The following is a 288,358-nucleotide window of genomic DNA, read 5'->3' as shown; positions in this document are numbered from 1 at the left end:
CTTTTGCTGTAGTCCTGGGATTGATTTGCACTTTTCGCACCAAAGTACGTTCATCTCTAGGAGACAGAACGCGTCTACTTCCTGAGCGGTATGACGGCTGCGTGGTCCCATGGTGTTTATACTTGCGTACTATTGTTTGTAGAGATGAACATGGTACCTTCAGGCATTTGGAAATTGCTCCCAAGGATGAACCAGACTTGTGGAGGTCTACAATTTTTTTCTGAGGTCTGGGCTGATTTCTTTGGATTTTCCCATGATGTCAAGCAAAGAGGCACTGAGTTTGAAGGTAGGCCTTGAAATACATCCACAGGTACACCTCCAATTGACTAAAATGATGTCAATTAGTCTATCAGAAACTTCTAAACCCAGGACTTCATTTTCTGGAATTTTCCAAGTTGTTTAAAGGCACAGTCAACTTAGTGTATGTAAACTTCTGACACGCTGGAATTGTGATACAGTGAATTATAAGTGAAATAATCTGTCTGTAAACAATTGTTGGAAAAAGTACTTGTCATGCACAAAGTAGATGTCTTAACCGACTTACCAAAACTATAGTTTGTTAACAAGAAATTTGTGGAGTGGTTGAAAAACGAGTTTTAATGACTCCAACCTCAGTGTATGTAAACTTCCGACTTCAACGGTAGGTATTCCCCTTGTCCAGATGGGATAGGGCAGTCTGCAGTGTGATGGTGATTGCATCGTCTGTGGACCTATTGGGGCAGTATGCAAACTTCAGTGGGTCTAGGGTGACCGGTAAGGTGGAGGTGATATGATCCTTGACTAGTCTCTCAAAGCACTTCATGATGACAGAATTGAGTGCTACGGGGCGATAGTCATTCAGTTCAGTTACCTTTGCCTTCTTGGATACAGGAAAAATGGTGGCCATCTTGAAGCATGTGGGGTCAGCAGACTGGGATAGGGAGAGATTAAAATATGTCCGTAAACACACCAGCCAGCTGCTCTGCGCATGCTCTGAGGACAAGGCTAGGGATGCCGTATGGGCCGGCAGCCTTGCGAGGGTTAATACGTTTAAAATGTCTTACTCATGTCAGCCATGGAGAAGGAGAGCCCACAGTACTTGGTTGCGGGCCGTGTCGGTTGCACTGTATTATCTTCAAAGCAGGCAAAGAAGGTGTTTAGTTTGTCTGGAAGCAAGACGTCGGTGTCCGTGACGTGGCTGATTTTATTTTTGTAGTCCGTGATTGTCTGTAGAGCCTGCCACATACGTCTCGTATCTGAGCCGGTGAATTGTGACTCCACTTTGTCTCTTATACTGACATTTCACTTGTTTGATTGCTTTGCGGAGGGAATAACTATGTTGTTTCTATTCGGCCATATTCCCGGTCATCTTTCCATGCTTAAATGCGATGGTTCGCGCTTTCAATTTTGTGCGAATGCCGCCATCTATCCAAGGTTTCTGGTTAGGGTAGGTTTTAATAGTCACAGTGGTTACAACATATCCTATGCACTTCCTTATAAACTCACTCACCGAATCAACGTATAAATCTATATTATTCTCTGAGGCGACCCAGAACATGTCCCAGTCCACTTGATCAAAACAATCTTGAAGTGTGGATTCCGATTGGTCAGATCAGCGTTGAATGGTCCTGGTCACGGGTGAATCTTGTTTGAGTTTCTGCCTATTGGAGGGGAGAAGCAAAATGGAGTCGTGGTCAGATTTGCCGAAAGGAGGGCGGGGGAAGGCCATGTATGCATTCCAGAAGTTAGAGTAGCAGTGATCCAGTGTTTTGCCAGCCCGGGTACTACAACCAATATGCTGATAGAATTTAGGTAGCCCTGTTCTCAAATTTTCTTTCTTAAAATCCCCAGCTACAATAAATGCAGCCTCAGGATATATGGTTTCCAGTTTGCATAGAGTCCAGTGAAGTTCCTTGAGGGCAGTCGTGGTATCGGTTTGAGGGGGGATATACACGGCTGTGACAATAACCGACGAGAATTCTCTTGGGAGATAATACGGTCTGCATTTGATTGTGAGTAATTCTAGGTCAGGTGAACAAAATTACTTGAGTTCCTGTATGTTGTTACAATTACACCATGAGTCGTTAATCATGAAACATACAGCCCCGCACTTCTTCCCGGAGAGATGTTTATTCCTGTCGGAGCGACGCACAAAGAATCCCGGTGGCTGTACTGACTCTGACAGCATGTCTCCAGAGAGCCATGTTTCTGTGAAACAGAGTATGTTACAATCCCTGATGTCTCTCTGGAAAGCAACCCTTGCCATAATTTTGTTTACCTTGTTATCGAGAGACTGGACATTAGCGAGTAATATACTCGGAAGCGGTGGGTGGTGTGCGCACCTCCGAAGTCTGACCAGCAGGCCGCTGGTCTGCGGCGACGTTGTTTTGGGTCAGCCTCTGGAATCAGTTCGAATGTCTTGGATAGTTCGAACAAAGGATCCGCTTCGGGAAAGTCGTATTCCTGGTCGTAGAGCTAGTAAGTTGATGTCACTCTGATATCCAATAGTTCGCCCAGCTGTATGTAATAACAATTAAGATTTTCTGGGCTAACAATGTAAGAAATATATTTTTTTAAACGAAATACTGCATAATTTCCTAAGGACTAGAAGCAAAGTGACCCTCTGTGTCGGCGCCATCTTGCTATACCCCCTAGCCTTGTAGCTCTATGAAGACCAGAGGTATCAGTTGGACTGGGGACAGGGAGGGTCACCTTGCTTTCATAAGGAAGTTATTTTACTTTTAAACTTGGACAAAACGGAGATGCTAGTTCTAGGTCTGGTGCTAGCCACTGACTTCCTGTTAAGGCTAGTGCTGATTTCAAGGTTTTACTGCTAACCTACAAAGAATTACATGGACTTGCTCCTACACATCCCTCCGATTTGGTCCTGCCAAACATACCTACAAGTACACTACAGTCACAAGATGCAGGCCTCCTTGTTTTTCCTATAATTTCTAAGCAAACAGATGGAGGCAGGGCTTTACCTACGTTTTTATAGAATAGTCTGCCAATCCATGTGAGAGACGCAGACTGGAATGACGAACCACCCTTGTCTCTGCCTAGATGGGTCCCCTCTCTCCACTGGGATTTTGTTCCTATTACAGGGGCTGAGTAACTGGCTTGCTAGTGCTTTCCCATGCTGTCCCTAGGAGGGGTGCATCACATCTTGCCAGGATTTTTTCGCTATACTCAACTTGAGTGGATTGAGTCACTGTCATGATCTTCCTGTCCGGTTTTGCGGCCCCCTCGGGCTCGTGCGGTGGGGTGAGATCGTCGTGGGCTATACTCTGTCTTCTCTCAGATGTGTCCTCTTGGGTGTAATTCTCTTGTCTTCTCTGGTGTCCTGTGGGATCGTAAGTATTCTCCCTCTAAATCTCCTGTCTCTCGTTCTCTCACCTCCTGGAGGACCTGAGCCCTAGGACATACCTGGCCTGATGATGACTCCTGGGTGTCCATGTCCCCAATCCAACTGGTCGTGCTGCTGCTCCTGTTTCTGTTGTTCTGTCTGCGGCTATGGAACTCTGACCTGTTCATCGGACATGGTACCTTATCCTGGACCTGCTGTTTTGACCCTCTCCCACGCTCTTTCTTTCTACCACATCTGCTGTCTCGCCCTCTGAATGTTCAGCTATGAAAAGCCAACTGACACTTAATCCTGAGGTGCTGACAAGTTGTACCCACTATAACCACTGATTATGTGACCCTGCTGGTCATTTATGAACATCTTGAAGAACGATCTGGCCTTAAATGGCCATGTACTCTTATAGTCTCCACCAGGAACAGCCAGAAGAAGACTGGCCACCCCTCAGAGCCTGGTTCCTCTCTAGGTTGCTTCCTAGGTTCCTGCCTATCTATGGAGTTTTTCCTAGCCACCATTCTTCTACATCTGCATTGCTTCCTTTTTGGGGTTTTAGGCTGGGTTTCTGTATAAGCACTTTGTTTCATCTGCTGATGTAAAAAGAGCTTTAAAAATATGTGATTAATTGATTGACCTTGTTTTTCTTGGGCACTGTGATGATGTTGGTTTCCTTAAAGCAGGTGGGGACTACAGCCTGGGACAGGGACAGGTTGAAGATGTCCGAGAAGACGCCTGCCAACTGGTCAGAACACACTGAGGATGCGGCCGGCAGCATTGTGCCATCTGGTCGCCGACATTGTGAGTATTCACTTATTTGAGTTTTCCTCACGTCAGCATCAGTGTGTGAAAGAACCTGGTTGTCCGGAGCAGCGAGAGTCTTCCTGGCTGGCTCTGTAATGTCTGCCTCGAAGTGAGCATAGAATGTGTTTGGCACGTCTGGGAGGGAGGCTTCGGTGGGCACTGCACAGATGTATTAGCTTTTGTAGTCTGTGATAGTCTGTTGTCCTTGCCACGTGAGTCGGAGTTGTTGAACATCAATTCAAGTTTGAGTCCATTGTCTTTTTGCGTCCCTAATGGATTTTAGGAGCTCGTACCTGCTCGTAAGCAAATTTGAGAACAATGCTACCTAAATTTTATCAGTATATTGATTGCACGACATGTAAGACCACTGCTACTCTAACTTCCGCAATGCATACAAAGCCCTCCCCCACCCTCCCTTCATCAAATCTGAGCACGACGCCATCTTGCTTGTCCCAGCTTATAGGCAGAAACTCAAACAGGATGTACCGGTGATGAGAACCATTCAACACTGGTCTGACCAATCGGAAGCCATGCTCCAAGATTGTTTTGATCAAGCGGACTGGAATATGTTCCGATCAGCCTCAGAGGACAATATTGACCTATACGCTGACTCGGTGAGTGCATTTATAAATAAGTGCATTGGAGACGTCGTACCCACTGTGACCATTAAAACCTACCCTAACCAGAAACCGTGGATGGATGGCGACATATGCGTAAAACTGAAAGCGCGATCCACTGCATTTAACCATGGAAAGAGCTCTGGACATATGGCTGAATATAAACAGTGTAATTATTCTCTTCGCAAGGAAATCAAACAAGCGAAATGCCGGTACAGAGACAAGGTGGAGTCGCAATTCAACGGCTCAGACATGAGACATATGTGGCAGGGTCTACAGGAAATCACGGACTTCAACAACAAAAACAGCCACATCACGGATACCGATGTCACGCTTCCAGATAAACTAAACACCTTCTTAACCCGCTTTGAGGATAATACAGTGCCACCGTCGCGGATCGCTAACAAAAACTGCGCCCCTCTCCTTCTCAGTGGCTGACGTGAGTAAAACATTTAAACTTGTTAGCCCTCGCAAGGCTGCTGGCCGAGACGGCATCCCTAGCCGCATCCTCAGAGCATGCGCAGACCAGCTGGCTGGTGTGTTTACAGACATATTTAATCGCTCCCTATCTCAGTCTGTTGTCCCCGCATGCTTCAAGATGGTTACCATTGTTCCTGTACCCAAGAAGGCAGAGATAACTGAACTAAATGACTACCACCCCGTAGCACTCACTTGTCATCATGAAGTGCTTTGAGAGGCTAGTCAAGGATCATATCACCGCCACCTTACCGGCCACCCTAGACCCACTTCACGGCATACCGCCCCAACAGGTCTACAGATGACGCAATAGCCATCACACTGCCCTATCCCATCTGGACAAAAATAATACCTATGTAAGAATGCTGTTCATTGACTACAGCTCAGCATTCAATACCATAGTACCCTCCAAGCTCATAATCAAGCTGGAGGCCCTGCCTGTGCAACTGGGTCCTGGACTTTCTGACGGGCCGTCCCCGGGTGGTGAAGGTAGGAAACATCTCCACTTCGCTGACCCTCAACACTGGGGCCCCACAAGGGTGTGTGCTCAGCCCTCTCCTGTACTCCCTGTTCACCCACGACTGCGTGGCCATGCACGTCTCCAACTCAATCATCATGTTTGTAGACGACACAACAGTTGTGGGCTTGATCGCCAACAACAACGAGACAGCCTACAGGGAGGAGGTGAGGGCACTTGGAGTGTGGTGTCAGGAAAACAACCTCTCACTCAACATCAATAAAACAAAGGAGATGATCGTGGACTTCAGGAAACAGCAGAGGGAGCACCCCCCTATCCACATCGAAGGGACAGCAGTGGAGAAGGTGGCGTTCCTCGGCGTACACAGTTCCTCGGCATACACATCACAGACAAACTGAAATGGTCCACCCACACAGCCAGTGTAGTGAAGGAGGCGCAACAGCGCCTCTTCAACCTCAGGAGGCTGAAGAAATTTGGCCTGTCAACCAAAACCCTGAGAAACTTTTATAGATGCACAATCGAGAGCATCCTGTTGGGTTTTTATCACCGCCTAGTACGGGAACTGCACCGCCCTCAACCGCAAGGCTCTCCAGAGGGTGGTGCGGTCTGCACAACGCATCACCGGGGGCAAACTACCTGCCCTCCATGACACCTACAACACCTGATGTCACAGGAAGGCCAAAAAGATCATCAAGGACAAAAACCACCCGAGTCACTGCCTGTTTACACCGCTATCATCCAGAAGGCGAGGTCAGTACAGGTGCATCAAAGCTGGGACCGAGAGGTAGAAGCTGTTTTTCAATCTCAAGGCCATCAGACTGTTAAATAGCCATCACTAACTCAGTGAGGCTGCTACCTTCAGTAAGACCTAATCACTGGACACTTTAATAAATGGATCACTAGTCACTTTAAATAATGTGACTTTAATAATGTTACATATTTTACATTACTCATATCACACATATATACTGTTTCAAGACCCAATCATTGGACACTTTAATAAATGGATCACTAGTCACTTTAAATAATGTGACTTTAATAATGTTTACATATCGTACAATACTCATATCACATGTATATACTGTATTTTATACCATCTACTGCACCTTGCCTATGCCGCTCGGCCATCGCTCATCCATATATCATATGTACATATTCTCATTCACCCCTTTAGATTTGTATGCATTAAGTAGTTGTTGGGGAATTGTTAGATTACTTGTTAGATATTACTGCACTGTTGGAATTATAAGCACAAGCATTTCGCAACACTCGCATTAACATCTGCTAACCATGTGTATGTGACCAATAAAATTTGATTTGCCTTGCAAGCGCCGCTCTCAGCATTGTACGGATATTGTGGTTGGGGTATGTCCGGATTGTTGTGGCGATAACATCAACACGTTTCCTAATGAAGCCTGTGACTGACGCTGTTTATTCCTCAATGTTGATGGATTTGTCCTGGGTGGATGGATCTTTCAGCATATTCCAATCAGTATTTTCAAAACAATCATGCAGCATTGAGTCTGCCTCCTCCTCACTATTCTCTGTGTTGGTGGCTCCCTCGAGTTGCTGCTTGTAGGCGGAGAGTAGGAACAGAGAGACGTGATCTGATTGGCCGAAGTGGGGGCGGGGGATGGCTTTGTACGCATCACAGATGTTCATGTACACGTGGTCAACCACGCTGAATCCTCGTGGGGCAGGATACAGTACCTTCAGAAAGTATTCACACCCCTTGTCTTTTTCCACATTTTGTTGTGTTAACAAGGTGGGATTAAAAAGAATTTTATTGTCATTTTTTGGGCAACGATCTACATAAAACACTTAAAGTGGAAGAAAAATTCTAACGTTTGTAAAAACACTAAATTGCAAAGGTATATGGACACCTGGTCGTCGAACATCTCATTCCAAAATCATGGGCATTAATATAGAGTTGGTCCCCCCTTTGCTGCTAAAACAGCCTCCACTCTTCAAGGAATGCTTTCCAGTAGATGTTGGAACATGCCACGGGGACTTGCTTCCATTCAGCCACAAGAGCATTAGTGAAGTCAGGTGATTAGGCCTGGCTCGCAGTCAGCATTCCAATTCATCCCAAAGGTGTTCGATGGGGTTGAGCCAGTGAAGTTATTCCACACCGATCTCAACAAACCACTTCTGTATGGTCCTCACTTTGTGCAAAGGGGCATTGTCATGCTGAAATAGGAAAAGGGCCTTCCCCAAACTGTTGCCACAAAGTTGGAAGCACAGAATTGTCAAGAATGTCATATGCTGTAGCGTTAAGATTTCCCTTCACTGGAACTAAGGGGCCTAGCCCGAACCATGAATAACAGCCCCAGACCATTATTCCTCCACCACCAAACTTTACAGTTGGCACTATGCACTCAGGCAGGTACCGTTCCCCTGGCATCCGCCAAACCCAGATTCGTCTGTCAGACTGCCAGATGCTAAACGCATTTCCACTGCTCCAGAGTCCAATGGCGTGAGCTTTACACCGCTCCAGCCGACACTTGGCATTGCGCATGGTGATCTTAGGCTTGTGTGCGGCTGCTCGGCCATTGAGCTCCTTAGTAAGGCCATTCTACTGACATTGTCTGTTTAGATTGCATGGCTGTGTGCTCGATTTTATACACCTGTCAGCAATGGGTGTGGCTGCTATAGCCAAATCCACTAATTTAAAGGGTGTCCACATGCACTAGATATACACAAAAGTATATGAAAAATAAAAACACATATCTTGAATACATAAGTATTTACACCCCTGAGTCAATACATGTTAGAATCACCTTTGGCAGCAATTACAGCTGAGGGTTTCTGAGTAAATCTAAGCGCTTTGAACACCTGGACTGTACCATATTTGCACATCATTCTTTTTAAAATTCTTCAAGCTATGTCAAGTTAGTTATTGATCATTCTAAGCTGAAATATGTAATTGTTTTAAGGCCATGCCATGGATCATTCAGATATTTGATTTAGAATTTTAGGAACCCTTTAGTTATTTTTATGAAATATTGAATTTGGCCTTCACTACAATAGCCCATAGAAATGCACAGAATAACATTCATAAATGGCAACAAAAAAAGAGTCAAAAAATAAATCACAAGGAATAAGGTTTTGAAGTGTCTGTCCTATATAGGAGATAAGAGCTCAGGAAAAAAAAAAAAAATAACATATTTAACCCCTTATTTATGTTGCCGCAAAACTACCTCCATTCATTTGTATAGGTTGCCTTTAAACATGTCCAGTGACACTTGTGAGGGTCATAGAGAAAAACTAAGAACATCATGTTTGTGAGTGTCTCCCCTTTCTACATTAGGGTCATATTAGTTCGTAGCCAAAACGGTTCAGACGCTACAGCCAAAAGTTACATCAGGGTTACCGACTTCAGACGAGTCCCATGTGGCTTGTGGGGGTCGTAGAGCAAAACTGAGAACACCATGTTTGTGAGAGACTCCCCTTTTGAAGGCCAAACCATTTTCATGAGAAGATTTTCAGGATGTCTCCTGTTTCTGACACACGGCGATGTAGCTATGCCACTTTCGGAAAGGCGATATAGGCGGATGCGGATTGAGACGCAGCCCATACAATAAAACATCTCAAAATGTTATGAACTTGACATACAAAACGTTTTCCGTGGAGAGGAAGGTGTGAGTCTGGCCATGATTTCACTTCTGTGGCCATGCAGAGCAGAGGGGTGCTGGGATGGATAGTCTAAAAGAAAATGGCATATAGGCAACTACAACATTAGTGCTCACATCGTGCCTGTTGAATATAACTTTACTCTGCTCAACAGTGCAAAATTGAGGGATTAACTAAATTCACAAGCTATATACACACCCAATCGCTCATCTTTGAAAGCAAGCTAGCTAATTAAAACAATTATTTTGCCCCTACAACTTTCCTTGAACCATTAGCACGTTTTTATATCACATTGGCCAGCAAGCACAAATTCCTTTTGACAGCTAGGTTTATTACTGTAGAGACAAGTTGTAGTTTGAGACAGCTTTGTGTTTGTTAACAAAGACGATGCAGTAGCGTTAGTTCTGGTAAAGCAGTGATTTACTCACCGAGCTATACATGAACTTAGCTACTTCTTATGGATTTACTCCACCTGAGTTACCTACAATAGATAGCTAGCCAAACGTGTTAGTGACCCCTCGGCCTACTCTTGCTGCTAATGTTACTGTAGCACTGCTGTGCATAACATGTCTCCAGAAACAACTACTATCCACGTCTTCATAGACTTTTGTCACTAGCTAGCTTCCAGCTAATGTTAGCTAGGTAGCTATGATGCTAGCTCCTGATAATTCAGCTAACGTGTGCCTTGCCAGGCTGCTTAATATAGCCAAGTGAACTTCAGTAGCTCATCAGAATAATTGCCATTTTCTTACTCACCATCAGCCCATCCAATGGCTCCAGATCGAACTAAGTGCATTACAGACAGAAGCCGTATCACCAGGTTGTAAACCGGAGGTAATGAGCCCACACATGTACATGTTTTGTAGATGGTTCCAAATTAACTAAAGCCAGCCCTCGCAAGACACGTATAGTCAGATCGAAATGTGCGTAATTTTATCTGTTGACTTGACTTAAATCATTGTGCAACATTATGGGTAAGCTCCGGGCATACCGTAGTCTTTCAGCTGAAAAAAAAAAAAGTTGTGTTTAGGCATAAGTTTAGCAGTATGATTGGGGTTAGGTTTAGTTGAGGCAGGCAACAAGGCAGGCAGAAGAGGCGCACTATCAAAGAAAGAAACCAAGTGGAGAGTCAAATAACAGGTTCAACGAGGTGCTGGTGCAACCAAAAAAATAAGTTGTTGAGAGGCGTGGTTAATGACTCTGTAGGCTGTAGCTCGGAGACCTCTGACGGTCGCAGCGAGCACCGGGGGGGGGGGGGGGCAGGGTTGTATTCACTACACAGAGGCAAACAGGATGAAATTGTGGGAGATACTAGGTCAACTTGTCCAATAAGAAACGCCAGCTTCCTTTTCCGTTTCAAAACATTTGTTTGTATGACGTGAACTAATTAAGATATCTGGTAAACAGATTGAAAAGTACTGGGATCGAATGCTGTCTCGCATTTTCCAGCAGTGCTGATTCTTGTAGTAGCCTGCTTGTTTTGCTCAAGTTAAACATAGACCCTCGATCTCCTGTGTGCAGTCAAAACATTGTCCTGTCTGAAGTTAGCCACGCTTACCTACCACACGGTGGGTAGGCAATGTCACAGCCCTATCAGTAGGAGTGTTGGGTAGGCTACTTTTTAGTTAACCTTTATAGGAATATTTAAATTCATCCTTCACTTGGGACTCCTTGACAATGAATCTGCTGTGCCTTTTGCAATCGATAGTGAATAAATCTTGCTTTTGTGAATTCTTTAGAGTTGAGCAGTCATGACAATTCCAAATTCCCTTACTGACCATAAGCCCCATTTCATTAACGTGTTCTACTTTTAATTTCACATTCCTCCACCACTTCAAAATACAAGGAGTTCATTTGAAAAATAAAAACGTTTATTATGTAGGCCTATAAATAGGGTTATTAAAAATGTCTTCATTGTCATTTGTTGACAGTCTCTGGTCAGTCAGTACCTTGGGTTTCTTCCATTTGCTCCTGTAGCGAAAACACAGCGTTAATAAAAAACAATTTAAAAAAAATAACTTCAGCATATGGCTTCATCTTGGAATGTTAATTGACGCTAACCCGGCCTCTGTAGGTAAAAAGCTGAGGGATGGGGCTGAAGAAATGTAACAACTTAAGTTCGTACAGAGCTATTGATGCAAGCACTGACAATCCATGATATCAATATTAGTTTTAACCATGTTTTGAGACTATACAGTGTTTGTTTCTTTTTACTTTTACAAACATTGGAGTAAAACAACCTTATATTTTTGGTTCTGAACAGGGTACAATCAATAGATACAAATGAATTACATGTATGTCCAAAAATGAATTTGGCAATTAACAATTTCCCCTTTAAAAGGGGCAATCTACAGTTGCTACATACATTTTTGGACTTAAATTAATTATATATGTACCTATTGATTCTGGAAAAATATAACTTGTACATGCCTCATGAGGACTGATGTACCCCATCAGAACCAAAAACTATTAGCTTGTTATACTCCAATGTTTGTAAAAGTAAATGGAAACAGTGTAGTCTCAAAACATGTTTAAAACTAATGACATCAGATTGTCAGTCCTTGCATTCATAATTCGGTCAATGAATTTGAGGAGGTACATTCTCCAGCTTCATACCTCAGCTTTCACAGAAACGGGGGCAGGGAAAACACTGTTATTGTTTCAACTGCTGATTGACAATTTAACCTTACTTTCTGGAACAGACAGAATGGTGTGACTGGCCGTTCATAGAACGCCTCCGTATCAGTCTAAACCATAAACCATCGAGGTTGTTATCCTTGCCTCTTGTTTTACCAGATCTGCCATAATACCCAGTCCAGGGTTCGTCGTCACAATTCCTCTGGGCGTTCTGCTGTCCAAAAGGCTTGTTTGATGGGTTAGTCTGTGCTCTGTCTGGAGAAGAAACCAGTAACACCATCAGGTATTGAGCATTGAAAACACGAACAATACCGTGGAAAATAGTCAGTAGAATAACTAACATAAAGAACAAAAAATATAAAAACGCAACATGCAACAATTGCAATGATTTTACTGAGTTACGGTTCATATAAGGACATCCGTAAATTGAAATAAATTCATTAGACCCTAATCTTTGGATTTCACATGACTGTGCAGGGGCACAGCCATGGGTGGGCATAGGCCCACCCACTGGGGAGACAGGCCTAGCCAATCAGAATGGGTTTCTCCCCAAAAAAGGGCTTCATTATATACAGAAATAATCCTCAGTTTCATCAGCTGTCCACGTGGCTGGTCTCAGACAATCCCGCAGGTGAAGAGGCCGAATGTGGAGGTCGTGGGGTGGCATGGGTACGCTTGGTCTGCGGTTGTGAGGCCAGTCGGAAGTACTGCCAAATTCTCTAAAACGACATTGGAGACTGCTTATGGTAGAGAAATGAACATTCAATTCTCTGGCAACAGCTCTGGTGGACATTTCTGCAGTCAGCATGCCAATTGCATCTGTGCCATTGTGTTGTGTGACAAAACTGCACATTTTAGAGTGGCCTTTTGTCCCCAGTGCAAGGTGCACCTGTGTAATGGTCATGCTGTTTAATGAGCTTCATGATATGCCACACCTGTCAGGTGGATGGATCATCTTGGCAAAAGAGAAATGCTCACTAACAGGGATGTAAACAAATTTGCGCACAGAAATTGAGAGAAAAGCTTTTTGTGCGTATGGAACATTTCTGTAATCTTTTATTTCAGCACATGAAACCAACACTTTACATGTTACGCTTGTATTTTTGTTCAGTATACATACCCTGTGGTCTATTTTGCCATCGTCCCCGTTTCTTTGAGTTGTTCAGCCCATATCCATTATCACAAGTTACATGATCAGGCATGGTCTTGTTTGCTCTCCTGGAATCTGCCGGAGAAAGGTACTATAAAGTGTCATTTTACAGCATCGTTTCAGTGTGAATTTGTGTAAGAATATATCAAAGCAGACAGTAACTTAGACCAAGTTTAGGAATGATCAAAAAGTATGGTATGCCCTCTTTACCCATCTGTCTTTTCTGATTCTGTGGAATGAGATGCTGCTGCGCCTGAGGCTTGGTGAGATCGGCGGCCATCTTGGCCACATTTCTCTTATTCAGTCTGCCTGTGGGGCGCTTCCTGAAACTCACTCCGTTTGGCTTCGGTGCCTCACAGGAGCAGTTCCTCTCCTGTAGCTTTGAACACATCAGACCACACGTCTTAAAGTGTCCGTTTGATGAGGGAGCCGTTGGCATCCTAACATCTGCAATCTGCTCGCAGTCCTGTCGACTGGGTACAATAGGCCCAGTCTGTTTGGCAGGTTCCATCACCGCCGCCTCCATTTCCTGGTTGCAGCGACCTGTACAACTGCAGCCAGGCACTTTGTCTCCTGCTAGGCATTTGGAGGAATATGTTTCAGGGTCATCTGGAGAGCAGGGAGGGCTCAGAACCCTGGGCTCTGTAACTTCCAGAGCCTTCTTTTTTGGGCTATGTTGAGCCTTGGGTTTCACTGACCCTTGAGTGCTATTCAATGGTCCTTCAACACTTGGGATCATTGCACTTTGGTTTGTAGGAGAACCATACACATTGGCTTTTTCCACAAGCTCCATGTGTAGGTTGTGGCTAAGTTTGAGCTGCCTTTTCCTCCTGGGAAGAGCTTCAGAGTTCAGCCTCTTTGATGGAATGAATTTATCCATTGGTGTGCTGAAAACTTGCTTATGCTCTGCAGTGCCTAGTTGGAGCTTTCTGTAGTACATTTTTTCCATGTCGGCCAGCAAACAGGAAGAGGGAACATAAGGGGGAAGTGTGTCTATCGATGACAGGGACAACCTTTGACTTATCTCGGTTATAGCCAACAGCTGACTAGCTGTGTGGCCTCGACTGACATTCGCATCTGATACTTTCGCAGTCGACACTTCATGATCCAAAAGCCCATTCTGTATCAGCCACTCTGTGGAGGGGACATACGGCGCCAAAGACTGCACTGACCAATCAGACACATTAGCCTTTTGCTGTATTTGGCTATAATGGAAGGACTCTTGGCATGAAGAAGTATTCACATCAGCCATTTTCTCAGCCTCTTTCACATTTTCTAAAGTCAGCGAAAACCTCAGACTTCTCCTCCTCTCTGTTATAGCTATGACCTGACTGGCTGCGAGGTCTTGACTGACGTTGGGAGGATCTGCTTCTTTCTCAGTCAACACAATGCCGTTTTCCATAAGAAACTCTTTGGAGGGGACATACGGGGCCAAAGACTGCACTGACCATACGGACTCATTCAACTTTTTCGGTCCCTGACTATAAAAGGACATCTGGCTTTGATTAGGATGATCATCTGACACTTTTCCAGACAACTCTTGTGCCACATCTTCTGGCGCCATCAGTCCATTCTGTGTCATCCACTCTATAGAGATGCTACGTGAGTGAATGGTCTTTGTTCCTGCAGGTGGGTCTTTGCCAGTACCCTGGCTCCTCACCATCCCCTGGAATCCAGTTTTGGAGGCAATGGGCGAATTAGGTTCTTCTTCTGGGCAGCTCTGTTTCTCTGCATTGGAGCTTAGAGATGAGGGGGTGGTAGAGTTGGTGCCTCTTCCAAAGTCTGACCTAGCCAGTGGTCTAGCCAAGGGGGGACCGTCCTTCACCGCTTCAGGTGGTGGTTCAGTCTGTACTTCAGAGTTAACCATCTCTATGGGTGTGGCATTGTGGTAAAACATTCTGGACATCCTGCTGTTGTTCTGGTAGGCCATGGCAGCAGGAGGGAATTGGTATCGTCTGTATTCTGCAGGGTGCAGCTGGGAATGAGGAAGAACATAACCTGGAACCTCCATGTATGGGTGGGGAAGGAAAGGTGGCATAACCATTCCCGGCATACCGTAACCTAAATACAAAATTGGAAGGAATGAGTGTCATTGAATCTTTGAATTGTATTGAATAACATATTAAATACTTTTTTTTTTAAATGACAGCTGAAAGCATGGGGTTCTTCAAATTATGGAGGTATACATTTTGAGCTGTACAATAACATGTAGTAGATCAGAACTAAAATGTGGTCTACTGATCATGAATATTACTTCATACCGCCAGACTGGACATTACACAGCATTTATACTACTGGGTAAGAAAAACATATTTAAACTTAGCCATCCCTGGAAATCCAGAGCAGGGGTTGTAGGGCATGGGCCACTGGTAGTGGTAAAAGGGGAGAGGAGGAGGGGGCTGCACATAGAAGTAGGGTCGAGACTGGTGCACATGAGGATGGGGCTGATGATCGGTCAGATGGGGCCCTGATCCTTCAGGTCCACACACTGGGTGCCATGTGCCAGGGTTGGGCTGAGGAACTGGCTGGTGTGGCCCAATGTGCCTTGCTGCCACATGTGGTCCATTTTCAAATTGTGTTGCTGCCATACCTAAACTAAGGAAAGAAACAGAAAGTAAAAGGAAATGCATAACAATCTATGAACAGTCCAACAATTAGTGATGTCACGGAGCGCTGAGATGTGTCGAAATCGCTAAGCAGTTTACCTCAAAGCAGTGTGCTGATGCCTGTATCACAATCAGAAGCACATGATCAATGACGTCTGAAGCTTTGTGTCATCAAACAACCCGATTGGTTCTGTATTGGTTTTGGTAGAAGACAAAAAGGCTACACTTCCCTATGGGGTGGGACAACTATAAATGTGCCACTAGTGTACACTTTGTTGATCAAAGCCTTGAGTAATGAACCTACAGTATAACACAATTGGATGGAAAGCCTCAACACTTCAGGAAGCTTTGTTTGCCCATCAGTACCAACAAGGTGATTAAGTGAATTCAGGTCATTAAATAATTCCATTGAAAAATAAGTGCATCTTACAAATGGTGACACCACCAATTAACTGTAATTACCCTGAATAAGAAAATAACTGCAATACAGAGCACACAAATGTAAGAAATGACCTGCTCACCACCAGAACAATAGATCAACTTGACTTGCCTCACAACAAACTGATTAAAAGTGCAAGCCAGACACACCTGGTCTTAAATTGATGATTACCAAAGGTGTGGTTTCAGTTTGAAAAACAGTTCCTGGGATGTCTCGGGAAACGACAGTTTTACTTCCATGCTGATTCAGTCATTTCAGTCATTTTAGTGCATTCTGAAAAAACAAGCACACATCAAAAGTCACCCCTTACCCCATTTTATGAATCTCTTCCAGTGCTTGACTTGGACTAGAACAGGTGCCGATACTGTTTATATTTAGGTGCAGGAGCTCCACAATACTTTTGAGCTTATAATCCATAAGAGGAACATGAGCTCCAGTAGTAAAACATGTGAGGTGCCAGTACTCAGCTCCTGTGAGCTCCTTAACCAAGTCAAGCACTGATCTCTTCTTAATCTAAATGTTACATATCTTTACAACACTTAGAGTATTGCCTTTACAGTACGCCCCTCCAAACTAAATTAGGTCATGCATTTGTACAGTTCTTCCTAATCCGCCAAAAAATGTGATTAAAGCTGCGAGTCATTCAATAACAAGCCTAATATGTTACACTGTAGTTATTTTTCATTTGCTTTACAAAATAGTTATGAGTTTACTGTGTCTATTCTCCAAAAATGAAGGCGAAACTTCAGGGGTGTGTACAAGTTACTGGAAGACGTGCAACATTTCACTCATAAAAGTCTTAATTTAATGTCAGAATAAAGAATGCATGTGATTATCTATTATCTTGAAGTATTCGTACAATCTAGATTGCAAGGCTAATTATGCTGGGCCTAACCGTTTCAATTACTGATCCAATCGGTAGAACACTAACCACAGCTCTTATGAAACTACTGAAGCATCAATCTATTATCCATGTTGATGAATGCAGCCCTGTACTCTTAATGTAAATGAAAAAAACAGGTTTTAAAAGTGCAAGGTTTTATTGACAACACTGTTCAAAATATCTGCATAATAACAAAACGAGACATGTAAACTTCGACTGGCACTTGAAGCCAAACATCTCCTCTCACCAGGAAATTGCATTTCCACTGCTTTAAAGCCTGGGATTCACCCTCAGTGAACAATGCACTGACACTGTAAGAGGAGTTGAAATGCTGTAGAGTAGACTGGGCCTACCCCTCCCAGGTCCAGTCTGGTGTGCTGGTCAACATGGGGTTAGTGTCACAGTACAGTCCGGTTAGGCTGCAGCCCAGGCTGTGATTAGGATCAATGCACAGCGTCCATCAAGGCTACCATCAAGCACTGGAAATGCAGGCATCTACTGTACAGCAAGTTGTTGAACTGCTGCCTTAGATATTATTTTTGTAACACTTATTCAAACATTACGAGTGTCTTCAGTTATTACAATGTGCTTTGTGTGCATTTCATAGTGCAAGTGAATTTATATATTAGGTCAGAGTTTCTCCAAACTGCTCCTGCTCTTCATGACACATGACTTCATTGTGGTCCTCACAGCAGATTATAAACAGGGTCCTTCAGCTCAGCAGAGTGGGATGGAATCAGAACCTTGTCATGGAGCCAGACTGTCAAGTGAATGGTGGTCATGTGAAGCCCAATTCAGTTCAATGCTCCTAGTCAAGGCCCCACAGTCATGTTTTACATCCTCTGGAGGATCCTCTGTTCTCTGGCCTGTCCCTCTATCCAAGGTTCTTCAGTATTCAGGTGGTGCTTCTCAGAGTGGTATTGCTTAGCCAGCTCCTCCAGGCGGCTCTCGCTGGAGTCATTGAATACGCTGCTGGGCAGAGGAGAGTCCCTCGGCCTCATCCTACCCTGTTGGGGCTGTCTCTGTGGCAGAGGCCTCGGCTCCAGCTCCTACTGGGTTCTTTGGCCACAGTCGTCCCAGGGGAAGACACGGTTGTCCCAGGGGAAGACACGTTCGTCAGAGGTTAGGGACTCCCTGTCTCCAGGTAGGTTCTCACTGGTTCTGAGCCTGTCCAGGATCAGCTTGTGGACTGTGTGGCTGGGATAAGTTTGAACCTCAGAACAAGCGTTCTCTGACCCAACACAGGCCTGCTGCTGGTAGTGGTGGCAGAACTGGACGTCATAGGTCGCAGAGGAGATGTGGGGGTTAAACATCCTGCTGTAGTCGACAGGCTGTGTCGGCGCCTGTGGAGCCACATACCCCAGATACGGCATATGGAGCCATATATGGATGCCCATAAGGCATAGCTGGAAATAGAAAGAGAGAAAATATTAGAATTGTATTAGAAAATTACATGACACAAATGAATTGACAAAGATTTTTTAAGAAAAACTAGCCATTGTACCTGATGGGAGAAGACCATATGGATTTATGTTCCATTGACACATATTATAAAATGGTTGAGTTGGTGGTTGAACATAGAAAAATGGTCTTGTGTGATGAATTATATGGTGTGGTGAAGGATGGGAGTTGAAGGATTATTGAAGGATTGAAGGATTATTCATATTTGAAACAAGTCAGAAAATACAGTAGTTGATTGACTTGACACTTCATCCATCACAAAGAATCCATGAGTAATGTTTCAATTTATCAAACTGAGTTGGCTAATAAATAAATCACCTTCCATTGCTTGGTCAGGGGCAGAAAGACAGCACAGGATATTATACACCGCAATTCTACTGCGAAGAGGAAACTAAAAGTTAAAACGTCAGTTAGCCTACACACATCATTACATTGTGGTCCCAAGTCAGTGTAGAAACTGGTAGTGAGCTGCAGAGGATAAGCCTTCCAATAAGGCAACAATCTGACTGCATCCATGAACAACAAGAAATATAGGTACAGTATATGCCATTACATTGGCGTTTAACACATGAAAACGAGGTGACTAAAAATGAATAAAAAAATGAACAAACCTAACCGTGAACGTGATGGTTAGGAAAAAGTGAGACCGTATATGAAACGAGAGCAAAACAAAACTCACCCATTACTCACCCTCCCCATCAGATGTATCACTACGGTGCGTGGGGCATTGCAACACGCGCATCACACACCAATTAGGGTGTAACGAACTGTGAGCTGACAGTCAAATTAGGCAATTAGTCATTTTCACCACAAGGTGGCACCAAAACTACAAAAATGCGTGTACCGCATCAGCTTTACGACGTTTCTTCAAACCAAGCCATTTTGGCTCCCCTGATCTCTCTTTGAGAATAAGGTTATGGCCATAGAGATAGATAGATGAACTCATCTTTGTATCTGTGCCAATATAGCATCTGTAAAAGCATGGGCAGCGCCATTGAGGTTATCTCTGTCGATATGCCCTTGAGCCAGGCACTTAACCCTAATTGCTCCTGTAAGTTGCTCTGGATAAGAGCGTCTGCTAAATGACTAAAATGTACAAAAAAATGTAAATCTCCATTTTGACTGATCCCTCCTGATAACCTGGTCAGAGAAGGGATCAGCCAATGAAGTTGGAAGTCCCACGAACCCAGTTGACAAAGGCCCCCAGTGTTCAGTCTGGAGCGTGAGGTCACAAGCTCTGCTGGGTGGCTACTGCGTAGCAACGTAGCGGTGCCAAAAGCCCTTGTCTACCCTAGAAAGCCTATGTAAATTACGATAGCCAGAAAGGCCCCCCCAAAAAAATTGACAGCCGTTTTGGGCTCTAAATTGTGTTTATTATGATCAAGTTCGACCACACAGTGAATTATATATATTTTTGCTACAAATCGAGATATATAGTGACCCTTCTGACTACTACATTTGTCATCACACAGGACCATGTGCTGACACAGACCAATCACAGGTAAGCAGGTTACAAGGAGGCTCCTGTTGACTCTCAGGCAGGGTCGACAATGATCCTTTCACCATGATCCTTAGCGATTTTTGGGTGCCATTCAGCAATATGGCATGCTTCCAATTCAAATACTTCTGGCTTCATGTGCTATCGGGAGTTTTCCTTGGGGATACGTGGATGACATCAGTGTTGTCACTATTTACAGTTATTTTTTTTTGGTCTATGAGTTGACTCCATCCAAATGATGGAAGCCCCCCCATGCGCTGCCCAGGCGAAATAAGGCCTTTTGGCCACTAGAGGCCTCTATCATTCTCTATGGTCATGACACACAATGGCGATGCATGGAGGTTCGTTTCTTTGCGCAAGCAGAATACGGCATTTTTCTCATGTAGTTGTTTACATTTATAGCTAGTACTGCAGTTCTACTTTTCGACCCTGTTACTGCTGGTTTTGGAATTGAATTAAGACGTATTTTTGTTTTTTAGCGAACAAGTCTGTGTTGAGATGCGTCCGTAACATGGTTTTTTGAAGCACCTGTTTTTTTAATGAATTGATATCTCATCGTGATTCAATGGCTGTCAGTGTAGACAACTGAACGAAAGCACTGGGTAAGAGAGGATATGACAGTGTTTCTACATAGGTGCAGTTGTAGAATTTAACCTTGCTATAATTGCTACACCAACGTTTAGTTTACTCATTGTGTTGTTGGAAATATAGAGTACTGCATAATAAGTAAATCAGTGTCTCTCTGGTGGCTATGAGTGTCCGTTGATATGACTGAGCCTTGCGGTTTAACAGCAGGACACACTGTCAGGGCATACAGGTAACCTCTTATGAATGGATGTCAGTAAGGCAAGAATCTTGCCACTGCTCATCAATGCTGCCTGTGGTGTGTCAGTGCCCACAATGATCTGCTATCTGATCTGTGTGATTGTTATTATTATTATTATGATGATTATATCTCTTTTCCAGGATGGCCAGTATACTTTCAAACCAGCTAGAGGAGGTACGATGCCATGCGGAAGCCTGTCTCCATTCCACTGGCTCAGTGCTGGAGATCCGGGCAGGAATATTAGCTATGGCCAACATACCCTTACCACCGTCAGCCAAATACCACTACATCGCTGCTGAGACCATGATCATTGAGAACAGCATCGGTAACAACAGGAAAGAGGTTAGTTAGTTTACTGTTTCGAGCACACACTCAAACTATGTCCACATCACATTTCACCATCACTTAGCCTACATCTTGGAATACAGAGCTCCTTTTCCCTCTCTCTCTCTCTCTCTCTTTATTGTGCTGAATGTTTTTGTTCATTGTCCATTCTTTTGTCAACCTCTTTCTGTATCAACCCTCTTTTTTTTTTTTACATCTTTGTCCTCTCTCCTGCCAGACCATAGGTTCCCTGCAGAGACTGTCCACAGCACTGAACATTCTGGAGAAGTATGGCTGTAACCTCACTAGCTCCAGTAGGCCCAAATACTGGCGCACTGTCAAGCACAACAACCCTGTCTTCAGAGCAACAGTAGATGCCATTCAGGTGAGGATGTCTTCAATACCGGTAGGTTAGATTCTGGGTGATGATATGCAGTCTACTGTCTTGTCACTATAAACTTATTGGCATTATGTTGATATAGGCCTAGTTCAATACAGTGTTTCCCCGAGGATTTCTTTCAGTGGCAGTGGCAAAGTTAGTCTGTAGCGGCTGGGGGGGGCCCCATTCCTTGACATCTTTGGAATTTTAAGATTCTCCCAGAACGTTTAGTTTTTATTTTGGTGATTGTTAGTTCTCAAAGATGATCTTATTTAAAAATATATAGCTCCGTTGTCTTTTCTACGTACTTTATATTTGGTTTTAGTCATTTAAATTTACACTGAAAACATTTTACCATCCTATATATATTGGAGTGGCAGCAACGATTTGCTGCTAAATTAATATTGGGAAACACTGATTGAGTCTATAGCTTACTATCATTTTGATTAAGTTAATTGTTCACACACCATTAACTCTACTAAATTTTATGTCAACATTTTTTGCATGAAACCCTCTATCTCCTTTCCCCTCCTCGGTTCGACCCCAGGGAGGAAGGGCAGTGCTCTGTCTCTATGGTTACTCCAACCAGCAGCCAGATGGCCTGAGTTTCCCTGATGTGGTCGTGGAGCCTGACATTGAGAAGGTCGCAGCGGTCACCTTGGAGGTCATGAGTCTACGCATGGAACTGGACATGCTCATCAAGGTCTGAACCAATGGCATTGTCTCAAAGACGGTTATTCTGAAATATTTCAGGGGTTCATGAAATCAGTTGTTTTACTGAGTCGTTGATGTTTTCACAGGAAGCTCACCCCCACCCAGAGTTCTTTGAGAGAATGATCCCATCACTGAACCAAAAGGTATTTTTCCTTTTCCTTTCTCCCATAACCTGTCCTCTTCCTCTCTGCCTTCTACTTGTTTTTTAGTTCACCCTAATAGCCTCTCTCTGCTTCAGACAGTTTTTGTATTTGTGTGGTTTTGTGTCTGTTGGTGTCCACTGCCATCAGATGACTGAAATCTCCTTTATGATTCCAGGATGACTTTGGACCGATGTCTGATGCGGTAGCTATTCCCTCCAGCCTGAGAGAGAGCCAGCCCCTGTACATGTCTCTGTCCTCCCTGTCTCAGTCTCCCACTAGTGCCTTTCTCCCAGTACGGACCGCTAACGCCTCAACCTCAACCTCCATCTCTACCAGACACACAGGTTAGAACTGTGCACGCGCAAGTTTTTGTTGAACTATCCTTGTGGCTACTAGAAGTCCTCACAAGGATAGTAAAACAAGGAACATTTGGGGGGGACATTATGCCAGCCCCCACAAGGAAAAATGCTATTTTAGGTTTAAGGGTTAGGGTTACAATTAGGGTTAGAATTAGTCAGGGTTAGGGGTTAGGGTTATGGCTAAGGTTAAGGTTAGATTTAGACTTTTTGATGGGAATCAATTCTTTGGTCCCTACAAGGATAGCAGTACAAAACTGTGTGTGTGCGCATGAGTGTGTATATTTCTAACATCTGAAACGTACATTTCACCTTTTCTCGTTTCTCTTCCCCTGCAGCCAACTGCACTATCTGTGCTATATTCCCAGTGGCTGCCCATTGTAACTCTTGTGTCCAATGGCTGTGTACGGAATGTGACAGACTGTACCACTCCTCCGCAGAACGAGCCAATCACCACAGGACTGTCGTGACATCCTCTAAAATGCGAAAGAACCACAGGTAAAACATGACAAATAAGACAAAAGTGAAACTGCACAGTAAAGGAAGAAAATCGACACATTTTCATAGGTGGTGATTACTGCTGAAAATGCAACTGTCTCTGTGCTCTGTGTGTTTTGACAATATTCACTTCCTCTGTCTCTCCCAGTAGCTCTCTCCCGTCATGGCACTGTACCCACTGCACCAGGGTCAACTCCATCCAGGACATACTGTGTGAGATGTGTGAGAGGCCACGCCTGGCCTCCTCTGGCCCTGCTAAGGATGAGTTCCCACAGCCCTTCACCATCACTGGTCAGTATACACACACACACACACACACACACCCAACCAACAGTGTGTGTGTTTTAATAGTGGTGGTTTGCATTTTCTCCAATCAGTCTCACTCCTCTCTATTTCTGTGTTTACTTCATATGCTTGTTTTATTGTCTGAAAATGTAATGACACTCTTAAGATGTATATAAGCTGTTGATGAGTTCATAATCACCTCTTCCAGAGCCCTGTGTTGAGTGTGTTTTCACTATGTATGTCACCAGAGTGGCAGTGTAAAAGCTGTACGGTAGTGAACACAGGCAGTAGTATCCTGTGTGAGGTGTGTGAGCGCCCCCGCCTGGCCACCAAGCCTCCTGCAACCCCCACACACCCCCTTCCTACGCCCAACCGGCCTGCTGCTCCAGTACTGGGCATGCCAGGAGACCCAGACAGCCAGGTAAACGACTGTTAATGTCAGTGCAGGAGCAGCACATTTGAGTTGAAATGAAAGCTTCAGATTCTGCCTTCATCAAAACAGTCTGTTGTTCCTCTATTCCCGTGAGTCTCTAAGCTCATGTCAATTATCTCTTCTTTTCCCATCTTCTCTCTACTTCTCTGTTGCAGTGGGTGTGCCAATTCTGTACTTATGTCAATTACACTCCAGCATCAGTGTGTGAGATGTGTGACCTTCCTCGTCCCGAGCCCGCCAAAATGCCAGTCAAACTCCACCCTCCGTCCCAGGTCAAAAGGGTCCCTGTGCTGTCCGTCAAACCCAAAGACCCGCCCATGGAGGACCCTGATTTGAGGAGACAGAAACTGATGAGGGAGGAGGGGCTAAAGCTGATTGAGCTTATTAGAGTGAGTGAAGGCTTTCTGTAGAACTATAATATGTTGTGTAATCACATTATCCTACTAGTACTATTACAAGATATTAGCGAATTTAAGATTTAGATTCAGAAAAGTCTTTATTGTACCATTGCTGGGCGATTTGGTTGCAGGAATATTATATCTACAGATTTCAGAAAACAAATGTGTTTTACTTATTCATACAGTGTGGTGAGTAGCAGCAACTGAGGCCTAGTCAATATGTATGACAGATTTGTCTTTATTTCTCTCTCTCTCAGGATGGAGAGAAAAAAGGAGTGAGTCCAGAGGAGGTGTACACAGGCATGCGCGTCTCCGGGGATGGCAACATCCTCCCCTGTGATTGGCTCAAAGCGGAGCTACCTCACCTGCTCGACCAGATCTGTGCCATGGCCGCGTCGTCTCGAGCAGCAGACCTGAAGACAGGACTGAACCAGAACGGGCTCTCCAATGAGACTGGTACTGCAGAGGATACTGGTGTGGAGGAGGAGCAGCCCAGAGGGGGAGGAGTGACCCTGTCCAGGGCTGAGGCCAAGATGGCCTGGCTGTCTGCAGGGGGAGAAACTGAGAGAGCAGCCAGACAGTCTCTTAGAGACAGACACGCTAAGGTGAGAGACAGGGCAGTAGGTCTATTGCCCAGGTCTAAGAACAGGTCTAAGGTCAGTTGTACAGGCACTTTTCCCAGCTGAACTCTATTTACGTTTCCCAGACCTGTATTAAGCCTAGTCCTGGACTAAAACACACTTTCAATGGAGATTCTCCATTAGGAACTATTTTGAATCCGGAATTAGCCTTTTAACACTCAAAGAAGGGTTTGGTTTGTCATGTACCTGTCCTGTCATGTACAGGTGAAGGAGCTGTGTTCTCTGGGGTTCACCGACGAGGCGCGGTGTCAGGAGGTACTGAGGCAGAACGGGGGAGAGGTGCGGGGGGCTCTGTCTCTGCTGCAGCGACCGCTCATGGAGCCCTTCCACCAGCGCATGTGGAGCAACCAGCCGGAGCCCACCATCGACATCAACCACCCCGACAAACAGGTAGGACACTGGGGCTCTCAACTGCACTATGTGCTTTATTCAGCCCATACATTTAGCTGAACACAGAATAGCTATATTGATGATGATGTGCTCACAACTACCACCATTAGAAAGGTCCACAGATCATACATTTTCTTCAATCACGTGACAGTTGCTTGATCTCTCATGTAAATGTATATTTTACAGTGAAAAGCATTATTTTGTAGTAAGGCATAGCTCTCCTTTCATCATGACTCTGCATCAGTTGGTCCAGTCCACTGGTCTGATCTCTCTCTCCTCTTCCTCTCCCCCCTGGGACCAGCGTGTGTGTCGGAGGCTGCTGGCGGTGTATGACCTGCCCAGCTGGGGCCGCTGTGAGCTGGCCCTGTCCTTGCTGCAGGAGCGCACCGCCCCCTACTCCCTGGACGATGTAGTACAGGCCGTACGCGAGTCACAAGACCGAGACTTCATCCGCCGGGTGCTGGCCAAAGAGTGCCCCATCTGCCTATCGGACTTTCCCCGCAGCAAGGTACTCTCTCTCTAGTGTGTGTTTTGGGGGACTTGTGGGTGTTTGCGTGCATGTCAGCACTAGCTTGCCTTTGTTCAAAATGAAGTAGAAGCTTTTCTGTGTGTTTTTTTGCAGTATCTAACCCCCCCCCCCCCCCCACAACTCTCATACACCTTTCTCTCTCTCTCTTCAACTTCCTGTTTCAGATGCAGTCTCTGACCTCCTGTCAGTGCTCGGTGTGCTGTGGCTGCTTCCAGCAGCACTTCACCATCGCAGTGAGAGACAAGCACATCAGAGACATGGTGTGTCCCGTCTGCTGGGAACCTGACATCAACGACCCTGAACACCTCAACAGCTACTTCTCCACCCTGGACATCCAGGTAGTACATCACACAGAGAACAACCTCACCCAAAATCTCCCTCAGATTCTGTCTTTGAAGAGAGAAGAAACCGAGGGTGAAGCCCAATTTTCTGGATTTCAGAGGCTTCTTTCCCTTCAGAATGCAGGTGTCAGTGTGTTTTCAGGGTGTATGAGGTACTGTCTATAATGATGGTTACATCTGTAATAATATTTTCCTGTGTGTGTGTGTGCAGCTGCGGGAGTGTCTGGAGCCAGAGGTATATGATCTGTTTCATAAGAAGCTGACTGAACAAGCTCTCATCAAGGACCCCAAGTTCCTCTGGTGTAGTCATGTGAGTTTAAATCCCAGTATCCTATGTATACAGAGGCAAAGGAAAAATATGTTTTTGCTAATCCCCCTTGAGGCTGTTAAAAATAATGAAATGACATGCTACACCCATCTTCACTAGCTAAAAATGACCAGTACCTGCTTTTAAACGGGGCGGCAGGTAGCCTAGTGGTTAGAGTGTTGGACTCGTAATCGAAAGGTTGCAAGATCGAATCCCCGAGCTGGCAAGGTAAAAATCTGTCGTTCTGCCCCTGAATAAGACAGTTAACCCACTGTTCCTAGGCCGTCATTGAAAATAAGAATTTGTTCTTAACTGACTTGCCTAGTTAAATAAAGGTAAAATAAAAAACTGTTGAAATATTCCTCTTCCCCTGTCTTCTCTTCATAACTTCTCCCCCCAGTGCTCCTATGGGTTCATCTATGATGGAGACCAACTGAAGGTCACCTGTTTCCAGTGCAGGAACAGCTTCTGTGCACAATGCAAGAAACCTGTAAGTGTGAAACATTAACTCTGTGTGTGAGGGAATCAGAAATTGCAATTAATTGGGGCTATGAGGAGATGATATTTGGCTTTAGAGTAAAGCTGCTGGAGCCCCATCTCACTCCATTATCCCCTCGTCTCTCTGTCTTTCTGTCTCTCTCTCTGTCTCTCTCTGTCTCTGCCCTCTAGTGGGAGTCTCAGCACGGTGGTCTGTCATGTGAACAGTACCAGTCCTGGAAGAGAGAGAATGACCCAGAATACCAGAGGCAAGGCCTGGCCGGATACCTGCGCGACAACGGCATCAGTGAGACACACAGCACACACACCTTCTAAATGAAACAACACCTCCTCATTGAGAGCTACTGTAGTGTTTAACCAGAAAAGGCAGGTACTTGCAGAGGTGTGAACGGCCAGACACTTCACTAGGTGTTGGGCTGAGAGACCAAATTGGTCTTACTCACTTACTCCTCTTCTAAACCAGCACATTCCATTAGCGTCATGAACAACACTTCCGTATAGGTACTGTAGGCCTTCTGCTTGAACCAGTTGATATGACTAAGACCTTGTTTTAGCAAAAAGTTAGAGCCAGTTACAGGGCTTTTTAGGTCCCTCCACATCCTTCAATTAATGAATGAATTAATCAAACTGTTTATCCTCTTCCTCCGATGCATTCTCATGTCTGTACTCTCCCTCCCTTGCTCTCCCCCCCAGCCTGTCCAAACTGCAGGTTCCAATATGCCCTGTCTAAAGGAGGCTGTATGCATTTCTGCTGCTCCCAGTGTAGGTACCAGTTCTGCAGCGGATGCAACAACCCCTTCCACACTGTAAGTTCCTTCTTAAATGACTTGGCATCTTTGTGTTGTGTTCGTTGATCGTGCTAGTTCCTGGTAAGGGGTTTGAATGAGAGTTGACTTGAATGTCGCTTTAATTTGTTTTTCTTCCTCCAGTCTCTTTCACTCTGCACTCTCGGTCTCTCTCCCCACTCCCTCCTCTCTCTCCCTCCCTCCTCCCACACTATTTCCTTCCCTCTCTCTCTCCCTACCCTATTCTGTCCCTCCCTCCCTCCCTCTTCTGTAGACATGTGCAGTGATCCAGTGCAGTGTGACAGGCCTGCACGCCCATCACCCTCGAGACTGTCTCTTCTACCTGAGGGACTGGGAGCCTGTCAGACTGCAAGCACTGCTGCAGGTAGGCACACACACTACACACACACACCACACACACACACGGATGCTCACACGCCATTACAATCACCGTAATCACGTTATAGCTCTCTGGCTCACAATCACAGTTATAACTAGGGCTGTCAAACGATTAAAATAATTGATTAAGTTAATGGCATTAGTTCATCGCGATTAATTAACATTTTTATATTTGCTCAAATTTAGCCCTAAAAGATGTGTCCATTTCAAAAAAGCAGTGCATTGAGAAACAGGCATACTATTATTTGATTGTAATGGACAGAAACACAAAATGATCACAAGTCACTGTAACATACAGCTGTAAATGCTCCCTACTCCCTCTTATCAGTGTTCTTGAAGTTTAACACTTGCACACACACAGACACACACACTCTCTCTTTCTCACACACACACACAGCTTTAAGTACTGTTAAAGCTTCAGGCATTCTAAATGACTTAACTATAGGAAAAAAGAACTGGCTCTATGGATACAAAGAGCTTTTAAACGCGTCGAACAATGTTATGAAAACACTGTAACCATCTTTACTGTTCAACAACTTTACACACATACTCTCTCTCTCTCTCTCTGTCTCTCTCTGTCTCTCTCTGTCTCTCTCTGTCTCTCTCTCTCTCTCTGTCTCTCTCTGTCCCTCCCACACCCTCTCTCTCTCAAATTCAAGCTGCGTAATTGGCATGAAAAACATTGTGTTAATATTGCCAAAGCAACAATGTATACAATATACATTGTAATACAATTATAAACAATAACAAATAATAATATAAAATGGCAGTAAATAATAATACAAAATTAAAAATAATAACAATAAAATAGTAGTAAAATAATAGTAAAATAGTAGAATGTAATACATTTACATTTAAGTCATTTAGCAGACGCTCTTATAATAAATATAAAAATCTAAATATGGAAAATGAATCTATAACTAACTTATAACTAAATAATCTTCACCATTACATCAGTACTACAACTACTATCATCATTACCACTACTACTACCACCACCACCATCACTAAACTGCTATCATTACCATTACCACCCATACCACTACCATTTGGAATGATAAACAACAATAATAATAGTAATAACAATAATAGTAATAATAAGTAAGTTACTGCTTACTATGCAGATGTTATTCATCAGTGTCCCTCAGGCTATGGCAGGAAAATACATATTTGGCTGCAAGAGGAGCCATTGCTCCTTCGCCCATGAGTAATTTTAGTTTTTCCTCTGGGTTTAATAAGTTCAAATTTGGAATAAATGTAGTCATTTCTGTGAATAAGGAATCTCTTTGTGAGGAATATTTATCACAGTAAAGGAGAAAGTGCATCTCTGTTTCTACCTCCCCTGTCGTGCAGTGACCACATACACGCTCCTCTTTGGGTCGCCATGTCTTTTTATGTCTGCCGGTTTCTATTGCCAATCGGTGGTCACTCAGCCTGTACTTGGTAAGAATCTGTCTCTGCTTCTTATCTCTGACAGAGTAGAGATAATCAGCCAATTCATATTCTCTGTTTAGGGTCAGATAGCAATTTAGTCGGCTTTGGGATTTTGTTTTGTTTTTCCAATGTTGTAAATATGAGTCCTTTGATTGGTTCATGATTTTGTTTATTTGAATACTTTCTTTTGAAGCAGTGCTGGTGTCAGCTTGGTTGGTGAGGTCCAACACCAGCTGACTGAGAGGGCTCGTTTCTGGGCTCAGCTCTTGGGTTTGGAGTGCTTTAAATTGCAGACTTGAATTTGGACTTGAATTTAGATGTAGCCAAAATTTTAATGATCTTTTCTGTATTTTCATTATTACTGGAAAGCGGCCCAAATCTGCCCTACATGCATTAGTTGGTGTATTTCTCTGGACTTGTAGGATTTTCCGACAGAATTCTGCATGTAGGGCTTCAATTGGATGTTTGTCCCACATTTTAAAGTCCAGTTTATTGAGTGGCCCCCAAACCTCACTTCCGTAAAGAGCTATTGGTAGGATTACACTGTCAAATATTTTGGTCCAAATTCTAATTGGGATGTTGATTTTGAATAATTTCATTTTTATTGCATACAATGCTCTGCGGGCTTTTTCTTTGAGTGCATTCACTGCCATATTAAAGTTTCCCGATGCAGATATGGTCAGACCAAGGTAGGTGTAAATTTTAGTGTGTTCAATGATGGTGTTGTTCAGGGTGAATTTATATTTGTGTTTCTGACATCTGGTTTTCTTTTGGAAAATCATGATTTTCATTTTTTGGAAATTTACTGCCAGGGCCCAATTATGGCAATATTGCTCTAGAATATTACTGTTCTGTTGAAGACCTTCTTTGGTTGGTGATAGAAGTACCAAGTCATCAGCATATAGCAGGTATTTCACCTCTGTGTCAAATAGTGTGAGTCCTGGGGCTGGAGAATGGTCCAACATGTCTGCTAATTCATTGATATAAATGTTGAAAAGGTTTGGACTCAAACTGCAGCCTTGTCTCACACCTCGACATTGTGAAAATAATTCTGTTCTTTGGTTTTTGATTTTTATTGCACATTTATTTTCTGTGTACATACATTTTATTAAGTCATACACCTTACCACCAAGCCCACTTTGGAGAATTTTGTAGAATAGCAATTCATGCCAAATAGAATCAAATGCTTTTTTAAAGTCAATAAAGCAAGCAAAGATTTTGCCCTCTTTTTTTTGGTGGACGTGTTTATTAATTAGTGTGTGTGTAAGGTGTATATATGGTCAGTAGTGCGATGGTTAGGGAGAAAGCCAATTTGACATTTACTTATTACATTTTTTTTCTTGAAGAAAGGTTTGAATTCTTGAATTCAAAATGCTACAGAAAACCTTTCCTAAGTTACTGTTTACGCAAATTCCCCTGTAATTATTGGGAATTTGGATGATTCAATTGGATGTTTGTCCCACATTTTAAAGTCCAGTTTATTGAGTGGCCCCCAAACCTCACTTCCGTAAAGAGCTATTGGTAGGATTACACTGTCAAATATTTTGGTCCAAATTCTAATTGGGATGTTGATTTTGAATCATTTCATTTTTATTGCATACAATGTCTGTCTCTGTCTCTCTCTCTGTCTCTCTCTCTGTCTCTCTGTCTCTCTCTCTCTCATACACATCCTTTCTCTCACAATCATACACACCCCATTCTTGCATATGCAGCCTACCTTTGAAGCATCTCTTTGAGTAGCGTATTCCTTTTCAGTTCTTCCTCTGCCATCCAGATTTGTGCATAGCCTAGTCAGTGGTCAAGTTATCAGGTTGCTAGCTAGCTGATTAGCTAGCTAAACAATGTTGTTTCTTATCAAACCATAAAACAGGGGATTGCAAGTTGTTTAAAACAGCCCATGACGTGCGCATGAATCCAAAGAAAAAATGTGAAGCATAGCTCTGGTAATATTGGGCTCTTTTACATGATTTTGGCTAGAGGCACACGGTCTTAAGTGATGTAAAGGTACAAGCATTAACTGTAGATGTGTTCCATATTGTGTTCTGCACTTAAAAGGGTCCGTGCGGTGAAGAAATGGAGATGCTATTAACGGTTTCAAATAATTTAACTGTGATAAACATGCATTAACACGTTCTTAACACGTTAACTCTGACAGCCCTAGTTATAATGGATTTTATTCTAAGAATATCTGGAGATGGATTGTATTACCTGTTCATTATTTGATTGTTATTTGCAGAACAAGTGTGTTGAGTTCAACACTGACACCCCTCCAGGAACTCAAGCCGGTAAGATTCTATCTGTTCTTTTAGTTTTTACTCAGAAAAACTGGAAAAAAATGGCGAGATGTACTACTTATTCTCTCTCGCTCTCTCACCCCCCCTCTCTCAGGGATGTGTGGCGTGATTGAGCAGAAGGATGAGGGTGGGCAGCAGACGGACTCGGCCTGTGGGGCTCAAACTCAGCCTGGCCATGCAGGACTCTGCGAGTATGTCACTGCCAACCACCATATAGTGTTTTTCAAGGACCCAAAGGCGCTTTAGACCACAACAGAGTGTTCCCATGAAAAACATGAAAACATGCCTAGATGTAACTAACTGGTTTTTACCTAATCAATTCCAGGAAACACTACAGAGAGTACTTGGTGAGTCTCATCAACGGCCATTCCATCGACCCGGCCCCTCTCTTCAATGCCAACGAGCTGGTTTTGGCCTGTCGGAGATACCAAGTGGATGATGCCCGGGGGGAGATGGAGGACGACCTAACGTACTATCCTCGAATGCTGGAGGTTTGCTTTGATGATCCTCGTGGAGGGGTGTTGGGTATTTTTCTAAATATTTAGTCACTTGGTTTAATCATTTCTCATCTAATCTTATTTCAGAAACTTATTGATGAAGTACCACTTGGAGACAAGGTTCCTCGGAAGAAATGAAAACGACTCATTTGTTTGTTTGCTTTTAACAATCAAGTGTTTTTAGTATTGAGTGTTGGGATTTTGACTCAAATCACCATCAAATGTCTTTGCGTCATTGTGACTGTTACACCAAACAGCAGAAAGCTATGCTTATATCCCCATGATTGAGCTACAGTTATTTATGAATCTACATTTGGGGTAAATGCTCAGAGGCACATTATTTTAAATCAGAGGTGTGTGTGTGCACGCGCGTGTAACATTTCAAGACATCTTTAAATAACCTGTGATATTTAATGGCATCACTTCATTGCACGCAGTCTGTAGGTGCATGCTCTTAACTGTATCATTTGTGAAGAAAAATACTTGAAACAGTTCAGACACAGTCTGCAATCAAAAGTTCAATCAAACTCTTATGGTTCTCAGTCATGCTCTTTATCCAAAATGTTCCTTGTATGCTTTCTGTAAGGGAGGTAGTTGTGTCCTCAGAGTAACTGCAAGGTTGACATAGTTACTGGACATTTTTCGGGGGGTTAGATCAGCACAGCCCCTGCTGGCCCTTAAGCTTATTGAGCCAGTGAACTCAAGCTTGATGAGGAGGAAGGATTCTGCTTCAAGACAGGACATTTCAAAACTGGAGATTTTTTTCCCCCTCCAAGTATCATTGAGAACTACAGAATCATTACAGTAAATTAATCATACACCATCATTAACAATAAACTTCAGATTTTACTCGATATTCATTGTTTTCCCTTAATTGCTTTTGCCTTCAGTGTCAGTGAATTATGACTGAATACCTCTTTGTGTAAATTGACTATGACTAATTTATAAAGGATTTGACCCACTGTGTGTTGCTGCCCCAAGCTGTATGGTTACTAGCTACCGTTATTACCTGGTCAGACTATGACATACACACAGAGTAAGAACATTACTATTTCAAAACATCTGAGCATGAGTAAGCCTATTTGTTGACAACTTAAATATGAATAATCATACTTTTATTGCTGTTTTCTCTCCTCCCATACTAAGTCAGATGTGTCAGCCACTGACATGGCTGCTAATGTCTTGTACTTGTCTCTGTCTTGGATGTTTGGAAGCATCCCTTGTCTGGAATAGATATTGGTGCAGCAGCAGGGTCAGAGATTAGTGGGGAGGGGGCAGGGAGAGCACGCAGGGTTATGGGTACTGCTGTGATGTGTCCCTGTGCCACAGGGCAGGATTTGGAACAGAACAGGGCACACTACCAAGAGACAGACATCGTATGTGTTCCCCCTGCTAAGGTTAACCATGAAATGTTTTCATGACAGACCACTGTGCTGAGACTCCCACTAGAGGGCATACAGGGAGAAGGGAGAGAAGCCTCTGAAATCCAGAAAATTGGGCTTCACTCTCGGTTTCTTCTCTCTTCAAAGACAGAATCTGAGGGAGATTTTGGGTGAGGTTGTTCTCTGTGTGATGTACTACCTGGATGTCCAGGGTGGAGAAGTAGCTGTTGAGGTGTTCAGGGTCGTTGATGTCAGGTTGCCAGCAGACAGGACACACCATGTCTCTGATGTGCTTGTCTCTCACTGCGATGGTGAAGTGCTGCTGGAAACAGCCACAGCACACCGAGCACTGACAGGAGGTCAGAGACTGCATCTGAAACAGGAAGTTGAAGAGAGAGAGAGAAAGGTGTATGAGAGTTGTGGGGGGGGGGGTTAGATACTGCAAAAAAAACACAGAAAAGCTTCTACTTCATTTTGAACAAAGGCAAGCTAGTGCTGACATGCACGCAAACACCCACAAGTCCCCCAAACACACAGAGCAGGAACATTAGAATTGTGGAAAAAGCATTTATTCTACACCAGGTTTCAATGTGCTTATTGATTGACTTATATTCTCACTATATTTTAATAAAAGCATGTTTAAAAAGGATCAGCCTTGACATTTTACGGTCAAAGACCTTTTCAAAATCTCTGAGCATGAGTAAGCCTATTTGCTGACAACTCAAATATGAATAATCATATTTTTATTGCTGTTTTCTCTCCTCCCATACTAAGTCAGATGTGTCAGCCACTGACATGGCTGCTAATGTGTTGTGTTTGTCTCTGTGTCTCTTAGATGTGTGGAAGCATCCCTTTTCTGAGATGGATATTGGTGCAATAGCAGGGTCAGAGATTAGTGGGGAGGGGGCAGGGAGAGCACGCAGGGTTATGGGTACTGCTATGATGTGTCCCTGTGCCACAGGGCAGGATTTGGAACAGAACAGGGCACACTACCAAGAGTCAGACATCGTATTTGTACCCCCTGCTGAGGCTAACCATAAAATGAACAAAATATGACAGTCAGTACACAGCAATATATTTTCTGACATAACTCACACTCTCAGGCCATGATATTTACTTTAACCTAACCCAGAATTGTTGTCATAACACAATATTTTGTGCTCTAGTCAAGCTAGACACATTTTGTTGTATACGCTTTGGAAATGACCTCTGGTGTAATGTGACTGAAGTTGGCATCTCGGTTGGTAATACTGGGGGAACAAGACTTTTTAACATGCACAACACCTGTTTGACCTTCATTATCTTGCACAACCAGATAGCATCCCTGCAAAGCAAGGATGCTATCTGTGGAATGATTATCAGCCAGCTGTGTCAAAGTAAATTGGCTCCATCAGATAAATTCAAATGAGAACATTCAGTGTGTCAAGGAACAAAAACTTAAAGATGACAAGTGAACTTCAGAGCTGCCAACTTTCCCGCATTGGCCGTGAGATACATTTGACCCTTCTCACGCCACACCTCTTATCTCACGCATTGAAAAGTTGTATTTTTCTGACTAGTCCATTGTATAGTCAGTGCATTAACTTTTCAACTGGGCCTGCAATTTAACATCACAAGCGGAACCTCATTGTCCTGTCGCATTAGTCCCTTCATTTGGTGAATGGCATTTAGGCTGTGACAACAGAAAGGCAGCAGACAAACCTACAGTATCTTTTAGATGGGATGTTTGGTAGGGTGACCTGATTTGGAACTTGATATTTTTGACTGACAGATTGTGAACCCAAATGTGTCCTTTTGATTCTATATGGGGGACAATAAATATAACAATTACTTGGTTAGGGTGTAAGTGTGGATTAATGTAATCTTGTCTTCAGATTTTATTATCTATTAAGTCTCATCAGTGGAACAATTCTCATTTAACAATGGACTAAAATATAGGGTAATTTGTGTGCTTGTCAGCAAAAACCCTACTGTTATTCCCCACACTTACACTGAGTGTACAACACATTATGAACACCTTCCTAATATTGAGTTGCACACCCTTTTTTCAGAACAGCCTCAATTGGTCGGGGCAAGGACTCTACAAGGTGTTGAAAGCATTCCCCAGGGATGCTGGCCTATGTTGACTCCAATGCTTCCCACAATTGTGTCAAGTTGGCTGGATACACACTGGAAACTGTTGAGCATGAAAAACCCAGCAGCGTTGCAGTTCTAGACACACTCAAACTGGTGCGCCTGGCACTAAATAATTTGTTTTGCCCATTCACCCTCTGAATGGCACACATACATAATCCTTATCTCAAATCTTAAAAATCCTTCTTTACCCTCCCCTTCCTCTACATCAGCTTTCACCTGGTCAGTCTGTGATGGGAAGACCAGGTGTTTCTAATGTTTTACACAGTGTATTTTTTCATTCCATTTCTTCACAATTTTTTCCAGTGTAATCACATTTTAAATCTGATATGCCTACTTGTGTCTTTGACAATGAATTATTCATTCCATTCATTCCATGAATAACTGATAAAAAAAATAAGGATTGGATATTAAATGCTCCAGGCGTCAAATATAATTTGGCATTTTACTATTGTGCATATGCTAGGCAGAGATGGTAGAGGGACTCATAAACACATATTTTGTCAATGCAAAGTAAGATGATGGCAAGGATTTTCAACTGGCATAAACCACTTGAATATGAATATTCATTCCATTTTTGAAGGTTGGGTTATTTTGAGAAATTAATTGTTATATCAAGAAAATGTTCAAACACCCAGCACTTAGGAAACATACAGTACCAGTCAAAAGTTTGGACACACCTACTCATTCAAGAGTTTTTCTTAATTGTTTACTATTTTCTACATTGTAGAATAATAGTGAAGACATCAACTATGAAATAACACATATGGAATCGAAGAGTAACCAAAAAAAGTGTTAAAAAAATCAAAATATATTTTATATTTCAGATTCTTTAAAGTAGCCATCCTTTGCCTGGATGACAGCTTTGCACACTCCTGGCATTCTCTCAACCAGCTTCATGAGGTATTCACATGGAATGCATTTCAATGAACAGGTGTGCCTTGTTAAAAGTTAATTTGTGGAATTTCTTTCCTTCTTAATGTGTTTGAGCCAATCAGTTGTGTTGTGACAAGTTAGGGTTGGTATACAGAATCCCTATTTGGTAAAAGACCAAGTCCATATTAAGCAAAGAACAAACTCAAATAAGCAAACATAAATGACAGTCCATCATTACTTTAAGACATGAAGGTCAGTCAATATGGAAAATTAAGAACTTTGAAAGTTTCTTCAAGTGCAGTCGCAAAAACCATCAAGCGCTATGATGAAACTGGCTCTCATGAGGACCGCCTCAGGAAATGAAGAACCAGAGTTACCTCTGCTGCAGAGGTTAAGTTCATTAGAGTTACCAGCCTCAGATTGCAGCTCAAATAAATGGTCCCAGAGTTCAAGTAACAGACACATCAACTGTTCAGAGGAGACAACGTGAATCAAGCCTTCATGGCCGAATTGCTGCAAAGAAACCACTACTGAAGGACACCAATAATAATAAGAGACTTGCTTGGAACAAGAAACACGAGCAATGGACATTAGACCAGTGGAAATCTGTCCTTTGGTCTGATGATTCCAAATTTGAGATTTTTGGTTCCAACCGCCGTGTCTTTGTGAGACGCAGAGTAGGTGAACGGATGATCTCTGCAGGATTTCCCACTGTGAAGTATGGAGGAGGAGGTGTGATGGTGCTTTGCTGGTGAAACTGTCTGATTTATTTCGTTTTCAAGGCACACTTAACCAGCATGGCTACCATAGCGATACGCCATCCCATCTGGTTTGCACTTAGTGGGACTATCATTTGTTTTTCAACAGGACAATGACCCAAAACACACCTCCAGGCTGTGTAAGGGCTATTTGACCAAGGAGAGTGATGGAGTGCTGCATCAGATGACCTGACCTCCACAATCACTCGACCGCAACCCAATTGAGATGACTTTGGATGAGTTGGAATGCAGAATGAAGGAAAAGCAGCCAACAAGTGCTCAGCATATCTGGGAACTCCTTCAAGACTGTTGGAAAAGCATTCCAGGTGAAGCTGGTTGAGAGAATGCCAAGAGTGTGCAAAGCTGTCATCAAGGAAAAGGAAGCTACTTTGAAGAATCTGAAATATAAAATATATTTAGATTTGTTTAACACGTTTTTGGTTACTACATGATTCCATATGTGTTATCTCATAGTTTTGATGTCTTCACTTATTTTACAATGTAGAAAATAGTCAAATAAAGAAAAAGCCTTGAATGAGTAGGTGTCCAAACTTTTGACTGGTACTGTATATCAGAGGTGGCAAACCCTCCTGGAGAGCAAGCAGGATTTTCTTCCAGCCCTATTTTAAAGAGAAAGTTCACCCAAATTACCAAATGTTTGTGTCCTTACCTTGAAAGCAGTTTAAGGACAAGGAGACTGGACAACAATCCCTGCGTCCAACCTTCCCACTATTTCTCCCATTAGCTTGTTACCCATCTCATTTCTGTCAGAAGAAAGTTTCAAACACCCAAAAAATATGTGCATCCCCAAAAAATCTCGAACAGTTGGCGAATTGTCAGTGTTCATTTAACATTCAAAGCATCCTGAGTACTCCCTACCTGTGGTTTTACTTTTGTTTTAAAAATGTCCAACTCGGTCATAGGCCATGTCAAAATACAGAATTGCAGGAAATTTGCTTTAAAAGGTAAAAAAGAAAAATGTCTAGGGGTTGTGCCAGGGGGAAATGAAATTCACATAGAAAATCTTACGGCAAGCTTTCTTTAAAAGTTGGCAGCCCTGGAACTTGAAAAACACAAATAGAGTATGATCCAGGGAGAACATTGTAAACATTAGAAGCATGAGACCATGAAATACTGTTCATGTAGTGGTAGGTTACTTTCTTTACGGCAACATCATTAATCACAGTCACCACATTTCCATCCATCCACCCACAGTTTTAATGCAAATAAAGTCCTACCATATAAACACAAATCATGACAGCTGCGATGGAAACAGGATGTTTCCTTACAATTTTAGAAATGTCTACAGGTAATTTGTTCGTTTGACATGGTGGGATCTTTTTGTGTCTGTAAAATGAATTATGTGAGAAATGGCAGACATCTTTATGCTCAAATATTGATATAACTTGGAGTCATGCGATGATATGGTGTGTGGTCCTCCCACTACGACTCAGGAACCCATGCAGTTAGGCTACAGATTAAATAAATGCTGAACTTCACAGGGTGGTGAAAATGCAAGGTGATGAGCTTGATGCTCCTTTCCAATAAATATTGAGGGTCTTATTCTGGTGACATGATAATCGATGCTTGGCTGCCATTTGTCAAATACAAATAATCTCGCTCTTCTGTCCATAATAATCTCAGCACTAACCTGGTTTCCATCCAACCATCCCTTACAAAAATTTCTACTGGAATCCTGCATGAAAAGTCCTGCACGAATCCTGCAGAATATCCAATATATCCTACAGGTTTAGGAAGTCCTGCAGAATATCCAGTATATCCTACAGATTTAGGAAGTCCTGCAGAATATCCAGTATATCCTACAGGGTTAGGAGGTCCTGCAGAATATCCAGTATATCCTACAGGTTTAGGAAATCCTGCAGAATATCCAGTATATCCTACAGGGTTAGGAAGTCCTGCAGAATATCCAGTATATCCTACAGGTTTAGGAAGTCCTGCAGAATATCCAGTATATCCTACAGATTTAGGAAGTCCTGCAGAATATCCAGTATATCCTACAGGGTTAGGAAGTCCTGCAGAATATCCAGTATATGCTACAGGTTTAGGAAGTCCTGCAGAATATCCAGTATATCCTACAGGGTTAGGAAGTCCTGCAGAATATCCAGTATATCCTACAGGTTTAGGAAGTCCTGCAGGATATCCAGTATATCCTACAGATTTAGGAAGTCCTGCAGGATATCCAGTATATCCTACAGATTTAGGAAGTCCTGCAGGATATCCAGTATATCCTACAGATTTAGGAAGTCCTGCAGGATATCCAGTATATCCTACAGATTTAGGAAGTCCTGCAGGATATCCAGTATATCGTACAGATTTAGGAAGTCCTGCAGGATATCCCACAGGATTTTCAGGGCCACTTTCTGTAGGACAAAATTCATGCAGGAATCCTGCAGGACACACTAGGAATCATGCAGGTAGTTCTGCAGGAATTGTCCTATAGTAAAATGGCACCCAAATCCTATGGGATATCCTGTAGGTAATATTCCTGCAGGTAATTCCACAAGATTTTCTGGGCAATTCCTGTAGGACAACCTGCAGGATCCTTTCCTCATCCTTCAGAGAATTCCCTGTAGGACAATCCACATTCCTTCAAAAGAATGGACAGGAAGCGCAAGACATTAGATTGCATGGCAATTTTATTATTCAATGCAGCAACAGCAGATGTGTTTGATTGTCCATTTCAACCGCACTGTATTTAAGATAGTTCCTAGGAGATAGAAAATATGAGATTTTGAATAAATATGGTAAAAATGTATTTTGTAACGAGTGAGCGTAAAGGTGACATCACATGAACAGCTTATGTGTATTAGTGTCAATGGAAAAGGATGTCAGCAATGGTAAACTTGGTGATGGTTGGTTTTAATATGGCTGGTACATCAACAACATCTGTGAGTACTGCTATGCACGTGTTAGAATCCATTTTAAAGGGAGAAATGAGAGGCTGAAACTGTGTGTGTTACCTTCGCCTGCATGGCTGTCCAGTGCTGCTTTCTGTGATAGTCAGTCTCACTGTTGTTTATAGGCTCTGTCTTAACTGGGGAGGAGAGGAGAGAGATGAGAGTTCAGAATATAACTGCTGATATGTGTGTGTGTTAGATGAAAAACAGCAACAAAATAGTGCAAATTATATACTGTAGTAGTAAAGGAAACCTACTCACCTTTAACTAGTAGACTACTGGACTACTGGACAAATGAGACCCCCAGAAACAGATTCAATAGTAAATGTATTGTGTTATCATGCACTTACCAACTCTAATGTGGTGTGGTGGCCTCCTGCTGAACTGTTAGAAATAGGTTACAGTGAAATGCTAGGTGTGTGTGTGTGGTTTCTGTGATCCCTGTAGTCTAAGCTGTAAGGTGGTTGAGGTGGGGAAACTGTCCAAGCAAGCTAAAAGTAAAACAGAAAGTGATGTTAGATTTAAATAAATAATTGATACATGTATTTAAACTATTTGTTAATTATGACCACTTTAATTCATTATAATGTATTTCAGTGAAAATAATGTGATATTTCATAGAAAAACAATGTTGTAAACCCCTCTTTACTAATTAAATGCAATCACTTCCTTAGTTACGTACATGAAAGGTCATGATCAGTCATGTGACTTGGTTACCATTGTCAAGTGTTAGCCAAGAAACCATTAGCCTAGTAATAAAATCCTTACATGTAATTGCCAGCATTTTGGAATTTACGTATTCAAATTCAAAAGCCACTCACATCTGAGCTATCTTTGATGCAGGTGCATGGTAACAGTTGAATAGCATGAGAAAAAAGAAACCTGCACACTTCTCTTGTTTGTATCACTGCTCTTTATTATGCTTTACGTATCGGCCTCAAGGCCTTTGTCAGAGTTTTTACATATTGAATTCGATTATGTGTAACAAACCTGTTGTACAACCCTGATCACACTCTCTCTCTCTTGCTCATTCTCCTAGCTGAGCCCGGCTGGGTGGGAATTTTGCCTTTGCCTTTCCATTGGCAGTTCGATCAGTCCCTCTTTTTGCTTGGCGTATCCAGAACGTGGGCGTTTATAGTATCTGGCAGATAAAATATCACTTGTAGTGATGACGTAGGGAGCTAGGGCGCAACAGAAATGCTGGGTTCAAAACTGGAAACTGAAATCTCCGACTTCCGAGCGCTCAAGACAGCTAAGAACTCGGGAAACAAACAAACTGGGAAAAATCGTTATGAACGGTCATCGAACTCTGAATTCAAAGTCAGAAAGTCTGGCATCTTTCTAATGCTCCGACTTCCGACCTGAAGATCACTGATGTCATGATTTGACATCCCCCCCCCCCCCCCCCCCCCCCTCACAACAAGCATGACGTTACACAATTACGCAAGGACCACAGCTTGTGAAAAGTTATCTTCACAATAATTTAAGGGTTTCTTGCAGTCTCTGCCGCTGAAGAGAGTCTAGAAAAGTTCAATGGAATTTTGGAGTCCAAAGGAGATGGTTCCTCAATACAGAAAAAAAGTGAATGGATTATATCGAGTTGCTACCTAATGGGGAGGACAACAGTCCATGTGGGTGGCTGGACTATCTGTATGCATATGAGTTGTTCTCCTCCTTTTTCGAGCGATATGTTTGTCCTAGGCATCCTGTCATGTCATACAAATCTGCTTTGTAAAAAAAGATTTCCTTGTGTAAATTCATTAGGTAGGCCTATTCACTGCAGTATTATTCTTAATAATTCCTCTTTAGCTCTTGGAGTCACAGGAATAGATAGATAGCTTGTTGTACACTTATTTCTAGCCTTTTGTTTACTACTACAGCTTGCTATTGCTTGCTGAACGTAAAATACAGAAACCAAAAGAACTGAGGTGGATTCATTACGCCTATTCTGGTGCAAAACGTTTCTTAAACAGAAGCAAACAGGGAGGGACCTACCTGAATTTGTCCAATAGAAACTCTTGTTTGCTTTCATTCGGTTATGAACGGGAAAAGCTTTCCTTAATGAATACGCCCATGGCTGCTATGATCGAACTTTTTTCTTGCACTTTGACACGTAAAATATTTATAGCCCTAATATTTCGCTTCTTCGGCTACACAACTCCTGCCTCTCTCTTCCAGCTATTCCTGTGGCCATTAGGCTATAGGCTACGGACGCAAAACTCGTGAAATCCCAGGAAAAACCATAGGCTACAAAATCTATAGGAGATTTATTTGTTATACTCGGCCTAATAGGCTTTTCATGGAGAGAAGCAGGCTTGCTATCGCTAATAGCTGAATGTACAATAGGCCTAGACCAAATGAACTGTCTGAAAGTTGCGGAGAGAGAGTGCCGATAACATTGTTGCACTGATGTATTAAATGGTTACACAGGACAGGCAGTTGTGAGTAGCGAAAAAAAAATCAAAACCAATTGACATCCATTAGAAAAATGGAAATCACTTGCAAACCACTTGAGCAATGAGGCAAACAATGGCATGATGTAAAAGATGTGCAGGCTAAACAACGTTTGTTGTCTACATTTATCTACATTTAATTTAAATACGAGTTTCTATATTATATTTTTCATCAGGCGCATGTAGCATACATTGAAGTATTATTTACAGTTGTCACTATGACAATGAACACACCCGGAAGCGCTGAATGGTCTGCGTTACCAGCTTATTAATATGCTAATACAATGTGCAGTAGGCTGCTTTGATCAGTTGATTGACTTACTAGTTAGCTAACCAAAGCATCAGTCCTAGCTTGCTATTATGAAAATCAAATTCTAACAATGCCAATGTTTTCAATTCGACTTTAGCTTTCAAAAGCAGCTCAAAAATAGAACATGTAAGAAGAATGAACTCTAGACGTTGCATTCTACTGTGCAAATATACTGTGTGCACTATAGGGAATTATAAACTGGGTGGTTGAAGCCCTGAATGCTGATTGACTGACAGCCGTTGTATATCAAATAATATACCACGGGTACGACAAGTTTTATTTTTACTGCTCTAATTACGTTGGTAACCAGTTTATGTAAGCGATAAACGTCAATGTTCTGTACATTATCTTGGAAATAACGGACGACGCAGCGGGATGAGGCGGAGCCGTGTCACATTGCGGAGTTAATTTTTCCAAGGTAATGTACAGAACGGAGGCGTTTATGTCGCTTAAACCACAGTTGCCAAAGGAAACAATATGAAAGCACACATTTACTGGTAGAAATATTTAAATGTTTATAAACAAATTCATACTTTTTCATATTTTGGTTGCTAGACGTTACCCAGTCGTTCGTTCGATTAACTAGACAAGACCCAGTTGTTCGTTCTTCATGTTCCGTTGCCATTCCCGCTGGCAACATTCCTATCTCTTTTTATTTTATTGGTTTAACCAGGTAGGCTGGAGGTAGGTCCTTGCTTGCTAGCTAGCTAACTATGGCTAATAGTCAACCTCTGCAGACACAATGCAAATATTCCGGGTAGCCATTTGATTAACTGTTCAGGAGTCTTATGGCTTGGGGGTAAAAACTGTCGAGAAGCCTTTTTGTCCTAGACTTTGCACTCCGGTACCGCTTGCCATGCGGTAGTAGAGAGAACAGTCTATAACTGGGGTGGCTGGGGTCTTTGACAATTTTTTGGGCCAGGATGTGTACCGAAGTCTGTATATTTAGTATCCATCCTTGTACACCTGATATTGTTTTATCTTGGTCTTGAACACGCTGTAGGCCTAACATATGATTGAAGCTCCAGGCCAGAACTTGCTTCATGTCAGGTATGGCAGTTACATCGCGTGTCTCAAAACAGTATGATTTGTCATCTAATGAGAAGGTAGTCTCACCATTCAGTACATGATAGCACAACAAATATTACCGTTTGGAATCAAGGTTCTGTAACGTATACCCTGGGAGTCGAGAAGCATGCGATACGTGTAATATAACAATTAACATGGCTCAATACAACGTAGGAGTAGCGTCTAGACATGAACAAACAGGAACGATACTGCCCGGGGAAGGAGCCTATGGGAGCGCGGTAACGGAGAACAGGTGTGCTTGATGATGAAAGTCAGGTGCGGTAATGATGATTTACAGGACCGGTGGTTAGTAAAACGGCGACATCGAACGCCGGAGGGGAGGAACGTGAGTAGACATAACAGGTTCACAGTTAATTCAGCCCACTAAACTGAAGTGATTTTACCAAAACAAATCATTTGTCTTGCCAAATGTGTGTGTTGGGAGGGGGCAAGAAAAAAAGTAAAGACTGCCTCCCTGAATGTCACGATTTGCACTCTGGGGAGGACCACACATGTGTGACTCTACGTTTCCTTCGATATGATGGTTATTATATCAAAAGTGTTTCTACCGACATTTCTCTCATAGGCTAATTAAATGTACAGACACAAAAATATTTTTTTTATCCGACATGTAGGCCTACTTTACTTGTATAAAAAGGTGGATGGAAACCTGGTTACTGATTCAGGATTTGATAGCATTGCAAAAGTCAGATTTTCTGCTGCATAATAGGCTTACAGCACATCAAGTGATTCTTACATGATGGATTTCTGACTGTCATCATGTCAATGGATTGATGTATAAAACATGTTTCTGTAAGGAGTGATTTTTTTTCATGCCATCACTATTAGGCTAACAGTCTTGTCCTTGTCCTGAAATAGAAGTGAAATGGAATCTACCAATTTAGGGTTTTAAGATTGGAGAAGCGACAGTAAAAACTAAGTGCTCTATGTCTAGATAGGTTAAAACCATGATGAACAGCTGAAGGGACATCATTATATAATCAGTAGGTTTATGTACCCTTGATAGACAATGTGAGAGATTTAAATACATCTATAGTGTGATGTGGCTGATGCGTGATTGTCCGCATAAATCAGGGCATGGTCATCTACCCTATCTGCAGCAGCTAGGGGGCAGCAAGGCCAGCTTGTCTCCTCCCATCTCCTCGCCTGAACTCTGGTATGGCCCCGAGGGTCTGGCCACTGCCACCCAGATGTGTCACTCCCTCTATCTCACTCCTCTACAGATTATCCTGCTGGGAAGAGACAGGGCAAAGGCAAGAGATGGGGCCAGCAGCAGCAGCACCCTCCAAATAGACCTTTAGATTAGAACACTCGTTGGCTCTGTGTAATGGCAACATATGAGAGCTTTAGCTGTTGATTTCCATTGACATGTTTCATTTCATTTTCATATTATTGAAACAGCAGTTGCATTTCTTTCTGTATAACCAAGATATTGCCAACAACCCCTTTGTACTCCGAGGACAACATATTATGTTGTCGTTGGTTGTTATGAAATTGTCTCTGTTCCTATACAGCATTATGTAACACAAGTCAACGCATAAGCAGCTGCTTCTCCTTAAATGTTAGCGATGCATGCATCATTCTGTGTTGTTTACCAATGAAAATGTCTAATTTGCAATGCCATAGCAATTAAGTCTGGGCTAATGAATCCTGTTTCCCCTAGCCGATCCAGCCCCCCCAGTAGACAAACACCCTGGTGTCAGACCCGGGGGCCAGACAGACAGTATGCAGACAAGATATCTCAGGGCTGTACATAGAGGGGCTGGGACAGACAGCAGGCACAGTGTTCCCCTGCCAGTGGGAGTTATACAGTGGAACGAGTGACAGATTGACAGATAGAGAAATCATTTGAATATGGAACTCACTAACCCATTGGCTGAGTTAGCAGGTGACAGCAGGTCTTTGATTTTGTTGTTGTTGTTGACTTCTCTCTTTCTCTCTCTCCCTCAGAAAGCACAATAAAAGGAGAAATCAAAGAATGAAGCTAATGAAATTGAACCTTTATCTGTTGGTTAGTGGCTTGTTTCACTTCAAAGGTTTGGGTATTTCAAACCCATTTCCACAGACAATTGTGTCGCTATTATTTTGGAACGGCGCCATAGCTTTTTAATGTTTTGACACTTGCCGTTTTTCTGTTCTAGTATACCCAAGACATTTAACCCAGTTTTTAAAAGTTTCAGCTGAAGCCTTTTCTCCTGACAGGCCTTGTTTGGTTCAGTAGACAAGCCTCCCTGTGTCACCATCTCCACTGTTACATGCCAGTCTGAAAAGAGAGAGTGGCTCTAGCTAGCAGAAACCACTGTCCCACTTTCAGCTTGGTAGCTCTCTCACTACTCACACTGAACTGTCACAATGGCATATTGTCTCACCACAGATCTTCACTCAATTCATTTCAAACATTGGTGTTTGTTGCTGAGCAGCTACGGCTGCATTCAATTAATAACATACGAAAAAGATTATTCACTTGGCAAACAGATCACATTTCATTCATTTACAGAATGATGAGCATACTTTATTCAAGACCTGCTCAAGACCTGCTGATCGATATAACTTTTTTCAATATTCATCACCTCTGAATTCTGCATCAGTGTGTCTTACATATCTAATCATTGCAGATAGCAAGAGTGAAATGAACCCCTTCTGACAGGAAGGTCAGACTGATCAGAAACTCCTTTGATGTATAATTGTTGTTACAGGTACTGTGTACAGAAGATTATATGTACTTTATGTAGTATAGTATGTGAATTGATTGCAGTAAATAGACAGTATTATCAATTCAATGGATACAATGTGTATTAGGAAAGGATTCACCGCAGCCTGCCTGGTTCTGATGACGTATGATGCTGAGGGCTGCTCTATTAACAGACTGTAGATACAGTCCAGATCTTTCATGCAACATTGGGCTTTGAATAGACAACATCATCTGGATCTTTTAATATACAAATGAAGCATGCATATTTAGCGACTGTCTGCTTTCTTTTATGATAAAGAAATGATCTATGTCGGAAACATATTTTCTATCAAAAAAGCGAGTGAGTTTTGCATTGTGTGCAGCACTTAACAGTAAGAGACAATACATTCAGATTGATATTTACTGGTTACCACTGATGCAACTGACTCAAGAGGCCAATGGAGATGTATGATTGCTCCTGTCATAAAAAATGAACCTTGGAAATCATTAGGAGGAATTCATGTTGGGATTCAGAGCTGGGCATAACTATCCATTTGACAGAGCGCCTGTTCAAATCAATGAGAGTAGACTACAGTAATTACGCTGGGGTTGCATGGTGAGGGATGTCTCCGCATACCAGCTGTCTCTTTTGAATAACTAACATGCTTACCGCTGGAAGATTTTAACAGGCATTTATGGTGGAGTAACTGACATTTTAGAATTCCACATGATAAACATGACTATGTGTCAGACTTCATGACTGCAGACAGTTATGAAAAATGTACCTATACTGTTACTTTAAATCAAGAGATGAGCGAGAAAGGTTTGAGCTGGGCCTGGTGCTGTGAGGTGGCCCTTTATTTCAACCAGGCATTATTTAAACAGCTCACAGCAGCCCTGCTCTTTAATGAGTGCCATCTAATGAGAATTAATCGATCCTCCAGGTTCTCCACTACAGTAGTGTTGGTACTAGGGACGGACTGGGACCAGAAATCGGCCCTGAGGGCCCCACAAAAGCCTTTTTTTTTTCTTGAGACCCCTGTTATCCTAATATTGATCATTTTGCACAATTCAGACCATCCCACACTGAGCTAAAGATGGACCAACCCACCTGACATTTCCTCAAGCTGCCTTTAGGACTGTCCATTTCTAGTTGGTTCTACGGAATGAGCCATTCCTCCACAGTGTGTTGTTTATGATGTGACAGAGGTGCCTCGGAGAGGCCACAGCACCAACTGACCGCACCATCACTCTGGCCTAGTTGTCCATAGGTGGTGGGGCTGTGGCAGTCAGAGAGCGAGAGAGAGAGAGAGATGGCCACAGGCACAGCAGCATACACAGTACTGGCCAATGGCCAATGGCGGAAGAAGAAGTGTGACACCCATCTTCCGTTGGTGGGGCTTGAAATGGGATCTGCCAAACGCTGGCAGTGCGAGTCAAGCCAAGGTATTTACATCCCCTGCACAGCTAATGATGACAGATGTTGTCATCTTTGAAGCTTTAACATGAGTCGCAGATCTGCTGCCCGGGAGGGAGGCTAAGGTTGTCAGGCAGGGCCCCTAGGTGCCACAGTGCCACTATGTAAGCAATGATGGATGTGTTAGTGTTTAGGAATAGAGAAGTATAGAGTTGTACTCTTTTTCCTCATCTCTGTATTCTCACACCTCTAGTCTCACCTGCCTGTCAATCAGTCATGGGTCATGGATTCATTTTCCTCTGTGATTGGGTCCATATTTATATCTGGATGCTCTAAGAAACTTTCTGTACACACACATTTCATTATTCACACATTTCTTTCTGGTTGTTATACAGCTTTTCCCACCAGTGGTGTGTTTCCACCAAACTGACTTGTTGCGGATAAAAATCTGTGCATGATGACTTATGGCACACAAAATGTACTTTTTCGCTTAAGTTTTCATGTACCAAATCAAATGTTCAATGTTTTTCCATCACATTTTCAACTCTAGCAATAGTTTTGTCACAAAAACTGTTGAATAGCAAATGTGCCTGGTTATTAACCAGATTTCCATCCAACCTTTTTGTGAGTAAAGTACAAACAAATCAGGACAGGCCTGATGGAAACAGAACATTTGTCTGTAAATTTTACAAATGTTGAATACAAATTAGGTGGTTGAGTTGTTTTCATTACCCATTTAGGCAAATTGCTCATTAGTAAATTGTATCCTATGCCTCCCACCAAGTGGCGATGTTAGCATGTAAATCTTGTTGGGGGAAAAAAATATATATGTGGGATGCATGCCAGCAAAGCCACAACACAACATTACACAATACACTAATTGCACTATAATGGTGACAAACGGTGCCCACAAACTGTTAGGGCCTACATAAAGCTGTCCCAACAGCAGACCTAACACCTTACCACTGCTACACCTGGCTATCAACAGAGCCTTGTCTGGCAGAGAAACAGTTAATTCAGTCTCATTTACTGCCTTATAAAAATACATTGCTGATATGGCTGACTTGCTTAAACAAATGTGGTTTCTACTGACAATTGACATGTACAAACTATGGCATAAGGAGACGACAAGTGGATAAGAGGCAATCCGTAATTTTGATTAAGACAATAATGAGTGAGCTAGGACGGATATAGTCAATATCGTTATTTGTTCAGCACTTTTGAAATGTACAGTGACAGAATTCAGAACATGCGGCATTCTTACAGTGTTCTCCCTGTACACCATGTCAGAATCGTAGGATAAATAAAGGGGGCAGACAATGAAAGCTCTTACAATATTCAATGATTACATTTCTCTAAAACAGGTTATAGGCTACATGTGCACCATCAAGTCAGAACAGTAGGCAAAATGAAGAGGGGAAAATAGACCAAATTATTGGGTGAGACACATGGGCTATTAACAGCTTACTACACAACATATACTTACTATTACTTTCTTAGCTACGGTATCCATATCTCCCTGGCATATTACATCATTTATGCAGCAGCATACACAACATTTTTGGAATCACCTTGTGCTGTGCTCACTTGAACGGGGAGGTGGTGCGGCGGTCCTTTGAGGGCAAATTTTGTCATAAAACTTTGTCATCAAAGTCTGGCATTCTCTGGATTTATGGTGCTTTCAAGACAACTGGGAACTCTGAAAAAAACAAGGTTGAATCATGATGTTAGTGATCTTCAGGCTGTAGCTCTAGAAAGAGGCCAGAATTACCGATTTACAATTCTGAGTTCGATGACCGTTAAAAACATATTTTCCCATTCTGAGCTCGTTTTTTCCAGAGTTCCCAGTTGTCTTGAACTCACTGAAAGATTTCCCAGTTCCGAGTTTCCAGTTGTTTTGAGCACGGCACAAATCATTCTTCATTGAGAACATGGTCAATGTTGAATGTTTATAATTTTAAGCTTGGAAAAGAGACCCTTAATCCCAGTGGCTGTGTGGACTTGGGACCACACAGCCACTCCACTGAATAGCAATCTAGTGATTGCTTGCAGTTAGCCACGGATTCCTTCCAAACCACTCATTGCTGAATTTGCGATTTCCAACTTGTTGTGTAATGTTTATGTCCAATGGCCGATGAGCACTGATACGTTTTATCTATAATTTCTCTTCATATGACAAGGATTGAAAAGGATTTGCCAGTAGATTGTCGACTTGATTCATGATGATGACTGCTAGCTTGCTAGCTAAGATCTTGAAAGTATGATGTTAACATGTCCAATCAAAGCTATGGTAGATATGTGATTTGACATAATTTTATCTGTGGCCAATGACCTTGAGCCTTCTTGAATGGGCACTTCTAATGTAACTCTATGGCAGCATCCAAGGGGCAATAATTTTCGAGCTCTCCCTGTAGATTTTGTGGTGACGTAGTGTCCCCATGAGTGACAGAACATTGAGCCGATCATGCGCAACTAGAGAACATTACCAACCTCTACGCTCTGAACCTCTGTATTTTCTGCTGGCTGCCCCACCACCACAGAAAGCACTGAGCTAGGCTGAAACCTGCGTTTTGGAGCTACCTTAAGAAAGCAAAAAAGAGACCATGTTTGTATAGTGGCTTTATTAACTCAATTATTATTATTTTACATTGTTTGCAAACTGATATATGACACATATTAATGCCAAAATAAAATGCAAAACAGGCTCTGCACCACCTGCCCTGAATGACAGGTCGCCACTGCTCCCACCTATCTGTTTCATGTCTCAGGTAGCCTGCAAAAGCCAGAATGGATATAATACAAGAATTTGGTCAAATTTGCCGTATTCTAATAATTGTCATGTGCCAACGTTTCGCCACGGTCCGTGCCATGCTGAAACTTGCACTACTGTAGATCTGAAACAATTGGATGGTGAAACTTGCCAGCCAACCAGAAAAGCAAAATGAAGCAATTCAGGTATTCTTGAAAGTCAGGACAATCCTTGTCCTACAAATAAATATTATTTTTTATACTTGAAAAACATGATTTTGCAAGTAGTAGGCATTTAGAATTAAATGTGTAGTGGAGCTTTATAGTTACACAGTGACATCGCGGAGGCTACCTTCAAAATGATTCAGCAAAAACACCGTTTCCATTATCATTTAGTTAAAAAAAGTTCGACAAAAAAAGAATCCACCGCTGTCAAATGGCTAATTTTGTCGCAATGATTTTTTTTGTTTTTGCGACATTGCTTTTGTCGAATAAACCCGGGTCAACCTGCCTTATGATGGTCTCGGGTCCCTCTAGTGATAAACGAGGGGACTTGGTCACCCACTCTATATGAGCAGTACAGTATGAAGGAGGTTTGACGCGGGAGCTGTCCATGGTGCTGAATTAACCGTTTTATGCACTTTAACCAGCCTGCATAAATAGCCTACATCTATGAATAGTGGAATAATTTACTACTTAACCACAAATCAGCACGTGCTATTGGGTGCGTCACTGCTCCAGTTATTCATAGCTATTGTATTATCTCATTGTGGCAGCACTGAAGCCCTATTCCCTCTGGATTAGGCTGTTGTATTTTGAGCATCGTTGGTCAAGTGTTTAGTCGACCTGACATATTGGCTATATGACTACAATTCGTTTTGTTGTAGTCCTTTGTAATACAGTTTTATCCCCGCACATTTACATAACCGGTCAGTAAAAAGCTAGCATATTTTATATATTTCTTTGCCTATTTGGATTAATCGGGCCTGTCAGAGTGAATTGCAATATGCTGTAGCCCTATTGTGGCTATTGGTGAGAACAGTGAGGTGAGGAGCGATTGTGAAAGAGTTGCAAAGCAATGATGTCATAGTTTTAAGTATGTGCCATGGGAGAGCATATGGTTCGTACCCGCTGCCGAGCGGCAGTGTTGCTTTGTTATGAACAGGCGGCGCTGTAGCTGGCGGAAGAGTAAGTCGCCCAGCCCAGTATATCTTCGCCTGGAAAATAGAAGCCGAGGGGGAGACGAGAAAACGGGAGGAGAAAATACGGTGTTGGCAGGAGGAGAAAGAGAAAGCTACGATAATGGCCGCTAAATCGGATGGGGTATTGAAAATGAAAAAGAGCGATGTAGCTTTCACACCTTTGCAGAATTCGGACCACTCGGGCTCAGTACAAGGACTCGTTCCAGGATCGCAGCCGGATTCGGGAATTGGGGATGGAGACTTCGTGAATGGGGAATCTCGGTGCTGTGGTTCTAAATCGACATGTCTTCGCCTTGGCAGAGAGCAGCAAACTAAATACACGATATGGGACTGTCTATGGATCCTCGCCGCAGTGGCGGTGTATTTCGCCGATGTAGGCACCGATATTTGGCTTTCTGTCGACTATTACCTCCGTCGCGAGTACTGGTGGTTCGGACTCACACTATTTTTTGTGGTGCTAGGGTCGTTCTCCGTCCAAGTCTTCAGTTTCCGATGGTTCGTCCACGATTTCAGCACCGAGGAGAGCTCAAATGCCGCCGGTGCGGCAAACTGCTCATCCCACATGGATGGGAAGCTGCTGACCGGTTCTGCTTCACATGGAGACGTGGGCGCCCAACCGTCCACACCTCAAAAACAGGCATCCACCGCCAGCAAGAGCAACACCACAAGCAACAGTAACAGCAGCACGGCAACCCGGACTAATAAGCAAAGGTCGGCGTCCTGTTCAGTCTTTATCTGGTCCGCGCAATCCGTCATCCACATCTTGCAGTTTGGGCAGATTTGGAGGTAAGCGTTTTATATGCTATTTTGAATGAATGGAGTAGCTGCAGCCAATTAGCCTAGTAAGCCTACCTATGTTCTGCACGTAGGCCTACACATTTGGTACACTTGGCTCCCATCATGCCCATCATTCGTTATTAGGCACCACCTGCCATTGAACGTATAGCATTTCAGCTTTTACGCGCACTGTAAAGCCCCTTGAGTGCCCTGAGTAGACTCTTGGTGCGGTGATTGGTGTTATGTCTTGAATAAACAATAACTGGGAGAAAAAATAGTCTGTCGTAAAACAAAATGGGATCATAGTTCATGATGTGATATCTTTGTGAATGTGCTTGATCAAATGGCGAACTCAAAGTTGTGTATGATGAATTGAATTCCTCACACCACAGGCCTAGATGTATGCAGCCCAGCTTAGTATACAAATGTGTTACTCATTACAGCTAGGCCTATTATTTACAAACAAGTACAGTGTGTGTAAGGAAACCAACAGCAATAAATCACATTCATCTCCCTAAATTAATAATTTATCAAATATATATTTTAAACATTTGGGTTCTGAACATTGAGGTTGAGGGTATGCTGTGTGCTATATAATGTGTGTGTCAAGTAGACCTCAACACATGAGGATGGACATCAATACTGTTCCCCAACTGGTGGCCGGTGGTTTCATTTGGTTTTCTGAGCAAAACATATATGTATTATATATATATACACTACTGTTCAACAGTTTGGGGTCACTTAGAAATCTCCTTATTTTTTAAAGAAAAGCAATTTTTTTGGTCAATTAAAATAACATCAAATTGATCAGAAATACAGTGTAGACATTGTTAATGATGTAAATAACTTTCTACCTAGAAGGCCAGCATCCCGGAGTCGCCTCTTCACTGTTGATGTTGAGACTGGTGTTTTGTGGGTACTATTTAATGAAGCTGCCAGTTGAGAACTTGTGAGGGCCTCTGTTTCCCAAACTAGACACGTTAATGTACTTGTCTTTTTTCTCAATTGTGCACCAGGGCCTCCCACTCTTTCTATTCTGGTTAGAGCCAGCTTGCTCTGTTCTGTGAAGGGAGTAGTACACAACGTTGTATGAGATCTTCAGTTTCTTAGGCAATGTCTCGCCTGGAATAGCCTTCATTTCTCAGAACAAGAATAGACTGACGAGTTTCAGAAGAAAGTTCTTTGTTTCTGGCCATTTTGAGCCTGTAATCGAACCGACATATGCTGACGCTCCAGATACTCAAATAGTCTAAAGAAGGCCAGTTTTATTGCTTCTTTAATCAGGACAACAGTTTTCAGCTGTGCTAACATAATTGCAAAAGGGTTTTCAAATGATCAATTAGCCTTTTAAAATGACAAACTTGGATTAGCTAACACAACGTGCCATTGGGACACAGGAGTGATGGTTGCTGATAATGGGCCTCTATACACCTATGTAGATATTTCATTAAAAAAAACCTGCCGTTTCCAGCTACAATTGTTAATGTTGTAAATGACTATGTCTACACTGTATTTCTGATCAGTTTGATGTTATTTTAATGGACAAAAAAATGTGCTTTTCTTTCAAAAACAAGGAGATTTCTAAGTGACCCCAAACTTTTGAAGGTAGTATACGAAACACCAGCAAATCAGCTCCAAGTGATTTTAATTTTGGAAATCTGTTCCAAAGTATTCCCACACATAATAAATATATATATATATATATATATATATATATATATATATATATACATACACTTATGTATATTTGATTGAATACAAATGTAAGCAAGGTTTGAAATTATTATGTTTTAGTCAAATATTATATCTGTTTGGGCTTCTTGCGGTCAATTTGCAGTCTACAAATTATTTGTAATTTTGTTCCGGCCCCCTGATCATCCGCTCAATAAAACAATTGGCCCGCGGCTAGATCTAGTTGATGATCCCTGCTGTAGAGACATTAAAACAGCACCTAGCGACCTCGTCAAGGGGTTTGAACCTCTTGGCGTAATGGTTAAGGTTTTGACTTGACAGTCGCTGTCCCTGGGTTTGAGTCCCGGTTGGGGCTACCCACTGAATTCACTAAATTTGGTGTCAGAAGTGGGATGGCTCAAGGGCAGCCATTGGAGAGGCGTGTACATATGAGAGGGACTTGATGTAGAGAAGCATTGGGACAGACACACTCTCCCGAAGGAAGGGATAATATAGCGATCTTAACCCAACACCTAGCAACCTTGTCAAGAGATTTGGACCTCTTGGCATAACAGTTGGGTGTTGGCTTGACAGTCGCAGGACCCAGGTTCGAGTCCTGATTGGGGCTCCCCCTGAATTTGCTACAATACATACTCTTTGCAAAGAGCACACAATGTCAGAATAAATGTATTGTCATGAAAATGTACCCACATTAATTTCAAGTTTAATACCTAAATAGAAACTTATACTGATGTCGGGGTGATATTGAATAAAACCACATTGTAAATCCATTATTAATGAGATTGAGCTTTAACTTTGAAATGTCCTTCATTAAATAGAGCGTAACACGCTATTAGGGGATATTGCTTCCATTCTCAATGCAATTTCTCCCTGGTGGCATCTTATTTTGTGCATCCATTGTGTTCCAGTCACACACAGCTTACAGTAGGCCACATGTTATCTGCTATCTGGGCCAATTTAATGTGTGTGTGTGTGTGTGTGTGTGTGTGTGTGTGTGTGTGTGTGTGTGTGTGTGTGTGTGTGTGTGTGTGTGTGTGTGTGTGTGTGTGTGTGTGTGTGTGTGTGTGTGTGTGTGTGTGTGTGTGTGTGTGTGTGTGTGTGTGTGTGCTTCCAATGCCAGGGTTTTGTGTACTTGCAATGCCAGAGTCAGTTACTTGATGTGGAATAGAGTTCCATGTAGTATTGTGCGCCCCATAGTCTATTCTGGATTTGGGGACTGTGAAGAGACCTCTGGTGGCATGTCTTGTTTATTATTTATTTTATTTCACCTTTATTTAACCAGGTAGGCCAGTTGAGAACAAGTTGTCATTTACAACTGCGACCTGGCCTTGTGGGGTATGCATGGGTATCCGAGCTGTGTGCCAGTAGTTCAAACAGTAAGCTCGGTGCATTCAACATGTCAGTACCTCTCACAAATACAAGTAATGAGATTGACATGCATATTATTAATGTTCGCTCTCTGTGTACATCCAAGGGCCAGCTGTGCTGCCCTGTTCTGAGCCAATTGCAATTTTCCTAAGTCTCTCTTTGTGGCACCTGACCACATGACTGAACAGTAGTCCAGGTGTGACATAACTAGGGCCTGGAGGACCTGCCTTGTTGAAAGTGCTGTTAAGAAGATAGAGCAACACTTTATTATGGAAACATTTCTCCCCATCTTAGCTATTTGTGTATCAACATGTTTTGACCATGACAGTTTACAATCCAGGGTTACTCCAAGCAGTTTAGTCACCTGAACTTGCTCAATTTCCACATTCATTATTTTCAAGATTTAGTTGAGGTTTAATGAATGATTTGTCCCAAATACAATGATTTTAGTTTTTGAAATATTTAGGACTAACTAATTCCTTGCCACCCATTCTGAAACTAACTACACCTCTTTGTTAAGTGTTGCAGTCATTTCAGTCGCCATAGTAGCTGACGTGTATAGTGTTGAGTCATCTGCATACATAGACACACTGGCTTTACTCAAAGCCAGTGGCATGACGTTAGTAAAGATTGAAAAAAGTAAGGGGCCTAGACAGCTGCCCTGGGGAATTCCTGATTCTACCTGGATTATGTTGGAGAGGCTTCCATTAAAGAACACCATCTGTGTTCTGTTAGACAGGTAACTCTTTATCCACAATATAGCAGGTGGTGTAAAGCCATTACACATATGTTTTTCCAGCAGCAGACTATGATCAATAATGTCAAAATCTGCACAGAAGTCTAACAAAACAGCCCCTACAATCCTTTTATCATCAATTTATCTCTGCCAATCATCAGTCATTTGTGTAAGTGCTGTGCTTGTTGAATGTCCTTCCCTATAAGCGTGCTGAAAGTCTGTTACAATCTATTTTACAGTAAACAAATTGATATCTGGTCAAACACATTTTTTCCAAAACTTTACTAAGGGTTGGTAACAGGCTGATTGGTCGGCTATTTGAGCCAGTAAAGGAGGCTTTACTATTCTTAGGTAGCGGAATGACTTTTGCTTCCCTCCAGGCCTGAGGTCACACACTTTCTAGTAAGCTTAAATTGAAGCTATGGCAAATAGGAGTTGTAATATCGTCTGCTATTATCCTCAGTAATTTTCCAACTAAGTTGTCAGACCCTGGTAGCTTGTCATTGTTGATAGACAACAATCATTTTTTTCACCTCTGCCACACTCACTTTATGGATTTCAAAATTTCAACACTTGTCTTTTCATTATTTGGTCAGATATACTTGGATGTGTAGTGTCAGTGTTTGTTGCTGGTATGTCATGCCTAAGTTTGCTAATCTTGCCAATGAAAAAATTCTTCAAGCAGTTGGCAATATCAGTTGGTTTTGTGATAAATGAGCCATCTTCAATGAATGATGGAGCTGTGTTTGCCTTTTTCCCAAAAATGTTATTTAAGGTGCTGCAAAGCTTTTTACTATCATTCTTTATGTCATTTATCTTAGTTTCGAATAGTCACATGATTTCTCAATTTGCAGTACGTTTGCCAATCGGTTGTGCAGCCAGACTTATTTGCCATTCCTTTTGCCTCATCCCTCTCAACCATACCATTTTTCAATTCCTCATCAATCCACAGGGATTGAACAGTTTTTACAGTAATTTTCTTAATGGACACATGTTTATTAGTAACTGGGATAAGCAATTTCATAAATGTGCCAAGTGCAGTGTCTGTTTGCTCCTCATTACACACTACGGACCAACAAATATTCTTTACATCAACAACCTAGGAATCACTACAAAATGTATTGTATGACTTCTTATACACTATATTAGGCCTAGCCTTTGGAACTTTGGTTTTCCTAGATATGGCTACAATATTGTGATCACTACATTCAATGGATCTGAATACTGCTTTCCAGCTAATTTTTGCAGCATTAGTAAATATGTGATCAATACTTTCCTGTGCTGTTTGTAAGGTCCCTGGTAGGTTGACTGATAACCTGAACCAGGTTGCAGGCACTGGTTACAGTTTGAAGCTTTTTCTTGAGTGGGCATCTTGATGAAAGCTAGTCAATATTTAAATTACCCAGAAAATATACCTCTCTGTTGATATCACATACATTATCAAGCATTTCACACTGACTGTTAGCACTTTGTGGTCTACAGCAGCTTCCCCCTAGAATGGGCTTTAGGTGAGGCAGATGAACCTGTAGCCATATTACTTCAACAGTATTTAACATGAGATCCTTACATGAATGTGGTTCTGAATATAAACAGCAACAACGCCACCATTGGCATTTCTGTCTTTTCTGTAAACGTTGTATTCCTACCACTGTATCATCAAAGGTATTATCTTAGTGAGTTTCAGAGATAGTCAGAATATGAATGTCATCTGTTACTAGCAAGTTATTTATTTCATGAACCTTGTTTCTTAACCTACATATGTTGGTTGTTTTCATTGCTTTACTGGGAAGCTTAGCAGAAGTAGATATTCTCATGTTATTTATGTTAGTGCAGGGTGAGCTGCACACAGTGGACTTCCTACTAGGGCACACCGCCTCTGCTAACAGCATATATCTGGTTCATAGGCACATGATTGCTGCATACAATAGCTGTAGGATCAGCAGTGGCATTCAGGGCAGTTAGAGGGACACAAATTAGGTTACTTACATTGTCTACCAATGCCCCTGGTATAATGTACATTTACTAAGGCATTATGACATCTTAGCGACACAATGGTAGGGATTAACTGAGCTGGGCTTACAAACTCAGAATGCTCACGAGCCGCCGGCTATTACAGCCGATTGGCTGGTGGCGGCCGAGTTGAGGGGGCAAGCAGTGCTACACACATCCATGCCACTATCCCGTATTCAGTCTCTAGGCTTCATAAGATTCCAGAAAAAGAGCTGTCTGACTCCATTCCATTTCTGGACCTCGAACTAGACTCACTCGCGTATCACGTGTTTCTATCCCCACGGGGTGTGTCTGGGTTCCGGCTCTGCTTCCAAATTTCGGCTGGGTCACAGAGTGTGTTTTCAACAATGCCTACGCCAACTGGGGAGGATGGCTTCTATGATGGAAGCTGTTCCCGTGGGGCTATTGTTGATATGACCCTTCCAATGCTGGGTGCTAGCCGCACCCCTGGGTGCATCTCGCAGCCTAAGCCGGATGCTTCGGGTGTCCCTGTCAGGCCCACAGGCCATGGCCCATTGGTGGAACCCTCTGGTATTTTAAGGGGACTCCCAGGGGCGGAGTTGTATCCACAAGGTGATCATGACAGACATGTCCTGTCGTGGGTGGGTGGGGCGCACTGTACGATGGCAACTCAATTGCGAGGTATGGACACTGGTGCGGAGTGCAATGCATATTAATTACCCAGAGCTCTTAAAATTGTCAGTGACTCCAGTCACCCAAGTCATAGACTGTCTTCTCTGCTACCGCACGGCAAGCGGTACCAGAGCGCCAGGTCTAGGACCAAAAGGCTCCTTAACAGCTTCTACCCCCAAGCCATTAGACTGCTGAACAATAATCAAATGGCCACCAGACTATTTACATTGACCCCCCCCCCCCCCCCCCCCCATTTGATTTTGTACACTGCTGCTACTCGCTGTTTATTATCTATGCATAGTCACTTCACCCCTACCTTCATATACAAATTGCCTCAACTAACCTGTACCCCTGCACATTGAGTTGGTACTTGTACCCCCTGTATATAACCTCATTATTGTTATTTTATTGTGTTACTTTTTATTATTGTGTTACTTTTTAGTTTATTTGGTAAATATTTTCTTAACTCTTCTTGAACGGCATTGTTGGTTAAGGGCTTGTAAAGTAAGCATTTCACTGTAAGGTCTACACTTGTTGTATTCGGCGCATGTGACAAATAAAGTTTGATTTGATTTGTTTCTGGCACTTGGTACTTCACCCTGCTTTTGTTGGGCCGGCTTGTGCTGGTCAGAACCAAGAGTATGTCAGTAGTGGCGTGCATCAACATAACTTTGGCTCGCTCACTATTGCTGGGGAGCAGTGAGCATTATGCTCTCGCTTCGGGCGACGCATGTGCCTGGTTGCCACAACTCAGGTGCAGATCTTTTATCTAGGTGGGGCCCTCTCTCTCAGGAGTGGAGGCTACACCCCTGGGTGGTCTCCCTTATATGGGAAATGTTCAGCAGGGCCAACGCAGATATTTACGCATTGCGAGAAAAAGCGCAGGGTTGTCTATTTTTTTCAATGAGAGGGCCAATCTGATGGCTTGAGGTTTACCTCAGAATATTATTGTTACCATTCAGTCCTCAAGGTTGCCGTCCACGAGAGGGCTGTATGTGTGTAAGTGGCAAGCGTTTGAGCTCTGTTGCCAAGATAAACGGATGGTTCCTTTTCATTGCTCTGTGAGGGACATCCTTATGTTCTTACAGGAGCTTTTCAAGCATTCTCCATTTTAAAAGTACACGTGGCCGCTATCTCAGTGTCTCTGACAGGGTCATGTCTGGGGGGTCTGCTATGAGCCGTTTCATTTAGTTTTTGTTGGGGTCGGCGTGATTATATTTCCCATATTATATTGTACCAAAATTGACCGACTGAAAGGGAATGTAACGTTATGACTATAACTACTGTTCAATGAAGTAGGCAAGAGGTACAAGAGGCTCTTTTACCTCCTTCAGAGAACAATAGTTATAGTCATAACATTACGGTCTCTCTGCTACCGCATGGCAAACCGTACTGATGCACCAAGTCTGGAACCAACAGGACCATGAACAGCTTCTAACCCCAATTCATAAGACTGCTAAATAGTTAGTTAAATAAATAGTTAACCAAATAGCTACCCGGATCTGCCTTTTTGACTCATCACATACGCTGCTGCTACTGTTTATTATCTATCCTGTTGCCTAGTAATTTTTCCTATTTATATCTACGTATCTACCTCAATTACCTCGTACCCCTTGGACATTGACTCGGTACTGGTACCCCATGTATATAGCCAAGTTATCATTACTCATTGTGTATGTATTATTAATTGTATTATTAGGCATTATTACTTTTCTATAATTTCTCTATCTTCTCTCTCTCTGCGGGAAGGGTCCGTAGTAAGCATTTCACCGTTAGTATACACCTGTTGTTAACAAAGCTTGTGATAAATATTATTATTTAAAAAAAATCTGGATTGGTTGATGCCAGTATCAGATAGGCAGAAAGATATTTGTACTGAGCTAAATCTAACTAAACCAACTCGCCCCAACTTTAAACACCGGAAAAATCAACACTTTTAGATATTCTAACAAATGCCCCTCATAAGTACACTGCCAATGGAATCTTTGCTAATGAGCTCAGTGACTGTTGTCCCATTGCCTGCATAAGAGATGCTAAGCTACCTAAATCCCACCCACGCATTATGATAAAGATACATTTTAATTTAAATGAGCAACATTTCATGTCTCGTCTGGGTTTGTGTGACGGGGAGATTGTGTCATGTATCTCTGACTCGGATCAGGCCCTGAACTGTTTTACTTTTCTGTTTAACACTGTTGCAGAAAAGCAGGCTCTGTATAAAAAAAAACGAAGAGTAAAGGATAGATCAAACCCTTGGTTCACGCATGAATTGTCTGAAAAATTACAGGAAAGAAATTTAGCATGGGTTAACCTCTACAGGATTGGTGTCACACCCCACAGGACGGTTAAGCTAACTTAGGCTAATGTGATTAGCATGAGGTTGTAAGTAACATGAACATTTCCCAGGACATAAACATATCTGATATGGGCAGAAAGCTTAAATTGTTGTTAATCTAACTGCACTGTCCAATTTACAGTAGCTATTACAGTGAAAGAATAGCATGCTATTGTTTGAGGAGAGTGCACAATTATGAACTTGAAAATGTATTAATAAACCAATTAGGCACATTTGGGCAGTCTTGATACAATATTTTGAATAGATATGAAATGGTTCATTGGATCAGTCTAAAACTTTCCACATACACTGCTGCCATCTACTGGCCAAAATCTAAATTGCAACTGGGCTGGAATAATACATTATGGGCTTTCTCTTGCATTTCAAAGATGATGGTACAAAAAATATATACATATTTGTATTATCTTTTATAAGATCTAATGTGTTATATTCTCCTACATTCATTTCACATTTCAACAAACTTCAAAGTGTTTCCTTTCAAATGGTATCAAGAATATGCATATCCTTGCTTCAGGTCCTGAGCTACAGGCAGTTAGATTTGGGTATGTCATTTTAGACTAAAATTGGGGAAAAAAGGGCGAATCCTTAAGAGGTTTTAAGGGTAGATTGGCTGATAGTATGTCTGACTGGCAGTCCTTCAGACATTTGAGAAATATTTATCTCTGGTTAGAAAAGCATTAAACATACTTCTTGAAATGTGTATCTGAGAATGGTGCTAATCCAGCGAACTTCTGGAAAGTAGTCAAATCTCTGAAACAAAACTCCCCAAAACCTTTTCTGGTGTTATCCCTAAGATCTGAAAAGTGCAACATGTCCTCTCCCTACATGAAGGAGGAGATCCTTCTGACTTAGATAACTACCGTCCAATTTCCAAGTCATCTTGCCTTTACAAAGAAAAAAATAGGCTTGGATCAGGTTTCTTGCAAGTGGTTTGAGAATGATCTCTCTGATAGTTTCAAGTCTAGTTTCTTGGATAATACAAAAGGTGTACCACAGGGGTTGGTATTGGGACTTGTTTGCTTTACTGTTTATATAAATAATATTGGTCTATCGGTTAAAACTTGTAATATTCATCTGTATGCAGATGACACTGTTATGTATGCCATTGCTCCAACTGTTAACCACACTATGTTGGACCTGCAATCTGACTTTGTTGCTTTACTGAAAGCCCTGGTTGGTTTAAAACTTGTACTTACTTTGGGTTAAGACTAAATATATGTTGTTCTCTAATTCTCACATATTTATTCACTGGATGGTTCTCCCATTGATCGGGTCCCACTTATAAATATCTGGGCAATTGGATTGACAAAGCTTTCATGTTTAAAAAAAATATGCATGAGCTTGTTAAAAAGTTCAGATTTGAAGTGTTCTTCTTTTAAAAAAAATAGATCTCTCCCTAAATAGCAGGAAGCAGATTGTACAGTCAAATTTCCTGCCAGTTCTTGACTATCATGACACCATTTACCAGATTGTAGCAGTCACTACTCTTAAACCTTTGGACGCCGTCCACCACAGCGACCTTTGCTTTATCAAAGATGACAATTTTATTACTCACCACTGCATCCTGTATCAAAAGGGTGGCTGGTCCTCATTAAAGTCCCGTATATAACTTAATTATTCCCTTTTTGTTTACAAAGCTCTACTACACAAGCTTCCGATTTACCTAACTTTGCTAAAAAAATATACACCACCTTTCAAAAGTTTGGGGTCACTTAGAAATGTCCTTGTTTTTGAAAGAAAAGCAAATTTTTTGTCCATTAAAATAACATAAAATTGATCAGAAATACAGTGTAGACATTGTTAATGTTGTAAATGACTATTGTAGCTGGAAACGGCAGGTTTTTAATGTAATATCTACATAGGTGTATAGAGGCCCATTATCAGCAACCATCACTCCTGTGTTCCAATGGCACGTTGTGTTAGCTAATCCAAGTTTGTCATTTTAAAAGGCTAATTGATCATTTGAAAACCCTTTGGCAATTATGTTAGCACAGCTGAAAACTGTTGTTCTGATTAAAGAAGCAATAAAACGGGCCTTCTTTAGACTAGTTGAGTATCTGGAGCATCAACATTTGTGGGTTCGATTACAGGTTCAAAATGGCCAGAAACAAAGAACTTTCTTCTGAAACTCGTCAGTCTATTCTTGTTCTGAGAAATGAAGGCTATTCCATGCGAGAAATTGCCAAGAAACTGAAGATCTCGTACAACGTTGTGTACTACTCCCTTCACAGAACAGAGAAAACAGGCTCTAACCAGAATAGAAAGTGGAGTGGGAGGCCCCGGTGCACAACTGAGCAAGAAGACAAGTACATTAGAGTGTCTAGTTTGAGAAACAGACGCCCTCACAAGTTCTCAACTGGCAGGTTCATTAAATAGTACCTGCAAAACACCAGTCTCAACGTCAACAGTGAGGAGTCGACTCCGGGATGCTGGCCTGGAACCAACTACCGTAAATTCCAGACTATAAGCCGCAACTTTTTTCCCAGGCTTTGAACCTCGCGGCTTAAACAATGACGCGGCTAATATATGGATTTTTCCCGCTTTCAATTTTTTTTTTTTCAAAAAAACACATTCTGTGACGTGCTCAGTTTTTTGGCGGCATGAAGCTTTCATTAGACCAATGAAATTGCCGAACGGGTTAAGGTCAAACAACTTTGTTGTTTACTGTTTAGATTAAATCGAGTGCTCTCAAACTTCCCATCATTCTGATTACGGTAGTCATTTTGTCATCCTCATCATGGCAAAGACACGGAGAAATGCATATGATGCAGCTTTCAAGTTGAAGGCGATTGATCTGGCTGTTGGAAAAGAAAATAGAGCTGCTGCACGGGAGCTTGGTCTTAATGAGTCGATGATAAGACGTTGGAAACTGCAGCGTGAGGAATTGACTCAGTGCAAAAAGACAACTAAAGCCTACTGCAAATTTTTTATTTTTGTTACAAGCCGTGTTTCGTTAAAGCCTATTTATTTTTGTTACAAGCCGTGTTTCGTTAAAGCCTGTGTAAAGTTATTTTATTTCAATGTACCGGTAGGCACCTGCAGCTTATAGACATGTGCGGCTTATTTATGTTCAACATAATATATATTTTTTAATTCAGTGGGTGCGGCTTATATTCAGGTGCGCTTAATAGTCCGGAAATTACGGTAAAAAACACATTACAATGGGATGTTCTGGTGTCCCTCAGGCAATTAAAATACTGATTGCGGACATTCCTATTGAGGAACGTAATTGTTTTCCTTGAATATTTGTATTGTGCTGTATTTTTATTTGTTTTATATTGTATTTTAATTTAGATTTTGTCTAATAAAATTGTATATGCAGGGCTCCCTTGTAAAAGAGACCCTGGTGTCAATGGTGACACCCTGCTTAAATAAAGGTAAAGTGGGCCCTGGTTAAAAGTAGTGCACAATACAGGGTACCATTTTGGACACAGACAAGGCTTAGCTGTGTTTTAATGAAGCATTCTAGGTGAAGCTGGTTGAGAGAATGCAGAGTGTGCAAAGCTGTCATCAAGGTAAAGGGTGGCTACTTTGAATAATCTCATCTAAATTATATTTTGATTTGTTTAACACTTTTTTGGTTACTACATGATTCCATATGTGTCATTTCATAGTTTTGATGTCTTCATTATTATTCTACAATGTAGAAAATAGTAAAAATAAAGAAAAACCTTGGAATGAGTAGGTGTGTCCAAAAGGGGTTTTCTACATTGTAGAATAGTAGTGAAGAGTGTGCAAAGCTGTCATCAAGGAAAAGGGTGGCTTCAATGAAAAATCGAAAATATATTTTGATTTGTTTAACACTTTTTGTCACAAGTGTAGAGAGGAGTAGGCAGGAGGCAGTCGCAGGTTTAGAACTACTGAGTTTATTAAAGCGCTATATTATAAAGTGGGACAAATCCCAAAGTGCAAAATAATAAAGTATGCAGGAAATAGTAAGAGCGATTCCGGGGTTGCAGCTAGGCCAGCGACAGGGAACGCCTGAGCTGGACTTGAGGGGGAGCCAAAGCGAAGGCTGGTGTGACACATTTTTTTTTACTAGATGAATCTATATATGTAATTTCATAGTTTTTATGTTTTCACTATTATTCTACAATGTAGAAAATAGTAAAAAAATTAAGAAACCCTTTAATGAGTAGGTGTGTCCAACCTTTTGACTGGTACTGTATATATGCAATCTCTGTATAAGTTTACACTTACATTTACATTTACATTTTAGTCATTTAGCAGACGCTCTTATCCAGAGCGACTTACAAATTGGTGCATTCACCTATAATATCCAGTGGAACAACCACTTTACAATAGTGCATCTAAATCTTTTAAGGGGGGGGTTAGAAGGATTACTTTATCCTATCCCAGGTATTCCTTGAAGAGGTGGGGTTTCAGGTGTCTCCGGAAGGTGGTGATTGACTCCGCTGACCTGGCGTCGTGAGGGAGCTTGTTCCACCATTGGGGTGCCAGAGCAGCGAACAGTTTTGACTGGGCTGAGCGGGAACTGTGCTTCCTCAGAGGTAGGGAGGCGAGCAGGCCAGAGGTGGATGAACGGAGTGCCCTTGTTTGGGTGTAGGGCCTGATCAGAGCCTGAAGGTACGGAGGTGCCGTTCCCCTCACAGCTCCGTAGGCAAGCACCATGGTCTTGTAGCGGATGCGAGCTTCGACTGGAAGCCAGTGGAGAGAGCGGAGGAGCGGGGTGACGTGAGAGAACTTTGGAAGGTTGAACACCAGACGGGCTGCGGCGTTCTGGATGAGTTGTAGGGGTTTAATGGCACAGGCAGGGAGCCCAGCCAACAGCGAGTTGCAGTAATCCAGACGGGAGATGACAAGTGCCTGGATTAGGACCTGCGCCGCTTCCTGTGTGAGGCAGGGTCGTACTCTGCGAATGTTGTAGAGCATGAACCTACAGGATCGGGTCACCGCCTTGATGTTGGTGGAGAACGACAGGGTGTTGTCCAGGGTCACGCCAAGGCTCTTAGCACTCTGGGAGGAGGACACAAGGGAGTTGTCAACCGTGATGGCGAGATCATGGAACGGGCAGTCCTTCATAGGGAGGAAGAGCAGCTCCGTCTTGCCGAGGTTCAGCTTGAGGTGGTGATCCGTCATCCACACTGATATGTCTGCCAGACATGCAGAGATGCGATTCGCCACCTGGTTGTCAGAAGGGGGAAAGGAGAAGATTAATTGTGTGTCATCTGCATAGCAATGATATGAGAGACCATGTGAGGATATGACAGAGCCAAGTGACTTGGTGTATAGCGAGAATAGGAGTGGGCCAAGAACAGAGCCCTGGGGGACACCAGTGGTGAGAGCACGTGGTGCGGAGACAGATTCTCGCCACGCCACCTGGTAGGAGCGACCTGTCAGGTAGGACGCAATCCAAGCGTGCGCGGTGCCGGAGATGCCCAGCTCGGAGAGGGTGGAGAGGAGGATCTGATGGTTCACGGTATCAAAGGCAGCAGATAGGTCTAGAAGGATGAGAGCAGAGGAGAGAGAGTTAGCTTTAGCAGTGCGGAGAGCCTCCGTGACACAGAGAAGAGCAGTCTCAGTTGAATGCCCAGTCTTGAAACCTGACTGATTAGGATCAAGAAGGTCATTCTGAGAGAGATAGCAAGAGAGCTGGCCAAGCACGGCGCGTTCAAGAGTTTTGGAGAGAAAGGAAAGAAGGGATACTGGCCTGTAGTTGTTGACATCGGAGGGATCGAGTGTAGGTTTTTTCAGAAGGGGTGCAACTCTCGCTCTCTTGAAGACGGAAGGGACGTAGCCAGCGGTCAAGGATGCGTTGATGAGCGAGGTGAGGTAGGGGAGAAGGTCTCCGGAAATGGTCTGGAGAAGAGAGGAGGGGATAGGGTCAAGTGGGCAGGTTGTTGGGCGGCCGGCCGTCACAAGACGCGAGAGTTCATCTGGAGAGAGAGGGGAGAAAGAGGTCAAAGCACAGGGTAGGGCAGTGTGAGCAGGACCAGCAGTGTCGTTTGACTTAGCAAACGAGGATCGGATGTCGTCAACCTTCTTTTCAAAATGGTTGACGAAGTCATCCGCAGAGAGGGAGGAGGGGGGGGGAGGATTCAGGAGGGAGGAGAAGGTAGCAAAGAGCTTCCTAGGGTTAGAGGCAGATGCTTGGAGTTTAGAGTGGTAGAAAGTGGCTTTAGCAGCAGAGACAGAAGAGGAAAATGTAGAGAGGAGGGAGTGAAAGGATGCCAGGTCCGCAGGGAGGCGAATTTTCCTCCATTTCCGCTCGGCTGCCCGGAGCCCTGTTCTGTGAGCTCGCAGTGAGTCGTCGAGCCACGGAGCAGGAGGGGAGGACCGAGCCGGCCTGGAGGATAGGGGACAGAGGAAATCAAAGGATGCAGAGAGGGAGGAGAGGAGGGTTGAGGAGGCAGAATCAGGAGATAGGTTGGAGAAGGTTTGAGCAGAGGGAAGAGATGATAGGATGGAAGAGGAGAGAGTAGCGGGAGAGAGAGAGCGAAGGTTGGGACGGCGCAATACCATCCGAGTAGGGGGAGAGTGAGAAGTGTTGGATGAGAGCGAGAGGGAAAAGGATACAAGGTAGTGGTCGGAGACTTGGAGGGGAGTTGCAATGAGATTAGTGGAAGAACAGCATCTAGTAAAGATGAGGTCAAGCGTATTGCCTGCCTTGTGAGTAGGGGGGGAAGGTGAGAGGGTGAGGTCGAAAGAGGAGAGGAGTGGAAAGAAGGAGGCAGAGAGGAATGAGTCGAAGCTAGACGTGGGGAGGTTAAAGTCACCCAGAACTGTGAGAGGTGAGCCATCCTCAGGAAAGGAACTTATCAAGGCGTCAAGCTCATTGATGAACTCTCCAAGGGAACCTGGAGGGCGATAAATAATAAGGATGTTAAGCTTGAAAGGGCTGGTAACTGTGACAGCATGGAATTCAAATGAGGAGATAGACAGATGGGTCAGGGGAGAAAGAGAGAATGTCCACTTGGGAGAGATGAGGATTCCAGTGCCACCACCCCGCTGGCTCGATGCTCTAGGGGTATGCGAGAACACGTAGTCAGACGAGGAGAGAGCAGTAGGAGTAGCAGTGTTATCTGTGGTGATCCATGTTTCCGTCAGCGCCAGGAAGTCTAGGGACTGGAGGGTAGCATAGGCTGAGATGAACTCAGCCTTGTTGGCCGCAGACCGGCAGTTCCAGAGGCTGCCGGAGACCTGGAACTCCACGTGGGTCGTGCGCGCTGGGACCACCAGGTTAGAGCGGCAGCGGCCACGCGGTGTGGAGCGTTTGTATGGCCTGTGCAGAGGAGAGAGAACAAGGATAGGCAGACACATAGTAGACAAGCTACAGAAGAGGCTACGCTAATGCAAATGAGATTGGAGTGACAAGTGGACTACACGTCTCGAATGTTCAGGAAGTTAAGCTTACGTTGCAAAAATGTTATTGACTAAAATGATACAGTACTGCTGGCTGGTGGAGTAGGCTAGCTAGCAGTGGCTGCGTTGTTGACTTTGAACGTGTAGCTGGCTAGGTAACCTCGGTAGTTTCAGTACTACACCTTGTCATGATACAAAGCAACTTTGTAGCTAGCTAGCTAACATAACACTAATCAAGACGTTCCTTGTAGTGTATTTAGTTTCAACAATGCTGCTCGTCGGTAATAGTTGGCTAGGTTAGGAAAAATGGCGTCGCGGGGGACGGAAATAGCTGGCTAGCTAACCTCGATGGCTGGCTAGCTAACAATTATCAATTAACAATTATCAAGCTATGACAAAGACAACTAGGTAGCTCGCTAGGTAACACTGCACTAGTCAAATCGTTCCGTTGTGAAGTATTAGTAACTACAGCGCTGCTAGTCGGTAACGGATGGCTATCTGGCAGTGGGTTAATGATGACTAGGTGTGTTGAGTAAGTCTGGCGCCGCGTCGCGGCTGGCTAGCACACCTCGATAATACTCAAACTCAAACTACACAATTATCTTAGATACAGAGACAGCACAGACAACTATGTAGCTGGCTAACTAACACTAACACCACACTAATCAAGTCGTTGCGTTGTAATGTAATAACTTATTTCACACATGTAATATAATATTGCTTTTCAGTAAGGGTTGTCGTTTTCAATTGCACCTGTGTTGTTTATAATAAGGCTGTCAAAACCTCCCCATACAGTAAGCCAGATGTGTATACAGCACATCTTTGGATTGACACTTATCTCATTATAGGGTGTTCACACATGATTGCATTGCAAATGAGCAGCCTAGAATCGACCCCACAGTGTTTACCTTGTATTCTAGACCAGGTGTTGCATACATCTAAATGAAGAATGAAGTATTTGCACAACCACAACCATGAATGCACAGCAGCTGGGCTCATAATTGTAATTCAACGAACACTGACTAAGAGTGTGCACTTAGTGAATTACCTCAGACACACCATCAATTATGGTTCTTCATGAATGCCATAGTGTATTAGTTATATGAATGGTACTCAAATACACTCACCGGACAGTTTATTAGGTACACCACCCCATTCACGAAAATGGATCGCGCCAACAGACAGTGAGTCACGTGACCGTGGCTTGCTATATAAATCAGGCAGACAGGCATCGAAGCATTCAGTTACTGTTCAATTGAACGTTAGAATGGGGAAAAACTAGTGACCTATGCTTTTTTGAGCGTGTTATGATGATGAGTGCCAGGCTCGCCAGATTCAGTATCTCAGAAACGGCCACCCTCCTGGGCTTTTCACGCATAACAGTGTCTTGTTGATGAGAAAGACTTTGAAGGAGAATAGCAAGAATCATGCAAGCTAACAGGCAGGCCACAAACAGACAAATAACTGCGCAGTACAACAGTGTTGTGCAGAATGGCATCTCAGAACGAACAGCTGGTCGATCCTTGTCACGGATCGGCTATTGCAACAGACGACCAATCTGGGTGCCACTGCTCTCAGCTAAACACAAGAAGAAGAGGCTAGTTTGAGGTCCAGTTTGAGTGTTTGTTGCAGCTCGTTCCAGTCGCTAGCTGCATCGAACTGAAAAGAGGAGCGACCCAGGGATGTGTGTGCTTTGGGGACCTTTTAACAGAATGTGACTGGCAGAACGGGTGTTGTATGTGGAGGATGAGGGCTGCAATAGATATCTCAGATAGGGGGGAGTGAGGCCTAAGAGGGTTTTATAAATAAGCATCAACCTGTGGGTCTTGCGACGGGTATAAAGAGATGACCAGTTTACAGAGGAGTATAGAGTGCAGTGATGTGTCCTATAAGGAGCAGTGGTGGCAAAACTGATGGCCGAATGGTAAAGAACATCTAGCCGCTCGAGAGCACCCTTACCTGCTGATCTATAAATGATGTCTCCGTAATCTAGCGTGGGTAGGATGGTCATCTGAATCAGGGTTAGTTTGGCAGCTGTGGTGAAAGAGAAGCAATTACGATAGAGGAAACCAAGTCTAGATTTTACCTTAGCCTGCAGCTTTGATATGTAAATTATTACTAGATAGCTACAGTAGTTTCCGTGGTAACCAAACATAACAACTTGTTAGTATAGCTAACCAAACCATCAGTCCTAGCTTGCTATTATGAAAATCGAATTCAACAATACCAATAATATTTTCAATTCAATTTTTGCTTTCAAAAGCAGCTCAAACATAGAACATGTAAGAATGAACTATAGCCATTGAATTCTACCATGCAAATATTCTGTGCGGTATTTAAGCAATGAGGCCTGAGGAGGTATTGTATATGGGCAATATACCACAGTTACACCGAGTTCCTGGACACAGCCCTTAGCCGTGGTATATTGGCCATTATACCACAAACCCTTGAGGGGCCTTATTGCTATTATAAACTGGTTACAAATGTAATTAGAGCAGTAAAAATAAATGTTTTGTCATACCCGTGGTATATGGTCTGATGTACCATGGCTGTCAGCCAATCAGCATTCAGGGCTAGACCCACCCAGTTTATAAAGGGAAATCATGCACATTCTAGAATGCCTGTCAAGCCAATCAGAAATGAGTATTCAACAATGCCATGGTATAATAGTTGTATAGCTTAACTAGCCAATGACCAGGCTTCTGCTATACACATACTGTGACTTCAGAAAGTATTCATACACTTTCCCTTATTCCACATTTTGTTGTGTTACAGCCTGAATTGAAAATGTATTAAATATATTTTTTTCTCACACATCTACACACAATACCCCATAATGACAATGTGAAAACATGTTTTTAGAAATGTTGGCAAATATCTCACTCCCATGAGTCATTACTTTGTAGACGCATTTTGGCCACGATGAGAACAGTTTTTTGGGTCTTTGCACACCTGGATTGTACAATATTTGCCCGTTTTATTCTTTTTAAATCCTTCAAGTTCTGATAGATTTTCAAGCTGATTTAAGTCAAACCTGTAACTAGGCACCTGAGTGTCATCTTGGTAAGCAATTCCAGTATAGATTTGGCTTTGTGTTTTAGGTTATTGTCCTGCTGAAAGGTAAGTTTGTCTACCAGGTTTTGCTCTCGGATTTTGCTTATAGCTGTATTTCTTTGTATTTTAAAAAAACTCCTTAGTCCTCGCCGATGACAAGCATAACCATAAAATGATGCAGCCACTACCATGCTTGAAAATATAAACAGTGGTATGCAGTGATGTGTTGTGTTGAATTTGCCCCCAAACCAGTGGAGGCTGCTGAGGGGAGGACGGCTCATAATAATAGCTGGAACAAAGCGAAACCATGTGTTTGACGTTTTTGATACCATTCCAATGATTCCGCTCCAGCCATTATCACAAGTTCATCTCCCCAATTAAGGTGCCATCAACCTCCTGTGCCCCAAACATATCACTTTGTATTCAGGACAAAAAAGTTCTACAGTTGCACCATCGAGAGCATCCTGACCGGTTGCATCACTGCCTGGTATGGCAACTGTTGTATTCAGCACATGTGACAAATAACATTTGATTTGAAAAAAACAACTTTATTTTACAGTATTACTTAAGTACCTTGTTGCAAACAGGATGTATGTTTTGGAATATGTTTTATTCTGTAGTCGTTCTTCTTTTCACTGTCATTTGGTATTTTGGAGTAACTACAATATTATTGATTCATACTCAGTTTTCTCATATCATAACCATAACTGTTTTAAAATCACCATTTCACCATGGTGAAATCCCTGAGCAGTTTCCTTCCTCTCCGTCAATTAAGTTAGGAAGGACGCCTGTATCTTTGTAGTGACTAGCTGTATAGATACACCGTCCATAGCCTAATAAATAACTTGCACCATGCTCAAAGCGATATTCAGTGTCTACCAATTGGTGCTCTTCTTTGCGAGGCATTGGAAAAACCTTCCTGCTCTTTGTGTTTGAATCTGTGCTTGAAATGCACTACTCGAGTACAGAGATGGGGTAGTCATAAAAAATCATGTTAACCACTTATTGAACGCAGAGTCCATGGAACTTACTATGTGATTTATTCATCCTTAAGTGTCTATTGACGCACCCGTGCGTTAATATAAGTAACATAATTTTAAGCTAGAGATATGTCCGTTTAAGCTAGAGATATGTTTATTTGCATGGGCTGCATCTCAATCCACCGCATCAGCCTATGTCGGCCTTCCGCATCTGTAGTGGAAGGTGGCCGAGCTGTTTGTCAGTCGTTGAGATATCATTGGTCTTCTCACCAAAATGTCTGTCGCGTCCGAACGGTTTGGTCTACAAACTAATATGACCCCACTATGGAAATAGAGATTCTCCGTTTTGCTCTACGACCCCCACAAGTGTCACGGGACTCGTCTGAAGGTAAATGGTACCGGTTTTAAAATATGAATGCAAGTATGGAGATAGTTTTGCGCCAACAAAATAAAAGGGTTACATATGTGTCCAAAAAACACAAATATTTCCTTGGCTTTCATGCTGTATATATCCTAGGTATAGGAAAGACACTTCAAAACCTTATTCCTTATGACTTATTTCTGTTTTGCCACTTATGAATGTGTTATTCAATTTCAATACATTTCTATGGGCTATAGTAGTGAAGGCCAAATTTCAATATTTTATTAAATCATTTATGATACCTACAGGGGTCCTAAAATTCTAAATCAGATAGCTAAATAATCCATGGTAAGACCACCTTAAAACATTTCCATATGTTAGCTTAGTAGACCCCACCCCCTAAAAGGCTTTGACATTTTTACTCCTGAACTTATTTAGGCTCGCCATAAATCATTTCTAAAATGTTCTACAAACAAAATTCCACTTCGACATTATGAGGTATTGTTTGTAGAACACTGACACAACATCGAAATGTTATGAATTTTATATTCGGGCTGTAACAAAATGTTGAAAAATGAAAGGTAATCTATTTTAAATTCAGGCTGTAACAACAAAATGTGGAAAAAGTAAAGGGGTGTGAATACTTTCTGAAGGCACTGTATTGCTATACAACTCTGTAACTCCATGAGTCAGTCCATTATGTAGAAAACTATTATGTGCATTATAATGAATACAGCACAACACTCTTAATTGAATCCATTACATTCTCTACCTGCATCCTCATTCTGTCAACCACTGTGTGCATGACGAATGTTTACTGAATGCTATCATGGAGACATTGCCTCTCCTTGGATACATCCCAAATAGCATCCTATTCCCTATGCAGTGCACTACTACCCCTATGGGTCTTGGTCAAAATAAGTGCACTATATAGGGAATAGGGTGCCATTTGGGGTGCAGGCCTTGTCTTGTGTTTATGAGGTATGATTGCTTGGATGCCGTGTGGGCATTATGTGATTTATGGCAGCGTAGCAGTGCATCCTCAAGCTATACTACTGACTCAATGTTGTGTAGGATGACGGTAGTAGGATACATTGAGCCTGTCTGTTTTTCTTTGGAAGACTGTCATATTTCTGATCTGTGCATAGTACGCATTGCGGGTTGTAGTTTCATGTTCAGAAAATGAGGCATATTTGCTGTTGATTTATTTTTCGAGTACAATTGTAAACACTTTCACAACTTTACATACTCCTCTGTGGTGATAGTTTCCTGTTGTACAACAATATACTGTAGGACTCATCAATAAAGATAAGGTTTCAGCTCTTTCATTTCCCCTTCATGTTTTGTTTAGTCCTGTTTTGGATTTTTTATGGACTGTCGTAAGATACATTTCTGTGCTTTTGATTATGAATTATGTACTTATAGTGCAGCTGTTGAATTTCATAATTGTTCAGTGTCTTTTTGCTGACTATTGGTTGATGCCCTCCCACATACTGAAGTATACCTGAAGATGCACAAACTGTCTGTCTGTTGTGTAAGATATAGTACAGTCTGTGTCAAACCTATATTACAGAATATAAGTGCATGCCCACTCAATCCCAGCAGACCACGCATTATTGTATTTAATTACCTAGGTGTAGCAATAACATCAGAGCACCATTCTAGAGGGTCACTTACAATACAATGCTGTCGAGGCAGTGAAAAGTGTCTGAGATCCACGTGGCTAGTTCCGTTTGGAGAGAGAGAGAGAGAGAGAGAGAGAGAGAGAGAGAGAGAGAGAGAGAGAGAGAGAGAGACTACTCATATTGCCCATGAAACAAAAACCCAAACAACTGGTGTCGCTCTATCCTAATTGCCCCATAGTGAAACAGATTGTTTGCTTCCAATACTGCTGTTTTGAGGGACCTTCTTTTAATTAATGTTGCAAAATACAATTATAGATGGAGAACATGCCTCATTTAACAAACAACATAAAAGTGAATCAGAGCTGCTATGGTGCGCTGTGCCCATAATAATGTGTATTTATTCACTGCAGACCTCCAACCTTCCTAGAGGAAGTCATACCAGGAAAATGTCCCGTTCTGTCTGATTTGTATAGGTCAGCATTTTGACAAAATGATGATGACAAACCTATTTAGCTACCACCTGTGTATTATATTCTGTAATATCCCTGCCTATGTCGGTCATCCTAGATCTACATAGTGGGGTTGAATGACAGACTGACCTAGTGGGGGCAACATAATAACACAGCAGGTTAACTAACCCTTAATGTGTGTTCCATATTGATGTTCATTTGAAATCTCTACTTGAAGAGGAACTTGGTCCTGAATGTTTGTGATGCATTACAGCCCTCTTTAGTGGTCCTGATGGTTTACTGGCGGTTGAATATTTCATTTCTGGATAAGGTTATTGCGCCTGACGTGTACTGTACAAGGTGGACTATAAAGTATGATTGCTCTATTGACTTCCCTCGTGGGAGTCGTCAAACCCTAGATGGTGTAGCAATTGAGCAGGGAATGGATATTCTGTCTATGATGCAGTTGTAAGTGAACTGTGGGCAATAATGAAAACAATATTATACCTCTCCGACATATTAAACCACTCTTTATTTAACCATATTTGTTTGTATATGGTGTATTGAATAATAACTTGTGTAATTACAAAGTAAATGGAAATAGATTCAATTTAGAATCAGTACACAAAGGAAAATCCCTAAGTGCTGCATACATCACATAGTAAAGCTGTTTTCTTAAACATGTTGAAATAGCCACATTTTAAAAAGACTTTCTTATGCCAGTGAATGGCCCAACAAGTAAGCCTCCTAAATGCATTGCTGTGGTCATGAGTGGAGCAGCTTGCTTCCATTGAGATCCTCCATTATGGAGAAGGTATTCTGTAGGCTTTAGCAGCATGGGGGACAGATAGCTGCTACATACTCCCCATTCAAGGAGTAGAAGGATCGTGTAGGATTGTAACCTACTGATCCAGTCAATAAAAAGCGTGAGCAGGCAGCACACTCCAAGTCCCATAATGTACGAGGCTCCCAAGGGGGAACCTGGCTGGAGTATACCATCAACACTACTTCTTCTCCAAAACCCCCCCTGCCACTTAACTTACTCCCATGTCAGTTTCTTTATATAATCTACACACCAGCCAATGAAACACAGGGTTACGTAAAGATGACCAAAGTCTATGACCTGTCTATCCTTTTCCTCCATTTCCTATAATCAGATCTTACATGACTGAGTCAAAGTGAGTGTGGCGGAGGAAGGAAGGTGGAAGCATTTGTTGGGTCATGCTCTCCCACTAATGACATAACACAACACGCTCCTTCTTGTTCCTGATGGAACCACAGAGAGAGGAGAGGAGAGTCTCCATCAGGGAGGGATGCCCACCTTGGATTAATATTTAACCAGGTTGTATGCTGCTGTGTCTGTGCTGCCACAGAACTCCCTGCCTCCTATTTCAGGGATCTACGTGTGTGTGTGTGTGTGTGTGTGTGTGTGTGTGTGTTTGACGGTCTTCATAGGCTCTCATGTTCACTGCAAAAACCATCTGACAACATCAGGAACATTGGTCTGGATGGCGGATCTTCTGCTCAGGCTTCACACTCCTTAACATAGAAGGTTTCTGGGATAAACTTATTGGCATGGCCACTAAAGCAGCTAGCCCCACACCACTGACCTCTCTCTCTCTCTCTCTCTCTCTCTCTCTCTCTCTCTCTCTCTCTCTCTCTCTCTCTCAAAAGGCACTTTATTCAAGGCACTTTATTGGCATGGGAAACATATGTTAACATTTCCAAAGCGAACTGAAGTAGATAATATACAAAAGTGAAATAAACAATAAAAATTAACAGTAAACATTACACTCCCAGAAGTTCCAAAATAATAAAGACATTTCAAATGTCATATTATGTATATATACTGTGTTGTAACAATGTGCAAATGGTTAAAGTACAAAAGGGAAAATAAATCAACATAAATATGGGTTGAATTTACAATGGTGTTTGTTCTTCACTGGTTGCCCTTTTCTTGTGGCAACAGGTCACAAATCAGGTCACACTGTGGTATTTCACCAAGTAGATATGCGAGTTTATCGAAATTGGGTTTGTTTTCAAATTCTTTGTGGATCTGTGTAATCTGAGGGAAATATGTGTCTCTAATATGGTCACACATTTGGCAGGAGGTTAGAAAGTGCAGCTCGGTTTCCATCTCATTTTGTGGGCAGTGTGCACATAGCCTGTCTTCTCTGGAGAGCCAGGTCTGCCTACGGCTGCCTTTCTCAATAGCAAGACTATGCTCATTGAGTCTGTACATAGTCAAAGCTTTCCTTAAGTTTGGGTCAGTCACAGTGGTCAGGTATTCTGCCACTGTGTGCTCTCTGTTTAGGGCCAAATAGCATTCTAGTTTGCTCAGTTTTTTTTGTAAATTCTTTCCAGTGTGTCAAATTATATTTTTGTTTTCTTGTGATTTTGTTGGGTCTAATTGTGTTGCTGTCCTTGGGCTCTGTGGGGTCTGTTTGTGTTTGTGAACAGAGCCCCAGGACCAGCTTGCTTAGGGGACTCTTCTCCAGGTTCATCTCTCTGTAGGGGATGGCTTTGTTATGGAAGGTTTGGGAATTGCTTCCTTTTAGGTGGTTGTAGAATTTAGTGGCTCTTTTCTGGATTTTGATAATTAGCGCATATCGGCCTAATTCTGCTTTGCATGCATTATTTGGTGTTTTACGTTGTACACAGAGGATATTTTTGCAGAATTCTGCATGCAGTGTCTCAATTTGGTGTTTGTCCCATTTTGTGAATTCTTGGTTGGTGAGCGGACACCAGACCTCACAACCATAAAGGTTAGTTATAGAACCCTCACAACCATAATGGGTTCTATAACTGATTCAAGTATTTTTTTTAGCAAGATCCTAATTGGTATGTCGAATTTTATGTTCCTTTTGATGGCATAGACGGCCCTTCTTGTCTTTTCTCTCAGATTGTTCACAGCTTTGTGGAAGTTACCTGTGGCGCTGATGTTTAGGCCAAGGTATGTATAGTTTTTTGTGTGCTCTAGGGCAACGGTGTCTAGATGGAATTTGTATTTGTGGTCCTGGCGACTGGACCTTTTTTGGAACACCATTATTTTGGTCTTCCTGAGATTTACTGTCAAGGCAGAATCTGTGCAGACATGTAGGCCCTCCTTGGTTGGTGACAGAAGCACCAGATCATCAGCAAACAGTACTAATTCTAGTAGGGTGAGGCCGGGTGCTGCAGACTGTTCTAGTGCCCTCGCCAATTCATTGATATATATTTTGAAGAGGGTGGGGCTTAAGCTGCATCCTTGTCTCGCCCCAGGGCCCTGTGGGAAGAAATGTGTGTGTTTTTTGCCAATTTTAACTGCACACTTGTTGTTTGTGTACATGGATTTTATGTTGTATGTTTTCCCCCCAACACCACTTTCCATCAATTTGGATAGCAGACCCTCATGCCAAATTGAGTCAAAGGCTTTTTTGAAATCAACAAAGCATGAGAAGATGTTGCCTTTGTTTTGGTTTGTTTGTTTGTCAATTAGGGTGTGCAGGGTGAATACGTGGTCTGTCATACGATCATTTGGTAAAAAGCCAATTTGACATTTGCTCAGAACATTGTTTTCACTGAGAAAATGTACGAGTCTGCTGTTAATGATAATGCAGAGGATTTTCCCAAGGTTGCTGTTGACGCATATCCCATGGCAGTTTTTGGGGTCAAATTTGTCCCAACTTTTGTGGATTGGGGTGATCAATCCTTGGTTCCAAATATTGGGGAAGATGCCAGAGTTAAGGATGATGTTAAAGTGTTTAAGTATAGCCAATTGGAATTTGTTGTCTGCATATATATATTGAGGATACCATCAGCACCACAGGCCTTTTCTCCTTTTTATTTTGTCCTGTAGTTCATTCAAGGTAATTGGATAATCCAGTGGGTTCTGGTAGTCTGTAACGGTCGTCTGGAACACAGGACCAAAACGCAGCGGGAATATGAATGCTCATCTTTTTAATTTGAAGCAAAGTGAACACTTACAAAAACAAAACAACAACTACACAGTTCCATAAGGCACATAAGCTATATGGAAAACATTCACCCACAAACCCCAAAGGAAAAACAGGCTGCCTATGTATGACTCCCAATCAGCAACAACGAACTACAGCTGTTCCTGATTGAGAGCCACACACGGCCAACCAAAGAAACAAACCAACATAGAAAAATAAACATAGAACGCCCACCCATGTAACACCCTGGCCTAACCAAAATAGAGAACTAAAAACCCCTCTCTATGGCCAGGGCGTTACATAGTCTTTAATAGTTGATTCTAAGATTTGTATTTGATCATGTATATGTTTTTGCTGTTTGTTCTTTGTTATAGAGCAAAAAAGATTGGAGATGTGGTTTACCCATACATATCCATTTTGGATAGATAATTCTTCGTGTTGTTGTTTGTTTAGTGTTTTCCAATTTTCCCAGAAGTGGTTAGAGCCTATGGATTCTTCAATTACATTGAGCTGATTTCTGACGTGCTGTTCCTTCTTTTTCCGTAGTGTATTTCTGTATTGTTTTAGTGATTCACCATAGTGAAGGTGTAGACTCAGGTCTTCTGGGTCTCTATGTTTTTGGTTAGACAGGTTTCTCAATTTCTTTCTTAGGTTTTTGCATTCTTCATCAAACCATTTGTCATTGTTGTTCATTTTCTTCTGTTTTCTGTAAAAAAAAAAAAAAAAAATTTATAGAGAAGTTGAGAGGTCAAATATACTGTTTAGATGTTCTACTGCCAAGTTGACACCTTCACTATTACAGTGGAACGTTTTGTCCAGGACGTTGTCTAAAAGGGATTGAATTTGTTTTTGCCTAATTGTTTTTTGGTAGGATTCCACACTACATTACTTCCATCTATAGCGTTTCTTAATATTACTCAGTTCCTGGCTTTGATGCCTCATGATTGAGTATTACTCTGTTCAAGTAGACTGTGATTTTGCTGTGATCTGATAGGGGTGTCTGGGCTGACTGTGAACGCTCTGAGAGACTCTGGGTTGAGGTCAGTGATAAAGTAGTCTACAGTACTACTGCCAAGAGATGAGCTATACAGTTGAAGTCGGCAAGTTTACAAACAACTTTTGTTGGAGTCATTAAAACTCATTTTTCAACCAGTCCACAAATTTCTTGTTAACAAACTATAGTTCTGGCAAGTCGGGTAGGACATCTACTTTGTGCATGACACAAGTCAATTTTCCAACAATTGTTCACAGACAGGTTATTTAACTTATAATTCACTGTATCACAATTCCAGTGGGTCAGAAGTTTACATACACTAAGTTGACTGTGCCTTTAAATAGCTTGGAAAATTCCAGAAAATGATGTCATGGCTTTAGAAGCTTCTGATAGGCTAATTGACATAATTTGAGTCAATTGGAGGTGTACCTGTTGATGTATTTTAAGGCCTACCGTCAAACCCAGTGCCTCTTTGCTTGACATCATGGGAAAATCAAAATAAATCAGCCAAGACCTCAGAAAAGAAATTGTAGACCTCCACAAGTCTGGTTCATCCTTGGGAGCAATTTCCAAACGCTTGAAGGTACCACGTTCATCTGTATATAAATAGTAAGCAACTACACTGCTCAAAAAAATAAAGGGAACACTTAAACAACACATCCTAGATCTGAATGAAAGAAATCATCTTATTAAATACTTTTTTCTTTACATAGTTGAATGTGCTGACAACAAAATCACACAAAAATAATCAATGGAAATCCAATTTATCAACCCATGGAGGTCTGGATTTGGAGTCACACTCAAAATTAAAGTGGAAAACCACACTACAGGCTGTTCCAACTTTGATGTAATGTCCTTAAAACAAGTCAAAATGAGGCTCAGTAGTGTGTGTGGCCTCCACGTGCCTGTATGACCTCCCTACAACGCCTGGGCATGCTCCTGATGAGGTGGCGGATGGGCTCCTGAGGGATCTCCTCCCAGACCTGGACTAAAGCATCTGCCAACTCCTGGACAGTCTGTGGTGCAACGTGGCGTTGGTGGATGGAGCGAGACATGATGTCCCAGATGTGCTCAATTGGATTCAGGTCTGGGGAACGGGCGGGCCAGTCCATAGCATCAATGCCTTCCTCTTGCGGGAACTGCTGACACACTCCAGCCACATGAGGTCTAGCATTGTCTTGCATTAGGAGGAACCCAGGGCCAACCGCACCAGCATATGGTCTCACAAGGGGTCTGAGGATCTCATCTCGGGACCTAATGGCAGTCAGGCTACCTCTGGCGAGCACATGGAGGGCTGTGCGGCCCCCCAAAGAAATGCCACCCCACACCATGACTGACCCACCGCCAAACCGGTCATGCTGGAGGATGTTGCAGGCAGCAGAACGTTCTCCACGGCGTCTCCAGACTCTGTCACGTCGGTCACGTGCTCAGTGTGAACCTGCTTTCATCTGTGAAGAGCACAGGGCGCCAGTGGCGAATTTGCCAATCTTGGTGTTCTCTGGCAAATGCCAAATGTCCTGCACGGTGGGCTGTAAGCACAACCCCCACCTGTGGATGTCGGGCCCTCATACCACCCTCATGGAGTCTGTTTCTGACCGTTTGAGCAGACACATGCACATTTGTGGCCTGCTGGAGGTCATTTTGCAGGGCTCTGGCAGTGCTCCTCCTGCTCCTCCTTGCACAAAGGCGGAGGTAGCGGTCCTGCTGCTGGGTTGTTGCCCTCCTACGGCCTCCTCCACATCTCCTGATGTACTGGCCTGTCTCCTGGTAGCGCCTCCATGCTCTGGACACTACGCTGACAGACACTGCAAACCTTCTTGCCACAGCTCGCATTGATGTGCCATCCTGGATGAGCTGCACTACCTGAGCCACTTGTGTGGGTTGTAGACTCCGTCTCATGCTACCACTAGAGTGAAAGCACCGCCAGCATTCAAAAGTGACCAAAACATCAGCCAGGAAGCATAGGAACTGAGAAGTGGTCTGTGGTCTCCACCTGCAGAACCACTCCTTTATTGGGGGTGTCTTGCTAATTGCCTATAATTTCCACCTGTTGTCTATTCCATTTGCACAACAGCATGTGAAATTTATATATATATACTGCTCCAAAAAATAAAGGGAACACTTAAACAACACAATGTAACTCCAAGTCAATCACACTTCTGTGAAATCAAACTGTCCACTTAGGAAGCAACACTGATTGACAATAAATTTCACATGCTGTTGAGCAAATGGATATATATACACACACACACACACACACACACACACACACACACACACACACACACACACACACACACACTGCAAACCTGGTCAAGAACTACAGGAAACGTATGATCTCTGTAATTGCAAACAAAAGTTTCTGTACCAAATATTAAGTTCTGCTTTTCTGATGTATCAAATACTTATGTCATGCAATAAAATGCAAATTAATTACTTAAAAATTATACAATGTGATTTTCTGGATGTTTGTTTTAGATTCCGTCTCTCACAGTTGAAGTGTACCTATGATAAAAAATTACAGACCTCTACAATGCTTTGTAAGTAGGAAAACCTGCATAATCGGCAGTGTATCAAATACTTATTCTCCCCACTGTATATATATATATATATATATATATATATATATATATATATATATATATATATATATTTTTTTTTAAGAATCCTGTTTCTTATTTTCCATAATTAGCTATTAATATTTGTAGTATTGTAGGCAATATATGAAAAGGATTGTACCTCTCACCAGTCTCGCCATTACCAAAATTACATTATTACAAGCAATTATTATATTAGCAAACAATTGTTGTGAATCATCCTCTATTGTCCCCAACATCTTTTACTCCTTCGCAACAGTTGTGGGATACGCACATACACCCACACACTCATACACACTCAACCCTTTCCCCCCACACAACCATAGGCTCCCATTCTCAACAGCTGCACCATCCCAGAGCCCAACTCAAGAAAGGTCTTGATTTACGAATGCGTATACAGTTGCAGCTGTATGAGAAGGCCTGCAAGAAATGGGCAAAAATAGAGAGATTTTATTAACCATTGTCACGTCCTAGATGATGGAGGTCAAATGTACACCTTTTCCCTGAAACACCTACAACACGGTCCCCGGTATTGACCATATTCCCAAGCATCTCCATGCAGTCAGACTTTTGATTTTGTGCCACCAGGGCCACAATAATATACCCCCTCTCTGAGTGTGACCCCCTCCCCATGGGTTACTGCAGCTAGTGTTGCCAGCACTGCCACTGCCTGGGTGGGGGCACCCCACCGGAATCCCCACCGGCTAGGTACAAGGGCGTCAAGGTTCTCATTAGCAGCTTTTGAGAATTTCCTTGTATAGTATGCTCTCGCTTTAGGGGGCTTTGGCTTTGCAGGACCAACCCTGCCAAGAAGGCTCAGAATCTTGAAGGGGCAGTGCTACTCTAGGTCTCTGACCGCATTTTGGCGGCGTACAGACCGCTTACAGCAGGCCCAGAAAACAGTTTGGGACTTCTCCTTAGTATGTGGGTCATTCAGGTGGGTGTCTAGGGTATAGGGTTGTGGACCGTTCCATCAATATAGGATCATAAATAAATAAATTAAACTGATATTTTATTTTAAAACAGTTTTTGGTGTTTTATTAGGATCCCATTAGCTGTTGTAAAAGCAGCAGCTACTCTTCCTGGGGTCCACACAAAATATGAAACATAATACAGAATGACATAATACAGAACATCATTCGGCAAGAACAGCTCAAGGACAGAACTACATACATTTTTAAAAAGGCACACGTAGCCTACATATCAATGCATACACACAAACTATCTAGGTCAAATAGGGGAGAGGCGTTGTGCCACGAGGGGTTGCTTTATCTGTTTTTTTAAAACCAGGTTTGCTGTTTATTTGAGCAATATGAGATGGAAGGAAGTTCCATGCAATAAAGGCTCTATATAATACTGTACGTTTTCTTGAATTTGTTCTGGATTTGGGGACTATGAAAAGACCCCTGGTGGCATGTCTGGTGGGATAAGTGTGTGTGTCAGAGCTGTGTGTAAGTTGACTATGCAAACAATTTGGGATTTTCAACACATTAATGTTTCTTATAAAAAGAAGAAATCAGTCAGTCTCTCCTCAACTCTTAGCCAAGAGAGACTGGCATGCATCGTGTTTATATCAGCCCTCTGATTACAATTAAGAGCTAAATGTGCCGCTATGTTCTGGGCCAGCTGCAGCTTAACTATGTCTTTCCTTGCAGCACTGGAACACACGACTGGACAATAATCAAGATTAGACAAGACTAGAGCCTGCAGAACTTGCTTTTTGGAGTGTGGTGTCAAAAAAGCAGAGCATCTCTTTATTATGGCTAGGCCTCTCCCCATCTTTGCAACCATTGAATCTATATGTTTTGATCATGATAGTTTATTATGGCTAGGCCTCTCCCCATCTTTGCAACCATTGAATCTATATGTTTTGATCATGATAGTTTACAGTCTAAGGTAACGCCAAGTAATTTAGTCTCCTCAACTTGTTCAACAGTCACACCATTCATTACCAGATTCAGGTCTAGCACTTAAAGAATGATTTGTACTAAATACAATGCTCTTAGTTTTAGAGATGTTCAGGACCAGTGTATTACTGGCCACCCATTCCAAAACAGACTGCAACTCTTTGTTAAGGGTTTCCGTGACTTCATTAGCTGTGGTTGCTGATGTGTATATGGTTGACTTATCAGCATACATGGACACACATGCTTTGTTTATTGCCAGTGGCAGGTCATTGGTAAAAATAGAAAAGAGTAGAGGGCCTAGAGAGCTGCCTTGCGGTACACCACACTTTACATGTTTGACATTAAAGACGCTTCCATTAAATAAAACCATTTGAGTTCTATTAGATAGATAGCTCTGAATCTACAATATGGCAGAGATGGAAAAGCACTTACGTTTTTTCAACAACAGGTTATGGTCAATAATATCAAAGGCTGCACTGAAATCTAACATTACAGCTCCAACAATCTTCTTATTATCAATTTCTTTCAACCAATCATCAGTCATTTGTGTCAGTGCAGTACATGTTGAGTGCACTTCTCTGGAAGCATGCTGAAAGTCTGTTGTTAATTTGTTTACAGAGAAATAGCATTGTATTTGGTCAAACACCATTTTTTTCAACAGTTTGCTAAGAGCTGGCAGCAAGCTTATATGTCTGCTGTTAGTACCAGTAGAGGCCACTTTACCACTCTTGGGTAGCGGAATTACTTTGGCTTCCCTCCAGGCCTGAGGATAAAGACTCCTCTAGGCTCAGATTAAAAATATGACAGATAGGAGTGGCTATAGAGTCAGCCACCATCCTCAGTAGCTTTCCATCTAAGTTGTCAATGCCAGGAGGTTTGTCATTATTGCTCGTTAACAATTTTTCCACCTCTCCCACACTAACATTACAAAATTCAAACTTGCACTGCTTTTCTTTCATTATTCGTTTTTTATATGCATGAATATAATTGCTCACTGTTTGTCGTGGGCATTTCCTGCCTAAGTGTGCCCACTTTGCCAATGAAATCATCATTACAAAAATTGGCAACGTCAAATGGTTTTGTGATGAATAAGCCATCTGATTCGATGAAGATGGAGTTCAATTTGTCTTTCTGCACATAATTTCATTGAAAGTACTGTTTTTTTCCATCATTCTGTATATCATTGATCTTTGCTTCATAATCAAGTTTCTTCTTCTTTTTGGTGAGTTTAGTCACATCATTTCTCAATTTGCAGTAAGTAAGCCAGTCAGATGTACAGTCAGACTTATTAGCCACTCCTTTTGCCCCATCTTAACTGTTATAACAGTCAGTTTCTTAACAGGTGCATGTTTATTAGTAATTGGAAGAAGCAATTTCATAAATTCACCAAGTGCAGCGTCTGGATGCTCCTCAATCACATCAGACCAACAAATATTTTTAACATCATTCACATAAGTCACAGCAAAATCTTTTGTATGATCTCTTATACACTATTTTAGGCCCAGCTGTTGGAACTTTGGCTTTCCTGGATACAGCCACTATATTGTGATCACTGCATCCAATGGGTACGGATATAGCTTTATCACAAAGTTCTACAGCATTAGTAAAAATGTGATCGATACATGTAAATGATCTTGTTCCTGTAGTGTTTTTAAACACCCTGGTAGGTTGATTAATAACCTGAACCAGATTACAGGCACTGGTTACAATGAGAAGCTTCCTCTTGGGTGGACAGCTTGATGAAAACCAGTCAATATTCAGGTCCCCAAGAAAGTAGACCTGTCTGTTTCCATCACATACACTATCAAGCATTTTAGACATATTATTTAGATACTGACTGTTAGCACTTGGTGGCCTATAGCAACAACCCAAAAGAAAAAGGCTTTAGATGTGCCAGGTGAACCTGCAACCACAACACTTCAATAACACTTGACATAAGATCTTCTCTAAGCATTACAGGGATATGGCTCTGAATATATACAGCAACTCCTCCCCCATAAGCATTTCTGTCTCTTCTATAAATGTTATATCCTTGCATCAATGAATTATCTAAGTGAGGGGGAGGGAATGCTGTCACTTCCAGGCAGGTGTTTGTCCCCCTGTGTGCTGAGGGTGCCAGGTTCTTGTCCAGTTCTGGCATTTAGGTCGCCAATGACTAGTACATGTCCCTGGGCCTGGAATTGATTGATTTCTCCCTCCAGGATGGAGAAGCTGTCTTCATTAAAGTATGGGGATTCTAGTGGGGGGATATAAACTCAGCAAAAAAAGAAATGTCCTCTCACTGTCAAATGCGTTTATTTTCAGCAAACTTAATGTGTAAATATTTGTATGAACATAACAAGATTCAAAAACTGAGACATAAACTGAACAAGTTCCACAGACATGTGACTAACAGAAATGGAATGTGTCCCTGAACAAAGGGGGGGGTCAAAATCAAAAGTAATAGTCAGTATCTGGTGTGGCCACCAGCTGCATTAAGTACTGCAGTGCATCTCCTCCTCATGGACTGTACCAGATTTGCCAGTTCTTGCTGTGAGATGTTACCCCACTTTTCCGCCAAGGCACCTGCAAGTTCCTATCACTGTGCCATCCGTTTCTGGGGGGAATGGCCCTAGTCCTCACCCTCCGATCCAACAGGTCCCAGACGTGCTCAATGGGATTGAGATCTGGGCTCTTCGCTGGCCTTGGCAGAACACTGACATTCCTTTCTTGCAGGAAATCACGCACAGAATGAGCAGTATGGCTGGTGACATTGTCATGCTGGAGGGTCATGTCAGGATGAGCCTGCAGGAAGGGTACCACATGAGGGAGGAGGATGTCTTCCCTGTAACTCACAGCATTGAGATTGTCTGCAATGACAACAAGCTCAGACCGATGATGCTGTGACACGCTGCCCCAGACCATGACGGACCCTCCACCTCCAAATCGATCCCGCTCCAGAGTACAGGCCTCGGTGTAACGCTCATTCCTTCTACGATAAACACGAATCCGACCATCACCCCTGGTGAGACAAAACCGCGACTCGTCAGTGAAGAGGTCTTTTTGCCAGTCCTGTCTGGTCCAGCGATAGTGGGTTTGTGCCCATAGGCAACGTTGTTGCCGGTGATGTCTGGTGAGGACCTGCCTTACAACAGGCCTACAAGCCCTCAGTCCAGCCTCTCTCAGCCTATTGCGGACAGTCTGAGCACTGATGGAGGGATTGTGTGTTCCTGGTGTAACTCGGGCAGTTGTTTTTGCCATCCTGTACCTGTCCCGCAGGTGTGATGTTCGGATGTACCGATGCTGTGCAGGTGTTATATGTGGTCTGCCACTGCAAGGACAATCAGCTGTCCGTTCTGTCTCCCTGTAGCGCTGTCTTAGGCGTCTCACAGTACTGACATTGCAATTTATTGCCCTGGCCACATCTGCAGTCCTCATTTCCTCCCCAGTGGAGGTTCCGCATGGCGAGGCCCATCCGTGCTGCTAGTTGAGTGCTAACGCTGGACATCTGGAGGTCTATGGAGCCCAGAGGGGCTTCTGCTGCTCCAGACGGCTTCAACGCTGCATAGCTTCCAGACCCGCCGTTTACCATCCCCATTATAGTGCCTTCAGAAAGGATTCATACCCATTGACTTATTCCACATTTTGTTGTGTTACAGCCTGAATTCAAAATGGTTTAAATATTTTTTTTTCACCCATCTACACACAATACCCCATAATGACAGTGAAAACATGTTTTCAGAAATGTTTGCAGATTTATTGAACATGAAATACAGACATATCTAATTTATGTAAGTATTCACACCCCTGAGTCAATAATTTGTAGAGGGACCTTGGACAGTTTTGACTTAAATCTACTTGAGAATCTATGGCAAGACCTTAAAATGGTTGTCTAGCAATGATCAGCAACCAATTTGACAGAGCTTGAAGATTTTTGAAAATAATAATGGGCAAATGTTGCACAATCCAGGTGTGGAAAGCTCTTTGAGACTTCCCCAGAAAGACTCACAGCTGTAATTACAGCTGTGCAACATTTGCCCATTATTATTTTCAAAATTCTTCAAGCTCTGTCAAAATGGTTGTTGATCATTGCTAGACAAGCATTTTCAGGTCTTGCCATAGATTCTCAAGTAGATTTAAGTCAAAACTGTAACTTGGCCACTCAGGAACATTCACTGTCTTCTTGGTAAGCAACTCCAGTGTAGATTTGGCCTTGTGTTTTAGGTTATTGTCCCGCTGAAAGGTGAATTTATCTCCCAGTGTATGGTGGAAAGCAGACTGAACCAGGTTTTTCTCTAGGATTTTGCCTGTACTTAGCTTCATTCCGTTTCTTTTTTTATCCTGAAAAACTCCCCAGTCCTTAACGATTACAAACATACCCATAACATGATGCAGCCACCACTTTTCTTAAAAATATAGTGAGTGGTACTCAGTAATGTGTTTTACTGTATTTGCCCCAAACATAACACTTTGTATTCATGACAAAAAGGGAATTGCTTTGCCACTTTTTTTGCAATATTACTTTAGTGCCTTGTTGCAAACAGGATGCATGTTTTGTAATATTTTGTATTCTATACAGGGTTCTTTCTTTTCCCTCTGTCAATTACATTAGTATTGTGGAGTAGCTACAATATTGTTAATCTATCCTCAGTTTTCTCCTTTTAGAGCCATTAAACGCTGTAACTGCTTTACACCGTCCAAAGTATAATTAATAACTTCACCATGCTCAAAAGGATATTCAGTGCCTGCTTGCCCCCCCCCCCCATTATTGCACACAGTCCTTGTGACTTGTTAAGTAAATGTTTTACTCCTGAACTTATTTAGATTTGCCATAACAAGGGGGTTGAATACTTACTGACTCAAGACCTTTCAACTTTTCATTTTTAATTCATTTCTGAACATTTCTAAAAACATAATTTCACTTTGACATTATGGGGTGTTTTATGGGGTATTGTGTGTAGGCCAGTCACAAAAAAATCTAAATTTAATCCATTTTAAATTCAGGCTGTAACACAACAAGATGTGGAATAAGTCAAGGGGTGTGAATACTTTCTGAAGGCACTGTATATACAGAAACTACTACAGCTACTTCTCCAAAATGGCCTCCCAGAGAAGAGCCAATAATAGAGCAGTTATGGTGCCAGCTGGCTCTTCAGGCTGGCCAGCAGGTTTCACCTCTCTCAAAGATTAGCACCCCCCTCCCAGGCTCACACACAAACACACACATCCTCTGTGTGTGTGTGTGTGTGTGTGTGTGTGTGTGTGTGTGTGTGTGTGTGTGTGTGTGTGTGTGTGTGTGTGTGTGTGTCGTGTTCGTGCATTGGTCAGTGTGCCAGGCAGACCCGAGTCAATGTCTCTGCAATCTGCCCACCATGTGGGGGGATGTTGGGATCTCTCTCCACCACCTGGATGTTGAATACACCCCAGGCTTAGAGCTGACACAAGATAGTCAGGATGACGTGTTTCAGGAGCTTCATTATCTATTTATAAGTGCACACAGATTTTCTGATTATGGGCCTATACAGAATTGATCAGCTGCATGATTATTCTAACCTATGAACTGTATTATAATTGCAGTGTACAGATGTAGTGAGGATACAGTGTGCTTTACAAATATAGTGAATACTTTTACTTAAATATGTCAAACACATGAGTGACACAAATTGGTCTTTATACCTATTACTTATATACTATAGTTTTGGCCATGTGAAACTACTCTTAATTTGGCCCCATGAAACTGGTTGGCTGACATTTTGAAAAACGAATGCCCTACAGTGTGTCAGGTTAAATCTGCAATGGCACTATAGCTGGACATCTTTATTTAGACATCCTGGCTTTCTGTAAATGTTTAGTGGTCTCATCATAAAGGGACTTTGTTAAAATGGGCTGCGTCTCTCCCTGGTAGACATGTATTCCTATGGGACTTTACATAAATTGATGTGTACAGGGCAGGTTTCATGTTACATTTCTTAAAAGTTACACAGTATAATATCATATATAATTGTAATCAGTAGACTTCAAGGAACACTTACAGTGCCTTCAAAATGTATTCTTACTCCTTGACTTATACAAAATAAATTGTGTTACAGCTTAAATTAAAAAAGGATGAAAAAATATATATATTCTCCCATCTACACACATTATTCCATAATGACAAAGTGAAAACACGTTTTTAGAAATTTTGGCAAATGTTTTGAAAATGAAATAAATAAATATCTAATTTACATAGGTATTCACACCCCATTGCTATGACACTCCAAATTGAGCTCTGGTGCATCCATTTTACATTGATCATCTTTGAGATGTCATACAACTTGGAGTCCACCTGTGGCCAATTTAATTGTTTGGACATGATTTAGAAAGAACACCCCTGTCTGTATAAGGTCCCACAGTTGACAGTGGATATCAGAGCAGAAACTGTACCAGGAAGTCGAAGGAACTGTCCGTAGAGCTCCAACATAGAATTGTGATGAGGCATATATCTGGAAAGGGTATGAAACAATTTCTAGAGTGTTGAAAGTTTCCAAGAGCACAGTGGTCCATCATTGGGAAATTGAATAAATATGGAATTACCAAGTCTCTGCCTAGAGCTGGCCATCCAACCAAACTGAGCAACCAGGAAAGAAGGACCTTGGTCAGGGGGGTGACCAAGAACACAACAACCACTCTGACAGAACTACAGAGTTCCTTGGCTGAGATGGGAGAACCTGCCAGAAGGAAAAGCACTTAACCAATCTGGGCTTTATGGGAGAGTGGCTCGACTGAAGCCACTCCTGAGAAAAAGGCACATGACAACACACCAGGAGTTTGCAAAAATCAATGTGAAACACCGACTGGGGTGAAGATTTACATTCCAGCAGGACAATGACCCCAAGCAACACGGAAATGGCTTCCGAACAAGAATGTGAATGTCCTTGTGGCCCAGCCAAAGACCAGACTTGAATCCCATTGAGAATCTGTGGAATGACTTGCTGTTCACAGACACTCCCCTTCTAACTTATATTTTATTTTACCTTTATTTAACTAGGCAAGTCAGTTAAGAACAAATTCTTATTTACAATGACGGCCTACTCCGGCCAAACCCAGACAACGCTGGGCCAATTGTGCACCGCCCTATGGGACTGCCAATCACGGCCAGATGTGATGCAGCCTGGATTTGAACCAGGTACTGCAGTGACACCTCTTGCACTGAAATGCAGTGTCTTAGACTACTGCGCCATTCTGGAGCTTGAGAAAATAATAAGTCAATGGGTATGAATACTTTCAGTGTAAATTTTACTTTTGTATTTAATACACCACATTAAGAGATTTCTGCTGGCTTTTCATAATTGTTGCGATCATAAATAACAAAACAAAGGCCATATGATTTTGGTTGTTGATTAAATGTGTTCCCCAAACCAATTTTCAACTATTTTGTGGCCATGTAGACCCAACACAGGTAGAGCCATGACACAAAACATAATTACAGGTACATTTATTTTCACTATTGACCTTTAGGGGATGCTACAAGCCGACCTGAGGCTTTGCTGAAAAGGTAGTATATCAGGTTTTGTTCAGCACGGAAAAAGTTATACATCTTGTGCCAATTTTCACGCTTCTACTGGACTATATCACATTTATTATGATGAACTGCCTGCATATAGAAGACAGATTTCAGATATTTATATAAAATGATTTTTTATTACAGAACTGAGGTGCACAGGGTTGTGCGGTTGGCAGGCTTCTCTCCTGCACATCTCAGATTATGGTCTTTAACATAGGCCTCTGCCAACTTGATTGGTTTCCATGGCAATGGAGGGAGATACTTTGATGACATAATGCCTGTGCCTTTTCTTTGTCTTTCTATCATTCTTCCATTTCTGAGAAATGAACCTGGCAGTGAACAGCTACCTGTCAGTCTGTCTGTCATGTCTGTCTCTCTCTGAGGGCCAATGTGTAAGTATTTTATTTATTAATAGTATTTTGTGGCGATAGAATGACATTAGCAGTGATTGTCATCACACACTGTCTGCCGTTTGAGCGATGGTGACAGGATGAAATTTGAGAGAAAAAAAAATTCACCGAAAAGTTCAATCACAGATGTATACAGTGGCTTGCGAAAGTATTCACCCCCTTGGCATTTTTCCTATTTTTTGCTTTACAATCTGGAATTAAAATAGATTTTTTTGGTGGTTTGTATCATTTCATTTACACAACATGCCTACCACTTTGAAGATGCAAAATGTTTTATTGTGAAATAAACAAGTAATAAGACAAAAAAACTCTACTTCAGCATGCATAACTATTCACCCCCCCCCCCCCAAAGTCAATATTTTGTAGAGCCACCTTCTGCTCTTGGGTATGTCTCTATAGGCTTGGCACATCTAGCTACTGGGATTTCTTCCCATTCTTCAAGGCAAAACTGCTCCAGCTCCTTCAAGTTGGATGGGTTCCGCTGGTGTACAGCAATCTTTAAGTCATACCACAGATTCTCAATTGGATTGAGGTCTGGGCTTTGACTAGGCCATTCCAAGACATTTAAATGTTTAACGGTATACTTAGGGTCATTGTCTTGCTGTAAGGTGAACCTCCGTCCCAGTCTCAAATCTCTCGATGACAGAAACCGGTTTCCCTGTATTTAGCACCATCCATCATTCCTTCAATTCTGACCAGTTTCCCAGTCCCTGCCGATGAAAAACATCCCCACAGCATGATGCTGCCACCACCATGCTTCACTGTGGGGATGGTGTTCTTGGGGTGATGGGAGGTGTTGGGTTTCCACCAAACATAGTGTTTTCCTTGATGGCCAAAAATCTCAATTTTATTCTCATTTGACCAGAGTAGCTTCTTCCATATGTTTTGGGAGTCTCCCACATGCCTTTTGGCAAACACCAAACATGTTTGCTTATTTTTTTCTTTAAGCAATGGATCTTTTCTGGCCACTTTTCCATAAAGCCCAGCTTTGTGGAGTGTACAGCTTAAAGTGGTCCTATGGATAAATACTCCAATCTCGGATGTGGCGCTTTGCAGCTCCTTCAGGGTTATCTTTGGTCTCTTTGTTGCCGCTCTGATTAATGCCCCCCTTGCCTGGTCTGTGAATTTTGGTGGGCGGCCGTCTTTTTTTTTCATTTTGTTTTCAGCTTTATTTAACCAGGTAAGCTAGTTGAGAACAAGTTCTCATTTACAACTGCGACCTGGCCAAGATAAAGCAAAGCAGTGCGACAGAAACAACAACAGAGTTACATGGAATAAACAAGCGTACAGTCAACACAATAGAATTTTTTTTTTAAAATAGTCTATATACAGTGTGTGCAAATGGCGTGGGGTGGTATGGCAATAAATAGGCCATAGTAGAAAAGTAATTACAATTTAGCAGATTAACACTGGGGTAATAGATGAGCAGATGATGATGATGAGCAGATGATGGTGTGTAAGTAGTGATACTGGTGTGCAAAAGAGCAGCAAAGTAAATAAAAACAATATGGGGATGAGGTAGGTAGATTGGGTGGGCTATTTACAGATGGACTATGTACAGCTGCAGTGATCGGTTAGCTGCTCAGATAGCTGATGTTTAAAGTTAGTGAGGGAAATTTAAGTCTCCAGCTTCAGCGATTTTTGCAATTCGTTCCAGTCACTGGCAGCAGAGAACTGGAAGGAAAGGAGGTGTTGGCTTTGGGGATGACCAGTGAGATATACCTGCTGGAGCGCGTGCTACGGGTGGGTGTTATCGTGACCAGTGAGCTGAGATAAGGCGGAGCTTTACCTAGCATCGAGTTGTAGATGACCTGGAGCCAGTGGGTCTGGCGACGAATATGTAGCGAGGGCCAGCCGGCTAGAGCATTCAGGTCGCAGTGGTGGGAGGTATAAGGTGCTTTGGTAACAAAACGGATGGCACAGTGATAGACTGCATTCCAATTTGCTGAGTAGAGTATTGGAAGCTATTTTGTAGTTGACATCGCCGAAGTCGAGGATCGGTAGGATAGTCAGTTTTACTAGGATAAGTTTGGCGGCGTGAGTGAAGGAGGCTTTGTTGCGAAATAGAAAGCCGATTCTAGATTTGATTTTGGATTGGAGATGTTTGATATGAGTCTGGAAGGAGAGTTTACAGTCTAGCCAGACACCTAGGTATTTGTAGTTGTCCACGTATTCTAGGTCAGAACCGTCCAGAGTAGTGATGCTAGTCGGGCGGGCGGGTGCGGGCAGCGAACGGTTGAAAAGCATAGCCTTCCCTGTCGCTCAGTTGGTAGAGCATGGTGTTTGCAACGCCAGGGTTGTGGGTTCGATTCCCACGGGGGGCCAGCAAAAAAATGTATGAAATGTATGCATTCACTACTGTAAGTCGCTCTGGATAAGAGCGTCTGCTAAATGACTAAAATGTAAAAAAAAAAATGGTTTTACTAGCATTTAAGAGCAATTGGAGGCCACGGAAGGAGTGTTGTATGGCATTGAAGCTTGTTTGGAGGTTAGTTAACACAGTGTCCAAAGAAGGGCCAGATGTATACAGAATAGTGTTGTCTGCGTAGAGGTGGATCAGGGAATCACCCGCAGCAAGAGCGACATTGTTGATATATACAGAGAAAAGAGTCGACCCAAGAATTGAACCCTGTGGTACCCCATAGAGACTGCCAGAGGTCCGGACAACAGGCCCTCCGATTTTACACACTGAACTCTATTTGCGAAGTAGTTGGTGAACCAGGCGAGGCAGTCATTTGAGAAATCAATGCTATTGAGTCTGCCAATAAGAATACGGTGATTGACAGAGTTGAAAGCATTGGCCAGGTCGATGAAGATGGCTGCACAGTACTGTCTTTTATCGATGGCGGTTATGATATCGTTTAGTACCTTGAGCGTGGCTGAGGTGCACCCGTGACCAGCTCGGAAACCGGATTGCACAGCGGAGAAGGTACGGTGGGATTCGAAATGGTCAGTGAACTGTTTATTAACTTGGCTTTCAAAGACTTTAGAAAGGCAGGATGGATATAGGTCTGTAACAGTTTGGGTCTAGAGTGTCACCCCCTTTGAAGAGGGGGATGACCGCGGCAACTTTCCAATCTTTAGGGATCTCAGATGAAATGAAAGAGAGGTTGAACAGACTGCTAATAGGGGTTGCAACAATGGCGGTGGATAATTTTAGAAAGAGAGGGTCCAGATTGTCTAGTCCAGCTGATTTGTACGGGTTCGGGTTTTGCAGCTCTTTCAGAACATTTGCGATCTGGATTTGGATGAAGGAGAAGCTCGGGAGGCTCGGGCAAGTAGCTGCGAGGGGAGCGGAGCTGTTGGCCGGGGTTGGGGTAGCCAGGAGGAAAGCATGGCCAAATGCATATTGACATTTTCGATTATCATGGATTTATTGGTGGTGACCGTGTCGCCTAGCCTCAGTGCAGTGGGCAGCTGGGAGGAGGTGCTCTTGTTCTCCATGGACTTTAGTGTCCCAAAACGTTTTGGAGTTAGAGCTACAGGATGCACATTTCTGTTTGAAAAAGCTAGCCTTTGCTTTCCTGACTGACTGTGTGTATTGGTTCCTGACTTCCCTGAACAGTTGCATATCGCGGGGACTATTCAATGCTATTGCAGTCCGCCACAGGATGTTTTTGTGCTGGTCAAGGGCAGTCAGGTCTGGAGTGAACCAAGGGCTATATCTGTTCTTAGTTCTACATTTTTTGAAAGGGGCATGCTTATTTAAGATGGTGAGGAAATTACTTTTAAAGAACGACCAGGCATCATCGACTGACGGGATGAGGTCAATATCCTTCCAGTATACCTGGGCCAGGTCGATTAGAAAGGCCTGCTCGCAGAAGTGTTTAGGGAGCGTTTGACAGTGATGAGGGGTGGTCGTTTGACCACGGACCCATAGCGGATGCAGGCAATGAGGCAGCAATCGCTGAGATCCTGATTGAAAACAGCAGAGGTGTATTTGGAGGGCAAGTTGGTTAGGATAATATCTATGAGGTTGCCCATGTTTACGGATTTAGGGTTGTACCTGGTGGTTTCCTTGATAATTTGTGTGAGATTGAGGGCATCTAGTTTAGATTGTAGGACTGCTAGGGTGTTAAGCATATCCCAGTTTAGGTCACCTAACAGAACGAACTCTGAAGATAGATGGGGGGCAATCAATTCACATATGGTGTCCAGGGCACAGCTGGGAGCTGAGGGGGGTCTATAACAGGCGGCAACAGTGAGAGACTTATTTCTGGAGAGATTAATTTTGAAAATTAGAAGCTCGAATTGTTTAGGCATAGACCTGGAAAGTATGAGAGAACTTTGCAAGCTAACTCCTCCCCCTTTGGCAGTTCTAACTTGACGGAAAATGTTGTAGTTGGGTATGGAAGTCTCAGAATAACTACACACAGGACCTGAGTTCGGGGCTAGGGCCGACAGGTAAAGAAAGTGGAGTACCGTGCTAAATGAACAGTCCAGCAGGCATCAGCTATGTAGCCAAGTGATCATAGGGTCCAGTGTACAGCAATAGATGAAACAGGGAAGCAGCTAGGTAGTCGTTACTACGCTAGCATGCGGGAGACACAGCGTTTAAAGTTAGCAGTCCGGGGTAAGTAGATGCGTCTGCTCCGTCGTCCGGCAAAGGCCGGTTGAAGGCACAGCTGATGGAATTACATCTGCGGACCAGTCGTGGTGGTACGGCGGGGCGCCGTGTTGACGAAGGGACCGGGCCAGATGACGAAAGAGGTATTGTAGTTGTGGGAATTCCGTTTGCTAGCCGGGAGGTGCGCCTGGCTCAGGGCTAGCTTCGGGGCTGGGTCACTCGTTTGAAGACAGCTAGCTGTGATGATCAATGGTCGGCAGGAATCTGGCGTTGTAGTGGAGAAAAACAGTCCTAGGCTGGCAGGTATTATCCTGGCAACAAAAAAAAAACGGCTGGTGCCTGAGCAGAGGGTAAAGGCCGCTAGCAGTGGCTAACAATGTCTAAATGGCTAGTAACTTAGCTAATTAGCTGGCTACCTTCTGATGAATGTTTTGGCTTTGGGTCTAAAAAAAATAGCGGATCCGTGTCACATTGAGTGAGGCGGGTTACCGGAACATATATTTAATTTAAAAATGGAAAAAGAGATTGTAATATATACAAAAAAAGATGAAAAATACAGAAAGTAAATGAGAGGACAACAAACCACGTCTGTACTGCTACGCCATCTTGGATTCATTTGCTGCAGACAAGAAGATATTCAACAGGTAGGCATTTTGAAACCGTTCAGAGATTACTCCAAGTAATGGCACTTTTTGGGTTCTTTGCCAGGGAACATTTAAATACATTTGTTGCGGTGCCATATTCTTTCCATGTTTTAATAATGGATTTCATGGTGCTCCGTGGGATGTTCAAAGTTTCGGATATTTTTTTATAACCCAACCCTGATCTGTACTTCTCCACAACTTTGTCCCTGACCTGTTTGGAGAGCTCCTTGGTCTTCATAGTACCACTTGCTTGGTGGTGCCCCTTGCTTATATTATATATATATATTTATATTATATATATATTTATATTATATATATATATATATATTTATATTATATTATATATATATATATATATTTATATATATTATATATATATATATTTATATTATATTATATATATATATATATTTATATTATATTTATATATTATATATATATATACATATATATATATATATATATATATATATATATATATATATATATTATATTATATTATATTATATATATATATATATATATATATATATATATATTTATAATATATTATATATATATATATATATTATATATATATATATATATATATATATATATATATATATATATATATATATATATATATTTATATTATATATATATATATATTATGGTCGGCAGGAATATACTGCGATCATGTGACAGATCATGTGACACTTAGATTGCACACAGGTGGACTTTATTTAACTAATTATGTAACTTCTGAAGGTAATTGGTTGCACCAGATCTTATTTAGGGCTTCAAAGCAAAGGGGGTGAATACATATACACGCACCGCTTTTTTATTATTATTTTTTTTTTAAACAAGTCATTTTTTTTATTTCACTTAACCAATTTGGACTATTTTGTGTATGTCCATTACATGAAATCCAAATAAAAATCTGTTTAAATTACAGGTTGTAATGCAACAAAATAGGAAAAAACGGCAAGGGGGATGAATCATTTTGCAGGGCACTGTACGTACTGCTATTAAACAGCCACACACCTTTCAAGCTCACAATATCAATAAGGCTCTCTGATATACAGTACCAGTGAAAAGTTTGGACACACCTACTCATTCCAGGGTTTTTCTTTATTTGGACTATTTTCTACATTGTAGAATAATAGTGAAGACATCAAAACTATGAAATAACACATGGAATCATGTAGTAACCCAAAAAGTGTTAAACAAATCAAAAGAAGCTAAAGCCATGACATAACTTTCTAAGCTGTTTAAAGGCACAGTCAGCTTAGATTTACATTTTAGTCATTTAGCAGACGCTCTTATCCAGAGCGACTTACAGTAGTGAATGCATACATTTCATTTCATACATTTTTTTTTTTTTTTTTTTTTTGTGCTGGCCCCCTGTGGGAATCGAACCCACAACCCTGGCGTTGCAAACACCATGCTCTACCAACTGAGCTACAGGGAAGGCTAGTGTATGTAAACGTCTGACCCACTGGAATTGTGATACAGTGAATTATAAGTGAAATAATCTGTAAACAATTGTTGGAAATATTACTTGTGTCATGCACAAAGTAGATGTCCTAACCGACTTGCCAAAACTATAGTTTGTTAACAAGACATTTGTGGAGTGGTTGAAAACGAGTTTTAATGACTCCAACCTAAGTGTATGTAAACTTCCGACTTCAACTGTAGATACTAGATTTTACAAGGCCACATACAGCATACAAACTCCACACTTTCTCTCATTCCATTCGTTACCTGTACTAATGTATGAGGTGTTCATGCATGTGTGTGTTTATGTGTGCATGTATGTGTGACAGATGCTCTCTAAAAGATGTCCTGTGCTATCATGCGTTTCGAAGACTGTCACTCACTGACTTCTCAGTGATAGCGAGGCTGCTGTGTGTGACTGTGGCTGTGTGCAGGCCAGGGAACAGTCTAGTGTGTAATGGTGCTCCTAGCACTAACCTACCTCTGTGTGTTTGTGTGTGTGTTGTGTGTGTAATCTTAGACGTGCACTTTTCCAATATATTAAACTGTTAAATACAAAATAATTCACATTCCTAAAAATGGAAATGTAAGATTGGACCAGTGTAAAGAAAGAAACTAGCACACCTGCACCACACTCCTTCCATTATCAACCAATAGCAGGCGAGTGACAGGGGCTCTGTCACTGCTGCAGTAGTCTAGTTTGCTGCTGTCACTTCTCGTTGATTGTCCCCAGGCGGTGTAGAGGCATGCCGAATCTCACCATGACAGTTCTACAGAGGTAGCTCTGGGTTTGATTATTCAGGCCAAGGCTTTGATGTTGATACATTCACTTCCTGCTAATCCTGCTGCGGCATTCCAACCTCATCATGCGTGCCTTAAAACCACTTTTCCCTACTTCTCACAGTAAACATGACTTACTAAGTAGAGTTTCGTCAATATGTGTATGTAGTGAATCGATAGGCCCTAGTGCTTATTTGATGGATAACGATGAGTTTTCATTGTGAATATAGTGCTAGGGGACGAAGCTCTTTATCTACAATAGCAAATGACTTCAACAGAGTGCTGATTCGATGTGATTTTGTTGACGAGAGAAGGTTTATTCCTTACCTAGCTGAGCCTGATTCACAAAATGCATTCAACATACCTCAGCTGTCCCTCATATTTCTCAAAGCAATGTACAAGACACTGTCTGTCATTTACACACATCCAACAGTCCCCTTGACTAAAACCTATTATCATTGCAACAACTTTTACATTTCATCAAACGCAATATACTGTAAATACAGTATCTCTCTCTGACATTAAAAGGAAATCTGGTGTTTGGGATTCCTCCCAGACCTAGTTTAATCCCTGACTTGAGAAGCATTCATATCCCTCAAAGTTTGTCATCGCCACGTCGCACACCGGTTAATAAACGCTGCATTCCCCCTAAGCCGTAAGGAGCCTGGAGAAAATAGTTGTGAGAGAAGCTTTGCATTGTTTTCTGACAGCCATATCCGTCTCAGGATGACACAAAACCACTATCTTTTAATTCATGTATTATTTATTTGTTTTATCCATAGGAAGGAGGGTAGTAAACTACTTTATTCTACCTCAAAAACATTGAATAAAACTATTTTCTGGCAACCTCACCCTACTGTAAGTCTAGTTTAGTCAAGTCTTTGGCCTGTGACGGTCATGGAATTTTGGATGGCTTTAATATGCCAGCTAAATGACCGTGGTCTCCGTAATAACCACTTTGTTTAAAAAAATATATATATGCAAATGTTTTCCTCTCTATTAAAAATAACGGTTATGGTGGTTATTTTATTTTCATCACAGTCTTGATCCATAACCGTCGGTTACACAGTTATACGTAATTGGGCCAGCACTACTAAGGATGCAGTACATTTATCGAATGGCAATTTCAGAGCCATGGACAGCGCTTCATATGTTCCATGGTTCATTGAAAACAAACATCTATTGAAATGTTTAATCTCTCGATTATACAGTTCATGGAAGTTTGTACTGCTTCCCTTGAACATCCTTACCTACCCTATAGCTACAGTTAAAGTCGGAAGTTTACATACGCTTAGGTTAGAGTCATTCAAACTTGTTTTTCTACTTTGTGCACGACACAAGTAATTTTTTTAAACAATTGTTTACAGACAGATTATTTCTGTAATTCACTGTATCACAATTCTAATGGGTCAGAAGTTTACATACACTAAGTTGACTGTGCCTTTAAACAGCTTGGAAAATTCCAGAAAATTATGTCATGGCTTTAGAAGCTTCTGATAGGCTAATTGACATCATTCGAGTCAATTGGAGGTGTACCTGTGGATGTATTTCAAGGCCTACCTTCAAACTCAGTGCCTCTTTGCTTGACATCATCGGAAAATCAAAAGAAATCAGCCAAGACCTCAGAAAAGAAATTGTACACCTCCACAAGTCTGGTTCATCCTTGGGAGCAATTTCCAAACATCTGAAGGTACCACGTTCATCTATACAAACAATAGTACGCAAGTATAAACACCATGGGACCACGCAGCCGTCATACCACTCAGGAAGGAGACGCGTTCTGTCTCCTAGAGGTTAACGTACTTTGGTGCGAAAAGTGCAAATCAATCCCAGAACAACAGCAAAGGACCTTGTGTAGATGCTGGAGGAAACGGGTACAAAAGTATCTGTATCCACAGTAAAATGAGTCCTATATCGACATAAGCTGAAAGGCCACTCAGCAAGGAAGAAGCCACTGCTCCAAAACCGCCATATAAAAGCCAGACTACGTTTTGCAACTGCACATGGGGACAAAGATCGTAATTTTTGGAGAAATGTCCTCTGGTCTGATGAAACAAAAATAGAAATGTTTGAACATGATGACCATTGTTATGTTTGGAGGAAAAAGGGGGAGGCTTTCAAGCCGAAGAACACCATCCCAACCGTGAAGCACGGGGGGTGGCAGCATCATGTTGTGGGGGTGCTTTGCTGCAGGAGGGACTGGTGCACTTCACAAAATAGATGGCATCACAAGGCAGGAAAATTCTGTGGATGTATTGAAGCAACATCTCAAGACATCAGTCAGGAAGTTAAAGCTTGGTCTCAAATGGGTCTTCCAAATGGACAATGACCCCAAGCATACTTCCAAAGTTGTGGCAAAATGGCTTGAGTGCAACAAAGTCAAGGTATTGGAGTGGCCATCACAAAGCCCTGACTTCAATCCCATAGAACATTTGTGGGCAGAACTGAGAAAGGGTGTGCGAGCAATGAGGCCTACAAACCTGACTCCGTTACACCAGCTCTGTCAGGAGGAATGGGCCAAACTTCACCCAACTTATTGTGGGAAGCTTGTGGAAGGCTACCCGAAACGTTTGACCCAAGTTAAACAATTTAAAGGCAATGCTACCAAATACTAATTGAGTGTATGTAAACTTCTGACCCACTGGGAATGTGATGAAAGAAATAAAAGCTGAAATAAATCACTTTCTACTATTATTCTGACATTTCACATTCTTAAAATAAAGTGGTGATCCTAACTGACCTAAAACAGGGGATTTTTACTAGGATTAAATGTTAGGATTAAATTGTGAAAAACTGAGTTTAAATGTATTTGGCTAAGGTGTATGTAAACTTCCAACTTCAACTGTACAGCTACAGAATCCTTAGATAACCATCAGTAATATTCTGAATAGAATTGAATTCTGAATAGAAGTGTAGGTAGCAAGCTTCCTTGTTGTTGTGGAGTATTCTCCAAATACAACTTTCAGGACTAACGCTAAAATAAATCCAAATGAGCTCAATCAATCATCAGTTTCGCATTTTTTTCTTCATTCTTTTCTATGTGTTGGTAGCACCATTGATCATCTTCGGTCTGGGTGTGTAGTAAGTGTGGGTTAGAGAGGTGATGAATGTTCCCAAACAATCTTGGGCTATAAACAGATATTGAGTGATACCCTCACAGTGTTACAGCCAAGTCAATGGGGAATCTGTTCTTCAACATTGATCTATAGCTGGAGCAAGCTGTATTTAAAGTTGCACTATGCAGAAATCGCTCTGCCATTTCCTGGTTGCAAAAACTCTAATAGTTGTCCTAATTTCAGTTTATGTGACAAAATAACTAAAATTGTGTGTAGATAATTATTGTACCATCTAAACCGGTGTGAAATATATTTTCCATAACCCCAAATATTGTTGTTTCAGCTGTTTGAAGCTGGTGTACAAAACCGAAAGTAAAAGGAAGCATATAAATAAAGCACATAGAACAGATCTACCGCTTCTTAGACTTGCTTTCAAATTGAATGATAGCTCTATAACTCACATTTCTATGTGAATTTGGTCAGGTCGCCCAAAAAGTTACATATTGCCACTTTAATTGAAACTGGAGGACGTCATTATATTTCATCCTGTCAGAATGGGGCTCAACTGACTATGGGCCTGTATCTCAGTCTGTAGTACTCCTAATCACTGTTTCCCTAACCGCAACGGTCCTCCACTGATCTCGGATCATCTGACCCACGTCTATTCATTTTGATCCAGGAACTTTCGCCACTCGCCACATATGTCCAATTGATGTTCTGTTGTGTATCTTTGTTCCAAAGCAAACACCAAACACATTGCCTCTCTCTGTCGTACGACCATAACCCACACTCATATATCATGCACATAATACAGTATATGTAAGCTGTCTGGCGAAACTGGCAGCCAACTGCAAGTGTTTGTAGTGTTGTCACAATGCCAAGCCTGCCCGCGGAAAGGATCCCATGGTGATAGCACATTTTATCAATGCACTGCTGAAGGGCACTTAGTGTTACGCCAGGCAAAATCCACCCAGGGAAAGTGCTTACAACAAGGAAATACTGTATGCCATGTGCCTTATGACCATCTAAGGCCATCTCCTCAATGCCTTCTCAGAGATTTAATTTTCAAATACTTTATCGACAAGGGAACTTAATTTCATGTCCCATTAGGTTTATATTTAATGAGAATGAAGTGGAGTATTGATGATATTTCAGAGAGTAACCTTATATGGCCTTTGAAGCATAAATGGCTCTGCTGCAAGGAATATATAGGAGAAAGAGTAGGCAATTGAAGCAGAATCTTTAAAGCAGTACGTTCCATTTGCCAAACGTTTCATTGCCTTTGTCTCTACAAAATGTCAGTAGCCTTTATCTATCATTTGTAATTAGACTATCAGTCATGTAGACAGAAATTCAGCATTTGAACAGGTATAATGAACAGAAAGGGACCAATTTGTCTTAAGACACTCAGTATCAGGAGTTATCCCCCTAGTAAAACAAACTGAGATATTCCTATAAGAGAGACCTATTTGGCGTGCTATATGCTTATGATTGTTGTTTAAACGATGTATCAATCAAAATATAGTTCCATTGATCAAACAGGACTAAGTTGCCTACAATGTCACTTTGTGATGGATGGACCTTGTGGAAGAGCACTGGGCACAGGGACCAGGCAGTGATGGGCCTCCTGTGCCAGACTGGGACATCATCGTCTGGGATCGATGGTCGCAGACAGCTGCTGTAATGTCCCCCAGGGAGGGGAGACCAAGGAGGGAGGGGAGAAGAGGAGGGAAGGGGGATGGGGAGGGACAGTGAAATGGACAAATAGAGCGGACGGACCAATATCCTGCAGGGGACCAATCCCTCTCATCCTCTTGAGCTGCTGTAATTTCCCCCAGAGGAGGGCCTCAGCCCAGCCTGTGTGCCGGAAAGGGAGGGGAGACAGAGGAGGGAAGGGAAGGGGGATGTTGGAAGGGCAATGAAATGGCCAATGGGGCGGACGGACCAACATCCTCCAGGGGACCAATCCCTCTCATCCACTTGAGTCAGCCACTCCAGCACACACACGTGCGCTCACGTACGCACACACACACACACACACACACACACACACACACACACACACACACACACACACAACATATGACCACTGTAATGACAATGACGTTAGGATGAGATCAGCCTTCGTGGGTGGCCCCACCCGATCACATCTTCTTTCACCCTGATGTATGAAAATACACTCTGTTTGAAGACGTGCACGTCAATGTCATTGTCACCGTATCACTGGTTAAAGTCCTGCAGACAGTATTGAATTTGTGTCGACCTTTGTTGTGCCAGGACAGGAGGGGAAATAATCCATTTTACTTTGGAACGTATTATCTTTCAACAATGAATGGAATTTCTTTGTCTCTGGATACATTATCTATTAGATAAGCTGCACAGCAAGTATGTACTTTAGCTTGTTCTTTGGCTATGATTGCATTTCGTCAGCCTTTTTAAGATAAATTATACTTAAGATTACATGTACTATATAGACACTGCATGACGTCTTTATTAAAGACGTATATCGATACTTAATGTTTGGAGGGCAGCACTACATGTTATGACGGAACTGGTTCAATGAAAGATTGATTGCATTATTTTATTACAATACATGTCTACCTGTCCTCAGCCACCCATAGCAGTGCAAGCACCAAAAGGTGTTCTCATCCCTTTAATCTCTATCATTACCAACCAGAGGAAATGAATGGCTCTGATATCTCATATCTGTGATTATAATGATACTTGAAGAGGAATCCAGTCCTTCTGTCTGGGTTTAATAAGCATGTTTTATTCAGCTGACCAGCCATAGGCACGCACCATTAAACGCCTGTGTCCATATTCATACATGACTGAATGTTAAATGCATCATACTGTACCAAGCATGAAGATATTATACAGTAGGCCCTTTGCGGTTGGTATTTCCATTTGGATATAATAACACTCAAATCCATTATATGCACTTCATGTAGAGTGGAAATCCTGGCGTTTTAAATGCATCATTATTGTGATTGAGTTAACAAAGGTTAATGCGATGGATTTGGATAATTAGGGGTTGGAATATTAGAATATATGTACTGCGGCATACAGAACAGATGCTCTCAGTGATAACAAACATTGAACTCTTGAGTCCAGTAGTACTCATAAGTCACATGGAATACAGAGTAGTTAGTCTATGTCATATAGTGTTTAATGTAGTCGCATTGGAAGATACTCAATTTAGCTTTAACCAATAGTTATTAGTTAGTTGCAAAAGGGAGAAAGAAGGAAGAAACCATTATTTTTTTTCTTTGGTTTCCAAACTAAGATTCTGCAGTTTGCGCTAAAATATCTCAATATACCCAAGCTATTTGTCATGACGCCAGTTCCACAGTTACTGATTTGAGCCATCTGTTACATTGCTTTTGTGATACATTTCCCTCTGGTTTTAGGTGTCATTGCTTGCACAGCATAAAAGTGCTTTTCAGGGAGGGCTGTTTGCCATAAATGCTTCTAATGGAAACTGTGGGTGTCTCTACTTGACCCTGAAAACACTACAGAAAGTAGGTTATCTGTAATGGCTGTACAGTACTACTACCACAGGCATTAAGCTCCTCTATTTACTACTGTATATTCTATCTCTGCATGAATTTTAACTGGGAATCTGTATCTTCACCAATCTTCTAAGTCTCAAATCTACTCTGTTATGGCCTAGAAAATAAGAAAGACCAAATGTTAACCTTGCGTAGTGCAGACAGGCAGGCTTGAACAGAAAGGATATCGTGAGAACATCTTTGGCTCCTTAAGGGTGAATCTCAGAGGAACCACAGGAGAGAAGGGGGCTTATGGCTGCTGGACATGCCAAAATGTCACTACTGTCTGAATGTAATCTAGGTTACTCATGTGTGCATTGCTCTTGGTGCATATGCCATGTGCACACTGCCCCTCGCACAGCCAGCCATTTTGTTTCAGGGATTTTAATTGGAATGATAACATGGAGAGAGAGGAGAGGGTTTTGGAGGGAAATTCACAACCACACATCTCCTCCTTTAATGGCACAAGATACTACCGCAGAAAGAAGAAATCTCAAATCTGTGTCAGCTGAGAATCGTTATGGTTGAATGATGTCATGCTATGTGTGTATATATTTGCTTGTGTGTCTCTTCAGCTGCAATGACATAGACACACACTGAAGGAGCGCAGTAGCTGTACAGTGATAATGTGGCCCATACTGTATAATGATGATGATTGTGCTCCAGATGTGTGCTGAATCACACATAGTTCACACTCAGCAGTCTGGGCCTGAGGGGACAAGCTCTCCATGTGGCTAATGAGGGACACATTAACTGGGGAAGAAGAGGCCTTATACAGCAGCCACTCTGCTGTGTGTGTGTGTGTGTGTGTGTGTGTGTGTGTGTGTGTGTGTGTGTGTGTGTGTGTGTGTGTGTGTGTGTGTGTGTGTGTGTGTGTGTGTGTGTGTGTGTGTGTGTGTGTGTGTGTGTGTGTGTGTGTGTGTTGACTCATTGTGTCCAGGATGCAGACTGATAGGGCCTGTGCTGGGTTAGGCTGTTGAGCGAGGCTGGGCCTCTATCTGCCTCACTGGAGAGTGTCAGTCACATGCCGCGCTCTCTGAGTAGAGTGTAGTTTTACGCGCTGTGACATAGCAGTGACATCCGTGGGTTCCGGCATGCAGCACAGCCTGACAGAGGCACAGGCAGCCAAGCCAGCTCTCTGACTGACAACATGGCTGCCTGTGGCTTCATGGCTACTGCCTCCTCCTTCTGTTTGTGGATGAGACACATTTGGACAAAAATGAAAATGCTGCAGACTACTGATCTGGAATACTGGTGGGAATAGTGTTAAGAATTATTCATCATGGGCAGGACTGGGCTGGGCTGCATGCTGAGGAGGCTCTGGCTCTGGCTCTGGTTGTGGCTCCAGACTGCAGTGTGTGGAGAGTAGTAACAGCAGCCCACTCCTCCCCATAGCCCTGCCTGTCTGTCTGATATGGGCCTCTAAGGGCCAGTACTACAGGTTACTGGGTTATGGTTACACAGCCCTGGTCTGGTCCCAGTCGGTCCTACCTCCATAATCAGCAGAGCTAATAAAGCCAGCCAGGCCAGGCCCAATGGAACCAAGAGGGCCACACACACACACACACACACACACACACACACACACACACACACACACACACACACACACACACACACACACACACACACACACACACACACACACACACACACACACACACAACCACTTCAAAGATGAGTAGTATTAGAGGTGCAGTATTTCTGTGGTCTTCTAATTGACTGCAGCGGTCACAGTCTCTTTGTGGTGTTTTTTTGGTGAATCTCTCTGTGATGTTCTCTGATTGACAATGAGAATGCAGTAATTAGCAGGCTCAGTTGGTCAACAGTGTCCTGGCGGTGAAGCTTTGATTTACTGTGAGAGATTGAAATTCCATCCACGCTTCTTCTCCTGGCAGTATGGCAATGTAGTTACTGTGGTTACCAATCAAAATGGTACCATTTGACTCAAGCCCATGTTGGTATTTGTGATGGTTGTTTGCTGTCTTCTCTGCATTCCCACAAGGGTTTTGAGTGGATGCATGAAATCGTGCCTAGGGATCACTATATAATCCACTATAGACACACATACCTCTAGAGAGAGGATACATACATGCAGCTGATGGTGATGGTGATGGTGGTGCTTATCAATGAATGGAGTGCTTAAAGAACAGGTGTTTTCCGGCACTGCAGCCTCAGCCTATGTTCCAAATGGCACCCTATTCCCTTTATAGTGTACTACCTTTGAACAGGGCCCATAGGGATATGGTCAAAAGGTGTGCACTATAAATGGAATAGGGTGCCATTTGGGATGTATCCTGTTATGTTCCTCCATGGTGAGTCTGTCTCCCAGGTCTTGTAGCCTGTCTCTGTCAGACAGCCTCAGTCTCCCCCCAAAAAAGCAAAGGCTTGTTCCACTGACCAGTCACCTTTCTCCAGCGACCACTAGCAGGTCAAGTGCTCTCCAACTGTAAAAGATGAGTTTCACTCAATGCTAGAGTTCTGTACTGATAGATTTTCTAGTTGAAATGTCTCAGTGGCTTGATTTCACATCATACATACATACATACATACATACATACATACATACATACATACATACATACATACATACATACATACATACATACATACATACATACATACATACATACATACATACATACATACATACACACCAAGCACAGGTGGTATAAAGTTATAATAGCTGTTGGTCTCTGGTCTGGCTCTTTTGGAGGTGAATCACAGGACCCAGTGCTTGGAGAATAGATAAGGCTTTGGCAGCAGAGCGATACAGTATATTGGTGAGGAGAAAGTGTGTGTGTGTGTGTGTGTGTGTGTGTGTGTGTGTGTGTGTGTGTGTGTGTGTGTGTGTGTGTGTGTGTGTGTGTGGGATATCAGTAGGAGCAGGAGTGTGTGCGGGGGAACGAGGTGATAACCACACTGGGCCACTTGAGGGAGGGAGGGAGGGAAATGAGACAGTGATGAAGGGGACAAGGCAGGACCCAACAGTATGATGCTAGTGTGATGTGAGAGCCATCGGGAGCCATCGGGAGAACAACTCTGTCACAGAGAGACAGAACAGCCATTGCCACCGGCCCCAGAACCCACAGAGAAACTGAACAGAGCCACGGAGGGAGTCGACAGGCAGGACAGAACAGAGCCTCGGAGGGAGTCGACAGGCAGGACAGAACAGAGCCGCGGAGGGAGTCGACAGGCAGGACAGAACAGAGCCGCGGAGGGAGTCGACAGGCAGGACAGAACAGAGCCGCGGAGGGAGTCGACAGGCAGGACAGAACAGAGCCTCGGAGGGAGTCGACAGGCAGGACAGAACAGAGCCGCGGAGGGAGTCGACAGGCAGGACAGAACAGAGCCCCGGAGGGAGTCGACAGGCAGGACAGAACAGGGCTAGATTCCCAGGCCAGTAGCATGACTAGGAACAAACTGGATGCCCTTGTGAGACAAATGCAATTAGGACCTCCTCGGTTTAGAAATGTTTTCTCCTGTGTTGTGCCGAATGAGCACGATCGTGGTTTACAGACGATGAGAGACATCGAAAGACTAGACAAGTATTCGATGATGCATTTATGCTATTGTGTTTGAGGGAATTGTCTGTGTCTAATAACATTGTTGATTTTGTGTTTCAGGGACTGATAGAAACATTAAAAAGACAACTAGATGGTAATTGTGTGACTTGCTTCAAGTGACAGTGGATAGGACGGCCTGAACATTTGAAAGTTGGTTTGGTGCCTCTAGTTTGAATGGTTCAAGAGTTACTGTTGGTGGGTTATTTTATGCTAATATATGTAGTTATAGTTAAAGTTTTAAAGACTTTGAAGTTAGGATAGCCTGAACATGTTGGTTTGGTGTATCTAGCTTGAAGCATTTATATATATATATATAGTTAAAGTTGATAAAAGTTTGTGTCCAGTATGAAGTTAGAGGTACTCTATAGGTATCTGTAACAGATACCAATTGACTGCTAGCCATTGCGCTAATGCTAGTTAGCATTGGCTCGCGAAACTACCACTAACTTCCTTAGTACTGGACACAGAGTAATAAAAATGGTATCCAAGAGTTAATTTAACTGGAGAAGTAGATAAAGGGCCTCATTGCCAAAATCCAGAAGAATCCCTTTAAAGTTTGAGCACGTTTCTATCTTAAACACTGTAAGAGGAGTAGCGTTGTAAAGAATAATAATGACTAGAACTCAGAAATCATTTTCACAATATCTAGTGTGGCTGCTGTCACAAGCCACATGAATAATGAAATAGTTGTTTATTGTGTCACAGCAAATGCAAATCTCTAAGAAATATACAGTGAGCTCCAAAAGTATTGAGACAGTGACACATTTTGTTCTTGTTTTGTCTCTGTACTCCAGCACTTTCGATTTCAAATGAAACAATGAGATTAAGGTGCGGACTATCAGCTTTAATTGGAGGGTATTTTCATCCATATCGGGTGGACCGTTTAGAAATTACAGCACTTTTTGTACACAGTCACCCCGTTTTAGGGGACCAAAAGTATTTTGACAAATTCACTTATGTGTATTAAAGTAGTCAAAAGTGTAGTATATGGTCCAATATTCCTAGCACACAATGATTACATCAAGCTTGTGACTCTACAATCCGTACTCATGGATGTAGGAGATAACAGACGTTTTTAGGAGTGTTTTAGGAAACCCTACTGATTTGAAATACGGTGATCCAAAGTTCTGAGCTGGTAGAGCTATCAGAGCTTGGTCTCCTCTGATCCTGTGAGTTGGCATGCACGGTCTGTGAGGATGCTTCCCTGTCCTGCACGCTTCAGGCCTGCATGCAGATGGACTAGCCTTTAGCCTCACAAAGTCAGTCAGGCAGGCAGTCACATAGTCCTGTGTGGTGTCTGTCATAATCACTTTCTGAGGCTGGTGCAATTTGGACAACGTCAGTGTTTGTTATGAGAACAACTTGGGGCATAAACCCTGTCTGTGCTCTAGCTCAGCCCTTCCCTCTAACATAGACGCAGGTCTATTTTGTGTGTATTCACCTATTTGAATGAGTGTGTATATTATGGGTTTCTACACAGGCAGGCATGTTGTGTGTACAGTATACAGTAAACTATGGGCCCATCCACAGGCATTGTTGCTCTATGCACGTCTCTTGAGCCACTCTTCAGACTGGCATCGGCTGAGCTGTAGAAATAATCCCATTTCAGGGAAGGATGCACAACAACATCTGCCTAATCCCATTTAAAATGGCGATTATCACCACACCATGCAAAGCCCTGGCCCTCCACTGCAATATGAACATCATCCAGAGGCCAGTTACCCATCCAGTTATCCATCCACAACCAGCGCTGCGCATACTGGGGGGCTTGGTGCTGTGGATGATATGAAATATGTAGTTAGTTACCATGAGGGGGAGATGTTTTCAAAGGAAATTAGTCATAAGCAAACAAATGATCCTACTGACATCCACTGATTCAGTACTGCAGTATTATTGGCTTTTATGGTATTGCACAGTATTTCATCATGATAGTATCCCGGTTCAACCTGGAAGATTAGCTTTGTTTTTTATCAGGCGAGAACATGTGTGGTAATCTGGGAAGATGATCTCTGAGTTAGCTTTGACAATGTGGAGGAGCAGTGAGTGAGTGAGGAGGGATAGTGTCCTGTCGGTCTTCATGACCGTGTTAGGGGGGTGGGATGGGGTGCATCATTATGTGGTTCAGGGCCTGGAGCCCATTCAGTGAGAAAGTCAGGCAGGAAGATCCCACTGAGACTCTGCTGCTTCCCCTTGCAGACCTGGACCTGGACCAGCACACACACACCTGTCTATCCACTGGCCTGAAGACAGAGACAGACCTTAAGCCCATGAAGGGATGGGATCTGCTGCTGTGTTTATTGTTGCTGTTATTTGTGTGTGATTTTTATGCCCAGCTCTTTGGCAATAAGTGAAGTCAAGATATTTGAAGCATTCCTCTTTTGATTGATCAATCTTGAATAGGTCATTTGATCTTTGACAGGGCAGGAGGGAAGTATCCTTGTGGTTTGCATAATACTTTACCACTATCATAATCATGCTTGTCTGTAGATTTGTAGAGCTTCCAAGCCAGACATTGTTATACTAAAGTCTAATACAGTGCATTCGGGAAAGCATTCAGACCACATCAAACAAATGCCCTCTGCCACGTCCTGACCAAACTACAATAACAAATAACCCTTATACTGGTCAGGACGTGACAGTACCCCCTCCTAAAGGTACAGACCCCGGATGCACCTCATAAATAAACAAAACCCAAAACAACAACAAAATAATCCCCCTAAACTAAAGGGAGGCCTGGTTCCGGGTTGCTGCTAGACTCCTTTGGTTCCGGGTCATAGGCAGACTCACCCGGTTCTGGGTCACAGGCAGACCCCTTCGGTTCCAGGTCACAGGCAGACCCCCTCGGTTCCGGGTCACAGGCAGACCCCCTCGGTTCCGGGTCACAGGCAGACCCCCTCGGTTCCGGGTCACAGGCAGACCCCCTCGGTTCCAGGTCACAGGCAGACCCCCTCGGTTCCGGGCAGGCGGGCCACTCTGGCAGATCCGGCGCGGCGGGCAACTCTGGCAGATCCGGCGCGGCGGGCCACTCTGGCAGCTCCGGGCAGACGGGCCACTCTGGCAGCTCCGGGCAGACGGGCCACTCTGGCTGATCCGGGCAGACGGGCCGCCTGATGCGTGGTGCTGGTACTGTAGGTATCAGCCTGGGAACACGCACCTCAGGGCTAGTGCGGGGAGTGGGAACAGGACGAGTCGGACTGGGCTGATGCACTGGAAGCCTGGTGCGTGGTGCTGGTACTGGACGTGCCAGACTGGGGTTTCGCACTTCCGGGTCCGCACGAGAGACAGGAACTGGAAACACCGGGCCATGGAGGCGCACAGGCGGTCTTGATCTCACCTCCTGCACAACCCGTCCTGGCTGGATGGAACTAGTAGCCCTGTATGAGCGGAGTGCTGGTACAGAGCGAACTGGGCTGTGCAGGGGCCTGATGGTTGCCGTGCGTAGAGCGGGCGTAGGGTAGCCTGGTCCTAGGAGGCGCACCGGTGACCAGACGCGCTGCGCAGGCATCCTCCTACCAGGCTGGATGCCCACTCTAGCACGGCATCTGCGAGGGGCTGGAATAACTCGCACTGGACTGTGCGTGCGTATGGGCGAGATTGTGCGCATTTCAGCAAAACACGGCGCCCTCCACTCCATACGGTCCTCCATATAAACACGGGGAGCTGGCTTAGGGCTCACCCTTGGCCCAGCCAAACTACCCGTGTGCCCCCCCCCAAAACAATTATTGGGGGTGCCTCTCGTGCTTCAAGGCCAGTCGTGTTCATCGGTAGCGTTCCCGGTCTTCGCTCCATTTTCTCCATGGGCCCTCCCCGGCCATAATCTGTTCCCAGGGACTCGGAGACTAGTCAGGATTGAGGCAAAGATGAACGGAGCAAAGTACAGAGAGATCCTTGATGAAAACCTGCACCAGAGCACTCAGGACCTCAGACTGGGGCGAAGGTTCACCTTCCAACAGGACAACAACCCTAAGCACACAGCTAGGACAATGCAGGAGTGGCTTCAGGACAAGTCTCTGAATGTCCTTCAGTGACCAAGCCAGATCCCGGACTTCAACCCCATCGAACATTTCTGGAGAGAACTGAAAATAGCTGAGGAGCAACTCTCCCCATCCAACCTGACAGAGCTTGAGAGGATCTGCAGAGAAGAATGAGAGAAACTCCCCAAATGCAGGTGTGCGAAGCTCGTAGCGTCATACCCAAGAAGACTCAGGGCTGTAATCTCGGCCAAAGGTGCTTCAACAAAGTACTAAGTAAAGAGTCTGAATACTTATGTAAATGTGATATTTCAGTATTTTACACTACCGGTCAAAGGTTTTAGAACACCTACTCATTCAAGGGTTTTTATTTGGTGTACAACACCATCAAAGCTCATCAATAAACTAGGGACCCTGGGATAAACGCCTCCCTCTGAAACTGGATCCTGGACTTCCTGATGGGCCGCTCCCAGGTGGTAAGGGTAGATAACAACACATCCGCCAAGCTGATCCTCAACATGGGGGCCCCTCAAGGGTGCGTGCTCAGTCCCCTCCTGTACTCCTTGTTCACTCATGACTGCACGGCCAGACACGACTCCAACACCATCATTAAGTTTGGTGATGACACAACAGTGGTAGGCATGATCAACGACAATACAGCCTATAGGGAGGGGGTCAGAGACCTGGCCATGTGGTGCCAGGACAACAACCTCTCCCTCAGCGTGATCAAGACAAAGGAGATGATTGAGGAATACAGGAAAAGGAGGACCGAGCACGCCCCCATTCTCACCGACGGGGCTGTTGTGGAGCAGGTTGAGAGCTTCAGGTTCCTTGGTGTCCACATTACCAACAAACTAACATGGTCCAAGCACACCAAGACAGTCGTGAAGAGGGCACGACAAAACTGAAAAGATTTGACATGGGTCCTCAGATCCTCAAAATGTTGTACAGCTGCACCATCGAGAGCATACTGACTGGTTGTATCACTGCCTGGTATGTTAACTGCTCAGCCTCTGACCGCAAGGCATTACAGAGGGTTGTGTGTATGGCTCAGTACATCACTGGGGCCAAGCTTCCTGCCACCCAGGACCTCTATACCAGGCGGTGTCAGAGAAAGGCCCTATAAATTGTCAGTGACTCCAGACACCCTAGTCATAGACTGTTCTCTCTGCTGCCGCACGGCAAACGGTACCGGAGCGCCAAGTCTAGGTCCAAGAGGCTTCTAAACAGCTTCTACCCCCAAGCCATAAGACTCCTGAACATCTAATCAAATGGCTACCCAGACTATTTGACTTTTCCCACCCCCCCACCCCCTCTTTTATGCCACTGCTACTCTGTTATTATCTATGCATAGTCACTTTAATAACTCTACCTACATGTACATATTACCTCAACTAACTGGCAGCGGCAGTGTAGCCTAGTGGTTTCGAGCGTTGGACTAGTAACCGAAAGGTTGCAGGATCGAATACCCAAGCTAAGAAGGTACAACTCTGTCGTTCTGCCCCTGAACAAGGCAGTTAACCCACTGTTCCTAGGCCATCATTGAAAATAAGAATTTGTTCTTAACTGACTTGCCTAGTTAAATAAAGGTAAATTAAATAACCTGTGCCCCCGCACATTGACTCTGTACCGGTACCCCCTGTATATAGTCTCGCTATTGTTATTTTCTGCTGCTCTTTAATTACTTGTTCCTTTTACTTCTTATTCATATTTTTAAACTGCATTTTTGGTTAGGGGCTTGTAAGTAAGCATTTCACTGTAAGGTCTACACCTGTCTACACGCATGTGACTAATACAATTTGATTTGATTCTTTATTTTTGATATTTTGTACAGTGTAGAATAATAGTGAATAGTGTGGGGGTGCTTTGCAGGTGACACTGTCTGTGATTTATTTAGAATTCAAGGCACATTTAACATGGAATCATGTTGTAACCAGAAAAGTGTTAATAAACAAATCAAATATGTTTTATGTTTGAGATTCTTCAAATAGCCACCCTTTGCCTTGATGACAGCTTTGCACACTCTTGGCATTCTCTCAACCAGCTTCATGAGGTAGTCACCTGAACGCATTTCAATTAACAGGTGTGCCTTGTTGAAAGATAATTTGTGGAATTTCTTTCCTTCTTAATGCGTTTGAGACAATCAGTTGTGTTGTGACAAGGTAGGGGTGGTATACAGAAGATAGCCCTATTTGGTAAAAGACCAAGTCCATCATTACTTTAAGACATGAAGGTCAGTCAAAACAAAGAATTTCAAGAACTTTGAAAGTTTCTTCAAGTGCAGTCGCAAAAACCATTAAGCGCTATGATGAAACTGTCTCTCATGAGGACTGCCACAGGACAGGAAGACCCAGAGTTACCTCTGCTGCAGAGGATAAGTTCATTCGAGTTACCAGCCTCAGAAATTGCAGCCCAAATAAATGCTTTGCAGAGTTCAAGTAACAGACACATCTCAACATCAACTGTTCAGAGGAGACTGTGTGAATCAGGCCTTCATGGTCGAATTTCTGCAAAGAAACCACTACTAAAGGACACCAATAAGAAGGAGAGACTTGCTTGGACCAAGAAACACAAGCAATGGACATAAGACCGGTGGAAATTTGTCCTTTGGTCTGGAGTCCAAATTGGACATTTTTGGTTCCAACCGCCGTGTCTTTGTGAGCCACAGGTGTGAGTGAACAGATGATCTCTGCATGTGTATTTCCCTCCGTAAAGCATGGAGGAGGAGGTGTGATGGTGTGGGGGTGCTTTGCAGGTGACACTGTCTGTGATTTATTTAGAATTCAAGGCACATTTAACCAGCATGGCTATCACAACATTCTGCAGTGATACGCCATCCCATTTGGTTTGCGCTTAGTGGGACTATAATTTATTTTTCAACAAGACAATGACCCAACACACCTCCAGGCTCTGTAAGGTCTATTTTACCAAGAAGGAGAGTGATGGAGGCGGCAGGTAGTCTAGTGGTTAGAGCGTTGGGCCAGTATCCGAAAGGTTGGTAGATTGAATCCCCGAGCTGACAAGGTAAAAATCTGTCGTTCTGCCCATGAACTAGGCAGTTAACCCACTGTTCCTAGGTCGTCATTGTAAATAAGAATTTGTTCTTAACTGACTTGCCTAGTTAAATAAAGGTTAAAAAAATTTAAATTGAGTGCTGCATCAGATGACCTAGCCTCCTCAATTACCCGGCCTCAACCAAATTGAGATGGTTTGGGATGAGTTGGACCACAGAGTGGAGGAAAAGCATCCAACAAGTGCTCAGCATATGTGGGAACTCCTTCAAGACTGTTGGGAAAGCATTCCAGGTGAAGCTGGTTGAGAGAATGCCAAGAGTGTGCAAAGCTGTCATCAAGGGAAAGGGTGGCTATTTTGAAGGATCTCCAATCTAAATTATATTTTGATTTGTTTAACACCTTTTTGGTTACTACATGATTCCATATGTGTTATTTCATAGTTTTGATGTCTTCACTATTATTCTACTATGTAGAAAACAGTAAAACATTAAGAAAAACCCTTGAATGAGTAGGTGTTCTAAAACTTTTGACCGTTAGTGTATTTTTAATACATTTGCAAAAATGTCTAAAAACCTGTTTTTGTTTGGATGTAACGTAACAACATTTTGAAAAGTCAAATGGTCTGAATACTTTACAAATGCACTGTATATCTGCAGAGGTCTAACACAGCTAAATTGAAAATGCTTTGTTTGACCCAGTAAAGAAAGTGTATAATTTCCATGCACGTTTCGACTTATCTAAAAATAGGTCAGGATTCCAAATCATGTACATTTATTCTGACACTTCTAAAACATTCACTTAGTGTAATTTAGAGGCATAAATGCAAGAGTAACAGATGTTTGTAAGGATTCTGTATAACACAGAGGTTCTCTTCTCCATACATCTCTGTAATAAGAACGTTTGTGAAAGAAGCTTTTTAGTTATTCTATAAAATAATTGTCTAATGGACAGAGGAGGTTAGATGCTTGGCTTGTACCTAAAGCAATGGCTGGACCACTTGTTTTATAGCTTACTTAAAACACAACACTACATCTTTTGATGGGGGTTTTATAGAGCAAGTGCTCCAATTAGAGAGACCCCAAAGCAAGTATTATGGTAGATTCCATCGACATAAATTGGCTGTCCTTGCTGTACTGTAGTACACACCAGTGGTTATGATGAGTGGCTTCCTAAAGGGAGAGGCAGGTAGTTCTTGACGTGAAAGGGCCTCTTTCCTCCTTCTCAGGAAATCAATGGAGGAAATGAACTAGCATGAGATGTCCCTCGATTTCACCTTCTATTGAGAGACAAGAAAGTGCTCAATTTGCATGTATCTGGATTCATCATGGGTAAGCTTGGTGGCAGTATGTTTCATGAGTTTAGAGATTATAAAATACTGTAGTCTTGTGAGGAATGATGTGATACTCAGTAATTAAATATACTGCTCAAAAAAATAAAGGGAACACTTAAACAACACAATGTAACTCCAAGTCAATCACACTTCTGTGAAATCAAACTGTCCACTTAGGAAGCAACACTGATTGACAATAAATTTCACATGCTGTTGTGCAAATGGAATAGACAACAGGTGGAAATTATAGGCAATTAGCAAGACACCCCCAATAAAGAAGTGGTTCTGCAGGTGGTAACCAGACCACTTCTCAGTTCCTATGATTCCTGGCTGATGTTTTGGTCACTTTTGAATGCTGGCGGTGCTTTCACTCTAGTGGTAGCATGAGACGGAGTCTACAACCCACACAAGTGGCTCAGGTAGTGCAGCTCATCCAGGATGGCACATCAATGCGAGCTGTGGCAAGAAGGTTTGCTGTGTCTGTCAGCGTAGTGTCCAGAGCATGGGGGCGCTACCAGGAGACAGGCCAGTACATCAGGAGACGTGGAGGAGGCCATAGGAGGGCAACAACCCAGCAGCAGGACCGCTACCTCCGCCTTTGTGCAAGGAGGAGCAGGAGGAGCACTGCCAGAGCCCTGCAAAATGACCTCCAGCAGGGCACAAATGTGCATGTGTCTGCTCAAATGGTCAGAAACAGACTCCATGAGGGTGGTATGAGGGCCCGACATCCACAGGTGGGGGTTGTGCTTACAGCCCAACACCGTGCAGGACGTTTGGCATTTGCCAGAGAACACCAAGATTAGCAAATTCGCCACTGGCGCCCTGTGCTCTTCACAGATGAAAGCAGGTTCACACTGAGCACATGTGACAGACGTGACAGTCTGGAGACGCCGTGGAGAACGTTCTGCTGCCTGCAACATCCTCCAGCATGACCGGTTTGGCAGTGGGTCAGTCATGGTGTGGGGTGGCATTTCTTTGGGGGGCCACACAGCCCTCCATGTGCTCGCCAGAGGTAGCCTGACTGCCTTTAGGTACCGAGATGAGATCCTCAGACCCCTTGTGAGACCATATGCTGGTGCGGTTGGCCCTGGGTTCCTCCTAATGCAAGACAATGCTAGACCTCATGTGGCTGGAGTGTGTCAGCAGTTCCTGCAAGAGGAAGGCATTGATGCTATGGACTGGCCCGCCCGTTCCCCAGACCTGAATCCAATTGAGCACATCTGGGACATCATGTCTCACTCCATCCACCAACGCCACATTGCACCACAGACTGTCCAAGAGTTGGCGGATGCTTTAGTCCAGGTCTGGGAGGAGATCCCTCAGGAGACCATCCGCCACCTCATCAGGAGCATGCCCAGGCGTTGTAGGGAGGTCATACAGGCAAGTGGAGGCTACACACACTGCTGAGCCTCATTTTGACTTGTTTTAAGGACATTACATCAAAGTTGGATCAGCCTGTAGTGTGGTTTTCCACTTTCATTTTGAGTGTGACTCCAAATCCAGACCTCCATGGGTTGATAAATTGGATTTCCATTGATTATTTTTGTGTGATTTTGTTGTCAGCACATTCAACTATGTAAAGATAAAAGTATTTAATAAGATTATTTCATTCATTCAGATCTAGGATGTGTTATTTTAGTGTTCCCTTTATTTTTTTGAGCAGTGTATAATCCGTTAGTTTACATCATTGTACAAACTTCTAAATAAAATCATTAGCTCAAAAACCATCCTAGGGAATATTTTCACTCAGTACTACAACCATTGTAAACAAAGATTTATGGTTGCTAAAGACTGACACGAAGCGTGTCAGTCTTGCCTAGTTAAATAAAGGTTAAATAAATAAATAAAATAAAATAAAAAATGTATGTCATAAAACAAGGGGCTGGCATGGATTTGCTTGACCCATTTAGTGCAGGTCATTGTTTGTTCATCTCTCTGTTGCTTGTGAGTGCGAGTATGCTGCTTTGGTTGGCTGGGTGCCTTGGTGGGTCAGGGGAATAATGTGTCTGTGTGAGGCCCCCAGAGACACCCTGGGAATGGGTAATCTGGCACTAGGGCTGGGGCTGGGGCAGGGCTGGCAGGGTCGTATACATTAGGGCACAGTTTAGCAAAGCTTTTTAAAACATTCTTCAATCAAAAATGGTAAACAAGCATTTTTTTGTTGGACAAGTTCATGTTGTCCCTTCCTGTTTCAGTCCTTCTATCTTCCATTTGTTGCCAAATGAATACAACGCAGGTGCCAGTAGGCAGGGCCTTTGTTGGAAACTATTTCCGGGCCATACAGCTTCCTGAAAAAACAGCCAGTGTAACAATTCACAGTCTGGCTACATTTCAATTGGGCCATATTCAGTCATTGACCTTTAGCAATGACAGTCAACCTAGTCAGAATTGTTGTTTATAGATCAAATTTTCCTAAGCATCCTGTCTTTGGGGCTCTGTTTTGAAATGGGAAATGGGATTCTTAGAAATCTCTGAAGTGTAGTTACCATAGTGATCCTTAGCTGACCTCGGAGACTTTAAGACAAAAACAGAGTCACAGAAAGTTGAACTCAACTCGCAAACCTTGAATTCATATCAATGAAATGCATAATGCTCACTGTTTGTATTTGGTTTTTACTAGAGAAACATAAACACAGTTTGTTCACAGGTGAAATGTTGTGATAAGTACAAATCGATAAACAAAATATACAGTTGAAGTCAGAAGTTTACATACACTTAGGTTGGAGTCATTAAAACTCGTTTTTCAACCACTCCACAAATTTCTTGTCAACAAACTATAGTTTTGGCAAGTCGGTAAGGACATCTACTTTGTGCAACAGAATGCATTTAGCAGTAAGAGGCTGCCTGCTGTTGTGTTGTGTTATCCTGTGTGTTAGGTATACCTAAGGATGCATATGGATTTGGTGTGAATTATGTAGTGCTATTGCAGTTGATCCTGTGAATACTGACAGAGTGTGGCAAGAAACAAACACAGAGACAGTGATGTGATTGTTAAGTAAATTTAATAATGTTTTTGATAAACACTATCGTTCAAAAGTTTGGGGTCACTTAGAAATGTCCTTGTTTTTGAAAGAAAAGCAAATTTTTTGTCCATTTAAAATAACATCAAATTGATCAGAAATACAGTCTAGACATTTAATGTTGTAACTGACTATTGCAGCTGTAAACGGCTGATTTTTAATGGAATATCTACAGTTGAAGTCAGAAGTTTACATACACTTAGGTTGGAGTCATTAAAACTCGTTTTTCAACCACTCCACAAATTTCTTGTCAACAAACTATTAGTTTTGGCAAGTCGGTTAGGACATCTACTTTGTGCATGACACAAGTAATTTGTCCAACAATTGTTTACAGACAGATTATTTCACTTATAATTCACTGTATCACAATTCCAGTGGGTCAGAAGTTTACATACACTAAGTTGACTGTGCCTTTAAACAGCTTGGAAAATTCCAGAAAATGTTGTCATGGCTTTAGAAGCTTCTGTTAGGCTAATTGACATCATTTGAGTCAATTGGAGGTGTACCTGTGGATGTATTTCAAGGCCTACCTTCAAACTCAGTGTCTATTTTGCTTGACATCATGGGAAAATCAAAAGAAATCAGCCAAGACCTCAGAAAAAAATGGTAGTGCTCCACAAGTCTGGTTCATCCTTGGGAGCAATTTTCAAACGCCTGAAGGTACCCTGTTCATCTGTACAAACAATAGTACGCAAGTATAAACACCACGGGACCACACAGCCATCATACCGCTCAGGAAGGAGACGCATTCTGTCTCCTAGATATGAACGTACTTTGATTCAAAAAGTGCAAATCAATCCCAGAACAACAGCAAAGGACCTTGTGAAGATGCTGGAGGAAACAGGTACAAAAGTATATATATCCACAGTAAAACAAGTCCTATATCGACATAACCTGAAAGGCCTCTCAGCAAGGAAGAAGCCACCTCTCCAAAACTACCATAAAAAAGCCAGACTACGGTTTGCAACTGCACATGGGGACAAAGATCGTACTTTTTGGAGAAATGTCCTTCGGTCTGATGAAACAAAAATATAACTTTTTGGCCATAATGACCATTGTTATGTTTGGAGGAAAAAGGGGGAGGCTTGCAAGTCGAAAAATACCATCCCAACCGTGAAGCACAGGGTTGGCAGCATCATGTTGTGGGGGTGCTTTGCTGAAGGAGGGACTGGTGCACTTCACAAAATAGATGGCATCATGAGGCAGGAAAATTATGTGGATATATTGAAGCAACATCTCAAGACATCAGTCAGGAAGTTAAAGCTTGGTCGCAAATGGGTCTTCCAAATGGAAAATGTATTGGGGTGGCCATCACAAAGCCCTGACCTCAATCCTATAGAAAATGTGTGGGCAGAACTGAAAAAGTGTGTGCGAGCAAGGAGGCCTACAAACCTGAGTCAGTTACACCAGCTCTGTCAGGAGAAATGGGCCAAAATTCACCCAACTTATTGTGGGAAGCTTGCGGAAGGCTAAACATTTGACCCAAGTTAAACAATTTAAAGTCGATGCTACCAAATACTAATTGAGTGTATGTAAACGTCTGACCCACTGGGAATGTGATGAAAGAAATAAAAGCTGAAATAAATCATTCTCAACTATTATTCCAGCATTTCACATTCTTAAAATAAAGTGGTGATCCTGACTGACCTAAGACAGGGAATTTATACTGGGATTAAACATCAGGAATTGTGAAAAAGTGAGTTTATTAAATGTATTTGGCTAAGGTGTATGTAAACCTCCGACTTCAACTATAAGTATTCAAACACAGTTCTTTCAAAGTGGTGTTGCGTATAAAGCCCCACAGTGGAGGTGTCATACCCATAAAATCTTGCGGTGAAACAGGGAAATGATTCCAATCATTTTTCTATCATACATTTTTTTCATAGGTTATTTTATTTTACTTAAAATAAGGGCGGTGTTTCATGTAGGCTTACACTGGCGTGACGTTTTGATAACTATGTAAATATATTTTGGACAAGGTGACTTTTATCGACATATTCGACTCTATTTACTCTGATGTATGCTAATTTGCATCAGACATCATGCAAAACTACAAATCCTTGCAAGCTTCTGCACGTCATCTCGAGCTGACACCTTTACTAACAGCTATTGTGTCAAAGGCTTACACAAGACAGTTCACGTAATTGTCCATTTAAAGAAATGTAGCTAATGTTTTCATGACTACATTTAGCTAACATTAGATAGTTGATCCAGATATTCTTACCTTTGCCTCGATTCAGCAGTCTTGTCAAGATCATCATGGCATTTGTAGTTCTTTATGATAGCCACATTAGCAGCTAATTAGCATTTCATTTTTTGGGGGTAAATACAGGCGATTATATATTGATAATGGTCACATTTACACGGTTATCACAACATCAAACCAGGGTAAGCCTACACAAAACACAGCCCTAAAATCCCCAATGGGAAAAATGAATGGTGGAAAAACGATTGGAACCATTTGCCTGTTTGACCGCTAGGTTTTATGGGTATTATGACTCAGACTGTGGTACTCTATAACACACAGTTACAGATGTAGGATCTTAATTTGAGCCAGTTTCTTATAGCAAGTCTGGAATTTGTGGAAATTACTTTTGGAATTATTTGTAAAATTACAAACTTTAGAAGCCTTTTTAAACCTCAAATACACTACAAGTTTAAAATGTCCTGCGTTGCAGGATAGTTCTACTGCAACAGGGTGATCAAATTAAGATCCATCCTACATCTTTAATGAGGCACTTATAAAACAGTCAATGCAGCAGTTTTGTGAAAATACACACCTGCAGTTCAATCATTTAGCATTACAGATGCAGCACTTGTATGTGGATATTTGTGACAAAATGTGCGTAATATCAGTGCTCTTGATTTAGAGACGTACCAGAAATTATAGAGTGCAAATATGCAGAGTGCAGAATGGGCACCAAAACACAGACTAATTAGTCGCGAAGTTGGCTTCCCCTCAACATATTCTCATGTGATGGAGTAGTAGATGCAGTACTGAAATTGCCCCAGGGTGAGACGGTAGATTCTGGGGGGTTATGTTTGGAACGTTGCCCAGACTAACAGTGGAGCATAATATTTTGTGTATGTGTGTGACAATTTCAATTAATAGATTGGTGTAGATGTAGTCAATAGCTCATATTCATTCTGAACTTTGCTCTCTCTTTAGCTTTAAAAATGTATGTTTGAGAAAAAAGCTCTTTCAAGCCATTTTGTTTAAATAGTTAATTAGCTGGGAATAGCTAGCAGATTAGAGTGGACTCCATCCACTCAAGGGCTAAGTCCCAAATGGCACCCTATTCCCTATATAATGCACTACTTTTTACCAGAACCTTATGGGTAGCCTAGAACAAGTGAACGGATAGCTGGTTTCTGTCCGGGGGGGGAGAGAGATGGAGGGAGAGAAGGGCCAATGCAGAGGTTAACTCAACTTAAGTGCCATTTGAGACATTCTTACCGTGTAACAATTAAGTCCACTTTTAGAAAACAATTGGTCTTTATTCTTTAATGTATTTATTAATTTGCAATGACAGGTTAAATGTACATGTACACTACCATTCAAAGATTTTGTGGGTTTTTGAAACACGCAAAACACCAGTATCATCAACAACAGTGAAGATGCGACTCTGGGATGCTGGCCTTCTAGGCAGAGTTGCAAAGAAAAAAACATATCTCAGACTGGCAAATAAAAAGAAAAGATTAAGATGGGCAAAAGAACACAGACACTGGACAGAGGAACTTGAAGGCCAGCATCCCGGAGTTGCCTCTTCACTGTTTACGTTGAGACTGGTGTTTTGCAGGTACTATTTAATGAAGCTGCCAGTTGAAGACTTGTGAGGCATCTGTTTCTCAAACTAGACACTCGAATGTACTTGTCCTCTTGCTCAGTTGTGCACCGGAGCCTCCCACTTCTCTTTTTATTCTGGTTAGAGACAGTTTGCGTGTTCTGTGAAGGGAGTAGTACACAGCGTTGTACAAGATCTTCAGTTTCTTGGCAATTTCTCACCTGGAATAGCCTTCATTTCTCAGAACAAGAATAGACTGACGAGTTTCAGAAGAAAGTTCTTTGTTTCTGACCATTTTGAGCCTGTAATCTAACCCACAAATGCTGATGCTACAGATACTCAACTAGTTTATAGAAGGCCAGTTTTATTGCTTCTTTAATCAGCACAACTGTTTTCTGCTGTGCTAACATAATTGCAAAAGGGTTTTCTAATGATCAATAAGCCTTTTAAAATTATCAACTTGGATTAGCTAACACAACGACCATTGGAACACAGGAGAGATGGTTGCTGATAATGGGCCTCTGTACGCCTATGTACAGTTGAAGTCGGAATTTTACGTACATCTTAGTCAAATACATTTAAACTCAGTTTTTCACAATTCCTGACATTTAATCCCAGTAACAATTCCCTGTCTTAGGTCAGTTAGGATCACCACTTTATTTTAAGAATGTGAAATGTCAGAATAATAGTAGAGAGAATTATTTATTTCAGCTTTTATTTCTTTTATCACATTCCCAGTGGGTCAGACGTTTACATCCACTCAATTAGTATTTGGTAGCATTGCCTTTAAATTGTTTAACTTGGGTCAAACCTTTCGGGTAGCCTTCCACCAGCTTCCCACAATAAGTTGGGTGAATTTTGGCCCATTCCTCCTGACAGAGCTGGTGTAACTGACTCAGGTTTGTAGGCCTCCTTGGTCGCACACACTTTTTCAGTTCTGCCCTCAAATGTTCTATAGGATTGAGGCCAGGGCTTTGTGATGACCATTCCAATACCTTGACTTTGTTGTCCTTAAGCCATTTTGCCACAACTTTGGAAGTATGCTTGGGGTCATTGTCCATTTGGAAGACCCATTTGCAACCAAGCTTTAACTTCCTGACTGATGTCTTGAGATGTTGCTTCAATATATCCACATAATTTTCCATCCTCATGATGCCATGTATTTTGTGAAGTGCACCAGTCCCTCCTGCAGCAAAGCACCCCCACAACATGATGCTGCCACCCCCGTGCTTCACGGTTGGGATGGTGTTCTTCAGCTTGCAAGCTTCCCCCTTTTTCCTCCAAACATAACAATGGTCATTATGGCCAAACAGTTCTATTTTTGTTTCATCAGACCAGAGGACATTTCTCCAAAAAGTATGATCTTTGTCCCCATGTGCAGTTGCAAACAGTGTCTGGCTTTTTTATGGCATACTATTGTTTGTACAGATGAACGTGCTACCTTCAGGCATTTGGAAATTGCTCCCAAGGATGAACCAGACTTGTGTAGGTTTACAATTTTCTTTCTGAGGTCTTGGCTGATTTCTTTTGATTTTCCCATGATGTCAAGCAAAGAGGCACTGAGTTTGAAGGTTGGCCTTGAAATACATCCACAGGTACAGCTCCAATTGACTCAAATGATGTCAATTAGCCTAACAGAAGCTTCTAAAGCCATGACATCATTTTCTGGAATTTTTCAAGCTGTTTAAAGGCACAGTCAACTTAGTATATGTTAACTTCTGACCCACTGGAATTGTGATACAGTGAATTATAAGTGAAATAATCTGTCTGTAAAAAATTGTTGGAAAAATTACTTGTGTCATGCACAAAGTAGATGTCCTAACCGACTTGCCAAAACTATAGTTTGTTAAACAATAAATTTGTGGAGTGGTTGAAAAACTAGTTTTAATGACTCCAACCTAAGTGTATGTAAACTTCCGACTTCAACTGTAGATATTCCATAAAAAATATGCCGTTTTCAGCTTCAATAGTCAGTTACAACATTAACAATGTCTACACTGTATTTCTGATCAATTTTATGTTATTTTAATGGACAAAAAAAATGCTTTTCTTTCAAAAACAAGGACATTTCTAAGTGACCCCAAACTTTTGAACGATAGTGTTTATCAAAAACATTATTAAATTTACTTAACAATCACATCACTGTCTCTGTGTTTGTTTCTTGCCACACTGTCAGTATTCACAGGATCAACTGCAATAGCACTACGTAATTCACACCAAATCCATGTGCATCCTTAGGTATACCTAACACACAGGATAACACAACACAACAGCAGGCAGCCTCTTACTGCTAAATGCATTCTGTTGCATAGGAACTGTAAAACCCAATATGAGAAATTAATCCTGGTCAAATGAATTGTAGATAGAATTGTAAAAGAATGAAGAGAGATGACAAGGGCTGCATGAAAACTGTAATATGATATGATTCTTTAAATACTGTACATGTATAAAACTCTATGATATGATTCTTTATATACTGTACATGTATAAAACTCTAATATGATATGATTCTTTATATACTGTACATGTATAAAACTCTATGATATGATTCTTTATATACTGTACATGTATAAAACTCTATGATATGATTCTTTATATACTGTACATGTATAAAACTCTAATATGATATGATTCTTTATATACTGTACATGTATAAAACTCTAATATGATATGATTCTTTATATACTGTACATGTATAAAACTCTAATATGATATGATTCTTTATATACTGTACATGTATAAAACTCTAATATGATATGATTCTTTATATACTCTACATGTATAACCGAACAGGGGATTCTTAGCTGTTACGCCAAAAGATCCAGACTTTTTGACAAGGTCACTGCTGGTGCTTTTCCGTCTAGACTTACCCCCACACCAGGGTGTCACCAGTGTTTTATGTTAATGTAAGCTCCAGTGTTATTGTGTTTTCATCAGGAGTGTGACACAACAGAGGAGAATCAACAACATCTGCGTCATCAGGGCTGTTTTGTAAGAAGGTGTTAAAGTCCACAGTTAGCCTTTGTTATGTAAATGTTGGCTGAAAAGTACACAGGGCCTTGCCTTGGCTCCAAGTCAGAGCTGGTCCACTGGAGTCATGGCCCAGTGAGACATGGGGCCAGCCCGTGTAGATTGAAACAGAAAAGTTTGAGCCTATTGGTTAAAACACTGGGGTAAATCCTCGGTGGAACTGTAATTTGGCTCATGGATGAATTGTTTCCTTTTATTCCAGGTATTTCCATGCCATCTACCTGGGCATCCGGAGCCGGCGCAGTGGGGACCATGACCGCTGGAGGTTCTACTGGAGGATGGTGTACGAGTTCGCTGACGTCAGCATGCTGCATCTCCTGGCCACCTTCCTGGAGAGCGCTCCTCAGCTGGTCCTGCAGCTCTGCATCATCATCCAGACCCACAAACTGCAGGCCGTCCAAGGTACTGGCTGGAACCACACCCTGTATTAACACTCTCCCTCTCACTCCACCTATCTGCCACTGTATACATACTGTAAATACACAGGCCATCCAACATACTTTCTGAAAACCCCAATTTCTAACACTCTCTCCATTTTCACTACTCCCATTCACTATTCCCATTCTGTCTGTTGTAAAGCAGTCCCACTGCACTGTTAGGGTTTCACAGGTTGGCATGTATCGATTGCCACAGTTTAAAAGAACACACCCACCCAGGTGTTATATTGTAAGCCAGGACTGTATGGAATACTTATTTGTTAGTGTAAACAAAAGCACATCAATGTAATGTCTGCTCTTGGAAATGCAGCCATAATGTAATGCACAGACAGGGAGTGGTCCTCTCTCCGATGCAAAGAATCATGTTTAATTATACTAACTGGGCTGACACACACACACACACACACACACACACACACACACACACACACACACACACACACACACACACACACACACACACACGGGGAGGGAAGCTGGCCACATTTAGGCCAGTGGAAGGCTTCCAGTCCTGCTGTGGGCTTAAACGATACAACAAGTCTTCTCCTTGTCCGTCATCCACTCATCCACTCCACAGTCTTGCTTTGCGCTGCCTTCTCTGCTGTGCTGAGTCACTGGAAGGAGAGTCTTTGCTGCACTTAAGAGGCACTTATGCTGTTTCTGCTATGTTAAAGAAGATTTGGCCTCCTCTGACGTTAGCGGAGAGGAGAGGAGAGGAGAGGAGAGGAGAGGAGAGGAGAGGAGAGGAGAGGAGAGGAGAGGAGAGGAGAGGAGAGGAGAGGACAGGACAGGACAGGACAGGACAGGACAGGACAGGAGAGGAGAGAGGAAAATTCTGTGATCAGCTTGAGAGGGAGAGAAAAAAGAATAGATAGGATGCTGACGTGACTGTGGATCCTCCCATCCTCGGCTCACCTAGACTTGAGGACTCTCCCATGTAGCCTCACTGACCTTGGCTTGACCTCCCAGTTTCAGTCCCCCATACCGTTTTGCTCATAAACAGTTTTCTATAAAAATACATGAAAATGTGGTTGTTCAATGTTGGCTCCTCTAATGTACGGTGTGTTATACATTTGGTTTCTATCACCAACGAGACCTGGCCATTAGATATCTGGACCCCCTAGGTCTCTCTAACCTCGATTGACCTCAGGTAGCATCACTCACAGGACTCCTCAAATGCTTTGAGGGAGGACCAGTGTTAAAAGAAAATATTCAATCAATGTTCACTTTTAATACCTGGTCTAAACCCTTGTAGAGTTTTCTTACTTCCTTTCCATTTACTATTGACTGCAACAGTACCATTCCCATTTGAAGAGAATGTGGAACTTTCTGTTGACATGATGCAGCATGTTAATCTGTCTCTATGTATGGGGTTTTCAGTCCATTCATTTGTTCTCATTCATTTCTCAGGAGACTGGAGACTGTAACAACATATTTACAGCATACAATCATCTTGTCATCTAATAAGATGAGGGCTATATAATAACAACAAAAATTCATGACAGTCTCTCTCGCTTGCTCTCTCTCTCTACTTCTCTTTCTTTCTTTCTTTCTTTCTTTCTTTCTTTCTTTCTCACTCTCTCTCTCTCGCTCTCCCTCTCTCATTATTTCTTATAATGTTTCCCTACCCCTCTCTAAGTTTCCATAGCTACTGTGGTTTTATCCCACACTAGCAGTCAGCCAGCCCTCATCAGTCGTCAGATTTTCCTCTTTTACACTCTGTCAGAGTGACACACTTCCTTCCTGGGAGAAGAAATATTCTCCAGGAGGCCTATCTAACCAGCTCCTGTAAGTGAGCAATTCTTCAGCTTGACTGTATTTCTTGCAGCACTTTTCCTGAATTACCACCTACTTTGTCTTCACTGCAATCATAAGTACTATCCCCAGGTGAAAAATAAAGGGTATTCGGCAACCCAACTCTGCCCGGAGTCAAGAGTACAGTGCAGTTGGTTGCCTATAGTATGAATATGAAAACACATTTCACGTGGTTACTCTTATATTGGAAAAGAACAGGAGAAATTAGAGATAGTGTTGAGATTTTACAACACTATGTGATAACAGAGTGAGCTACCATCGATAGCTTTTTGAAATGCAAGCCAAGTCCTACCTTCTGTGTTAAGAAACCATTTAACCCAGTGGCATATCACCGCTCATTTGTCTAAAGCATTTAGGTAGAACAATACAGCCTATATAATCTGATGAATTAGCCCCTGTGTTTAAACACCCACCATAGTAAGGATGAGCTTGCTTTCTCCCTTTCCAAATAACTGTGTGTTAATGTGTTTGATAAGGCTGGCTCAGGCCCCCTGTGTTTGCTCTTTAAATGACTTGTCTTCATTCCTCTCTCTGCTAGATAAGTTAATTGAGGTAATGTCTTCTTCTTCTTCACCACAACAGTCTGTCTGACTCTCTCCCCTGTTCTGGATTTATTTTAGAAGGCCAATCCTGGCTGTTTTTCAAATCCCTGCAGTTAAGCAAGATGTTCTTTTGATCATGCGGCCATGATCTCTCTCTCTCCTCGGTCTCTGTCTCTGTCTCTCTCTCTCTCGCTGTCTCTCTCTCATTTCAATTTAAGAGCTTTATTGGCATGTGAAACATATGTTTATATTGCCAAAGCAGTTGAAATAGATAATAAACAAAAGTGAAATAAACAAAAAATGAACAGTAAACATTACACTGACAAAAGTTCAAAAAGAATAAAGACATTTCACAGGAAATATGTGTCTCTAATATGGTCATACATTTGGCAGGAGGTTAGGAAGTGAAGCTCAGTTTCCACCTCATTTTCTGGGCAGTGTTTTGGGGGATATTTTCTGCAGAATTATGCATGCAGAGTCTCAATTTGGTGTTTGTCCTATTTTGTGAATTCTTGCCTTGTCTCTCAGATCGTTCAGAGCTTTGTGGAAGTCTCTCTCTCTCTCTCTGATGTCTCAACTCATTGCATTCCTATTTTGACCAATTTATGAGGAATATTCTGGTAATTCTACAATCGCTTCACATTCTATTTTCCAAAAAGGAGACATATTCTTCCAACCTTGAAAATGCTAGGGATTCCTTTCACATCAGAGCAGCATTCACTTCGTTTGAAGTCAATCCAGGACAAGGAATTCCATTTTGTATGCATCGATAAGATACTGTGTGATGTCTCAGGAAGATCAAATAACTTATTTTTGGACATCACAGTCTGAGTAGCGGCTACAGATGTCGTATTATTCAACCTTTGAAACCAGATAAGAAGATAAAAGTAGAAGTTGCCCTAAGATTTAAAGACATGCTACGGTACTTTGGCGACTAGTAAGTCTTTTAAACCTGCTGCTTTGGGCTGGATGTGTCAATGTGTAGTTCATACATGCATAATCTATGAGCAGAATTACTGTCTTACCTCAGTTAGCCAAGAAATCTCTACACTCTTAGAAAAAGGATTCCAAAAGGGTTCTTTGGCTGTCCCGATATTATAACCCTTTTGGGTTCCATGTAAAACCCTCTGTGGAAAGGGTTCTACATTGAACCCAAAAGGGTTCTACCTGGAATCAAAAGGGCTCTACCTGGAAACAAAAATAGTTATTCAAAGGGTTCTCCTATGGGACAGCCGAAGAACCCTTTTAGGTTCTAGATAGCACCTTTTGAAAGCGACTGATTTGGTTGGGTCAAATTGTGTTGCTGTCCTGGGGCTCTGTAGGGTCTGTTTGTGTTTCTGGAAGCTGTGCAGAGCCATTTTTTCCTACATTTACCCACACGTGGGGCAGCCCCCTAGCAATTCAAGTTTCAGCCAATGAGCTTCAGCCCCTCGCAATTTGAGGGACAGCTAATAAGACGCACACACAGTAGAGAGAGAGAGCATTTGTGACGTAGTACGCAATTTTCGGGGGCCACTTTTGGTTTGTGGTGATACTTTCAGACTACTAGCTAAAAAGTATACAAAAGTACCAGAGAATATTTTTTAAGTATCACTGAGAGAGTTATCTAGAGATTAAGTTATACAGCTCTGTTGCTTGCAGTGAGAAATCCATAGTGTCGTTTTATAAAAGCAGTGACAAGCCAAGGAACTATCAGTAACACTATGGTTGCCAAAGGCATGGGTCGATGAGGAGAAAACCACTCTGACAAAGCTCAACTGTACAGTATACCAGGAAGCAGACACTCATGAGCGTTTTATTTCCTATATCCATTTCCCAGTGCTGTCAACAGTAATGACCTTGCTGCTGCTGCTGAAGCAGGTATTTCCCATCAGTTAGTTATTTTACTGTTAAGTCCGCCATGTGGAAGATACTAAGGAGACACAGGCTCCGTCTGAAATGACAATTCCCTATGTAGTGCTTATACTCTATAGTACCTTATATAGTACTTTTGGGCAGATCCTTTGCTGTCCGAAATGGCCCACACTTCCCTGTATAGTGCACTAGTCTGGTTAAAGGTAATGCACTGCATATGGAATAGGGTGCCATTTGGGACGTTGCAGCCCCAGACTGTGCTGCAGTGATGCTGCTGTGGTTTACATAACCCCCTCTCCTCCCTGGTCCCCAGCCCGCCCCATTCCCCAAATTACTGTAGCTTCTGTGAGCAGGACGAGCAGAGAGGAGAGGAGCATTACATGACCAGTCAAATCACACAGCCCAGTAACCAGGAAGCATGCTACTGGACCATTCCAGCCAGGCAGGTTCTTCTGGCTTTGGCTTCCCTCCCCTCATCGAGATGCACTTCACATTTGTGTGTGAGGGCAGAGGAGGGGCTATGCTTCCTTCCGCAGAAACACTTGCACACACACACACACTCACACGCATGCACTAAACTAAACGCATGCCAGACATGCACAAACACACGCACGCAGGGCCTAGCTCCAGAATAAGAATCACAGCCCCCTCCTAGTCCCCTGACACTCCTGGCCTCAGCCTGTTAATTATCCCACTCCACACAGTAGTCATTAAACCCTTTCATCATGCCCCAACAGCCAACAGCTAATGGCCTGGCCTGCATCTAACTGGGTTAAACACTGTCATTAATCAATGACAAGCAAATACACACATGTAAATAAATAGACCAATCGATATAGTAGATACAGTTGATTATAAAAAAGTATCTGCTTAAAGGCATAGTTATATTATTGATAGATAGACAGACAGCCGTCTGATTCTCCCAGCTCAATGTACTGTATATGGTGGACAGACAGTAGTGGACGAAGAAAGACAATTATTTTCTGTCATGTTTAATGAACATGTTGTCCTACTGTATACATCACACCATCCAGTTCTGACATCCTGAAAAGGAGAGAGAGGACGTCTCTCTTAAAAAACGGACTCGGTTTGACTTTGAAGTGAAATTTACTAGAAAGCGCAGGAGTCAGCCATATGTTCACGTCTGATAACAAAATGTAATTGACTGTAAAGGTCCTGGGTGTTAAAGGCCAGGAACAGGGAGATAAGTAATGAATATAGTTCAATGTAATCCCATAGAGACTTATTTAGGAGACATTACACAAAGGGAAGCTACAGAAAGGATAATAGGCTAACACTTTGCCATACTGTAAGGCTCCTTGAGTAATGTGACAGGGTTGATATTGCACCAAAATGCATGCTCCGAAGAGCCGTGGTGCCACATAAACATCCATCCACAAGGAGGAAAAGAGTTTTAAGTGAGGCACTAAAAAAAGATCTTCAATGTATGTACATATCAAAGCATGAAGATGTCCTATATTTTCCATTTCATCTAAACTCTTCGTTTACATTTGGAGGGGTGTTTGGGTGGCTTTCATTTTCAACTCTTGAAGCTGGATTTACTAATCCATATGCAGGATAATTAATTGATTATGTATGAGGTCGTTTCTATATGGACAGAAAGTGTCTGTAGCAGCCACATCATAACCCAAAATCTAGGTTAGACAGACAAATATCTTTCCCACAGCAGTGCAGTCTAGAGAATGTTAAGTATTCCGTGCCATCATCATGTTTTTCTCTCACTTTTCTCTCACTTTTCCCACTGAAGCACAGCTTGTTGCCAGATCTTTGTGGATGAGGCTCCACTTCACAGTGGTAGCTCTAACTCTGTATTGTAAGAGGAGCCAAGGGAGCTGTGTTAAAATGAATAGCAATCATCTTCATTTCAATGTGGTCTGATCTGATCGAACCTTTAAAGGCACAACCTAGTCCACCCAGCCAGGCCTTTAGACTATTGGATGAACTGAGGCTATCGGCGCAGCTCGACCAGTCTTCATTCACCAGATCGCTTCACTCTCTCTTTGCTCTTGAAAATGTAATAAAGCAACAGAGCAAGTGTGTTTACTGAGAGGCCTAGCTGCCTAGACTTATGGCAAAGAGTAAGTGACTGTCATGCGCCGTAATAACGACTGTTCCTCACTTTTTATTTGCTCAACGATTGAATAACATGGTTTATTAAGCTTCCCAAAGAAAATGGAGAGTGGGCCGAATGGGGACATTCCATTCTGAACAGCCTGATGGAAAATAAGCCTTAACTTTTAATTGGATACAAAGCTGTTGCAATTAAGTTTTCAGAGCCACTCGTGTTAATGGGAAGCCATCTTCGTTTGGCATGGTCCAACAGCACCATTGTATAATTGCCAGAGAGAGGTCCAGGTCTACATCCAAAATGGCACCCTATTCCCTATATAGTGGGGGGCTCTATAGTGGGCTCAAAAGTAGTGCACTATAGGGAATAGGGTACTATTTGGGATGTATCCCAGGATTTTATATGGTCCTCCTCCGTGTGATTAAAGGGTTGCATGAACTTGAATGGCTGCCAATTAGCCTCTTATTGCTCCTGCTTTCAGTATTTATAGTCAAATTGTAGTCTAAAGAGTTTCCCTTGAATCCCTAGGGGTTTACAGAGGAATAATAAACAGTAGATGTATTCAACAGAATTTACTTCACAAAGCTAGTAAAATGCAGTCATTTCAGTCTGTCGACTTGTTCTTTCTCTAATGTCTGTTCTAGTACTTGTCAGTCTGTGTGTGTGTGGGCTGTTGTCTCCCTCTGGTATCGAGGCCAGGAGATGGTCTCCTCTCACTCTTGATAGAGGACGATCACTCCAGCAACATGAGCACTTAGTAACCATGGCACCCAGCTCCTCAGAGAAACCCAGTGTCATCACTCTCCAGCCAGGCTTCCCTGGGCCTCTGCCATCATCACAGCCATCTTTACTGGAGTTAACTGAGTACCCAGTAACAATAAAGTCCCTCAGTTCAGATATTTCAGTGCTAAACACCACTAGTGGGCCTTGTGAATTGCTGTATTTTACAGGCAGCTTGGAAAAGAATGGGGTTAATATTGAGCTAATTGTGCTGTGGAGATTCACTGATTTAGATATCAGTGGTGTAAAGTCCTTAAGTAAAAATACTTTAAAGTACCACTTAAGTTGTTTTTTGGGGTATCTGTAGTTTACTATTTATACTTTTGACAACTTTTACTTCACTACATTCCTATATAAAAGTATGTACTTTTTACTTCTGTTAGGTTATAGCCTTATTCTAATATTGATTAAAGTGTTTTTTTCCCTCATCGATCTACACACAATACCCCTTAATGATTAAGAAAAACTGTTTTTTAGATTTTTTTTGCTAATTTATAAAAAATAAAAATAAACTTAAATATCACATTACCATAAGTATTCAGACCCTTTACTCAGTACTTTGTTGAAGCACCTTTGGTAGGGATTACAACCTCGAGTCTTCTTGGGTATGACGCTATAAGCTTGGCACACCTGTATTTGGGAAGTTTTTCCCATTCTTCTCTGCAGATCCTCTCAAGCTCTGTCAGGTTGGATGGGGAGCGTTGCTGCACAGCTATTTTCAGTTCTCACCAGAGATGTTCGATTGGGTTCAAGTCCGGGCTCTGGCTGGAACACTCAAGGACATTCAGAGACTTGTCCCGAAGCCACTCCTGCATTGTCTTGGCTGTGTGCTTAAGTTCCAGTCTGAGGTCCTAAGTGCTCTAGAACAGATTTTCATCAAGGATCTCTCTGCACTTTGCTCTGTTCATCTTTGCCTCGATCCTGACTAGTCTCCCAGTCCTTGCCACTAAACAACATCCCCACAGCATGATGCTGCCACCACCATGCTTTACCGTAGGGATGGTGCCAGGTTTCCGTCTGGTCACTCTATCATAAAGCCCTGATTGGTGGAGTGCTACAGAGATGGTTGTCCTTCTGGAAGGTTCTCCCATCTCCACAGAGGAACTCTAGAGCTCTGTTAGTGACCATCTTGTCTCTGAGCTCTACGGACAATTCCTTCGACCTTATGGTTTGGTTTTTGCTCTGACATGCACTGTCAACTGTGGGACCTTATATAGACAGGTGTGTGCCTTTCCAAATCATGTCCAATCAATTGAATTTACCACAGGTGGACTCCAATCAAGTCGTAGAAACATCTCTAGGATGATCAATGGAAACAGGATGCGACTGAGCTCAATTTCGAGTTTCATAGCAAAAGGTCTGAATACTTATGTAAATAAGGTATTTATATTTTACATTGTTTATAAATTAGCAAAAATGTCTAAAAACCTGTTATTCGCTCTGTCATTATCTTGTATTTTGTGTAGATTGCTGAGGATTTTTATTTATTTAATCAATTTTGGAATAAGGCTGTTACGTAAAAAATGTGGATAATGTCAAGGGGTCTGAATACTTTCCAATGGCACTGTATTTTAGCAATTACATTTACTTTTAATACTTAAGTATATTTCAACCAAATACTTTTAGACTTTTACTGAAATAGTATTTTACTGGGTGACTTTCACTTTTACTTGAGTAATTTTCTAATAAGGTATCTTGACTTTTATTTTTTTTACTTTTTTTTCCACCATTGGTAGATATTGCTATGCAGTTCCTCCCCCTAAGGTCTATGGTCCCGGGGCTGGGTTTCTACTAAGCTAACATATGGAATTGTTTTAAGATGGTCATACAAAGGATCATTTAGCTATTTTAATTAGAATTTTAGGACCCCTGTAGGTATATAAAAAAATATATTACAAAATGATTTGATGAAACATTGAATTTGCCCTTACTTCTATTAGCCCATAGAAACGCATTGAAAAACAGATTCATACATGGGGAATAAAAGATAGTCCAAAATTTAATTTAAAAAAAGTATGTTTTGAAGTGTCTGTCTTTTATCTGAGAGATATAGGAAAGCTCCAAAACAAATATATATATATATATATATATATATATATATATATATACAGACTACCATTCAAAAGTTTGGGGTCACTTAGAAATGTCCTTGTTTTTGAAAGAAAAGCTTATTTTTTTTGTCCATTAAAAGCTCATTTTTTTGTCCATTAAAAATTTATCAGAAAGACAGTGTAGACATTGTTAAAATGTTGTAAATGACTATTGTAGCTGGAAACTGCTTATTTTTTATGGAATATCTACAGAGGCCCATTATCAGCAACCATCACTCCTGTGTTTCAATGGGACGTTGTGTTAGCTAATCCAAGTTTATCATTTTAAAATGCTAATTGATCATTACAAAACCCTTTTGCAATTATGTTAGCACAGCTGAAAGCTGTTGTACTGATTAAAGAAGCAATAAAACTGGCCTTCTTTAGTTGAGTATCTGGAGCATCAGCATTTGCGGGTTCGATGACAGGCTCAAAATGGCCAGAAACAAAGACTTTCTTCTGAAACTCGTCAGTCTGTTCTTGTTCTGATGAATGAAGGCTATTCCATGTGAGAAATTGCCAAGAAACTGAAGATCTTGTACAATGCTGTGTACTACTCCCTTCACAGAACAGCGTAAACTGGCTCTAACCAGAATAGAAAGAGGAGTGGGTATAAGGGCACAGGGCGAGACCCAGATGCAGATGGTTCGAGTCTCTGATACTTATTATAATCCAAGGGCCAGGCAAGAGAATGGTCGTGGACAGGCAAAAGATCATAAACAAGGTCAGAGTCCAGGAGGTACAGTATGGTCAGGCAGGCGGGTTCAGAGTCAAGGCAGGCAAGGTTCAAAACCGGGAGGACTAGCAAAAGAGAGATAAGAAAAAGCAGTAGCACGCAGGGGCGAAAATCTGATATCAACTTTGGAGGGGACAATTACATGAAATTTTCTCAAGAGCAATTCCTGAGGGGGACACCAAAAGTAGTGCTGTAACACATAGCCTACATTGTAATATGGTAAATGTATATTGAGGAACCAAAGAAATAAGGTGTTTGCCGTACTCCTAACTACCGGTACCCAAAACTACATAACTAAGTTGACAGCTGCATGAGTTCACCATTTACACAACATATGCTGCAACCTTTTGTAATTTTAATAGTTTGTTTCATATTGGCTGGCTTCCAACAATAGCTGAATTTGCAAAGCTAGCGAGCACCAATTCCGTTTCAGTGGTGTTTGCTATAATCTTTGCTACCCGGGTTAAATAAAGGTGAAATAAAATAAGTAAGTAAAAGTTCCCTTGCGACAATTTAGCTTTTGCAACGAGACCATTAAATATATTTAAGACAATGGTAGAAGAGAGTGTAGTTCTGTTCAGTTTGGACTTCAGTTTATCGCTAACCTTATCACAGGGACTTTGAAGCACTAACTTACATCATCTGCATGCTGATCTTGGAATAAATTGACGATAGCAAAGATTCCATCTTTGACGACGCCACATAAATGGAATAGGTACTAGCTAGCTTAATAGTTAATATTTGCGCACTAGCTCTGCATATTCAGCTAGTGTTTGTGTGAACCCTGCCAACATAAAACAAAACATTGCATTGGCGCGATTGACTGGATGAACCTCCCGTCAGTTACGTGCATTGAGTGCCTTTCAGACAGTAGACATGACCCCTCTGTTACCTTGCCAACTAAGGAACTGGCAGTGGATCAAACCATTGTGAGGCAAAGGGTGGGGGGGGTCGCAATCTTTTGAAACTTAAAAACGCGCTATTAAGTGTCTATAATCAGCACAATTGATTTCATTGCGTATTATTAATATTATTTAAATTACATAGTTATGTTTCAGTGATATATTGGTGGGGACAAATCATATTTTTCCCAGGATGGGGGGGTCGTGTCCTCCCCGTCCCCACCGGGATTTCCGCCCCTGGTAGCACGGAAAAACACAATGGTTGACTTGACAAGACGAACTGGCAACAGACAAACAGGGAACACCGGAATAAATACCCAGGGACTAATGGGGAAAACGGGTGACACCTGGACGTGGGTGGAGACGATCACAAAGACAGGTGAAACAGATCAGGGCATGACAGTGGGAGGCCCCAGTGCACAACTGAGCAAGAGGACAAGTACATTCGAGTGTCTAGTTTGAGAAACAGATGCCTCACAAGTCCTCAACTGGCAGCTTCATTAAATAGTACCTGCAAAACACCAGTGTCAACGTCAACATTGAAGAGGCGACTCCGGGATGCTGGCCTTCTAGGCAGAGGAAAAAAAAAGAAAAAACATATCTCAGACTTGCCAATAAAAATAAAATATTAAGATGGGCAAAAGAACACAGACATGGACAGAGGAAGATTGGAAAAAAGTGTTATGGACAGAATCTAAGTTTGAGGTGTTCGGATCACAAAGAAGAACATTCGTGAGACGCAGAAAAAATGAAAAGATGTTGGCGGAGTGCTTGACGCCATCTGTCAAGCATGGTGAAGGCAATGTGATGGTCTGGGGGTGCTTTGGTGGTGGTAAAGTGGGAGATTGGTACAGGGTAAACGGGATCTTGAAGAAGGAAGGCTATCACTCCATTTTGCAACACCGTGCCATACCCTGTGGACGGCGCTTAATTGGAGCCAAGTTCCTCCTACAACAGGACAATGACCCAAAGCACAGCTCCAAACTATGCCAGAACTATTTAGGGAAGAAGCAGTCAGCTGGTATTCTGTCTATAATGGAGTGGCCAGCACAGTCACCGGATCCCAACTCTATTGAGCTGTTGTGGGAGCAGCTTGACCGTATGGTACGTAAGAAGTGCCCATCAAGCCAATCCAACTTGTGGGAGGTGCTTCAGGAAGCATGGGGTGAAATCTCTTCAGATTACCTCAACAAATTGACAACTAGAATGCCAAAGGTCTGCAAGGCTGTAAGGACACAATTATTATTTCAATTAAAAATCATTACTTATAACATTGTCAACGTCTTGACTATATGTCCTATTCATTTTGCAACTCATTTCATGTATGTTTTCATGGAAAACAAGGACATTTCTAAGTGACCTCAAACTTTTGAATGGTAGTGTATACAGTACCAGTCAAAACATTTTACTATTTTCTACATTGTAGAATAAGACTGAAGACATCAAAACAATGAAATAACACATATGGAACCATATAGTAACCAAAAAAGTTTTAAACAAATCACAATATATTTTATATTTGAGATTCTTCGAAGTATCCACCCTTTGCCTTGATGACAGCTTTGCACACTCTTGGCATTCTCTCAACCAGCTTCATGAGGTAGTCACCGGGAATGCATTTAAATTAACAGGTGTGCCTTGTTAAAAGTTAATTTGAAGAATTTCTTTCCTTCTTAACCTCTCTAGGGTATGTGGGACGAAACCTACTCAACAGCCAGTGGAATCCCGTGGCGCGTTATTCAAATACCTTAGAAATGCTATTACTTCAATTTCTCAAACATATGACTATTTTACACCATTTTAAAGACAAGACTCTCGTTAATCTAACCACACTGTCCGATTTCAAAAAGGCTTTACAACGAAAGCAAAACATTAGATTATGTCAGCAGAGTACCCAGCCAGAAATAATCAGACATCCATTTTTCAAGCTAGCATATAATGTCACAAAAACCCAGAAGACAGCTAAATGCAGCACTAACCTTTGATGATCTTCATCAGATGACAATCCTAGGACATTATGTTATACAATACATGCATGTTTTGTTCAATCAAGTTCATATTTATATCAAAAACCAGCTTTTTACATTAGCATGTGACGTTCAGAACTAGCATACCCACCACAAACTTCCGGTGAATTTACTAAATCGCTCACGATAAACGTTCACAAAAAACATAACAATTATTTTAAGAATTATAGATACAGAACTCCTTTATGCAATCGCTATGTCCAATTTTAAAATAGCTTTTCGGCAAAAGCACATTTTGCAATATTCTGAGTAGATAGCCCAGCCATCACGGGCTAGCTATTTAGACACCCACCAAGTTTGGCCCTCACCAAACTCCGATTTACTATTAGAAAAATTTGATTACCTTTGCTGTTCTTCGTCAGAATGCACTCCCAGGACTTCTACTTCAATAACAAATGTTGGTTTGGTTCAAAATAATCCATAGTTATGTTCAAATATCCTCTGTTTTGTTCGTGCGTTCAAGACACTATCCGAAGGGTGACGAAGTGTGACACGCCCGACGCGTTTCGTGACAAAAAACTTCTAAATATTCCATTACCGTACTTCGAAGCATGTCAACCGCTGTTTAAAATCAATTTTTATGCGATTTTTCTCGTAAAAAAGCGATAATATTCCGACCGGGAAACCCTGTTATAGTTCAAAGACGAAAAAATAAAAACATGGTGTCGCCTCATGCACGCGCCTCAGTCTCATTGTTCTCTGATCGACCATTATCCAAATGTGCTACTGTTTTTCAGCCAGGGCCTGCAAAGACATCATTCACCGGTTTGCCGCCTTCTGAGAGCCTATGGGAGCCGTAGGAAGTGTCACGTTACAGCAGAGATCCTCAGTTTTCAATAAAGAGAGTGTAGAATCCCAAGAAATGGTCAGACAGGCCACTTCCTGTAAGGAATCTTCTCAGGTTTTTGCCTGCCATATGAGTTCTGTTATACTCACAGACACCATTCAAACAGTTTTAGAAACTTTAGGGTGTTTTCTATCCAAAGCCAATAATTATATGCATATCTAGTTTCTGGGCAGTAGTAATAACCAGATTAAATCAGGTACGTTTTTTATCCGGCCGTGCAAATACTGCCCCCTACCCTAGAGAGGTTAATGCATTTGAGCCAATCAGTTGTGTTGTGATAAGGTAGGGGTGGTATACAGAAGATAGCCCTATTTGGTAAAAGACCAAGTCCATATTATTGCAAGAATAGCTCAAATAAGCAAAGAGAAATGACAGTCGATCACTACTTTAAGACAGCAAGGTCAGTCAATGCAGAAAATTTAAAGAACTTTGAACATTTCTTCAAGTGCAGTCGCAAAAACCATCAAGCTCTATGATGAAATTGTCTCTCATGAGGACCGCCACAGGAAATTAAGACCCAGAGTTACCTCTGCTGCAGAGGATAAGTTAAGTAGAGTTACCCGCCTCAGATTGGAGCCCAAATAAATGCTTCACAGAGTTCAAGTAACAGACATATCTCAACATCAACTGTTCAGAAGAGACTGCATGAATCAGGCCTTCATGGTCGAATTACTACAAAGAAACCACTACTGAAAGACACCAATAAGAAGGAGAGACTTGCTTGGGCAAAGAAACATGAGCAATGGACATTAGACCGGTGGAAATCTGTCCTTTGGTCTGATGAGTCCAAATTTGAGATTTTGGGTTCCAACCGCTGTGTCTTTTTGAGATGCAGAGTAGGTGAACGGATGATCTCCGCATGTGTATTTCCCACCATGAAGCATGGAGGAGGAGATATGATGGTGTGGAGGTGCTTTTCTGGTGACACTGTCTGTGATTTATTTAGAATTCAAGGCACACTTAACCAGCATGGCTACCACAGCATTCTGCAGCGATACGCCATCCCATCCGGATTGCGCTCAGTGGGACTATCATTTGTTTTTCTACAGGACAATGACCCAACACACCTCCAGGATGTGTAAGGGCTATTTGACCAAGAAGGAGAGTGATGGAGTGCTGCATCAGATGACCTGGCCTCCACAATCACCCGACCTCAACCCAATTGAGATAGTTTGGGATGAGTTGGACCGCAGAGTGAAGGAAAAGCAGCCAACAAGTGCTCAGCATGTGTGAGAACTCCTTGAAGACTGTTGGAAAAGCATTCCAGGTGAAACTGGTTGAGAGAATGCCAAGTGTGTGCAAAGCTGTAAAAATAAAGAAAAACCCTTGAATGAGTTGGTGTGTCCAAACTTTTGACTGGTACTGTATATACAGTTGAAGTCGGACGTTTACATACACCTTAGCCAAATACATTTAAACTCTGTTTTCACAATTCCTGACATTTAATCCTAGTAAAAATTCCCTGTCTTACGTCAGTTAGGATCACCACTTTATTTTAAGAATGTGAAATGTCAGAATAATAGTAGAGAGAATGATTTATTTCAGCTTTTGTTTCTTTCATCACATTCCCAATGGGTCAGAAGTTTACATACACTCAATTAGTATTTGGTAGCATTGCCTTTAAATTGTTTAACTTGGGTCAAATGTTTAGCCTTCCACAAGCTTCCCACAATAAGTTGGGTGAATTTTGTCCCATTCTCCTGACAGAGCTGGTGTAACTGAGCCAGGTTTGTAGGCCTCCTTGCTCGCACACGCTTTTTCAGTTCTGCCCACAAATGTTATATGGGATTGAGGTCAGGGCTTTGTGATGGCCACTCCAATATCTTGACTTTGTTGTCCTTAAGACATTTTGCCACAACGTTGGAAGTACGCTTGGGGTCATTGTCCAAGCTTTAACTTCCTGACTGATGTCTTGAGATGTTGCTTCAATATATCCACATAATTTTCCATCTTCATGATGCCATCTATTTTGTGAAGTGCACCAGTCCCTCCTGCAGCAAAGCACCCCCACTACATGATGCTGCCACCCCCGTGCTTCACGGTTGTTCTTTGGCTTGGAAGCGATCCCCTTTTTCCTCTAAACATAACGATGGTCATTATGGCCAAAAATTTATATTTTTGTTTCATCAAACCAGAGGACATTTCTCCAAAAAGTACTTTGTCCCCATGTGCAGTTGCAAACCATAGTCTGGCTATTTTATGGTGTGTTTGGAGCATTGGCTTCTTCCTTGCTGAGCGGCCTTTCAGGTTATGACGATATAGGACTTGTTTTACTGTGGATATAGATACTTTTGTACCTGTTTCCTCCAGCATCTTCACAAGGTCCTTTGCTGTTGTTCTGGGATTGATTTGCACTTTTCGCACCAAAGTACGTTCATCTCTAGGAGACAGAACACGTCTCCTTCCTGAGCGGTATGACGGCTGCGTGGTCCCATGGTGTTTATACTTGCGTACTATTGTTTGTACAGATGAACGTGGTACCTTCAGGCATTTGGAAATTGCTCCCAAGGATGAACCAGACTTGTGGAGGTCTACAATTTTCTTCCTGAGTTCTTGGCTGATTTCTTTTGATTTTCCCATGATGTCAAGCAAAAGAGACACTGAGTTTGAAGGTAGGCCTTGAAATACATACACAGGTACACCTCCAATTGACTCAAATTATGTCAATTAGCATGACTTGTGTCATGCACAAAGTAGATGTCCTAACCAACTTGCCAAAACTATAGTTAACAAGAAATCTGTGGTTGAAAAAACGAGTTAAATGACTCCAACCTAAATGTATGTAAACTTCCGACTTCAGCTGTGTGTGTGTGTGATGGGCTGTATAGACAATACGGATAGTATATGGCTAGAAATATGTAGTATATCTGAAGAATACGACCTGTACAGCAATAGTTAAATAGGATAGGCCTTGACTAGAATATAGTATATACATATGATGTGGGTAAAACAGTATGTAAACATTATTTAAAGTGGCAGTGTTCCATTATTAAAGTGACTAGTGTTCCATGACGATGTACATTGGGCAGCAGCCTCTAAGGTGCAGGGTAGAGTACCGGGTGGTAGTCGACTAGTAACAGTGACTAAAGTTGAGGGCAGGGTACTGGGTGGAGGCTGGCTCGTGGTGACTATTTAATTAACATTCTGATGGCCTTGAGGGAGAAGCTACTTTTCAGTCTCTCGGTCCCAGCTTTGATGCACCTGTACTGACCTCGCCTTTTGGATGGTAGCGGGGTGAACAGGCCATGGCTCGGGTGGCTGAAGTCCTTATCTTCTTATCTTCTTGGCCTTTCTGTGACACCGGGTGCTTTCAATGGTGCATCTGTAAGGGTTTGTGAGGGTCTTATGGACCAAGCCGAATTTCTTCAGCCTCAAATTCTTCACCATACTGTCTGTGTGGCCGGACTATTTCAGAAGGTCAGCCCATGCAAAGAAAGGGATATCTCTAGCTTAAATAGATGGATTTTGACGGTGATTTTGTATTATTATGCTAATTAGATTCCCGTGTGGGTGTGGACATCGACACTAGTTAAGGGTTAAGGGTTGTTTGTCTCCTAAATGTGCTTTTGTTTGTGTTTGTTGCAAATAGATTTGAGTTTGGCTCCTGGTTCTGTTTGGTGTTGCAATGCTCTTTGAAAAGTGCTCTTCTTAGATACTTCCTGCAAAACATATATTTTTCCATCACACATTTTCTGTGAATCCTCCGTTGGTGACATTATAGTATATTATTTAAGAAGCCGTCACATGGCAGATTTACAGGAAGGAAAATTCCACACATTACTACCAATATGTAATGCCTGTAAATGTGATTGTGACTGTGTCTCTAATTCGTTTTTTTTGTCCGCTTTGTGTTTCCGTAGGAATGACAGCGGCTGCCTCCCTTGTGTCTCTGGCCTGGGCCCTGGCATCCTATCAGAAAGCGCTGCGAGACTCCCGGGACGACAAGAAGCCAATCAGCTACCTGGCTGTCATCATCCAGTTCTGCTGGCATTTCTTCACCATCGCTGCCCGGGTCATCACCTTCGCCCTGTTCGCCTCCGTGTTCCAGCTCTACTTCGGCATCTTCATCGTCCTGCATTGGTGCTTCATGACCTTCTGGATAGTCCACTGCGAGACGGAGTTCTGCATCACCAAGTGGGAGGAGATTGTCTTCGACATGGTAGTGGGGATCATCTACATCTTCAGTTGGTTTAATGTGAAGGAGGGTCGTACTCGGTGTAGGCTCTTCATCTACTACTTTGTGATCCTGCTGGAGAACACTGCTCTGAGTGCCCTGTGGTACCTGTACCGCATCCCTCAGAGCACCGACGCCTTCGCCGTCCCCGCCCTCTGTGTCATCTTCAGCAGCTTCCTCACCGGCATCGTCTTCATGCTCATGTACTACGCCTTCTTTCACCCCAACGGGCCCCGCTTCGGACACTCGCCCAGCCTCGTGCTGGACGACCCCACCGCTGCCTTCATGCTGCCCACCGAGGGGGCCACCAACTCGCTGAGGTCCAATCGGGGTGTGCCCCTCATCTCAGGGGATGGCACCATTGGCAGAGATGCCAAATACACAGAGAGAGACGGCTGTATGCCCGTGTTTCAGGTGAGACCCACCGCCCCCTCCACGCCGTCCTCCCGTGCCCCACGCATTGAGGAGACAGTCATCAAAATAGACCTGTGTCGGAATCGCTATCCGGCCTGGGAGAGGCACGTACTGGACAGGAGTATACGCAAGGCCATCCTGGCCATCGACTGTTCCCCCACGCCACCCAGACTCCAGTACAAAGATGACACTACTGTTCAGGAGCGTCTAGAGTACGAGACCACGCTGTAGCCCTGCACCGCTGCCTGGATGCCTGGATGAAGGATCCATGGAAATGCTCAACTGTAATAAAGGATGACCATCAACTCGGATTTACAGCAGGATTGTGGCAATAATACGTTATCAGCTCTCTCTATATACATACTAGCATTGAACCATGATGTTGGTTGTCATGGTTACAACTTCAGAATAAAGAAAGTCGCACACTCCATGTATAATCTCCCAGCAATTCAATGGATATTTACCAACGTTTCGGCATCACTGTGATTTCCTCAGGGGAAGGCACACTTCCTCACCCTGAGGAAGGCACAGTGATGCCGAAACGTTGGTAAATACCCATTAAATAGCTTGGAGATTATACATGGAGTGTGCGACTTTCTTTATTTTAATAGTTTATAGTTTATTGGCCGTTAGTCAGCACCTCCACACAAACTATTATTCTGGGTGTGCGCCAGCTGGTTTTTTTTTTTTGGTTTTTTTTTACAACTTCAGAATAGGCACAACTTACTAGTTGATGTGACAGAGGGATATATTCATGTTTTCGAAACTTTTTTTTTTTAAATGTATTTTTAATTTGGTTGATGTTGTCGTTATTGTTCTTGTAGTTTTTACTTACGTCTGTCAGGGAACCTCTTACTTAATAAAAGGCCATTGCACACACAAATACAAATGTATCCCCATAGTCTATCATAATAACAGCAGCATTCCAATGAATGACATCATGCCCCTTCATAATAGGTGGGTTATGAAGGTTCATAATAGGTTATAACAGGTTGTAATGAAGGTTGTCTGAGCTCTGCCAACCAGGTGGAACCAAGCAGAGGACCATACACATCCTCATATGACAAAAGTACCAAAGTACTCAATGTAAGGTCATTGCTGGTTCCTGTTTACCTATGGCATCTCAAATATCTACAGTCATCTCTACTACCACCATCTTAGATCTGCAAAGATATACTGTACATTTACAGATACTAGTAATATCCCCTGATATACATAGAGTGGACGTGTTATTAATAAAAAAAAGGTCATCAAATGGTCCTGATACATATTAGGATGGTTCTAGTTATTTCTGTGATGTGATTAGCAACATGACTAGAGAGTTGTCTGTCATACTGTACACGTGTACTGGTCCCAAGTTCTGATGTCAGCAGCCATGTTGTGCTAGTGCCAAAAGGTCTGAAACTACTGGATTGTGTGGACTGAGTCTGCAGGTCGGTGGCTGTGACCGCCAGTAACTGGACAGTACTAGATTGAGGCTGGGCAGAACTACTATTTACTTGAATACAATGTTGAAGAAAGAGTACTGTACCTGGGTATCATGCTGTTGATATGCTACATAAAACCGAAATGTTCATGTACTGTGGAGAGACTGAAGGACAAACCTCATCTTTGTTCTTGCCTGGATAAAAGGCAGCAGGCCAAATACCTTCCTGGCAGCTCCCATTTACAGTCCAGTCTCGTGCAGCTCTGGTCTGGGCTGCCGTGCGTCCATCCGGCTGATAAGGATCAGTCTACTAGCTGGGCCACACAGACCTGTTCTGTATGGGGAGGAGGAGAGGAGAGGAGGAGACGAGGACACAGACGAGCAGCCACTTCAGCCAAACTACTCTCATAACTGAAGCACCTGCGGGATGTACCGTCAGATTCAAGATGCAACATTCTTTTTAACGTTGTACGTAACTGATGTGAAAATGTATTGCCATCCGTGCGTGTTGGGGGGGGTGGGTGGGGGGGTTATGTGTGTGTGTGCATGCGTGCGTCTGTCCGTCCGTGAGAGAGAGAGAGTGTGTGTGTGTGTGTGTGTGTGTGTGCGTGTGTGCGTGTAAGAGAGACAAAGCATGGCACAGGAAGGCATGTGTAGATGCTACAATCAGTGGTCATTTTGTCTGTAGCTATATATTGTAGTGCAAGGAACTAGAGATGTGCTCTTCAGCCCTATGGTGCAAAAATGCTGCTGTAGCCTATAATCAACACAAGATCAGTACCACACAGAGGAATTCTAGGGCGTATACCACTGATATCATTGTAACTGTCAACACCCAACATGAATGGTGTCAAGATGGTGTTTTGAGCAGGTAAGAAAGTGTTTCACCTTTGTGCTCTGACTTAAGCCCCAGGCACTATGACTGTGGATGTGATATCTAAAAAAGAACATTGCATCTTTAAATCTTGAAAAGGTGTCTGCACAAAATTGAAAGTTTGTTCCTTCTTTTTCAGTTCTAGGTCACAAGTGCTTATTTTTTACGTCTTGTTCATTTTAAGTATGGAGAGAAGAGAGTGACAAAGAGGAGAGAAAAAAACAAGCTGAAAACTTGTCAGTGGAATTAAAGAGCACATTGACAGAAGGAAATCGTGGCATTCAATGTGAAAATTTGAGGGAAAAAGCTCCTGATTAGTCCAGTAAGACGTGCCAGTTGTGTTCGACTAGAGCTAGATTTTTTATCTCTTCTGAATGGTATAGATATATTTTAGGTCAACTGTTTTTGTTGAAATGTCTTATTATTTGTAGTGTTCATATACGTTAGTAGGTGGGTAATTCTTCATTTGAACATGGTTTACTTTGTTTTCACATAATTTGCCTTGTTGCCGCGCCATTACGCAAATTGTCTTAGTTACAGTGTCTGTTCCATTGTGTTCTGTGGTATGTTTTAATCAACTCCATTAAATATTCAAAAGTGAATTCTGCTACAAGTTCAAGAGACTCTCTAAAAAGGTTTTTTTTTGTTGGTAATACATGCAGAAGCACTTGGTAAAATCATGTCCACAGCTCTGTTTACTTCTGAGTTGGATTCAGTGTGGAGCAGCATTCATTAATTGATGCAGCACTCCTTATTAGAACAACTCTTAGCTGTTCAGTTTCTCTCGTTAACCGATCTGTTTCCAGTTTCATTTGAAATGAGATGCTTTGATTTATTTAGAATGAAGACAGAAACCAAATGGCCGCGGTGAAAATGAGGAAAGCACAGGGTTCGAAATTAGCTTATTATCATCAATGGCACAACACTGTGGCTTTTGTCACTCACTGTGGCATGGAGGATGGTGGTTAAAGAACAGGATTCAGTAGCGTGATGACGCGCACACAACTTTGCAGATTTTATTAGATTCTTGGACAAAAGGCTTCTATACGCAGGACTAAACTAATTGGATCAGCACAAACTCATCACATAAACATTTTGTCTCATTTTAACCCAATTGAAAAACCAAAATGCAACAAATGGCCTCAATGTTTTGTTAATTTTCCACTGCAAATATCAATCAAAGCTGAGCGTTGAACTGACATCTGTGCCCAGTGGATTTGGGAGATTGGCTGCATATCCAGACATATATTTGTCATCATTTGATACAACAGAATATCTTTTAATCAATGGGGAGAGGTTCTTTAATTCTGAGCACACTTTTTAAGTCAATAATTCTAAAGCCTTTGTGAGAATAAGGAGGATGTGAGCTACATATTTTGGGGAAGAAACAAGAAACAAGGCTACACTGCGATTTAGGATCTCTTATTTAGGTCTGCCACTGATGATAAACTTATGGAGGTAAAACAAATTTCTCATCAACTAGTGAATCATTGAAGGTCACTTGGCAAGGTTCCATCTCCTCATAAATAAAACATTTTGTATATAATTCTCTTAATGTCACCCTGCACATGTCTCTCTTTCGCTGTGCTTCCCTTCACTCAATCTGATCCATTTTAACATGAGATTTTTTCTTGTTTTGCTCATATCATGTTGTTTGCTTTCAACTGCTGTTTTCATTTTCAGTGGGGGTCCCAGTGTTGAGGATTTATTGTGGTCACTGCCTCAACTAGACTAAACTGAAGTCATATTTTGCAGAATATTGGTGTAGCTGTGTCCTCATACAGCGATATCCACATAGGCTTCCTCATTATCCATGTATATTGAGAATAATTAACAGATACGAACAACTGCTGTTAGTCCCATCCAAATTAGCACCCAGTGGCCTCCCCTATACGTCACCCCTAAAAAGACAAGACTTACAATTTTACCTTTTCTAAATGTTGTTCTATTTTTAGGAAATAGTAGGGTTGAACTTAGTGTCAAATATGAATATGTCAGTGACTTTTATAGGGTCAGATGAGGTCAAATGAGTCATTATCAGTACATTGATAATACGTTCCCTGTTGTCACAACTGAGTGAGAGAATTGAATTTGGTCTTGTGGTTGATAATGATGAAATGATTATTACACCATCTGTAAAACCCATCTATACAGAAACACTCTGAAACATTTCAGGACGGTGTCTTGTTTGTTTTGTATTTGTGTTCGTTAGCACATCCAGGGATGAATCGCAGACTACCGTTGTTCATCATCATCTCTGAAATAGTGTGTAAATTGTACATGTACCTACCTCAACTTGGTTTCTGAACAGAATACCCTCCTCTGACGTCATTCATACATGATACTGTACTGATCTTCTTACCAAGATCATACATGGAAATGTGAAACAAATGATATGGTGTTCAGTGTTTTGATGGTGGAGGGTATTCTGCTTACTACTGTAAGTGCATCAGACAGCAGACTGGAAAATGCACTTGTCAACAAACCCACTTATTGTTTAAGAGGAATTGATGGTTGTGACGATTTAAGCTGCTTAGATCTGTTTCGTTTGCCTTAAGAAAACATTTATGCTTTTGTCTTATTTCTTTCAATCTCATAAGGATTTGTTTTTGTGCACCATACCCCTGGTTGTGTGGTTATGATCATCAGAGTGGCCTCTAGGTTTATCAGAGTTCTCTGTTCAGGGCCCAATAGCATTGTGTTTCTATAAAGTTACTGTGCTTATACTATGATAGAATACTCCATGATGCAAGATAGACCTATTAAGCTCACAGTTTAAATGGGCACCCCTGACTTTTACCCCCAAATGTACATGTCCTTCTTGTAGCAGGTCATACTGAAGACAAAATAATAATAATAAAAAGAAACTACTATTATTTCCGGTCTGAGATTTGGATCCATTATTGGTGTTTTGAGTTTTGTTCTGAGGTATACATCAACATTAGATACTAGTAATGTAGATGAATAGCAGTGATATACTGTATGATACTACTCCACCCCTATAGCCTATAGCACATTAGTACAAGCACAGTAACGAATGAACATTGGAATAATGGCATTCCATTTTGTTTGACTTCTAAAGCATAATGTACAGATGTCCTTAGTGTCTCAGTTGCAAATGGAGGATCACAATAGTAATTGAAAAACAAAACTATCTAACTGTAAATAAATGTATGCAAATGTATATGTTAAAAGAACATTCCTCTCGGAGTCCTGATTGTGAAGGGTGTCTGTTGACTAGAGGTCGCCACCGCAAGATGGCAGTTACATGATGTAATACAGATTCAAATAGTGTGGTGTATGTGATGTATTAAATGACAAAAATGCAAAAAACTAAAAAACTGTTCATTATTGGTCTTTAAGTAAGTTGCATTGTGTGATGAAAGTCTGAAGTGCTTAAAATGCATTAAATCAGATCAAAACTAATTTTATTGTAAATTGAAGATTTAAAACAGAACATGACATTTTTGTATATATTGGAATTTTGTAAATTTTTATTTGATTCTAATGCAACACAAAGAACCAAAATTAATTTAATAAAGTACACTGTGGTGATTTTGTCAGCCTCCACTTAGTTAATGTTAGCACAGGTTGTCACATTATGTGTATGCAACTCTAGAAGATATGGATAGGCTATAATATGGTAATGTGTATTATACTATGGTTAATATATTTTCACTAGAGCCACTGGTTATATAGCATGCCAACAGCATTGCTATTGATATAATGCAGTGTTCGCAGAATGGGCAGAGACTGAAAAAAAGAACAGCACATTTATAGACATTTGAGTGCATTGAGTATGCAAATAGGTAGGTGTGGGGAAATACATTTTCCATGATGGCATACTAGATAATAGGTGCAATTTACCTCTTCATTCAGTATTGAAGAGGCTGTATCTCTGCATAATGAACGTGTTGTGTAGGATAGCAGTTATACACCAGCGGGGAACAGTTTAAGACAGGGTTCCTCAACTGCCCCCCCCCCCCCCCCCCCCACAAGTTTTCTGAGCCCCCCAAAAAGACAAATGTTTATTTGTGGGTATAAAATAATGTAAAAACACCAGCAAATCAGCTCCAAGAGATTTTTATTTTGTAAATCTGTTCCAAAGTATTCCCACGCACAATAAAGAGATATAAAGTGCATTCAGAAAATATTCACACCCCTTGACTTTTTCCACATTTTGTGTTACAGCCTGAATTTAAAATTGATTCAATTGACATTTTGTGTCACTGGCATACACACAATACCCCATAATGTCAAAGTAGAAAGTAGACATTTTTACAAATTAATAAAAAATGAGAAGCTGAAATGTCTTGAGTCAATAAGTATTCAACACCTTTGTTATGGCAAGCTGAAATAAGTTTAGGAGTAAAAATGTGCTTAAGTCACATAAGTTTCACGGACTCACTCTGTGCGCAGTAATAGTGTTTATTCTGTAAGGTCCCTTAGTCGAGCAGTGAGTGTCAAACACAGATTCAACCACAAAAGACCAAGGAGGTTTTCCAATGCCTCGCAAAGAAGGTCACCTATTGGTAGATGGATAAAAAACAAAAAAGCAGACATTGAATATTCCTTTGAGCATGGTGAAGTTATTATTTACCCTTCAGATGGTGTATCAATACACCCAGTCACTACAAAGATACAGGTGTCCTTCTTAACTCAGTTGCCTGAGAGGAAGGACATCGCTCATGGATGTCACCATGAGGCCAATGGTGACTTTCAAACAGTTACAGAGTTTAATGGCTGTGATAGGAGAAAACTGAGGATGGATCAACAACATTGTAGTTACTCCACAATACTAACCTAAATTAAAGTGAGAAGAAGGAAGTCTATAAAGAATATAAATATTCAAAAACATGCATCCTGTTTGCAATAAGGCACTTAAAACCTCAAAAGATCTGGCAAATCAAGGTACTTTATGTCCTGAATACAAAGTGTTATGTTTGGAGATAATCCAACACAACACATGACTGAGTACCACTCTTCATATTTTCAAGCATGGCAGTGGTTGCATCATGTTATGGGTATACTTGTCATCGGCAAGGACTAGGGAGTATTTTAGGATAAGAACGGAATAGAGCTACGCACAGGGAAACTCCTATTGGAGTTTTCTAACAGACACTGGGAGACAAAATCACCTTTCAGCAGGACAATAACCTAAAACACAAGGCCAAATGTACACTGGAGTTGCTTGCCAAGACGACATTGAATGTTCTTGAGTGGCCTAGTTACAGTTTTGACTTAAATCAGATAGTAAATCTATGGCAAGACTTGAAAATGGCTGTCTAGCAATGATCAGCAACCAACTTGACAGTGCTTGAAGAATGTTATGTGCAAATATTGTACAATCCAGGTGTGCAAAGCTCTTAGAGACTTACCCAGAAAGACTCACAGCTGTAATCGCTGCCAAAGGTGATTCTAACATGTATTGACTCAGGGGTGTGAATATTTATGTAAATGGTTATTTCTGTTTTTGATTTTCAATAAATTTGTTAAAATTACTAAAAACATGTTTTCACTTTGTCATTATGAGGTATTGTGTGTAGATGGCTGAGGCAAAAATTCTGACTGAATTCAGGCTGTAACACAAAATGTGGAACAAGTCAAGGGGTAGGAATACTTTCTGAAGGCACTGCATGTATTCATATACAAATCTAAGCAAGATTTGAAATGATTATGTTTTGTCAAATATAATATCTGTTTGGGCTTCTTGTGGTCAATTTGCAGTCTACAAGTTATTTGAAATTATGTTCCGGCCCCTTGACCATCTGCTCAAGAAAAAAATCAGCCCGCGGCTGAATCTAGTTGATGATCCCTGGTATAGGACATAAATATCTAACAGCAAGTCTTCTTCAATGTCTGACTAAAGGGCTCAGTAGGCTACAACATGGCATACAGTACAATACCTAGATAATACAATTACAGAAATTAAACAATAGCTAATAGTCCTCACCATGCCAGAGGATGACTGAAGCACTCACACACCTCCACAGACAAGATGTGCATCCCAAATGGCACCCTATAGGACTCCAGTCAAATGTAGTGCATTATAGGGAAGAGGGAGCCATTTAGAGTACAGACAATGGCTACATCAGCCAACCACAGGCTAATAAGTTGAAGACATCACACAGGACAGGCAGTGAGAGCTGTACAGGGGGCAAAGCCTAGACAGTACTGGACTGAGATAAGCTGTACAGTACTGTATGTGCTGTGGTGAGGATGCCAAGAATGTTCCATATCTCAGATCTCTTCAGGCTTGAGTTTAAGTTCAAGCATCTCTTAGACAAACAAAAGCAGTTTCGCTCTGGTAACAATGTAGTATAACATTCTTTAAGCTTGTGTTGTGTATGTGATGACGTTTGTCTGTGCCAAGAAATAACCCAAAAAAGCCATTGGAGAAATCCAATCATTCTTTATCAAAAATATTATTTAATTCTCACTATTGGATTGCCTTCATTGGGCAGCATTTTAAGTCAAGACAAGTTAGGTAAAAAAAAATTATTGATCTGATTTATTTAAGTGTCATACACTGACCGGTACCCAGCACACATGGCCTTACAATACGCTACTAAACACAGTACCATTTTCCTTGTACTGAAAACCAAAATAACATTTAACAAAGTATACACAATAACCATGGAAAGTACAGCTACCATCTAGCCACAATACAAAGTACATTTCCCCATCTCCTCCAGGAATTGTGAACAAACTGAGCAATCTCAAACATTCAAAACTCTGCTCGTCCTGTAAGCAGAATACTTCAGAGTTAGCACCAAAACATTTTAGTACAGAGAAATACATTTTAGTACAGAGAAATACACTAAACATGTTTTAGAATAGGCTACACATTACAGTGAACTTTTGCACATTAGTTAAATTTGATTCATAGGCCATAAATAATTACTTGATTAAAGTCGTATCGAAACATTAAAACACTGAAAAACACTAGTGCAGAGAATGTACCCATGTTTATGGAAGAACAATGTAATAAAATATTTTTTTCAAAACCACTTCAAATATCTTGGTGTAGCTGTATGTTGCTCCATTTCCATTTTTTAAGTATACAAAGTATTTGTAATAACCGAAATGACTTGTAACACACAAAACTCATAATAAAATATATTTATTTTAACATTACAAATAATTTCTGTCCTGTTTCATAATGGACCTCAATAGATTTAAAAGGTGCATAGGCTACAACTACAGTACATACTCACATAATGTACACAATACAATACATTATTTAAATAAAATGTCAAACATTTTACCCAGGTGAAAGGAAATAAAGCTGCCCGGTCTTCATACCTATATTGCTTCTTATATAGCAATTGCTATATCGTTTCAATATTTGCAGTTATTAAGCAAAATAAAGGCCTCTTAAATAGAAATTGTTGGCAGTGGTGGAACTTAGAACAATGTGTGCAAATCAACTGTGGAATCAAAGTATATACATACTTTCGCAAAAAACACTATACAATTTCTTCAATATGCACATTTGACATTAATCAATTACGGAATATTATACCTTAACAATTTACCTTCGGTACATATTGTTTTGTGACAAAAACTGAGGGCAAAAATCTCCTGAAGATACATTATTATTGTAGGTGTATAGGTGCAGGACCTTCATTTGATCAGCCTGTTATAGGAGAACTTTCCTGCATCGCAGGGAACTTGTAGGAACTTGTAGTGTATTTGAGGTTAAAAAGGCTTCTGAAGTTTGTAATTTCCATTTTGAAATGTCAAACTTGATTTTCCTTACAAAAAATGTATCAGCCGCTACAAAAATGTCTATTAATTATAATCTACAGGATTATTTTCCTGCTATAGGAGACTGGCTCAAATGAAGATCCAAATCTGTAGTTAACCATTCAACTGATCACATGATCACATGATAATACTTTCAATATGTGACAGTTTGTCTTAAAAATATGTAACTGCTTCATATAACAAAACAAAAAAGGATATTCCCTATGGCTATTCAAAAGGTTATTTTTCTTTATGCCTGCTGTGGAATCGCTCTAGTAGTGCTCGAAGGACATTCCCAGGAATAATTTGGTGTCTGTCAATGAGTGCTTGAACGGCTTGATTGGTCTGAAAATCAGAAAGAAAGATTAGGAAAATTCACTGACCCCATCTTTCCCAATCATTTGACTTTTGTGTGCTCTTCATTTCAGGCAGTAAGTAGCCATTGAATTACAGAAATGTGCCATAGTTGCATAATGTCTTACCTTTTCAGCTAACTCTGCTGCACTAATGTTAGGGTCATATGGGATGGGGTCACCTAAGTATGTACGAAACTTCACAGGAAATCCCCCATAGACAGGGGCCATCGGCACGCGGAACTTTTCATACGACCATCTGAAAAAGCCTGAGAAATATAACATTTTCAAGTTAATTTATGCTCTTCTGTGAAGTTAAAAAAAATGTTTTGTCACACTGCAATTAAAATGAATAGTTAAGCATACTTAACCCGCCGAGAGATCGGAATCCTTCCCTGACGTTTTGAGTAAACATTGGAATTATTGGCTAAAAAAAAATGTAAAGACAATAAACATGTAAGAGGACTTCAGATAAAGTGATGCTCCTGTGTAAGAGGAAAGTGACATGCACTGTCTGTCTCCAAATGAGACCCTATTACCTATAGGGCACCAGACCGCCATAGAGCTCTGGTTAAAAGTAGTCCACTGCATAGGGAATAGGGTGCCATTTCGGAACAAAGACAGAAGGAGACAAAAAACAATATGTACCACTTTGGAATCGATAGCCACTTGTGCGAAGCCCCTTCTCTTCCCCCAGAGCAGTGGATAGGTCTCGTCACTGAGGAGCGCCTCCCTCACGCCTCCAGGTGAGATGCCCAGGAGGTGGCCACTTTTCAGTGCCTTCACACACTCTTCCTGGGGCCCATGGATCACACTAAACACCTCCAACAGCAGCTTGAACCCTACAGAGAAGAATACCAGGTCATGCTTTTACTGCCCAATTCTGCTCTTTTTCCCACTACTCAGATATTTCTCATCAGATCTCCGATTGGTCAAAAGACCAATTACTGAAAAAAAGAGGAGAATTGGGCTGCCTGTGTAGACGCAGCCTTAGTATGTCATGTAGTAAGAATGGACTAAGGCAGCTGTAGGCTATATACTGTACACTTAATTGTCCAACTACATACAGAGGGCACATACACTGAATAAAACATCTCCACCTTTATAATTAGATACTGGGAAACGGATCTGTGAAGATCTTACCTGGAACTTTGAACAGAAAGTGATCAGCGACTGAGTGAACAATCCGTCCCTTCTGAATTATGACATTTGCCAGAAAGTAATAATAGTCGATGGGAATAGCCCCATGATAATAGACTATAAGAGCTGCTCCTTCATCTGGAATCTTCTCCATACCGTGGATTTCATATCCTGTCGAGGGAATATGGTAGCATCCACATTAATGTAGAAGCATTTAGAAACATATTAGATTCTTATTTACAATAAAAGTGACTCCAAAATGGCACAATACATTATTTACCATTAATTTCCATTTGGCACAAAATAATCTGAAACACAAACCAAAACAAACAAACGCATCCAACAATTTTGTAGAGTCACAAGCTTGACATAATCATTGCAAGTTAGGAATATGGGACCAAATACTAAACTTTTGACTACTTCAATAGACACATAAGTGAATTTGTTGCAATACACAAAAAAAATTGCTGTAATTTCTAAATGTTTCACCCGATATGGATGAAAATACCCTCATATTAAAGCTGACAGTCTGCACTTTACCCTCATAGTCATTGTATCATTTCAAATCCAAAGTGCCGGAGTACAGAGCCAAAACAAAACAGGTAACTGTCCCAATACTTTTGGAGCTCACTGTAAATATGGACACATGACTGATTGACAGGCAGGTGAGACTAGAGGTGTGAGAATACAGAGGAGAGGAAAAAAAAGAGTACAACTCTATACTTCTCTATTCCTAAACACTAACACACTCATCATTGCTTACATAGTGGCACTGTGGCACCTAGGGGCCCTGCCTGACAACCTTAGCCTCCCTCCCGGGCAGCAGATCTGCGACTCATGTTAAAGCTTCAAAGATGACAACATCTGTCATCATTAGCGGTGCAGGGGATGTAAATACCTTACCCTCAAATTAAAGCTGACAGTCTGCACTTTAACCTCAGTCATTGTATCATTTCAAATCCAAAGTGCTGAAGTACAGAGCTAAAACAACACAATTGTCACTGTCCCAATACTTTTGGAGCTCACTGTATATGTATATAAATACCGTGCCATATGAACCCGTGGCCATCCCACAACGTTGCCAGAGTTTTCCTAGCACCATCCCACATGTTGTTGGAGTAGGCCTCCCTGAGCTGGTTCTTGTGTTTGTACACATGGAGGAAGAGGATGGAGAGGTAGAGGAGGATCACAATGAGGAAGGGCAGGATGAAAACAACGACCAGAGGGGTGAAAACCCAGGCCAGGTACTCCAGATAGCTCAGATAGTCTTCCAGGGGTCCTAGTCCTGACCATTCCTCAAATGCGTGAAAGATGCAGGCCACAAACTCGGCTCCATCTCTGAACATGCAGGACTCGTTCCCATTTGACATACTGCCACACAGTTAGCCTCTCCCAAAGGAAGCCAAGTCGAATAAGGATACCATCTGCCAATGGGCAGGCCTGGAGTACAGAATAGAGAGAAGAGGGCTAACAAGGTGATATTTCAGTACATTCTAATACATTCATATTAATATTTATTCTGCAAAGACAGAGAGCAAACATTGTTTAAATGGGAATCGGATAGAAAAACAACTTTGCCATACAGTATCTATGAAAACTCAAGTATAAATGTTTTACACACCATGCTGATTCTCAAATAAACAAATCAGCATGCGTTTATAAACTGAGCAATCAAGTTAGCTAGATGAAGTGCAGCTACTTTAGAAGCAACACAAATTGCAAGTAATCAAATGGTTGCATTTGTATCATCACTGAATAAAAATGTACTTTTTTTAGGCGGCAGGTAGCCTAGCGGTTAGAGATTTGGGACAGTAACTGAAAGGTTGCTGAAGGTGAAAAATCTTTCAATGTGCTTTTGAGCAAGGCACTTAACCCTCATTTGCTCCAGGGGCGCCTTAATACTATGGCTGACCCTGTAACATAACACATTTCACTGCAACTATTTTTTTTTTAAAATGTTACATTTTAGTCATTTAGCACTTATCCAGGATGACTTACAGTTACAACATTTTGGTAGATGTTTCACAAACCTTTTTTCTTCCAGTGTAAATAGTACTGAGGACAGATCATACCAGGCTCACATGAAACACCTGAAAGACAAAAGTAAAAGGGCAAGCAATTCACACAATCAGAGACGGAAGAGGAAACAAGACATCCCACCCCCACATTCTTTCTATCTAGACCAAAGGCCAGCAGGTGGCGATATTGAGACGTTTCATCTTACCGTCCAAAGGGAATCCATGCAGTCGGCTATACGTGGACCGGTTCGTACATAAAATATTCTCTATTCGGGCTGCAAAAGCATACATTTCCTCCTTAACTGGATTTAATGGCGAGTAGGCGGGGGGGGGGGGGGGGGGGGGGGGGGGGGGGCTGGGGAACAGGGAAAATATCCGTACTACTTCCTGACATTAGGCACAGCGTACTTCCTGGAGTAGCTCAAACTGCGCATGTTGTCTACATCTTAAAGGTAGACTCAGTGAAGTTGTCACGAGCAGCACCGCAGATGAGCGAGATGAAAGACTTCGCTCTCACACAGCATCTGCGCATGTGCACGGATTCACTTCACGCTGTTCACAGCATGGTAGCCAGAGCACCAAAACAGTAGAGAAAGTGAGCCCCGAGCTTCAACGTAGAGCCCAGCAAAGGCATGAATTTTAAGCTCAAGCCCTACCCATGCACACAACGTTCAGACCCTACCCAGGCACGATTGCTTCTGCCAAATGTAAGGCCAGGCCCTGACCGAAACCCCAAATCAGAAATAACTTGTTAGTAAACCCATTAGCTGCTCCTCTCTGTCTGTCACTCGCTCGCTGCGCACAGCTCGCTCTGCATGCGCTCCGCTGGTGGCTCTGAGTCTGTGAGTATCCATAGCAACGGCTCCACTTGGGCTGCTCTGCTCAATGAAGAGACATGAGAGCACTTAGCTGTTAGCTACTTTGTCACTCTAAAATCTGACAAAACTTTTTTTTTCATAATCTCACCCGTCTTAAATTTTATGAGGTTGAGGCACCATGTTATGATCCTAGTCAAATATGACTGTAGTGCACAGTAGATCACAAGCAAATGGCTCAGCTTCAAAATGTTAGTGATCAATTTAGTGTTACCTGAGCCCGGCCCATACCCTAGTTATTGATGAAAAAAAACAGGCCTTAACCCCATGTGTAACATCGAGGCCGTTGGGCTTGGGTTGGGTAGAATAGCTATTTCAACATGCTTAGTTGTTGCGGAAACTGACCCACTATAATGTTTACTTTCTGCATCTACGTCATATCGCTGACTCTACCTTTTAACCGACTTAATTTAGTTTCAAAGCGCTTGAGTCGTCACATAGGAATTAATGGTGTCACGTGATCATATACAGTCATTTGTTCAGAGCAAGGGTAAATTAAAAACAGACTGCTGCAACCTGATTGGCTGAACGCAATACGCCACATCCGGGACTAGCATTTAGCCACTCAAGCATAGTGGTGAAAAATGGTGTTTCATAAAGAAAGTATGCATATTTTCCCCGTTTTTTTATGCCTTCTCACTATTAAATGAAGTTAAGGAGGAAATCAACACCTTTGCAGCCTGAATGGTGAATGTTTTATGTACAGACCGGTCCACGGGGGATATGAGTGTATAGCCGGTTGCATGGATTCCCTTTGGACTGTAATAATAACTCACGGCTTCTGGGCCACATCGATGCTGGCAGATAATTTTCGTAACGTTGTCAGCCAACCCATTAATGAACTCATGCTGCCCCAGCTAGCAATGAGGAATCGGCCCAGAAGCGGCCCTCTTCCGGGGGACTGGAACTGATTGAATCGGCCCGGAATCAAAATGAACGACTGCCCAGAATATGAAGACATTTAATGATATTCAGTTGAAATTGTAATGTGGTGATGTAAGTGTTATAATGTTCCTTAGCTGGTTATGTGATCACTTTGCAAGTACAACGGGCCGTTTCTGTCTACAGGAATTCAGCCGACATTGCAAGGCATCTTACCAGAACCCTCTCCCAACTCGGACGACGCTGGGCTAATTGCGTCACCTAATGGGTCTCCCGGTCGCAGCTGGCACGGGTCCCGAACCAGCATCTGTAGCATGCAGTTTGCACTGCGATGCAGTGTCTTAGACCGCTGCGTCACTCGGGAGGCTCCATCCACAAAGTTTTTAATGCTTATCAATTGCCTTGCACAAAGTATCCAAATACTACACAGGACTATTAAAGAATTTCATTTAAATGTTAATTGTATTTTTTGATCACAGAAAAAATTATAAAATATGGGAAAAAAATAATGAAATGTTCATTATATAAAGCAGCCCGTGTAATCATCTGCCAGAGAGTAGCCCCAATCGGTCCGAGTCCCAAGTAATATATACATTTGAGCCAGATAACTCTCACCAGAATCGGCCCGAGCTCAATCCCCGCATACTTGCCATAAGTAATACTGCCGAAGGCGGCCCAGGCTCTGGCCATATTACGTCAGCGGAGTCTGACTCTCAGCCGAGTGCGCCGACTTTCAGCCAGAATCAGCCCAGATCCACTGTGCTAGCTGGGGCGTCCAAAACATTTTTACATTACATTTTAGTCATTTAGCAGACGCTCTTATCCAGAGCGACTTACAGTAGTGAATGCATACATTTCATACATTTTTTTTATTTTTATTATTATTATTTTTTCCCGTACTGGTCCCCCGTGGGAATCGAACCCACAACCCAACTACCCAGGCTATTTGCATTGCCCCCTCCTCTTTTTACGCCGCTGCTACTCTGTTATTATCTATGTATAGTCACTTTAATAACTCTACCTACATGTACATATCACCTCAATTACCTCGACTAACCAGTGCCCCGCACATTGACTCATTACCAGTACCCCCTGTATATAATCTCGCTATTGTTATTTTACTGCTGCTCTATAACTACTTGTTACTTTTATTTCTTATTCGTATTTTTTTAACTGTATTGTTGGTTAATAAGGGCTTGTAAGTAAGCATTTCACTGTAATGTCTACACCTGTTGTATTCGGCGCATGTGACGAAAACATTAGATTTGAATATGAAACGTCTCCATATCGCCATCTGCTGGCCTTTGGGCTAGCAAAAAAACGACCCCTGCACAACTATGGGGCAAAAAAGACGGGGTTGGCTTAGATTGTTGACATGTAAACTATATTTAGTCTCCAAATGTTTATTGAAAACAAACACATTTGCACAATGAGCACTTGTTGTATCTCAAATACATCGTTGGAGTTGTTGGTTAGCCAGCTATAGTGAATATTTTGCCATATTAGCATTGACATGAAAATCTGTCAAAACACCTAAAAACAAGACATGGTATCAGCAACAAGATAACACTTGCTGAAACGAGGCACTTACGATTCCCCACATGCCAGCTTCATGTCATTGTTACTAGCTATCCGACCGTTCACAATAACGCACCGCTTCTGGGCCACATCGATGCGGGTGGATCATTTTCGTAACGTTGTCAGCCAACCCTTCTATGAACTCACGCGGGGGTGAGCTCCGAAAAAGTTTGGAACGGTCATCCAATTCGGAAACTCGGGCCTCTTTCTAGAACTCCGACTTTCCGATCACTGATGTCATGATTTGACCTCGTATTTTTCAGAGTTCCCATTTGTCTTGAAAGCACAATCAGCAGACCACCAGACCCAGCTGCTATCCATCAGAGCCACCCCGCTGGTTAAGCAGACCGAAACTGACACTTGTTCTCAATTGTAAATGGCATGAGTGAACTATTTTCATTTATCCTCCATATTTAACACAATGTGACAGTTGACTGAGCTAGTTACAGTGCTAACTACTGTCTGACACCTGAGTGCTAGATATCTAAGTAGCTACATCTTAAAATTAACTTTATAGGTAGACAGCCTAATAATGAAAAATCTGTTGATTATATCGGATCAGCATTTCCCTAGATTAGCTAGCTGATTTGCTAATTTACACAGCTAATACATTAGCAGGGCAGCTGGCGAGCTAGCTACTTCCTGAGACTAGCTATAATAAATTACCTCAACTAGCCTTGACACGAGCAAAAGCTAAGAACATCCACTGCATAGACACCAATACTAGTGTTGCATAAATAACAATACAATATTGTTATGAAATCATTACATACATTTCGATCCCTTTGGTAGGTCGAGGAGAGGAAGATTCCTGATATTTTTTGTCCTTGTTTACCCGGTTCCTTATTCATGTGACACAACTAGGAACGAATGTCATTGTAGCCAACACGTGTGTGTATCCGGATCAACTTCGATAGCAGTGAAAGAGCCTTTCTATATTTACATTTTCCGCCAACGTTACCTAGCTAACAAGTGTGAACATGATGATTGATCATGGAAAATGGAATGTGGTTGCCGACATTATTTTCAGCCAAAGGAGCTTGGCTGGAGATGATGGGACGATACACTGCTTGTGTTCGAGAGCTTTTGTACAGTAAGTGAGCTAGCTAGCTATATAGTTACTATACAAGTACAACGCACAACGTAAACTGTGTTGCATTGTTTTCACTTTGTGTCCTCTTTTTCTCCCGGTGTAGGGATCGTGAGTTGTACAGATCTGACCGTAAAGCCATCACTAACTTGGCTGAAGGTGGGCTGCCAGGTAGGACATAACCAATGATGTAGTATACGTCATTGGACATACCTAACCCAAGCCAAGTAAAGCTTAACGCCACGATGTACTTCACATCAACGGCGTTGATCAGACTAGTGTGACCGACTGGAGCTCAGACATCACATACACGTTTTGATTTTTTAAAAAGTACGGATTTCATCATCCAATGAGTAGCCCGCAATTACACATGTTATTGTCCCATGTAATTGCCTGCTATGGTTACCGAAATCCATAGTTTTTGACAAAATCTATAATTTTATGTGACGTGGAGCTCCAGTTTGCCCACACTAGTTGCAGCTTAACTCCGTTGATCTGAAGTATGTCGCGGAGTTGAGTTTTACTTGGCTAACCTAACCACTCCCAATAATTGACATTGACATGCATGTTGCCAACCTTTTCAGAAGCTTTTTTGAAACGTGAAAGTTGTCTGTAACTCAGCCTATTGTTGCACTCAGAGGCAGAGGATGAGCATGGAGAGGACCAGGCAGAAGATGAAGAGACTGAGGAGGAGGAGGAGGATGAACCAATTGATGAAGAAGCCCAGCTTATGGCCAGAATGGGACTGCCTGTAGAGTTCATAAGCTCCTCTGCACAGAGGAAATCTGTAAGTAGTAGCAAGTAAACATTGCCTGTTTATCCTTCACCAGAGAGAGTCCACCTAAAAGAAAGAAGGGGTCATGTTGCTCCGATTACTGATGTGCGGGTTGACTCATAACCCGCAGTCCCCACGGTTATATCCGAATAAAGAGAAAACATTACCTCACGAGTGGCGCAGCAGTCTAAGGTTATTTTTTCAGAGTTCCCAGTTGTCTTGAACTCACTGAAGTCAGATTTCCCAGTACTGAGTTTCCAGTTGTTTTGAGCACGGCAGAAGTCATGCTGGATTGACAGCATGGTCAATGTTGAATGTTTATCCTTTTAAGCTTGGAAAGACCCTTAAACCCAGACTTGGAACCACATACCCACTCCAATGAATAGCAAGCTAGTGATTGCTCAGCAATGCTTGCAGTTAGCCACTGTCACTGATTCCTTCCAAACCACTCATTGTTGAATTTGCGATTTCCAACTTGTTGTGTGATGTTTATGGCCGATGAGCACCGATACGTTTTATCTATAATTTCTCCATTATTTCTCTTCATATGACAAGGATGAAAAAGCATTTGCCAGTAGATTGTCGACTTGATTCATGATGATGTCTGCTAGCTAAGATTTTGAAAGTAGGATGTTGACATGATCAGTCCAATTAAAGCTACGGTAGATAACGTGATTTGACATCATTTTATCTGTGGTCAATGACCTTGAGCCTTCTTGGATGGGCACTTCTAATGTAACTCTTTGGCATCACCCAAGGGGCTTGAATTTTCTAGCTGTACACTTAGATTTGGCGTCCTCATGAATGACAGAACACTGAGCCAATCACGGCGCAACAAGAGAACATTACCAACCCCTACGCTCCATATATTCCGCTGGCTGCCCCCCACCCCCCCACCCACACTGAGCTAGGCTGAAACACCTGCATTTTGGAGCTACCTTACTCAAGAAAGCAAAAAAGAGACCATGTTTGTATGCGGCTTTATTAACTCCATTTTATTTTTTGCAAACTGATATGTAATACGTATTAATTTCAAAATAACATGCAAAACAGGCAACCCCAAAAAAAGCTGTGGCTCATGACGGGTCGCCACTGCTAAGGATACACCAAATGTAGGCTACATTTTGACTCAGGGAACAGGAGAAATATCATTTCTTTCTTTCAACATCTTGAGAGAATGCTCATGCAGTTAGGGACCATCTGTAGTGGTGCTATCTTTATCAGCATCATAGTATTTCAACCACATAAAATAGGCTATGCGTTCAAGCTGAAATCTTATCAGAAACATGTTGGGTCGTTTTCACAGCTTTAGTTATTGCGTTTTATCCGGGTCCCTACATTTATTTGTGCCCCAAAAGAAACAGATGACAGAGAGAACTTTTCTGATGTCAACTACATTGAAGCATTCATTCTATCGATTTATTCTGGTGAGCAAGGTTTTTTTTTAAGTCTTCTAAGGCAACATATAATGACAGAAGAGAAGCAGCATATATCTAATTATAGACAAGTTGACTAACACAGCTTACCAAAATGTCGGAAATTATAAGCAGAAGCATATCTAAAATCAGGCAACAACAAAAAATCCTGCACACTGTCAAAAAATCATTCTACCATTTCTGACTGTAGCCCACAGTGCATGTTCTATATTTGTGGGTTAAGGTCACTTTATCACATATAGTCCTATGCTCTCTCTCACCTAGTGTCTTTGTGTCTCTCCTAAAAGGCCAGAAAGTTAAGGAGGAAGAATGCCAACCACTGGGAAGCAGCCCCTGAGAATCTGGATGAAGATGATCCACTCCAGTCGCAGACGGATGATCCCAGTGTTGAAAGCACCAAGCCGGCGTTTGATTGGTTTGATCTCAGTGAGAGGCCAGGAAGAGAGACAGAGGCAGAACCTCAACCCTCCCAGGCCCAGCAGGGTTGGGAAGACTACTGGAGCCAGCAGGGAGAGGGGTTGTTGTGGCAGGGCTGGTTGGAGAAGCACCCTGAGACCTCCAGCTGTCCAGCCACAGCAGAGCCCCCCTGGGACTGCCCAGGCACTAAGGAGGCATGGGAGCAACACGCCAGCCACACCTTTCTCTACTACTGGGAGCAGTTCAACTACTGGGCAGCCCAAGGATGGACCATAGACTACTCAAGCAGTGCACCAATTGAAACAAAGCAGCCTGGACATGAGGGTGAAGCCGAAGGAGAGCCGACTCATTGTTGTGACCCAGGGGATTTAGAGTTTGAAGGAAGGCTGGAGCGGAGTGAGGTGGGCACTAGTGAAGTGGTCGATCTGATTGGGCAGATGAGCCTTCTGTCAGAGGGTGTTGGTCAGTGTGATTTGAGCAAACAACAAGTGGACCATGTCAGTGGAAATGATGAACCTTGTGATGGTGGTAATCGTAAAAGAACTGCCTCATCAACTAAGTCCACTGAATTAAGAGGTGAGACCTTCCACCTGCCTACAAACATGATATTTCTGTCTCTCAGTTCAGTAAACTATCCTATATCGTTGAGGAGACTGACACTATATTGATATAGCAGTGATTCCCACAGTTCTTGCGCTCAAATCTATTAAAACCTAAATACCAGTATCGTGATTTATTTTTTCCATGGCAAAATGAAAACACGAAGCAGACCTTACTCTTTGGTCCTTTAGAAAAAATGTAAAATATTGTGTGCTTTAGCTTGGAAAATAAATACATGTGACTCTGGATGACAACATAATGATGTTTGTTTCCATCATTAGGGCTGTTTTCCTAAGTAATTTAAATCCGTTTCGTGTTTTGTTTCCTTGCCACAATACTAACGAGTATCACGATACTGGTATCGTCCCGACTAGAGGTCGACCGATTAATCGGAATGGCCGATTAATTGGGGCCGATTTCAGGCTTTCATAACAATCGGAATTCGGGTATTTTTGGACACCGATTTATTTTTATTTATTTTTACACCTTTATTTAACTAGGCAAGTCAGTTAAGAACACATTCTTATTTTCAATGATGGCCTAGGAACGGTGGGTTAACTGCCTTGTTCAGGGGCAGAACAACAGATTTTTACCTTGTTAGTCCAACGCTCTAACCACCTGCCTGACATTGCACTCTACGAGGAGCCTGCGTGGCAGGCTGACTACCTGTTTTGCGAGGGCAGCAAAAAGTCAAGGTAAGTTGCTAGCTAGCATTAAACTTATAAAAAACAATCAATCTTCACATAATCACTAGTTAACTACACATGGTTGATGATATTACTAGTTTATCTAGCGTGTCCTGCGTTGCATATAATCGATGCGGTGCCTGTTAATTTCTCATCGAATCACAGCCTACTTCGCCAAACGGGTGAGGATTTAGCACTGTCGTTGCACCTAACCATAAACATCAATGCCTTTCTTTAAAAGCAATACACAAGTATATATTTTTAAACCTGCATATTTAGTTAATATTGCCTGCTAACATGAATTTCTTGTAATTAGGGAAATTGTGTCACTTCTCTTGCGTTCCGTGCAAGCAGTCAGGGTATATGCAGCAGTTTGGGCCGCCTGGCTCATTTCGAACTGTGTGAAGTTCCATTTATTCCTAACAAAGACCGAAATTAATTTGCCAGAATTGTACATAATTATGACATAACATTGAAGGTTGTACAATGTAACAGCAATATTTAGACTTGGGGATGCCACCCGTTAGATAAAATACGGAACGGTTCCGTATTTCACTGAAAGAATAAACGTTTTGTTTTCGAAATGATAGTTTCCGGATTCGACCAATATTAATGACCAAAGGCTCTTATTTCTGTGTGTTATTATGTTGTAATTAAGTCTATGATTTGATATAGCAGTCTGACTGAGCGATGGTAGGCAGCAGCAGGCTCGTAAGCATTCATTCAAACAGCACTTTCGTGCATTTGCCAGCAGCTCTTCGCAATTCTTCAAGCATTGAGCTGTTTATGACTTCAAGCCTATCAACTCCCGAGATTAGGCTGGTGTAACCGATGTGAAATTGCTAGCTAGTTAGCGGGGTGCACGCTAATAACGTTTCAATCGGTGACGTCACTCGCTCTGAGACCTGAAGTAGTTGTTCCCCTTGCTCTGCATGGGCCGCGGCTTTTGTGGAGCGATGGGTAATGATGCTTCGAGGGTGGCTGTTGTCGATGTGTTCCTAGTTCGAGCCCAGGCTATACTGTTACAATGGCAATACTAAAGTGCCTATAAGAACATCCAATAGTCAAAGGTATATGAAATACAAATGGTATAGAGAGAAATAGTCCTATAATTCCTATAATAACTACAACCTAAAACTTCTTACCTGGGAATATTGAAGACTCATGTTAAAAGGAACCACCAGCTTTCATATGTTCTCATGTTCTGAGCAAGGAACTTAAAAACTTTAGCTTTTTTACATGGCACATATTGCACTTTTACCTTCTTCTCCAACACTTGTTTTTGCATTATTTAAACCAAATTGAACATGTTTCATTATTTATGAGGCTAAATTGATTTTACTGATGTATTATATTAAGTGAAAATAAGTGTTCATTCAGTATTGTTGTAATTGTCATTATTATAAATAAATAAATCGTCCGATTAAATCGGTATTGGCTTTTTTTGGTCCTCCAATAAATCGGTATCGGCGTTGAAAAATCATAATCGGCTAATCTCTAGTCCCGACCCTACTAAAGATGTCATTAGAGTAGCCTATTGCAACCAGGCAGCCCAATTATAGGACATATTATTGCTATAGCCTACTCAGAATGGGTAGGCGATAGCAATATGTCCTAAACACCTCCCTTTTAAAACATATATATATTTTAGTCCTTGTAATTTGGGGCTTTTTCCAAACAGGGTGACTGTCTGAATATTTTATGCATCATACTATCAAAAGATGTGTTCCTTTGAATGAAAGGACCATGTGACACAGGCCCATGCATTTTTAATGGTTCCTCTAGTCAGGGCAAGCAAAGAACCACTGCCTGAATCAACAGCCGTCTCCTCTCCGACTTTGTAGACTGTGATGGATGCTCTCTAAAAATGGAACTTTCCATCTTGTCTGTGACTGATCCCACACAACACTGCTGTCATTTCTGTTTCATAGTATCTCTGTTTTTATCTGGCTTTGTAGCATTGTTTTACACCACATGCTGACTTTTCTTTCCCTGTTTTATCCTCTTGCTCAGAAAACATGCATGTAGAATGCAATGTTGTAGGGACAAATGATGTACACTTTTTTCCCTTCAGATTCCAAACAGGACAGGTGTCACCAGAAAAATAACAATGGATCAAGTGAGAGAAGAGCATCTAGTAGTGATGATGATGATGATGATGATGATGAACCACCAGATGGAAGAGTCACAAAACTTAAGCGAAGGTAAGCTACATGGCAATTTATCTATATTTTCATGTCTTGCAGTATTTTAAAGTATTGTCCTCTTCCTACTGTTGGCATAGCAATATAGTACCAAGAATAGTATAACTTCTTATGGCTTGAATCCCGTTAGCGGGATCGATATGAAGACAGCCAGTGAAAGTGCACGGCGGCAAATTCAAAACAACAAAAATCTCATAATTAAAATCTCTCAAACATACAAGTATTATACACCATTTTAAAGATAAGATTCTCCTTAATTCAACCACAGTGTCAGATTTCAAAAAGGCTTTACGGCGAAAGCAAAACATTAGATTATGTTAGGACAGCACCTAAACATGAAAAACCACACAGCCATTTTCCAAGCAAGGAGAGGCGTCACAAAAACCAGAAATACAGCTAAAATGAATCACTAACCTTTGATGATCTTCATCAGATGACACTCCCAGGACTCAATGTTACAAAATACATGTATGTTTTGTTCGATAAAGTTCATATTTATATCCATAAACCCCATTTTACATTGGCGCGTGATGTTCAGAAAATGTATTCCCACCAAAACTTTGGGTGAATGAGCACATCAATTTACAAAAATACTCATCATAAACGTTGATCACATTTACAACAGTTATTGAAAGAATTATAGATACACTTCTCCTTAATGCAACCGCTGTGCCAGATTTTAAAATAGCTTTACGGCGAAAGCACATTTTTCAATATTCTGAGTACAGAGCTCAGCCATCAAAGCAAGCTATACAGTTACCAGCCAAGTTCTGGAGTCAACTAAAATCAGAATTAGTATTATAAATCTTCCCTTACCTTTGCTGATCTTCGTCGGAATGCACTCCCAGGACTTCCACTTCCACAAATGTTATTTTTGTTCGAAATACTCCATATTTATGTCCAAATACCGTTTTGTTCGTGCGTTCAGATCACTATCCAAAGGCATAACGTGTGAGCGTAAAAGAGACAAAGTCAAATAGTTCCATTACCGTTCGTAGAAACATGTCAAACAATGTTTACAATCAATCCTTAGGGTCTTTTTAACATAAAACTTCGATAATATTCCAACCAGACAATAGCGTATTCATTACAGAAGAACAAGAAGGAGCAGCGCGCAAGCGTGCCCGCGCAGTAAACAACTCACTGCTCCCAGGCAGTCCACAGATTGACTGAGCTCCTATTCTCTGCCCAGTAACAGTAGACGGATGAATCAAGTTTCTAAAGGCTGTTGACAGCCAATGGAAGCCTTAGGAAGTGCAAAATGACCCCACATAGTTTGAACAGGGATTAGATAGAAAAACTACAAGTCACTTCCTGGTTGGATCTTTTGTCAGGTTTTTGCCTGCCATATGAGTTCTGTTATACTCACAGACATCATTCAAACAGCTTTAGAAACGTCAAGTGTTTTCTATCCAAATCTACTAATAATATGCATATCTTAGTTTCTGGGAGTGAGTAGCAGGCAGTTTACTCTGGGCACGTCAATCATCCAAGCGACTCAATACTGCCACCATCCATAAGAAGATAACTGGAAATCACTGTTTCAAGTGGCAAGAAAAGTATGTGAACCCTTTGGAATTACCTGGATTTATGCATAAATATGTCATCAAATTTGATCTGATCTTCATCTAAGTCGCAACAATAGACACTGTGCTTAATATAATACACAAATTATTGTAATTGTCTTGTCTATATTGAATATCATTTAAACAGTGTAGGTTGGAAAAAGTATGTGAACCCCTAGGCTAATGACTTCTCCAAAAGCTAATTGGAGTGAGGAGTCAGCTAACCTGGAGTCCAATGAATGAGATGAGATGTTGGTTAGAGCTGCCTTGCCCTATTAAAAAAAAAACGTACCAAATTTGAGTTTCCTATTCACAAGAAGCATTGCCTGATGTGAACCATGCCTCGAACAAAAGAGATCTCAGAAGACCTAAGATTAAGAAATGTTGACTTGCATAAAGCTTGAAAGGCTTACAAAAGTATCTCTAAAAGCCTCGATGTTCATCAGTCCATGGTAAGACAAATTGTCTATAAATGGAGAAAGTTCAGCACTGTTGCTACTCTCCCTAGGAGTGGCCGTCCTGCAAAGATGACTGCAAGAGCACAGCGCAGAATGCTCAATGAGGTTAAGAAGAATCCTAGTGTCAGCTAAAGACTTACCGAAATCTCTGGAACATGCTAACATCTCTGTGGACGAGCCTACGATACGTAAAAGAAGAATGGTGTTCATGGGAGGACACCACGGAAGAAGCCACTGCTGTCCAAAAAAAGCATTGCTGCACGTCTGAAGTTTTCAAAAGTGCACCTGGATGTTCCACAGCACTACTGGCAAAATATTGTGTGGACAGATGAAGCTACAGTTGAGTTGTTTGGAAGGAGAACACAACACTATGTGTGGAGAGAAAAAAAGGCACAGCCACACCAACATCAAAACCTCATCCCAACTGTAAAGTATGGTGGAGGGAGCATCATGGTTTGGGGCTGCCTCAGGGCCTGGACAGCTTGCTATCATCGACGGAAAAATGAATTCCCAAGTTTATCAAGACATTTTGCAGGAGAATGTAAGGCTGTCTGCCAATTGAAGCTCAACAGAAGTTGGGTGATGCAACAGGACAACGACCCAAAAGACGGTAGTAAATCAACAGAATGACTTCAACAGAAGAAAATACGCCTTCTGGAGTGGCCCAGTCAGAGTCCTGACCTCAACCCGATTGAGATGCTGTGGCATGACCTCAAGAGAGCAGTTCACTCCAGATATCCCAAGAATATTGCTGAACTGAAACAGTTTTGTAAAGAGGAATGGTCCAAAATTCCTCCTGACCAGAAAACGTTTGGTTGAGGGTATTGCTGCCAAAGGAGGGTCAACGAGTTATTAAATCCAAGGGTTCACATACTTTTTCCACCCTGCACTGTGAATGTTTACACGGGGATGTTTACACGGTGTGTTCAATAAAGACATGAAAACGTATAATTGTTTGTTTTATTAGTCAAGCAAACTGTGTTTGTCTATTGTTGTGACCTAGATGAAGATCAGATCAAATTGTATGACCAATTTATGCAGAAATCCAGGTATTTCCAAAGGGTTCACATACTGTTTCTTGCCACTGTAAATGCTGACAGTGACTGACACATTTTTCATAGGGGATTGAATTGAACTACGATTCACCTTGTAAAGGCTTCCATTGTCTACGATTCACATTGTAAAGGCTTCCATTATTGGCTATGATTCACCTTGTAAAGGCTTTCATTATTGTCTATGATGCAGTGCATGTAAAAGTGTCAGCCAGGGGAATGAATGGAAGTGCTTATCATCTGTCTTTTCAATTTCAATTTTCAATTTCACTTTGATGGAAGGAGATGTTCATGTCCAAGACACAGATTCCGATGCTTCTCCATGTTTCAATAACCAAGGATTCTGTAAATGGAATCTGTATGCATAAATCAGTAAACATCACGTGATGGCCCATTCCAACCCAAAGGCTGGTACTGGGGACTGATATGTGATTTAGCCTACACAATGCTTTGTGAGACTATAACAATATTTTCCCACATGTTCCATAAACGTTCTACTGTTGGCTACACATTCCCTATGTAGTGTACTACTTTTTACCAGGGCCCTCCAGTCAAAAGTGTACACTATGTAGGGAATATGGTACCAATTGGAATGCAGTCTTGTTCGATCATTGTGATGGTGTGTAAGGCTAATGCTGTGTATTGATCTATCGTCTACTGATCTGTTGACCCAGTCATGAACTGGATGTGGAAGAGAACCCTCAGATGTCTGTGGATGAAGCCTGGGATAAACTGGGATTAAAGCGCAGCCACGACCCCATGTAAGTCAGCATTACTCCCTCAGACTTGGGTCTGCGTCCCAAATGGGAGCCGATTTCCTATAAAGTGCACTACCTTTGACCCAGCCTGGTCAAAAAGTGGTGCACTATACAGTATGTAGGCAATAGGGTGACATTTTGAAAAGAATCCAGGTATATGTACAAATGGTTGAGATTGTCCTCTTAGAATATCAGTCTCTTTATGTTGTGTTTTTTTGTAGGATTGAGAGCGTGCTGAAGTTTAAGCCCAGCCCCAGTCACCACCATGGAAGTAGGGCTGGGAGGAATAGGAAGCAACATGGAGGGAGGAAAGCAGCCTGCCACAACACGCACACCTTCTTTACTGAAGAGGGAGATAACACAGAGCCCAAGTTGACCAAGACCTTTCAAAAAGTAACATTTTACAAATAATTTTCACACAAACGGTACGATTGCGATACAAATAGAATCACCCTCGTTTTAGTACCGCACACCCACATTTCATAGCAGCTCCTGACTGGATTAGCAGGTGGGTGAGATGCCCTGTGGTTGACACTAAGGATCCTTCTCAGAGAGGTCTACCTCATGTCTTACGCTGCCTCAGTCTCCACCGGCAGAGAGAGGAGAGAATGGGAGCACAGCCAATACTCCCATCCTCTCTCCCCTCCTGTCAGTGCTGGCCTCCTCTGACACACCACATCTCTTTATGCATGCAGCTGCTGTTTCAACCAACTGAATCTATTTACAATGAGCCGCCACACTGCACCGCACCGAGGGTAGCCGCACTGTTTAAAGTTCATGGATCATCATTATTTGAGTCGGTCACATTTCATTGATAAGACTGTGCACATCACTGGCTGACCTTGAGGAGGACAGGAAGAGTGTGTTCAGTCGGTCGCTATGAACTCAAACATGCTTATTCAAACCATGGTAGAGAGGCTCGGAAATGCTACTATTCTGTTTGCTGACTGTGCGGAATTGTATTATCCCAGAGAAATTGAAACTTGTCAAGGTACTGCACTTCAGAAAGGTAATGACTTAGTGTACCTTCAGGTATAGTGGACATCAGTGTGTTTCTACTGTGTTCAGACATTATTAAGTCATGTGTCGTACTGTGAGAGGACTTAAACCAGTTAAATGCAGTGCTTTTCCATTGATCTTTGTTTTGAGCTCACTGAATTGATCTTCTGGGCAAGACTTGCAGTATTTACTGTCTGCAGCAAATGGCATCATCATCCAGCAGGTGTAACAGTATAGGTTCCGTCCCTCTCTTCGCCCCAACCCGGGCTCGAACCAGGGACCCTTGCACACATCAACAACTGACACCCCACGAAGCATCGTTACCCATCGCGCCACAAAAGCCGCGGCCCTTGCAACGCAAGGGGAAACCCTACTTCAAGTCTCAGAGCGAGTGACGTCACTGATTGAAATGCTATTAGCGCGCACCACCGCTAACTAACTAGCCATTTCACATCGGTTACACAGGCACAGTAGAAATGACTTGAGCCCTGTTGACGCCTACTTTAAAGAATGGTTTCGTTGTGATGCTTCTCTGTTCATCTAGCGTTCATTGGTCATGCGTGTTTGTTGTATTCACTCACGTGCTGCTCTGTTTTCAGGTTCAGAGTTTCCTCCAGAAGGTTCAGAAAGACAACGGCACACACACAGCCGTCCCGGACATGTCAAAAGGCCAGACACATGAGCACGGGGAGCATGCCGACAAGAAGAGCCCTGCTTGTCCACAGTCAGAAGGAAAAGAAGAGAGACTGGAGGAAGAGATGCAGGAGGAAGAGGAGAAGGAAGATAGTCCTCAACTCTGTTTGGAGTTGGACTGTACTGAGCAGCTCCCTCAACCCTCCCAGCAGAACATCGTCACCAGAATAGAGGAAGCAGAAGAGGATGAAGAGATTCAATTCAGAAGAGAGGTGTACTCACTGGACATACCAGACTACTTAGTTCCCAATGCACTTGAACATAATAACACAGGTGGGTTTGCCTCAACAGCCGGTTTAGACCTTTTTCTAACCCAGGGCTTTTTCATAAAGAGCTCATGTCAGATCTATATTTTTTGGGGTGTATTTCTTGTTTGATTGTTGAAGTCTTGTACAATTTACTACTTTTGTGCTGCCTATTTCCCCAGAGTCTACTGGGAAGACTGGTAAGAAGAAGAAGAAAAGGAAAAGAGGAAAATGTGGAGTGATGCCAGCTGAGATTGCAGCGGAGCCCGAGCTGGCTAAGTACTGGGCCCAGCGCTACCGTCTCTTCTCCAGGTTCGATGAGGGCATCAAGCTGGACCACGGTGAGTCACGGAGCAAACGGAACACACACACTTAAGAAAACACAACCAATTTCTTCATACAGCAGAAAGTGTTAATCATATGGAGGAACTACCTGACCTCCATATTGTTGTTAATATTCCTCTAGTTTGAGAAGAATTATTCTCCTATTGTAGTCTCCCAACCACATCTATTAATGCAGCCCAAACGGAGGGTCAAATGTGATTCAGGAATGTACTTTATTCTGAAAAGAAAAGGATTTTCTCAAGGTGACTGAATGTTAAGTATTTTTCTCTGGTTGAGAAACGAATGGCTGTATGTCCAAGGTAAAAGCTCTAGTTTTGCTGCTCCTGAAGTCTAACATCATGTTGTCAAGAGGGGAAGAGAGTCAGGGATGTTGAGATGTGGTGGTGGGGATGTAGAGGGCACATGGATGAGCTGGCAGGCAGGGGCCCACCTCTGTCTGTCTTTAGGGAGAAGTGCTGATGCCAGTGAAGCATACCTCACATTTCTCCCTCCTGCATCACATGACACCAGCAGGCTTCCTCCCTGTCTCCCAGCAGAGCAACTCTACTCTCTCTCTCTCTCTCTCTCTCTCTCTCTCTCTCTCTCTCGCTTCCTCCCTCCCGCCCGCTTTCTCGTTCCCTGCTCGTGCACGTCCTCTCATTTAAGTGCACCAGACTAAAAACAGAGTCATGAACACTGATGCACTGATAAGAGACTAATGATTGGCACTCTGTATGCAGATTAGGTTCATTTAAGTAGAAGGATTAGTTTTCCATTTCCAACACAAAGTGTAGATACTGTAGCGGAAACAGAAGCAACCTTGTACTCTAGAAGCACAAATATTCATACTGTTAGTGCTCAGTTATAAAAGCTTTTTTTTCCAGCTCCACTGAAATCCTCCAAATGGATCCTTTTTGAGTTAGCATTTTAAACATTGATTTTAACATTGGTTCGAAACATCAAGTGGTTCTCCAACCTCTTTCTGGCAAAGAGCTTATCTGTTATCAGAGGGCCAATCTCGTCCTGCCGAATCTCTCCCTATTCTCCAAAGTATTATGACTAATGTGTTCCCCTCGCTCCAATCAGAGATCTTTCACAGTGCATTCTGAATTCTGTTTGAAAACTAGATCAGAGCCTTTGTAACTACTCACTTATTCATGTCAACAGAGGAGAGCCAGGATACATACCACAGCATGGCTGAAACTCAGTCCAGATTATTTACACCGAGTTCTATCAGATTCATATGGTGTCTATTGCTCAATTAGATACAGGAGGAAAGCCAGAGAAAGTCTATACAGCCTCGTGTAGCAGTGCCTGGCTGATGATAGAGAGCAGAGTGTGAGGAGGGGTAATCTAGTATTTTGGGACTGAAGTCATATGGGTAATAAAAACTCTTTTTAACATGGTGTTAGAGGTTTCCTTCAGGAACAGCAATCTGTTTTGAGAATCCACTGCAAACTGAAAGGAATATCTATCTCAGTGAACATTAGGAAAACAAATGAAATGTATCTATTACGGATCCTCCCATGAGCTCAATTGGAAAGTCCATCCATGTTTCTTTGTGAAACACCCTCTCCTCAGCCACTTTTCTCAGAATGGAGGGAGGGATGAGCACTGTAATGAAAGAGAGTGAGGAACGTGAAGTGTTACAAGAGAAGAGTGCACTCCCAGCATTGTTTGCCTTAGCAGGTGTTTATTCTCTGAGGAGGCTGTGAAAACAAGCAACTTGAAAAGAAACCGGCGATGGCTGCTCGAGAATAAAGGCAGATGGTCTAGGTGAGGAGAGACAGGAGGACGTGGTTGGTCTATGAAGCATCCCAGTCTCTCCACATCCTCAATATCCACAGCATACTTATTCAATAAGTTTTTTGGGTTGTCTTGTATGGTATATTCAGGCTATTCTCAATTTAATTGAAGATACACACACCTACTTTATATTCCAGCAGGCCTAATATTTGCCTGCAGTAAAATGTGAATGACAGCTGTTTTAAAATGTAACCGTCACTAGTGTTTTGGTTATTTTGGGGAAGTTGCGAATGGAACTAGCCCACAAAATCAATCAATCAATTAGATGATATCATATTTCTGGACAAATTTGATGAATCAATAATGAACCAAAATATTTGGCTTGAATATCAGATTGGTATTGTTTGAACAAAACCATTTTACAGTTGACTGACCTCTGGTGGCTATGCTTTGCATTGGGGATCACCGCAAATCAGAAATTAAATGATGATTCCTTAAAATATGAATCAATAAATAAAACAATTCTACACGGCATATATATAACTATATTTTAAAATAGTAAAATGAGACAATATTAATTGCCTCTTTTGTATTCAGTTTGTTAAAGCCTTTCACTCTGTCCGTTTGTCTGTCTGTCCAGAGGGCTGGTTCTCTGTTACCCCAGAGAAGATAGCAGAGCACATTGCCCTGAGGGTCCAGGAGAGTTTCCACTCTGAACTCATCATAGACGCCTTCTGTGGAGTGGGAGGCAACGCCATCCAGTTTGCCCTCACTGGGAAGAGGGGTATAGTAGCATCATATTTGAGCCAAGCTTCAGAGGCTCCTTTGCTTTATTAACTTTATATATTTTTGGTTGCTGTATCTGTATTTGCCTTTATAAATAGGGCAACAGTGTTCCTGACCCTGTGACCAGGAAAACCTCTGGGGTCCATATTATATCCTATAGGTTAACAGTTATGCGTCATTGTCCTTAGTGGTTCTCCCTGTGTGTCTGACTCAGTCTGCGTGTCTTTCCATATATGGGCCCTGGTCAAAAGTAGTGCACTACATAGGGAATACAGTGCCATTTGAGATGCAGCCTGGCCGTCTGTCCCTTTCCCTTCCTCCAGACATTTAAACAGATATAGAGCATGTTGTCCTGAGTGGTACTCCCTGTGTGTCAGACTCTCTGTCCTCCATGTCCCTGGCCCCATGCAGTGCTAGCCATTGACATCGACCCGGTGCGTCTGGCCCTGGCACAGCACAACGCCCAGGTCTACAAGGTGGCCGAGCGCATCGACTTTGTGCAGGGAGACTTCCTGCAGCTGGCACCTCGTCTGCGGGCGGACGTGGTGTTCCTCAGCCCCCCATGGGGCGGCCCAGACTACCTCAGCGCAGACGTCTTCGATATCAGGACCATGATGTCGCCAAATGGATATCCTTTATTTCTCACAATGAAGCTGGTCTCAGGCTATTAGTCAGGCAACAGGCCAGACTCCGAGACGGGCCAGGACAGAGGCACACGCAGATAGAGGCAGAGTGAGAAGGCCAGCAGTTTGTTAGCTAGCTAAGGGGGAATGTGAAGACAGGAATTGTGGATGTAATGAGAAAAAAGGAACCTGCACACTGCTCTTGATAGTATCACTGCTCTTTAATAAGCTTTACATATCAGTCTCACGTTCTGACAAGGGCCGCCAGGCCGATACGTGAAGCTTATTAAAGAGCAGTGATACTATCAAGAGCAGTGTGCGGGTTTCTTCTATCTTCTCATTTTATTCAACTGTTACCGTGCACCTGCAACAAAGATGGCTCAGATGTGCGAGTGCCTTTTGAATTTTGAGGAACAGTTCGTTTTGTTTGTGGGTTGGTCTTTTCTTGCCAATCTGAGTTTCTTTTAATATTCCACTAGTATTTACACGCATTGTAGCATTCTATTATGTTGTCGTTGAAGAGTCTAACACTGTTTTCCTTAACTGTTAATACTTTTGACATTTTCAGGTTGTCCAAAATAATATCTGATAATATTGTGTACTTCCTCCCACGAAATGCAGACATGGATCAGGTAGGTTATATGGACAAGTGGAGGAGTATTGATGGTTTGCAACTCCTATGTGGATGTTGAGTCTTTGTGCATGCTAGTCATGCTTGGCTCATTTTCTACCATTGATTCAAGATCTATTTATATTTGTTGATATTTCAGTGTAAATTAGATTACAGCAGTACAGTCTGAAGGCCTATAGAAATGTGATGTTTCTGCAGGGCTCCTTATATGGAAGAGGATAAAAGCTGCATCCCAATTCACCACCCTTATCCCAAAGTGTGTACTTGCACATTCCTCGTCATTGGATTGGTATAAGGATTGGCAAGAGGGAGTTGCCACCATTTGATAAATCCATGCAGGAAAATGTGCAAGTGCACACTTCAGGAAAAGTTAGGACATAGCCGTAGTCAGAGCTGATGATGCCAGGCGCCTGCCTGCCCGGCTGAGCCTCCTCTACTGAGCATGTTTTGGGGAATGCCCATACTTCCTTTATTTACTTGGTTGCCCATCTCTGTGCTATCCCGTGGCCTGGGGCTGTAAGTGTTCTCACTGTCAGATCAAAGGCTCCCAGAGCTGGGAAAGGCTACATTGGCCTCATGATTTCATTATGCCTTCATGTATGTTATCAGCAGTCTAAAGCAGGCTGTCACCTATTGACCCGCTTATTTAGCAGTGGCAGATCTAACTATTTTGAGTGCATGTCTACTACTACTTGCTACTATAAAGCTAAGTCCATGGTAGCTGTTATCAGAAGATAAGTATAATGAGCTTAGAAGCACACTCCACTCCGTATTTATTTGGTCAGTGAAGCTAAAATATTTACATTTGGCTATATACCCCAGGATTTTGGATTGTTTCAAATGAGGTGACAGTACAGAATGTCACCTTTTTATTTGAGGGTATTTTTATACATATCTGTTTTACCTGTATCTAGTCCCCATTTGAAGAAGTCATAAGTATTTGGCCAAATTCACTTATAGTGTATTAAAGTAGTCAAACGTTTAGTATTTGGTCCCATAGTCCTTGTACACAATGACAACATCACCTGTCACTCTACAAACTTGTTGGATGCATTCACAGCTTGTTTTGGTTGTGTTTTGAGTTCTGTTTTGCCCAATAGCAACTGAATGGTGAATAATGCATTGTCACTTTTATTTTAAGCAAGAATAGAAGATGTTTCTGAACACTTCTACAAGTAGCTTCACTGTCCAAATAAATAGAGGGGAGTGTATAGAACTACATTGACCCAAGCCACCCAGTTGATCAATCGGTACTATTTACATATTGGCTAATTGCACTAGGCCCCTATTTATTTTAGTCCGAGTTAGTGAGTATTGTTATTGTTCTGTTTGATTGTGGCGGTTCTGACTAAGGTTAGTTAAATAAAAATATTTAGGTCAGTCTGGCCTTTACTGTTATTGTCAGAACACAGTGGTTTAGCAAACAGGGCGGAGTTTAAACAGGCACCCCAATTCTGATCTTTTTCCCACTAATTAGGCTTTTGACCAATCACATCAGGCCTTTTTCAGAGCTGATCTGATTGGTCAAAAGACCAATTAGTGAAAAGATACATCTGAATTGGGCTGCCTCTGAAGGCAGCCTCTGTAAATAATAACTTGCCAGCTTTGTAGGTAAACAGTGTACTAGATTTACGTACAAATCTTTTACATAACTTGAACTTTTCATTGAAATATACTTTCCATTATAAATCAAGGTGCTGATTTTTTTTCTCTCTATATAATAAATGTTCATGTCAATGACTCGGACTTGTAATTAGTATAGTAACAATGTTTAATTTTTATGGTTGGGTTCCAGATCGCTTCTCTTGCAGGGCCTGGTGGGAGAGTAGAGGTGGAACAGAACTTTCTCAACAACAAGTTAAAGACAATAACTGCATATTTTGGCAATTTGATTAAATCAGATTGCTAGTTTTATTTGACCTAATGCTAAACCTGATCTCAGTTTGGGGTCAGTTTTTTTTTTTTGTGCATGATGATGTGTAGACATACCATCTGATGTTTTGTGTTAGTCTGCCCATGTGGTTATACACGTTTTACTGCTTTTATTTTTCAACGAACACATTTTCTTGCATTATCTATTTTTGTATTAAAGCTAACCATGCCATTTTACATTGCCTGGTTCTCAACATTGTCTTTTTTTTTTGTGGAAATGCATTCAAATGTTGTCTACACACTAGATATGCGTAGATAGATGGGCATCAGAGTATAGCCAGCCAGCCAGCACGAGTGGTGCTTGGGTCCACAGATGGGGCTCTCTCTCTGTGAGCTCAGCACCCGCTACCCCCCTCCCCTCAGCACAGCAGTGACCACACAAACGCAACCAGACCTGCTGTCATTCTGTGGCCTGGCCAACAGTTGAGCCCCATTTTGATTCTGCTTCAGTTGAGCTGATGTGTTGATATCCTAGTAGCTCCCTCTGTCACACTGACACCCAAGCCTGGGCCTGCCTAGTGAAGGAGATATCTGGATGCATATCTAAGCAGACAATCAAAATGTTTGGGGCGGCTATTCCTAAACTGGTGTATTTACATTTTCAAACAGTCCATTTCCTATGGGGCTATACATTTGGGTGATGTTTTTTCTCGCCTGAGTAGCCTCGTTTCACTGCCAAAAATCTATTTAAACCATATAGTATTCAGCGAAATAACAACAATGTCAAATACAGGTAGCCTAGTCAAATAATTAACATCCAATCACATTAACAGTTACTCTCGCGGGAATACGACTAATGGTCCGTATGTAGCCAAACATAGCTGCTGCTCATTCCGTTTGCTCGAAAATTGATAAATGATATAAAAAATATTTACGGCCCATATACCAGCTCTACTGGTAGTACTGCTACTACCAGAAGTACTACACCTGCACCTGTCGATGACATAAGTTGTTCTGTTTCCACGAGCACATCCAATGCTAGCATCAGAAATTCTACATTTGTTGCTAGCCCAGGGGTAGCAGTTGATGTTATTCTTCAATAACACCAACTCCAAAACAAATCAGGGAGAAAATGGGTTCATTTGAGAAGGACAAATCATAGATGTTATGCTGGGAGGTAGATGTTCAGTCTCCCCTGTCGTCAGCTTTTCTCCACCGAACAAAGGAACAGGATGCCACTTATAACCCCACCCTAGCCTGGGGTTGACCAATCAGAAATCCTTGCAGTACAACTGGGTCAATGGCCAAATAACAAGTATCCTGCTCCCGACACAATGTACTGAACGTAGCTGAGTTCAAGAATGACTTTCCACAGATTCTAAACAGATGTTGAACTGAAACCCAACTCCTATTTACAATTCCCTATTAACTATTAGTACTGTAGGTTTTTAGTCCTCTCATCCTCTGCGTTGTGTGTTTATCTTCAAAAAATTATACCAGCTAGTATGGACACTGACATTTGTGAATCTGATGCAGCCGAAGAGCTACTGCCCCCTTACCCGGGAAAGGACCGAACAACAGACAGGGACGTTGTACCATCGAAGAGGCGCAAATATGAGAACTACATTGATTTTGGGATCACTTATTGGGAGTAGTGCCTTTCCTCAGCCATGGTGTGTTATATGTGCAAAAGTACTATCTCACAACTTAATGAAAACTTCACTCTTGTGCAAACATTTTAGAAACAAAAAGATGCCAATTTGAAAAATAAGCCACAGGAGTTTGAGCGAGAATTAAGATGACTTTTGAGTAGTAAGACATGTATAAAAGCAACAGATACTATTAATAAGAAGGGGCTCGAAGCGTCTTATATGGTGAGCTACCGAGTGGCTAGGACAGGCAAGTCCCATACTATTGTGGAGGACTTAATTCTTCCTGCTGTCGCGGATATAGCTGGGACACTGCTGGGGGAAAAGGCCCAAAAAACTACAGACAATGCCTTCATCAAACAACAATGCTTCACGACGCATCAGTGACATGGCTGCTTCGCATACAAGCCAGTGAATTCTATGCGTTACAGCTGGATGTGTCAACAGACGTGGCGGGCCTGGCACAGCTCCTGGTACAGTGAGGGAAAAAAGTATTTGATCCCCTGCTGATTTTGTACGTTTGCCCACTGACAAAGAAATGATCAGTCTATAATTTTAATGGTAGGTTTATTGGAACAGTGAGAGACAGAATAACAACAAAAAAATCCAGAAAAACGCATGTCAAAAATGTTATAAATTGATTTGCATTTTAAATGAGGGAAATAAGTATTTGACCCCTCTGCAAAACATGACTTAGTACTTGGTGGCAATCAGAGGTCAGACATTTCTTGTAGTTGGCCAGCAGGTTTGCACACATCTCAGGAGGGATTTTGTCCCACTCCTCTGCAGATCTTCTCCAAGTCATTAAGGTTTCAAGGCTGACGTTTGGCAACTCGAACCTTCAGCTCGAACCTTCAGCCACAGATTTTCTATGGGATTAAGGTCTGGAGACTGGCTAGGCCACTCCAGGACCTTAATGTGCTTCTTCTTGAGCCACTCCTTTGTTGCCTTGGCTGTGTGTTCTGGGTCATTGTCACGCTGGAATACCCATATACGACCCATTTTCAATGCCCTGGCTGAGGGAAGGAGGTTCTCAACCAAGATTTGACGGTACATGGCCCCGTCCATCGTCCCTTTGATGCGGTGAAGTTGTCCTGTCCCCTTAGCAGAAAAGCACCCCAAAGCATAATGTTTCCACCTCCGTGTTTGACGGTGGGGATGGTGTTCTTGCGGTCATAGGCAGCATTCCTCCTCCTCCAAACACGGCGAGTTGAGTTGGTGCCAAAGAGCTCCATTTTGGTCTCATCTGACCACAACACTTTCACCCAGTTGTCCTCTGAATCATTCAGATGTTCATTTGCAAACTTCAGACGGGCATGTATATGTGCTTTCTTGAGCAGGTGGACCTTGCGGGCGCTGCAGGATTTCAGTCCTTCACGGCGTAGTGTGTTACCAATTGTTTTCTTGGTGACTATGGTCCCAGCTGCCTTGAGATCATTGGCAAGATCCTCCTGTGTAGGTTCTGGGCTGATTCCTCACTGTTCTCATGATCATTGCAACTCCACGAGGTGAGATCTTGCATGGAGCCCCAGGTCGAGGGAGATTTACAGTTCTTTTGTGTTTCTTCCATTTGCGAATAATCGCACCAACTATTGTCACCTTCTCACCAAGCTGCTTGGCGATGGTCTTGTAGCCCATTCCAGCCTTGTGTAGGTCTACAATCTTGTCCCTGACATCCTTGGAGAGCTCTTTGGTCTTGGCCATGGTGGAGAGTTTGGAATCTGATTGATTGATTGCTTCTGTGGACAGGTGTCTTTTATACAGGTAACAAACTGTGATTAGGAGCACTCCCTTTAAGAGTGTGCTCCTAATCTCAGCTCGTTACCTGTATAAAAGACACCTGGGAGCCAGAAATCTTTCTGATTGAGGGGGTCAAATACTTATTTCCCTCATTAAAATGCAAATAAATGTATACAATTTTTGATATGCGTTTTTCTGGATTTTTTTGTTGTTATTCTGTCTCTCACTGTTCAAATAAACCTACCATTAAAATGATAGACTGGTCATTTCTTTGTCAGTGGGCAAACGTACAAAATCAGCAGGGGATCAAATACCTTTTTCCCCCTCACTGTATATGTCTGTTACATATATGTGGGGTCAAGTAACGAACACATCCTCTTCTACATAGTGGAGTGGTAACACGTGTGCAAGCAGTTGCTCCCGATGCCATTTGGGTACAATGCAGCATCCCCCGAGAGGCTCTTGCTGCCAAGGGAATGCCTGACAGCTTGAAAGACGTTTTGGACACTACAGTGAAAAATTAATAACTTAAGGAACAGACCCTTTTTTTCAATTTTCGCCTAAAATGACATACCCAAATCTAACTGCCTGTAGCTCAGGACCTGAAGCAAGGATTTGCATATTCTTGATACCATTTGAAAGGAAACACCTTGAAGTTTGTGGAAATGTGAAATGAAGGTAGGAGAATATAACACATTAGATCTGGTAAAATATGTATTTTTTGTACCATCTTTGAAATGCAACAGAAAGGCCATAATGTATTAATCCAGCCCAGTCGCAATTTAGATTTTGGCCACTAGATGGCAGCAGTGTACGTGCAAAGTTTGACTGATCCAATGAACCATTGCATTTGTTCAGAATTTTCTGCCCAAATGTGCCTAATTGGTTTATTAATAACTTTAAGTTCACAAGGCCCCTGAACTCCCGTGTATTTTCTGCATTATGCAATGATATGGGCAGCAACCATGTAACGCTTTTAAAACATACAGAAGTGCTCTGGTTATAAAGGGGAAAAGTATTGACACATTTTATTTAATTGAGAGACGAGCTTAAAAAGTTCTCTTTACTGACCATAATTTTCACTTGTCTGACCGCTTGCGTGATGAGTTTCTCACACGACTGGCCTATCTGGATGATGTTTTTTCTTGCCTGAATGATCTGAATCTAGGATTACAGGGACTCTGCAACTATTCAATTTGGTGGACAAAATTTAGGCTATGATTAAGAAGTTGGAGCTCTTCTCTGTCTGCATTAACAAGGATGATAACAAGGACATCACACAGGTCTTTCCATCATTGTATGATTTTTTTGTGTGCAAATGAACTCAAGCTTACAGACAATGTCAAATGTGATAGCGAAAGCACCTGAGTGAGCTGGGTGCGCAGTTATGCATGTACTTCTCCGAAACGGACGACACAAACAACTGGATTCGTTATCCCTTTCATGGCCTACCTCCAGTCCACTTACCGATATCTGAACAAGACAGCATCATCGAAATTGCAACAAGCTGTTCTGTGAAAATTGAATTTAAAATCAGAAGCCACTACCAGATTTCTGGATTGGGCTGTGCTCAGAGTATCTTACCTTGGAAAATCGCGCCGTTAAGACACTGATGCCCGTTGCAACCACGCACCTATGTGAGAGTGGATTCTCGGCCCTCACTAGCATGAAAACTAAATACAGGCACAGACTGTGTGGAAAATGATTTAAGACAGACTCTCCATACAACCCAACATTGTAGAGTTATGTACATCCTTTCAAGTGTAACAGTATTGCTTCCATCCCTCTCCTCACCCCTACCTGGGCTCGAACCAGGGACCCTCTGCACACAACAACTGACACCCTCGAAGCATAGTTTCCTATCACTCCACAAAAGCCACGGCCCTTGCATAGGAAAGGGAACAACTACTTCATGGTCTCAGAGCGAGTGACGTCACCGATTGAAACACTATTAGCGCGCACCCCGCTAACATAGCTAGCCATTTCACACCGGTTACACAAGCACACCCTTCTCATTAACCTGTGGTGAGTTATTCACAATTTTTGATGAACAAATATGGTTTTATATGTAAGTTGACTAAATAAAGAGCAAAATTATTGATTATTATAATATTATTTTTTTCCCTGATCCTATAAGAGCACTTTGTCATTTCCCACAAGCCGGGTTGTGACAAAAACTCACTCATTCTTATGTTTAATTAATGTATTTACATTTACATTTAAGTCATTTAGCAGACGCTCTTATCCAGAGCGACTTACAAATTGGTGCATTCACCTTATGATATCCAGTGGAACAACCACTTTACAATAGTGCATCTAAATCTTTTAAGGGGGGGGGGGTTAGAAGGATTACTTTATCCTATCCTAGGTATTCCTTAAAGAGGTGGGGTTTCAGGTGTCTCCGGAAGGTGGTGATTGACTCCGCTGTCCTGGCGTCGTGAGGGAGCTTGTTCCACCATTGGGGTGCCAGAGCAGCGAACAGTTTTGACTGGACTGAGTGGGAACTGTGCTTCCTCAGAGGTAGGGGGGCCAGCAGGCCAGAGGTGGATGAACGCAGTGCCCTTGTTTGGGTGTAGGGCCTGATCAGAGTCTGAAGGTATGGAGGTGCCGTTCCCTTCACAGCTCCGTAGGCAATCACCATGGTCTTGTAGCGGATGCGAGCTTCAACTGGAAGCCAGTGGAGAGAGCGGAGGAGCGGGGTGACGTGAGAGAACTTGGGAAGGTTGAACACCAGACGGGCTGCGGCGTTCTGGATGAGTTGTAGGGGTTTAATGGCATAGGCAGGGAGCCCAGCCAACAGCGAGTTGCAGTAATCCAGACGGGAGATGACAAGTGCCTGGATTAGGACCTGCGCCGCTTCCTGTGTGAGGCAGGGTCGTACTCTGCGAATGTTGTAGAGCATGAACCTACAGGATCGGGTCACCGCCTTGATGTTAGTGGAGAACGACAGGGTGTTGTCCAGGATCATGCCAAGGTTCTTAGCACTCTGGGAGGAGAACACAAGGGAGTTGTCAACCGTGATGGCGAGATCATGGAACGGGCAGTCCTTCCCCGGGAGGAAGAGCAGCTCCGTCTTGCCGAGGTTCAGCTTGAGCTGGTGATCCGTCATCCACACTGATATGTCTGACAGACATGCAGAGATGCGATTCGCCGCCTGGTTATCAGAAGGGGGAAAGGAGAAGATGAATTGTGTGTCGTCTGCATAGCAATGATAGGAGAGACCATGTGAGGATATGACAGAGCCAAGTGACTTGGTGTATAGCGAGAATAGGAGAGGGCCTAGAACAGAGCCCTGGGGGACACCAGTGGTGAGAGCGCATGGTGCGGAGACAGATTCTCGCCACGCCACCTGGTAGGAGCGACCTGTCAGGTAGGACGCAATCCAAGCGTGGGCCGCGCCGGAGATGCCCAACTCGGAGAGGGTGGAGAGGAGGATCTGATGGTTCACAGTATCAAAGGCAGCAGATAGGTCTAGAAGGATGAGAGCAGAGGAGAGAGAGTTAGCTTTAGCAGTGCGGAGAGCCTCCGTGACACAGAGAAGAGCAGTCTCAGTTGAATGCCCAGTCTTGAAACCTGACTGATTAGGATCAAGGTCATTCTGAGAGAGATAGCAGGAGAGCTGGCCAAGGACGGCACGTTCAAGAGTTTTGGAGAGAATAGAAAGAAGGGATACTGGTCTGTAGTTGTTGACATCGGAGGGATCGAGTGTAGGTTTTTTCAGAAGGGGTGCAACTCTCGCTCTCTTGAAGACGGAAGGGACGTAGCCAGCGGTCAAGGATGAGTTGATGAGCGAGGTGAGGAAGGGGAGAAGGTCTCCGGAAATGGTCTGGAGAAGAGAGTGTGTATCATATAGTATGTGTGTGGCAGGCTTACAATGATGGCAAAAAAACAACATTTGAGAGTGCGCTGACCCTGGTGCTAGAGGGGGGACGCAGTTGGAGGTTGAATGTTTTAAGGGGTACAGACTATAAAAAGTTTGGGAACCACTGTTCTGGGGAAATCAATAGGTTGTTTTGGCTGACTGTTCATCATGCCGCTTCTCACTAACACAGACAGTAGTTCCACAATGTCCCCTCAGTCCATTTCATACATTGTAGTACCTGTGATTTTTATAAAACCAAAAAATCCAGTGTACATAAATGTAATAAATATGACTTTGACCTCAAATGACCTCGACTTTCAAATGCGTTCAGTTGGTAAGCAATTATGCAAATACATTGGACAAAACGGAACATTGTACCAGGAAGTTACAGTAATATATAAAAAAAAAAAAAAAAAAAAAATTAAAATATGAAGTTCCTCATTCTGTTGAATTTCACAGTCCATTGGCAGCTCTAATGAAGAGCAAGACACGAAAGTTGAGGATTACAAACATTTGTCTTTATTTGAATTAGCCGCTCAGCCGCTTCTCCAACTACTGAAATTTGACAGGTAAATCTAGCCTATATTATGGCATTGCTGCTTTATTCTATTTATTTTCTTTGTCTATAGTTTTTTTCTTATCAAACAAGTCTTCATTTTATTTCTATAAACATTACGCTAGTCAATTTGTTTGGGAACGTTGTCCACATTTTCGCTATAAACACAACGTAATACGGTCCACTGAGCCGAATGCACAAGTTAAAATTGTTCTTAAACATCTGTCTAAAGAAATTGGTCTGTATGTACAAACCAGGGCGTTGCCTATGTTTTAAATGTTGTGTGTTTAAGGTGACACATTATTCCGAAAAATGTGGAGAGTTAAAAGCAGGTTACCATCACCTCCTCTAGCCGGCTCAGATTTCCCGATGGTTTACATGCTCACAGTATTCTGAATAGTAGCTCGTATACCGCTTAGCGTCTTATTCGGGATAAACTGTTTACATGCAACTTTGATATCCCGCTCATTAGTATCCCTGTACCATGAATAAACAGAATATTCATAATTTAAGTTCATATGGGTTAAATGGAATAGTAACTAAAATATGAATACTGACTGTAAGCCTATAACTTCTCATAATATTAACTCCTGCAGAATTATGCATTTCTTGCAGTAAATGTACATAATAAATGTTAATGTCTCGGGAACAGAAGTGGAGAATGATTTCTTTCACCATCTCTTGAGAAAATGCTGAATGCACTTGTAATGTGTTATCTTTGACAATGCTGTGCAAGCAGACAGTATTTCAAACACATAAAATATGCACCCAAGACAAACTGAAGTCTTATCAGAAACGTGTTTAATTGTTGGCTATATGGTCCAGTAAGGAGTATCAGCAAAATAAATTGTAATGGAATTATGGTGGAACAAACTGTCCATGTAGCCTACTTTTTGAAGTAATTTGTTTGACAATCAGATGAAACATCACATAACACCCATGATATGTGTAACTGAGCCTGTGTAAGATGTCTAAGATCAGAACATCCCATGCATTTTATCCAGGTCTCTCATAACCGGGATACAAGCTTTTTTGGGTAATTGTTTATGACTACTTTTACTTCACTACATTCCTAATTCACTTTACACATTTTCCCTGATACCCAAAAATACTCATTATATTTTGAATGCTTAGCAGGACAGGAAAATTGTATAATTCACACACACTTATCAAGAGAACATCCCATGTCATCCCAACTGCCTCTGATTTGGCAGACTCACTACACACACATTCTTCATTTGTAAATGATGTTGGAGTGTGCCCCTGGCTCTCTGTAAATGATGGCTGAGTGTTGGAGCATGCCCCTGGCTCTCTGTAAATGATGTGTGAGTGTTGGAGCATGCCCCTGGCTCTCTGTAAATGATGGCTGAGTGTTGGAGCATGCCCCTGGCTCTCTGTAAATGATGGCTGAGTGTTGGAGCATGCCCCTGGCTCTCTGTAAATGATGGCTGAGTGTTGGAGCATGCCCCTGGCTCTCTGTAAATGATGGCTGAGTGTTGGAGCATGCCCCTGGCTCTCTGTAAATGATGGCTGAGTGTTGGACCATGTCCCTGGCTCTCTGTAAATGATGTATGAGTGTTGGAGCATGCCCCTGGCTCTCTGTAAATGATGGCTGAGTGTTGGAGCATGCCCCTGGCTCTCTGTAAATGATGGCTGAGTGTTGGAGCATGCCCCTGGCTCTCTGTAAATGATGGCTGAGTGTTGGAGCATCCCCCTGGCTCTCTGTAAATGATGGCTGAGTGTTGGAGCATGCCCCTGGCTCTCTGTAAATGATGGCTGAGTGTTGGAGCATGCCTCTGGCTCTCTGTAAATGGAAAAATAGAATGGTGGTGTCAGTTTTTCTTAATGTAAGGAATTTGAAATTATTTATACTTTTACTATATTTTAGCAATTACATTTACTTTTGATACTTAAGTATTTATAAAAAACTAATTATTTTAGACTTTTACTCAAGTAGTATTTTACTGGGTGAATTTCACCTTTACTTGAATCATTTTCTATTAAGGTATCTTTACTTTTACTCAAGTATGACAATTGGGTACTTTTTCCAAAAGTACTTGAGTAAAGGTCTAAAATAATTAGTTTTTTCTAACAGTATAGCTTCCGTCCCTCTCCTCACCCCAACCTGGGATCGAACCAGGGACCCTCTGCACACATCGACGACAGCCACCCTCGAAGCATCGTTACCCATCACTCCACAAAAGCCACGGCCTTTGCAGAGCAAGGGGAACAACTACTTCACGTCTCAGAGCGAATGACGTCATCCGATTGAAACGCTATTAGTGCGCACCACCGCTAACTAACTAGCCATTTCACATCAGTTACATGTGCACATGTAAATATGGTTATCGAGATAGATATGGGTTATGGAAGGGTCACATAATTCCATCCAGGTCACCAGGAGGGATCAACCAATTAATTATACTCATGAGCAAACATCAACTGCAATTGCCAGTAAATCGCCAAACTTGGCTTTATACCTGTTCAAACAACCCACTCCAGGTGACAGTATGCACACATTCAGTTTGTTTGCCAACTCATAGAAGTAGTAGAAGAAGAAAATTGACTACTTCAAAATGGAGATGGCCTCAGTGGTGCTGCCTGTGCTCTCATAAACGGCATAATGGAACAGGTACAAGGATGCGAAGTCTATGGGTGTGATTGACACACCTGCCGTGCACATGCCCACATGCACTGTGCCCTCCACTAATCTAGGCCTATCCAAGTGTGTGAGGCATGGTTTACAGCTGGAATCCTTAATGGTGAAACAGCCACGTCCGTTTGCGATATTAAAACAACAAAGTTACTGCAAACAATGAACACTGTTTTTTTCCCCTCGGACATCATTGCTCCCGCGATAGAAGAGCACAGTAAGTGCTGCGTTTGTTTTACCTGCTGCGTAATGCTCCTCAGCTCGGCAGCAAAAGCAACAACAGTGGTGGGGCGGCCAGTGGCGCCATTTCCGCCAACTGTGGATTCCATCTTTACGTTTATTTTCATCAATATATGTATTTATTCAACATTACTCAATGTAATTAAACGTTTTGCATTGATTAACTAAATTAATTCTTAAAGAAAATAGAATAATAGTTGACATGAAACCTAAACCCCAGACTTGGTTGAGAAATACGTTATGCAGAGAGGGTTTTTCCTTGCAAAAGGCAGAGGCTGGTCAAATGAGGAAGTGTGCAGAAGCCACAGTAGCACGTAGCCTCTGTATAGTTATTTTAATCTGTCCGAAGCCTTAACCCGTATCCTGTCTGTCATCTAGAAATACAGCCAAAGCACTGACAGCCAAACTACACCTAACAGTGTAGTTGGGTTTGTTTTTCAGCATTTGATTCAGAGCACTAGGTGTTGAATGCATTATTTTTCATCATAGATATACATTTGCTCAATGGTCTAATGCATTGTCCTTATCATTCAACAACAGTGCATTAGTACAACCAAATGCCATAGTTCGCAAACCAGATATTCATTATTGGAGAACAATGCAAAACAAGGACATTTCTAATTTGAAAGGTACATCTAGTTTCTGATCTAGTTCTGGTTTCCATTTGGGGTACATGAAAGACAAGACTAGGTCAAATGAATGGTGTGCCTTTCAGCTGTTATTTGCCCAGAAAGGAAAACTGATAAGTATTGTTTTAGGGGTCCAAAGTTTGAGGAAACCTCAAATGTGTTCAGTTTCGTCAAGGAAGAAAAATACCTTACACCAGTCTAATTTTGACTGGCCTAGTTAATAAGTCCATATTTCTCTCTCCCTCAGTTTTAGTAACACAATCGTTTTAGATCAAGCAATAGGCCTATTGTGTTAATTATATTATTTTGTAGCTCATGATATGACTATTTATAACTGAAATCCTTGGAGAATTCCCCTGGACACAGAGCATTGTCATTGGAGTGTGTGAATGTGTTGTGACACAGAAACTCATGTGTTGCCCCTGGCCTCAGTGAGCCAGCTGTACAACCCTGTTTTCTGCTGTTAGATAGAAAACCGCTACCTGTATCTTATGTCTATGGTATTAATCTACACAGCAGACAATGTAACATATCTAAGATTGTGACCTTTACAGTATAGTGCTCCAAACTCCACTGTGTGAGTGAGTGAGTGAGATTCTGTACACGACCACTGCTGCTCAAAACCCACTTGCTTCTATTTTGCGGTGTAAATTAATTTGCAGACACCGCTGCATCAAGTGGTGTTGTGGTACAGGAGAGGTTAACTCCCCTGAGAGACCACGTCTAACTGAGCCCAGTTCAGACAGAAAGAGCCCAAATCAAATATCCATACTTACTTTATACAGGCTTGTTGCTCAGATTCTGTATGTGCACTGTCTGAAAATCAAATCATGTGTCATCTCCAAGCCTAACAATGCAGAAGGACATAAAACAAGGAAATAATTGATAATGCCTGTTAATGTTTGTGAATGAATAAACGTTAAATGAGTGAGTGAGGCTTTGATCTGTGCTAGGTTGTGTGCTATCAATACTGCGGCAAATAAAGTTATATATTTTACAGTGTATTGACACAGTTGACTCCTGATCAGTGCACTGTCATAGTAACTTAGTCCCAAGCTACTGCAGTTCTACTTTACTTAATAACAAGTCATCTGTGTTTATGAGCAGTGGTCATCTGCGTACAGTCGGTCATGAACACTGCTAACACACACACACACACAGTCAGTGTTAATCTTCTGTTTGATGTATGCGTCTTGATAGTCATCTTCGTTATGTTTCCCCATCCCTCTTTCCTTATGGGCCTTTTGCAGGAATATAGAGATCATGAATAGTAAGCCTTGTTCCAAATGCTATGTGTGTGTCTTTCCCATGAACCAATGGGAAAGATGAGGTCAATACATTAAAGTTAGCTTCTGTGTCTATCCCAATAGGCAATATGGGTTGTAAAAAATCCAAGCTGAATGCCGGTCTGAATGGAGGTGTGCTTGATGGCAAGAACCGACAGCCAGTACGTCCCGATCAAACTGTAAATTTGAGAGATCGCACCTCCATTAAACCAAGTGCTACAGTAAGTAGTAGTTTCAGGGGAAACAGTATTTTTGTAATCACTACCAAAAATCCCTGACCTGGAAACAATTGACAAAATTGGTTCAAGTGTGTTGTTGATGAATCTTCAAATATTGAAAAATGTACCAAATTATTATTATTTTTTTTTAAATGGGTGAAATAGCACACATTTCAATCTCTTCACCTTACATTCAAACTATTGTTCATAGATTAGCACAATAAAACCATAACATTTTGTCAAACTACTGTCCAGAAGTTCTGATATGAAATGATATCTTGATACAGAGTAACTCACCTCCTGGAGGTCTCCTGCCTGGTCAGGTATTCATGAAAATGGAAGGTATGCTTGTTGCATTTCTTTATCGCACATTGTTACAGTAATGATGCAGAGCAAATATTGTATGATGGTTCCATTTCTTTTGCAGTGCATTGCAATATTCCAATAACATTTGATTGCAAGAGAAGTGTGTTCCCACTGTCTCCCCCTCTTTTCTAACACAGAGCAAAGCGAGTCTGGTAAAATAGCAATTGCAATATACCCATATGATGCAATACATGCAGAAGATTTGGGATTCAAGAAGGGCGAAAGGCTTAAGGTTCTTGAAGAGTAAGTGCCTGTTCTCCATATATTACATTTGAGTGTGTTGGATTTTATACATAAACCAACACAATGTTGGACTAAGAGGAATATTGTTTGCGCAAGCATTTTATATAAAGATGATTACAGTGTCATCATTGAATAGTACACTATCTAGAACCTTCGGATGTCCCCATAGGAGAACCCTTTTTGGTTCCAGGTAGAACCCTTTGGGGGTCCATGTAGCACTCTTTCCACAGAGAGTTCTACATGGAACCCAAAAGGGTTCTCATTGGAACCAAAAAGGGTTCTCCTATGGGGACATCCGAATAACCCTTTTGGAACCCTTATTTTTTTCTAAGAGAAGATTGTTGTGTCCCTTCCTTCATTGACGACATGAATCATAACTGTTTTCAGGCATGGTGAATGGTGGAAGGCTAGGTCTCTGACCACTAAGAAAGAAGGGTTCATACCCTCCAATTATGTTGCCGAGGCCAACACCATGGAGACAGAGGAGTGAGTGTCGTTATCATAATGACTTTTGCACATTTCTCTCAGAGCCAACAAGGCTTTCTATTCACCGTTAATAGAAGCACATAGCTGTTATTCGATTCATTTCAGGGGAAGATATCTAAATTGTGTCACTATAATATTGTTTTCTGCGTAGATGGTTTTTCAAGGATATTACAAGGAAGGATGCAGAAAGACAACTTTTGGCCCCTGCAAACAAAGCAGGCTCTTACCTCATTCGTGAGAGTGAGACATCAAAAGGTAAGGACCCACTGGATAAACTATGTCTCTCTAATGAAAATAACTTGTCCATGATTCCTATACGTCAAATAATTTATGCACGCTTGACTGTAAGTCGTTTTGGATAAAAGCATCTGCTAAATGGAATATATTATTATTTTATATATTATTCACTGTATTGTATTTGGATGTCTGAATGTGATAGTGATTGTGTTTCTCTTCATCAGGAAGTTATTCCATGTCTATCAGAGATGTGGATGCCCAGGGAATAAACGCTGTGAAACATTATAAGATCCGCACGCTGGATAATGGTGGCTTCTACATCTCTCCTAAAATCACATTCCCTGACATTGGCAGCATGATAAAACATTATTACAGTGAGTACCAATGTATTTGAGCCCACCTGTAATATTGCACAAAACTAAGACGTTTCATTTTCTCTTGGCTTCTTTCAACTTCTCTATTTACTAAAAGTAAATAGAGAAATATGCATTCACTACTGTAAGTCTCTCTGGATAAGAGCGTCTGCTAAATGACAAACAAACAAAAAAATGTACAAAAATGCAATGTCTCAACATCAGTTTGTGGTGTGATTTGTCAGAACAATCAGATGGTCTCTGTCGAAAGCTGGAGAAGCCGTGTGATAAACCCGAAGCTCAGAAGCCATGGGACAAAGATGCCTGGGAGATCTCCAAGGAGTCCATCAAGATGGTGAAAAAACTGGGAGCAGGACAGTTTGGAGAAGTGTGGATGGGTGAGTCAAAGATACACAAAAGTATACAGACACCTTCAAATTAGTGGATTTGGCTATTTAAACCACACCCTTTGCTGACCAGTGTATAAAATCGAGCACACAGCCATGCAATCTCCATAGACAAACATTGGCAGTAGAATGGCCTTACTGAAGAGCTGTGACTTTCAACGTGGCACTGTTATAGGATGCCACCTTTCCAACAAGTCAGTTTGTCAAATTTCTGCCCCGGTCAACTCTAAGTGCTGTTAACGTGTAGTGGAAACGTCTAGGAGCAACAACGGCTCAGCCAAGAAGTGGTAAACTACACAAGCTCACAGAACGGGAGTGCTGAAGTGCGTAGCGTGTAAAAATCGTCTGTTCTTGGTTGCAACACTCACTACCGAGTTCCAAACTGCCTGGGGAAGCAACGTCAGCACAATAACTGTTCGTCGGGAGCTTTATGAAATGGGTTTCCATGGCCGAGCAGCCGCACACAAGCCTAAGATCATCGTGCCCAATGGCAATCGTCGGCTGGAGTGGTGTAAAGCTCACCACCATTGGACTCTGGAGCAGTGGAAACGTGTTCTCTGGAGTGATGAATAATGCACCACCATCTGGCAGTCCAACGGACAAATCTGGGTTTGGCGGATGCCAGGAGAATGCTACCTGCCCCAATGCATAGTGCCAACTGTACAGTTTGGTGGAGGAATAATGGTCTGGGGCTGTTTTTCATGGTTCGGGCTAGGCCCCTTAGTTCCAGTGAAGGGAAATCTTAATGCTAAAGCATACAATGACATTTTAGACGATTCTTTTAATTCCTTGTTTTTTATAGAGAAGAGGAGACTAAACTCTCCAGAGACATAACAAATGCAAGGAGGTGAATGAGAGGAAACAGGACTGTCGACGGCTCCATCTGGCTGGCTGGATCACTGTGCCATAGGAAAAGCCCTTAATGCCAAAGAGGTCAAAGAAAACGAAAAACATCTTGAGCGCAGTACAGGAGGCCCTACAGTCCATTTGTATATTTGCAATGCCAACAATTTCCTACAATTCATCAAGGCCGAGGTGCAGGAAGGTAGCACATGAATAATAACAGATCCATGTGGAAGAACTTGACTGGCTTGCACATTTTTTTCCTCCCCAATTTCGATCTTGTCTCATCGCTGCAACTCCCCAACGGGCATGGGAGGCGAAGGTCGAATCATGGGTCCTCCTTAACATGACCCGCCAAACTGCGCTTTGTAACCCAGAAGCCAGCCGCACCAATGTGTTAGAGGAAACACTGTTCACCTGACGACCGAGGCCAGCCTACAGGCGCCCAGCCCGCCACAAGGAGTCGCTACAGCACGATGAGCCAAGTAAAGCCCCCCCCGGGCAAAACCCTCCCCTAACCTGGACGATGCTGGGCCAATTGTGCACCGCCCTATGGGACTCCCGGTCACGGCCGGTTGTGATACAGCCCAGGATCAAACCCAGATATGTAGTGATAATTATAGCATTGTGATGTAGTACCTTAGACTGCTGCGCCACTCGGGAGGCCCACTCCATTGCTTTTTTAATACTATCACTTTAATGTGGTGTAATTGTATCAGGGGTAGGGCAGCTGAGACAGACAGGTATAGTCAAATGTTGATCTTTCTGTCTCTATGAGATTGTTAGCAGCCTTAGAGAGTGGAGGGATGGGACTGGTACTAGGAACTGTTGGCGCTGTTATCAGAGGCATCTGTAGAGGAAATGTGAGCGTGTCTGACGTCGAATTTGCATTGGATTTTGTTATTATTCATGTGCTACCTTCCTGCACCTCGGCCTTGATGAATTGTAGGAAATTGTTGGCATTGCAAATATACAAATGGACTGTAGGGCCTCCTGTACTGCGCTCAAGATGTTTTTCGTTTTCTTTGACCTCTTTGGCATTAAGGGCTTTTCCTATGGCACAGTGATCCAGCCAGCCAGCCAGATGGAGCCGTCGACAGTCCTGTTTCCTCTCATTCACCTCCTTGCATTTGTTATGTCTCTGGAGAGTTTAGTCTCCTCTTCTCTATAAAAAACAAGGAATTAAAAGAATCGTCTAAAATGTCATTGTATGCTTTAGCATTAAGATTTCCCTTCACTGGAACTAAGGGGCCTAGCCCGAACCATGAAAAACAGCCCCAGACCATTATTCCTCCACCAAACTTTACAGTTGGCACTATGCATTGGGGCAGGTAGCATTCTCCTGGCATCCGCCAAACCCAGATTTGTCCGTTGGACTGCCAGATGGTGGTGCATTATTCATCACTCCAGAGAACACGTTTCCACTGCTCCAGAGTCCAATGGTGGTGAGCTTTACACCACTCCAGCCGACGATTGCCATTGGGCACGATGATCTTAGGCTTGTGTGCGGCTGCTCGGCCATGGAAACCCATTTCATAAAGCTCCCGACGAACAGTTATTGTGCTGACGTTGCTTCCCCAGGCAGTTTGGAACTCGGTAGTGAGTGTTGCAACCAAGAACAGACGATTTTTACACGCTACGCACTTCAGCACTCCCGTTCTGTGAGCTTGTGTGGTTTACCACTTCTTGGCTGAGCCGTTGTTGCTCCTAGACGTTTCCACTACACGTTAACAGCACTTAGAGTTGACCGGGGCAGAAATTTGACAAACTGACTTGTTGGAAAGGTGGCATTTAAACTCGTCTTTCAACCACTCCACACATTTCTTGTTAACAAACTATAGTTTTGGCAAGTCGGTTAGGACATCTACTTGGTGCATGACACAAGTCATTTTTCCAACAATTGTTTACAGACAGATTATTTCACTTATAATTTACTGTATCACAATTCCAGTGGGTCAGAAGTTTACATACACTAAGTTGACTGCCTTTAAATAGCTTGGAAATTCCAGAAAATTATACCTTCAGGCATTTGGAAATTGCTCCCAAGGATGAACCAGACTTGTGTAGGTCTACAATTTTTTTTCGTAGGCGGCGATTTCTTGTCCATGATGTCAAGCAAAGAGGCACTGAGTTTGAAGGTAGGCCTTGAAATACATCCACAGGTACACCTCCAATTGACTCAAATGATGTCAATTTGCTTATCAGAAGCTTCTAAAGCCATGACATCATTTTCTGGAATTTCCCAAGCTGTTTAAAGGCACAGTCAACTTAGTGTATGTAAACTTCTGACCCACTGGAATTGTGATACAGTGAATTATAAGTGAAATAATCTGTCTGTAACAATTGTTGGAAAAATTACTTGTGTCATGCACAAAGTAAATGTCCTAACCGACTTGCCAAAACTATAGTTTGTTAACAAGAAATGTGTGGAGTGGTTTAAAAACGAGTTTTAATGACTCCAACCTAAGTGTATGTAAACTTCCGACTTCAACTGTATGTCAGAAAAGGAGAGACAAGTCCTGCAATATGATTATGATTTAGGCCTATATAATAAAATATAGTAGACATCATGCTGCTATGCAATCTCCTTACCAATGGCAATTGCATCATTTTTTAATCATTGGGCCTATGTTTTAATGTTTTTATTAGCCTACCATTATTATAATCAAACTCCCCTTTCCCCCAAATGAACAATAAGAACAGAAGTGGAGCATGGAGATACACACTTTCCCATGAAGTTCAAATTGTAGAAATACAGACCTTTGCAAGAATTTTTAGTGCGCACGCACATTGATAAATAAGGCTTCGCTGTCTACTTTTAGCTCTGTCAAAAAACTCATGTTTTGTGAACTGTTACAGCTTAATTCCTCAATTATATTTATTCAGCATTTAGTATGTGCACTACTCGAGTCGCGTCCCAAATCCCTAGTGTTCGAGTCCTTTATACTCAAGTCATGAGTTGGCTCACAAGTCCCTAGAGTTCGAGTCCGAGTCCTTTATACTCAAGTCATGAGTTGGCTCACAAGTCCCTAGAGTTCGAGTCCGAGTCCTTTATACTCAAGTCATGAGTTGAGTCGCAAGTCCCTTGGTAGTCCCATACGTTGCTGTCCAACCATTTTTTTAAAGCTAAACTTCATTATACTGTTGCACATTTGTACGGCTAAATATATAATACAGCTATTTAACATTTGCTGTTGTAGCTAGTATGTTGAATTCTGCAAAAAAGAGGTTTACTAACAACAAACTCACCACTGGTCGAGTCCAAGTCGAGTTACGAGTCATAAAAATCTTGACTTAAGACTGAGTCCTGGACTTGAGTACTACAACACTGCTTAGCACTGGCATTGGTTCCCTTGTTGCTAAATCACGTGAGACAGTATGCATTCAATGTCACCAGTTTGTCAAATCTTCCAATCAAAATGTAATTCAAATCAAAAAGACAAAAAGATACAGCAGGTAGCCCTAGAGGTCAGAAAACAATGGGCAGTAGTGGTACAATATCAATCTAGCTATACTTCCTACTGAGCAAATCCCTCCTGCAGCATTCTACAACAACACGACCAAGGTGGCAGTGAAGACGCTGAAGCCAGGCACCATGTCAGCTGAGGCCTTCATGGAGGAGGCTAACCTGATGAAGACCCTGCAACACGACAGACTGGTGCGCCTCTACGCCGTCGTCACCAAGATCGAGCCGATCTACATCATCACAGAGTACATGTCCAATGGTAACACACACACTGAGTCCAATTCCTACAAGACAGACCTCTTGGTTTCAAACACTATTATGTGGCCAGCATGGACTGTTTTCATCAATACATACCATTTGATGTTACATAAGTGTTCTGTAAGTCACCAATAATTTCATTGGTTTGGTTTCTATTCCTCAATTTTGTTTCTTTACCTTTTGTAGGGAGCCTCTTAGATTTCTTAAAAAGTGAGGCGGGCTGCAAAGTACAGCTACCTAAGCTAATCGATTTTTCTGCCCAGGTAATGCACGTTCTTCTTACATCTCTCTGTCTCAGTGATTAAGAGCATTGCTCTTTATAGACTGTTTCCTTTTAAGAAATAGATGCTGATGTCACTTTTTCCATTGGTTAACCAGAAAGAGGAACAGAATACCATGGTTTTTGTTTCACTTAACAAATGAGTTGCCACAAACTAAGAACATAGAAGTGCCAAGTGAAGACCATCCAGTGGTCCCTCACACACACACCAATCAGAGTATGTCTCTCATGGAAGTAGAAATGTGGTTCAATCAAAGTCAATACACAAAATGATGAATAACATGTATCATTGATAACATGCCTCCCCAAAGAAGTAAATTACCTAAAAATAGATTAAAGATAAACCAAAATACCTCATGCCATGTCAGTACACCAGTTGTGGTAAATTCAGAATAAACTTTAAATCAGATCACTGTGTAGTGACAGAGGTATGGTCCGTTCTGGGGAAAACTGCATCAAACCACAGTTGCACATCCTCTTAGACAAAGTGAAAGAGGATGCCATCTAGGAAACGAAACAGTCGTCCCTTTCCCCAAATGGACAACCACTCCTCAGCTCAGCTCACTTAAACTTGTTGAGTACTAACCAAGTCAAATGGTTGGTAGCTAATTCAATTCTAACCAGACGTAAAACACATACATTAACTATGGTATGCAGCATTGCAAATTACCATACTGAATTTGTGTCAGGAGTCTAGTTAATAACCATTTTTCAGTATTGTTTTATGGGAACAACAACACAAGTCAGATAGTCTGAAAGCTCTACTGAATTGGGTTGAGTGCTCAATTGAGTTCCATTAATACCTGAGGGGAAATGTCATCCTTTTTCAGATTGCGGAGGGCATGGCGTACATTGAGAAAAAGAACTACATCCACCGTGACCTGAGAACAGCCAATGTCCTGGTGTCTGAGAGTTTGCTGTGTAAAATAGCTGACTTTGGCCTGGCCAGAGTCATTGAGGATGACCAGTATACAGCCAGAGAGGGTAAGCTTCCTGTCTGTGCATGCTAGAATTAGTCAGTACAGTATTACACTGGCCAAAATGTTATACATATGTGTATCTCATGTGATAACTGTCATAAATGATTCCAAATATCTGTCTAGTGTTTGGCTGAGAAAGACAGTATAGAGAAATTCCCTGGTGTTCTGCAGAGTTGTATTACAGTAGTGTAATTGTATATTTTTTGTAATATCGTATCTGTAGAGACCAGAAGTACATCTGTTTTCCCGAGACATGTTCTTGTTTACTTAAGGGACCAGGTTGTCACTAGTTACCACAGCCACAAAGTCATAACTATGGCTACACCCCACCCATTTCTACAATTTCTTAAAATCTGATTTCAGAACTAACACTAACCTTAACCACACTGCTAACCTTATGCCTAACCCCAACTTTACATTTGTTTTCATGGATTGTTATGATATAGCCAGTGTTGACTTTGTGGCTGTTGTAATTTTTTATTTTTTTCATGCCAATCAGGAAGCAGAGGTCAATATCAGCAATGTCAGAAGTAAAACTGCTATCAACGCATATTCCATAGTTAATACAGGCCTGGTTTGTACAAGAATGTTTCTGTCAGCAATCCAAGCTTGTAACGTTACTTTGTTTTTCCTCCTATATCAGTGTCAGAAACTCTTTCGCCCTCTGTTTGTCCATTACAGGAGCTAAGTTTCCCATCAAGTGGACAGCACCAGAGGCCATCAACTATGGCTCCTTCACTATCAAATCAGACATGTGGTCCTTCGGAGTCCTCCTGTATGAAATCATTACCTATGGAAAAATACCTTACCCAGGTAATTACATGCAACCTTACACACAAACACATTCATATTTAAGACTAGCTACTCAAGACTGATTTCCCCACATGCTGCAAAATTTGGAGCTTGAATGCACTCAATAATAGGTGAGCACAGATATTTATCGCCATCTACTGGTTAATGAAAGATGTTGCAAGCGATCGTAGGGATTTTTTCTCCAGAAAAAGACCTCTGTCTGCTCTGATGGCATTTATTGTGATGCCTTAACAAATACAAAAAAATCTGACTTTATTGCTCAACCATTTTCCCCACATAAATAAGAAATCGGTCATGTTGGCTTCTTTCAATTTAGGTCGACCTGCTATTCAGAGTTACTACTTCTCACTTCTGATTCTTTCTGTTCCTGTTTTCCTTTTTTAGGGATGAGCAATGGTGAAGTGATGACATCAGTGCAGAAAGGTTATAGAATGCCCCGCCCTGAGAACTGTCCCAACGAGCTCTATGACATCATGACCACCTGCTGGAAGAGCAAGCCAGACGACAGGCCCACATTTGACTACATCCAGAGTGTCCTGGATGACTTTTACACCGCCACTGAGGGACAGTACCAACAGCAGCAGTAGGAAGTCAGTGTCTGAGTCCCAAATGGCACCCCATTCCCTTAATAGTGCACTACTGTTGGGCTCTATGGTCAAAAGTAGTGAACTATATAGGGAATAGAGTGCAATTTGGGATGTAAAATGTCTGCTAATGTGCTGGTTTCTTCAATCCACCAGCAAAACAATCAGTTATTCCGCAGAGAGAGATATTGTCGGACATGTTTACTGCTTACTTATTTGTTAAGCAAGCTAAAAGATTCACCTTTGAGTTCAACTTCATATTGAAGTATAAACCTAATGTTCTTCAGCCTTTTTACAGAGAATGATCACATAAATAATGTACTGAATCTGTTGCAAACATGAAAAAAAAATCAGCACATTGAACAGCACAAAATGTACATTTTACCACATATTTATTAGAACTTTAGCCATAGCTTGTTGAATTCAATCAGCAGATTTACCAGTACTAATAAATGTATATTTTTATTTGAGCTGTTACATTAAGGTACATGAATCGATATTAAGCAGCTGATCTTTTGGACTATGTTCATGTTTATGTTTAATCGTATTAATATTAAGGCTGTCACAAGAGTCTAACGAGTTACTAATGTGACGTAGATTTGTTGTGTTGTTTTTTTTACAATGAGATTGATGTGAGTGACATGACCATGTGTGTGATTACTGTACTCTGAATAAATGCAAAAGACCTAGAGCAATAAAATATCAACCATTTTTGGCCAGGTCGTGTTCTTTTGTAGTAGAGCGTGTCAGCCGTTTAAAATGTCTCCAGGGGTTGTGTGTGATGTCATTTGAAGATGTAATTGATTTCCGGAGCAGATCATTAGAGTGGATGGACTTCAAAAACACGAAAGGTGATATTGATAGCAGGGTGTTCAGTACAGAGAAGAAAAAAAACAGAGATAGTTAGATGATGCAACATTGTATCTGTCCCATTATAAGGTCTGTGTGCGCATGGGCAGCGCCATAGACCTCGCCAGCTTGTAGTCCTAAAAAACGGAAATGAATACCCTAGGTTCATTCAGCCATTCCTATGTGGGAAATGAATGGGGTTTTGGAATAAAAGCCAAAAATAAGGTTAACAGAGACTTAGATCTTATCCACTGAGTATACAAAACATTAAGAACACCTGCTCTAGACTGACCTTGTGAATCAAGGGGAAAGCTATGATCCCTTATTGATGTCACTTGTTAAATCCACTTCAAATCAATGTAGATGAAAGGGAGTGGTCAAGTTAAAGGATTGTGTATGTGTGCCATTCAGAGGGGGAATGGGTAAAACAAAATACTTAAGTGCCTTTGAACAACGCATTGATGCTGTTCTGGGGGAGGGGTGCAACTCAATATAAGGAAGGTGTTCCTAATGTTTTGTACACTCAGTGTACGTTTTGTTTTATGAGATCATATCAGTCAGTTAACATGACCTTTATGAATTATGAAGACCATGTGCTTTATGTGCTTGTTTTGATTAGATAAATGAAGATCATTTCATAGAACAAAATATATTTCCTAAGCCTGTCTTTACCACAGATGTTTTTTTCCTGAGTTTAAATGAAACCATGCAACAAAAAACATTTTCCCCATAGGCTTTGGCCAACGAGCCATGGCGAAGTCAGCTTCTGTTAGTGCCCACAAAAAGACGCCATTTCTATTGCTCTCTATTGAGGCCATCTCCATTTTTAAGTAGTCAATGTTGTTATTTTCTACTGCTTCTATGAGTTGGTAAACAATCTGAAAGGTTGTATACTGCCACCTGGAGTGTGTTGTTTGAACAGGTATAAAGCCAAGGTTGGCGATTTACTGCCACATGCAGTTATGGAATGTTTGCTCGAACTAGTATAATTAATTGGCTGATCCCTCCTGAGGACCTGGATGGAATCATGTGTTCCTTCCATAACCCATAGGAAGTCCCACCCAGTTGACTACTTCAAAATGGTCAAAGTCCTTAATGGTGCTGCCCATGCTAAAACAGGCTTTTGGGCAATAGAGTCCTCTATTATTCTCTATGGAAAAAAACTAGGTTGAATTCAGAATAAGGGGGACATTTTTTGCATTTACGTCTTCTGTAACCTCTTTTGACATCTGTCCAACATATTAGCCAAACACATGATACATTTCTGAAATCCTCAAGATGTTTCCTAACCACACACAAAACATTTATATCATATTCACAGGAGGCATGACGTGTACACTGAGTCAATACCATATTTTCAGTTTGCATTTGGTAGACTGGGACAGCAGGTTAGATAAACTGGGACACCATTATTACAGTCCTAATTGTACCCCAATGACAATTAAATTAACTTTTGTGTGATTAGGAAACATCTGAGGATTTCAGAATTGTATCATGTGTTGGGCTAATATGTTGAATAGATGTCTGAAGAGGTTACAGGAGACCAAAATATAAAGTGTCCCACTTTTTCTGAATTCACTCCAATAACAGTACTACAATAACAAATGTATAGGATATAGTACTACAATAACCAGAGCCCTGTCTTACCTAAGAGGAGAGGGAGGGTCCCTATTGTAAACTGGATCTCTTTCCTCCACTGGAAAAGCCTATAAGACTGTCCCATTTTAGCTACTCCATGCTGTCCTATTTTAGCTATCAGCTATGGTTGGTAAAGCGGGATAACAACAAAAACAACTGAATTACAAAATGTAAACATAATTTTGCCAACTTTTTATGTATTTTGATGCACCAGTACATAGTATGCACATTTACATCCCACTTTGACACAGTGCATTATTTATGACAGTTTTATAACCTCAACCACAGACGTTCCATTATATTGACCAGATACTCCATTGGCCACTCTGACAACGAAAATACTTTTTTTCCAAAAGGCAGACGGGGGATGCAAGATCAGCTGGGACCATTCTAGCCAACGAGAGGCCAGAGACGCGTGTGAACAACCACAACGGCCAATAGTATCTGGGATCCTTCGGACATCTCTACCCCAATAAGGTTGACATTTAAAAATGGTTAGCCAGTTAAGGTGACAACCGCTTTGCACTGGACCGTGTCAAATGATTCTTCAAAGTTTAAAAAGCATTATCAAGATCATTCATGGCCTTATTACATGCTTCAGTCCACCAAGGAACTATCCCTCACTGGAGTAGCCAATAAGGCAGCATCTAACATGACTGAATTCACAGACGCAGCACAGTCTACTACCGACCCTTCCATTGACAATTTACGATTCTCCTTCTCACACAAAGTGTAAAAAGTTTTCCAGTATGCCTTGTCAAAGCACCAATTTATAACCAGTTCCCTTTCCTGAAAACATACGTCAAGATCTATGTTGCACATGACTGGGAAATGATCACTACATTTTGTGGATTCTATCTTCACATTCCACTCACATATTCCAGCAATGGAGGAGGGCACTAACATAAGATCTAAAAATGACGAAGTACCTCTAGTCACATTTAACTTTCATTTATACTAGCTAGTCCCCTCCGCTCCATAAAACTTTCAACCACTAAACCATTGGCATCTGTGGTATTGCTGCTCCAAAAGCTGTTATGCACATTGAAATCTCCACACCACATCTCCTTCACTGGATTTCACAACTATATCTAATTCAGATACAGAGATGGGTTTACAAGGATTATAGTATATAAACAATGTGATATTACCCCCTTATCTTCAGCGCCACACATTCATGTTCTTTGAAACCATGTCCTACACCTTCTTTGATAAATGTAGCTCACCCACCACTCGAACCCCGTATTCGATCACTTCTCACAGAGAAAAAACCAAGAATAATATAATCCAATTAAGTTTAAGCATTTTTCTTGTATACACACCACATCCGGTAAAACATCTAAATCATGTTGAAACTTCTTAAATTCTTGTCAATTGGCTATCAAACTCCTAGCATCCATTTAAGTGATAATGCCCTTGAATAGTCCCGACACAAATCTATGGTTGCTACCCAAGCCGGCTGGTCGTTTGTTCTATCGGTTCGGTTGCCAGAGTCGTTCAGTCTTTTTGTTCTGTTTCTATGGACGCGACCCAGTCGTTCAGTCTTTTTGTTCTGTATCTATGGACGCGACCCAGTCGTTCAGTCTTTTTGTTCTGTATCTATGGACGCGACCCAGTCGTTCAGTCTTTTTATTCTGTATCTATGGACGCGACCCAGTCGTTCAGTCTTTTTGTTCTGTATCTATGGACGCGACCCAGTCGTTCGTTCTAAATGTTCCATTGCCATACTGGCTGGCAACGTTCTTATCCCTTGCTTGCTAGCTAGCCAACTACGGCTAACTTACAGTCACGTTAAACAGTGCAGCAAGAATAACAACAGTAGCTGCATTTGTTTAAGCTTTTTTCCTAGTGACCTTTACTTGGATGGATGGATATATATATAAAAAATTATGCCAGGTGATTTATGATTTCGACTGGCTGAGAAACCCTGCCTGCCTGCCTGCCTGCCTGCCTGTCTGTCTGTCTCGTCCCCACACGCTCATTATGGGACAGATGGAGATCAAATGTTAATATTGAAACAATGTTTCAAATGTCGGAGAGACAGACAGCAAGATTTATACAAATCCCCGGTGTTGAAAACTACATTTTATTCTAAAAGAAATGTGAGATAATGTCTAGATGCTCTTTATAGTGGAGATCAAGTTTATAAAGTGCCTGGCTGGGCTGATGAGACGGATTGTAGTCAGATGGAACAGAGTAAATCGGCATTTTAACATCATAGATTTAGCTGGTGGTAACTTGTGGATTGGCGGAATGTATTTATGAATTTATTTAGTAATGCAACAGTTTCAATTTAGATGTGTAGTTCCTTGCCTTACTGTGTTGGCAACAGGTTTATAAAAGCAATAAGTCACCTCGGGGTTAGTGGTATATGGCCTATATAAATGAGATGTGCGTTGCTAATGCATATCACATTAACAAATCGTCTGAGGTTCCACTGGCGTCCTCGGAGCGGCCACTAAGTTGTCTGGAGTATTTTGAATATTAGGTTTGTTATTCCTTTCCGAACAGCCTCAGCATAGGATACATTGTAATTATGTACTTCTGCACTTCCATGGCTTTCTGTTGTACATCACATCTTCCATACGCTGCAGTATGTTCTCAGTCACAACATTTAACTATAGAATCAGGCCCACATTTCCCATACTCATGATCCCCACCACACTTTGCACATCTCATTTTACCTTTGCACACATTAGCAACATGCCCCAGCCGTTGGCACTTAAAGCATCGAAATGGAGGCGGCACATACTTTCTAACCTGATAAGCGAGTGATCCTAGCTGCACCCTATTCGGCCAATTCCCCTCAAATTGTAACAATACAGTTTTAGTGTCCACTTGACTGCCACTCTTTTTGCTTTTCATCCTCTTCACATCGATAAGGCTTGCCTGAAAGGAGGAAAAGTTCACTTCTTCCATGGTCATTTCCAATGGCATCCCAGCAATTACTCCTCTCATTTTAGTCATAGCACCTTGAATGTGACATTTCACCCAACCCCCATTTAGTGAGTTCAATTTCAAGACATTCTCCTGCTAAATTGTACTATTTGCAATGATCAGGACCTTCCCATAACCCATTGGTTTGGCATCCTTAATCAACCCAATCTCTTCCCTAATTGCTTTTGTCAAATGCAAAGGATGGAAGTACTTACTTGCTGGTTCTGGGAACACTACCATGACTTTATAACCTTCTACTCCAAACTCTTTGTCAAAGAGTGGTCCTGTTCTTTACAGGTCTACACTCAACACTACTCATTGTTTCCCCAGCAGTATTCATCAGGGCACAACTTTCACTGGGGACTCTCTGAAATTGCATTTTAATTTCCACCCATTTTTTATCATTGGAATGTGATACAAAACAGGGCAACTGTGTGCTTTAGGACCATGCGGGGTAGGCTGTTTGGAGTGTTTATCGAACTGAAGAAAAAAAAATTGTCCCCCCACCAAAGTTGCGCCCCTGGTATTCATTCCTCTGTCATGTCATTGCGATGTCTCTTACTCATATTTACAACAGATCGTCACTGGTTTTATCATCATCATCATCATCAATATTGTTGGGTTTTATTTCACTTATTAGATGTGATGCATTACCATTTACAGTAGATGTAGGCCTAAGTATGAACGGACTGTAATGCACTAAGAGGTTTATATTGTATTAACATAGATTGAGCAACATATAATAGACATGACTAACTGGAGGGTTGCTGGCTAGTAGGAGTGTAGGCTGAGTAGACTCTTGACACACACACACAATGCCTGGTTGTGGGGCCGCTCAAGCCCAGGTGTACGGGAGGGGCTGGTAGAATGGAAGATGGCTGTAGCACAAAAGCAGAAACTGTCCTAACTGTAGCATAAAAACAGGCACTGTCCTTGGGTGTCTGACTCTCGGGTACACACATGAAGATAAGCTAGAAGACAACTATGCTTGGCAACAAACATGCGTCTAGAGGCTGGGACCAGCCGCACGCCAACGATAGGCTGGAGTAAGTTTAAACCACGCTCATCCTCCCTCTGACAGGCCAGCAGTGAGCAGGAACTATCTCTGTCAGAGTATTTAATGAAGAACTTATGATGTCATTTTCAGTTCTCTGTTTGCCCTGCAAGGTGTTACAGGGAACCCATATATACGAAGATTGCATTTACCATTTATTCTGCTTGACTAATTCTATTAATAAACAGCTGAAAATATATTCAGTAGCCTAGTGTTAAATTTTGTTCTGATACCAGAATTGAAGCAGCCTTTACAATATAGATTACCCTAATGCTACCATCTGAACTATCTGCCTTTTTTTTAACCTTTATTTAACTAAGCAAGTCAGTAATGAACAAATTTGTATTTTCAATGACGGCCTAGGAACAAGTAACTGCCTTGTTCAGGGGTAGAACGACACAGTTTTAGCTTGTCAGCTCGGGGATTCGATCTTGCAACCTTTCGGTTACTAGTCCAACGCTCTAACCACCTGCCGCCCCGACCCAAGTACAGTTGTGCCAAACAAACAAACAAACAAACAAACAAACAAACAACAGCTTGTTCACACTTTCGGGATCCAACGCCGGCTGGGGAACGCTCCGCTGTCCTCTAAATATGTCACTCATTGCTTCAAGCCACACCCACCAAACGGAACAAACGTACCCCAATGTCTGTTCAGGAACGTTGAAGAACTGTTTTGGGGTAACGTGTCGTTCAGAACAATCCGTCACGCAACGTTGCAGACGTTTAATCGAACTGAACGCACCCCAGGATGACCGATGACATTGCGCAACATATGAACGCGAGTTGAGACGACTACCTGCTCTGGAACGTACCAAAAGTATAGCGGTCGGTCACATGACTTTCTAAAGCTGGCGGCGCCCTGTACGTGGGTCGTGCAACATTATGGATGACAGTCAAGAAAGAATCAGGCAGCAGTGTGCCACTGACGTCTAGGACAAGTGAACAGCATCTCTGAACTTCTTCTGCCGTTATAACATCATCCCCATCATGGACAAGGACGATTTAATACTGTATGTATATTATCTGACTGTATACCTGGCTAGCTAGGTATGTAGCTAACGTTAAGCCGACTAGCTAGCTAACCATTTAGTTCGTAACGTTACAAAAAAAATGCAATCTAGCATGAGGACACGTGTATTGTGTTGTTTGTGAATCTCATGCTTGATATGTGATATGAGCTAGTTAGTTACCCACCAATGACCACGAGCAGCGGCATTTCTGTCAAACTAAAGTGTCGACCAGTGATGAAGATTATGTCAGGGTTCATAAATGGAAGCTACTGCATAAAGCATTTATGTGACTGGCACCATGATGTTGCATGAGAAAGATCTCACGATGATTTCACCAGCATCTCATTCAACCGTTGTTCCACTGTGTGTAGCTGATAACAGAAAGAGTGACTTATCTTCTGTGATCCCCTGCTCCTGTGCAGGACACTGTAGTGTGCCCAACATGATAGCATGGGAGGGGAGGAGCAGCCCTGCCCCTGATTAAAACGAATTGTTAAAATTAGGAAGAATGTTACCAACTAAATGTGTCGTTATGGCTTTTGTTTATATCAACTTCTAAAACATCCACCTTTGCCATTTTATTTCAATTTTAGCCCTAAAGACTTCCCCAAGTTGAAGAATGATGCATTCCTTCTTGCATGCCGTGGCCGAGAAACCCCTCATGTGCCTGTGTGGTGTATGAGACAGGCTGGACGTTACCTACCAGGTGGGTCTCTGGGCTACGACACACTCTCATTAGTCTCTCTAGACACCCGGGTTGCCTCCCACCATTTTCAAATGTTCTGGCTTAACAAGTCTGTACCTAACAGAACGTCAGTTCGGCATACAGGAACTACATCACTGCCTACTTGTCTATGTTTACCAATGACCTGCCACTGGCATTAAATAAATCATGTGTGTCCGTGTTTTCTGATGATTCGACCATACATGCATCAACAACCACAGATAATGAAGTCACTGAAACCCTTAACAAGAGTTACAGTCTTTCTAGGAATGAGTGGCCAGTAATAAACTGGTCCTGAACATCTCTAAAACTTAGAGCATTGTATTTGGTACAAGTCATTCCCTAAGTTCTAGACCTCAGCTGAATCTGGTAATGAATGGTGAGGCTGTTGAACAAGTTGAGGAGACTAAATGACTTGGTGTTACCTTAGACTGTAAACTGTCATGGTCAAAACATATTGATTTAATGGTTGTAAAGATGGGGAGAGGTCTGTCTGTAATAAAGACATCACACTCTAAGTTCTGCAGGCTCTAGTTTTGTCTAGTCTTGATTATTGTCCAGTCCTGTGCTGCAAAGAAAGACCTAGTTAAGCTGCAGCTGGTCCAGAACAGAGCGGCACTTCTTGCCCTTCATTGTAATCAGAGGGCTGATATAAATATTATACATGCCAGTCTCCCTTGGCTAAGAGTTGAGGAGAGACTGACTGCATCACTTCTTCTTTTTATAAGAAACGTGTTGAAAATCTCAAATTGCTCACCAGACATGCCACCAGGGGTCTTTTCACAGTCCCCAAATCCAGAACAAATTCAAGAAAGCGCACTGTATTACATAGGGCCGTTATTGCATGGAACTCCGTTCCACCTCATATTGTTCAAATGAACAGCAAACCTGGCTTCAAAAAACAGATTCAGCAACACCTCACGGCACAAGGCCTCTCCCCTATTTGACCTAGATAGTTTGTGTGTATGTATTGTTATGTAGGCTACGTGTGCCTTTAAAAATGTTTTATGTAGTTCTGTCCTTGAGCTGTTCTTGTCTATTAATGTTCTGTATTATGTCATGTTTCATGTTTTGTGTGGACCCCAGGAAGAGTAGCTGCTGCTTTTGCAACAGCTAATGTGGATCCTAATACAATACCAAATACGTCACCACTTTATCCGCTTCAATAAAATACATCATTGTAGCTAGCGAGATGGAGATCAGAGGTTGTTTTTGCATTTCTCAAGAGGTTAGTTTGCATCAACTACCTTGACTTAAACCACTTTGAATTCGAATTGCAACATTCTGGCATGTCTGCCTCGTGGTTTGTCTGTCTGAGGTGGACCCACCCCTGATTTATTCATATTTGTTATTGAAGTTGCCAAAAGGGTTTGTCATAGAAACCAGACCCTAGTCACTACTGTTGCCTAGGGTCATATTTTCGAGACTACACTCATGTACTTCACTGACCTAGAAACACACGTTGAACTAACACTACAAGTATCAGTAGGTTTATGTTGTTGAGTGGACCTATCCATCTTAGTGTCTGTTGGCATTGACATGTAAGCTCGCCTATTTGTTTGTAGAGTTCCGCGAGTCCAGAGCGGGAAAGGACTTCTTTGCAACATGTCGTTCACCTGCAGCCTGCTGTGAACTCACTCTCCAGGTAATCATTGCATGTGTTAAACCAGCACGTTTTAACACTAAACATCTTAGCATAGATGGAGAACACTCACTTCTTTTTTCTTCTTACAGCCCTTGAGACGTTTCCCATTTGATGCTGCCATCATCTTCTCAGACATCCTGGTTATCCCACAGGTAAGAGATGTCCTGTCTGAGGCAGATCTTTCTTTGCCTTTAGTTCAATCACAAGTGTTGTGCTTCCTCCTCTCTACATACTAAACAAAGAGAGAACCTTCTGGCCAGAAGGTCATCTATTTGTGTAGTGTATTGATAGGAGGAAGCACATAACTCAGAGACAGTATACGTTATGCTTTTGCTTAACCGGTTAATGACTCTGTGTGTGTGTACCTGCTCCCAGGCCATGGGTATGGATGTCCAGATGGTGGCAGGAAAGGGCCCTACGTTCCCAGATCCCTTAAAGGAACCAGAGGACCTGCTGCTCCTGCAGTCCAAGGTGGATGTCAACAAGGAGCTGGGCTACGTCTTCAAGGCCATTACACTGACACGCCACAAACTGGAAGGCAAGGTCCCTCTCATCGGCTTCACTGGTGCCCCGGTGAGATGGAACACACACACACACACACATCACTTTTCAATACAGAATCTATTGGTTACTTCAATAGTCAAAATAAACTTTTTTTCAGCCTTGTGTCATATCTTGGTGTTCTTAGACTAGAGGCTTCAGTAAAGTGACCCATATCATCATCTGTTCCTCCTGTAGTGGACCCTGATGACCTATATGATTGAGGGGGGAGGCTCAACAACGCAATCCAAGGCTAAGCGCTGGCTGTACCGTCACCCTGAAGCCAGCCACCAGCTGTTAAAGATGCTGACTGACATCATAGTAGAGTACCTGCTGGGACAGGTGGCTGCTGGAGCACAGGTAAGCAAGGCACCCTGGGAGATTGTGTTCCAGCTGCATCTTACTATCTTAGCTATCTGAGCAGCTAACCGATCGCTGCAGCTGTACATAGTCCATCTGTAAATAGCCCACCCAATCTACCTACCTCATCCCCATATTGTTTTTATTTACTTTTCTGCTCTTTTTCACAGCAGTATCTCTACTTGCACATCATCATCTGCTCATCTATCACTCCAGTGTTAATCTGCTACATTGTAGTTACTTCGCTACTATGGCCTATTTATTGCCTTACCTCCTCACGCTATTTGCACACACTGTATATGGATTTTTTTTTTTCTATTGTGTTATTGACTGTACGCTTGTTTATTCCATGTGTAACTCTGTGTTGTTGTTTGTGTCGCACTGCTTTGCTTTATCTTGGCCAGGTCGCAGTTGTAAATGAGAACTTGTTCTCAACAAGCTTACCTGGTTAAATAAAGGTGAAATAAATTTAAAAAAATGAACTGCTAGCCCAGAGTTCTTGCTCATGGGAAAATGATCAGTTGAATAGAGGGTAGATCATTTTATTTACAGCACTTAATTGGACAAGGGGAAGATGTTCATGAATGGCATGAATGATCTGATAGCTCAATATCTAGGAACTGCTAGAATGTTGATTTATTCATGTAGGTTTCTTTTAGGGCCCCTATCATAGACACATACAGGAGACACAGTCCTGTCTCGATACATGGCACATTGTTGTGTTTCCCCAGGCCTTGCAGGTGTTTGAGTCCCATGCTGGCTGTCTGGGCCCAGTGGAGTTCCGGGAGTTCTCTCTGCCCTACCTCCGAGACATCGCCCGTAAGGTCAAGGACCAGCTGAAGGAGTCAGGCCAGGATGTCCCCTTGGTGAGCCCACACAGACTGTCCCTTCTTCATTTTCACACAACACAGACATCCTCATCCTCTTTGTGGATTTCAAGTCAATAGATTTTCAAGACAAGCTTTTGTTCATCATCGCCTACAATATGCTTAAAAAAGGCTTACTGGTTCTTGTGGTGCGATAACATGTTGACCAGTGTAATGTGATATTTCACCAGTAGATGGCACTATACTGTCAAATATTTTCCTCTACAGACTTGTCATCTGGAGTAGTCAGAAATACATTAGGTTTTTTTATGCCTTTAATCATTGTATGGCATGTCATCGGTCTCCAATATTGACATCGGTCAATATTTAACAATTGTTTTGTAATTAGTTTTTCACTGCAGTGTGTCTTTAAAGTTCCCTGGACTGTTCTGTATCGCCCTCATGTCCTGTATGTTCTGTCACAGATTGTGTTTGCCAAGGACGGCCACTATGGTCTGGAGGACCTCTCTCAGTCCCACTACGAGGTTGTTGGTTTGGATTGGACTGTCGATCCTCGCTCAGCGCGGTAACGAACATAAACCCTTTTCACAGAAATCAGATCACAAGCCATTTCCCTAGACAGTCAGTGACCGAGCCAACATTTGCTAAAGGTATTGTGTCATATGTTGAAATTGGATTCACATTCTTTAATGAAAGGTTATATTTATCTTGTCAACAACAAAACCAGGTGGTTCGGTCCACTGTTGATTGAACTCCAGGTTAATACACCTTTGGTAATAAACCCCTTGTCTATGGTTTCAGGGAGCGAACTGGAGGAAAGGTTAGCCTCCAGGGGAACATGGACCCCTGTGCGCTATATGCCCCCAAAGTAAGGGTTTTTTGAGATCCAAGAAATGTATATATTGGCAAAGAGAAATGTTTCAGTACAAAGGTACTGTACAGTAAAAGCACATTAACCAGCAACTGTTGTTGATGTGCCAGGAACTTGCTGCTATAACTTATACACGATACAGTGCCTTCAGAAAGTATTCAGACCACTTGACCTCTTCCACAATTTGTTACGTTACAGCCTTATTCTAAATTGGATTAAATAAAACAATTTCCTTAGCAATCTACACATAGTACCCCATAATGACAAAGCGAAAATAGGTTTTTAGAAATGTTTGCAAATTAATAAAAAATTAAAAACAGATACCTTATTTACATAAGTATTCAGACCCTTTGCTATGAGACTCGAAATTGAGCTCAGATGCATCCTGTTTCCATTGATCATCCTTGAGATGTTTGGAGTCCACCTGTGGTCAATTCAATTGATTGGACATGATTTGGAAAGGCACACACCTGTCTATGTAAGGTCCCACAGTTGACAGTGCATGTCAGAGCAAAAACCAAGCCATGAGGTTGAAGGAATTGTCCGTCGAGCTCCGAGACAAGATTGTGACGAGGCACAGATCTGGGGAAGAGTACCAAAAAATGTCCACAGCACTGAAGGTCCCCAAGAACACAGTGGCCTCCATCATTCTTCAATGGAAGAAGTTTGGTACCACCAACACAATTCCAGGAGCTGGCCGCCCGGCCAAACTGAACATTCGGGGGAGAAGAGCCTTGGTCAGGGAGGTGAACAAGAACCTGATGGTCACTTTGACAGAGCTCTAGAGTTCCTCTGTGGAGATGGGAGAACCTTCATGAAGGACAACCATCTCTGCAGCACTCCACCAATCAGGCCTTTATGGTAGAGTGGCCAGACGGAAGCCACTCCTCTGTAAAAGGCACATGACAGCTCGCTTGGAGTTTGCCAAAAGGCACCTAAAGACTCTCAGACCATGAGAAACAAGATGAAACCAAGATTCAACTCTTTGGCCTGAATGCCAAGCGTCACGTCTGGTGGAAACCTGGCACCATCTCTACGGTGAAGTATGGTGGTGGCAGCAGCATCAAGCTGTGGGGATGTTTTTCAGCGGCATGGACTGGGAGACTAGTTAGGATCGAGGCAAAGATGAACGGAGCGAAGTACAGAGAGATCCTTAAAAACCTGCTCCAGACTGCTTAGGACCTCAGACTGGGGTGAAGGTTCACCTTCCAACAGGACAACGACCCTAAACACACAGCCAAGACAACACAGGAGTGGCTTCGGGCAAGTCTCTGAATGTCCTTGGGTGGCCCAGCCAGAGCCAGGACTTGAACCCGATCGAACATCTCTGGAGAGACCTGAAAATAACTGTGCAGCTACGCTCTCCATTCAACCTGACAGAGCTTCAGAGGATCTGCAGAGCAGAATGGGAGAAACTCCCCAAATACAGGTGTGCCAGCTTGTAGCGTCATACCCAAGAAGACTCAATGCTGTTGTTGATGCCAAAGGTGCTTCAACAATGTACTGAGTAAAGACTCTGAATACCTATCTAATTATGTTATTTCAGGGTTCTTTTGTTTATACATTTTTGCTTTATCATTATGGGGTATTGTGTGTTGATTAATGAGGCAAAACATATATTTAATCAATTTTAGAATAAGGCTGTAACGTAACAAAATGTGTAAAAAGTCAAGGGGTCTGACTACTTTCCGAAGGCACCGGACTTTCAAAAGTGATGCTTATTTGTCTCTGTCTATCTCTGCCTATGCAGGAGCGTATATCAGAGATAGTGAAAAAGATGCTGGAAGGCTTTGGCACCAGAGGGTACATTGCCAACCTGGGCCATGGGCTGTACCCTGACATGGACCCGGAGAACGTGGGTGCCTTCGTAGAAGCTGTCCACACTCACTCTCGCCACCTCCTCAACCTCAAGTAACACCCCCATCACCCGGCAACACTGACCGCAGTCATCATACTAGCGGAGAAGCAGCACCCAAAAAACAAAGCAACATTGGCTTGGATTGTAGAGACTATATCATGTATTCACAGTAATCCAATAAACCACCAGGTCTTATCAAGTATGGAATCCTAGGACAGATCAAGACGGATCTTGTCCAATTCTGGATATTTTTCTCTTTCTGAAGAGAATACTTCATTATGTTCTATAGATAATCCTAAAACAAACGAAAAACATTGCAGCAGTGCAAGTCCTTGTAATATTTCATATTTTTCATGTGTACCACTGATCTGTTTTATTCATCGGATGTAGTGCACCTAAAATTGAAAAGACAAGTGTACCTTATCAAAACAACAGTACTGAAGGAGATTCAATGTGATTATCCTCAATGGTTGTGAGATAGACTCAGTCCAATCGTTGTTGTTTACTGTTGTACTGCAGTTATGACTGTGACTGATTGTACTAAAGCCTAAGCATTAGTGTGTATATTTTGCTCTTAGTTTTTTATTCAGTCAAATGAAAAAACATTTTTTTAATTGGACCTGTATTTCAAATGAATCAAATAAATGATATTGGATTTCTATTGGATGTGTTTTGCCTCTAACACACCCTAATCAGGAACTATTGGCTCGTCTTATTGTGCCCTCTAGATATTGCGCTCTGCAGTTCACTCCAGGTTTTCTCTAACCAGCAATCTTCCATCTACACACCGACGACAATACCACTGGTGCTTGCGATTACTATGGAAACCCTTCAATTACAAATGAGATGTAGTGAGGGAGTGGGGCTCGGGTGTGGCTGGCATACTGTACATGATTTTGTTCAAACCAGTTTAGTACCAGAACTAATCTGTCCGGACATAATTTGTTTCCACGTTGAACAAACACATTTTTGAAATTGGGAAAAGGCTCTATTTTATTACTGCTTTGGCTTAAAGGGAAGTGATTATCATTACAGACTGCATTTTACACAAGGCATAAAAGTAGTTAATCCCAATGGGTGTTTTTCTATGAAAGGCAGCTAAGTACTAGTGATAAGTAGATCCGTACAAATCCATTTGTTTTTGTTGTTGGAATGGTGGGAATAGGATTCCACAAAAACATTTTGTCACGTGATGTTTTGAGTTTTGGTCAGTTTTTCTCCTTGTACGTATGCTCCTCTGCTGTGTTGTAGGTTGAATTTAGCATTTTCCCTACGTATGGTTAAGGTCAGGATTGGGAGAGGGGAAGCTGATCCTCCATCTGAACCTAGAGGAAACTTGTGTGAAACATGGCTTGGGGAAGCAGTTCAGGAGCCTCCTGGTTGGATGGACGACGCTCAAGCAGCAGCTGACGTGGCGGCGGCGCTCTCCTTTTCGTTTGGACACATACGACACGTTGTCACAATGCAGGATTAGATTGACCTTGATTGTGTTGTGAGGGGCTGTTGCCTGTAAACCGCTGGGAAATAAAGACAAATAACATATAAATTAAGGCCATAGGACTCAAGATGCTGTCACTCAACGCTTCGTTTAAGGACAAATAGCAAGGCTATGGTTTCTTGTTTCTTCTAGAAGTGTGTATATGTCTTGTATGTATTTGTATAAAAGTGTGTATATGTTTGTGTGTTACCTCATGGGGTTTTCAGGCATTATTTTTAATTGCAATAATGAATCTTGTGCTTAAAAAAAGCCCAATCCCCCAAGGTCTCCTTACGAAGAGGACCAGGGGGATGGATTGAGGTGGGGGGACTCAGGCTCAATCTCGCTGCAAATCAGCAGACCTGAAAATCCAATCTTCTCCTGGAGACAGCAGGCTTTACATCATTTGTCAGGGACTGGTACTATCAGAGCTTTATCAGATGGGAAGGTTTGGGCTGCCTTTGTGATTGATTTGAAATATTAACATAGGGCAATGGAGAAACCCAAACCAGACTTCTGACTGTATATAAGTGATGAGTCGCAGCCTGGCACCAATGTTACTGTAGCCACTGTGGAAAAAGTGAAGACAATATTTTGTGGGAATGCAATGTGATGGTGACACTGTCTCTGCACTGCCCTGTGGATTCCATCTTGGGACCAATGCTTTTGAAAAGCCACTGACATGTACAGTTCATTGTGTCAAGGTCACTGTGCCTTGTAAACGGTAGACTAACGAGTAATATACAGTGAGGGGGAAAAGTATTTGATCCCCTGCTGATTTTGTACGTTTGCCCACTGACAAAGAAATGATCAGTCTATAATTTTAATGGTAGGTTTATTTGAACAGTGAGAGACAGAATAACAACAACAAAAATCCAGAAAAACACATGTCAAAAATGTTATAAATTGATTTGCATTTTAATGAGGGAAATAAGTATTTGACCCCTCTGCAAAACATGACTTAGTACTTGGTGGCAATCAGAGGTCAGATGTTTCTTGTAGTTGGCCAGCAGGTTTGCACACATCTCAGGAGGGATTTTGTCCCACTCCTCTTTGCAGATCTTCTCCAAGTCATTAAGGTTTCAAGGCTGACGTTTGGCAACTCGAACCTTCAGCTCCCTCCACAGATTTTCTATGGGATTAAGGTCTGGAGACTGGCTAGGCCATTCCAGGACCTTAATGTGCTTCGTCTTGAGCCACTCCTTTGTTGCCTTGGCCGTGTGTTTTTGGTCATTGTCATGCTGGAATACCCATCCATGACCCATTTTCAATGCCCTGGCTGAGGGAAGGAGGTTCTCACCCAAGATTTGACGGTCCATCGTCCCTTTGATGCGGGGAAGTTGTCCTGTCCCCTTAGCAGAAAAACACCCCCAAAGCATAATGTTTCCACCTCCATGTTTGACGGTGGGGATGGTGTTGGGGTCATAGGCAGCATTCCTCCTCCTCCAAACACGGCGAGTTGAGTTAATGCCAAAGAGCTCCATTTTGGTCTCATCTGACCACAACACTTTCACCAGTTGTCCTCTGAATCATTCAGATGTTCATTGGCAAACTTCAGAAGGGCATGTATATGTGCTTTCTTGAGCAGGGGGACCTTGCGGGCGCTGCAGGATTTCAGTCCTTCACGGCGTAGTGTGTTACCAATTGTTTTCTTGGTGACTATGGTCCCAGCTGCCTTAAGATCATTGACAAGATCCTCCCGTGTAGTTCTGGGCTGATTCCTCACCGTTCTCATGATCATTGCAACTCCACAAGGTGAGATCTTGCATGGAGCCAAGGCCGAGGGAGATTGACAGTTCTTTTGTGTTTCTTCCATTTGCGAATAATCGCACTAACTGTTGTCACCTTCTCACCAAGCTGCTTGGCGATGGTCGTGTAGACCATTCCAGCCTTGTGTAGGTCTACAATCTTCTCCCTGACATCCTTGGAGAGCTCTTTGGTCTTGGCCATGGTGGAGAGTTTGGAATCTGATTGATTGATTGCTTCTGTGGACAGGTGTCTTTTTACAGGTAACAAGCTGAGATTAGGAGCACTCCCTTTAAGAGTGTGCTCCAAATCTCAGCTCGTTACCTGTATAAAAGACACCTGGGAGCCAGAAATCTTTCTGATTGAGAGGGGGTCAAATACTTATTTCCTACATTAAAATGCAAATCAATTTATAACATTTTTGACATGTGTTTCTCTGGATTTGTTTGTTGTTATTCTGTCTCTCACTGTTCAAATAAACCTACCATTAAAATTATAGACTGATTCTTTCTTTGTCAGTGGGCAAACGTACAAAATCCGCAGGGGATCAAATACTTTTTTCCCTCACTGTACCAGGCAGTGTCAGAGGGAGGCCCTAAAAATTGTCAAAGACTTCAGCCACCCAAGTCATAGACTGGTCTCTCTGCTACCGCACGGCAAGCGGTACCGGAGCGCCAAGTCTGGGACCAAAAGGCTCCTGAACAGCTTCTACCCCCAAGTCATAAGACTGCTGAACAGTTCATCAAATGGCTACCCGGACTATTTGCATTGACACCCTTTTTTGTTGTTGTTGCACCCACTCTATGCACACTGACTGGACTGATACTCCAACACACACTACAATCCCTCACACACGAAACACACACTACAATCACTCACACACAAAACACACACTACAATCACTCACACACAAAACACACACTACAATCACTCACACACAAAACACACACATGCATATTGACGCCAGACACACACACTTTCACTCTTCACATACGCTGCTGTTAGTCTGTTTATTATATATCCTCATTGCCTAGTTACTTTTACCTCTACCCACATGTACATTCTGAATTACCTCAACTACCTCGTACCCCTGCACATTGACTCGGTACTCCTTATATATAGCCTCGTTCTTGTTTTTATTGTGTTAGTATTCAGTTTTTTTATTTCAATTTTTTTTACTTTTTAACTCTGCATTGTTGGGAAAGGGCTCGTAAGTAAAGTCTACACCTGTTGTATTTCGATGACAAATACAATTCGATTAGATTTTAATAGATCCACACTGTTTGAATCGTGCCATTACACAAAGTGGGTGATGAAAAAAATATGCTTGTCAGTCAGTCACCCTAGCTTTAGTGACCAGGAAGCCCGAAATAGGTCAGAGTGTATATGTGCTGCTTGCTCCAGTCACATTATCAGTACATGGAGGTAGATGTGTCTGTGTAATCCATCTCCACTATCAGAGGGAGCCTAACTCCCTGTGCTCCAGCCTTGACTCATCCATCACCATCATCTCTATTGTTCGGAAGACACATTTCAGTTGATTGAATTCAGTTGAACAACTGACTAGGTAACCCTCATTCCCTATCCACAGCTGAGACCACAGGGATCTCCCCCCACACCCCAGCATTTCTCATTATAGAATTCAATCCAATCCAAAATGATGCAAAGAATAGTTTGGAATGGATGGAATCATAGGGCTATTGCAGTTCCTCCCCCCTTTCTGTTAGCTCTCCCCCAAACTCCCCCCAATCCTTTCCTCACCCCACCAACCCTCCCTGCCCAGCCCCTCACACACCCAAATTACTGAGAGATTCTGGGAAGTCAGAGTGGCAGAACAAAGCTCTCCAAATCAGCTCCCTGAAGAACGAGATGTCTGATAACGCTGACAGCACAACCTGCCATCCAGGGTGCAGAGAGAGAACTTTTTAACAGACAATTGCCAACCAGCTGGTACACAGAGTGCTCTCAGGGCATGAGTTTGTGCATATTTGGAGGTGGACTTGACCACTGGGGCAATTTCCTCACCCTGTCGGTCCTTCCCGGGGTCGGCCAATTGTTTACTAATGAACATACAGCTCAGCCCTATTGTTCGAACGAAGCACCTGCCTCCAGGACCACATAAGCAATCTGGTGCTCTGTCTGTGCAGTCCAGTGTTCGTCTCACCTCAATGCCTGCTCTCTCTCCCCCAGCTGACAGCCTCAGTAGTAACCACACAGCAAGGTGGGGAAGCCAATTACTCATCTGTCTCTTCCCTACATGCCACTTCAGCTAAATCAGCCCCCTCTACAGGAACACAAATACTCCCCAATGGAGCTGGACCCATCCTCTCCACATTTCATCCACTCTGCTGTGCTGGCCTGCCAGGCAAGGCAGCCACTCTATTTCTCTCGCTCTCTGGCTGCTTCTCTCAAGGGTGAACCCGCTCTGTGCTCCCTGTCCAAAACACAACAACGGAGCCCATCTGTGAAGCACTCCCCCCTGGATAATGCATGGGAGAAGCTGTGTAGTTTGGTCTTCATGGTGTTTACAGTGTAACAGATTGGCTCCTACAGCAGCAGAAAGCCAGAGGAGAAGAAAAACACAATCCTCTAGAATAGATCGTTAGGTTAACAGTAGAGCTATACGAACCGGTCAGTCAACACTTTCAATATCAGTCCGGATCAACCTAAAAGGGATTTATGGAATTCACAGTCAGTCCTATTCCGTATGTAGGAGGAGGGGTGAGGTGCAGTAATTGAACAGATTGTGGTAGCGTTGGAGTGTTATATTGAGAATAGAACGTGAATCAAACAGTTGTGAGCCGTCTGCTGCGATAATTAATAAGCTCATTTACGGAGGCAATCAATCTGGGCTGGAGATGTGCTGCCTGTCTCTCACATACACACTTCGGATTCTTTATGACCTGATTCACAGGTTTAGCTCTGTGAATTCCCTAATGAATGAGAATTGCAATGAGCTCAGAAAGTGACTTAGAGGAGAAATCAGAGCTACACTGTATCTGATCCCTCCCTTCTCAGAACAGGGTTGTTGTAAAGTCTGGTAAACTACATGTGTGGTATTACTAATTGGATAATTGTATAACCTACCTGAAGTGTTTCCTTCATATGTATTATTGATATACTAACTGAGCAACATCTGAGAGAAGCCAGTTCTTAGAAAGCAGCAGGAGTCAATATACGTGTTTCACACTTTATTCATAGAAAAGCACTGAGATTCCAACACAAATTATATAAAATGGTAGTAGCGTTACATAAATAGTAATACATTTTTGTTTGAAAGACATTTGCTCAAGAGGTTGCACAAACAAAAAGTGTTGATGAACTATACTTTTGTGGCAACAAATACTGGATAACTTTTATATAAATCAGTAGCACAAAGAGGCAACAAACACTTTCCCTTAAATCAAAATCAAACAGTAGATGAACTAGTGAACAAGCTCTACCAGCGATTATCATTTCCTTCTAAATTCTAGGGACAGGTGAAAACACTGGTACAGTTAACACATATAGACAACGAGTATGGGAAAGAAAGAAATTAAGCCAGAGGAGTTTTTTCTCCATGTTTTTTTTTTGTTTTGTTTTTTGCAATGCTGTAGGACCAACTACTTCAGCGATAGGAAAATGCTTGTTGTTTGAAGTGTGTATATAACAGGCAGCTTTACATTAACCTGCAATAGTCTGTAAAAATGCAAGCATCTCCCTCACATTTGAAAAAAAATGCTTGTTTTGTCCTCTCCTTGTAACTCACAAATCTCAGGTTCAAGTAGTGCGGTAGCTAGTGAATGGAAAAAACAGAGGATGCTGCAAAAGCGAAAGAGAAAAAATATTTTTAAAAGGAATTAAGACCAGCAATGGAAGCAAGGAAGGAGCAGAATAACTCAACTGCTCAAAAAGGGTTTTAGAGAATGGTTCAGAGCATGGCTGTGGTCGTTCAGGTAAATTGAACTGAATAGGCTTAAAAGCATGAAGAAATATAAGAGAGGATGATTGGGGGGGGGGGGGCACACAGACACCCTCATTCATATTATCTGCCAGTTCCTTCCTTAGTGTAGGGCATGCAGGGTTTTTATTTTCATTTCTTTTGGACTGTTGTTCTCCCTAAACTTTCATTGCCATATCAGGCCCTGACACAGGTACTTTGAGAAGACACTAAAGGCTTAAGTCCAAAGAAAGTAATCGTACATTGATCGGTCAAAGGCAAAGTCTGTCCCAATTTGCAGCATGTGCAGGCCTCGGTACAAATACAAACATGCCGTGTCGTGCCTTGTCTGTCCCCTCTAGGATAGTGGCTAGCCCCCCTCAGACATTCGTCTGGGTGACTCCGGAGAACGGGACCAAACCATCAAGTGGTTTCTGCATAGTCAGGTTGCTTTCTGTTCACAATGGTATATGCCTTCTTTTTTTCTCCAAATTTAGAAATGTCATGCTTCCTCTTAGAAAACACGTTGCAAAAACTAAACAAAACATACAAATAAAACATTTAAACAAAAATTCTGAAAAATGTACACAGGAGCACCTGAGAAATGTCTTGAAGTCTTTTCGTCTAACTGTCATCACATTCCCAGCCCACAACAAATTCAAGTATCCCAAAAAACTAAAACATACAGTTATCATAAATAATTAGAACTTTACAATTTTCTGAATTGACACTTTTATATTTACAATATCTTAAATGCTTATGCTACTACTTTTTTGTTTTTGTTTCTTGAAGTGATTCCCTGAGAACTGAGTTTAGCATCTCGTCTCTTTTATTTTGTTTTTCGTCATCCTTTCTTTACCATATTACTTCAAACCCCAGCTCCAGACAGACAGTGCATCTGCGACCCCAGGCCACCTGCCGCGCTTGGTAGAGGTGGCAACAATGGAATGTGGAAGCTGACATGGAACGGTTTACATAGCCTCAAAATGTGTCTTCTGTCTAATATTCCTATTTTTGTATATTAAATATAATTATATGCTGTCTATGTCTGTATTAATAGTATTCATTCACACACAGATTATTTTAATGACCGATAAATAATTGCTCAAGCAGACAGAATGGTGTTGAGTACATGAAATTTGTCAATTGCTTGTATAACAATAGTACTACTGCTAAATTTCAAGCGGTCACTGCCATATCAAAAACACTTTCCCACAGGGTCTGAGAGGTTGATACTTATAGTTAGGGTTGTATGTGGAATACTAAACACCAACTGGCTACACCAGCGCATGTTGTTTAAAAGTACACGTTCATACACGTTTTGCTATGAAAGATACAAGATGTTTTTCAGCCATGGTATTTCAACATGTATGTTACAACCCCAAATCCTGACAACACCAGGCACTCCACCTCACAGTCTAAGATCCACAGTGGCACTATCGTTCTCAGGCAACAAGGCCAGTCAATCAATCTCGCCGTGATCTAATCCAAATACCAATCTGAAGCAACACGGCTCTCTCTCTCTGGACGCTTCGCTCTTTTTGAAAGGTACCTTCGCTAGAAATAATACAAGATACCAGACAAAATCGATCAGGCTACACCCAAGGAAGGAGGAGAATACATGTGGGAGAGGGTGAGAGGCTTGGTCAAGTCTGAGGTCTGTATGTGCCTGATGAATCTGGTAGATTTAGACTTAGGGCTCTGGGCCGTGGGATACACATCCAAGTTCAGCATTCCACCTCCTCCAAATATAATGCCTTGAAACGAGGCCTTTTAACAGGGAAAGTTTAAAGCTGGTCCTTGGAATACGATCGAGGTATGACAGTAAGTTAACACTATGTGCTTCAGTGTTTTTGGCAGAGATGGGACCAAGTCACAAGTCCTAAGCAAGTCTCAAGTCTTAACCTTCGAGTCAAGTCCCAAGTAATAACGGGCAAGTCCCAAGTTCCACAGCTCAGGTCCCTAATTTTGGGTTTCAAGTCTTCAAGTCAATTATTAAGGGGTTTATCCCAATTTCATTGCAACTTCAATGCATCAGTGATTTTGGACCCACATGTTTTACACTACTACATAGCCTTTGAAACCGAATGCAATGATTTTTGGGACCTGTGTGGCCCTGATGCAGAGGTGCACCACAGGTCCCAGAGTGGTGGGGCAAATTATTTTCCCTGGGGCCTGGAGTTTTTCCTAATCTGGTAATCTAACCAGGTATAAATCAGGACCCTGACAGTGTCTGAGAGTGATTAATTAGTAGTTGTAAAAAGGTATTCATATGGAAGTGGGACCATTTTTGTCATTTAGCAGACCCTCTTATACAGAGCGATTAGGGTTAAGTGCCTTGCTGAAGGGCACATCAACAGATTTGTCACCTAGTCAGCTCAGGGATTCCAACCAATGACCTTTCAGTTAATGGCCCAACACGCTTAACCACTAGGCTACCTGCCCCCTAGGAATACAGATATGTTCGAAACAGGTCACACAGTTTTAACATTTCTGGAAAAACTCCTGGCCCTAGGGAGGATGAAAACCCTGTCAAACTTGTTAATATTAATTATATTTTACAACTTTCCTTTACACAGACACAACCACTGCAATTGGACAATAGAACTCACAGGGCTGAGCTTGCTCTATGCAGGTGTGCATCATATAGGCATAAGCAACTGTAATTAAAAAGTAACTCACACAGTATATTTATGTAATCAGTTTTGTGTTGTTCGATTCATTTCAGTTAATCATTTTGGATTGAAAAGGTCAAGGTAGCCTAGCCAGCCAGCCCAAGTTTGAATATAGCCTAAACCAAATTTGATCACATTCACATTTTCTCTTAACATGAATAAACAGGTTATGCATAGGCTACATAACATAACCACTTCGTTTACCCTGGCCAGAGGACAAATGGGGACAGGGCGCATTGGCTGCAGCCTATGCAGCTGCGCTTGTTATCAGTAGCCTAGTTGATCAGACTCATTTTCTTCCCATAAAGTTTAGGTGTAGGTTGCTGCAACATTTCTGTGAAGAGTTCTTGTGTATGTCAGGAGTAATGTGTTATCACGTTTGCTAAATAAATATCGGAAGACAGCGGAGCGGCGCGAGCTTTGCTAGAGGAAGTGCTTTGTGCCCGGGCCTGCGCAACCTGTGATTTCCGTGAATCTGATTGGTCAAGACACAGAACGCACAGAACCTGCAGCACTCCGATATAGAGGACAGATAGGCTAACATAGTGGGTGAGATGACTAATCTAGTCTCTGGAGTCATACGGTTGAAGTCCAAGTTAAGTCACGAGTCATAGACGTTCAAGTCGAAGTCGAGTGGCATGTGTTTTTTCTTTTTGTCAAGTCTCAAAAGTTGTGACTAGAGTAGTACTCGAGTCCAAGTCACGTGACTCAAGTCCACATCTCTGGTTTTTGGAATGACAAGTTCTCTCTCTCCTTCAAAACCCACTAGTAACTCCCCACAGCAGACAGCAGACATTCCCTGGCTCAAAACACCCCATACATCATTTGGTTTTTCATTATGTGCCACCTCAACGATTTTATCATCATCATCACAATCTTTTTCATACTAAAACAAACAGTGGTTGTTGCTCACGAGAAAATAAAAAGACAAAAACAAAAACAGACATACAGAATTTGCCACAAGAATGACAAAAAAAAAGAGAAAATGTATGAAAACTTAAATAAATGAGTAAGTAGTACTAAAAGTAGATCCCTATATTGCCTGTCCTGTTGAGGTTCAGCCGAAGCGTTCCCGTACCAACATCATGAGTTTCTTCTTGCCCTTGTAGATCTGTTTAAGGTTGTCTATAAACTGGGCAAACTGGATGTGTCCGTCCTGGGCCAGTAGGAAGGTCTCTCTGGCCTTACTAAGAAACTCTATGAACTCTCCGTAGTGCCTGGGGCTGATGTGAGTGAGCCGGGAGTGGGTTGTGTTGATGTAGGCGCTGATAGTGGCGTCCAGCAGCTGCCGGAGCGGAGCCTTGTCCGTGGACATGAGCTTCCCAGAGTTCCGTCGCCCGGGGATACCGGCCAGGCCCGGGGCCGTCATGGTGCAGCGGCGCAGGATGTCCGAGAGCACGGTGGCGCAGTGCACGCTCTTCACCACCAGGGGGATGATGGCGGCCAGCTCGTTCTTGCCCAGCGAGTGGGACAGGGCGCAGGCCCAGAGCACGTCGTTGATGGCCGGGTGGGTGTCCTGGTTGTAAGCCAGGTTGAGGTGGGTCATGGCCAGCGAGGCCAGCTTGAAGGCTCGGAGCGGGTAGCCGCGGTGCTCCATGTAGCGGGCGATGGTGAACAGCTGAGAGTACGTCATGCCTGTGGAGGCGGCGTCGATGACGATCTGGTAAGCCGTCTCGAAGGCGATGTGGTCCTTCTCGCAGAGCGTGAGGGCCGAGAGGGCACAGTTCTGGGGGTCCTTCATGGAACACTGCAGGGCCAGGGTCCGGGCGCAGCTTGCCAGCTCCTCTCTCTGGGGGTAGTCCAGGCTGAGGCGCAGGATGGTGTTGTGGGACATGACGGTGGCTGCTACGATGCTGGTGGCCTCGGTGGGGGTGAACAGGGTGTACCAGCTCTGGAGGATGCTCACCAGCGCTCGCAGACCCACTTCTGTGGCACAGGTGACCAGCCAGCGCACCATCTCCCTGCGTCTCCAGTTCAGAGTGGAGAGGGTCATCCTCATCACCTGCAGAGAGAGAGACACACATTGAGGCATGTTAGAAAAGGCAGACTGCACAGCAATTCAACACTTACCCACCAGAACATTTCATCCAAGACATCCCTGCACGTGCACATGCCCGCCCCCCCCCCCCCCGCCACCGCACCATAGTAGCTATCCCTCAGTACCTGCAGGCCCAGCTCCAGAGCTACATTGAGCAGGGTGATGTCTGGGGGGTTGTCAGCCGGAGTGGCGATCTTGAAGGCATCCTGGGCCAGTTTGAAGATGAGGGAGGAAGAGTGGATGTTCTTTTGGATGGCCTCCAGCACCGTCCGCAATCTCAACATATCTCCTGGAGGTACAAACAACACAACATTGGATCCAAAAACATTTCTCATCCAACAGTTTGTATGTGGTGTTCTGTAGTGGTGGAGAAGGGCCTAGGAGCGTTTCTCTGACAGTGGTGTGGTTGTGCATTTGGCCTGCTGGGGTGTGTCTGTAAGTAGAGCTGACCCTTGGCTGCGGTGAGCATGGTAGAGGCCAGTTCACACTGCTGAGACTCTAGGTGGCCCAGGGTGAACCAGCGGGGATATCGGCTGGGCACGATGCTGATGCCATGGTGGGGGTGACCCAAGTCTCCCGAGGGCGCCATCGACTCTAACACAGGGAGCCTAGAGGGTACGGACAGACAGACAGACAGACAGACAGACAGACAGACAGACAGACAGACAGACAGACAGACAGACAGACAGACAGACAGACAGACAGACAGACAGACAGACAGACAGACAGACAGACAGACAGACAGACAGACAGACAGACAGACAGACAGACAGACAGACAGACAGACAGACAGACAGACAGACAGACAGACAGACAGAGAGAGAGAGGAGACAGTGATTAGATGAGTTATGACTACTAAGAAAATGTTTTCTATTCAAAATGGGCAACTGGTGGCCCTTTCGTAGGCCCACGGATCAACCACGGATTTTTTAGGAACTCAGTCAGTGTCTCAACTTACCGTTGAGTTAGAATAGTAGAATACACAATTTGATTGGGCATCAGCAGTTTTTCTCTTGTTATCTCAGTCACCGACAGTCATTAATTAACCCATGCCAGATAGCATTTTATTATTATTGAATAAATGAGTCTAGCCAGCTATCAACATTTCACTTTATGCCCCCCAAAAGGCTAGGGCTGGCTTTGACTGCATGTGTGTGTATGGATGTGGGTACGCAGACCCGCGAGGCACTGCACCCCCCCATGATGACTTCAGTTTTGTTGTGGCCCCCACCCCCATCCCTGGTCTACAGCATGATTATAAGTATCATCCTCAGATTCATGCTGGCTCATCCAATCACCAGTCTGTATAGCTGCATTAGAGTTCTCTGCTCACGAAGTCTACATATGCACCGTGTGTGTGCAGCTCTAAGCCGTGTTATTGATTGTGTATTAGCCGGGACCCTGAGGAGCCTCAGTGGGATAATGACTCTGCAAGGCAAATGGGGATTATGCAGTCATAGGGAATCATCCTTCAAAACAAGGTACAAATAGAGGGAGGGAGCCTTTTCTCAGACACACACTGTTGCAGCAAGATAGTGTGATCCTCCTACTTTGATCATAAAATGTGATCAAATCCTGAATGTTGAAAATGAGTTGTAAAATTATATTCAATTCAATATTATTTTACAATTTACAGTACCTTCAACCTTCAGGATTGAGATGTTCTGTTTTTGGTAATACATGCTAGAAGGGTTTTGGGATCTCACCTCATGGCCTTCAATGCTAGTTTGTAGGCCAGGTCTGCGTCGTGGGGCAGCAGGGCTGAGAACAGGTACTTGGCAAAGGTGTGCATGGGAACACTCTCCCTGTGGATGACATCACCAAGGCCACTGAAGGGACCTCCTGAACAGAGACGGACGGACAGACACAAAACATCAGAGTTGTCCAGCTACCTACACACACCGGAACGGGGAATCTTCCCTTTCTGATTTGGCTCCGTTTCTTGGTGAATAGTCCAAGTCTACCGGTTTAAACAAACCATGCCTCAAAGTAGAGCAGTGAATAACAGCAATATGAGGTTATACCGCTCTCAACCTGATGGGGGCGAGAGCAAACCGGAAACCACACACACTCACTGCCCATTGGGCATGAACCAAATCTCTCGTCCCTAGCAGCGAGACAGATGTCTGCTCTAGGGTTACACAGCTAACGTTCCCCAAAGCCCAAGATGGGGGTGGGCTATAGCATAGCTAGCATGGGGAAATGGAAGGAAGGGGATAGACGTGGTGGGAAAGGCCAGGGTTGAGATCCATTTTCAGCTGAGTGTTGCGAGGCAGGATCTGTGGAGGGGAGCCAGGTGGGAGAGATGGATGAGATGGGACAGCTAAAGAGATAGGGTGAGAGGACAAGAGGAAGGGAGAAGAGGAGGAAGAAGAGGCAGCAAGCAGGGCAGATAGAGAGAGGGTGACGGAGGGTGAAAGAATAGAACAGGAGAGCGAGGGAGGATAAGTGAGACAAAGAGAGGGAGATTGAAGGGAACAGAAAAGAGATAGAGGATGAAATGAGATGAGCAGAGGACAATAATAAACTAGTCTTCATACCTTCCAGTAGGAGGATAGCCTGTTTCCTCAGCGCCTGGACCAGCAGATCATCCAGCTCCATCTCCTGCAGCTTGGCCACAATCTGCTCCTCGTTCCGGCACACCTTGTCCTGGGCATAGAGGCCCTCGGGCATCACCCTCTGCTGCCCCATGCCCATCAGCGCCACCTCCAGGGCCAGTGCCAGGTAGGACTCCCCACCATCTGGGCAACCCCACACGGGCACGTGGTGGTACACTGGCGGCTTGTGCTCTCCAGAGTCTGACGAAGAGAGTTTTTTTAGTTTACAGGGATGGTCATGGAAGTGAGATTCCGTTCTACTTTATTAAACCTTTATTCAAACGGTTTGCAATGGCGGTCGAGCAGGACTATGAGATATTGCTAGATGCTAACAATAATCCAAAATGGCTGCCTAGTTTCTTTTTATTGGGGGGGGGGGGGGGGGCTGAAAGGTGCTGGGAGCAGCTGACACAGACAGGAGCCTCTCTCTCTAGCTCCCAGTCTCCCACACGGGCAGCTGTGGATGCCAGGCAGCACCAGAGAGAGAGAGGTGTCCCTGAGGTCCCGGAAAAACACTAACATCTGCTGACAAGGACTCAGACCCAACCCACGGGAGGCTCACACTTAAATCCCCCTGGAAAATGATTCCTCCCTCTCTACAACAATCCTGTTTATTACGGGGGGAGGGGGGGATATCAGGATTCTCCAATCATGCCGCTGGATCAAACAACATCTCTTCTCCAATGGAACGTCCATTGGATGTAAGCCTTGGGCTTCTAGGCTTTTTGGCATGTGTGAGATCAGCTCCAAGGTGGATTTAACCATGTGGAATCCCTTTGCTGCCCGGGTTAGTTCTCATACTGTAACCATGATAGCCTCCATGTTTTCCTCTTTCCACTGTTATGGCTCTGGCTCTTCTGGCCAGCTGCAGCTGCTGTTGTTGGTTCTGATGTGTAAAGACCCCTGATTGGTCAGAATTCAAGTTAAACCCTGCCCCCCTACCAGATGTTTCCAGCTGCTCACCAGAGTCAAACAAAGGACTGTGAGGATGACCCTATAAATTATAATCCACACACTCTCCCTCTCTCTCTGTGTCTCTCTAACACACACTCTCCCTCTCTGTGTCACTCTAACACACACTCTCCCTCTCTGTGTCTCTCTAACACACACTCTCCCTCTCTCTCTGTGTCTCTCTAACACACACTCTCCCTCTCTCTCTGTGTCTCTCTAACACACACTCTCCCTCTCTGTGTCTCTCTAACACACACTCTCCCTCTCTCTCTGTGTCTCTCTAACACACACTCTCCCTCTCTCTCTGTGTCTCTCTAACACACACTCTCCCTCTCTGTGTCTCTCTAACACACACTCTCTCTCTGTCTCTAGCCCCCTCACCGTACCACTCGCCAGTATTGTTCCGGCAAACAATGCCTCCTTGTAGGTTTGTCAGTATAGGCGGTACCAAATTCCTGATCTCTGTTTGGCTGGGCTAAAGGATGTATGGAATGCAAATGGTGATTGATTTTATTCATGTTCCACCACTGTGTGTGTGTGTGTGGGGGGGGGGGGTTCTGTATGGGTGACTTTACCAGGGGATGGTCTTGATCAGTTGTGGTTGTTGGACTGACCTCATTTTTACCAGTTTGATTGACGAGGACTGTAAATGTTGCCGAGACAGGGCTTGGCCAGATGCGTACCTCCAGTGTCCATAGCGTTGTCGTCCTCCACCCGGCAGGTCTCAGTGAGGGTGGTGAACAGACAGCCGATGGGATCCAGGGGGTGTCCCACCCAGCCCTCCAGGTTAGTAGTGCTGGTTGTCCCCCTCTGAAGCAGCTCTGACACACACAGGAACACAACAGGGTTACAACAAGATCAAACACTGTATAAAAAAAAAAATCAAATGTATTCATTCTGTTACGTAGGGCTCAGAGTTTTTCCTTCATCAGGTCACATAACCAGGAAAAACACTGGGCCCTACTAATGAGAACAGTGAACTGTCTCCAGGCAGACAGGGGGCGCTACCTTTCTTTTGGTGCTTGTAGATGTCCAGCTGGCGGTGCTGCTGCAGCCGGAGGGTGTTGATGATGGCCACGCCCAACCGCAGCGCCTCGCGGGGGTAACCATGGGAACGCAGGGCATCGACCCGCGCACACGCCGTGGGGACGTGATCTACGACACAAGTCACATGACAGTGGCTCAGCAACACCACACCCATGCCGGCAGCCTCAGCAGAAGACACCCACTCCCTCTATCCTGGCTTCTGGGACAAATCTTCCCCCAGAAGCTGTTTACTCCAGCTCTACTATACAGGCTTAAGTTGTGCAGAATGAGGACAAATCTTCCCCCAGAAGCTGTTTACTCCAGCTCCAGGACTCAGTGGAAGTGGAATTAAAGGAGGCTTATGACACAAAAAAGTGGTGGTGTTACAGATAGGAAAACACACCACCATCATAGCTTTAACTCCTGCCAGGAGCTGGGCCAGCGTGTGTGCGTCCGTATATGCGTCTGTGTACATGGTGTTAATAAATATACTGAGAAGGCCTTCCGATACCATCTTCAATTAATATAATATAATATCAAGTGCTGAGAGTGTGTACTGAGCAGGCCATTTCATTCTCACCTAGCCATAGAGGCAGGCCCTGGGGGTTGAAGAGGAGACTCTCTCCCTCTCGCTGGTAGGCTGGGGACATGTAGTAGTCACAGCTGATGATCCTCTGCAGGTGGCTGTCCTGCCAGTGGAGATCACAGGCCTCCATGGCCCGCGTGAACACTGTCCGTCTGGGCCGGGCCAGGGAGTCTGGAGGGGGACACGCAGAGAGGGACAGAAGGGGAAAGTTAGACCTCAGTCCATAGGACATACTGTATAGTAACACTCAGCAATGGAGATCTATCGATGAGTACTTTGAGTACAATATACTCAGGATTACTACGATCAGTCAACCTCCACCACTGTATCAGAATCATGGTTTGGGAAATAAAATGCATTCTAGTGACAGTTTACAGGCCCAGTGTGTGTGTGTGTGTGTGTGGGTGTATATATATATATATACACACTGCTCAAAAAAATAAAGGGAACACTTAAACAACACAATGTAGCTCCAAGTCAATCACACTTCTGTGAAATAAAACTGTCCACTTAGGAAGCAACACTGATTGACAATAAATTTCACATGCTGTTGTGCAAATGGAATAGACAACAGGTGGAAATTATAGGCAATTAGCAAGACACCCCCAATAAAGGAGTGGTTCTGCAGGTGGGGACCACAGACCACTTCTCAGTTGCTATGCTTCCTGGCTGATGTTTTGGTCACTTTTGAATGCTGGTGGTGCTTTCATTCTAGTGGTAGCATGAGACGGAGTCTACAACCCACACAAGTGGCTCAGGTAGTGCAGCTCATCCAGGATGGCACATCAATGCGAGCTGTGGCAAGAAGGTTTGCTGTGTCTGTCAGCGTAGTGTCCAGAGCATGGAGGCGCTACCAGGAGACGGGCCAGTACATCAGGAGACGTGGAGGAGGCCGTAGGAGGGCAACAACCCAGCAGCAGGACCGCTACCTCCGCCTTTGTGCAAGGAGGAGCAGGAGAAGCACTGCCAGAGCCCTGCAAAATGACCTCCAGCAGGCCACAAATGTGCATGTGTCTGCTCAAACGGTCAGAAACAGACTCCATGAGGGCGGTATGAGGGCCCGACGTCCACAGGTGGGGGTTGTGCTTACAGCCCAACACCGTGCAGGACGTTTGGCATTTGCCAGAGAACACCAAGATTGGCAAATTCGCCACTGGCGCCCTGTGCTCTTCACAGATGAAAGCAGGTTCACACTGAGCACGTGACAGACGTGACAGAGTCTGGAGACGCCGTGGAGAACGTTCTGCTGCCTGCAACATCCTCCAGCATGACCGGTTTGGCGGTGGGTCAGTCATGGTGTGGGGTGGCATTTCTTTGGGGGGCCGCACAGCCCTCCATGTGCTCGCCAGAGGTAGCCTGACTGCCATTAGGTACCGAGATGAGACCCTCAGACCCCTTGTGAGACCATATGCTGGTGCGGTTGGCCCTGGGTTCCTCCTAATGCAAGACAATGCTAGACCTCATGTGGCTGGAGTGTGTCAGCAGTTCCTGCAAGAGGAAGGCATTGATGCTATGGACTGGCCCGCCCGTTCCCCAGACCTCAATCCAATTGAGCACATCTAGGACATCATGTCTCGCTCCATCCACCAATGCCACGTTGCACCACAGACTGTCCAGGAGTTGGCGGATGCTTTAGTCCAGGTCTGGGAGGAGATCCCTCAGGAGCCCATCCGCCACCTCATCAGGAGCATGCCCAGGCGTTGTAGGGAGGTCATACAGGCACGTGGAGGCCACACACACTACTGAGCCTCATTTTGACTTGTTTTAAGGACATTACATCAAAGTTGGATCAGCCTGTAGTGTGGTTTTCCACTTTAATTTTGACTGTGACTCCAAATCCAGACCTCCATGGGTTGATAAATTGGATTTCCATTGATTATTTTTGTGTGATTTTGTTGTCAGCACATTCAACTATGTAAAGAAAAAGTATTTAATAAGATTATTTCTTTCATTCAGATCTAGGATGTGTTGTTTAAGTGTTCCCTTTATTTTTTTTAGCAGTATATATATATATATTTATTTATAGTATACATGTGTATTCTATATGTATGTGACTTCAGACTGCGACTGACCCTGGGCGAAGTTGCTCTGTGGTAGAGCGTTGGTAATGTTGGGCAACTCACTGCCGTAGTTGCCGTCCTCCAGGGGACAGATGTCCATGTCGCCCCACTTCTTCAGCTGCTTAAGCCAGCCGCTCTTCTCCTCACTCTTACAGTGCGGGTTCAGCACGATGCACACCCACAGGGCACCTGGGGAATGACAAAGGTCAAGGGGTAAAGGTCAATGGGCGGAATAACCAATAACGTTTGACTATTTAGGTGTGGAGGAGAGGGTCCATAGAAAGATCATGTCCTTCTATGGTAATATTGTGAACGGGTCATAAAGGTTAACAGTGTATGTTGTGGTCCGGGTTGGACTGTATTAAAGTCACATCTTTAAAACAAAGGCACTGGGACATTAGATCTTTAGTAGCATAGACTCAGGGAAGGGAACTAGTTTACCCCTCACATCCCATCCTATCGAAAGGTAACAAATGACCAGTATTCACCCCCTCCTTCTCACTACCTTTTAAACCCTCGTTTCAGAGCACTTTGTTAGCTCACTGCTGACCACACGGACAGCTTCTGTTACTAACAGCTTACTAGAGTGCAGCACGGTTGCTTTAAAGCACCCCCCTAACAATAACACCTTTGATTGGCCGCTTTGGTGATCATCCTGTAGGCAGTCCTAGCCAATCAGAGAGCCCTGTCCTGTCGCTCCCCGGTAACTAAACATTACCCCTGAGCCAGGGTTCTGCTGTTCTGTTGTGTGTCCCTGAAGAGGGAGCGAGGCACAGCAAACCTCTCTCTGCTCTGATGTTGCTCTCCAATGAACCTCCTCAGGATCTGCAGTCATCGACCCCTTTAAATGCTCCGATCAATACCGGGGAGGTTGAAAACCCCATTGATCCCGGCCCTTTTCATGCAATCCCAATAGAGGTGAGCGCTTGACCCTGATGTATGCACTGCTGGACGGCTGCACAATCACACTCACTGACTCCAGCACTGACTGATCCGCTGCTATGGCAGCATGCATGGGGCGAGAGATACCTCACATCACGTGTATCACGGTGGCTTTCCAGTTAGGTAACAGTTACATAGCTGTGCCGACTGAAGTGGTGAGGCCACATTCCTTTTGGAATTGCTCTTTGAGCCGAAAGGTTTTTCAGATGTACCTTTACTACCTGACCAACTGACCAACTGCGAACGACACCCAGTGCTTGGACAAGGGCATATTGTTTTCAACTGACTCAAATCAATAACATCCAAGCAGCAATGAGATTGTTGGTCAGGTACACTTCCTATCAATACCCTCTTCACAATGCATTATGTATGCATTTATAGCCTTCTGCAATGCATTATAATCCACAACATATGCGCTAATAGCAACTCATAATCAACTGTGTTACCTCATATTACCCCGAACAACCGGTGCCCCCCGCACATTGACTCTGTACCGGTAACCCCCTGTATATAGCCTCGCTGTTGTTATTTTACTGCTGCTCTTTAATTATTTGTTACTTTTATTTCTTATTTTTACTTAACACATATTTTTCTTAAAACTGCATTGTTGGTTAAGGGCTTGTAAGTAAGCATTTCACTGTAAGGTCTACCTGTTGTATTCGGCGCATGTGACAAATAACATTTGATTTGATTTGATTTGTTCTGTGAAAATTGGAGCTCTACACTGTACATTTAAGGAAGTGAGAGGGACTTACCCAGTTCGTCCCATAGCTGCCGACACTTGTCCGTCATGCCAGTCCCCTGCTGCCGCCACAGAGAGAGGCGAGGGTCGGCCATGAACTGTTCTGTGATCAGGGTCAACATCCTGGCACCGTTAGAGTCACGCATCCGCAGCATCTCTCGCACCTACAGAAAACATTCATTAATATACAGTAAGTCATCCGGGATGAATTTTGATACTGAATATTCATGCATGCAGAGACAGACAGACAGGACAGACGTACGTACCTTGGCAAACATGGAGTTGAGCTGCTTCCCAGAGCCGTAGTACCCTCCCTGGGACAGGAACAGTTTGACTTGCTCCCTGACCTGCTCCTCATCCAGGTGCCAGCAGTTGTCATCATCAATGCTGGCCCCTGCCGTGGGGTCCGGGGCCCCTGGGAACACAAACAGAAAGAGACAAAGTCAGACCAAGGATGAATTAAAACCATAACTAAAGCTAGCAGGCCCCAAAACATGCCTTATATCAATAAGCACTGTCAGACACACCTCAAATCTAACCTCATATAATACAACGTTTGTTCCTTGAATATTTTTCCAATTAAGCAAACAGCTAAAAAACGTAAACAATGTGTCACCCCAGGTATGTAAACCCAGGTATGTAAACCCAGGTATGTAAACCCAGGTATGTAAACCCAGGTATGTAAACCCAGGTATGTAAACCCAGGTAGGCGTCCTTTAGGTAGCACCAACACCCAGTAGAACCAACTGAAGTCCTGCCAAGTCACTGTTGTATCCGAACGTTCACATTCCACAATCAAACCCTCAATCAAATCCTGCTTCTTCATTGTCAAGTGGGCTCCCACTTCAACACACCGACAGCAAACACCAGGAGACTGGGCGATGGACTTCCTTGTTAAGAGGCTGGGGTGGATAAATATTTTGATAGTGATGTGGACAGATAACAAGCTGCAGAGTTCCCCTGTATTCATCCCAAACTGCACCCTATTTCATATATAGTGTACTACTTTTGCCCAGAGTATGGGCCCTGGTCAAAAGTAGTGCACTATATAGGGAATAGGATGCTATTTAAGACGCAAACTCTGTTTTCCAGACTAGAGGGATAACTGGGGGCTGTTCATGCTGACGTCTGACTTTCTTTTTTACTTAAAGAAACAGAAAGCACCAGCAGGCCGGGAGACTCTGGCATCAAACGAGTTGTTTGATGCCTCCGAGTCCTGGCTGCTGCTTTGGTATCGCAATCAGTACTCTGTCAGGACTCTGACTAGACATCACACCTTGCTCTTCAAGCCCACCAGAGGAAGATGGGGTAGAAACTAAGGAATGTAAGGGACTAGCAGAGGCTCTGGGTAAAGCACAATACCTGGTCATCTGGTGGCAGGTATAGACTGTAAAACCTTGTTGTTCTGTCTAAATTCCTGTGCTAAACATGAATCAACTGTTCACCAAATGCACACTTTATGTGAACATGGGGACCTTATGTTAAGTCCAACAACTGAAGTCTTGGTGTTGTGTGTCTTTCTTACCATGGACCTGGTTGATCTCAGAGTTGGACGAGAGGATCTCGTCGGCTAGTTTCTGGGCAGTGGGCAGCACCTCTGTGTGGTGTGCTGTGATGAGGTACTGGACCAGCTTCTGTAGCTGGTCTCTGTTCATCTGGAACAGGGTCTCTGAGATGGGCAGCCGCAGCTTGACCTGCTCCGGCTTCCTGATGCGGTACAGGGACAGGGCCACCACGTGGGCGCAGTAGAAGATGTCTCGATTGCCGCAGCCGCAGGTGACCGAGGTGATCTTGCAGCGGTCGAAGCTGATGGCCACCTTGTGGGTGACCTCGGGCTCCGACTGGGAGGCGGGCTCCGTGACTGTGCCACTGAGGTGGAAACCTGGAGAGACAGAGAGAGGGAGAGAAGACCGGTGTCAGCAGACTTAATCAACATTGAAATGACTGCTGTGATTTCACATCTTCCCCTTTAGCAGTACATTCAGCTGAAGAATTGTTGGGACTCAGCACTCTAAAAGTCACAAGTCACATAAGTAATGAAGGGGTTGTCAAAACATTCTGGCAATGTACACACAAAGAATCCTGCAAACTAACATGTGATTAAGTTAACCTTTACAAAGAGAGCACCAGTTTGCAAAAGAAAAAAAGGTCATCTACCCCCAAAGCACTCTGGGATTTAGCTAGCAGTATCATAATCAGTTCAAGAGAAGCTAGAAGTTCAAGCCACGTAGTACACGGTCTTAAAATAAGAAACCTGAGGGCAGGCTACAGCTCATATAAACCATGTTTGTAGTTTAGTTAGCTGATAAGATGTGAAATACAAAAGGAGTAGATAAGATAGTGAAGGAAAAAGTGGATACTAGTTAAATACATCTGGACCACATGAAACAGTTTCTTCAAAGGAAATGCTCCTGCCTGCTTGCGAGGTTCTGGCATATTTGAGGTTTTGGAAGTCAGTTAGTCGGTTGTTGAGGGGCAAAGGGTGGGGAGAGGAGAGAGCGCATGCAGTAAAAGGGATGGTAAATGGGTGTGTGTCTGATAGAAAGTCTGGCAGCTCACTTTGACTGGTAAATTATTAATGCAGGAGGGAGACTCAGAGAGGGGCTGGGAGAACAGAACTAAATTACTATATCACAGTACCCCAACAAACCATAGCAACCAGGCCTGCTCCCTGAACTTAAACACATTCTATTTACTCCATTTCTATGCTCCCTGGCTGCATGACTAATGGCTAGATGCCAGGTGACCCATGATAGCAGATTGAATGTGAATAAAGGGTTGTAGGACCTGACCCCTGGCTACCCATAGTACACACTGGACATAGGTACACTACACCCCATAGAGTGGTATATAAAAAGCCCAACCTACAAACCTTCAATGTAGAGAGCTCAGCTAACCAAGGCTAACCTAATAAACACCAACCTGTCTGGTGAACTGTAATAGACCTGGAATGCCTAACACACACACGTAAGCTCACTCCCACACGCAAGCTCACACACACACAAGCTAGTTCACTCTCACACACACACAAGCAAGTTCACTCTCACACACACACAAGCAAGTTCACTCTCACACACACACAAGCAAGTTCACTCTCACACACTCACAAGCAAGTTCACTCTCACACACACAAGCAAGTTCACTCTCACACACACAAGCAAGTTCACTCTCACACACACACAAGCTCACAAATACACAATTAATTATAGGGTTAGACTAGTGAGACAGGGGAGTAAAGCCTGCCGTTCTCTTGCCAAATCCCACAAAAGCCTTTTCCAGATGAGCTCTTCTGAGAAACAAGCCCCCCTCTTCCCCTGTTCTCTTTTTCTTGGGGGGGGGTCAACGTCCAATTTACTGCCAAACCCTTTCAGGCTGAGACAAAACCACAGGCCCATCTGATTAAGGAGAGTTTATGGTGATGTCTGTTTTCCTTTTGATAAAAGAAAAGGAGAGGGGCTACCCCTATGTGTTGCAAATGACTTGCAGCACAATACAGAGTTCAAAGTGAATTTGGTGAAAGACAAAGATGCATGGAAACCTTGTGGAGAAAATGGCGGACTTTTGTGTTTACTGCACCCATTTTTCTTCCATTCAGTCATCAAATCTTGTACTGTACAAGTACGGTCTTGGTCTACTTCCAAGGCAGTCTGTAAAACTGGTACTGTATATCAATATGACAGAAACAAGGGAACAAACTAGTAAGATGTGGGATAAGGGTCATTACACGGTAACAGAGTGATGCTGAGACTCAGATTCTTCACTTTAAAGTGTATGTCAAACAAAAAACAATGACTGCGAAATTAAACCATACAACTCTATGCACAAGGCCTACTTGGGAACAATTTCCACAGAATAACAAAAAAATATAAATAAATGTACTTGAAGAACAGTCAGTAGACGCAAACGGAGAATTCTAGCTTCTGGAATAATCCTTATCCTATATATCTAATATGTTAGCAGGTTGTTGATGTTCAACAGTCAGTTCATGTTGCTTTATGTATTTAGCCAGGATAGTCCAGTCACACTTGGCACTGTTTTCCTGGGAGTGGTTTCACAGCAAACTTACAGAAAGTAGGTATGCCATAACCCTGCCTAATAAATGTAGCAATTTATGAAACAAACCAAAGTGGAAAAAAACAGAGGTTTGCCAACTCTGTTACTGCTCACCACCATATTCCTCTATGGCAGCTCTGTGTGATGTAACAGTCAGGCAATAAAGTGGACGACACAGAGGAGATCGAGGAGGTGACTAATGTGTTTTAAATCAGAGCGAGGTGGTAACACAGGCACACACTGTAGATGACTTCACCATTCTTACTCTAACTCCACAACGGAAAGAGAAGATGTACAGTACACTGTACATGATGCCACTCATAATACCTAAATTTTTACCGTTCCACTAATCCGATGACAGAGGACATGTACACTCAGTATCAGGGAGAACCAAACCCTCTAGTCAAAGCCTTCTGCCATACACCTCTGAGGATATCTCAAAGGGATCTAACCCCCAGTCTACAGAGAGGGAAGGTTGTTTACAGGGGGAAAAAAGTGATCTTGTAGATTGAAACACATATGTAGAGTAGTGCTGCGTCTTTGGCAGCTGCACAAGAAGAGACATGCATAGGTTTTACAATATATCAAGATGTCTCCCTAACTCGAATGAACAAGGCCTGACCACCAACAACAGTCCCTCTAAACTGCGCTTGTGCGCGGTCACGCACTTCCTCCAGGACTGGCGCGCCGAGGAAATGACATGCCGCGCAGAGACGCAAGAGACTGAACTTTACTAAGTCCGCCCCATTAGTTTGTACCATATAGATCTTTTTTTTTTTTTTTTTACTGTGATCGAGTCAACATTATATCAGCCCAATATTCAATGCAACAAACCAAAACAAATCTAACTTTGCAAGATTAAGTCTGATGTTGTTGACAGATCGCAACGGAGTAGAATTCTATTGGCTGCGCTTTTCAGATCAGAGCTACGAGTGTGCACATTTGTTGCTATTCTTTGCTAGTTAGCGAGTTATTAACCCAGTTATAGATAAGTATAGGTCAGCAATGTGGAGTTACTGCTTTCTACAAGAGCACAAAACGTGTAGGCTACATTTAAAGCTGTCTTTGAAAAGCCAGTCAGGTAAAAAGCTTGTTTCGTAAATAAAGGGGCAGTGTTGTATTTTGAGACCAGGCTTGAATATGCAAATAAGCCAATAGGCAGAGTGTAGACTACATTGCATAATTTTCTGTATGGTAATAATAATTGTATTTTGTGAAGTGGTTTCTTGCATCGTACAACACAATACAAAGCAATTTACAGTCACCTATTTAGCCCATGGTGTTACAGACCAAGTAAAAAATCATGAGTTAATGTCAAGCCCTTCATAAGGTAAAAACGTTTTTAAAAGTCTCATGCAATGTAGGCCTGCATTGAACACTACATATAGGTTACTGTAGGCTTATCATAGAAATCAAAAGCTATTTCCATGTGAAAATGCTATGGGATTTGCTCCATTGGTTTTGTTGGTAGGTCTACATTATGCTCAAATAGCCACAATAGCCTATTGGCTACTGTCTAAAACTGTAAGTTGCACAAAATTCTCACAATGTTCAAGTTTCCGCTCACAAGACCTAAAATTTGCTCAGGGCCCCCAAAAATTTGAGGGAACATTGCTGACAACTATACGTAAAGTACCACAACATTGTGCTACCTATGCATATGTAGTCAGACCGAGGGGCCTCGCTCACCGGTCAGTCACTGTATGTAGAGTGGCTGCAGACTGCAGTATGGGGCCTGTGCTCGGTGTAAGGGTGACTATGAGGCCCTATCTCCGTGCTGCAGCGTGGTGTGGGTCTGAATCTGACAGTTGCTGCAGTGCCACAGCCTGCTGCTGGTTAAAGAGGGGCAGGCTGGGTAAGGTGGCTCCTCATCTCCTTTCACAGTGTTCCCTACAGTAGAGAGCCAGGCATCTGCCGCTGATGGACATGAAGGGCCCTCCTCGTCTTTCAGCCAGGGGCTCCCGTTTCCCCCCCAGTCACCCCAACCCCCGCCCGTCTTTTGTTGGCCGGCCGCATCGCTGAATGTGATCCTGCAGTCCCTTTCTGCTGCTCTTTTCTTTTCGGTCTTTCTTTAAAAGCTCAGGGCAATACAATCCCCCTTTACGTTGAACCCTCCTTCCTTCCGCATGGTGTGTGTGTCCTTTCTGGACCTGGTCTAGAACCTGCACACAGTGACTCTCTTCTAGATGAGGGAGGGGTGTCTGGGTGTCCTGAGGACGAGGAGGGTCTGGGTGTCGTCAGCAGGTGGTATGGAGGTGTCAGTTCAGTCACAATGCAAGATGCTGCTGCTGTATCAATCAGTCAGGGAGTGATGGTGGGAGGAAGGGATGGGATGATGGGAGGGAGGGATGGAGGGATGAATGGATGGATGGAAGGTGGGAGGGATAGTGGGAGGGATGGTGAGATGGTTGGCGGGATGGAAGGATGGTGGGAGGCATGGAGGGAGGGATGGATGGTGGGCGGGATGGATGGTGGGGTAATCAACACAACACTCTGCCACGGCTAATATGGGTCAGGCCAGCACTCCGCACACTCTGTGGCAACTCTCAATTGTCTCTAGGAAGAGTCCCAGCAGGTTGCCATGGCCAGCCAGGCATAGAGGAGGAGAGGACAGCTGATTGAGGAGGGGGAGGACGGACCATGTGGCAAACACGGCTGGCTTATTTATCGTACACAAGCTTGCGGCGATACAAGACGCTGTGCGTGTTTGCTATATACAAGCTTGTTGGGGCTCCCAAAGAAAACAGCAGGGAGAGAAAAGTGACGGAGGACGAAACAGGTTAGGCGGACGCCAGAGACCGGGTCAGGGGTAGCAGACGCCAGAGCCCGGGTCAGGGGTAGCGGACGCCAGAGACCGGGTCAGGGGTAGCGGACGCCAGAGACCGGGTCAGGGGTAGCGGACGCCAGAGACCGGGTCAGGGGTAGCGGACGCCAGAGACCGGGTCAGGGGTAGCGGACGCCAGAGACCGGGTCAGGGGTAGCGGACGCCAGAGACCGGGTCAGGGGTAGCGGACGCCAGAGACCGGGTCAGGGGTAGCGGACGCCAGAGACCGGGTCAGGGGTAGCAGACGCCAGAGACCGGGTCAGGGGTAGCAGACGCCAGAGACCGGGTCAGGGGTAGCAGACGCCAGAGACCGGGTCAGGGGTAGCAGACGCCAGAGACCGGGTCAGGGGTAGCAGACGCCAGAGACCGGGTCAGGGGTAGCAGACGCCAGAGACCGGGTCAGGGGTAGCAGACGCCAGAGACCGGGTCAGGGGTAGCAGACGCCAGAGACCGGGTCAGGGGTAGCAGACGCCAGAGACCGGGTCAGGGGTAGCAGACGCCAGAGACCGGGTCAGGGGTAGCGGACCACGGGTAGCGGACGCCAGAGACCGGGTCAGCGGTAGCGGACGCCAGAGACCGGGTCAGGGGGAGCGGACGCCAGAGACCGGGTCAGGGGGAGCGGACGCCAGAGACCGGGTCAGGGGGAGCGGACGCCAGAGACCGGGTCAGGGGGAGCGGACGCCAGAGACCGGGTCAGGGGGAGCGGACGCCAGAGACCGGGTCAGGGGGAGCGGACGCCAGAGACCGGGTCAGGGGGAGCGGACGCCAGAGACCGGGTCAGGGGGAGCGGACGCCAGAGACCGGGTCAGGGGGAGCGGACGCCAGAGACCGGGTCAGCGGTAGCGGACGCCAGAGACCAGGTCAGGGGGAGCGGACGCCAGACACCGGGTCAGGGGTAGCGGACGCCAGAGACCGGGTCAGGGGTAGCAGAGTGCAGATGAATCAGTGTGTTGCCAGTTCTAGTCAAAGCAGCACTAACCACAGTAGGAGGCTCTTGACACTGCAGTATAAATCACTTCCCATCAGGAGGCCAGCTCTGAAGGAGGCCAGCTCTGAATCAGCTATAGGGGTCAGATCTAAAAGCAGCAGCTGAAGCTCCCTTGTCTCTTCTCTGGACCACTACTTAACACTCTGGGGCTGTGATATCACACATTAAGAGGTCCCTAGCCTTCTCACAGCGCTGGCTTTGTTCACTGTGACAGAGATATGCAAAACCATGGTCACAACCATTAGATATAGCATTTTCCCCCAGTTATTCCCCATACTGTTGTAATCAAGGGGCCAGGGTAAAGCCCCTAAACAGATGAATTTCTAACAAAGGTGAAATGAATGTTTGGTTCTGGGAGCCCTGCCAGCCCCACAAAGCTGATTTGATCCTGAGCAGAAGCACATGGCCGTCTGTCTCTGGGGAAGAGCTGTGCTGTGGGGGAGGAGCCTGGATGGATGCAGCATGCATGGATGCTACATGAACAATATGACTGAGCCAGGGGAGGGAGGGGGTTTGTTTCAGTAGGCTTACTCTTACTCTACACCATCCTGTCCGTCCTCCATCCATCCATAGCACCAAGTGACTGGGTTTGTGCCAACAGTATGTAGTTATAACGAGGCCTGATATGTCTTAGTAGGAGTTAGGAGGAGAGAGGCAGTGAGACATTGAGACATTTGAGTCCAGCTCAATGATCCATCTGCTGCAGTGTCTAATAGTCCTAATAATTCATCTGGGGGTGATGCTTCTAATGCAGCTCCTCCAGCCTGGACCCATTTACTCTGCTAACCATCTGTCTACTGCAGCAATGGCTGCTTGCTGGATGCAGTGGTGAGGTTGGGGTTATACGTGTAGGCCTTCCATAGCCGGTGAGCGGGAAGAGCTGAGGATATGAGAGAGAACCCCCCCATTAATTTGCTCCCTCCCTCCCTCATTCACCGCTCCCTCACCGGGCCTGCACCATCTGCCACTCCGCCCACGTGGGCCCCACCAGCCAATCAGAGGGAAGTCCCTCCCCGCTTCTAAACCATTAACCTCTAATCAGCTATGGAGGCTGAGCTGGAGATCTGTATGCCAGGCAGGCAGGGAGCTGGGCCAACACAGCACGCACAGTACAGCCTCCACAGCCTAGGACCCCCCCCCCCCCCCGCTCTGCCCATTCCACCGCAACTACATACCAGCCCACCTTCCATCTGTTCCAGCAGCATGGAGGTTAACACAGCACCCCAGCCCACCTTCCATCTGTTCCCGGAAGCATGGAGGTTAACACAGCACCCCAGCCCACCTTCCATCTGTTCCGGAAGCAAGGAGGTTAACACAGCACCCCAGCCCACCTTCCATCTGTTCCAGCAGCATGGAGGTTAACACAGCACCCCAGCCCACCTTCTATCTGTTCCAGCAGCATGGAGATTAACACAGCACCCCAGCCCACCTTCCATCTGTTCCGGAAGCAAAGAGGTTAACACAGCACCCCAGCCCTCCTTCCATCTGTTCCGGAAGCAAGGAGGTTAACACAGCACCCCAGCCCACCTTCCATCTGTTCCGGAAGCAAGGAGGTTAACACAGCACCCCAGCGCACCTTCCATCTGTTCCGGCAGCAAAGAGGTTAACACAGCACCCCAGCCCACCTTCCATCTGTTCCGGAAGCAAAGAGGTTAACACAGCACCCCAGCCCTCCTTCCATCTGTTCCGGAAGCAAGGAGGTTAACACAGCACCCCAGCCCACCTTCCATCTGTTCCAGCAGCATGGAGGTTAACACAGCACCCCAGCCCACCTTCTATCTGTTCCAGCAGCATGGAGATTAACACAGCACCCCAGCCCACCTTCCATCTGTTCCGGAAGCAAAGAGGTTAACACAGCACCCCAGCCCTCCTTCCATCTGTTCCGGAAGCAAGGAGGTTAACACAGCACCCCAGCCCACCTTCCATCTGTTCCGGAAGCAAGGAGGTTAACACAGCACCCCAGCGCACCTTCCATCTGTTCCGGCAGCAAAGAGGTTAACACAGCACCCCAGCCCACCTTCCATCTGTTCCGGCAGCAAGGAGGTTAACACAGCACCCCAGCCCACCTTCCATCTGTTCCAGCAGCATGGAGGTTAACACAGCACCCCAGCCCACCTTCCATCTGTTCCGGAAGCAAAGAGGTTAACACAGCACCCCAGCCCACCTTCCATCTGTTCCGGAAGCAAAGAGGTTAACACAGCACCCCAGCCCACCTTCCATCTGTTCCGGCAGCAAGGAGGTTAACACAGCACCCCAGCCCACCTTCCATCTGTTCCAGCAGCATGGAGGTTAACACAGCACCCCAGCCCACCTTCCATCAGTTCCGGAAGCATGGAGGTTAACACAGCACCCCAGCCCACCTTCCATCAGTTCCGGAAGCATGGAGGTTAACACAGCACCCCAGCCCACCTTCCATCTGTTCCGGAAGCAAAGAGGTTAACACAGCACCCCAGCCCACCTTCCATCTGTTCCAGCAGCATGGAGGTTAACACAGCACCCCTGACTCCCACCCATCTATCTCTACACAACAGACATGCATATGCACAGACACAGCAGTGCATTCAGCATCTCACAAGGCCCAGGGCCCGCTGATCTGATAAAGGCCTGATTGATTCATTTGTGATTTCCTAACAGCGCCATCATGGCCCCAGCACTGGGAGCCATTTGTCATGATCACATTCAATTGATTTCTGATTCGCTTGAATTCTATGCGATGGCATAGAGGGGGAAAAAGCTTTAATCAACTCCCTTTCACTGGGCCTCCCTTAAAACACAGGCACTGACGTCTACGGAAATCTAAGATAAGACGCATCAGCCAATTTCCCATGATGTGTGTTGAGCTTTTAGGCTAGTCGTTGAGTTGGGGGGGGGAATACAAATCGGAGCTATAGCTAGCAACGCCGCACTGGGGAAGATCAAAACAATCATTTAGCGCCCGATGCAAACCAGACCTGGCTGAAGTGCCTTTATTCTGCTGCTGATCATTCATAGATTCAGGCAGGAGAGCAGTCTTAGTGGAAGAGATAAATATGAACGAGAGAGTGAGAGAGAGCAGGCTGAAAGGAGAAGATGAATCGTAGCACATTGGGACGGGCCGTAATCACATACAGATGTCCTGCTTGAGATAAAAGAACGCTAGCTCTTCAACTGGAGGCTGACAGAATGGGAGGGGGATATCCCCTCATTGTTATTTGGGCTCAAGGTCTTCATGGCTGCCATACTAAAAGCAGAGCTGAGAAAGCATATTCCGTTTCCCTGGCCAATTCAAGACATTGGAGGAGGCAACAGTGAATGTTCCCATGTGCGTGGAAGGTACATTTAAATTCCCCTTGACTGGCGCTGTGCAATGTGTAGCAGAGAAAACAAATACAGTATATCCAATGTTCCTCACAAACAAACACCCTGGGTTGTTCCAGTCAGTACACAGTACTGCACTCATGGGGCCTTGGTTGATGTGTAGAGAAAACAGGCCAGCCTTCTCCTCTCTCCTGTGTGCGAGCAAACCTCTTACCCAAGGCTAAACAAAAAGATTGAGATCTGGTGTTTCGCTGCTCTTGTTTGCCTCGCATTGTTCCTTGGCCTTGTGTGTCGAGAGACGAGCTGCAGGTAGAGGGCTGGCTGCTAGCTGAGGGGCAGCCAGGGTGCATACGAGAAGCTGACAGCTCCCAAAGGTCACCAGGCTGCATTTATCCCCCAATTACTAACAGATCAGGTCAGCTCCTCAATGCCTAGCGATGCTCTTATCAACCCCCTCTAGTCTCTCTACAGCTATGGCCCCTCATACACCCAGCTAACACTGGTCTTTCATTACGTGTGCCCTTAAAATGTAAGGATTCCTGTTTAATATGCAGGCAACCATCTGCCACCGTCTTGTTGCGATTGACAAGGAGCAGTCAAGGCAGCAAAATGCCTCTTGTGAGGCGTTTGTTCTTGAAGCACGGTCGGCGGTGCTTGATAAGTGTGCATTAAGAGGCTTATATTTCATAAAACTCACAAAAGAAAAAGATGCTGCCGTCGACGACGTGAAAATGTGCAAAGAATAGCAAGTGGCTAAAGACAGAAACAGGCTCTGAAGTTAGCGTTTGTTCTGTTGACAAAGAGAAAAATGTATAGCGCAAATCTAATCGCCACTTTTGGCATAACTTATTAACCCCTTCAGTTGTAAACCAGTCTCAGATGGAAAGAAACAAAAACAATGAAACTTCAAGGAAGACAAATCAGCTTTTAAAGTCTGAAGATACTGTGAGCTTGTCAGACACAACCCCCCCCCCCCACAAACCAAACCAGTTCCATAATGATGCGGAAGCTAAGAGTAAATGTACAGCTGAGGCGAGATGAACTGACGTCTCCATTGGTCCATTAACAAGATAGCAATCCCTGATCCGCAATTGGGCTTCTGGTTGACTTCATAAAATGCTCATCAAGCCAAGCTTAGCGTCTGGACCAGAAAAAAACCAGAGGGCCTGACACAAAGGATGGGGCACGACGTGAAGCCTCGTCTTGCATGCATTCTGATGCTGCCTGGGACCCTGAAGGTGTGTTGTATTCTGTAAAGACAGGCTTCAGATCAGCTGAAGCAAAGGCAATGTAATGGCGGCAACTGAAATGACCACTCATCCCCTTTCCCCCCCTTCCTCCCTTCCTCCTCCAACTCCCAAACTCCTCATTATCTAGGCCTATCCCCCCTCCTCCCTTCCTCCTCCAACTCCCAAACTCCTCCTTCACTAGGACTATCCCCCCCTTCTTTCAGCCCTCCCTACATTTGTTTCAGGGGACTGCCTTGCCTTGTGAGCTGGTATGCACCCTGAAAAAAGCCCAGCGATGCGCTAGCGGCCCGCTCCCCTCCGCATGCACACAGTACAGTCTTAATCTCGCCGTGACCTGCTTTATTCCCCCTGAACCGGCTGCCCACTGGGCCCAGGATTCACAGGAGCCCTTTGTTCTCGCCGGGTCTGTCTAGGCCTCAGGCAAGGGCCTGGCTCACCACAAAGCTTAAACAGCGGTTAGCAGGCGTCAGCTTGGAAGCAGGGTCCTGGACACCACTGCCGCTGCCACTGAGATGCTGCATGCAGAAGAAAGAGGAGGAGGAAGAGAGCGGAGGAGAAAGAGAGCGGAGGAGATGTGTGGAGAACAGAAAGGAGATCCGGAGACAACAGGGGGGTGCCAAAAGGCATTGATGGCGCTCGGAACACACTCGCTCCCGGTTACCCAGCACTGCGGTGAAGCGGGATGTTATTTAGTGAGAGGGTGCGACAGGCTGGTTTTGGCTGGGACCTTTGAATGGGTAGTGTGTGCTGGGGAGTGTTAGGATTGGAAGAGGCTCCTACAAAAGACAGACAGAATCCCAAGTCCCTGGTTAGATTACATCACCCATGTTATTCCTTTCTGTCAATCACTGAGCCACCGGAGCATTGCAATGTGGGAGAAACGCTATAACTGTGGCCGTGGCAAAGTAGCCATTTCAACAATGCAATGGTAATTTCACAGTCCCTCTAAACTGAACTTGTATCTTTGTGATATTTGCCACCGGATTCAGTAAGTGAAATATCAGTCTCTCTCTCCAGCAGAAAACACCAACATGTGGCGTCCATATTATAAAGATTATAACAGGGGATTTGTCTTTGCTGTCAGTTTATTTCAGAGCACAAAAACAAGTGAACTCAATAACCTGGGGGACAGGACAAAAACTGACACCAGCCCATTCAGGCCCGCACCAAATAATGTCAAACGTTCACACATGCGCATGCAGCCAGAATAAAAAGGCAAGGCTCAGTAAACAATACCACACAATGCACTTTGGCTCTGTTCTGTTTACAAAGAAAAGGCCTTATCGCTAGAGAGCCGTTCATTCACATGGCCCTGACACTCTGAAAAAGAGCAGCTCACCAGTGACAGCCCCTCTAAGGGGAGCACTGACGGACACAAAGCTAGCCCGCTCTATGGACCCACCGGACCCCCACTCTAAAGTACCAGATTCCACACAGACAGAAGGACATCATTAGTAGAAACTAGCCTGCACGGAGGCGACGTAGTTCTCTGTCTCCCAATAAGCTACCAAGCATGTGAGCCTGCGCCGTAATAGGAGCGTTGGTTGGTATGTTCCCTGGTTTCTGCTTACTATTTCTTTCTCTTCCTCTCGTTCCACATAGACGGCTCTGCATTGTATGCCATGTCTATGGGTAAATAGAAGCCTTCCATGGCGCTCCATTCAGGGCAGACAGAGGCCATGTCATCGGGGTGGCAGATCAGAGAGTCGGGGGGAGGTATATGCATTCAGTGCCCTTTAGGCTGCGATGCCTGTATTGATAGGCACACCCCCCCCAAAAACAATCAAAACAATAGGCCAGATAGGCCAGTGGAGAAAGACAACTTAAGACTAAACCAACAATGATGCAAGCTTTACAATTCTGGATGTGTAGACAATGGGTTCCAGTAAAAACAAGCATGGCCAGTGTGGAAATCCAAGAACTGAGCTGTGTGTGTCATGCTGCAGTGCCGGAGAGAACCTGAAACACCAACTATCATTAGACAAGCTAGAACTCTTACGTGTGAGTAATTCAAATATACACTCCACTACATACACCTATTAGCTACCATTCGCTCCACAGCTCCCCCCCCCCCCGTACTCCAATGCTTCTCATTTAAGCTCTACTTGAAGAGAATGGACATTGATACAAGTGCTTTAAAAATGACCTGTGCCTTCATCCAGCAGAAGCGTTTTGAGTAGCTTTTGGACCAGCCGTAGCGTTCTCGCACAAAGAGAGCTTGATTAATAAGCATGGCTCCTTTTCCGGAGAGCGACAGAAAGGAAAAGGCCATCTGAAAGGCACTTAAAGACAAATTATGTAGATTTAAAACACTGCTTTGGTCACCGGGGATACTGTGGTGAATATTCATAAAGCAGCACTCCAGACTGGTTAAAGAGCCTCACCTATGAGAGGTCACCACAGAGAGACAGCCAGCAAATCAACTTCCCTGATTTGGCTTGAACCCGCCTCCTCTCCACCGAATAATGAAACTGAGAAACTTTTCCTGACATTCGGTCTCTTTATTATGTAATACAGAGATCCAATAAATGAGCTACTTTCTGATTGGATACTATATGGAATTCTTTGCTGGTAATAACCTGAACTAGCTTCGGACGGTGGCGACATTGTTTTCTTTCAGGTGCCATTAACCACAGTGGCACAGTAATCTCAACTACATGGCTTAGTTATAATACAGGGCTGTTCTGTTCACCTCCTCCCAGTCCCTCCCTCTTCACATTAAGGTCGCTGCCATCACAAAAAGACACCAAGCCCTAACAACAACGTACGTTGTGGACTGGGCAAGCGCCAGCTGGACCCGCCTGACTTGGCACACGTCGGTGGTCGTCCTTGGGGGAGTTAGCTGTTAGCTGGGGGATACAGCAAAGCAGAAAAGCCTGATTTCAACGGGGTCCGTACTCAAACTACTTTCTCTTCCTTCCTTGTGAGAAGTGGGGATGTTTTTTTAAATAGGTTTTCTTTCTCTTTGTTTTCCTTCACCAAAGTGAATAAATGGGAGGAATGGGCAAAAGAAAAGCTCTAGGCTGGCTAGCTGCCCTCTCCCACCCTGTTATTAAAACATCGTTTTTTACCTGATTACAGACCTGACTAGGACCGGGCAGGCTGTTAGACAAACACTGGCCACTCCAGTAACAACACCGCTATTAGTACTACAGTACACTACTAGCACCAGGTAATTAAACACACACACACACACACACACACACACACACACACACACACACACTTAGTTGAGAGCCAGGCAACCTTCTACTATGTATCTCTCTCTCAAATCTCAGCTTAGCGCTTCTTCCTGTATCGGCACGCAGCGACCGGCCACGCTACACTGCTCAGCCTAAACCCACACATGGAAGAGGATCATACACCACTATGCTCAGGAATGTGGATGTGAATGTGGATTGTGAAACCCCCTTTATGCTGTGGGGTATCGAAAGCCAGGAAGCTCCCCCTTGAATTGTTTCTGTCTGTTCAGACATATCGCCTGGAGAGGAGAGCCAGGGAAGGGGAGGGCTACTATGTGAAATGAGGGGGAGAAAGTCGATCCCACAACTAGATTAAACGTAGGTATTTTGCGAAAATAATTAACTCATGGAGGAGGAAGCAAAAAAAATAATGTGCTTAAGGGGGAGGGAGAGAAAGTCTTGGAACTCCCACACCACATGGGTGTGGTAATGAAAGTTTCCCCATAGCCCTGCAGAATATTAAATCATGGGTATGGTTGTAGAAGTGGGCAGCTGCCTATCAATTTAGCCTGGATACAGACAGAGAGCAGGAGAGAGGCTCCGTTCCTTACTCAGCAGGAGCTGTCTGCCAAGGCCCAGTGGAGTCAGGCAGGGGGTAGAGGGGATGCAGGGTGGTGGCACACCCCCTACCCAGGGCCACGTGCCAAACACAATGACCCACAGAGCTGCCAGGGCACTGTGTCTGCTGGGTTCGGTGTGTGTGTGTGTGTGTGTGTGTGTGTGTGTGTGTGTGTGTGTGTGTGTGTGTGTGTGTGTGCGCGTGTAGGAATGTGCATGTTTGCATTCCAAAGAGGCATGCTGCCTCCCTCGCCACAGCAACAGCAAGAGGAGAGTTTGGACTTTGCTGAAACAGAGGGAGGAAGGGAAGGAGGGAGCGAGCGAGGAGACAGGGCGGACCGAAGAGGGAGGGGAAAGCGACATCAATGGATGAAACTGGGCAATGAGCCAAGCTCCGGCATTACAATACAAAGAAGAAAAAAACGGAACATTTAAGGAGAGAGGAGAGAGAGAGAGAGAAAGAGAAGGGCAGGGAAGGAGAACGGGACAAGAGGCAGTGTGCTAGTGTGTTGTGTATCTGGGGGTGAGGCCAATTCTATTATCACTAGTCGGAGGGTAAAGGAAGAAGCTCTCTGGTGGGCTATAGTGGACGGCTGGCAACACAGCCAATGACATAGGGCGGCGCACAATTGGCCCAGCGTCGTCCGGGTTTGGTCGGGGTAGGCCATCATTGTAAATAAGAATTTGTTCTTAACTGACTTGCCTAGTTAAATAAAGGTTAAAACAATAAAATAATAACACAGCCAGGCCACGACTGGAATAAGAACAAGAGAATCACGAGGAGGAAAAGCTTTTGATATTCTGTTAAAGAAGAAATAACTTTCTTCCAATAACATTGCAGAGTGCAACATTCTAAACTACCTCGCAACACAACATAATGTTTTTCAGTATTTTGAACCAAACTCCTTTGTGAAAGCACAGCAAAGATAAACAGCTCAGCCCATCTCCATGCTCCACCAGGCACCATGCAGACAGACAGTTAGCCTCATGCTCCATGCAGACAGACAGTTAGCCTCGTGCTCCATGCAGACAGACAGTTAGCCTCGTGCTCCATGCAGACAGACAGTTAGCCTCGTGCTCCATGCAGACAGACAGTTAGCCTCGTGCTCCATGCAGACAGACAGTTAGCCTCGTGCTCCATGCAGACAGACAGTTAGCCTCGTGCTCCATGCAGACAGACAGTTAGCCTCATGCTCCATGCAGACAGACAGTTAGCCTCATGCTCCATGCAGACAGACAGTTAGCCTCATGCTCCATACAGACAGACAGTTAGCCTCGTGCTCCAGAAACAAGGTTTTGCAGTAGCTATTAATTGGCTGCTCTTCCCCCGTGCCAGGCATTAGGAAGCAGGGAGCAGGCAGAGAGCAGTGCTAACCAGACTGGGTTTCATTAGCCTAGCCTCTGCAGTACCTGACAACAAAACAAAGGGGTTAGCTACAGCTAGCTGCCTGCCAGGCACGGGCAGCAGCACACAGAACTAGATTAGAGGCAGGTGGGGTAGTAGATTACTGAGTGGCTCTATCTGCTGCAATCAGGTCAACCCTGGCTCACACACTGAAGACACAGACGTACATGCACGAGCATGTGCACACACACGGACGCATTCCACAGGCCCAACTAAAACCAGTTTAACTAGTTTAGAACCACACCGTGTTGTCCCTCTCCCCATTTCTGGACAGACGGACGGAGGGTGAGTGCTGTTCAGATCACTCGACTCCGACACGTATCGACATATAGATTTGGAGGAGGATTAGCCAGCCTACTACTGAGCCCTTCAGCAACTCAGCCCAAACAAAGAGAATCTAAGTAGGCCTTCTTAGAATGGGCCAATATCTAAGATTAAGCATTATCCTGAGAAGTGCAAAGCACCCGCCAAAAATAGGTTACATTGCATGACTATTTGGGTTGGGCATTGTGTTGATTACATTATCAGGCCTCACTCTGTCTACGAGGTAGGCCTATTCTTTGAACGTGTGGCTAATCAGCCACAAGCAGAGGCTGACGTACTATATCCTGAAATGATATGCGTTGGAGCTGGCAAACACAGAGGGCTAGTATCCAAGCCGTGCTAGAAGGATTACACTTGGCCCAATGAGAAAGCTTGTCTCCTCCCACACTCCTAAAGGAAGGAGGAGAGCTCGTCTCATGGCTGGCAGCTCAGGTCCCATCTGGCCTGTACACACACCCACACACAGGAGATTCTTCCTTCTCCTATAGCACTGGCCTCATTTAGCAGCCACACACACACACATTGTCTGCAGGAGGGAGCTTCACTGTTACAGTGGTAGGAGGGGAGGGACTCTCTACACTGGCTCCCAAATACTAAGAAGGCTAATCCTGTTATACACGTCCTAATAAGAAATGAATGAATGAAAAGCCAGCTTCTTCACAGAAGGGGAGCAGGCAGCAGTGGGGCTGGGGTTGGGCTAAGTGGGCCCAGGGGGTTGGGGTACAGTCATTGGTGGCCAGGCTACTTTAGCAACCCAGTGTGCTCTAGGTCTAAGTCTAATTTGTGCAGTTGTTCCTTTAAAGTGGCCCCGGGGCCTCTGGGAAGGTTCTAATCAGTGTGTGAAGGCAGATCCATCAGATATGCTAATCAGAGATCTTACCTGAACAAATACCCTCAAGAGCAGTCTCATCCATCTTAATTGGGAGAGGGCTTGTTAATAATGCAGGCTAGGCAGGCGGGGAGGGGCGCTCTGCAGATATTAATAGAGGGATTTGATGAGAGGGGGATTTTTTTTCTCCGTCCAATCATCAAGGACAGAACACAAATCAGACAGGAAAAAAAAATCCGCCCGGGGGCAAATTCCTGGGTGCACTTCAGAGTGGCTGTGACCTAGCGGTCTACCTTGGCTGTTGAAAGACTTTCTAGTTCTGTAACTATCTGAAATCTACAATAGTCATATCATGAAACAACAGTAGCCTATGTCTAAAAATGGAGCCTCTGGAGTTGAACGCTCATTGGGATGACGAACTGGTGAGGGTGGAAAATAGCCAAGCAGCATCAAAAGGCTAGTTCGTAAACGGGCGGCTGGGGTTAAATATCCACTGTTATGTTATAAACCATTGACATTACTTTAATAGGAATCCAGTGTTCCATAACTGGAGTGAAACTGCATACTTTGAAGTTGGGGCTGGCACAAAGGCTGCTTGATATACAAAAGAGGCCTCTAGGTTTGCAAACTGGGGGAAATTGAGAGGCAGTTGACTTCAAAGCTCAGTGAGTGTTTATGACACATGTGCGCCATTTGAGGCGGGTTTAACCCCTATGGGACGTGAGGACCCGAGGGAGAGCAGGGAGACAGGGAGGGAAAACCCCTTTTCCCCAGAAAGACATGACCAGGAGGACTACTGGGAATACGAGAGAGGCTAAGAGATTAACTCACGCATTAGCTTTGTCTTACTTCTACCTCAGGTATAGCGTCCTGGAGTAGTGTCCACTGTCAGACAGTGGTACTGAATGGAAATATGAGCTGGTTGTATAGTCTTCTATGTCAAAGACATTCTTTAAAGCTTGAATCACTAACCAAGGCTAGCAGTAGCAGGACAGCCCTCTTTTTTTTTACTAGCGGTGGCCTCAAAGTCACCTAGCAACAGAAAGACTATTCTACTGTACTTTACTAGGTCAATTCCAGTAGTAATGAGGAGAGATAAGGTTAGTAGCACAATTAGCTAGGTGATTGGCTGGCCCAATTATGTTGGACTTGACAGAAAGGCAGGGAGGGAGGAAGGGGTGGGACTGGACAATTGAGCAGGTCTGATGGTAGTTATTGGAACATATGATCCAAAGCAGCACTACTGGACTACAGACTGCATTACCCAGGGGAGTTCCCTGCATGACTGCTTTTGTGGATAGCATGGCACACTTTCAAAACGGAGGAAGACTGTTCTGACGCACAAAAGGACACCACACTAAAATAGGACTGGATTATCCAGAATTAGACAAACGTATGTGTTGTTGTTTTGCTTGTTGAGCGTGTTAATGAGGAGATAAACAACTTAAAATGGAGCCTAATAGCCTGTTTCCTCAAGTGTATGGGTACGTGTGACAGATAGGACAAAAGTAGACGGAAAACAGGTGAAATCACAAGGAAACCACATAGGAAGTCACACTTAATCTGTGCATGGCTTCCGTTAATATGGTCAAAACAATGTTTAAAATGCTTTTCACAGAAGACAATTATCGGAAACCTATCATTCTGAAAGCAGGAAATAACTGACACCATTATGCCCAAGGTGAGCTCCAGCATCACCATCAGGGTGTAAAGGTTCCTGCTACCTCTAATGTCAGGGCCCAGCCGTGATGGACAGAATAAAGGAGGTGACTAGGGAAGGAAGATGAGGAGAGGACAAAAGGGCCAGGGTGAGGGCTGTGGTGTGGAGAGAGAGAAAGAGAGAAAGAGAGAGAGAGAGAAAGAGAGAGAGAGAGAGAGAGAGAGACCTTCCTTCTCCTCTCCGTGTTGGACAGGGTCAGTAATGACAGCCTGAGACTCCAATCAAACAGAATTATCCAGGAAAGGCCTCTTCAATCACTCACTGATTTACTTGACGTTTTTCCTTTTTTTTCTCTCTCACGCTCTCCTTTTCACAGCCCCCAGAATCAAGAGATGATGAAAGGTAGCGGTCATGAATATTTCCGTAAATGTTTTTTCCTCTCTCTTTCAGTGTGAAACCTCGTCTCCCCAGCCCCATGTAGCCATGGTCGGTCAGGGAGGGACACCTGTTTTCAGCCAGGTTCAGTTGGGTGTGTGATGAGCAAGGGCACAGCCATAGCCTTTCATCAGCCAGCCTTTGTGTGGCTCTAGGATAATGCGGCATTTACTGTTGATGAAAACAAATGGTGTACGGGGCTGCCAGATTGGATCACTTGAGGATACTGAATGTACTGCCATAGAAATCTATCATTCTAAACCTCAATGTACTGCCATAGAAATCTATCATTCTGCTATGTTCTCTGTATAGGTCCAGTTTCCATGAGGACTAATATCACATTTGAGTCAAAGTAATAGTTTATCATTTGACATAAAGGTAAGAGATTGCGGAACAATTGTAAAAAAGACACACACACACTTCACGTTGAAAGTTCTTATCTGGCCTTCACAGCATCAGAGGGAGTCAGAAAAAGGGAAAATGATTGGTTCAGACATGGTGTCTGAATTGACATTAATGTATTCTCTTTATCACTGCAATACTATTGTCATCCAGCCAGCATGAAATATGTTCCAGAGCTCACAGCCTGGTCCCTTCATCAAGCCATGTGTCTACCTGTCAGAAACCTTACAGATTACTACCCACCACTACCCCTATGGCTCAAGAGGATATGAAAGACTGTATTAGGAGAGAGAGAACTTCAGAAATAAAGTGCCTTTGAGGGTATCTGATCGCATAATGTTTAATTGCTTCTTTCATCCGTTGTGCTTTAATCCTATTGTTGCAGCAGGCAGTTCCACCCCCAAGATAACGCACAACACTTTCAACACTGATTTACAGACACACACACTGGCTGCTTCTTTCTGCTGCCGCAGCACAAAAAGTGCTTAGCGCGCCCCGCCCCTCTTTTCTGAGGCAAAATGAAACTAGGTGAAAATTTGAATTTTAAATCAATAGTGGTGGTGGAGGGATACAGTGGGATTGCGACTGTGGGGAAGGGAAGTCCAATATATGATGCCAGAGAGAAGATATCGCTTCTTTTCTACCCTCAACCCCGCCACAGCAACAGTGTCAACAGAACAAGTTGGACTACTGTATTTAGCTAGCTACTTACACGCCCTGAAAACACTAAAACTAACATGCCATTCAGTGCTCACATGGCACCATTGATTCAAACGGCCTGCCTGGCCTAATTGTTGAAATGTTTCTACGGCTGTGAGTAACTACTAATGGTAGTTATTAACCACAAAAAAAACATATTTCAAATTTCAATAAGTGGCTGTGGAGGAGTGCTGATGAATGATTGACCAGTTAGTGGCTGTGGCCTTGCTCGCTCTGCATTACTTACTGCATAAACCTTACCTGTGGGTTACCTGTCAGTCAATAACTGGGCTTTAATGTGTATGCAGAATATAATGTCAATTATAAACTGGGTGGTTCGAACTCTGAATGCTGATTGGCTGACGGCCGTGGTATATCAGACGGGTATGACAAAACTTTCATTTTGACTGCTCTAATTATGTTGGTAACCAGTTTTTAATAGCAGTAAGGCACCTCAGGGGTTTGTGGTATATGGCCAATATACCACGGCTAAGGGCTGTGTCCAGGCTGCGTTGCATCGTGCCTAAGAACAGCCCTTAGCCGTGGTATATTGGCTATATACCACACCTCCTCGGGCCTTATTGCTTAAATGTAGTATCCATGCTTATAAACAGCCTTACTACTGCTTTTTATAATAATGATGTGCTCAGTAAGAGGAGTTTAGGGATTGAGGTGGTGGTAGTGGGTGTGGGCATTACAGACCTGATGGGAGTCATGCTCTGGAGCCAGTGGGGCCTCTGCCCAGCCCGGCCCACTGAGGCAGTACAGCAGTCAAGGTCAGGCAGCCATTCCTACTAACAGCTCCACAATGGCCCAGTATGGGAAAGGCTGGAGCTCTAGGGTGCTGGGGTGGAGGCCAACTGATCCTGTTACACCATGACAACTAGCAGAATTCCCTCCATTGAACCACACACACACACACACACACACACACACACACACACACACACACACACACACACACACCCGGGTGGAGGGGAGAGAGTGTGTTCTCAAGTACCGGTTCGGTATAAATGACAGGGGAATACCAGTACCATCTATAAATGTCCAGAGGAGTCACTATAATGTACTTCCTGAGCTGAGCTTATACAGCCAACTTTGTGGTTTGGTTTCATAACGGGGGGTGGGGCTGTACTTCATCTGAAATGGCTGGACTGTGCCAAGCCAATGGCTCCATCTGAAACGGCACACTCTTCTCTATATAATGCACTACTTTTGACCAGGACAAATAGGCCCTGGTCAAAAGTAGTGCACTACATAGGGAATCAGGTGCTATTTCTGACACATCCAGTAAGTTTCACCTCTGTCTCCTTCCACTGCAGGGCATCAGTCAGAGGCCATGTTGGATTACATTTCCAGACTGCGCTGCAGCACCTTTGTTTTGGAGCCGAGTGACCGGGCGAGGCCAGGAAGTTTGAGGGGAAGAGGTGCAACTTGGGGTTAGGGGGTGGTAAAAGAGAGCGAGGGGGCTAGGGGTCCAGACAAAGCCCTGCAGATGTTGCCCACATTAATCATGTTGCAGGATGGGGAAGGAGGGGCGGGCGGAGAGGGGAGCTGGCTGTCCTGTCCACTCTCTCCCTCTGCATGTTGGCGTGTCTGTCTGCCGCTGCACTTTGCATGGTGTGGTACTTCCTCCCTCCTGTGCAGAGTCTCAGGGTGAGCTGGGGGAGCCTAATGAGGTGTCTCTGTTGCCAGCTTCCTTCGCCGGGGCACTTTAGCTTTTTTGTCATCACTTGTGGGGGAGGTGACAGGTTGCTTATTTACTCTGCCTTTCATATTTGCCTTTTAGTTCTTTTTTCCTTCCCTCTCCCCCCACTCCTCCTCTGCCCTCCACCCCTTTTTTCTGCAGTCATCTGTTCATTCAGCTGCCTGCCTGCGAGAACCAAGTGCCTAATGGGCCGTATCAGCAGAGCCACTGCAGGGAAACACAGGCCTGTCATTAGCCCATATTGAAAAAGAGAGCCGGTAGGCAGAGAGAGTGAGAGAGGCAAGTGTTTAGCTTGAGGAGGCTATTAATATTTAATAGGGAGTACCATTTTTCGAAGCAAAAACAGGAACTGGCTTTAACTACTCTGAATCACCTAGACCTAGATATTCACTCCCCCTGTCTCTGGCGTCGACCTAAAAACTGACAACAGAGCGATGCTAGCGTAGAGTTGCTAGCAGACTCTAAAGCTCTACGATAATAGGCTGTTTTCATCTGTAAAACACCTCACTCACATGAACACCTATGAATTCGGAGAGGACACGGTCGGCTTGGACAAATTACCATTAAACTCAAGACCACAGAGGTGGAATCCACATAATTCACATTGTCATTTTATTCTCTTTTGTCTCGCTTAACGATCAGCAATTGTAATGCTGAAGCACTGAAGAGACATTTCCTATGACAACTGGAAAAGGCTTTACAGAACAGCATGCTAATGCGCTCCACAATGAATTGCTATGGGCTGCAGTTTCTGTCTTGTTTATAGTAATAGCACTGCATTGTCAAGCCCTCAGTGCACCACATGTGACCATTGCAATAGTAACTGCCTGTTTTGTAAGACAAAATGTTAAAGGGAAACTGTCTGTTTCTAATCAAAATCTGTTCAAATTACTACAAATAGCATTACTCATTGCCTTTCAGGTCTGGGGGGAAATGGTTTCATTTCTACTGAAAGGTTGAAGAGTTAGAACTGTAAAGGCCCATGGTCTATGACATTGGTCTGTGACATTGGTCTGTGACATTGACCTTTGGGTAAATCCATACGAGTTCAATCACTTTTTGACAGAATCACTTTAGATTTAAACAAAACTTTCCTTACATGTTTGCTCATGGAAAAAGTGATCAGAAAGGGTCTTTCTGGACCTGAATGCCAAAACATTCAGGAGATGGCTCAAAGTTGACCCATTTTGCCCACCATACCATAAGGCGTCCATGTTTTCATCACTGGGAAAGATAAACGGTTGAGTATGATATCATTTAAAAGCTTAAAAACTGTTCGAATTTCAAGATTTAAAAAAATATATACAAATTGACCTTTTTTTAACCTTTAATGTAAAGTATCTAAAAACGGCATTTATTTTTCCCGTGTGTTAATGAACGTGTACGCTGGAATTAGAATGCATAGTTGTGAATGAGAGAACAGACAGGCCGCGAGTCTCAACGCCATCAAATTCAAATTCTTTTCTCATGGCTACGCGAAGCAAATAGACTGCTTGTGCATTGTTACATCTGCAATAGTGAAATGTATAGTTAAAAAGTGTCTATTTAGTGTAATAATGCTGCCAGTGCCAATAATACATATTTGAAAACAATACTGTTATGCCTGCCGGTGTTGATTTCGATCACAGGCATATAGCCTAGGCAGGCTATGGCTGGGAAACTCCAATTTCAAGAGAGAATACTGTTATGTAGAAAGAACGAGACTAGTTCAATTCTTTATAAACTGCTCGGGTCTATTAGGTGGCTCCTATAGGACATAGATTTAAAAAATATATATATTTCACCTTTATTTAACCAGGTAGGCCAGTTGAGAACAAGTTCTCATTTACAACTGCGACCTGGCCAAGATAAAGCAAAGCAGTGCGACAAAAACAACACAGAGTTACACATGGGATAAACAAACGTACAGTCAATAACACAATAGAAAAATCTATATACAGTGTGTGCAAATGTAGTAAGATTAGGGAGGTATGGCATAAATTAGGCCATAGTGGCGAAATAATTACAATTTAGCATTAACACTGGAGTGATAGATGTGCAGAAGATGAATGTGCAAGTAGAGATACTGGGGTGCAAAGGAGCAAAATAATAAATAACAATATGGGGATGAGGTAGTTGGGTGGGCTATTACAGATGGCTATGTACAGGTGCAATGATCAGTAAGCTGCTCTGATAGCTGATGCTTAAAGTTAGGGAGGGAGATATAAGACTCCAGCTTCAGTGATTTTTGCAGTTCGTTCCAGTCATTGGCAGCAGAGAACTGTAAGGAAAGGCGGCCAAAGGAGGAGTTGGCTTTGGGGATGACCAGTGAAATATACCTGCTGGAGCGCGTGTTACGGGCGAGTCAAAAGGAACAGACAACAATAATTCACAAGGGCTACATAGCGAACATAACAAATACAACTATTTATCAGTGGTGGAAAAAGTACCCAATTGTCATACTTGAGTAAAAGTATAGATACTTTTACATCTATTAAGTTAAGTAAAAGTATTTGGTTTTAAATATACTTAGGTATCAAAAGTAAATGTAAATTGCTAAAATATACTTAAGTATCAAAAGTAGAAGTAAAAGTATACATCATTTCAAATTCCTTATATTAAGCAAAGCAGACAGCACCATTTTCTTGTTTTTAAAATGTACGGATAGCCAGGGGCATACCCCAACACTCAGACATTATTTACTAAAGATGCATTTGTGTTTGGTGAGTCCGCCAGACCATAGGCCGTAGGGATGACCACGCATTCTCTTGATATGTGCATCAATTTCACCATTTCCCTGTCCTGCTAAGCATTCAAAATGTAACGAGTTCCTTGGGTTGTCAGGGAAAATGTAAAAAGTACAATATTTTCTTTAGGAATGTAGTGAAGTAAAAGTTGTGAAAAATATAAGTAGTAAAGTACAGATACCCCAAAGAACTAGTACTTTAAATTATTTTACTTAAGTACTTTGCACCACTGCTATTTATTATGGATTCTCATGACAGTTACTTTGGCAACCGCTAACCAGTGTATGTAAATTGACTCTCTCTATTCTCGCACGCAAATGTTGACGCCGTCTTTCCGTGTTATTTGGGCTTTAGACCCTACTTTACATAATCTGAGGGTATGTAAATGAAGGTCTAAACTGCAACATATTTGAATATGGGGGTGACACAGGGTTCACAGGTTTTTAGATCATTGACGTTTAAGATTACAAAATTACATTTTTTTAAGAACTTTTCCCCCCCAATAAATTATCAAACAACCCTGTTTGTAAGCTTTTAAATTATATCAAATCTCTGCTGTTTATCTTTTCCAGTGATGAAGACATGGATGTCTCATGGTATGGTGGGGTATGCAAAATTGGTCAACTTTGAGCACCTTTAGCACATGAATGTTTTGGCATTCAGGTCTGAAAAGCCCCTTTCTGAGCACTTCTACAATGGGCAAATGGTTATGGAAGGTTTCGTTCAAATCAAAAGGGGTGCTGTCAAAAAGTGATTGAATTCAAATGGATTTACCCATTTGCTCTTCCTCACAGAACAAACAAAGGTGACTGAACACAGCTCTAATGGACAGATTTAAAAGGTCAAATCTAATTGGCTGAGAAAATCCTTGATGCTCATCTTGCAATCTGTGCCTCATCCCAGGCATGCGCCCCAAATGGCACCCTATACCCTACATGGTGCGCTACTTTCGACCAGGGGCCATAATCAAAAGTAATGCACTATATAGAGTATAGGGTGCCATTTAGGGCGCATACCTCAGTCTCTAGAGCAATCAAAGTACAGAGACAGGGCCATAGTTTATCATTTATATGGACAGCCATTAGTAGAGATATCCTTGAACCATACCTTCAGCTTCCAGTAAAGACAACTAATTCAATCAATGAGGGGAATTTCAATAAGAAACAATGAGGGGAATACTGACATTAAACTCAGACGGAATCTAATAAAAAAGCCCAGACAGACAAATGGGCATCAAGTGGCTTCGGAAAACAAATGTGTGCAAATGTGACCACTACTTTGTGGCCAGACCATGCATGGAATCGGTTCGTTTTGATCAATATTCAGTAAAAACAGATGTAGCACATTCATTCAGTGAAACACTGGAAATGGATTTTGAGTCAATAAAATTAAGCAAGGATCTTAAAGTGCACCAAAAGCTAAAACATCTTAACAACAATCTCTGTCTCCCCATCAGAAATGTGCTAAGTGGCGGCAGGTAGCCTAGTGGTTAGAGCGTTGGGCCAGTAACCGAACGGTTGCTGGGTCGAATCCCCGAGCTGACAAGGTAAAAATCTGTTATTCTGTCCCTGAACAAGGCAGTTAACCTATTGTAGGCCGTCATTGTAAATACGAATTTGTTCTTAACTGGGAGCACAAGCTCCATGTTCTACCACGCTTCTTAACTGACTTAAATAAAGGTTAAATAAATAAAATGTGTTTCACACATAGCTGACTGCACAGAGGCCTCTCTCTCTCCTTTTTCTTTGTGTCTTCTACCCTTTGGCAGGAGAGTTGACCCTTTCTTCAATACATTATCCTTCCCTGCAGTCCAGACGGAGAAAATTAAGTTTCCATGTGAACTGGCCACAAAACCCCCCAGCAAAACAAAAACTCAGCTGGATAAAAGGCTTGTATGGGAGAGGCTAGTTGCTCTGTGGCTGCATTTCCTCCTCTCCCAGTTTTATGCTACATTCCCAGCTCAGATGCCACACTACGGCAAAATGTGAAGACTGGGACAGAAAGGAAGGCGTTGGGATTTTTTGCTTGGCTACGCACAATCCTATAGCAGCCCAGGATATGAGTTGATGATCTCTCCCTACTCTCTATTCAATTTAATTGTGTATCACAACCGCTTTTTCCATTCCTTGGCTTTTTGTTACCCCTGGTGTTCTTTTGCATTTGTTAGGCAATTACAACCAAATGAGGCCACAGTAGACCTGTCTGGGGGCTTACTCTTTCAAGTCTAGCAGCTTTCCCTGTATGCTCATCTTACAATGACAACGATACACCACAGCCAAACGCGAATCCAAAATAAAATCCACCTCAAACATTATTACACATTTGTCTCTCGTCCAGGAAGAGGCAGAAAACCTGTTGGCTCCATGTAGATATAATAAACGTGACCGGCGGTTGAGGTTGAATGTAGCTCAATAATAATCTCTAAACTGGTCACAATGAGTCACAATGCAGCAGCAGCCACCTTGTGATCAGCGTACAATACATACCTGCTGGTGTGAGGAACTAACAGCTCACCATAGAGGCATGACGACTTCAATAGGAACTTTTACAGTTATTTTCTCGAGCCTGTGTTTTGCGTTTGATCAGGGAACAGTGCATGCGTGCGCTACGGCAAGCTGTTAGCTCCAATAAAACCCATAAAGGCGGCATGTTTAGTGACTGACACACGACACATCAGCAGGTATGTGCACGGGGCCCGGCCGCGGCAGCCAGAGAGGAGTGGAGAAGAGGTGATATGTAAACCTTACCCCTGGGCCGAGGCTCGGAGGTAGAGCCAGCCTATCAATGTGGTGGAAGCTACAAATCAGTGACAGACAGTGGAATGAATAAACCCATTGGTCCCTGTAGCCCCATGTTCTACCACTCTTACATAAGTCAGGCCCGTAAAGCCCTTAACAGCTTCTACCCCCAAGCCATTAGACTGCTAAACAATTAATAAAATGGCTACCTGGGCTATTTGCATTGACCCCTTTTTTTTTTAACGCTGCTGCTACTCACTGTTTATTATCTATGCGTAGTCACTTTATCCCTACCTACATACACATTACTAACCTATACCCCCTGTATATAGCCTCGTTGTTGGTATTTTAGTGTGTTACTTTTTTTTTTAATGCAGGATTGTTGGTTAAGGGCTTCTAAGTAAGCATTTCCGGTAAGGTCTACCTGTTGTATTCAGATCCCACGTGAAGATACGTGCGATCTGTGCTGAGCAGTGTGTATTACTGATAAAGTCAATCAGAGGGTATCGCCAGGCAGGCGGTGGGCATCAACAGCAAAGGCAACTTCACTTACTATTGATTTTTAGTATGTGAGAATGTACAGGGCCCAAGGTAAAGCGTTGCTATGAAACCACTACAGACAACACATGTTAGATGAGAGGGGTGGAATGTGAATGGTGCTGTAGCTGGTTATCGTTTAGTTCCACTGTAACACATGGAAACAAGCAGCAGTACTGGGGGCCCGGGGGAGAATATATGTGGTATGTAAGAGGATAGCTATAGTCAGCATGGTCCCTCTTCTACATGGTCTGTACTCAGTCTCAGACACTACAGCTCACATAACACATTCCTACAACTTCATAACAACATTGTGTAGGCCTAGCTACTATAGAGCCTGTGTGTGTGTGTGTGTGTGTGTGGTGTGTGTGTGTGTGTGTGTGTGTGTGTGGGGGGGACCTTTCTCTATCAGAATGAACATTTTGCGCTCTCCCCTGATTAAAGCATTTACATACTTAAGCCCCACCCCCCCTCCCCAGACCAAATTAATTTCCTCCTTTGACAGAGACAGAAAAGGCTTTTAATGGCCGTGTCCTTCAAACCTGAGACTGCTAATAAGTGTAAAGAGCAGATTTGTTTTACTGATTTTCTTTGAAACTTGCATGCATGGAATTAATTGTCTTGATTAAATATTGTCTGTCTGGGCGTTGGGAGACGGCTCAGAATTAGTGGTCCCTTGTTAAACTTGTATAGGTTCTGAGTAAGATTTGGCCCAGAATACAAAGATGACAGTTACCACGCTGGGAAGACAAAGAGCTTCAGATATATAGGGCTAACTATGAGTAGTGACATCACTGAGGGGCAACAAATTAATCTCCGCCTCAAAACCGACAACAACTAGAAACATTAGGGCACTATAGAATAGGTGTCTGCATCTAAAACAAATAATGGATACTATATAGCTAAGTAATACATCCAATATGACAGGCACCGATTTACAATCTAGGCTGTACGATAAGCATGTCCATCAAACAACGCAGACACTGTGGGATCATCATTAATAAAAATGGGTAGAGTTTCCATTTTGTAGAGGGGAAGTAAAGTGCCAAAATGTAACAGAACGGGAGAGAGAGAAAAAGACAGACTGCTGTCTACCCACAGCACTTAACATGGAATCGACTTGTTTAAAACTACTTATTTTGCAACGTCTCATTTCTAAAGAAATCACAAAGCACCCAAAAAAGGCATGATCAAATTTGGCCTGCACCCTGCCACACAAAAACCCAAGAGTGGGAGTGACTCCTGTTTGAGTCACGGCTGAGGTGCATCATCAATGACTAGGAATGGACCTGGCTAAGTTCAGTCACTTCCTTTTACTTAAACCCTCTCTACAGACCAGAAGCCACACACAGATTCGCAGGAATCTCAAGGGCTAAATTGTTGAAGCATAATCCTGCAGAAACTTTGCTTCGCCTCGTTCCCTCCCCCTTTTCGTGATATCCATTTGCGATCTTGTCTCATCACTCCCCAACGAGCTCGGGAGGAGAAGGTCGAGTCATGCGTCCTCCGAAACATGACCCGCCAAACTTAACACCTGCCCGCTTAAACCGGAAGCCAGCTGCGCCAACGTGTCGGAGGAAACACTGTTCAACTGATGACTGAAGTCAGCCTAGTAAAGCCCCCCCAGGCCAAACCCTCCCCTAACCTGGACGACGCTGGTCCAATTGTGCGCCGCCCTAAGGGACTCCCAGTCACGGCCAGTTGTGTCACAGCCTGGGATCGAACCCAGGTCTGTAGTGATGCCTCAAGCGCCACTCGAGATGCCCAGCGTCTCTAGTTTTTATTTTTGTACTGTCTCCATGCACACCCAAAGGACTCTACACACTCACGCACACTGACACTCCAACACACACGTAACATGCACACACATTTATACTGATTCTACACACATGCACTCACATGCAATTTTCATTTACGCTGCTTCTCTGTTTTTCCATGCATCCCGATGCCTAGCCACCTCACCCATATACATACAGTATCTACCACTCTATCAGTATCCCTCCACATTGTAAATATGGTATTGGAACTGAACCTGTATATAGCTTTACTTTCTTGTGTATTTTTATTTCCCGTGTGTTTATTGTTCTACCTTGTTATTTTTAGTACTACATTGATATTGATTAATGTATTGTTGGGTTTAGAGTTTGCAACAAAGGCATTTCACGGTACTTGTGCGCATGACATTAAAACTTGAAGTCAGTGAAGCTTCAAAGAAGGGGACCTATTAGGGCTTTATGCAACAACATGGTGAGGTAGAGAGAGGACCGTGCTTCTAACATTCACCCCCCCCCCCCCCCCCCCCCACCACACAGCCTCCCTCCTCCCCCTTCTGTGAACAAGTGCTTTTTCTACAGCTGGGTAACAAAGCATGACCCAATAATCCTGAAGCCTGACTCAAAGCTGGAACCTCCTCTCTGAGGACTTTATCAGACTGCCTGGCGTGGGGGGGCGATGAGGAGGCTGCTTAGGCATGTGCGGGGGATGGGGGGGGATTACACACACACACAACTATCTGTGATTATTCTAATTATGACTAAAGCCCTGACTGAGTAGATTATGAGCACAGGCCAATATGTGCAATATGATGAGTTTACATGCAATAAGGGACTTTACCATGAACCATACAAAGGCATGTATCTGGGACAAACTGGTATTCTTGTCATCAGCTAAACACACCTATACTAACTCATTTCTCAAATACAAACACTGATCATTTATTTTTGGAGCATTTGCATGCAAACTATCCTGACTGCAGAGGAGTTTGCGCCCGTTAACACAAATAAAAACATGAAATGCACTGAGTAAGGACTTTGGGGCTTACTGTTGAAGCATGTGAATAACAATTCTGGGGAGAAAGAGTGGTGGGCCAGCCAGACATGAGGCAATGCAGAGAGCTTGCAACAGGTCTGCTCCTGTCCTGAAAGTTGGCTAAACGTCTCAAGGCAGGTAGCAAGGTTTTGGATTACTGTGAGTTGGATGTTCTGTCTGAGCTATCAAACAAGCAAGGAAGAAGTCAGAAGAAATCCCAGTCGTCAAAGCTAGACTAACTGAGGATACTAAAACGGCAAAACCAAAATGGTCTGTGTTCCACAGATGACATGTTTCTCCAAAGCTTCATATAAGCAGTTAGTGTATAAACAGCCCACCTGCCTCGCAAGCCGAGGCCTGGAGAACCAGGCAGAACCCTCTATGAAAAGTCTAAGTAAGTTTAGGTTCATACAGGGAACTGGTTAGGTCTGGCAGTCACATAGAGCATGTAGAAAACTATCCTAAATATTTTGTAGACACAAGCAACCCTCATCTGTAGCTGGTTTCTACCATAGGAATGCATGCACTTTGTAGAAAGAATCGGTGCTGTAAACACTGTTAGTGTTAAGGTACCCCAAATATTTTGGCCATTAGTTAGAAACAAATAGATAATGTTAGAGGGACAAAAATCACACAAAAACCAAGTGAGAAAAAAAAAATCTATGTCGTAGAAATTCCATTTGGTTAATAAAAAGGTAAACACAGGCCTGTATTGACCTTGAGGGGAAAATAATTATTTACTGCTAACTCTGTTAAGTGTCTCTGTGTGGCAGAGAATGAAAACAACCAATGTCATCACGGTGGAATCTGATTTGGTATTTTGAAATAAATCCCAAATCAGATTCCACCGTGATGACATTGGTTGTTTTCATTCTCTGCCACACATTTCCTTAGAGAAATCCCCTGAGTTCACAAATTGTCAGTCTCTTGTCTGCATAATTTAAGTGATTTTATATTTCTATAGGCTATTATATTTCTTTATGCCTGGATGAACATTAGGCTTTATTAGAATGGAATAATAATATGTTGTGTTTTTATTATTGTCAAGTAATACTGTACATAAACAATATGAAATCAAAGCATTTCCACATAGGTTATAGCAGATCATCTATTGGCCAAAAAAAACGTGGTTTATTCCTTTTCCAGTCCTCAGGATGTGTAATCCCACATGTTTATTGGGTTTAGTCCCTAAAACACATTTCAATCCTCCATAGGTTTAGATTTTAATGATCAATTCTTCAAAATGTACATGTTATAGTGGCAGACGCATGAATTAAACAATATTTCGTTGGAGAGAGGAGGCTCTGGAGTGTACCTTTGTCTGAAATAACCAGTGGTTGCCATTCTGCAGCCTTGGAAATGCGAGACGGATATCGATCATCTCAACTGGAAAGCTATTGTGTAGTAGTGGGGCTACAAATTTCCCGCTTCCCAGCACAAATATTATTTTGTGAAATTACAAAAGGTACAATTTTTATGAATACTTCCAAACTTGGGTCCAATGCGTGGTTTACACAGCGTAAATATTTTCCGTAGACCTGCTATTGGCTATGAGTCCTTTGTCCTGTCCAACGAGCAAATAAACAAAAGATATAGGATTTGGATCAAGTCGGCTTACGTTGGTTTAATTATAATAAGATATCCAATATGCGTATTTGTCTTTCACATAAAGTACCCTCTATCAAAATGAAAGACATATAATCGAGTTGTAACATATAGAGTGTAAAACTGCCGCTAACGGAGATACGTTATACCCCCCCCCCACACACACACACACACACACAGCGCACGGAAAGGGTAGGTAGCCTTCCATAGCCCTTGACGAGGGAGGGAAAAAAAGTGCTGAAATGTTGCCAGCACATAGCTGGGTCGGCTCAATCGACTCAACAACGTAATGTGAAGCGAGTCAATGCTATATCGAGGCTATGGATGTGTTACTTCGTTTTAAATCGTGTGCGTAAAACCACAAAAATAGTTACAACTTAACGAACGGCTACAATATCAACTGACAGCCCTTTAATTTTTAAACAGCTGAGCTGATACAGATCAACGTATCCTGCTTCCTAATGAAATAGAGTAGCCTAGCCAGACATCTGAATTGAATGTAGGCTACATCACTCCGTTCACTTAATTCGATCCGAACCAAATTAATATCTGCTTATGCTAAAATTGCTTCAACATAGACCAGGTTTTCATTACTTTTGTTTTCATGGAAAAACTTATACCATTACTAAATGCCAGCTTCCTTGATCGAGTTAGGGGCACAGACTAATTTGAAAAGCCGTGTAAGAGGAGAAGAGGGACAGGGGAAAAGTGCTGTGATTCTTCCACTTACCGACTTGTAAGACATTTTCCACACAACCAGTCTCTAAAAGCCGAATGCCCCGACGGAAAGGCAGTCCATCTCCGGTGCCCGCTGCCCCCGTCGTACTGGTAACCCCTCCAGGGACAGCCCCGGATCCAACGGGAGCCCCTGTTCCTACCGCCGGACCCTCTTCGCCGGCGACGCGGCACTGAAACGACGAATACATACATATTTCCCTTTCGTTCCTCGGAAAAGACCAGTACACTATACGACGCTGTACTGGCTCTGGGATCCGCTCGAAGCGCTCCTCCACCCTCTCAAAGGCCCATTTCTCCGCTACAGCCTTTGCCGCACAGTCCAATAGGGATTCCGGGCAGCGAAACCGAGAGTTCGGAAAACCTGGACCAGGCCCCGGACCAGGCCCTCGGGGAGCCGGGCGCAAGCACAGTCGCTTGCTGGCCGGGGGTAAAGATAGATGAAGCGGCGGCTGAGGCGGTAGCTCTCCACGTCCCTCCGCCATGACGACCAGATAAACACTGAGGACCGGCGACAAGCTTCAGAATCGCACAACCGAGAGGAGGTGGTTACAAGTTACCACAGCCACAAAGTTATAAACCCCGCCCATTTATACAATTTATCTTCTTAAATGTGATTTTAAACCTAACCCTAACATTAACCACACTGCTAACCATATGCCGAACCCTAACCTTTAATTAAGACCAAAAAAAGTAATGTTTGTTTTTCAGATGTTTTACGATAGCCAATTTTGACTTTGTGGCTGTGCTATCTAGTGGAAACCGGAGAAGGGGTCTGGGTGTTGAGGGGTTTAACGTCACCACCAATAACAAACACTCCCCAATAACATGGCAATACCGCACTGACAACGCACCACCGCTACCCCCCTCTTTAAGTGTGTGTGTGTGTGTGTGTGTGTGTGTGTGTGTGTGTGTGTGTGTGTGTGTGTGTGTGTGTGTGTGTGTGTGTGTGTGTGTGTGTGTGTGTGTGTGTTCTTGTTGTCCTACATTATGTGGACCCTAATGTTCTAACAATTCACCCAAATGTCCTGAAAAGGTAGGAAAACAGTAACTTTTTTGAATGGCAGGACTTGTTTCAGGTCTTGAATTTGTTCAAATGCTATGTTAAGCTTAAGGGTTAGGTTTAGGGTTTTGGGGTTAAGGTTAGGGTTTTTGGGGTGAAGGTTAGGTTAAAAGCTAGGGGTAGGTTTAGGGGTTAGGGAAAATATGATTTTTAATGCTCAAATGTGTGTGTGTGTGTGTGTGTGTGTGTGTGTGTGTGTGTGTGTGTGTGTGTGTGTGTGTGTGTGTGTGTGTGTGTGTGTGTGTGTGTGTGTGTGTGTGTGTGTGTGTGTGTGTGTGTGTGTGTGTGTGTGTGTGTGTTTATCTACTCTGCAACTCTTAAGACAGACACACATCTTTACTCACCTGAACTTTAACCTTGACCTATAAAGTGAAAAAGATGACACATCTTTTTCAAATTTGTCTTAAATAAATAATTCAAAAAATTCTGAAATAAACATGACATGGAAATAAAATGAACACATCCAAGTAGTAAAAACTCTTCCCTCCATTAAATCCATACCTAGGCTGTATAGGCCTATTTTACTGACTGAGATTAATTACAAAGACACTGACTGGCTAATTCAATTCACACCATTTACCTCAATGTTTCCAATCCAGCAAATACATATCCTCAGAATACTCATTCATTATCAGATCTTGGGAATTATGAGTCCTTATTCACAAACACTCACAGACATGTCAGGACAGAGGAGAGTATAACACAATGTTAAGCGAATTAATTCAATAACATCAACATACACCAATATATGTAAAATACCCATTTTGTATAAAATTAACACATTATAAGCCATACAGTACGTGTTGTGAGTAATGTAAAAATAACATATGTAGTCTAATAACTATTTTGCAGACTATTGGATCATTTTTAGCACTTGTGCACAATTTTCTTAGAAAATTGAAAAACCTGGGGTCGTTCCACTTCAAAAAGCACAAGAAAGAGGATTTCGACACACTGAAATCGTTTATGTATTTAGTAACAGATACGATTAGCATTCCTGAAACATTATTTTGTTGAAATATAATTTGATCTCTGAGAAATTAAGCTAACTGATAGTACCCAAAGTGGCCATTTATATTTATAGAATTCAGATAATATTAAATACATATTGTACCCAACATCCAATTTGGACCAAACGTATTCCTACCAATGAGTAAGACATGAGGAATCCCCTCCAAAATAGTAAAAACCACCCGGACCCCAAACCCAATGCCAATCCAACCCCAACAACCATTATACAGTATTGGTTCTCTATGTTTGACAAGTAGCTCTGACTTGGAATATTGCTTCTTCATACTATGTAATGTATTGCCTGTGATGCTGGTGTTTTTGGGTCCAAATTGGATGTTGTGTACTATATTTATTGAATATTATCTGAACCCTATAAATTAAAATGGCCAATTTGGGTGTAATCAATTAGCTTAATTTATCAGAGATAAAATTCAATTTCAACAAAATAATGTAAGGAATGCCAATAATGCCTGTTTCTAACTACAGAAAGGCTTCCTGAAATGACATAGAAACAATCCCTGGTCAAAATAAACATGGTATATAATAAGAACGTCCTGAATAAGTAAGCACATTTTCTTCAGTAACAAAGCTTAAATCAGCCAGTGTCTTTGATCAATCATGCAGTCCTCATTTAGAGACACTGACAAACGTTGTCGATGCTCGATTACACCCAGACTGAGTGACTGAATGGTATTTGCTCCAATTAACATTGTTATGAATAATTAATACTAGGGGGATTCACAAACTTTACACACAAACTGAGGCTGTGTGCGTTTGGGAGATTCACCTCTCTGGTTCTTTTCTCTGTTGGCTTGGCATAATTATATACTTTTTTCTTTACAATCTTCATGCTAGTCAGGACTATCCCAGTATGGTTAGGAGAATAGAGAACAGGGAATCATGAATTTACAGTTCGGTTATTATCGATCAACCCCCTATTTTGTCATTCTGTCTACCTGAAAAATAATGCACCTATTTTGGTTCATAGATATTTGAAGTCACTCTAATACTATTTTCACCCATTTTCTTGTTCAGCCAGCCTTTCCAAAAATGTTTTTACATAACACTGTGAAAGTCGTAATAGTATTATTCATCAGTGTCAGTGATGAAAAGCACAGTGTAGATGTCCTTGGGTCCTTTTCAGTTCCCTCTTCTTCCAGACCTTAAATTATGTAAAAATATAAAACTTATCACAGGGTTGCGAGAGATCAGTCAGGCCTCTCTGTGAAAAGAGAGGGACAATCATTTTTTGAAGAAGAAGATATTGTCATTAAGACTCTTTTAGCCAGCAACTCAATGTCTGTCGCCAGGCAATAGCAACTCCTCTCCTCCCTGCATGCCACCCCTGACTGGTTGTGATGAAATCTAATAAAGTTTCTGAAAGCGTTTCTATAGCTGACAATGTGAAAGAGAAGGACATTTAAATACAGTCTTTTTTAAACGTGCGCACACACGCACACATGTACACACACAAAGGGCAGAAGCTGCAATTGTGTGTTGAGGCCCCGGCCCCTCACCTTGTTCCCCTGCAGAGAGAGTGAGGGACACTCCTGGAGGCTGCTGTTGTCATCCCTCCTCGCTCTCTTCTCTCTCTCCTCTTTTCTCTTTGAGGAGGTCGTGTCTCTTTGAGGCTCCCAGCCAAGGAGCTGTTTTGTCAGTCAGTGGAGATGAGATTGCCTGGCCTCATTGTCCTTCAGAGCTCACAGGGATCTATAAAGCCTCTTTCTATCTTAAAGACTGCCAGTTCTGGAGTCCAGCTGAGAGCTGTGTGAAGGGTGTGAAAAGGGAATCAGAAAGCTTTTCCCATCATGGGTGGCCCCCAGCAGTCTGCCCAGCCTGCTGCCACTCTCACCAGCTCGTTGACTGACGCACTGGTGTTGCTCCTCACATGTTTCACAAGGGCAAACACCACAGATAGTGCATACGGGCCATTGGCCACCATTATATAGGGAAGATAATGTTTTATCACAGGCTTACCTGGCTGGATCGTGATAGTTCATGAGGAAGATCAGACATTTTGTGGCATTTGGGGAAATCGGTGACAGCTCATTCCACTGCAATGATAATTGAGGTGACAGTGATGCAGGATGTTGTTTTGGGTAAACACAGTGTTTGTTTGTTTGTCGGTGTGCTCTTAGACAGAGCAAACAGCAGGTACGAGAGTAAGTAATGACAGGACTCCCAGCATGCGTGCTACAGTCCAGTCAAGTGCATATAGGGTGAATATGACAGGATGACAGCCCACAACAGAGGACGCCAGCCATGTGTGTGTGTGTGTGTCTCCCAATTCCTTTCATCTTGTTTTATTCAACGGGATACTTTCACTGTTGTACGACAACGAAAAATTAATGCAACAAATGTGTGTTAATGTACTCCATTCCTCCCAAAACATAGTCAGAAAATGACTCCACACCATTTTACATTTGAGTCATTTAGCAGACGCTCTTATCCAGAGCGACTTACAGTAGTGAACGCATACATTTCATTACATTTCATTACATTTCATGCATTTTTTTTTTGTACTGGCCCCCCGTGGGAAACGAACCCACAACCCCCCCCCCCCCCCCCTAATAATTACATCAAACAATGGACCAAACACAATGGTGGATGCAACTTGTTACCAAGGCAACTATTATTGATTTAAGGGAAACAAGACAGGTAATTGTAAAAAGATTGATAGGGGGACAAGGGAGTGGGAAAAGCCTATCAAACAATATCTCAGAGGGAATTACAATTACATAATGACAGGGCTTCTCTTCTACCAAGCCAATAGGCCCTCGTTCGTTTGCCACAAGATAAAGGCCACGACTGCTCTCTTTGTCATTCTCCTGCTATATTGACTTGCACAGATATAGGCTTAGGGTTGTTTGATGGCTCAATGTCAAACAAGCAATATTCAATCAGTATTTGAGCTATAAGTGATCTCTCAGGAAGGAGAATGTGTTATAATGATCTGGGTAGTGTGTAATGCACTAACCAAGCCATTGTGTTGCATTCTACAGATGAATCAACAAAACATGACATCTGTAGTGATGCAAGAGTCTGATTCAACCCCCTTTTTGTTATTCCATTCCTTTTTTCTGACCACCATTTCCTATTATTTGATACGTGCAAGAGAGGGAGAGTTCTCCTGCACTCATATACTGGTTTCATCTTCCTCTTGGCAGGTTCAGTTTAGACTTGGTCTCCACAACATAGATGGGGGTGTTGTTCACTCTCTTCTCTCTGACTCTGGGTCTAAGAATGCACTTTATGTGGCTCGGGTGGTGTCAGCGGAAGTTCCTGTCAGTCTACCTGTCTCAGTGTATAGCTGCAAGGGCGTAGCTTGGATCTAGGCTTGGAGAGATATATGGAAAGAAACATCAGAAAATTCCCCTGGGACGTTGGAGGCCGTACGTATCCCTTCCCGACAGCCCCTCGGCCTCAGGCCCTCAACCTGGTGACGTCAGCCGTTTGCGGGCAGGTTGTGGCATTGCACACCGGCGGTTGGCGTACAGTGAACAATGGTTGTGTTGATAGAGGAGCCAGCACTACCTGTAGGGCCTGATTTTGATCACAAAGGCCTCCAACCCCCTCCTCAGGCCCAGAGCTGTCAGCAGGCCCAGACATCCATTGATACAACCATGTGACTCAGAGTTAAGTGGACACTGAGCAGCACAACACAACACTACTCACCCGGTGTGAATAGGGAATTACCCACGCAAACCTTTTGTTTCACAATGCCTCGACTAGAAGGGAAGGTAGCTGTGGAATGGGCTAGTGTTGCCGTAAAATACCTTTTTTGGCACTGGGAAGGAACATCACTTGTTTGCTGTCTACTGTTTAAATAATGCATGTTTATTTGAACTGTGTCTTGAGTGTGTCTGGGTGTGTCCTGGCCCCAAACTAAGCATTTGTTGGGCTGACAGTGTGATGATTAAGGCTGAGGTGTCAATTTAATTAGGTGTTTGCGTATTGGCCAGACACCGCTCCATAAAGGCACAACACACGGGGGGGATTTTTATAACAGATAGGTCTTCTCACCTTGGAGGACTTCCTCCCTTTGCCCCCCACCTCCAACTAGCCACACTCCCCCAATCCTGGTTGGCTGATGAGAAGGTTATTAGTGGATGTAAGCTACCCCTTCCTCCATGGCAGTGTGCCTCTCAGCAAAGGTGGTAGAAGCTCTTAGCAACTCTTCATAAGTCTCCGTCCCCCTGGTCTGCACCCTTACTACTGCAAGCAATGGCTGTGTGCCCACTACTGGAATGTCCATGTCTACTTTACTCCAAATACTCTTCTCTGTTCAGTTTTTACTCTGTATTGCACTCCTCCTCTCTTCTAATCCCCACCCGTCTGTCTCTTGTTTCTCCCTCTCTTTGCCTCTCCTTTCTCTCCCTTTCATCTCTTTTCTTGAGTCCTTTCTCTATTGTTGGTGCCCAAAGGGTATTTCTTCCAGCTAGGAGGAGGAGAATGACTGTTGGTCTCTGGAGAGGCCTAAACACAAACACAGGGAGTGACCGTCCACTGATCTGGCTTGAGTGATGGGTTTTATCTAAAAGACAGTGGCTTTTATTGGCTCTGTTAATGCAGCATTTACTGTGACAGGACTGATGTGTCCTCTGGGGCAGTCAGTGGTGCAGCTGCAGTTTAGGCCTCCAACGCTGGCTTGTGAGTGACCGCCCGGCCCCGGACCAAAACCAGGATTCCTGTCAGATGACCAAGAGGCTCTATGGTTACTGCAGCAGAATCCTCAGCGGTAATTTAAGAAGGATGAGGAAATTTGTCCAAATGGAGTCCATTTACTTGAATTCTCTCTCCAGTAATATCTCTCCCTGCAATCCATCTGTTATTAGATGCTCTCAATGTGTCTCTCTGTTCTCCCTCTCTCTCTGATCTGAACTGAAGAAGCAGGAAATGACCAGTCCCCCCTCTGTTCTTGTCTACAATGCAGCACTCCACATCGTCTCAGCTGAATTGGATGAAAATGGCATGTGTTGAAATGGCTGTTGTCTGTCTCAGGCCTATGGTGTCTGATTGGTGGGATGTCTCTAATGGTGTTAGGGGGTGATTTCACGCTCAGCAGGCCTCCGGGCCCCATCAGCCTCCACGCTGGCCAAGTGGCCTGTGTGAATACTGGGGCTGGGGGCGAGGAGCCCCCCTTTATGGTGATAGGCAAGATGTGTGTATTTGATCAAGGGAGAGCCCAGGTCCTTATTTGCATGTCAACGGAAATAAATACCTCTTTTAAAGTAGACAAATAGAAGAGATTAGCAATGTAGATAAGCCATCATCGAGCAGAACATCCCACCCTATTTGGCCTTGCAAAGATAGAGAAATAATTGAATGTGTGGCATTTCTGTTTTAAAAGGTTTATTTTAAATGATTGCAACCAGTATGCTTTTATTGCTCATTTTAGTATAAAGCTCAGTGTTGTTTCAGTCAGTGGAACAAATTGTATGGAAATTTGAGTTCTGAATTGACCCTGCCCCCCCCCCGAAAACATCACGTAAAAAGAAATGTGGTATTCGGACACGTGTGAACCAGAGAACAACTGTTCCCTCTAATTGTAGCCACGGAAGGCCAACTGCGGTACTGCAGGCATTGTTTGCAGAAAACAGCATCCCCATTATAGTGAATGGGAAAATGACAATCTTCATGTCAATCTTTGTGTGAATAAAAATACTTTTTGAAGATAATCATAGTACCAATAATTGCTTCTAATACACCATTTGTATGTCCTTGAACCAATTCATTTAAAATCACACACAGAAGAAGTATCAAGGATACTTGAGTTGCTAATGGTAGCCTGCAGTAAGCCGGTCGGCCTTCAACTTGAGTTACTCAATGAGGGGGCAGCACTGCGCTAGCCTGCAACGTCACTTCCTGGAGGAGCTTAAACTGACTTAATTTGGCTTCAATGCGCTATTGAGTCTTCACATTGGAATGAAAGGTTTCACATGATCAATGGCTTTGTCCAGTCATAGATACAGTCTTCCCTGTGGCTCAGTTGGTAGAGCATGGTGTTTGCAACGCCAGCATGGTGTGTGCAACGCCAGGGTTGTGGGTTCCTTTCCCACGGGGGGCCAGTACAAAAAAAAAAATGCATGAAATGTATGCATTCACTACTGTAAGTTGCTCTGGAAAAGAGTGTCTGTAAAATGGTGTGAACCAGTGGAGGCGGGTGAGGGAAGGACAGCTCATGATAATGTCTGGAAGGGAGTAAAATGGAGTGAATGGATTAGTAGAAAACATGAAAACCATGTGTTTCAGTTTGTTTATAATTACTTTATTTCCAAACATTTGAGATAATGTGGAGTTTTCTTACATGTGAAATGGTAAATGGTTTCATACCATTCCATTTCTCCATTTTGGCCATTATTATGAGCCACCCTCCCCTCAGCAGCCTCCACTGCTGTGAATACATTTTTATATGTGAAATGTTCTCATGGTCAGACACGTGGTTTTTGGACATGCGTGAAGTTTCACATGTACATTCTTCACATTCTAATTTCTAACTACATCTAGTACCCCATCTAGGGACCTACCCTGCTTAGCTTCAAAGGCAAACCAGCAGTGAGATGCAGGGTGCTATGTTGCTGGAATGAATGTGGCAAAACTTGTAACTGGTTAAAAAAAAACAGCGAAAGCAAAGGCCAGGGTAGCATAACCAAATAATGGGAAAATTGCAGGAAAGAGTGAGACTTTTTATTTAATTGAGTGATCATAATAAAAAAAATGTTTAAACAATTTTATTTGCATCCGTTTACAATTAATTTGCTCTTACATTTAAAAATATCCTTGCAAAATCAATGTTTGGCTTTCAATATCATTATTTTTGTTTGCAGTACTAAGAATTTGGTTCTCGACTTCAGATGTTTTGCTTGATGTTAATGGCACAAAAGTAACTCACTCAAGAGAGGATTGCACCATATACTCTATTAAAGTAAACAGCCACCAACAGTAGACACCAGTCAGTCCAGTTAAAGTCAACAGCCTCCAACAGTAGAGTCCAGTTAAAGTCAACAGTCTCCAACAGTAGAGACCAGTTAAAGTCAACAGCCTCCAACATTAGAGACCAGTTAAAGTCAACAGCCTCCAACATTAGAGACCAGTCAGTCAGTCCAGTTAAAGTCAACAGCCTCCAACAGTAGAGGCCAGTCACTCCAGTTAAAGTCAACAGCAGAGTCCAGTTAAAGCCAACAGCCTCCTACAGTAGAGCACAGCCAGTCCAGTTAAAGCCAACAGCCTCCTACAGTAGAGCCCAGCCAGTCCAGTTAAAGCCAACAGCCTCCTACAGTAGAGTCCAGTTAAAGTCAACAGCCTCCAACAGTAGAGACCAGCCAGTCCAGTTAAAGTCAGCCTCCAACAGTAGAGACCCGTCAGTCCAGTTAAGGTCAACAGCCTCCAACAGTAGAGTCCAGTTAAAGCCAACAGCCTCCTACAGTAGAGTCCAGTTAAAGTCAACAGCCTCCTACAGTAGAGCCCAGTCAGTCCAATTAGGGGGTGTTTAAAGTGGCAATCCTTCATTGAAACATTAATAAAGTGTCCTCCCCATCGCAGTTTTGGTAAAAAGCTGAGGGATGGGGCTGGAGAAATGCAACCACTCACAAATCCATAGACTACGCTATGGATGCAATGACTGACCATTCAGGATATCAAAATGATAGTTTTAAGCATGTTTTTAGGCTATATTCTTTATAAATACTTTGTTTACAAACATTTGAGTAAATGTTGAGTTTTCTTACATGTGAAATGGCAAATATGATTCTCACATGTGAAAATGCAATTCCACATGTGAAATCTCAATTTCACAGAGTTTTTTTTCTCATGTGAAACGACAAAAGTGATTTTCACACGTGAATGTTTTTCACGTGTGAAAAGGCATAACCAGTTCTCTCATGTGAAAGTTCTGACATGTGAAACTGCAATTCACATGAGGTGAATTTGTTTTATTATCCTCACATGCGAAAAGGTGGTGTTAACATGTGAAAATATGGCTTCACATGTGAAATTTAAGTTCAACATGTGAAAACAGCTACTGTAAAAAAGAAATATAAGGGTGATGTGTACTACAAAACGTGATGTCTTTTAGCAGCAGTGTTTGCAATGTGTTTGTCCCTCAGTAACTATGCCATAGCCATTGATATGTGTAGACATTACACACGCAGACTGCAGCTTACCTAGGTCCTTCCCACTGTTACCATTTCACGACTGAGACACATTTCAGATGTGGCGACTTTAATACACTATAAGAGAATTTGTCCAAATACTTATGACTTCTTCAAATAGGGGGACTAGATACGTAGTGTTTTAATTATTTCTAAACGGTAAAACAGACATCTGAAAATACCCTCAAATAAAAGGTGACATTCTGTACTGTCGCTTCATTTAAAACATTTGATCTCAATCCCAAAATACTAGAGTATAGAGAGAAATGTAAATATGTACTGTAGCGTCACCATCAAAATAAATACGGAGGGGAGTGTATGCCTGTCTGTCTTCATTGGCATGATACTATGGCTGTACCAAACCTGAGTGTGATGTAAGGAACATTTAGACATATAGACTGAGACAGAAATGAATTGAAAGGAGACAAAAATGGCATTTCTATTTATAATTCCATTGAAATTCACAAGACTACTGATTTATAATCTACACCCAAATAGAAAGAACCTTGGTTCTTGTTTGGCTAAATTAGACATTGAATGCTGAACCTAAGACAACATTGTAAAGAGAAGTCATTTGCTTGTGAACGCATCGAGGTTTGTTTGTGTTTATACAGCTCTCTAGGACTGCTCAGTGTTCCAGTTGATCTACAAAGGCTCTAATTATCTTCATGCTCGTATTCTTAGCCCTGCTTTCCACAACAATCCAATACCTATAACGTGTGTAGTTCATTATCATACAGTGAAGGAGTAGGACTATGCTTCCTTTCCATTCAAAAGACTGAGAATGAAATGGTACCAGGCCTTTGTAAAACAAAAGCGCAACGAACAAGAAAACACTTTGTCAACGCTTAGAAATTGCATTTAATTCCTTCACCTCCATCTCCACCAGCAGACAGCAGATCCAGGCTGACAGGCAAATACAAGCTGACAGGCAGGGAAGGGTATTCCAGAGAGCTGCTCTGCATGTGGGGTAACTGCCACAGCCAGACAGGGCATGAGGGGCGACGGGGTTGCAGCACACTGGCATGGCCCCTCCTGCTCCCGCCTCCCGCTTCTGCCTGCACCAGGGAGGAGGGGTCTGAGGGCCTCGGGGCTGGGCGAGGTAGTGACAGCTAAAGGGGGGAGAAATCGTAGCCTCCGTCAGGTCTCTCCAGCGATCCATTCACCCTCTGACCTACACCCGGGGCGCTAAACATCATGCACTTGGAAGTGCAGTAAATTAATGATCATAAATCATACAGAATTCATGACAGACTCAATAGTCCATCCTGCCCATACCCACTCTCCTCTCCCCCTCCTCTGTTAATGGAGGGTAACATGGTCCTGGAGGGGGCTGGAGGGGCTAGAGTTGCCTGGTGCTGTCAATGGCCATTGGTGATAGGGGGTTACTAACTGAACACAGTGTTCTGGACCACTGCACCCAATGAAGGTACCCCCCCTCAGCTGTTTCACATGAGACCATTGTTTGGTGAATATACCACCAGATGGTTTGCACCAGATCGGCAGAGGTATCCATTTGACACTAAGGCAACCTATGAGGGAGGTAGCGTAGGTCCAGCTAGTAGAACTCAACCGGAAAGTAGTAACACATTTACTGAAACAGGATAGTAGTGCTGTGTTTTCCTTTTTGGAATTCTAGTGTTGGTGATTTTAGTATTGGGGATTATTTCTGAGCTCCTCTCATTCAGCCATGCATCCACCCAGGTCTGGGGTGTAATATTAAATGGTGAGAAGGATAAAGAGAGAGGTATATTGGGAGAGAGGCAATCCACTGTAGCAAAGGGTCAGGGCCTCTCATAATCTGCTGCACTCTCACTAATGACTGATAACACTAGTCGGCCAAGGTGTGTCAGCCCTCATCGCTCTTTTTAATTAGAGATTGCGTACACTCATTGTTTTCCCCCGGGGTCTGCCTGCCTTCTCTCTCCACTCTGCTACACACACCCTGAGTCAGCCAATCACTCAGCCTGCTATTTAGCTGAATGAGGACCCTCCCCCCTCTCCGCTCATATGGCATGGAGAACACACACACGCACTCACACACAAAGTTTATATGTAACTTATACAAGTTGAGCTATTAGGTCTATGTTCACAGTCACACCACTTGGCAGCAGGGCCTTTGTTTGGCTCATCCATAGCCTAGGTTGGAGCATATGGGCTAGGAAACATGATAGCTTTAGCCGGTAGATAAAGACATACACATTAACTTAGTGGTCAGGTTTCAGCTTCTACTCGTTTACTTCACAGGCCCATCAGTTCCTGAATTCTATAACCTCTGACCTACAAACCAGATGACCTGTCACTGTGTATCCAAATCACTGATTAGGCCGACATTGCAGGTGTGTCGGCTACAGCAACACAGCCCTCACTACTGCTTACATTCACCGACACACACACTCCCACGCACGCGTGCATGCACGCGCACACACCAAGAACCTGGTTGTAGGCAGGGGTCGAGAGCGGCCTGACCCCACTTAATGAAGTGGGCAGAGGAGAGTGAGCAGAGCAGGGGGGATATGGATAATTCATGGCTGATATGGAAGTCTTTCCTTTAAGCT

At 43.0% G+C, this 288,358-nt stretch overlaps 9 protein-coding genes and 2 long non-coding RNA genes across 19 annotated transcripts in view; 5 read left to right on the top strand and 6 right to left on the bottom strand.

The window, feature by feature from the left end:
• Nucleotides 1-11,953: 11,953 nt before the first annotated feature.
• Nucleotides 11,954-15,220, bottom strand: LOC106599597 (uncharacterized). The gene is made up of 4 exons (XM_045716024.2): nt 13,341-15,220; nt 13,101-13,205; nt 12,125-12,235; nt 11,954-11,964 (listed from the first exon to the last, which is right to left on the bottom strand). Exons 1-4 carry the CDS (start codon nt 15,181-15,183, stop codon nt 11,954-11,956), a joined length of 2,070 nt encoding a protein of 689 aa, XP_045571980.2. The 5' UTR covers nt 15,184-15,220.
• A 244-nt stretch (nt 15,221-15,464) lies between these two features.
• LOC145877488 (uncharacterized) lies at nt 15,465-16,330 on the bottom strand. The gene is made up of 3 exons (XR_014391788.1): nt 16,258-16,330; nt 15,836-15,856; nt 15,465-15,725 (listed from the first exon to the last, which is right to left on the bottom strand). It is a non-coding gene; the product is annotated as an uncharacterized LOC145877488 (long non-coding RNA).
• Nucleotides 16,331-17,394: 1,064 nt separating this feature from the next.
• Nucleotides 17,395-19,288, bottom strand: LOC145877487 (uncharacterized). 2 transcript variants are annotated; one of them, XM_082973070.1, is made up of 3 exons: nt 19,199-19,288; nt 18,838-18,896; nt 17,395-18,464 (listed from the first exon to the last, which is right to left on the bottom strand). In XM_082973070.1, the coding sequence occupies exons 1-3, from the start codon at nt 19,200-19,202 to the stop codon at nt 18,108-18,110; spliced, it is 420 nt and encodes a 139-aa protein (XP_082829196.1). In that variant the 5' UTR covers nt 19,203-19,288; the 3' UTR covers nt 17,395-18,107. The 2 variants fall into 2 exon arrangements, with proteins under 2 accessions (XP_082829196.1, XP_082829195.1); XM_082973069.1 differs by having other exon boundaries at nt 19,210-19,281.
• A 1,054-nt stretch (nt 19,289-20,342) lies between these two features.
• Nucleotides 20,343-33,342, top strand: LOC106599357 (E3 ubiquitin-protein ligase RNF31). 2 transcript variants are annotated; one of them, XM_014190556.3, is made up of 23 exons: nt 20,343-20,619; nt 20,984-21,185; nt 21,406-21,552; nt 22,094-22,249; nt 22,347-22,403; nt 22,579-22,747; nt 23,098-23,257; nt 23,409-23,548; nt 23,791-23,963; nt 24,131-24,364; nt 24,631-24,978; nt 25,219-25,404; nt 25,706-25,912; nt 26,098-26,271; nt 26,486-26,584; nt 26,982-27,071; nt 27,251-27,365; nt 27,773-27,885; nt 28,139-28,249; nt 31,934-31,982; nt 32,086-32,182; nt 32,317-32,482; nt 32,576-33,342. In XM_014190556.3, exons 2-23 carry the CDS (start codon nt 20,985-20,987, stop codon nt 32,624-32,626), a joined length of 3,243 nt encoding a protein of 1,080 aa, XP_014046031.2. In that variant the 5' UTR covers nt 20,343-20,619; nt 20,984; the 3' UTR covers nt 32,627-33,342. The 2 variants fall into 2 exon arrangements, with proteins under 2 accessions (XP_014046031.2, XP_014046029.2); XM_014190554.3 differs by having other exon boundaries at nt 23,406-23,548.
• Nucleotides 33,343-52,196: 18,854 nt separating this feature from the next.
• On the top strand, nt 52,197-148,114 carry LOC106599359 (XK-related protein 4). Its single transcript, XM_014190558.3, has 3 exons — nt 52,197-53,231; nt 129,170-129,369; nt 146,947-148,114. Exons 1-3 carry the CDS (start codon nt 52,546-52,548, stop codon nt 147,903-147,905), a joined length of 1,845 nt encoding a protein of 614 aa, XP_014046033.2. The 5' UTR covers nt 52,197-52,545; the 3' UTR covers nt 147,906-148,114.
• An 8,266-nt stretch (nt 148,115-156,380) lies between these two features.
• LOC106599363 (DGAT1/2-independent enzyme synthesizing storage lipids) lies at nt 156,381-165,425 on the bottom strand. 6 transcript variants are annotated; one of them, XM_082973384.1, is made up of 10 exons: nt 165,343-165,423; nt 163,208-163,757; nt 162,886-163,049; nt 161,247-161,306; nt 160,262-160,656; nt 159,220-159,387; nt 158,725-158,918; nt 158,443-158,503; nt 158,206-158,345; nt 156,381-158,068 (listed from the first exon to the last, which is right to left on the bottom strand). In XM_082973384.1, the coding sequence occupies exons 5-10, from the start codon at nt 160,584-160,586 to the stop codon at nt 157,964-157,966; spliced, it is 993 nt and encodes a 330-aa protein (XP_082829510.1). In that variant the 5' UTR covers nt 160,587-160,656; nt 161,247-161,306; nt 162,886-163,049; nt 163,208-163,757; nt 165,343-165,423; the 3' UTR covers nt 156,381-157,963. The 6 variants fall into 6 exon arrangements, 5 of the variants coding, with proteins under 5 accessions (XP_082829510.1, XP_045570629.1, XP_082829511.1 ...); XR_014391865.1 differs by having other exon boundaries at nt 158,448-158,503; nt 162,886-163,757; XM_045714673.2 differs by having other exon boundaries at nt 162,886-163,757.
• tgs1 (trimethylguanosine synthase 1) lies at nt 165,422-183,771 on the top strand. The gene is made up of 13 exons (XM_014190560.3): nt 165,422-165,662; nt 165,766-165,830; nt 166,298-166,446; nt 168,158-168,863; nt 171,648-171,777; nt 175,527-175,613; nt 175,832-176,003; nt 177,209-177,575; nt 177,730-177,888; nt 180,258-180,401; nt 180,815-181,031; nt 181,580-181,658; nt 183,453-183,771. The coding sequence occupies exons 1-13, from the start codon at nt 165,550-165,552 to the stop codon at nt 183,564-183,566; spliced, it is 2,502 nt and encodes an 833-aa protein (XP_014046035.3). The 5' UTR covers nt 165,422-165,549; the 3' UTR covers nt 183,567-183,771.
• Nucleotides 183,772-191,253: 7,482 nt separating this feature from the next.
• Nucleotides 191,254-206,389, top strand: LOC100196779 (v-yes-1 Yamaguchi sarcoma viral related oncogene homolog). The gene is given in 13 exon segments (NM_001141801.1): nt 191,254-191,349; nt 196,229-196,365; nt 196,650-196,704; nt 196,866-196,971; nt 197,359-197,457; nt 197,609-197,712; nt 197,919-198,068; nt 198,293-198,445; nt 202,840-203,022; nt 203,208-203,284; nt 204,132-204,285; nt 204,963-205,094; nt 205,479-206,389. Coding segments are annotated over 12 exon segments (1,548 nt in total). The 5' UTR covers nt 191,254-191,349; nt 196,229-196,233; the 3' UTR covers nt 205,682-206,389.
• Nucleotides 206,390-213,114: 6,725 nt separating this feature from the next.
• On the top strand, nt 213,115-220,655 carry dcup (Uroporphyrinogen decarboxylase). Its single transcript, NM_001140242.1, has 10 exons — nt 213,115-213,169; nt 213,763-213,875; nt 215,459-215,538; nt 215,628-215,690; nt 215,914-216,111; nt 216,277-216,438; nt 217,170-217,304; nt 217,730-217,830; nt 218,067-218,133; nt 219,887-220,655. Exons 1-10 carry the CDS (start codon nt 213,147-213,149, stop codon nt 220,049-220,051), a joined length of 1,107 nt encoding a protein of 368 aa, NP_001133714.1. The 5' UTR covers nt 213,115-213,146; the 3' UTR covers nt 220,052-220,655.
• Nucleotides 220,656-226,393: 5,738 nt separating this feature from the next.
• Nucleotides 226,394-276,097, bottom strand: LOC106599366 (zinc finger SWIM domain-containing protein 5). 2 transcript variants are annotated; one of them, XM_014190566.3, is made up of 13 exons: nt 275,572-276,097; nt 242,279-242,635; nt 241,020-241,168; nt 240,767-240,917; nt 239,082-239,258; nt 237,004-237,180; nt 236,406-236,552; nt 236,081-236,218; nt 234,390-234,647; nt 233,556-233,691; nt 232,300-232,457; nt 231,975-232,138; nt 226,394-231,813 (listed from the first exon to the last, which is right to left on the bottom strand). In XM_014190566.3, exons 1-13 carry the CDS (start codon nt 276,059-276,061, stop codon nt 230,869-230,871), a joined length of 3,447 nt encoding a protein of 1,148 aa, XP_014046041.1. In that variant the 5' UTR covers nt 276,062-276,097; the 3' UTR covers nt 226,394-230,868. The 2 variants fall into 2 exon arrangements, with proteins under 2 accessions (XP_014046041.1, XP_014046042.1); XM_014190567.3 differs by having other exon boundaries at nt 239,133-239,258.
• A 9,987-nt stretch (nt 276,098-286,084) lies between these two features.
• LOC106599605 (uncharacterized) overlaps nt 286,085-288,358 on the bottom strand; it is a 7,438-nt gene continuing 5,164 nt past the window's right edge. The window contains exon 3 of the long non-coding RNA XR_001327510.3: nt 286,085-286,912. This is a non-coding gene — a long non-coding RNA (uncharacterized LOC106599605). The remainder of the gene's footprint in view (nt 286,913-288,358) is intronic.

The sequence above is a fragment of the Salmo salar genome, chromosome 03 (genome assembly GCF_965601325.2).
Source record: "Salmo salar chromosome 03, fSalSal1, whole genome shotgun sequence".
NCBI lineage: Eukaryota > Metazoa > Chordata > Actinopteri > Salmoniformes > Salmonidae > Salmo > Salmo salar.
The sequence above is the reverse complement of the archived record's forward strand: the minus strand, read 5'-3'. Positions and strand labels throughout refer to the sequence as shown.

Excerpts from the sequence above, each read along its gene's own strand:
- tgs1 (XM_014190560.3), top strand. The coding sequence starts at position 165,550 with ATGATGATTGATCATGGAAAATGGAATGTGGTTGCCGACATTATTTTC. Across the intron at positions 177,889-180,257 it reads GGGCATCAAGCTGGACCACG|AGGGCTGGTTCTCTGTTACC; the intron begins GTGAGTCACGGA and ends CTGTCTGTCCAG. Across the intron at positions 181,032-181,579 it reads ACCATGATGTCGCCAAATGG|TTTTGACATTTTCAGGTTGT; the intron begins ATATCCTTTATT and ends AACTGTTAATAC.
- LOC106599363 (XM_014190561.3), bottom strand. The coding sequence starts at position 160,586 with ATGTCAAATGGGAACGAGTCCTGCATGTTCAGAGATGGAGCCGAGTTT. Across the intron at positions 159,388-160,261 it reads CCACGGGTTCATATGGCACG|GATATGAAATCCACGGTATG; the intron begins GTATTTATATAC and ends TTCCCTCGACAG. Across the intron at positions 158,069-158,205 it reads CAGCAGAGTTAGCTGAAAAG|ACCAATCAAGCCGTTCAAGC; the intron begins GTAAGACATTAT and ends TCTGATTTTCAG.
- LOC106599359 (XM_014190558.3), top strand. The coding sequence starts at position 52,546 with ATGGCCGCTAAATCGGATGGGGTATTGAAAATGAAAAAGAGCGATGTA. Across the intron at positions 53,232-129,169 it reads CAGTTTGGGCAGATTTGGAG|GTATTTCCATGCCATCTACC; the intron begins GTAAGCGTTTTA and ends CTTTTATTCCAG. Across the intron at positions 129,370-146,946 it reads CAAACTGCAGGCCGTCCAAG|GAATGACAGCGGCTGCCTCC; the intron begins GTACTGGCTGGA and ends GTGTTTCCGTAG.
- LOC106599366 (XM_014190566.3), bottom strand. The coding sequence starts at position 276,061 with ATGGCGGAGGGACGTGGAGAGCTACCGCCTCAGCCGCCGCTTCATCTA. Across the intron at positions 240,918-241,019 it reads TCAACTCCATGTTTGCCAAG|GTGCGAGAGATGCTGCGGAT; the intron begins GTACGTACGTCT and ends TGTTTTCTGTAG. Across the intron at positions 236,219-236,405 it reads CTACAAGCACCAAAAGAAAG|AGCTGCTTCAGAGGGGGACA; the intron begins GTAGCGCCCCCT and ends TGTGTGTGTCAG.
- dcup (NM_001140242.1), top strand. The coding sequence starts at position 213,147 with ATGGACAAGGACGATTTAATACT. Across the intron at positions 215,539-215,627 it reads GCTGTGAACTCACTCTCCAG|CCCTTGAGACGTTTCCCATT; the intron begins GTAATCATTGCA and ends TTCTTCTTACAG. Across the intron at positions 215,691-215,913 it reads ACATCCTGGTTATCCCACAG|GCCATGGGTATGGATGTCCA; the intron begins GTAAGAGATGTC and ends ACCTGCTCCCAG.
- LOC106599357 (XM_014190554.3), top strand. The coding sequence starts at position 20,985 with ATGGCCAGTATACTTTCAAACCAGCTAGAGGAGGTACGATGCCATGCG. Across the intron at positions 21,186-21,405 it reads TCGGTAACAACAGGAAAGAG|ACCATAGGTTCCCTGCAGAG; the intron begins GTTAGTTAGTTT and ends CTCTCCTGCCAG. Across the intron at positions 24,979-25,218 it reads TTAGAGACAGACACGCTAAG|GTGAAGGAGCTGTGTTCTCT; the intron begins GTGAGAGACAGG and ends TGTCATGTACAG.
- LOC106599597 (XM_045716024.2), bottom strand. The coding sequence starts at position 15,183 with ATGCCGGGAATGGTTATGCCACCTTTCCTTCCCCACCCATACATGGAG. Across the intron at positions 13,206-13,340 it reads GAATCAGAAAAGACAGATGG|ATTCCAGGAGAGCAAACAAG; the intron begins GTAAAGAGGGCA and ends TTTCTCCGGCAG. Across the intron at positions 12,236-13,100 it reads ATGGCAAAATAGACCACAGG|ACAGAGCACAGACTAACCCA; the intron begins GTATGTATACTG and ends TTTCTTCTCCAG.
- LOC145877487 (XM_082973069.1), bottom strand. The coding sequence starts at position 19,261 with ATGCGCGTGTTGCAATGCCCCACGCACCGTAGTGATACATCTGATGGG. Across the intron at positions 18,897-19,209 it reads TGATACATCTGATGGGGAGG|TAGAATTGCGGTGTATAATA; the intron begins GTGAGTAATGGG and ends TCCTCTTCGCAG. Across the intron at positions 18,465-18,837 it reads CCCTGACCAAGCAATGGAAG|CTATGCCTTATGGGCATCCA; the intron begins GTGATTTATTTA and ends TTCTATTTCCAG.